At 42.3% G+C, this 288,358-nt stretch overlaps 3 protein-coding genes across 3 annotated transcripts; 2 read left to right on the forward strand and 1 right to left on the reverse strand.

Moving 5' to 3' along the window:
* Positions 1-20,493: 20,493 nt before the first annotated feature.
* Positions 20,494-149,405, reverse strand: lmtk2 (lemur tyrosine kinase 2). The gene is made up of 14 exons (XM_063059371.1): positions 148,935-149,405; positions 117,905-118,026; positions 115,152-115,305; positions 107,465-107,538; positions 103,633-103,751; positions 100,613-100,700; positions 78,993-79,129; positions 59,471-59,555; positions 54,542-54,663; positions 50,439-50,588; positions 41,497-44,734; positions 37,902-38,040; positions 34,151-34,408; positions 20,494-25,457 (listed from the first exon to the last, which is right to left on the reverse strand). The coding sequence occupies exons 1-14, from the start codon at positions 149,083-149,085 to the stop codon at positions 25,429-25,431; spliced, it is 4,866 nt and encodes a 1,621-aa protein (XP_062915441.1). The 5' UTR covers positions 149,086-149,405; the 3' UTR covers positions 20,494-25,428.
* A 59,942-nt stretch (positions 149,406-209,347) lies between these two features.
* On the forward strand, positions 209,348-215,902 carry LOC134351416 (parvalbumin, thymic-like). Its single transcript, XM_063057518.1, has 4 exons — positions 209,348-209,414; positions 210,622-210,748; positions 212,850-212,959; positions 215,877-215,902. Exons 1-4 carry the CDS (start codon positions 209,348-209,350, stop codon positions 215,900-215,902), a joined length of 330 nt encoding a protein of 109 aa, XP_062913588.1.
* Positions 215,903-251,481: 35,579 nt separating this feature from the next.
* LOC134351417 (parvalbumin, thymic-like) lies at positions 251,482-263,022 on the forward strand. Its single transcript, XM_063057520.1, has 5 exons — positions 251,482-251,513; positions 256,336-256,404; positions 259,099-259,225; positions 261,778-261,887; positions 262,780-263,022. The coding sequence occupies exons 2-5, from the start codon at positions 256,344-256,346 to the stop codon at positions 262,821-262,823; spliced, it is 342 nt and encodes a 113-aa protein (XP_062913590.1). The 5' UTR covers positions 251,482-251,513; positions 256,336-256,343; the 3' UTR covers positions 262,824-263,022.
* Positions 263,023-288,358: the final 25,336 nt, after the last annotated feature.

Here is a 288,358-nt window from a genome sequence, read left to right on the forward strand (position 1 = left end):
AGAAAGGGAAGAAGGAGGGGCACCAGGGGATGGGCAGGTGAGGTAAGAGGGAAGGCAGAGGGGCAAAAAGGTTCACTCTCCCTAGATTCTACGGGCCCTAATTTTTACTAGTAATGTTATACGTTGAGCTAGCGGATCAGTTAATGCTCTGCCTTGAAAGGAACAATATTGATTGATCGGGACAGCAGTGTGTAGGGCTGTTCTCTGTCTATTTCAGCAGAGCTGGATCTGTGCTGAAACCTGCACAATAAAACATAACCGTTCTAAGACGAATAAGTGGCATGTGTTGAGACCGACATAACTCCATCATGGACGGTCCCAAGCCTGGGTGCTGGGCATAGGGTAGCAATGCCATCCCATAAACACCCAGAGCTACAGAAATGCCAACAGAAGCTCCAAAGCTCTCATTCCTGGGAGAGGAAGGATCTTTGCCTAGAAGAAGATGGAAGACACCTACGGACATCTTGAATGACTGGCCCAGGTCAGAGGACTCTGGCGAGCTGCTGCCGATGGCTTATGCCACAGTTAGGGGTGATATGGTGACCAACGATGAAACATCTAACCAGTGTTTGCAGGATTGGTCCAAACTTACCAACAGGAAGATAAAAATTGTGGGGCAAATCTCCCAAGCCATGAGCCTTACCTGAAGATTAAACGCACGGTTCCCAAAGCCCATCCACCTGTGCTCGTCTTCCCATCAGCATCCCACACCCTGATTTTTTACTCCCCCTAGCCTAGAGGCATGAGGTGTCAGCTGTAGATAAGTGGGTTTGTCTCTTGCCTCTATTTCTTCAAACCTGACTCCGGGTTAGGTTTACATTTCAATCCAGGGACTTTGATAGTGAAATCCAGATCAATGCTCCTCAGTCTCTCAGAGACTGTCAGTGTCACATAAGGCATTAAAGAGAGGCTGTACACTGTGGTTTTACCACACTTTTTCTAGAGAAGGTCATCTACCCAATACTTATCACTGAATCGCCACCATCACAAAAACAGATCAGCTGACTGTCATCACATGATTATGTGTGGCAACTTACCACAATGGTTGCCACATTCCTGATACCACTACACTTCAAAAATATATAGTTGGATCTGAAGCACTCCAGGATATTCTTGTATTGGGAGTATAGTGCCAGAGAAATGCACATACTGCCTCGTCATTTTTTTTCCCACCTGAATTTTGGTAAGGTCAGACCAGGTGTGTTTCTGCAACCTAAAACCAATGGTTGCCAGACTAACCCCAACCTATAGCAATTATTTGTTTAAAAAAACGCTGATTAAATAAATAACCTCTAGCAACAGTGCACTTGGCACCCAGGATACTGTATGAACTTGCGTTATTTTCTTTGCTTAATGTTGTGTTCACTGTTTTAAGCTCAAGGACATACAGTCAGAGCTGATTAGTGTAGACACTATAAAATGTTTTTTTTTCTTTTAGTTTTCCTTATTCTAAGAGTTCTAAACTTTCCCTCCAACATAACCCTCCATTTTGCTATCATCAATGTGCCTATTTAAGAGTCTCTTAAACGCCCCGGATGTATCTGCTTCTGCCACCACACTTGGCAGCACATTCCACGCACTCACCATTCTCCCTTTAATAAAAACTTACATCTGACATGTTAATGTTAGATTCTGTACTAACATTAGGTAGGAAATGTTCCCCTACATCATCATCATTATTATGTGCCTTCTCATATGATGGGGATGATTATGGTCTTTCTGATCGTTCTTGGTGAATTTTCTACTTAAGTGGTTTGCCATTGTCTTCTTCTGGGCAATGTCTTCACAAGATGGGTGACTCCTGCCATTATCAATGCTCTTCAAAGATTGTCTGCTTGGGTCAGTAGTTGCATAATCAGGACTCCTACATCAGCAACTTCTTAAATTTATTTGAACAGCAGAAGAAACTACCAATTAGTATGATCCTATTACAGCTCGGGACATGGGAGTTCAATTCTAGCACCATCTGTAAAGCGTCTGTACATTCTGCCCATGACCAAATGGGTTTCTTCTGGGTGCACCAATTTCCTCTCACAGTCCAAAGATGTACCAGTTAGTTGGTTAACTGGTCATTGTAAATTGTCCTGTGATTAAGCTAGGATTAAATTGGTGGGTTGTTAAGTGACCTGGCTTGTTGAGCTGCAAGGGCCTGTTCTGTACTGTATCTCTAAACAAAATAAAACTCTTCTCCTTTCAAGGTTCTGGCTCAGGACTATTAAATCTAGGGAATGTTTCTCCGTATCTACCCTGGCAAGATTCTTTTATCATTTAAAGATTGTATTAAATGGTTGCCTAATCGGTGGCAGGGTGGAGATATGTCTCCACCAAAGGAGGAAGGCGCTTCTTCCCTCCACTAGCCTGCAAGTCACCCTTGGGCAAGGTATAGCACCTGTTTAGCCACCCCCCACCCCCCCCAAACAGGGTTACATGAAGCCATGGGGACAAGTGGTAGATAGTCGTATGAGCAGCTGGTGCAGATCACAAGAACTGGTTATGTGACCACTGTCGCCAGGCAGACAATCTCTGAAGAATATTGATAATGGCTGGGGTCACCCATCTTGTAAAGACACTGCCCAGGAGAAGGCAATGGAGAAAAAATTGTCAAGAACAATCATGGTCATGGAAGGACCATGATTGCCCACGTCATACAATCTGGCACATGATGACGATGATGAGTGGAATACAAACCAAGTTTATGGAGCCAGAGTCCTGACGAAGGGTCTCAGCCTGAAACGTCGACTGCACCTCCTCCTAGAGATGCTGCCTGGCCTGCTGCGTTCACCAGCAACTTTTATGTGTGTTGCTTGAATTTCCAGCATCTGCAGAATTCCTGTTGTTTATGGAGCCAGATCTCACATTGACCCTATAACCATTGGAATTACTCTGAGGAACAAATGTCACTGAAGCATTTGATGGTGAGGATAAGGGTTTTGAGTTCCATGCTCGGAAGGTGGAATCAGCACAGGCTGAATATGGGCAGGGGGTTTTGGACTGCAAACTAAACAGAGAAATTTGGTCAGGGCCCAAGGAAAAACCTTGGCTATGTCACATCACATTCAGGTATAGTCTGAAGGCAGGGTGGGGATGCAGAAATAAGTTTGTGGCAAGAAGATAAGGTATACTGGAAGCCTTCCCCAAACCTACACCAACCACAATCTCTGCTGGTGTTGTGATAAGGCATCACTTTGAGGAAAATGGCAGAAGAAATTGTCCCAGTGCCATGAAATCCTGACACCAGTACTGACAGCAAATGAAACAAAACCTGCTCATCTGGAGGCGCAGATTCACAGAGTTTCCATTTTCACATCAGGATCAGACTCAAAAAGTTACTTTCCACAATCAGTAAGGCTGATCAACACCTCCACCCACCAACCCACCCAGCACTACTTTATCATTTCCTGTCAGAGTCACCTTATGTACAGACTCCCCTCTGCCTAGCATCACTTTATGGACATACAATAAATCTATATTATAAGCTATCTTATGATTTATATTTATTGTGTGTTTATTATTGTGTCCTTTTGTACTGCATCAGATCCGGAGTAACAATTATTTTGTTCTCCTTTACACTTGTGTACTGGAAATGGCACTAAACAATCTTGAATTTTGAATCTTATAGATGCAGTGTGACACCTGTGACATTCAGCCTCAAAACAGTATTAAGAAGTAACTCTTGCTTTTTAAATATTATTCAGTTGCTCCTCTCCCATCACATCGCGAGAGGGAGAGAGGCTTTCAGTCTCAAATGGGTCAATGTTCTAGGTCAGGGGCCTAATCCAAAGGCTAAATCCTGCCATTTGTGAAGACCAGCTTCCTTTTACTGCAGCTGACTTTCCAGCACTTTACCACCAAAGGACAACTGATTTCAAGCATTCAGAATAAGGTGGACAAGCTGGTGGTGCAATTAGTGATTGTTGGTATAACGTTGTGGGCATTACTGACTTGTGGCCAAAAGAAGGCCATAGCTGGGAGTTTAACATGAAAGGATATACTTTATACAGGAAGGACAGGCAGGAAGGCATAGGCGGTGGTGTGGCTCTGTTGGTAAAAGATGGAATTACATCTTTAGAAAGAGGTGACATAAGGTCAGAGAATGTAGAATTTTTGTGGGTAGAGTAAAGAACCTGCAAGGGTAAAAAACCATGATGGGATCATACATAGGCCTCCAAATAGTAGCCAAGATGTGGGGCTGAGATTGCAGAGGGGGCTGGAAAGGGCATATAATAAGAGATGTCAAAATTGTACTGGGAGGGATTGGGAAAATCAGGTTGTTGTTAGATTGCAACAGACGGAATTTGTTGAATGCCTACGAGATGGCTTTTTAGAGCAGTTTGTGCTTCAGCCTACTTGGGGAAAGGCCATCTTAGATTGGATGTTGTGTAATAACCCAGATTTTATTAGCTTAATGTAAAAGAACTCTTAGGAGGCAGTGATCATAATATGATTGAATTCATACTGCAGTCTGAGCGGGAGAAGCATAAATCACATGTATCAGTATTGCAATGGAATAAAGGGAATTACAGAGGCATGAGAGAGGAGCTTCCCAGGTGAATTGGAGGGTCATACTGGCAGAGGTGACAGCAATACAAAACTGGCTGAAGTTTCTGGGAATAGTTCACAAGGCGCAGGATAGATATGTCCCACAGAAGCTGTTGTTCTCAAATGGCAGGGCTAGGCAACCGTGGCCGACAAGGGAAGTTAAGGACTGCATAAAAACCAAGAAAAGGACATATAAGGTAGCAAAAGTGAGTGGGAAGTTGGATGATTGGGAAGTTGATCAAATCCAACAAAAGGCAACTAAAAAAGCTAAAAGAAGGGAAAAGATGAAATATGAGGGCAAACTAGCTGATAATATTAAGCAGGATACTGAAAGTTTTTTTTCAGTTATATAAATAATAAAAGGGAGGTGAGAGTTAATACTAGACCACTGGAAAATGATGCTGGTGAGGTAGTAATGGGGGACAAAGAAATGGCAGATGAACTTAATGGGTACTTTGTTTCAGTCTTTACTACGGAGGACACTAGCTGTATGCCAGAGGTCCGTGAGTGTCAGGGAGCAGAAATGAGTGCCATTGCAATTACAAAGGAAAAAGTGCTAGGCAATCTGAAAGGTCTTAAGGTGGATGAGTCACCTGAACCAGTTGGACTACATTCTAGAATCCAGAAAGAGCTTGCTGAAGAGATTGCAGATGCATTGGTTATGACCTTTCAAGAATCACTTGATTCTGGCATGGTCCCAGAGGACTGAAAAATTGCAAATGTCACTCCACTCTTTAAGAAGGCTAGGCCAGTTAACCTAACCTCAGTGACTGGGTAAGTGTTGGAGTCCATTATTAAGGATGAGGTTATGGGGTAATTGGAGACTAATGATAAAATAAGTCATAGTCAGCATGGTTTCTGTAAAGGAAAATCTTGCCTGACAAATCTGTAAAAATTCTTCAAGGAAGTAACAAGCAGGGTGGACAAAGGAGGCAGTGGATGTCATTTACCTAGATTTTCAGAAGGCATTTGATAAGGTGCCTCACATAAGGCTGCTTAATAAGATAAAATCCAATGATGTTGCAGAAAATGTACTGGCAGGGATAGAGGATTGGCTGACAGGCAGACAGACAGGCCATTGGGAATAAAGGGGGGCTTTTCTGGTCGGCTGCCAGTGGCTAGTGGTGTTCCTCAGAGGTCAGTATTGGGACCACTACTTTTCACATTGTTTGTCAATGATTTAGATAGTGGAATTGATGGCTTTGTGGCAAAGTTTGAGTATGATACGAAGATAAGTGAAGGGGTGGGTAGTGCTGAGGAATTAATATGATTGCAGAGAACTTAGACAAATTGGAAGAATGGGCAAAAAAGTGGCAGATGGAATACAGTGTTAGGAAATGTACAATAATGCATTTTGGTAAAAGGAACAATAGTGCAGAACACTATCTCAATGGGGAAAAGATTCAAACATCACAGGTTCAAAGGGGCTTAGGAGTCCTTGTGCAAGACTCCCAGAAGGTTAATTCATAGGTTGAGTCTGTGATAAAGAAGGCAAATGCAAGATGGCACTTGTTTCAAGAGGAATAGAATATAAATACAAGGAGATAATGCTGAAGCAGTATAAGACACTAATCAGGCCGCATTTGGAGTATTGTTGACAGTTTTGGGCCCCTTATCTCAGAATGGATGTATTGGCATTGGACAGAGTCCAGAGGAGGCTCATGAGGATGATTCCGGGAATGAAGGGGTTAACATATGAGGAGTGTCTGGCAGCTTTGGGCCTGTACTCACTGGAATTTAGAAGAATGAGTGGGGATCTCATTGAAACCTACCGAATGTTGAAAGGACTAGATAGAGTATGGGGAAAGGATGTTTCCTCTGGTGGGGGTATCCAGAACTAGAGGGCACAGTCTCAAAACTGAGGGGCAACCTTTTAGAACAGAAGTAAAGAAGAATTTCTTTTTAGTCAAAGAGTGGTGAATCGGTGACGTGCTCTGCCACAGACTGCGGTGGAGGGCAAGTCCATGGTATTATTTAAAGTAGAAGTTGATAGATTTCCTGATTGATCAGGGCATCAGGGGATATGGTGAGAGGGCAGGTGTATGGGGTTGAGTGGGATCTGGAATCAGCCATGATGAAATGGTGCAGCAGACTCAATGGGCTGAATGGCCTAATTCTGCTCCTATGTCTTATGGTCTTATGGTCTAAAAGACGATGGTTTTTCACTACATTACTACTGAAAGATGATGGCCTTCAAGCACATTACTACCAAAGGACAATGGCTTTCCAGCATGTTACTACCAAAAGATGATGGCTTTCCAGTACGTTACTACCGAAGGATGATAAGAGGTGACTTGATAGAGGTGTACAAAATGATTAGAGGCATGGATCGAGTGGACAGCCATTCTTCCAGGTGGAAATGGCTAATATGAGATGAGGACTGAATAGAGGAGACATAAGACATAAGTTTTTTTACACAGGGAGTGGTAACAGAGGCAGATACTTTACGGGCATTCATGAGACTCCTAGATAGGCACATAGATGATAGAAAAATGGAGGGCTATATGTGAGGGAGGGATTAAATTGATCCTGGCATGACATTGTGGGCCAAACAGCTTATACTGTGCTGTAATGTTCTAAGTGCTATGTACACAGACTTTGAAATCTATCAGCATTTGACACAAATATTACATTGCATTTCCAAACAAAAATATTACTTCAATACCAAAAAATATGCATTCAGTTTCAAGATATAAAAATGGGTTAAGTAAGTTTATTTTAAGGCAAAAAATCCAATTTTTTTAAAGCGTTGATTAGAAACATATTGTATCCGTACCTTAAAACAGGTAACGTTTTGAAACATTCACTTTACACAATGCCCACTCTAATGACTAATGTGGTGCACCACAACAGCCACAGGGTATTTGATTTTGCAGAAACGTACAGGTTCATTTACTGCAACAACCTTTGATGTATTAGAGACAAGGACTGTGGTTGTTCTCCAATACTGCATCAGACATGGTGACATTTTGCTTTTGACTTCGATAGTCTAACAAATGTAGTTTAACTAACTTCATAATGACTTAGAATAGGGCCATAAACAAGAAAAATATCTGCAGATTCTGGAAGTCCAAGCAACACACACACACACAAAATGCTGGCGCATCTATGGAAAAAAATACAGTTGATGTTCTGCTGAAGTGTCTTGGCCTGAAACATTGACTGTACTTTTTTTCCATTGATGCTGCCTGGCCTGCTGAGTTCCTTCAGTATTTTGTGTGTGTTGCTTAGAATAGGGTCATAAAGCACTACAGCAGAGAAACAGGCCATTCAGCCCATCTAGTCCATGCCAAACTATTATTCTGCCTAGTTCCATCGACCTGCACCCGGACCATAGCCCTCCATAACCCTCCCATCCACGTACCTATCCAAACCTCTCTTGTATGTTACAATTGAAATGTTACCCACATCCATCTCCTACCGGCAGCTCATTCCACACTCTCCCCATCCTCTCACCACTCTCACCATGAAGAAGTTTCCCCTCATGTTTCCCTTAAACATTTCATCTTTCACCCTTCCATAGTTTGTGGGAATGTTCCCACAACCTATAGACTCCTTTCTCATGTTCTCAATCTTTATTTATTTATTATTTCTTTTTTTTTTGTATTTGCAGTTTATTGTTTTTGCACACTTGCTGAACAAAAGACAAATGGCTTTCATTGATTCTATTATGGTTATTATTATATCATGGACTTATTGAGTATGCCCACAGGAAAATGAATCTCAGGGTTGTAACTGGTGACATACATGTACTTCGATAATAAATTTACCTTGAACTTAACTCATGGCCCCTAGTTCTAGTCTCACCCACTCTCAGCCCGTTTTGCCCTATCTATACCTCTCATAATTTTGCATACCTCTAACAAATTTCCCCTCATTCTCCTACACTTCAGGGACTTACTCACTAATTCTTAGCTAAAGGATAGATCATTGACTGCATTGCACACATCTGGGATGATCTGATGGTCTCTTTTAGGCCAAACAATTGTTAATAGAAGCAAATTATAACCGGCATGGCAAATTATGGCCAATCAATAGGGAGGAGACCCTGACCTCATTTTGAAAAACTGAACTTGTAATAAACCAAACTAATATAAAGCACCATTTTCCTTCCTCTGAAATAGAATTAACACCCAGCAGTTAAAGGATTAACGACTGTCATTAACGCAGATCAGTAATCATTTTGCTGATTAGCGGAGAATAACTGATGCACAGAGAGGATTTATAAATGTGACAAGACCCAAACACTCAGGACTATCCATTCTTTCAAACCCAGGGTCTGACCAGCTCTGTACAGCCCCAGAACTATTCTGATATATTGGTGAACCTTTGTCATCCAGACAAAATTTCCATTGCAAATTTTCTTCAATAATTCTTGTATTACCTCTTGCAACTGAGACATTTCCAACAATTAAGTGAAGTTCTTATATTGCAACCCAAGACACTGGCATAGTGCTGCAGATAGGTCTCCGCTTTACTGGCAAACACCAAGTGATCCCTCTCCACGGCCAGGCAGGAATGTGCAAGGCCACATTAAGGCAGTGTGCACAGCTAGTTCTGTGTTGGCCGAGGCAAATCTTATCTGTCCACTGTGCCAAAGAGAACTAAACTGAATGCAAGAACAGCCCCTTCACCTGGAAACTTCTCACACTCCCTGGAGGTAAGAAATATTGTGCTTTAGGTCACTGAATTAAAAGCAAGTGCCCTTAAAACATTCAATTGTTAACCAATACACACAGACCGCTGAAGGAACTCTGCATCTGTGGAGGGAGATGAATAGTTGATGTTTCTTGCCAAGATCCTTAATCAGGACTCAAAAAGGGGCAGAGGTCAGAATAAAAGATTGGGGAAGTGGAACAGGAAATGGCAGCTGATGGGTTAATCCAGTCAAGATGGAGGAGGAAAGCTGGAGAGTGGAGGAAGAGGAGAAACAGGGGATTGTGTGTGTGTGTGGTTGTTGGGAAGAAAGGGGCTTGTTTCACTGCTGTTGTTCATACTTATGTTGTTCTGTGTACACTGTGGGCAAGCTAACTGGCAATGAAATGTGTGGCCATACTTGCAAGCTGCACCCCACCGGACCCCCCCCCGCACATCCTTGGGTTGTGTTGGTTGCTAACACAAACGCCGCATTTCACTGCGTGTTTCGATGTACATGTGATAAGTAAATGCTTCTGAATTTGAAAGCTGGGAGGTGATAATGGGGAATGTAAAGGGCTGAAGAAGCAGGGAACCGTAGACCATTGAATAAAGGGAATAAGGCAGAGAGCCAGAGAGAGAAAGGAGAAGACCACGGGCAGGTCGCTTTTCATTTTACACAGTCATCTCAAAGGTCCTGGTTATGTTCAAAGTTAATAGTTTTAGGGTTTTATTTGTAATACAACCTCCTGTACTTCTTATGCAATAAGGACTAGAACAAAATTACCTTTAGGCACAAGTGAACACCTTCTCAAGAATGCCTTCACAAGAAAGGACAGCTTTTCTTGACCTCATGTGTGGACGATTCATTGACTAGTGAAACTTCCCGGGTATTGCAAGATATACAAGGGTAAAAGGGGGCACAATCTTAAAGATGCATTGATTTAGTACTTAATCATCTTCATTCAAATGCAGGGAAGCTATTTACCATCATCAGGGATACCAAGACAATTAAATCCTTCACTATCTTCACAAGCAGGTTACCAAGATTTAATCCTTAACTGTCTTCACAAGCAGGGAAGCCATTTACCAAACTGCTGGAATGCTAAAATGGGATTGCATCGCAATTGAGTTGGCAAACTCAAACCATATCCCCCAAATATTCACATGAAACACATTAATAAAAATACACACATGGTGATACTTGTACTCGGACAGCCCATTTTTCTAAGTCTGTCCGCACAGGTACCTGGCACCTTGATGGCCTCAATTCCGGACATGGCCCCCGTTGTTCCTCTCCGGCAGCCGAGGCAGAGACGCTTGGTTCCAGTGCCGAGTCTCTGTGGGGCATGATCTCATCGGCAGCCACCAGCCAACACGAAATGTTCAAGGCATTTGCTGCCAAACAGGAAGGCACTGTCAGAGAGGAGAGGGTGCTGGCAGGAAGTTCTCCTCTGCAAAACACGGTGTCGGCTTCACGTTAAAGAGCAGTCTGACCATCGCAGAACTGAGCCGTTTGGCCCATTGAGTCTGTGGGGTCACGTCGGCCAGGTAGACTCCATGGAAGATGGAGACCACTGAGTTCACCATGTCCACACAGAGAGCCTCTGAGGCCATGGTGAGACCTCAGGGTGAAGATGGTCCCCCAAACCCAACCGTGCCCTCTGCTGAGGTAGCAGGGATATCAACTTCATCATCATTGTCCTCCTCCTGTTCTTGGCCTTGACTACCATTCCACCTTTCCCCCTTAGCTCCAGAAGGGGATTCAATAGAGGAAGGTGGAGCGTTGGGCTGGGTCATCGGCATCAATCTCTTCGGCCTTGACGCCGTGGTGCAGCTGTGCTTAGCAAACAGAAGGCAACGGCAGGGTGCATTGGGGCTCACCCTGGATGGCTGGAAGGCGGGTCGGGGCGCCCCGGTGGCCGGGCAGGGTGGGTCGTGGCTCCCCCTGGTGGGAGGGAGGGGCAGGTCAGAGCTCCCCCTGGTGGTTGGGAGGGGCAGGTCAGATCTCCCCCTGGCGGGAGGGAGGGGTGGGTCAGAGCTCCCCCTGGTGGTCAGGCAGGGCGGGTCGCGGCTCCCCCTGGTGGGTGGGAGGGGCAGGTCAGAGCTCCCCCTGGCGGGAGAGAGGGGCGGGTCGCGGCTCCCCCTAATGGGCCGGATGAGTGGCTCATGGCTCCCCCTGGCGAGCCGGATTAGTGGGTCGCAGCTCCCCCTGGCGAGCTGGATGGGCAGGTGGTGGCTCCCCCTGGCGGGATGGATGGGCGGTTCGTGGCTCCCCCCGGCGGGCCGGATGGGCGAGTCGTGGCTCCCCCTGGCGGGCCGGATGGGCGGGTCGTGGCTCCCCCTGGCGGGCCGGATGGGCAGGTCGTGGCTCCCCCTGGCGGGCCGGAGGCTGCTCCTTGCTCATGCCCAGGATGGTGGAGGTGAGGGACTCGATGTAATTCTTGGCCAGGGTGAGGGTCTCGATTTTGGAGAGTTTGCGGTCCGCCTCCACGTGCGGCACGGCCTCGCGCAGCGCCTGGAAGGCGCGGTTCAGGTGGTGCATGCGCTGACGCTCGCGCTCGTTGCTCTCGATGCGGCGCAAGTTGCGCTCGCGGGCGCTCGGCGCGTGCCGCCGGGCGCGGCGCCCGCCCACGCCGTTCGCGCCCAGTCCGCGGGAGCGCGCGCCTCGGCTCCGCCTCTGCCAGCCGCAGGTGGAATCGGCCGGCAGGTGCAGCTCCGCCGCCGGGCACTCGCCGTCGCCGCTCCCGTCCCCGTCCCCGTGCTCATCCCCGCCGCTCGTCCCCGAGGGAGTGGGCGAGCAGCGCGAGTGCATGGGCAGCTGCGACTTCATCCTCTCGGCTCCGGCTTCTCCGCGCTGCTCCTCCGCCAGAAATGCATCGCCCGAGCGCCGCTGGTCAACGTTCAACCAAAATGAAGGGACCGGCTGCAAAAGTCAAAAATAAAGCAGTTTGCACCAATGCAAAATCTTACAGACCGTACATTCATCTCTGCTCGCACAGCATCTACAAGATGCGGATAAATTCAAGAAATAATCTCTGGAAAATTCGGGTTGGAGTATCACGATCTCCAACAATCTGATCAATAAAGTAATATTTTCACTCATTCACACGTTCACAATTTTAAGGTTATTTACTCAAAGTGTATTAAGTGTGTCTAAAGTAGTTGAAGAACAATGTTTTAACAAGTAATTGTTTTTACCACCAACAGTTCTTTTTAATCGGGAATCAAAGCAGAGTTTAGGAGATCTACAATATTTTATAGGAAAGTATAGAAGCGGCTAAATAATCGTCAGTACCAGAGTTTAAAAACAAGACACTTTTTAGCAGAGTTGAGCTTTGAAGACTTGTTTCGTTTCTTACCTGCGGTAGGGATGGAGAAGGTATCCGGTGTGTGAATGGACTGGCATCAGGAGTGCTTTCTGCAGGCTCCCTTTTGTACACGTATCCCTTTCACCTCTTCCAATGAGAGAGCCGGGGGCGGATTCACGGCTCCGCGAACAGGATCCGAGTTCCTCCTCGAACCCCACTCTTCCCCTCTCGTCCGCTGCCTGGCCGCTGGGGCAGTTTCATTGCCGGCTCTGGTCGGCGCCCCGGGCTCCCGACGCGAATTCGCCCATCACTCCCGACAAGCTGTCTGAGGAGAAATGCTCACGACTCCAACTCCAGATCCGAACATCTTTAAACGTCATTTCCAGTACACACGTGTAAAGGAGAACACAATAATTATTACTTCAGACCCGATGCAGCAAAAACACCGTAAGATAAAGAACACGACAATAACAACAACATAAACATAAAGTCATAAACTCGCTTGATTGTACGTCTATAAAGTGACGCTAGTAAAGTCGTGGTGGTGGGGTTTGTGGAGGCGTGGATTAACGGGTGGAGGTGTTGATCAGCCGTACTACATGGGGAAAGTAACTGTTTCGGAGGTTGGTGGCCCATCAACTGTTTTGAACTTCAAAAGGTCCTTCCTATTTCCCATCTCCTTCACACGTTCCACCAGTCTGTTGTCGCCAGTACTATCTCCTATGCGGTGGTGTGCTGAGGCAATGGCATCAACACGGGCTCAATACACTGATTTCAAAGGCTGGCTCTGTTACAGGAGTCAAACTGGACACACTGGAGGCGGAGGTAGAACAAAGGACCCCACGGAAACTCCCGGCGATTCCGGACAATGCCTCTCACCCTCTGCATGCCACCTTGGCTGAACAGAGGAGCACTTTAGTAATAGACTAAGACAACTGTGCTGCTCCAAGCAGCGCTAGATGAGGTCATTCTTACCCTCGGCCATTAGACTATAATGAGTCAATCTATAGCCGGGGAAGTGATGACCCCCTCCTGTTAGACCGTTTGAGGTAACCTAATTTTTATTCTTTATTACTTCCCTTCTAATATTTGTATACCTGGGTACTTGTGATGTCACTGTGACACTGTCATTTCCTTTGGGATCAATAAAGTACCTATCTACCCGCCTGCAAACTTTTCCCACTTTCTGAAGAAAGCACAGACTGCGCGTGCTGGGAATAATGAGGGGAAAAAATGTAATAAACGTTCAAGTCCTGTCGTTTCTTGATTCGTTATATTTCTCTTGAACGGGATCTTGCGCAAGTCACCTGTCAGCCTCCGGTAGTGGGACTCACAAAGCGTCTGAATTCATCACTGGTTCTGTCAGAGGTGGTCTTAAGTTTAGAGAAGTCGACGTGGAAATTGGTCCTCAGTCTGTCCGACCTACCCCAATGTACGTCAATACTCATTAATTGGTTTGCACTTTCTCCAACGCCCAGAACGCCGGCACGGAGACTGAACTGGTGCGCGGAACAGGCTCCGTGTTGCTTCTTCGGCCATTACCTGGAAGCCAAACCTGGCTCATTAGCAAGTGTAAGAAGAGTCAACAACAGGGACACTTCAGAAGGAAACACCAAGGTCACGTCAGCCTGATGCTCCCGTACAGAACCGCACGGTTATAAAGTTCAATTGCTGTCAAGGGTGTCAGTGTGCAAACTGAACATCCATCTCTAAGAACCCCCATCACCTAGGACATACCCAACTTCCCTCGGGATCAATAAAGTATATCTATCTATCTTCTCATTGCTACCGTCAAGGGTAAGGTACAGGAGTCTGAAGAGACACATTCAACATTCAGGGAACAGCTTCTTCCATTCTACCATCAGATTTCCGAATGGATATTGAACCCATGAACGCTACTTTTTTTTTCCTTTTTGCGCTATTTATTTAATTTATATATATATACACTGCATATCTTAGCGTGATTTATAGTTTTTTTAAATTATGTATTACAAATTACTGCTGCCCCCAAACAACATACTTCACGACATAAACCTGATTCTGATTTTGAGCTCTCAGGATTGTGATACGCTACAACAGACTGGATCACCCAATTTAATTCTACTTCCCAATCCAACATCTTGGTCCATGGCCTCCTCTACTGCAACAATGAGGCCAGTCTCAGGTTGGAGAAGCAACACATATTCCTTCTGGGTAGCCCCCAAACGGATGGCATGAACATTGATTTAAGACCAGAAGATATAGGAGCAGAAGTAGGCTATTTGGCCCAGCGAGCCTGCTCCACAATTTTATCACAGCTGATCCTTTCTTCTTCTCAGCCCCAATCTCCTGCCTTTCCCCCATATCCTTTCATTCCCCGTCCAATCAACCTCTGCCTTAAATACACATAAAGACTTGGCCTCCACAAGTGCCCCAGGCAAAGAATTCCACAGATTCAACACTCTAGTTAGAGAAATTCCTCCTTATCTCCATTCTAAAAGGTCACCCCTCTATTCTGAGGTGTGCCCTCTGGTCCTAGACTCTCCCACCACAGGAAACATCCTCTCCACATCAAGACTTTTCACCATTTGAAAGGGTTCAAGTAGGTGATGCCTCATTTTTCTCAATTCCAGTGAATACAGACCCAGAGCCATCAAATGTGCTTCCTATGACAAGCCATTCAATCCTGAAATCATTTTCATGAACCTCCTTTGAACCCTCTCCAGTTTTTAGCACATCCTTTCTAAGATAAGGGACCCAAAACTGCTCACAATACTCCAAGTGAGGCCTCACCAGTGTTTTATAAAGTCTCAACATTACATCCTTGCTTTTATATTTTAGTCCTCTTGAAATGACTGTTACATGGCATTTGCCTTCCTCACCACAGACTCAGCCTGCAAATGAATCTTTAGGGAATCCTGCACAAGGACTCACAAGTCCCTTTTGTGCCTCAGATTTTTGTATTTTTTCTCCATTTAGAAAAAGTCAACCCTTTCATTTTTCCTACCAAAGTGCATGACCATACACTTCCCGACACTGTATTCCATCTGCCTCTTCTAATCTAAGTCCATCTGTAGCCTCTCCACTTCCTCAAAACTACCTGTCCCTCCAACTATGTGTGTATCGTCTGCAAACTTTACAGCAAAGCCATCAATTCCATCATCCAAACATATAACTTAAAAATAATTGGTCCCCACACAGACCCCTGTGGAACACCACCAGTCACTGGCAGCCAACAGAAAAAGCTCCCTTTATTCCTTTTTCCCTCCCCCTTTTTTCCCCTCTCTCGCTTTTTTCTCCCTCTGTCCCTCTCACTATAACTCCTTGCCTGCTCTCCACCCTCTGGGCTCCTCTCCCCGCTTCTCTCTCTCCCCAGGCCTCCCATCCCATGATCATCTCCCTTCTCCAGTCTGGTATCCCTTTTGCCAATCAACTTTCCAGCTCTTGGATCCAACCCTCCCCTCCTGTCTTCCCCTCTCAAATCTCTTGTTATCTTTTCTTTCAGTTAGTCCTGACGAAGGGTCCTGGCCCGAAACATCGACTGTACCTCTTCCTAGAGATGCTGCCTGGCCTGCTGCGTTCCACCAGCATTTTTTGTGTGTGTCCCTTTGTTCTTGCTCTTTGCCTCCTACCAAAGATTCTAGCTTTATCCTTGCTAGAATCTTTCCTGTAATACCAGGATTTCTATAACTTCTGGTAATTCCCCCCCCCCCCATTCCGTTCCGACACTGGCACCCTTCTCTTATCCTCACTTACCCATCGCCTCCCTCTGGTGCCCCTGTCCCTTCCTTTTCTCTTCTGGTTCTCTCTCCTGTCAGATTCCTTCTTCTTCAACCCTTTATCTCTTTTACCTATCACCTCCTCACTCTTAATTCATCCTCCCCACCCACCCAGTTTCCCCTATAACCTGCCAGTTTGTACTCTTCCCCCTCCCTCACTTTATTCTGGTTTGTGCTCCTTTCCTGTACAGATGAAGGGTATCAGCCCAAAACTTCAACTGTTTATTCCCCTCCATAGATGCTTCCAGACCTGTTGAATTCCTCCAGTATTGTTGCTCAGGATTATGGGACAAGCAGAGGAAAGAAGGGCAGGTAGGTTGTTCGTTTGGGAGATGGTGTGTGTTCCTTCTGCCATTCGTCCTGAGCTAGGATTTCTATGTGCATCCACTGCAGGGACTCAGGAATCTAAGGCCCCTACTGTATGTCTTCATGGGCCACGGATTCCCAGATGTTTGTAGATGGGCTGTTGTACTTTTCCATGGATTGGAAAATTCATTGAATATTTTCTTATTTCTGTCAGCCAATCTCTTGTCAGGTTGGAGGTAAGTGTGGAAAATGATATGGTCAGTCCGATTCAAATAAAATTAAGGTCTAACTCTAATGAGGACCTAAAGCTACAAATGTTGGAAATAACATGAGAATCAGACCTAAACATTGCAGGCTTATGACTCTGTCATCTTCTGATTTCAATTGTCTTTTTCCCGCTCACAAGATTAGGGTGAGAGTGACCCTAATGGTTAGAGCACCAACGATCAAGGTTCAATTCCTACTGCTCTCTGTAAGGAGTTTGTATGTTCTCCCTGTGTCCATGTGGGTTTCCTCCCACATTTCAGAGGTGTATGGGTTAGTGTTAGTAAGTTGTGGGCTTACTATGTTGGCGCCGGAAGCACGGCAACACTTGCAGGCTGCCCTCAGCACATCCTCGGACTGTGTTGGTCGTTGATGCGAACGACGCATTTCACTGAATGTTCAATATACATATGACAAATAAAGCTATTCTTCTAATTTCACTTATACACAGTTCATCGAAATGACACTTGTTAGAGAAATCCTCAACAACCACAGGCTGAAGTAGATTCACCTCAATTTACCATTGTGCTCATGGGCTTATAGTATTTCAATTGGAAAATTAGTCCCACCATGTTTTCTGCAAGTTGATAGGGTGGTTAAGAAAGTGTACGGTTTGTTGGCCTTTACTAGTCAGAAGATTGAGTTCAAGAGCCATAATGTTGCAGCTCTATAAAACTCTGGTTAGACCACACTTGTGGAATATTATGTTCAGTTTTAGTGGCCTCATTACAGGAAGGATGTGGAAGCTTTAGAGGGTGCAGAGGAGATTTACCAGGATACTGCATGGATTAGAAAGCATGCCTTATGAGGATAGGGTGAGCAAGCTAAGGCTTTTCTCTTTGGAGTGAAGGAGGGTAAAATGACTTTATAGAGGTACACAAGATAAGAGTACAAGAGTGGACAGCCAGTGTCTTTTCCCCAGGGCAGAAATGGCTAATATGAGAGGACATAATTTTGAGGCAATTGGAGGAAAATCTAAGGGCTATGTTAGAGGTAGGTTTCTTACTTCAGAGTGGTGGGTGTGTGGAATGCACTGCCAGGAATGGAGGAAGAGGTAGATACAATAGGGTCATTTAAGAAACTCTGTTCATCAAGCACATGGATGAAAGAAAAATGAAGGGCTATGTGGGAGGGAAGGGTTAGATTCATCTTGGAGTGGATTAAAAGGTCAACACAACATTGTAGGCTGAAGGCTGCAAAGCCTGTGGAACAGTAGGGTTTTGAAAGGTGTTGAGTGTGATTGGAACACCTGCATAAACCGTTGAAATAGTGAAATTGGTAGGTAATCAAGGACAGCTGCTACTAAGCCTCCTTTAAGATTCCTAAACTTCCCAAAACTGTCATGTTATAGATTGTTGTTTGACAGATTTCTCACACTGAGCTAGCTTTTTTTTAAAAAAAGTCTTGTGTTAAATACTCTGGAACATTAAAATTGAGGTCACATATTCTCGAAATTCCAGTAACTGTCCCTTCTCCATTCCCAATTCCCTCTCACCTCCCTCTATAGTGCTCCTGCCCCTTCCCGTTCTTCTACCCTCTATCAGATTTCCCCTTCTCCAGCCCTTTATCTTTTACCTATTAGCTTCCCAGCTCTTTACTCCACCCCTCCCCCTCCCAGTTTCACCTATCTCCTAAAATCTTGTACTTCTTCCTCCCCTCCCTCTAACTTCTCATTTTTTTAGTCCTGATGAAGGGTTTTGGCCCGAAACATCAACCCTTTATTCTTTTCCATAGATGTTGCCTGGCCTGCTGAGTTTCTCCAGCATATCGTGTGTGTTGCTTGGATTTGCAGCATCTGCAGATTTTCTCATCTTTGCCTATTAATCATGTTCACTTCAAAAAGTGGTTAAACAAGCCAATATAAAGTAACCACCACCCTTAACGTTTGGTCCCTTCCTTGCCAGGAAATTATAGACAAGACTGTTTTGCAAGTCAATTTTGGCAAGGGTCACTATTTACAGTCACTTTGTATATATTACCAATGCAAGTTTCAATGCACATTTTCTGAAACTGGTTTAGAGTATGTTTTGAATAACCATTGCTGTTATCAACAGCAGATAAAGTTGTGTATAGATCAATTTACCTCAGCTTGACTAAAAACCATGCTGCTGTATCCTTTGCATTACAAATTAAACCACTGGGGTTTGTCATGTTGTACTGCTCATTTATAACCTTAACAGTGATCTGATATCCAAAGTGGAAGGGCTTGCCCAAAATTCAACTGCAACCTGGGAAGAGGGAGTCACAAAGAGTTAATGATACCCTCAGTGCCCACTTATTAGATATCTTCTGTAACTCCATAAAGTGGCCACTGAGTGTATGTTTGTGATCTTCTGCTGTTGTAGCCCATCCACGTCAGGGTTCAATATATTGTGCATTCAAGATGCTCTTCTGCACACCATTGTTGTAACCCGTGGTTATTTGAGTTACCGTCACCTTCCTGTCAGCATGAACCAGTCTGGCCATTCTTCTCTGATCTTTCTCACTAACAAGATGCTTTCACTTACAGAACTGCTGATCACTGGATGTTTCTAGTTTTTTTTTGCACTATTCTCTATGAACTCTAGAAACTGTTGTGTATAAAAATCCCGAGATCAGCAGTTTCTGAGATATTCAAACCACCCCATCTGGCAACAACAATCATTCCACAGTCAAAAGATGACATTCCTTCCCCATTCTGATGTTTGGTCTGAACAATAACTGAACCTCTTGACCATGTCGGCATGCTTTTATGCACTGAGTTGCTACCACCTGATTGGGGTGATTGGATATTTCCATTAACGAGATGTAAAGGTGTACCTAATAAAGCGGCCACTGAGTGTATAAATTAATTCATTTCACTTTATTCTGAATATTAAATATCCATAGTGCATTTAAATTACAAACAATTTATTGAATTACACTATGCATGGAAATCAAAGTAAAAATATTACATATCAAAATGTACATTTCATGAAGTGACCTGATTTTCTTCTTTATTAACTGTGATATGTAATCAGTAATTTCATATATTTTTTATTAAATTACAAAAGAAAACCTTGTGCCTATGACTTTGTTACATCATCTCCCATTTACAGACAAATTAAACACTTATATACATCCAGTACCATCAAACATTAAGTTACACTTCAAATGTGCAAGATAAAGCAATACATTGCACAAGATTATCTGGTATCTCCATGAAAGATTTAATTCGCTTCAAAATAATGTAGTACAGCCTACTGTGAACAAAATACTATACACAGCTTTAGGTTTCAGGTGGGTTTGAAGGTGAAGAGAAGAAGTTTTCAATATTTACAAGTCATCTTCAAGAATGAATCCTAGGGAAAAATATCTTTAAAGGAACATGCACTTTTTGATCATTTAGGCACATTCCTATGGTTCACATTTACAGGAACAGTCAGACCAGTTAATCAAGAAGTCTCAGACATGTGCAGTAACTTGGCAATACCTTCTGTATAATCAGCCCTGTATTTGCACTTTGCTTTAATATGGTAGCAACAGCTTACATAGGTTATCTTCAGTAGTGCTCTCTGAAAACATTCGGTACTGCTGGAGTTGGGATCCAAATGTAGATTTATGTAAAGAACAAAATTGCCCAACAGCCCAACCAGGGAACAGGAAAGTTAAATTTCATGGTGTGCAGGGCAGAATATAGCTAGTGTATTCCTGAAAAACACAAGAGCTTGCTGTCAGCATCTCTGCCTGCCAGTGTCTGGCTATCTGGTTTGCTCGATATCACAGTACCACTGAGTGGGAAGGCAACATTAAAAGTATTGCATTATTCTTTCTTGCAAATTGCCTTTTCCATTTACATAAACATTTGCCAAGTAACCGACCATTTAGACGATTAAGCAGTGCTGGAAACATATGGCAATAGCTACAGGCAGCCATCCAGGAGAGAAGAGACTGCATTATTTCACACAGCATACAGAAATAAAATATATCATCCAGCCATTTCTCTAAGGCAACAGTCAAGATTGCTATGAAATTCTTGCATCTCCCTCACCTGACCGATCAATTGAATTTATCTGAACACATTTGATTTAGCATTACTTGTTCAAAGTGGCATCACCTTTTCCTAAATCACCACTGCTGTAGACAGCTTGTATTTAAAAATATTACCAAATTATTGCAAAATATATCTTGTGTCAACTACACTATAAACAAAAATCTTTGCCTATTAATAATAACAGTTCAGGGTAATTTTGAACTATCGTAAATTGCAGATCACAACTGTCCTGAACCATTAACAAAAAAAAAGGAACTATGTTCAAGATTAAAATATTGCACAACTACCAATAAAAGTAAAGTTAAGAGGTTCGAAGGTAGAGTTTGGCTAGTCTCAAGTGTAGTGGAATATTCCTTCATAACAGAAGAGGTACAAGTATTGGGAGAGGCTGCTCACACTCTCAGTATTGAGATGCCATTTTCTATCTTTCCATCATTTCAGATTGACTAGTCAGGGTGCACTTCCAGTCTGAGCACAAAGCATCTGAGCCGTTTGACCAACTGCTGACATTTTAACGAGGTCACCTTAAGGCTAGATCCTGTTGTTCTGGAACCACATGCAAGTACAGAAGCAACAGCCAAAATTTTGCTGTTTGTCTCCCGTGCAAGCAGCAACATTTGAGTGATCAGTAATAATTCATTGATTGCAAATATAAACGCATGAGAACAGGGCGATTTGCAGTGGGCAAGTGCATTTTGGACCGTGAACTGCTGCTCTTCAGAACGTGTTAATATGACAGTTTAATTATTACACATGGTTTGTGCATTTTGGACACTAATTCATTCCAGTCACTATCAGCATCTCACTACTGGGCATTTTTTAAATCCTAGTGTGAATATTTAGACAGAGGAGCCGTCCAAATGTGTGCAAGGGAGCTGGAGTGCTGGACGAACAGTGAGTGCATTCCACTGACTCGAAACCACACTTCAGCAACTGTTCCAACACTGGCAGCTGTAGGACAGTCTTCCTTTCCACAGTTTTCAAGGTTTCTTTCAAAGGCTTGTTTAACCATTAATATATGCAAAACATTACCTTATTGTCAACATACTTTAAAGCACAGGACTAAAGACAGCTGAGGGCTCATTTCTGGTTGTTATTCTATAAATTCATCCATCGCATTAAACACAAGTACTGTAGTGAGTTTGGCAGAATTGCTACAAACTTTATCAGTAACTGAAAGACTAACCTTCAATTCCTACTTGCCCCTATGTTACCTTTATTTTTGCTGCTTCTGTCAGGCTTTCTTCACTGCTAGTTTTTGTTTATAGGCACTAATTAATTAATTCTTGAATCCTGGACGGCTGAATGTGATGAGATAACTTGTGGGTGACAAACTTGCATTTAATTTGATTTCAGATTCATTGTGGTGCGGAGAATTGAGGGTTGAGGCACAATGATTCCCTGGTTGTATCATTTCACTCCGTTTAAAGGAAGCAGTCAGGGCTAAATACCTACAAAAACATAACAAAACAAGTTGTACTGATGTTCCACTATCACTAAATAAAAGGATCTAACCATTTCGAAGTGGGATCTTGCAGAAATCTGTGTGCAAATTCAATTTATGCCAAGCTGTCTCCCAGAAAACCACTTCTACATGATGATCATTGGCACAGTATCAATTATGATGCCTTTGTGAGTGAGCAGAATCACTGACTTCTTTTCCTCAAAACCCCCAAAATCCTTGAAAGGATGTCCTCAATTAGCAGAGTCCCTGGGAAAGATTTTTGCTGCCTTCTAATGAATTTCTGTATAGCTCTGTAGCTGTTACAATTATTCACAAAAAGTCTTTTACTAATTCTCCTACAATAAATAACAACAAAAGAGACCAGAGTCTCTCATTATCATTTTCCCCTCTCACTCTCCAGTGGACAGTCATATCTTTGTCAGAATTCGTGTTGGCACTGGAAGGGAACCACATACTCAAATATGAATCTCCCAAGCAAATACTTCAACTTCTCAGTTCTACTGTTAAAAATTAGTTGAGCTTATCACTTGTTGAGATAGCTCTTTAGTCCAAGGCAACTGGCGATGCAAATAAACCTGAGAACAGACTGCAGACACTGGGATCTAAAGCAAGAACAATAAGCCGCTGGAGGAACTCGGCATGTCAGGCAGCATCTGAAGAAGTGAATGGACAGCGAACATTTTGCACCCAGTGATGTAGGGTTTAAAAATATCAACTTTCCCTCAGCCTTCACAGCCGCTGCCTGACCTGCCGAGTTCCTCCAGCAGCTTGCTCTAGCTTGCATACAAATAAATCGACGCACCCATCAGCTAGTCCAGAACAGACCAAGTCACACCAGCCGGATAACCAGAATTCCTCAGTACAGGGGTTAAAACACCTTCCGAAAGGTCAATGGCTGAGTACTAGTGATATCAATACCCAGTATTACCCAAAAGAACTGTTTTAACAGTGGAATTAAAGTCTAGGACAGCATGTTAATATATCTCAATTATCACTAGCTCCTTTCCCAACTGAGAAGTCCAGATTTGGTGCAGTGTCCATGTTCAGGGCATGCACTGCTTTCAGTAGTAAAGGAATTAATTAAGGAAATCCTGTTACTAACAAGCCACAAGGCCAGGAAGGGAGATTGAGGATCAGTTGAGGAAATATAGCAAGTCCCAAAGACTTAAGTCAGGAAGGGAGAATTTAGGACCAGCAACTCAGTCCAGCCTCTCAGGAGTAGGCTTAATTGAAAATCCAACACCCCTGCAATAATATCAAGTGCAGAAGACTTCAGCCATTTTGCACAACTTCAGAGGAGAAGGTGGGGGGAAGCTTTCAGTACTTGGATAAAGGGCAAGCATCCAGGAACTGAAGGCTTCTCTCCAGTTCCAGTTCAAAAAAAGATCACTTTCCTTTGAGGTGCTATTCCCTCATGTTTACATTCCAAGACCAGGAGTGGTGATGGACAGCTGGAGAAATAAAATTAAAACAGTTGTGCTGAGACTGACAGAGTTGTGGATCTTGTTGTGGCATTCCCAGGCTTTGTTGGTCCAGCCAGCAGCACCACGCACAACTTTGGGCCAGGACTATCAAGGGCTCAGAATTGCCAATTACATCTCCCAGCACCACATGGACACTGGGTCAACTGAGGCAGATCTGACCACTGGAGTCACTTCCAATGCTCATTATTTAGGTCAATGTGAATAAGGTACCAGCAGATTTTGCTAATTCCAGTGCATTAATAAGCACATCTTCATTTTCAGTATACAAATAAAACAAGCAGCAGAAATAAAATGAGAATGAAATGTGTTTTATAACTTAAGATTGTAGTTTGTTGAATTGTAACTGGGGTTCACTTTTTTGAACAGGTACCTGATGCTACAATTAAATCAAATCTTTGCTGCAAAGTTCGTTGTTATAAAGTTATTCAACCAACTTTATGACGGATGGGCGAATCAAACTTGATTTCTGAACATGTTTAGAACATTAAGTCACTAGAAGTTACTTATACATTACCATTCAGTCTCAGAAGCTTTTAATTTTTAAACACCAAAGCCAAAAATCTGAGGATAAGGTCTTGGATACACAGAGCAGTACCATCTGCTTAGGGCCAGATGCAAGTGAGGTCACCACTTGTGTATTCTGGGCTACAATATGGGTATAAGCAACTTTTTAAAAATGCTTGCAAACATAACTCAGACTGGCTTTGACATTTGGAAGCAAACTTGTGGAATTATGTGCCACACAACCATCACAGAAGTTATACCCTCAGAAATGCAGTAGCTTTAAAAGGTTCACAGAACAGGTGGTAGATATTTGTCACAGCTGTGGGGTGCTTGTTATGTTGTATGTAGGAAAACAAACCAGCTGTGACACTGGTTTTATGGAATGATTGGCTTAAACACTTTGCAAATCATTGCTTTGCATACATCCTGTGGCCTGATCTTTAAAAAGTATTGTTATTGAGAGGCTTTTCGAAATAGATTCACATTGCTGAATTGTTAAAACAAAAACTTTGGACATCCCAATTATATTCCTATTGGAAACTGCCATAATGAACAGGAAATTTACTTTGGCAGGTGACAAGATAGCTCAATTATAAAACCAGAGGGCCATAATATCACCAGATACCTTTCAGATTCTGAAATAAAACATCATCTTTGCACCTTGGAGGTATAACATGAAACTTATCACCAACTGTACCCTTTCTCTGGAAAAGAAAAAACATTTACAGGTTAAATATAACACTTAATACAGAGAATGGCAGATAAAAATTATTTCCTTCCTTCAGTACAGTACTTAAGGGAACAGAAAAATAGTGAACAATGAACAATCCTATGTCTGCAAAGTGAACTTAGCCATAGAGCGGCAAGGAATTCAAAAGAAGATTGCCAAGAGTTGTGTCCTTGGACTTATTGAAGCTATTTATCCAGCCTTCCATTGTTCTGAAACTGTACTGTCCAGCCAGAACACATTTTTAGTATAACATGAACAACATTTAAATATTTTATACTTCGTTGTGCACAGACTCATTTCAATTTTGTGGAAAAAGAATTGGTTCATCCATCTTATTTTAAATCTGAACTGGCTTGTTCTGTCAGATAGTCTGATTATGAAATAAAGAAAACACAAATCACTTTCTTCCACAGTTGTCTTTCAGTCTTTCTCTCCATCTTCACTGCTTCCTAGACACAAAGAGAAAATAAACATCAGAAATTACACAAACATTAAGCTTCTCCATCATTTAGGACCCCCACCACACAGGACATGCCCTCTTATCACTACTTCCATTAGAGAGGAAGCACAGGAGTGAAGAAAGTGAAGACACCACTCAACATTTTAGGAACAGCTTCTTCTCCACCACCACCAGATTTCTGACGAGACAATAAACCACCCATGAACACTACCTCACCACTTCTGCTTTCTTTTTGCATTTATTGTGTACCTCCTGCATCTAATAAAGTAGCTACTGAGTGTATATTTGTGGTCTTCTGCTGCATAACCCATCACCTGAAGGTTCGATAGTGTGTATTCAGAGATGCTTTTCTGTACACCACTGCTTAAGTGCGTGATTATTTGAGTTACCATCATCTTCCTGTCAGCTTGAACCAGCCTGGCCATTCTCCTCTGACCTCTCTCATCGCCCACAGAACTGCCACTCACTGGATGTGTTTTGTTTTCCACACCATTCTCTGTAAATTCTAGAGATGGTTGTGCATGAAAAATAAGCAGTTTCTGAGATACTCAAAACCACTCCATCTTGTACCAACAATCATTCCATGGTCAAAGTCACTTAGCTCACATTTATCTGAACAACTGAATCTCCTGACCATATCTGCATGCTTTTATGCTGCCACGATTGGCTGATTAGATATTTACATTAATGAAGGTGTACAAGTACACCTAATAAAGTGCCCACTGAATGTGCATGTCTTATTGCAATTTAGTTTTTTTTAAATGTATTGCATCTACTGCTGCTGCAAAACAACAAATTTCATGATCTATGTCAGATATTAAACCTGATTCTGAAGTGTGAATTGCTCTCATTACTCGGTTGGCTTGATATCAAACGTTGCACTGCAGAGTCAGATAGCTTTAGGAAGGTGAAGCAATCCTTTGAAACACTGAACACTTCTCTATATCACAAAGGTGATCATCGTTTCGAAGTACTTCATTAACTACAAAGTGCTTTGGTACATGCAGGCAATAAAACATTTTTAATTTTTCTTTTTATGTTAATCATCATCCCAGATGAATAAATGGTGTCTTTTCAATAATCGCTTGATGGTCTAAATATCTAATTAAGATTATTGGTACCATAAAAATTAAAGAAAGATTAGCTTCATTTGTCACATGGATGTCAGAATATAAAGTCACTTGATTCAAGTCAAACCAGCAAGGATAGTGCTGGGCAGCCCGTGGGTGTCACCGCGCTTCCAGTGCCAACACAAGCCCACAACTCACTACCTCTCACCAGTTAGACACCATCGATGGTACCCTCAAGGAGGCAACTTTAATCATAAACAAGAAAGAAAAATGAAGACCACAGAGGGAGAGCAGTGAAGGTCCTGATGTAGAGTCTCAGCCCAAAACACTGACTGCTTACTCCCCTCCATAGATGCTACCCGAGTTCCTTCAACATCTAAAGAACCCCATCATGCAGCCATGTCATCTTTTTGTAGCTACCATTATGCAGGAGGTACAAAAGCCTGATGTCCCACACAACCAATTTCAAGAGCAGTTATTTCCATTCAACCAATCAGAAAATTCCTAATCACAGAATTACTTAGAACTAAAATAGACTCTTCTTTTGTTCCAATTGTTCTTTCTTGCAAAAAAAAAAGTTTTTTTCTTCTTGTGAATGCTACTTAACTGATGCGATGTACCTGTGATACTGCTGCAAGTAGGCTTTTCCGTATCACCTGTGCACACATGAATTTGTGCATATGACAATCAACTTTGACTTTAATTTCTTTCTACACATCTTGCATTGAAGCACTAGATATTCCAAAGAGGCTCCTTAAAAAAAGTTTCCAGAGCTTGTTTATCTCCGACGTTCATCAAAATCCACAACCGTGTGTGGAAATATGCAAAAGTTGCTTCATTCTGGAACTTGCTCCCGGAGATGGTGGTGATGATGGAGAAGAAAAGCACTCAAAGTTCAAAGTAAATTTATTATTAAAGTATGTGAACCATATACAATCTTGAGATTCATCTTCTTGCAGACAGCCACAAAAAAACAATAGAATTCACAAAAAAAAACACTCACCAAAGACCGACAGACATCTAATTTGCAAAAGAGGACAAATCGCACAAATAATTTTAAAAAAAACAAATAATACATAGAATGAGAACTGCAGAGCCCTCAAAGGTGAGCCTACAGGCTGTGGAGTCCATTCAACAGCGAGGCAAGTGAAGCTGGTCCAGGAGCCCGATGGCTCAGGGCAACAACTGCTCCTGAACCTGGCATTGTGGGACTCAGAACTCCTGCACCTCCAGCCAGATGAGGGAGAATGGTCAAGGCACAGTCTGGCCAAATAGATGGATGCAAAGGTTGGCTTGTACATGCTGAGCCAAAGGGCCTGCTTCTGTGCTGTAAGAAAGTGAAAATTTATAGTAAGGATCTTAGTCTTTCAGCATTGGTGAGAAACAAAGGGTGCAATGAACAAATACGCAGGTTATTTAGTGTGGTGCAGCAGTAAGCTGGCTGTTGCCAAGGGAATCAAATGTGGTTTTTAAGAATAAAGTTTGCAGTATGGAGTCTAATAAATTTGAGAATCTGCACACCATAAGATCTGACCCGAGCAGTAGCAGGAAAAACCAACAACAATCAGATCTACTGACAAGGATGGAAAAAAGAGCTCTGCACTCGGTAATATCCAACTTCAAACTAAATTATCTGTGTACATTTATGTCACTAAATACCACCCAGATTCATTTTCTTGCAGACTTTTACAGAAAAATACAATAAATTTAAGAAAAACTAAACAGCTGAAAGTCTGACAAACAACCAATGTGTAAAATACAAACTGTGCAAATAAAAGATAATACAAAGAACATGAACTGTAAAGAATTCTTGAAAGTGAGTCTGTAGATCATAGAATCAGCTCAGAGTAGCAATGAGTGAAGTTATCCACACTGGTTCAGGAGATTGATGGTTGTTCCTGAACCCTGGTGGTGTGGGACCCAAGGCTCCTGTCTGATGATAGCCTGGATGGAGGTTTTTGATGATGTTGCTATTTTCTTGTGCAAGTGCTCCATGTGAATATGCTCAATGGTGGAGAGGGCTTTTCTTATGATGGACTGAGTTGTATCCTCCACTTTCTGTAGACCTTTCTGTTCCTAGGCATTGGCGTTTTTATACCAGTCCATTATACAACCAGTCAGGACACTCTCCACTGTGTCAGAGTTTCTGCATGCCAAATCCACACAAACTTGTAAGAAAGTAGGGGCATTAACTTTGTACTGTGTAAATTCTGAATAATCCAGAATTTGAAGATGAAGAAATATCCCTGGACTTCAGAATCAAGTTTACTGTCGCTGGCATACACTGTGAAATTTGTGGCAGTGGTACAGTGAAGTACACAAGATATATATCAATTACGATTAAGAAATATATATAAAAAATTAAACAGAGCAAAGAGCAGGCAAGGTAGTGACTTGATGTTACTGGCAGAATAGGGCATCAAGAAGATGCACAAGACAAACTTATTTTTGCTGTTTTTTTTAAAGGAATAGGCAAATAGGCATAGCTTACTTTCGATACTGAAAATGACTGAGGTACAGGGAAAGCAGAGGCCGTGTTTGGTGGCCTTTTTCTTACAGCACAGCTGGCACACTCACACCGTGCATGTGTTCTGTTCACACCGGCTCCAATGTCACATTCTGATAAGCAGGACTAGGTATCAACAGCTATAAATTCAGCCCAGTAAATGTCCAAAGTACACATCTGTGTTAGCCTCAACAGAAAGTCACCTCTAAGTGGGAACCAGAGAGCATATGAAGCCCTTTAGACCTTCGTGTTTTTGAAAGTGCTCTCTGGCTCTTTCCCCAATGTTTCTTCAAATATTTAATCAATACACTTAAAGCTGCTGAATCAAAGAAGCTTGCAACAGAAAGGGTCACGTACCGTCAAGTCTTTCTGCCAGTTAACCTTGGTTGCTGGCCTACGTCAATTGCAATTCATTTCTCCCAATTATCCTCTCCCTCAAGATCAATTAAGAGTAAATTAGGGCTGCATGGTAGTGTAGTGGTTAGCATGATGCTATTACAGCTAGGGAAGTTGGAGTTTGGAGTTCAATTCCTACACTGCCTGTGAGGAGTTTGTACGTTCGCCCCGTGACTGCCTGGGTTTCCTCCGGGTGCTCTGGTTTCCTCCCAGAGTCCGAAGATGTACTGGTCAGGAGGTCAACTGGTCGTTGTAAAATGTCCTGTGATTAGGCTGGGACTAAATTGGTGGGTTGCTGTGCTGTGCAGCTCATTAGGCCAGAAGGGTCTGTTCTGTGCAGTATCTCTAAATAAACAAATAAAAATATTTAAGTGCAGCTTCTCTATCTTTTCTACCTGGCTAATAAGTTTTATTGTGAATTTTCAAAATCGTTGTAATTTATTAATACAGCAAATAAAATATTTGCACTTAACAGCATATTGCACATTCATATCCCTAGATTTTTAGTCAATGAAGTACCTGGTTTGATACACAGACATTTCTGTGCTGTAAGAAACATTTTATCCAAATGCTTCCTACAACATTTAGGTGTGGTAGTGCAGTGGTTAGTGTAACGCTATTACAGTGCCAGCAAACTGTGTTCAAAACCGTCATTGCCTGCAAGAAGCTTATACATTTTTCCCGATGGCCATGTGCATTTCCTCCGGGTGGCCCTGATTTTCTCTCACATTCCAAAGACGTCCGGGTTCATAGGTTAATTGGGCAGTGTGGGCTCATTGGACCTGTTATGGTGCTGTATCTCAAAATAAAAGTACCGGAGTAGCTGATGCATGAATTTATTTATTTACTTTTATTTCGAGATGCAGCATGGAACAGGCCCTTCAGGTCCGTTGAGCCGCTTTGCGCAGCAACCCCTGATTTACGCCGAGCCCAATCACAGGACAATTTATGGCCAATTAACCTACTGACCAGTATGTCTTTGGTCTGTGGGAGGAAACCGGAGCACAATGAGGAAACCCATGCAGTCACGGGGAGAACGTGTAAAGTCCTTACAGACAGCACCAGAATTGAACTCCGAACTCCGATGCCCCAAGCTGAAGTAGCACCATGGTAACCGCTACACCAGCATGGCGACCTACGGTAGGTTTGTCACTAATTAGGGTTGTAATTTGTTAGGATTTTCAACAAAATAATGGCAACACCTCTAGACTAAATATAACAACCCATTAAGTGCCACTATTCACCACAGCCAGAGCATTTATGAAGACACATTGCCTCCAAAATAGTCATGGCCAATATAAATCAAGGCGAAGAGAATGCATTTATCTTGGATTATGCACCTGCTTCGTTTCCTACTGATAATTAATTACCCACAATTTTCCTGCTCTGAAAACTAGAAACTTCTGAGGATGCAAGATTGAATTTACAAATGAATATCTTTTAATGGCAGACTCTTTTAAAAAAAAAGCGCAAGTAGCTCTTTGATAGAAAATAGGCATCAACTGCTCTTGCTTCTGTGAAGCAAGTGGTTCAATGTTGGAGCAGTTTTAAACCACTTCAGTCAAGATTAAATAGCCAACGTTGAAAATTAATTTAATATTAGTTGTACCCTGTAAGTCAACATTAGGAGAGATAGTTTCTCCAACTGTGCCTATAGCGTTGCACAGTTAAGGTAGAGCCACCTGCTCAGGATGTACATTTAGTAACTCAGTGTAGAGGAGTTTAAGGAAGGGAGGAGTTTCGTTCAGCACAGACTAGATGGACTACTTTAGCACTGCAGTGATCTGTGACTATGAAAAATTCCAACAGTGGGCTGCTGAGAGAAGTTTCTGAGATTGGCTTGTAAGTCCAGATCCCAGGCTTGTAGTGATGTCAGGGTAACTATAGCAAAATTATTTTTTTCTTTCTTGTTTCAAGTGTATTTTTAATAGTTTGTTGGCTTGAGTATATTCCTTAAATCTATGATTTTAAACATGGTACACATTCATAGAATAGCAGTTTGAAACAGAGGTTTTATAGAGTCAGAGAGAAGTATAGCACTGAAACAGGTCTTTCGGCCCATCTAGTCCTTGCCAAGACCATTTAAACTGCCTAATGAATGCAAAAATAAATGCATTATAAAAATAGCCACTGACAATTGATCCAGGTCTTTAGGACCTGAGTTATAGGGAGAGGTTGAATAAGATTGGGACTTTATTCCCTGGAGTGTAGGAGATTGAGGGGAGATTTGATAGAGGTATTCAAAATTATGAAGAGTATAGATAGGGTTAAGTGCAAGCAGGCTCTTTCCCCTCATATTGGGTGAGACTAGACATCATAGCTGAAAGGTGAAATGTTTAAGGGGAATACGAGCAGGCACTTCTTCACTCAGTGGGTGGTGAAACTGTGGAATGAGCTGCCAGAGAAAGTGGTGGATGCAGGTTCAATTTCAACATTTAAGAGAAGTTTAGACATGGACAGCTCTGGTCTGTGTGTAGGACCATGGGACTGGGAAGAATAAAAGTTCAGAACAGACTAGATGGGCCAAAGGGCCTGCTTCTGTGCAGCAATGCTCTATGACTCCAAAAGTGCCCATTCCACAAAATGAGAAGGTTTTGTGTTCCCTTGAATTGAGTTATATTATGCAGCTTTAAATTGACCATTTAGCTGGGAAAATTTTGTATTCTGTAAGTGCTTTCTTGTAAAATACATACACGTTTAAGATAAATGAGAATTAAGATCATCTGATATGTAATTAATGACAGCATAATACAGTGTACATGGAATACATCATGAAGAGCAAGGTGCTTAAAGGTTAAAGCAGTAAAGAGGGGGAAGTTGTCTACCATTTTCTCTTACGTTAGCGAAGACAAACGCAGGTGCAATGCACAGGCACCTGCTAATTGAACATCAATTTAACAACTTAACTACAAATTCACAATGACGCATTAAGCTGGTGAGCTGTAACCAGCTGTTATGCTAAGTCTAGCGACAGATGTGCTTCCTGAGCACCTCCTGACCCATAATAACTGTATGCTAATACCATTTAAAACTGACTCATTCACTTCATACAAGCTCTCTGGAAATAATTTTCTTTTGCTCACATCAGCCCTTGATTGATGGATATTTTAAATGGAGTTTTTAAACAATAAACAGGTCAAGTTATGTACCTATAAAAGGCTGCAGAGAAGAAGAAATGTTAAGAGACTTTACAAATTCAATGCGCCGAACTTGTCAGGTTTAAAAATAGTACAATATGAATAAATAGATTCATGTGAAAAGCTCTGAGCAGATGCAATGTGAGTTAAATGGGGTTAATTGAGCAGACCAGGTGAAATTGCTTCTGGCTTCTGGGCGGCATCATTTTTGCAGGAATGTTATTTTGCACAACGTTGTTAAGGATCAGAAGGCTGTGGTTAAAACAGGTGGCTTCTCTTTTACTACATAGAATAGTACAGCACAATATGGGCCTTTGGCCCACAATATTGTGCCTTCCTTTAACTACTCCTTGATCAATTTGACTCTTCCCTCCTACACAGCCCATAACCCTCCACTTTTCTTTCATTCAGATGCCTTTTTAAGAGTCTCTTAAATATTCCCAATGCATCATTCTCTACCACCACCCCTGGCAGTGCATTCCAGAAACTTACCACTCTCTGTAGAGGAAAACCTACCCCTTCACTTCTCCCATAAACTTTCCTCAACTCATCGTCCTGTCTCTGGTATTAGCTAATGACATCTTGGGAAAAGGGCACTGGCTATCCAGTCTCTCTATACCTCTTATAATCTTGTACACTTCTATCAAGTCATCTCTCATCCTCCTTCACTCCAAGGAGGAAAGCCCCAGCTCACTCAACCTATCCTCATAAGACAGAGAGAACAAGACATGCTCTCTAATCCAGGCAGCATCCTGGTAAATCTCCTCTGCACCCTCTCTAGAGCTTTCACACTTTTCCTATAATGAGGTGAGCAGAAATGAACACAATACTCCAAGATGGTGAAAGTGTGAATAACATAAAAATAGGATAGTCCCATTCTAAAAGTATCCTAATTTCATTATTCAGAATTGGACAGTTGCTCCCTAACTTCCAGAATGCTTGCACTGTAGTACCATTATGTGGTACCTAGTTCCTTCCCAATTATACCAAGTATATGACTTCAAGCCCTTTCTTAACTAATCATTTCCTGAGGACTACAAAGAGCAGCACAGTTGGTGCAGTGGTTAGTGTAATGCAACGGTTCCCAACCTGGGGTCCACAGACCCCTTGCGTAATGGTATTGTCCGTGGCATAAAAAACATTGGGAATCTCTGCTGTAATGCTTTACAGTGCCAGCTGTAAGTTCCGCCACCGTCTGTAAGGAGCTTGTACGTTCTCCCTGTGACTGTGCGGCTTTTTTTCTGAATGCTTCAGTTTCCTCCCACATACCAAAAATGTACAGGTTAGGGTTAGTGAACGGTGGGCATGCTACGTTGGTACAAAAAGCATGGTGCTTCTTGCGGGCTGCCCCCAGCACATCCTTGGACAGCATTGGGCATCGTCACTACCAACATATTTCACTGTATGTTTCGATGTATATGTGACAAATAAAACTAATCTTTAATACTTAATCAGGAGAGAGCAAAGTTAAGTACTCAATAACCTTTTCTTATCAACAGTAAGTCAAACAAACAAACCTGTTTTCACCTAAAGTCAAAGAGAAGTAGCCTCAGAAAACGTGAGAACGACATACCTCCTTGTTCGATATCGGAGTCTGTGAGGTGAGTCAGAGAGAAGCTGGCAATGCTAGATGGAGAGATAGAAAATCGAGAGTACGATGATGTATCTGTCCAATTCTGCTCCAAAGTCCGGGAGGACGGTGGAGGTGAGAAGTATCTGGAAGCTGGGGAAGGAGACTGTTTTAAGGAGGCAAGTCGATTTGCTGTTTGAGAGATAAATGAGGACTCTGAAGAGGATACGGAGAAATCATCTTCCCATTCAAAACCACCTCCTGAGAAAAAAGAAAAGCATTATGTCACATTTATATTACAATCCTGATATTTTCACAATTATGCCAATATTTTGTCAGCTTTAAAATAAAATTATGGGAAGCTATTAAGCAGGTATAATCTTTGCAAGCGAAATTTTAAGTATCAGATTATTATGCTTTCCTTTAACCTCTGCAACACGAACTCATTAACCCAAGTGATAATATTGAAGTCTTCTTGGAACTGTGTTTTCCACATTAAGAAATCTCAAATTTTTTAATTAAAAGCTTAACACAAAGCAGGTGTGAAAGGTATTACAAACACTCAAGTCCTTAAGTACCATTTGTTTAAAAAAAAACTTTAGAAAAATCCAGATGTCATAATTTCTAGCAAGTACTTTCCCTGTGGAGCATTACATTCTAAACAGTCAAAGTATCAAAGGGTGCTTTGTAATTCACTCAGAAAATGTACTGTGCAGATAATGGACAGCAAACTACGGCTGCCAATAACCGTAGAGAACAATACTGTCAGAAATATGATGATGGGACTATTCTCATATCGTTATGGCTTCAAGCCAAAGGAGCCATGTCACTTCTATGTTCTGAAACCGAGAGAATGAACACAAGCTCAGGTCATAGAGAATGTAAACTGTATAAGAGGTGATGATGGAGCACAAGCCAGTGTTTATACAAAGTTACAAAGAATACATTCAAAATACACTATTTCACTGTATAGAACAGTACAACACAACAACAGGCTATTCGGCCCATAATGTTGTGCTGATCCAGCTAAAAGGCAAATCAAAAACACCCAAACACTAATCCCTCCTAGTTGCACTATTCCATATCCCTGTGTCACCCTGTGTATATTCCATATATGCATATCCCTGTGTCTATCTAAATCTCTCTTAAAAGTCTCTGATGTCTCTTTTTAATCTCCTCCCATCCAGTAGGCGTTACAGGAGCCTCCGCTCCCGCACCAGCAGGCACAGGAAGAGCTTCTTCCCTGAGGCTGTGACACTGCTGAACCTCACATCACAGCGCTAAGCAATATTGCACCCATATTGTACTGTCTCAGTACTTTTATATTTGTGTGCTGTAGCACTTACGTTTTATTCGCAGTTATTTTGTAAAAAACACTATTTCTGGTCAGATGCTAACAGCATTTCATTGGTTTTGTATCTGTACTTGGCACAATGAAAATAAAGTTGAATCTAATCTAATCTAATGTATTTGCCTCTGCCACCAGTGCATTGCAGGCATCCACAACTCTGAGTTCCGATGTTTCAATGATGAAGCTAATCCTTATATTTAGACTCATCATGTTCATACTTGGTAACAGAGTAAAGTGTATTGAACCTAAGTGGTGGAAACTCTCAGCAGGCCAGGCAGCATCTATAGGAAGAGGCACAGTCGACGCCTCGGGCTGAGACCACCCCCCGCCAGGACCAACCTAAGGAAGAGCCAGCAAGAGACCCGTAAGTGTGGAGGGTGGGGGGGGGGGGGTGGAGATCCAAAATGACAGGAGAAGACAGGATTTTTTGTTTAATTGTGAACGGGTAAAGTTTAAGGATTAAAACTATTCCAAATAGTTTCATATCAAAATCAGCTGGTCTATGAATCTAATCAGTTGCAGTAAAGTCAACATGTGTTTTGGCTGCAGTGAACATTCAAAAGGGACAATGAAATTATCGTAATCCAAAAAATATAAATTGATGGATTAATTGATGTAAGCACTGGATTGTTAGAAGCACTACATATACTTTGTCAGAAATGAATGTCCATATGCAAGATATTATGTCAGTATTGTGTACTGGAATCAAATGCATTCGACAACTTGACTTCATTGTTTCCAATGGGACAGCAAAATATGATTACTGACGATGAAAGGGAAATTCTGTCAGCTGGAAGAGATCAGTTAACGTCCAGCAAGGGCAAGGGAAGAGAACAAAGCACAAATTTTGAAACCTGAAAACGTGAGTTGTGCTCCAAAGATTAGTATTCATAATCTATAAATTACACTTCTCAAATATACTATCCGTGGAGATGGTTAAATACTGAATAAAATACTTAAAGCCAGAATGTTTGATCTGAGACATTATCATATTCCACATAGTTGTGCAGATCCACTGTAATTGACCCATCATGCGCCTACTGATCCAAAAAATTAAAATTGTCCCACAATCTAGCTCAAGACCCTATAACCTTCTAGTAATGGCACATGATGGGGCATGCACCAAGCCTCTGCCTCCAGCACTTTTTAGACAATGAATTCCAAGTTGCATCTACTTTTGGTAACAATGTTTTAAGCCCATAAGATACAGGAGCTGATTTAGGCCATTCAACCCATTGAGTCTGTTCTACAATGTTGTGCTGAACCAGCCAAAACTCAAAAACATCCAGCCACTAATCCTTCCTATCTAACAAAACGTCCACATACCTCCTCCTTCCTCACATTCATGTGCCCATCTAAACGTCTATTAAAAGCTCCTAATGTATTTGCCTCTACCACCATACCAGGCATCATGACTCCGAGTAAAAAAACTTACCCCTCATATCCCCTCTGAACCTACCCCTCTCTCACCTTCAATGGATGCCCTCTGGTGTTAGTCATTTCAACCCTGGGAAACAGATACTACCCATCTACTCAATCTATGCCTCTCAGTCTTATAAACCTCTATCAGATCTCCCCATCAGCCTCCACCACTCCAGAGAAAACAACCCAAGTTTATCCAGCCTCTCATGATAGCACATGCCCTTTAAACTAGGCAGCATCCTGGTAAACCTCTTCTGCACCCTCTCCACTTAAGCAGTGATGAGGAGGCCCACAGCAGCAAGACAGATCTCCTGGATGAATGGCGTCACAAGAACATCACACGCAACGTCAGCTAGATGCTCTTCAACTCAGCTCTTTTTAAAATCTTTACTCTATGGTCAATAGTTATTGAATTCTTAGCTAACAGAAATAAGCCCTTTACGATCCTTTATCCAGACCTTTCATAATCGTATATTCAGTGAGCTGTGAGCAGAATTAGGCCATTTGGCCCAATGAGTCTGCTGTGCCATTCCATCATGGCTGAGTATTACCACTCTCAACCCCGTTCTCCTGCCTTCTCCAGTGCAACCTTTGATGTCCTGACCAATCAAGAACCTATCAACCTCCACTTTAAATATACCCAGACTTGGCTTCCACAGCCGTCTGTGGCAATGAATTCCACTGAGTCACGGCCCCCGGCTAAAGAAATTCCTCCATATCTGTGTTCTAAAGTGACATCCTTCCATTCTGAGGCTATGCCCTCTGGTCCCCACTATAGGAAACATCCTTTCCATATCCACTCTATCCAGGCCTTGCAATATTCGATAGGCTTCAATTAAATACCAACCCCCCCCAACCCATTCTTCTAAACTCCAGTGAATACAGGCCCAGAATCATCAAACGCTACTCATACATTAAACCTTTCAGTGCCAGATCATTTTCAAAAGCATTTAGCTTTTATTTTGGGAGTGGAATCCCTACCTTCTTCATCAGTGGAGCTTTCGGAGTTTGAGATCCTGTTTGAGTAATGGGATCCAGTTATTGTGACAGGGCTACCTCTGTTAGACACCAAACTGTTTTCTGCTGCTGAATGCTCTCCCAGCTCTTTGGTAGGGGTCTCCTAAAAGCCATGGGATAAACAACTGTTAGTGAAAGACAAAAGAAACTACCTGGATAATACTCCAAATAATTCTTGTCTATTACATAAGGACACACATTACTGTTTGCTTAAAATGAAATACACCGTTAACTTCAAATACAATTTATGCTTCTGGGGTTCATCCAAAGTCCCACATATTACAATCATTATTTTAAAGAGTCAGCAATCTACAGTACAGCACATCGCGTCTTGCCCTCGTGAAGGAAATCCAGAACTATTTTTCTTTAAAGTCAGAAACTATTCTTTTTACCTTTTCCAAGGAGTACCTGAAACATTCTAAAAGTAAGTTTCTTTAAAATTATTGTTGTTTTGATGTGAATGTTTAAGTCACTTTTTTCCTGGGAGGCAATACAACACTATGTACATTCTCTGTGTACAAACTCATTTACAGCATAAGAGAATATATTATAATTAATAGTACATGCTAGGGATCTGTAGCACTGTGCACAAGTTGGGGATTTAACTGGTAAGAACTGTAGTCACCAGTGTATATAAAGAAGCTAGCTTTCATTAAGTATCTGTAAACAAAGGGTTGAAAGGCAGAAAGAATTATACAGAAATAAAAATGATATACAGAGGGATCAGTCAGCCAACGGAACCTATGTGATCTAATATCCAAGTTGATATTTCCACTAACTTCGTAGGCAATGGTTCCTGGACCATAATTACTATATTTATAATCTCAAATTTCTCTTGTATCTTATATGTGTGCCCTCATGAGTAAGCCCTCCCCACCATTGAGCACATCTAGAAGTGCCGTTGCAGGAAAGCAGCATCCAGTATCAAGGACCCCCACCAATCATGCTCTCTTTTCACTGCTGCCATCAGGGAGGTGGTACAGGAGTCTTGGGTCCCACACCACCAGGTGCAGGAACAATTACTACCCTTCAACCATCAGGCTCTTGAACCAGAGGGGGTAACTTCACTCAAATTTCCTCACCCCAACACTGAACAGATTCCACAACCTACTGACTCACTTTCAAGGACCCAACAACTCATTTTCTTGATACTTATTACTTATTTATTTATTAATATTATTTTCCCTTTGTTTGCATTTACACATTGGTTTCAACGATCATGTCTTTTGCACATTGTTTGTCCATCTTTGCTGTACGGTTTTTCATTGATTCTGTTCTCTTTCTTCATGTTTACAGTGAATGCACACAAGCAAATGAATCTGAGTAGTATATGGTGACAAATGTAGTTTAATAATAAATCCACTTCGAACATTTAAACTTTGAACACACTTCTTGAATTATTCACCAATGAGAACAAGATTCTTTCTATTTACATTGCTTTTTTTTTGTGATTGCTACTAAACCTCTTCTGAATCTTCTTTATTCCAAGGAGAATCTCCTGAAAGAATCAATTTGATAAATTTTTTCTACACTGTCCCATCATTCCTAATGCTGGGTGATCAGAATTGAACATTTTGTTCTTACTGTGGTTTAACCAGTCTCTTATCCAGCTTCAACCTAACTACCCATGTCTGTACTCTGTGAACCGCGGGATATCATACCATTTATTAACCATTCTCTGAACACACAATGCCATATTAAAGATGTCTCTGTTCCTGCATACCATGGCAGTGAAAGAGGCCAAGGGCAGATATGAGTATGGAAATGGGGAGGAAAATTGAAATTGCTGGCAATTGAGAGCTCCAGAGCGCTACAGCAGACAGAACACAGGCCCTCACCAAAGCAGGCACCTGGACGGTGGTTTGACATGTATTAGATCTCCTACTGTTACGGGGGAAAGCTCCAAGATATCCTCGACTTTCTCCACTGTTAAAGGCAAACTCGAGGATCAGCACCTTGTATTCTGTCTGGATAGTCTACGACCCCATGACTACTCAGACTGGGATGAAATACAGCAGCCAGAAGACCGACGCAATATTTTAGAAACAGCTGCTTCCTGTCCGCCATTGGATTTCTGAATGATCCATAAACACTATCTCATTATTTCTCTTTTGACTATATTTTTATATATTGTAACTTGGTCATTTGTATTACACAGTAATGCTGCCACAAGACAACAAATATCATGACATATCTCAGTGATAATAAACTCGATTCTGAACACTGAGTCCTCCAATTTCAGGTAAACTGGATACTCCTTTTTGTCCTTTTTCTCTACTGATCGACACAGTTCACCCTACTCACACACAACGGAGAATGTACAAACTCCTGATCTGTGTTTGGCACTGTAAAGTGTTACACTAACTGCTATACTACTGTGCTCCCTTGGCCATCAGACTTTTCCCTGCTGCCTTTTTTGCAAAGAGAAACTAGGTCTGCCGTCCTCCAGTAATCTGGTACCTCACTTTTGACCAAAGATTTAAAGAAGGTAGAACTCCACCTATCTCTATCCTTGCCTCCTGCAGCAACCTGCCATAAATCTAATCTGGTCCTGGAGACTTATCCACCTTTAAGCATGCTAAAATATCAAGTACTTCTCTTTATTCAGGGTAGTTCTTGATTGCAAATTCTGCTGCTTTCACAGTTTTAGTTCAGAAACCTTTAAGCCAGTTATTCCTCTGAATCAATGTTTAAGGAAATTAAATCCTGAATACAGAGTGCAAGAATAACTGTTTGGCCACCAAGGAAATTGCAGAATGAATTTAATATTTTGCAATACTGATAATTAAGGAAGAAAAGAATCAAAGATTAACTTAATAAATTAAAAATGTTTTAAAAATGTTGAAGAGAACAGTTTCACAGGGTTAGGGAGTCCAAAGCTAGGGGGCATAGATTCAAGGTGAGAAGTGAAAGATATAAATGACTCAGGAGATTCTGCAGGTGCTGGAAATCTGAGCATCACACACAACATGGTGAAGGAACTCAGCAAGTCAGGAAGCATCTATGAAGGGGAATAAATAGTCAACATGTCGGACAGTCCCTTCATTGGGACTGGAAAGGGGTCAAAAGTGGGGGGGGGATAGGAAGGGAGAAAAGCATAAACTGGCAGGTGAGGGGGAAGGTGTGTGTTAGAGTAGGGGTGAAGCTATGAACAGATAGATAGAAGAGGTAAAGAGCTGAAGAAGGAATCAACTAAGATGGGACAATGGACAACAGAATAAAGAAAACCAGAGATTCCCTTTGACATACAGTCCTGACGAAGGGTCTCAGCTCAAAGCATTGGCTGTTTATTCTTCTCCATAGATGCAGCCTGACTTGCTGAGTTCCGAAAAAAAAATGCTGCAGCTAGAAGTAAGAAATTAAAATAAATTGCTGGAAGCACTCAGGAAGTCAAATATGATTTTCTGGAAGGAAAAGTGACCGTTTCAGATCAAAACTACTTGTAGGTCAAAGTTCCTTCATCAGTCTTAAAATATTAACTTCAGTCTTTGTTCCACAGATGCTCTCTGACTTGAATGATTTCAGTATTTTCTTTTATTTTAATTTGCTGTTTGCTTACCTGATCAAACAAGAAGACTGTGACGTCATCAAAAAATGACACTATCTTCTTCACTCGTTTCTTCCCCGGGTCTGTTGTGGGGTAATCAGAGGACCTGCGGCCGTAGTCCTTCAATAAACTTTTCAGAGCTTTTCCATCATCATTTTCAGATACAACTACTGGCACGGGATGCACTGTGTCGTCCTCACTCTCTGAACTGGGAGTATTAACGCAATAGCCTTTGAACTCATCCTCTGAATCATCACTGTTTTCATCTTCTTCATCAGCCTCCATTCCGTCTTGTTCCTCAGAGAGGTTAAAGAGCTCAGAGGCATCTAGTCTGCCAAGGTACCGTCCTTCAATATCAGGCTCCTTCAGTCTAATTCCTTCATTACCTTTTGACAATGGTTTTTTAATGTCCTTCTCAATAATTATTTCAAAGTCTTCCTTCATAGCTTCAGAAAACTGAGTAGTGCTAACTGGACTGCTGTAGAAAACCCCTGATACTGATCCATAGGGATCAATTATACTTGAAGCATCCAAACTCTCACCAGATCCTTCATCACTGTTTATCTTACTAAAGTTACCTTGGCTTCCAGTTTGAATGTTCTTTGGAAATTCCTCCTGGTCGGAACTATACAACTTACTCTTATCATCTGCAATCTCCTCTGATAAATCTGCAAAATCGGATGTTGCTATAACTTCATCATTGAGTACAGTAACAATTTCAAATTCAGCCACATTCTTAAGATCATTTTCTTCATTTGTACCAGCAGCAACATCACAATCCGCTCTTTTATCCGGTTCGGAATCATTGTCGGAGAAATAAGCAGAGTCTCTGTGGGAGTTCTGGTTTCCATTGGCTAACATATTTGAGGCTTCCTTGGTAGCATCTACATCAATGACCTCCACAGAAGGAAGAGCTTCCTCCTTGGACACAATAATGAGTGGATTCGAGGGGAAAGTATTAGGTAATTCATTACTGGAAGCAGTTGAGATGGGAGCTGCATTTGCGCTGGGCAATTGTGAAGACCATTCAGGTGATTCTAGATTTTCAGTCTCATAGCCACTATCAGGTTGCTTCTGCGGTGGCTTCAATTTCTCAGAAACTGCATTTTGTGTTTCTAAAGTCCCTAATACCCCATGCATCTCCAGCGAGTCCAAAGAATCCGGTGTACCCGTAGATTGCTCTGAACTGGGATGCAAGAACGATACGCCCTCTTCCACAGGGCTAACTTGACTTGGTAAGTCTGGGCAAGGCACAGAGACTATTGAATTTGCATTTTTGAAGCTACGGGAGGGGGGTTCATCTATATCAATAGTCTCTAGTGCTTTCAAAGCATCTACTGAAGTGTGTCCAGAATGGAGGGGAGCTAACAATTCAATACTTTTGGACGGGCTGGGAGCTTCAGACAAGGAAACAGTGTCCTGTGTTTTAGATATCTCTGAACAGACATAATATTTGTCAGCAGCCAACGATTCAGAATCATTTGGGGTTCCAGAGAGGGGAGAAGTTGATAATGTTTTTGAGAAGAGCTCGGACAAGTGTCCAGCTGATATTCTGGTGTCCTGCCCATAATGACCCAAGATGTCTTTATCTATATTGACTGCATTGTGTGCTCGGCCTATAGCTTCAGTTTGCTTCGCCAGTTCTGTTATTGAAACAACAGCTGTGTTTTCTTCCACAGTTCCACCTTCAGTAAGGTGGTACGTTTTGGCATTATTGCACATGCTAGCAGCGGCACTTTCACTGCATTGAGCAGTCTCTTGGCAGTGTGCATCAGGCAAATTGAAATTGCGTTTGGAAATGCAGCCATCAGTAGTGTCACATCCTAACCCTGAACTATCATGCATGACACAACCCTCATCTGACTCTGGCTTAACTTGCTGATCTTTACACACGACTTTATTCTCATCTAAAAAAATGTCCGATGACCATTTATTATCGTTTGGGATCTGAAATGAACCACTCTGTGAATAAACTGGGTCAGTAAAACTGCACGCAATTTCATGCAGTTGAGAACTAGTTAATTGCTTACTTTGATCAGCTAACCCCGTGTCTATTGTTTTGTCTGCAGGGAATTGCGAATTAACAGAGGCCACACTAAAATCTGATAAAGTCACCAAGTTTCCTGTATCACTGACGGCATCACCTTTGGGTGAAGAGTCGTGTAAAAGTTTATTTTCTTTAAGAAAAAAATTCGAGGGCAATCCCTCAGATCGGGTCAATCCCGAACAGCCATCACTACTGGTGCTTTCTGTGAAAACAAAGTCTACTTTTTCTTCCAAAATGGGACTAGAAGTGTTTAAATCAAGTGAAACAGGTTGATGGATTAACGACTCCATGGGAGTTTCTTTATTTGAAACAAGACCAAGTGCATTTTTCCTTGTAACTTCACTGAGTTCAGGTAGATCTAGCATTATGATTTCATCAGTGTTCAAGTTTCCTTTGTTATAAGGCATCTCCTCCAACTTGTGATCATAGAAGATATCATTGTGGCTAGGGCTTTCAGCATAACTAGGAGTGCAGGAAGTAATCAATGCCTCTGTTACTTCAGACTTTTGCAAGTCTTCGTTGCAGTGTGGAAAGAAATCCACATCCGTACTCAAATCATCTCCAGAGTCTCCGAGGATAACAAAGGACTGGGAATCCTTGGTCTGGAAAGTCCCCTCATTAGGAAAGCCTGAATTTTCATCAACATCTAAGTTAGTTTCACCTTGTTCCTCCAGCTGTATATAATATTCACTTCCAATGGAGGGATAGTGAGTATCAAATACAGGAACGATCCCTGATATAAGTGGAGTTCCTTTATCCTCCTTCCTAGTGAATTTATTATCTGATTGAGTGTGGACAATAGAGAAACCACTTTTCTCAGAAGTATCTGTGGGGTAGAAAATGCTCTGATAGTTGACCTTTGCGCCATCATTTCCTTGAACATGGTCTTCAAAATGGTCAAGTTTAGCTGTCTCCCACACATACTCAAAATTCAGTCCTTTACTAGTTTCAGTGACCGTGAGGATGTCATCCATCTCCTGGTTCAGTTGCTCAGCAACAAAGTGCTCCAGGATTGGAAACGACGAATTGTTCGCCATCGCTTGCCGATTGTTGTTGCTGGACTTCAACGCATTCCACCTCATTTCAAAGTCGTCCTCGCACTCCTTCTGACTCTGCATGCGGAGGTAAGTTAGCAGTCGATGAATCTCCTCAGCAGTTGGTCTCTTTTCTGGAGCTAACCAACAGAACTGCAAAACTTCATACCTGTAAGATAGAAGTTCATTATTGAAGAGAATTTTCATTTCCATTCATGCTGCACAGCCTGCATTTAAAGCTTTAGTTAGGGAACCTAATCTTATTTCCCATTATAATTTCTCTCATCTGTTTACAAGGGATTCTCAATCATCTTTTTATGTACTTATAGAAGATCTTACAGTTGCTGGCTCCTTTCTTGAGCTCTTAAATTTCTTATAATTTGCTCTGATTTTATGTCTCCTGTTAATCAATTTCTAGGTCATTCATTACTGAATTCTAAAATGCTTCCAGTCCTCAGGTTTGCCTTCTTTTACTCTTAAAGTTCAAATTAAATTTATTATCAAAGTACATATATGTCACTAAATACTACCTTGAGATTCATATTCTTGTAGGCATTCAGAGTAAAACAAAGAAAAAATATAGAATCAATGAAAAAATCAATAATTAATCCATAATAATTGATTATTGACTTCAAGAGAAAGAAACCAGAAGTCCACAAGTCAGTCCTCATCAGGGGATCAAGGGATCATCAGTCGAGAGGGTCAGCAACTTTAAATTCCTGTGTCATTATTTCAGAGGCTCTGTCCTGGGTCCAGCATGCAAGCAGCATTATGAAGAAAAGCACAGCAGTGCCTCTATTTTCTTAGCAGTTTGAGAAGATTTGGCATGTCATCTAAAACTTAATTCTCACTGAAGCAGTTGCTGTGGAAATGTCTGGATGTGGAAATAGGGTCTTTTAAGACCCTCTTAGATAGGTACATAGAGCCTAGAAAATTAGAAGGCTATGTGCTAGGAAAATTCTAGGTAGTTTCTAGAGTAGGTTACATGGTTGGCATAACATTGTGGGCCGAAGGGCCTGTAATGCGCTGTAAATTTCTATGTTCTATAACTTTGATAAACTACTTAAGCCTTTTCTTTCAATTTGATATTATCTTTGTAACGCGCTGTAATGGCTTCTCTGTAATGTTTCACTGCTAAGGGTAATAAAACAGCTTCTCTGTAATGTTCACTGCTGAAGTAACGGTTTCTCTGTAGCAGCAATGTTTGGGTTATGGCTGGAGATAACAGGACTTTGGTAAGCATGTTAGCCAATCAGGATTTTATGCTCCGTCTTACGAATCTGGAAGGAGTTTACTTTTGTGGGCTTTTACCAGAGAGAGAGAGAGAGAGATGAGGAGAGAAGACACGAATGGAGAGATTTGGTAGACCGCTGGATGGGGTGGACTCGAAGCGAGGGTCCAAAGGACAGCGACGATCGGAGGCCGATGGTGAACGATCGGCTTCTCAGTGAGCTCCAACTTTGCGCACAGTCTGTTTAATAAGATTGGGCCCCTTTTTTTCCTTTTATTTCATTTCTCTACTATAGTCAAAGTAAGAGTTATAAAGCTTAATCGTTTAATCGCATATTGTGTACTGTTTGTTATTTCAGGGTACTGATTTGTAACAGGGGACACACCGTGCAGCATCCACCCAAACAAGATTTCTTAAGTTTGGCCAGGCCAAGGGTTATCACCCCCTATATTAAGCCGCTAGGTGAAGCGAGAGTTACATCTTTAATTTCTTTTATAAACAGTCAAGCTGACCATTTACATTTTCTATTATATTTCAGATTTCCAGTAATTGTTTCATTTTGTTTTTCTGGTGTTTCTCACCTTAATATTCAATGGCCACTTCTTTCTTTTTAAGTACACTTGTACACCTGCTTGTTAATGCAAATATCTAATCAGCCAATCATGTTGCAGCAACTCAATGCATAGAGGTTCAGTTGTTCACACCAAACATCAGAATGGAGAAGGAATGTGATCTAAGTGACTTTGACTGTGGAATAATCGTTGGTGCCAGATGGGGTGGTTTGATTATCTCAAAAACTGCTGATCACCTGGGATTTTCACCTACAACAGTCTCTAGAATTTACAGAGAATGATGTAAAAATCAAAAAACATCCAGTGAGCAGCAGTTCTGTGGTAAAAATGCAGTATTAATGAGAGAGGTCAGAGGAGAATGGTTAGGTCAGGAAGGCAACAGTAACTCAAATAATTATGTGTCACAACCATGGTGTGCAGAAGAGCATCTCTGAACGCACAACACGGCGAACCTTGAAATGGATGCGCTACACCAACAGAAGACCACGGACGTAGACCCAGTGGCCATTTTATTTGGTACAGGAAGTATTTCTCCTCCCATGTGCCTCTATTTTTAACCATTTTAACTTTCACATAGATGTTTTAATAGCCTTCGCTTTCTTTTGTCTGCTATTCTGTCTCTCACTTCCTTTCTCAGTAATCTCTATTCATCCTGTGTCTCAGTTTGTCTCTCCCTTGGATTGTGCTTGCTTCCATTTTGTCTGTTGACATCTCATGTATGCATGTGTGCTTTGTTTTATTCCATCTTGCACCATATTTCTAATCAGACCCTGGACAAAGTGTTCCGCTGCGGGAAAACAATGGCAATTCTCCAAATCATACTTATTCCATTTTGTCTCTCGTTTGCAAAGGTGTCTTCACCTCTCTCATAGCTGACTCATTAATGAACATAGACCATGAAATGGAAATGAAAGGGAGGAGGGTGGAAAAAACACAAAAGCAACTAGAGCCAAGGAAAATCTTGCAGAAAGCGGTAGATACAGCCCAGTACCTCACAGGAAAAGGCCTTCCCACCACTGAGCACATCTACAAGAAAGCAGCAGCATCCATCAGAGGACACCACCATGCAGGCTATGCTCTCTTCTCACCGCTGCCATCAAGGAGATGGCACGGGAGCCTCAGGTTCAACCACCAGGTTCAGGGACAGCTATTACTTCTGAACCATCAGGCTCTTGAACCAGCACAGATAATTTCACTCACCTCAACACTGAACTGATTTCACAACCTGGGCACCATGGTAGGAAGGGGTTAGCGTGACACTATTACAGCTTGGGGCGTTCTGGAGTTCAAGGTTCAATTCTAGTGCTGTTTTGTAAGGAGTCTCTCTACATCCTCCCTGTGGAATGCATGGGTTTTCTCCGGTTTCCTTCCACTGTCCAAAGGCATACTGGGTAGGTTAATTGGTCATTGTAAATTGTCCCATGCTTAGGTTAGGGTTAATCGGGTTTATTGGAGGTTGCTGGGATAGCCCGGTTTGAAGGGCCAGAAGGGCCTACTCCCTGCTGTATCGCTAAATAAATACCTACATACCTATGGACTCACTTTCAGGAACTCTACAACTCATGAGCTCAGTATTTTTTTTTTGCATTTGCACTCAGTTTGTCTTCTTTCGCAAATCAGTTGTTTGTCAGTCTTTGTGTGTAGTTTTTCACTGATTCTGTTGTGTTACTCAATTTCCTGTAAATTCCTGCCAAAACATGAATCTCATAGTAGTATACATGCATTTTGATAATAAATTTACTATTTGAAGTTCAAGTCTAACATAAGCCTTGTCCAAACCATGCAGAATGAACTACGGTTACCATTTTCCCTCAAGACCTTGAACAGCAAAGCATGATTGAAACTTGTTTGATTATGATTGCGTGAGGCTGGAACTCACGAACACTAGATTGGCATCTCATTTAAAGTATTTTCATTAGCAATGACAGGCCAAGAAAGGTGAGGATTTTTACATTAGAAAAGCAAAAATCTTCAAAAAGCTTAAGGGTTTTAAAATAATTAAAGGATTAGATTTTATTCCCATAAATAGGCTATTTTGGGTTACATGGGTTAAAGCGTATCTGGGGACATTGGATGTAACTTACTTGAGCTAAGAACTAAATTAGATACTTAGAGTTACTTTTACCGATTAGGCTTAACAAACTGTGGAGACAGTTTGTAGAAAATTTGAAATCTGGCTTCAAAGGCTGATAAAGGGATAGAGCAAATTCCTGTGATATTGTTATGAATAGGAAGTTGGAATGATGGAAAGAGGTAATAGGGAAAGGAGGATGCGTCTTCTAACCCTAACCCTAACCCAAAGTAGTTTCTCAGAAATTAGTTGATTGCTTTTGGAAACCAGAAATTTCTTTTTTTTTTGCTTCTGAGGATGTAACATGGGAGGATGGTAGATCATAAAACACATGGAACACGTAATGGCTGAATGATGACGAAATAGCTAACTGATAAGTGCCATTGATTTTCACAAAATCTCCATAGGAGGTTCACAAGAATGATCCCGGAAATGAAAATGTTAATGTCTGAGGAGCATCTGATGGCTCTGGGCCTGTACTTACTGGAGTTTAGAAGAATGAGGATGGAGCTCATTGAAACCTATAGAATATTGAAGAGCCTAGACAGAGTGGAGTTGAGAGGATGTTTCTAATATCCGGGAAGCCTAGGATCGGGGGCACAGACTCAGAATACAAGGATGTCTATTTAGAACAGGTGGAATTTCTTTATCCAGAGAGTCGTGAACATGTGGAATTCATTGCTGCAGATGGCCATGGAGGCCAAGTTATTGGGCATATTTAAAACAGAGGTTGATAAGATTCTTGATTAATCAAGGTGTCAAAGGTTACAGGGAGAAGACAGGGGAATGAGGTTGAGAGAGGTAATAAATTAAATAGCGGAGCTGGCACCATGGGCCAAATGGTCTAATTTTCCAACTATGTCTGATGGTCTTATGGTCAAAACAAACACAGTACACACATACCACAGACTGCCCACAAAGCTTTTTACCAAAGTTATCCAATTAAAGGGAACTCTGCCCTCATTGAAAACTATCAAATTTTGTAAGGCCGAGGTCGAGTAGACATGGCGAGGATGTTTCCTATACTGGGGGGGGGGGGTGTACAGCCTCAACAGACTATGCCTTATGGTCACAATCATGAATCAAATACCTTTAAATGTCTCCTAAAGGGGGTTTAGGGAAAGACATCAATCATTTCTGATTTTGGCACATACTACCTTGAACTCAATTACAGCTTGAGCACAGGCTGTTTCTTAAAGCTTCCAACTCATGGTACTTGGGATACAATTGATACTGACATGTAAAAATGTCAATGCAAGCACCCTCTCACATTTTAGGAATCGAGGCAATGCAACCACGCTGCATGGTTATTAATTTGTGAAGGTTTACTACAACTCAATAACATTATCTCCAAATTAGTGAATTTACATTGAAAAACAATACCCTTTTAATTCTTGGAATCCAGGTATTAAATTAAACATTCCCTTCCAACTTCAAACAAAAGTTCATGAATGGTTTTAGGATCACTCCAATACAACCACATTTCAATCTGTACAGACAGATTTCTAACTATGCTTTGGAAATAGCTTTTTTGGCAATTACCAAATAGCTTTGGTAATTTATAGGCTTTTTATGTATTGCACTGCATCACAAAACAACATATTTCACGACATGTGCTAGTGATATTAAACGTGATTCTGACTCTGACTAGTTTAAATATTGTACTATTTCGCTACTTAAGGGGATACTTTTAAACACAGACAATTTCCTCCACCTCCCACATCCCGCCAATTGCCTTACTGCAGACACAATAATGCAATTGCGGTTTCAATCTGATAACATTGACGCAGATTCATTCTAAAGAACAGATTTACTTAATATTTTTGACTCTGCAGGTTTATAAATAAACGGACGCAGACATTTTAATGTCAGATAAGCATATCATGCATCTTTGTTTCTTAGCAACAGTGCCTTGTCTACATAAGCCCTATGACTAACACAGGTATAACAGTGGGAATTACATTTCAAAACATATAAAGCTATAAAACCAAGCAATTACCATCTGTCAGAGTGAGTCAACTCCAGCTGAGGTTTAGGGAGTTTAATTTGCTGTTCCTTTATAACAAAGATTAGCACCTCTTTGTCAGAAAGGTGCATGTAGGGCTGGCTGGCGTTCTCAAATAACTCCCATAATGCAACGCCTAAAGACCTATAAAAAAAAATTTAAAAGGATGGTTGAATAAGAGAGAAGTGCCTTTCCTTCACCACACAAAATATTCTACAATATACAAAATCACATTAATGTCCACAAGATATAGGTGACAGATTCACAGACAAAAATCCGCAGATGTTGGAAATCCAGAGTAACACACACACACGCACACACACACGCACACGCACACGCACACGCATGCACGCACGTGCTGAAGGAACTCAGCAGGCCAGGCAGTATCTATGGAGGGAAATAAACAGTTCCATGTTTCGGGCTGATAACCTTCATCAGGATTCACAAAATCACAGGTTACTGCATGAAAGAAGGCTACTTGATCTTTGGAGTTTTTATTGGCTTTAGAGAAGAACAACTTAGTTGGTCTCATTCTCTTGCCTTTTGCCCATAATTGTGCAAATTCTTTCCTTTTGGTTATTCAGGTTGAATAGGTTAAGACCTTTTTTCCCCCATTTCACTAGCTTACCATTGCATCCACTTACTATCACCCTCACAGTTCACTACACTCAAGCAGACTGGGGGGAATTTGGTTTGTCGAGCACCTTCGCTCTCTCTGTTGTAACTGGGATCTCCCGGTGACCAGTCATTTTGATTTCACTTCCTGTTCCAACATGTCTGTCCACAACCTCATTTGCCATCAAGTTGAGGCTAGATGCAGATTGATGGAACAGCACCTTGTACTCTGCCTTGGGAGACTGACAACACGAACATTGATTTCTCTAACTTCTAGAAATCACTTCTGTTCCCCACCCCAACCTACCAGCACTATCACCCTGTCTCCTTCTCCACCCCCACCCTCTCAATCTGTCCACCACCCACATATTCCTCTCTCTGGTTCACCTTCCCACTTTTATTCCACGCCAATCATTAAACACACATTTACGCCATCATATTCTATTCTTCCTACATTCCTGTCAGCTCTCCCCAAATTCTACCACTCATCTACACACTAGGGACAATTTGAGGGTTAATTGGTTACTATAAGCCTGAATGTCTTTTGGATTTGCCACCATATTTCTCACAAACAGAAAGCTGCAATTTGGTTATTCAAGTCAATACCAGCTCGTAGTGCAATCCCACCCTGATGTTTATTTTTTTGTATGTGGAAGTTGCAGCAAAACAAGGTTTAAGACAATGTCCAAGCAAGGACAGCTTACAGGTAGTGTGCTTAGGCAAAGAAGGTTTTCCCTTAGCATAGCTGGGGACTGGCTTACAAAGACAAGGATGCAAACAAAAGATTCTAGGATGGCATTTGCTATTGGTCAGTTATTTTACTAATTCTGAAGTATTAATGGCATTTAATATGGAGATTCTATTGGCTATTAACAACTATATTACAGTAATGTGATTGATCTCACAAATAAGCAATTTGCAAGATCAAGCACAAAAAGCTGAACAAATTCGTACAAAAAATAGTGGATTGGCCCAGTCTATCACGGGAAAAGCACCCAACCACTGAGCACATCAACATGAAGTGCTGTCGCAAGAAAGCAACATCCATCATCAGGGACCACCATCACCCAGGCCACGCTCTCTTCTCACCAGGTTCAGGAACAGCTATTACTCCTCAACCAAAAGGCTCTTGAACTAAAAGGGATAACTTCACTTGCCCCACCATTGAAATATTCGCACAACCACTGGACTCAACTTTCAAGGACTCATCACCTCCTGTTCTCGATATTTATTGTTTATTTACTTATTATTACTGCTTTAATCTTTCTGTATTTGCACAGTTTGTTGTTTTCTGCACTCCTGTTGAATGCCCTAGTTGGGTGGTCTTTCATTGATGCTATAATTCTTATTATTCTATAAATTTGTTGATTATGCCCATAAGAAAATGAATCTCAGGGTTGTATTTGGTGACATATCTGTACTTTGATAATAAAACTTACTTCAAACTTCGAACATATACAAGATTACTAACTAGTCAGTATCCATATCCAACCAATTTTCATGAAAATGATGAAGGGTCTCGATCCAAAATGTCAACTGTTTATTCCTTTCAATAGATCCTACCTGACCTGTTAAGTTCTTCCAGTGTGTGTGCTGCCCTGTATAAAAATGACATTTCTTTGTTCATATTTTATAATAGTGTGGTGACAGGGGCCACGCTGTTCACTTGTGCATAAGTAAATAAAAGTGTGATTGAGGAATGAGTGTCAGTTTTTAAGAGCCCAGTTAATTGGCGACGACACCTGCTCCTGTTCTTAAACTCTGTCCATCAACTCCACTCTCACCTACCCAAGAGCAATTTACAGTAACCAATTAACCCCAGACAAGCACACTGGGAGAAAATTAGAGCACTCAGGGAAACTCATGCAGTCACACGGAAAATGTGCAACTCCACACAGATAGCACTGGAGGTCAGGAGCAAACGCAGGTTGCTATTGCTGTGAGCCAGCTGTTACTGAGCCAATTTTATTTTTAAATCCATGATGTTTGATTCTATCATAGTATGGCCTTAATCTTGAGAAAATGCAACAGCTTATCAAATGCCGACTGGAAGGCCATTTCAATTATATTTCCCTCATCAACCCTCTGTGACTTCAAATAAAACTGTAAGTGTGTTAGTTAAATATTTTCTTCAAAATGAAAATCCATCCAGCCTTCCCCTAATGAATGCACACACCTAAGCGAATGATAATTCTATATCAGATGATTGTTTCCAGAACTTCCTCTATCATCAAGGTTAAACAACTCACTTTGCACTTACTAGGTTTACCTTAACATGCTTTTTGGAACAACTTGTTTATCTTCCCTCATAAAAATCAATGGGATCTCTTTCCAAATTAACATCTGATAACTACTGAGAGGTTATAAACACAAGAAACTGGAATGGGATCATAACATAAATGTACAAGAGTTTAACATTGCATTTTGATGAAGTGTTCAACCCTTGTACCTTCATGTAATATTGCCCTTTATTATTAGAACTCCTCTTTTTTTCCCCCATTTTGGTGTAACTAGAGGTTATGGGTTAAGGGTGAAAGGTGAACTGCTTAAGGGGAACATGTGGGGCAACTTCTATCCGTCACAGGGTGGGGAGAATGTGGAATGAGCTGCCAGTGAAAGTGTGGATTCTGGCTCGATTTCAAAGTTTAAGAGAAAGTTGGAGAAGCACATGGATGAGAGGGGAATGGAGGGTTATGTTTTGAAGGCTATGGGTGCAGGTTAATGGGAGTAGGCAGATTAATAGTTCAGCCAAATGATGGACCAAAGGGCCCATTTCTGTGCTGTGGTGTTTTATGACTATGACTCTAATCAAGGTGCTTCCTGGAATTGTTAGTCAAATAAGAATTCACACTATATGACAATCTGGGAGAGGAAAAAAATCATGGGTTGGGAATGATTATAATGAGAGAGAAAGATTAAGACAGCAACTCCAGAGACTGCTGCAACAGCTGAAAACATTGTGAGAATTAATTCAAAGTTAAAAGGGTGGATTGGGACCCAAATGGAAATCTTCGAAGATTCCAGGGTTCATAGAGAGCACAAATATGGGGAGAGGCAAACCCCTGGAACCATTTTAAAATGAGGAGAAAAAAAGTTTTAAACCAGAGGTTGGTACAGGTAAGCACAGGGGGTGCTGGGTGAAATGGGATTGGAGGCAAATTAGCACAACTGCAAATGATATTAAATAACCTCAGAGGCTAGAAAGAAGAACGACTCTCCATGGCTGCTACCTGAACTGCTGTGCATCTCTAGCAATGTTATTCATTCAGATTTCCAGCCTCCTCAGTCAGGTCTTTGCTGTTCCTCTACAACTGAAGTAACATACTAAACCACTAGAATAGGTGAAATGTAAAATCATTGTTACACTTCAATGCAGGATCAGCACAATGAAACTCTACCTGGGTAGCAACCCTTAAGTATCAAGGACAGGGAACAATAAAATGAAGCAATTTCAAAAGCAGAAGCTATCATTACAATCTTACCAAATATTGCTGTGTTTTGTCTGTTCTGCCACCACCATGCTTCCATATACGTCACCTACAAGCTCGGGTGAAATCCAGCGCAAAGGAATATACTGACCATCATTGCTTACAATGTAATCCTCCTAGTTTCAGAGGGAAAAAATGCCTGAATTTAAAAATGACGATACATGGTTTGCTGGCCTTTTGAAAAATAAGCATTAGTTTAACATAATCACAAGAGATTCTGCAGATGCTGGAAAACCAGAGTAACACACACAAAATGCTGTTGGAACTCAGCAGGTCAGGCAGCATCTATGGAGGGGCATAAAGAGACAATCTTTTCAGACTGAGATTCTTCACCAGGACTTACAGAACTACAGGTAATAGCAGGAAAGGAAGCTATTTGATTGATGAAGGGTCTCAACACGAAACGTCGACTCTTTATTTCCCTCCATAGATGCTGCATGACATGCTGAGTTCCTCCAGCATTTGTGTGTGTTACACCACCTAAATGTTCATAAGTCACATACATCACATTTACTGCAAAGTTCCAAACAATGTACTAAAATCAATTTTCATTATTAAACCACTTCTAATATTTAAATCCCACTGAAATGCAAGTTTGTCTTTGTAGTCCCTTACAGGATTGCAAAGATTGCTTATTCTGTAGGATTTCTTTTTTTTTTAATTTCATTTTTATTTGGATAAGGAATTCACAAGTATCATGTACTTTTTTCACATGTATAACCTTTTCCTTTTTTTTATATATGTATAAAACTATAATTATTTATATATTCTTAAGTACAAATTGAGATGATATAAAAAGAAATTAGACACTTAAATAGATATGTACAGTAGAAATTCCAATCTATTAGGCTAAGTAATGGTATTAATTAAGTAGTAATAATAGTGGATTAGTAATAGTTTCCATGCATCTCTTCTGGATCACTTCTTCTGGTCCAAAATGTTGTGTGTAAGCCTATGTAACAACCATTGTAGATGTTTATATCCTAACTTGTTCATGCTTGCTCCTGCCCCCAAACATAATTATCCCATCCCTATGTATTTATTTACTTAATTTTATCATTTTTTATCCCTTACCCAAATCTTTTCCTTTACTTGTATTAATTCTCTATTTTCCAAACAAAAAAAAGACAAAAACAGTAAACATTTAGACTAGGGGTGCTTACATTAGCAATATTACTGAGTTGATGAGAAGAGCAGTATAAATCATTAGGAGATTCATCTAAAGTCTGCTCGCATTGGGGTTATATATTCAATCCATTTATTCCAGATTTGGTAAAATTTTTCTTTTTGAATTCTCAGGGAGTAAGTCAACTTTTCCATTTAAAATATTTCCAAGATAATTTTGTGCCAATCTTCTAATGTAGGTGGTATTGGATTTAGCCACTTTCTAGTGATTAATTTCTTACTTGCCGCTAAAAGGGCCTGCAGCAACTTTGTGTCTTCCTTCTGTTCAAGAAACAATACATGCCCCAAATAGAGCATCTCAAAGTTCAGAGGTATCTGGGTCCTAAGTACCTTAACTAATGTTCTATGAATACCTTCTCAATATAGACTTAATTTAGGACAATCCCAGAAAATATGGAAATGATTTGCCTCCTTGGAGCCACACCTTCTCCAACACATCACGTTTGTATCTTTATATTTTTCCTAATATGGGGTCTTAAAATATCTTATAATATTTTTCCAACAATGTTCTCTCCAAGTCAAAGAATTAGTCGAAGACCACTGAAAGCTGCATATTTTCCCCCAAGCCTCCTCTGAAAGTACCAACCCCGCTTCTTTCTCCCACTTCTCTTTAATATACAATGTGTTTACATTTTTAGCATGGGAGAGTGCATTATATAATCGAGAAACTGATTTACTAGGTATTGAACCACAAGCCGAATTAAGAATCTTGAAAAATTCTAATTCTACTGTTGATAGGTCTGTATATCTACAACTCTGGTTAACATAATTTCGTACTTGAAGGTACCTAAAAAAGCCATTGTGTTCTAGGCCATGTTTGTCCTGCAGGATTTGGAAACTTTGTAATACTCTTTTATGTATAAATAAGAGGTAGGTTGTAAGACCTTTCTTTATCCATAATTCAAATCTTTTATCTCCTCTGTTGGGAAGGAATTCGGTATCATATGCACACCATCTGAAGAGTTTTAGCATGTTATTAATTCCACATGAATTTCTGTAGGACTTCTTACGCCAATTCACTCTTTGTTGATGCTCTAGATAGCAGTCATGGACACAAATGCCCAAACTTATTCAAAATTAATGTTACATCTTATTACTTCCCATTGCCTTCCAATGATCATGTGACGACATGCTTACAAAGATCAGATTTGACAAGAGTAGAATTCGAAGAGTGAGGTAATAAGAATCAGATCTTGAAGAGAAACTAAAGATTAAACATTTCAATCATGCCTTTCATAATCTCAGAATGACCCAAAGTATCTGAAGATAGCTTATGTAATAATTAAAATAATTTTGAATACAGGGAGACCTTTTTTTTTTAAAGAAAAAACAGGAAAAAGTGAGACCTAAAAGCAATTATCCATTATACAAATCATCCTGTACTCAGCAGATTGAAGGACCTTCGAAAATTATGAATTACAAAATGAGCCCAAAAACAGTAAGACAGCTTTTTGTTCTAAATAAGTACATAATTATCTTCACTATGTGAATGTTGAGGTAGCAGGATCTACAGAGCCGGCTTTATTAATAATAATAATACTTTATTGATCCCGAGTGGGAAATTCTTTTGCTACAGTAGCAACATTTAAAAACACATTTAGCAGTGTGCAGACTTAACTAATATAGTACAGAATAATAATATACACAATAATTTATCTTTGTGCAATAATTTGCAATAATAATGTACAAAATAATAAAACAGGGACTATTGTACTATGATCTCTGTTGTGTCACACAGAGATGAACTGTTGTACATGCTTATTGCATTTGGAAGGAAAGATTTTCTGTCACGATTCTTGTGACAGCGGAGCTGAATGAGCCTGTCTGAAAGGGTGCTCCACTACTTATTCAGTAGGTCATGGAGAGGATGTACCAGATTGTCCATAATGGATAACAGTTTGTTTAATGACCTTTTCTCCACCACTAACTCAAGAGTTCGGGTTGTAACCAAGGATGGATCCAGCCTTCTTGATGAGTTTATTTTGTCCTTTTGCATCACCAACACTGGTTCTGCTCCCCCAACATAAAGCCGCAAAGACGACTATACTTGCTACAACAGACTGGTAAAAGATCTCCAACATCTTGCTGCACACTTCGAAATATCTCAGCTTCCTTAGAAAATGGACTCTGCTCATCCATTTCTTGTAAACAGCCTTGGTGCTGATTTTCCAGTGAAGTCTGTTGTTGAGGTGAACTCCCAATATTTGCACTCTTCCACCACTGCAACAACTTCTCCCACAATGTATACAGGACTCGTCACAGTTCTCTTCCTCCTAAAATCGATCATCATCTCTTTGGTTTTGGCCACATTCAGGAGCAGATGATTCCTCCTGTACCACTCGACAAACTTGTCCACTAGTCCTCTGTACTCCAACTCCTGCCCATTTCTGACGCACCCAACCACTGCAGAGTCATCAGAGAACTTCTGCGAGTGATAAGACTCAGATTCGTACTGGAAGTCTAAGGTGTATTGCATGAACAGAAACGGAAACAGGACAGTCCCTTGTGGTGCTCCAGTGTCACTGACCACCGTCTCAGACAGAGAACCACCCAGCCGTACACACTGGGGTCTATCTGTCAGGTAATCAGTAATCCAGGAGAGACTGAATTTTTACGTTCATGTATTACTTTTCATCCACAATCAATTAAACATTAAAGGGTAACTGTAGATTAAATTTAAAGACCCCTTTGCACTGTATCTCTATAAAAAGTAAGGAATAGATATTTTCCAACTTTTCAATGTGGTAAGTTTTTCACATTGTTATGCTCAGTGCTAGTTAGTATTCCAAACCATAACAATATATTAGAAACACAAGAGATTCTGCTAATGGGGAAATCTTGAAGAACACATACAAATTATAGTCTGACTCAATATCTCCTGGTGCCCCAAATTTAGTTAAACTACTTGCAACGCAAGAATTTTAACTTTAAGCACAGTCAGTCTAAACCAGGGGTTTCCAAAATGGGGTCCATGGACTCCTTGGTTAATGGACGATAGCATAAAATATGACCTGACTTGGTCCAACCAAGCAAAGTCCACTGCCAAGAAGGCCCACCAGCGCCTTTACTTCCTGAGAAAACTAAAGAAATTTGGCCTGTCCCCTAAAACCCTCACTAATTTTTATAGATGCACCATAGAAAGCATTCTTCTAGGGTGCATCACAATCTGGTATGGCAGTTGTCCTGTCCAAGACCGGAAGAAGCTGCAGAAGATCGTGAACACGGCGCAGCACATCACACAAACCAATCTTCCGTCCTTGGACTCAGTTTACACCGCACGCTGTCGGAGCAGTGCTGCCAGGATAATCAGGGACACGACCCACCCAGCCAACACACAATTTTCGTCCCTCTTCCCTCCGGGAGAAGGCTCAGGAGCTTGAAGACTTGTACGGCCAGATTTGGGAACAACTTCTTTCCAACTGTGATAAGACTGCTGAACGGATCCTGACCCGGATCTGGGCCGTACCCTCCAAATATCTGGACCTGCATCTCAGTTTTTTTGCACTACCTTACTTTTCATTTTTCTATTTTCTATTTATGATTTATAATTTAAATCTTTAATATTTACTATCGATCTGTAATCCAGGGAGCGGGAAGCGCAGAATCAAATATCGCTGTGAGGATTGTACGTTCTAGTATCAATTGTTTGGCGACAATGAAGTATAAATAGGTTGAGAATCCCTGGTCTAAATGCTATATTGATGTGATCAGAAAGGTGCCAAAAAGCAAACTGCTTACCCTGTACCGGCTGAATCCAATGCCATAATCGCCAATTTTTACCGTCAAATCCGTTGTGAGAAAACAGTTCCGTAGTGCTAAATCACTGCGAAATGGAGACAGCATCGAAGCAGGAGCCGTCCACAAATGGGGTGAAGGAAACAGAAAAGAAAATAACATTAGTTAATACTTGAGTACACCCGATCAATGACTAGTCCGCTTAACAATTATCCCCAATAGAACTGGGTGCAGTCTGGCTCAAAGACCATCTTTCCTCAACACTAATCTGGCTTCACTAGTGACTTGGTTTAAAACGGGACAGTAACAAATACTAAATAACAAACACAAGAAAGTTTGCGATGCTGGAAATCCAAAGCAACACACACAAAATGCTGAAAGAATTTAGCAGATCAGGCAGCATCAATGGAAAAGAATAAGCCATCAATGTTTCAGGCCAAGACCCCGCTTCGGGACTGAAAAGGAAGGGGGAATATTCTGGATATGGTAAGGCAGGTGGGGTGGTGAAGAGAAAGCAGGGTGCCGTACTGGTGAGAAAAGATATGTAAGTACATATAAAGGCAAACTCTGTTTCAAAAAAAAACACAAGCGAGGTGTAATTGCATCAGTGGGGCTTTATTTTAGATTGCCAAATTTTGTGAAGAATTTTTAAGCAGAAATGTGCCAGAAAGTGTGCAAATCCCATAAAGTAGTGATATTGGGGAACCTCACAGTATTTCAATACAAACTGGGATACCACTAAATTAGAAGCAAGGATATAGAGAAGTTTCTATTCACAAGAACTTTCTTTATCAGTATACATCAGGCCCAAAGTGAAAGATTACATTGCTGGACTCTGGAAGGAATCAGGCCAAGGTTTAACCCTGGCCTCTAGTGCTGTCTATAAAACTTTTGCTTGATCGCTGTGGTCATGTAGATCTCCCCAGGTGCTCCACGTCCCAAATATATGCTTGTTGGCAGGTTAACTGGTTTATGTAAATTACCAATGGTGTAGGCCACAGGTAAAAGAATCAGTGGAAGTTTGTGCGCTTGTGAAAATAGATTATAGGGACAGGGAAATGAATGGGGGGTGGGGAGAAAGAGGGAGGGGAATGAGACTGATGGGAATGATCAGAGAACTGGCTTGGACTTGAATTCAATATCTATGTTGTGAAGAATATACATGGAGAAAATATCAAAAGGTAGAACTGTACAGGTCATTTGCTCCACAATGCTGCACCAACCTTGATGTCAACTTACACCTAACGTCTCCTCCCATTATTCATCCATATTTTCCCATTGCCTTCATGTTCTATCTAAAAGCCTCTTGTACTGCACCACTCTGCTTGCTTGCACTACTACTCCTGGTAACCTACCACTCTCAATGAATAAAAACACAACCTCACGTCACCTTAAAACTCCCCTCCCCCCTTTAATCTTATAGGCATGTCCTCTGATATTTCTTCCCTGGGAAAAGAGTCTAACTATCTGCCATATGCCTCTCAATTTTAAAAACCTGTCAGATCTCCCCACAGACTTCGACACTCCAAGTTTGTCCAACCTTTCCTAATTAGTGCACACCCTCTAACCCGGGCAGCATCATAGTAAGTACCTTTCACATCCTCTCTAAAAATTTTGCTCTAAACGAGCAACCACAATTGCATAGTCAAGTGTGGAGAGACTGAAGTTTTATACAGCTGCAGCATGACTTCCTTACTCCTACAATCGATACTGCTACCAACGAAGGCAAGCATGCCATATGTTTTCTTTACCAATAACTAAGGAACATCTAAAAATATCAGTCACAACACAAGGTCTGGAATAATTATACAAGGTAAATAATGAAGTCTAAGGTAAAAGTGATCTTCTGGAGAAGGGCCAGTTTCAATGGAAGAACAGCTGATCAGGCTCAGGTAAACTGCAATGAAGAGTTTGACCGGCTAAACATTTCACTAAAACCTACCTACATTCTCATTAGGGAGAAAGGTTCAAAAATTAGAGCTATGAGGTGACCAAAGAGAACAAGGCAGATATCATGTTATTAACACAAGCAAAACCAAAATTGATTACAGAAAGGAGGCGAGAAAGGTAAACACAAGACATGAGAAAAACTTTGAGCAAATCTAAAAAGGAATCCCAAAATACTTGAAGGCACACAGACAGTGCAAGAGGAGAACTCAGACCAATCAAAGGCCAAAAGGGAAGTTAGTCGTGAATGCAGAAGGCTTGGTTGAGTACTTTATGAGTCTTCACCAAGGAAGATGATACTGGTAGAATTTCAGCAAAGGTCAGATAGTAACAGAGAAAAGTTTGAGATTCTAGATGGCTAAAAACAGATTCAGACATTAGTAGATAAACTGCTGAACTTAAAGTGATATTGAAATGAATAAATGACTCAGCCCAGATCAGATGCATGATAATCTTGAAGGAAATGAGAAACAAAATTACTTAGAAAACTATGGCCAGGACCTCTGCTCTTACAGATTCAGGGATAATACCAGAGGACTAGTAATCTGCACATACTACAACTACTTTCGAAAGAGGATGCTGGACAAATTACAAACCAGTTTAACCGTGGCATTGAAAGAAAATTCCACATAAAAATCAGGTAGTATACCAACAATCACTTGGATCATTAAGAGGTAGCACAGATGTATTAAAAACCAATCTGACTAACTTGCTAGAACTTGTTAAAGTAACAGAAGTTTGATGAGGGAAATGTTGTGTCAATGGCTTTCCAAAAAGTTCAAGTTTAATTGTCATTCAACCATACATTGAATACAACCAAACGAAACAATGCTCCTCCTGGGCCAAGGTGCAAAACACAGTACCAACAGTCACACATAGTATATATAGTTAAGACAGCAGAAAAACATAGTCAAAAAAAAAATATATATATCAAGCCCAAGTCCCTGAGTGTCCTGTAGATTAATGGTGCAGCAGTCCTTGGCACGCACTAATACAGCCACAGATGAATGCAATTTAACTCATCTAACACTGAGCAAATACTGGAGAGCAGCACCGATAGGAGAGATCAGCATGGACTCCAGCTCTCTCCCACAATCAACTTGGCCATTGAAAAGCTAGAAAATTGGCCAAGAGGAACTGACAATAGTCGTGAAAGGCTACTCCAGACTGGAAGGAAATGTACAGTGTGGCTCTCTATAGGAGGATATCTAGACCATTGCTCCACTTACTATAAGGATGTGGAGTTGCCTGTGAAGAGCACAATTTCCTGCAGAGGCCACACAGCTTAGAGGTGTGATAAATCATAAACACAAGAGATTCTGTAGATGCTGGAAATCAAGAGCAACACACCCCAAACACTGAAGAAAGTCAGCAGGTCAGGCAGCATCTATGGAAATGAACAAACAATTGACATTTTGGGTTGAGACCCTTCTTCAGGACTGAAAAGAAGGGAGAAAATGTCAAAATGAAAGGGGGAGGGGAGGGGAGGAGGACTAGCTAAAAGATGACAGGTGAAACCATGTGGGTGGGAAGGTAAAAAGCTGGAGAAGAATCGATCTGATAGGAGAGGAGAGTGGACCTTGGGAGAAAGGGAAGAAGGAGGGGGGCTAGAGAAGGCTATAGGCAGGTGAGAAGATGCAAGAGCCTAGACTGGGGAATAGAAAAAGAGAGAAATGGGGGTTGGTGGGTGGGAAATGTTTACTGGAAGGAGAAACTGATGTTCATGCAATCAGGTTGGAAGCTACCGAAAATGAATTTGTATTAGAAATGTGGTGCACTGTTAAAAGGATGACAATTGACTTCAGTGGGAGGGAGGGTGGGGGGTTGGTTGAAGGTACAGAAAGGTGGCTGATGAGAGTAATGCAGAGAAATGGGAAGTGCAATATTTTTGTAGGAAGATTGAGAAGACAAGTCCAAAGGGTTAGGGTTACAGACCAAATTAACTTAAACTTGCATGTAGTTCATGAAAAGTGACAGGGCAGACTTAGAAAGTGATTTTTTAAAATTCCTGTGTTTTATACCCATAGTATAAAAAGTTCAAAGTTTAAAGCAAATTTATTATCAAAGTACACATACAGATATGTCACCATATGCTATCCTGAGATTCATTTTCTTGCAGGCATTCATAATAAATACAATGAAATATAATAGAATCAATGAAAAACCACACACAAAGGCTAACAACCAATGTGCAAAGACAAACTGCAAATACAAAAATAAATAAACAAACAATAAATACGATTTTAGAACATGCGTTGCAATCCCTAAAAGTGAATCTGTAGGTTGGGGAATCAGTTCAGTGCTGCAGTGAGTGAAGTTAACCACGCTGGTTCAGGAGCGTAATTGTTAAAGGGTAATAACTGTTCCTGAACCTGGTGGTGTGGAACCTAAGACTTCTGTTCCCAGTGGAAGCAACCAGAAAAGAGCATAGCCTGGATGGTGGGGGGGTTTTGATAATTCCATGCAAATGTGCTCAAAGGTGGAGAGGGTTTTGCCTGTGATGGACTGGGCTGTATCATTTCTGTAGCCTTTTCCACTCCTGAGCATTGATATATCCACACCAGGCCATGATGCAACCAGTTAGAATCTCTCCACTGTGCATCTTCAGAAGTTCATCTCAATCTATCATGGCATGCTGAATCTACTCAAACTTTAAAGAAAGTAAAGGTGCTCTCGTGTATTACTGTAATAGTCCCACACAAAAATTCAAGGGCTTATTTTAACATCTTACATTCATGACAGCATTTGTTCATTCAAACCTCAAGCAATTCACAGGTACTTAACTTTAACGTTCCAATTTTATATGCAAACGTAACTAATTTGCATCCAGGGTTCCACAAACTGCGCAGTGCGAATGAATAATTGCATACTTTGGTTAACTAAAGAACTGGAGCTGGATTATAGAAGACAAACATTCAACCAGTTGAGTCTACATATACACATTCAAAATGTTGAGGCTTACAAAAGATTAGCTTGATTTATCATGTATACATTGAAACATACAGTGATATTGCCTTGCTCGTGTCAAATGAAATCAGCAATGATTGTACCGGAAGAAGCCTGAAAGTGTCGCTACACTTCTGGCGCCAACATAGTATACAGGCTCCCCCCGCCATCCGAAGGTAGAGCGTTCCTATGAAACGGTTCGTAAGCCGGAAGGTCGTAAAGCAAAGAAGCAATTACCATTTAATTATATGGGAAAAATTTGTGAGCGTTCACAGACCCGAAAATAACCTACCAAATCATGCCAAATAACACATAAAACCTAAAATAACAGTAACATACAGTAAAAGCAGGAATGATATGATAAATACACAGCCTATATGAAGTAGAAACACTTCTCTACAATCATTGCCTGCACTGTTCTTATGCAAGCGCTCTTGGCAGAATCACGGCACAAGCGCTCTCAGCAAAAACACTCTTTCTAGTAACCTTTAAGCTATGAAGCTGCCAAATCATACCAAAATAACACAAAAATACACAGCCTATATAAAGTAGAAATAATGTATGTACAGTGTAGTATCACTTACAGGAATCAGGAAGACAGCACTGAGCACACTGATGATGGTGTGTTAGGCTGAGTCGTCGGAGGCTGGGGTGGTGCAGTGGTCCCCACCCTCCAGGCAGCGAACTGACACCGATCCGTGAAGAATGCAGTGGTACTGCAGTAGCCAGGACGCACCCAGCACATCTTTAAGAAAAAAGCAAAAATAAACAAGCTAATTGATTAGGTGCCGCCCAGCACGTAAATGTCGGTGCAGATCAGAGGCGACGCAATCAGCAATCGCCTCTGATCTGGGCCAACATTTACATGCTGGGCGGCACCTAATTAATTAGCTTGTTTATTTTTGCTTTTTTCTTAAAGAAGTGTTGGGTGCCTCCCTCCTACCGCTGCGTTCTCTGCAGCAATGTATCAGTCCGCGGCCCGGATGTCCCACAGTGGGGTGATGGGACACTGGGGTGCCAGCTCATCGATCAGGGCAGGCAGGTCACCTTCTTCTATGTCTACCTGCCTCCATGTCGAAGGTCGAGGTTTGTCGTCTGCTGTGGCTGATGTGGAAGGCTTGAAAAACGACAGTATGCTTGACTGCTTAGCCTCGCGCATTTTTCTATCATACAGTTCTTTGTAAGGACTCAAACCATCTTGCAAATATGTCCTAAACCGACGTACCCTTTCAAAATCAAAGTCTTACTTCATCATTGCAGTGAAAATCTCACGCAGTTGCTTCACGTTCAGCTCCTGGATGACTTCACTTTCGGTCCGTTTGTTATTGCATTCGGTTTCGATTGTTATCCTTTCCTCTTCCAATTGCATCAGCTCTTCATCTATCAGTTCTTGGTCATGGAATGCCAAAACCTCTTCAACATCATCTTCGTCAGCTTCCACAAGCCAAACTCATTTAGTCCTTACTTCGTTCACCACGATCGAAACACTTAATTATGTCTAGTTTTACACTAAGTCTCACACCCTTACGAGCTCTTTTAGGCTTTTCCGATACCTTAGAACTCATTTTGCTAACGGCTGCTCACAGGCACATGTTTAAGCAATGCCGGCTAGAATGCAGTTCCGGGGGGAGGAGCAGCTGCTTTTTTATCGTGCGCTGCCTTTTTTCGTAACAATGAAAACACCTTCTGTTAGCAAAAACAGGTAACTAATGTAGGTCTTTTGTAACAGTGAGGTGTGGTAAGGCAAACGTTCAAAAAGCGGGGGACACCTGTACCCACAACTCACTAACCCTAACCCATACGTCTTTGGACTGTAGGAGGAAACCGGAACACTCTGATGGAACCCACAAAGTCACAGGGAGAATATACAAACTCCTTACAAAGAAGTGGGAATTGAACCCTGACCTTACAGTTAGCAATGTAAAGCATTGTGTTAAGCGCTATTCTACCATATGTCAGTTTGTTATTATTTTGTTCAAAGTTCAAAGTGAAATTTATTATCAAAATACATACATGTCACCACATACAACCCTGAGATTCTTTTTCTGCATGCCTACTTAGCAAATCTATAGAACAGTAATTGTAAACTGTAAACATCAGGAACTGTTAACTGCAAACAAACTGTGCAAATACAGATATAAATAAATAGCAATAAATAACAAGCATGAAATAACAATATAACAGAGTCCTTAAATGAGTGTAGCTATCCTCCTTTTTTTTCCAAGAGCCTGATGGTTGAGAGATAGTAACTGTTCTTGAACCTGGTGGAGCGAGTCCTGAGGCAGCAGCAAGATAGCATAGTCTAGGTGGTGAGGATCTTTAATGATCGATGGTGCTTTTCTACAGCAACATTTCATGTAGATGTATTCAATGGTTGGGAGGGATTTACCTGTGATGTACTGGGCCGAATCCACTAACTTTTGTAGGATTTTCTGCTCAAAAGCATTGGTGTTCCCACACCAGACCATAATGGAGCCAGTCAGCATACTTTCCACAACATAACTATAGAAGTTTGCCAAGGTTTTCAATGACGTGCCGAACCTCTACAGACCCCTGAGGAAGTAGTTGATTTTGCTATTCCCAGCTGTGAGCTTTTATTAAAACACCAGCAATAATTATCTTTATCCTTTAGGACAGACCATAGAGCACACAAATAACTGCACATAAAGATTACTTGGTTAAAACTAGAGCGCTGATCCAATTAGATGTTTATCAACCAGTCCTCCTCTACCCAACATCCTATCTTTAGCATTCCTGTATTCAGATGCCTCTGACCACAACGCTGAACATGATCACTGAATACATCCTATGATTTCACTTTCAAGGATTCTACAACTCAAGTTCACAGTACTTATTATTATTATTATTTATTTCTTCTGGTATTCACACAATTTGTCAGTCTTTGTGTGCAGTTTTTCATTGATTCTATTGTACTTCTTTGTTCTACTGTGATTGCCTGCAAGAAAATGAATCTCAGGGTAGCATTTGGTGACATATACACACTTTGATAATAAATTTCTTTTGAACTTTTGAACTCTGACATGCTACTCAGCTTCTTCCTGCCAAGTAATGATAGCCTCCCTTCCTGCTATTCTGAAATATGTGCTCTGAGGAAGAGCTTCAATAAAAATAGAAGATGCCAGGAACAATAATGAACATATAGAATTAATATATACAGAGACATAATAAACATTTTCTTGGCTCTGGCATCAGTTGTGTTTGAACTTCTTCCCAAATGAGCTTGCCAAGGCTAGGATTCAGGACACTTGAAGGTATTGATACTACTGAAGTGCAATAAATCCTTTAAGCTTTTGACAAAGAATTTGACTTACAGCTCTCTGTTGCCAAACTTTTAGCTGCCGAGGGCTGTAAGCTCAGCCAGCTTCATTATGAGCTCTAGCCACCCTCCACCATCAAGGACATTTTCAAATGGCAATGCCTCAAAAAGGTGGATTCCATCGTTAAGGACCCCCACAACTCAAGACCTGCTTCTTTTTATTGCTACCATCAAGGAGGTGGTACAGGAGCCTGAAGAGACACACTCGATGTTTTAGGAACATCATCTTCCCCTCTGCCATCAGATTTTTGAATGGATAATGAACCAAACCATGAACAATACCTTACTATTTTTTTTACACTATTTTATTTATTTAATTTATATTTCTTATTGTAGATTAAAGTTTTTTTAAGTGCTTTGCATTGTACTGCTGATGCGCGCTCATGACATACTGTATGCCAGTGGTATTAAACCAGATTCTGAATGGAAGGTCACACACAAACAGCCTACTCCAGCTTCTGTTTCTTTGGTTCTTATGAGAAATACTTTCCGATTCACTAAGCTGCCAAGCCCAACTTCATGAAGTATCAGCTTTAACTTTACAGATGTTTGATGTAGACTGAGGTACGAATCAGCCTACATTGCCATCTTGTGGCACAGATGTGTGATGTATAATTCAGGAGAAATTCAACTCCAGGTGAATAGGTGAATTTAGTTTTAAATTGCGTGCACTCTCCAAACAACTGGCAGTCAGAATTCTATTGAGAGATTTGGAAAAGATTTCTGTTGAGGTCTGCCCGGTTCATTCTCAACAAACTGATAATACAAAACAAGGGAATAGGACGTAGCTTTGATGATGACAGATTGCAAAGGGATATAGATAGATCATGAGTGGGCAAAGATTTGGCAAATGAAGAATAATGTGGGAAAATCTTAAAACCTTAATTTTGGCAGAAAAATTAAAAAGATATTATCTAAATGCTAAGAAATTGCAGAGCTTGAGATGAAGAAAAATTGGATAACTGGATGCCCTAATGCAGGGATCCCAACCTTTTTGGCACCGTGGAGCGGTTTAATATTGACAATTCTTGCGGACCAGCCGACTGGGCGGGGGAGAGTGCTAATCACGACCGGAATATACATGATAAGTCACTTATAAGTGGCTAGTAGACTCAATTTCATTTCTAAAAGGGTTTATTTAATGAATTTAATATTAAACACACAGTGCATATTTTCCTCGCATGAATATAGTGATAAGTTAATTATAAGTCATAAGGGGGTTCTTTATGCAAACAACAGGAATTCTGCAGATGCTGGAAATTCAAGCAACATACATCAAAGTTGCTGGTGAACGCAGCAGGCCAGGCAGCATCTATAGGAAGAGGCGCAGTCGACGTTTCAGGCCGAGACCCTTCGTCAGGACTAACTGAAGGAAGAGTGAGTAAGGGATTTGAAAGCTGGAGGGGGAGGGGGAGATGCAAAATGATAGGAGAAGACAGGAGGGGGAGGGATGGAGCCGAGAGCTGGACAGGTGATAGGCAGAAGGGGATACGAGAGGATCATGGGACAGGAGGTCCGGGAAGAAAGACGGGGGGGGTGACCCAGAGGATGGGCAAGAGGTATATTCAGAGGGACAGAGGGAGAAAAAGGAGAGTGAGAGAAAGAATGTGTGCATAAAAAAGAGTAACAGATGGGGTACGAGGGGGAGGTGGGGCCTAGCGGAAGTTAGAGAAGTCAATGTTCATGCCATCAGGTTGGAGGCTACCCATACGGAATATAAGGTGTTGTTCCTCCAGGTTCTTTATGTCCAGTCTATTCCGCAACTTAGATTTCGTTGCATTCATTGCAGAAAACTCCGCTTCGCAGAGATATGATGTTAGAAATGGAAGCAACGTTTTCAGTGCTTTTGTGGCTATCTCAGGATATTCAGCCTTGACTTTGATCCAGAATGCTGGCAGAGATGCTATGTCAAACATACTTTTCAGCCCACCGTCATTTGCAAGCTCGAGGAGTTGATCCTCTTCCCGCGTTGACATGGATGATTCACCGGGGACATTCACAAATGGGTCATGGACCCATTACTTTGCACATCTTGGGTCATTTGCTGTTGGGAAGTAACACTCGAATTCTGTCGACAGCGAAGATAGGTGTTCGCGCACCAGCTGTGAGGCTCAGCCTCTCCCAAATTCCCAGCTAATGTTGGGAACATGTCAAATATGCCCCTGTCCACTTGCCGTCGCCACAGTTCCAGTTTGGCTGTGAAAGCAGACATTTTATCTGCCAACTTGAAGACAGTTGTCATTCTCCCCTGAAGTGACAAATTGAGTTCAATGAGCAGGTTGAAGATGTCACACAGATAAGCGAGTTTTGCTATCCACTCCTCGTCACTGAAGTGTGCTTTCAATGGTGACTTTTTTCTTGAAAGAAATCTCTGTAGCTGCTCTCTTAACTCAAAAACCCTGGCCAGGGCTCTCCCCCTTGATAGCCACCTGACTTCAGTGTGTAAGAGAAGGCGTTTGTGCTCTGCATCCATTTCCTCGCAAAGCTGCTCAAACAGACATGAGTTAAGGGCTTTTGCTTTGATGTGATTGATAACTTCAATGTCACTCAATACGCTGTTAAGATCAGGTGACATTTTTCGGCTAGCCAGCATTTCCCTGTGTGTGACACAGTGTGTAGACTGGCATTCAGGAGCAACCTCTGACTCGGGTAGTGAAACCAGACTCGTTAAGCCGTTCCAACAGCTGTGCTTCGATGTCCTCCGCTATGTCATCGATTCTCCTTGAAACTGTGGCATCTTGTTAGCTGCAGCTTCTCCCAACAGTTCACGGCACATGTCCTTGGCAGCAGGCAAAATCAATTCTTCACCAACAGTGAAAGGCTTCTTAGCCTTAGCAATACGACTAGCCACTAAGTACGACACTCTCAGGGCAGCAGCATTTGTGGAGATGGTGGCTCTCAGCACTTGCTTCTGTCCCACTTGCTCACGTTTTTCTGCTCAAAAAACTCAATGGGTTTGTCTTTAAGTGCAGGGTGCTTGGACTCAAGGTTCCAAAGCAGTTTTGAGGGCTTCATTGCTTCATGAGACAGCTTATCTCCACATATCACACACAGGGGGCTTGGAGTGTGCAAGTCACTGGTTGCAATAAAGCCATATTTTATGTACGACTCGTTGTATTTTCTGTTGAAGGAAGCTTTCTTTTTTTTTGCAGTCTCGGCCTCAGCTGTCTCTGCGTTATCAGCATCATTAGGCCTTTTATGTCCCCTACCATCTCTTCCAAAGAAACTCTCAAGCGACGTTTGTTTTTCACTCATCAAGTAGCTGCAGGTTAATGACCGACTGATGACCTCGCGTGGGTAATGACCTCTTGTGCATTCAAGTTCAACAGTGGGCGTGAAAATGAATGAGGAAAGGTGCAGTTGACTCATATCGTTTCCTCGCGGCCCGGTAGCACACGCTTTGCGGCACGGTGGTTGGGGACCACTGCCCTAATGCACAATTCACAAAAGGATAGAATGCAGAGAGGGACAATTAGGGAACCCAGCAGATGATTTATTGTGAAGGAAATTTGACACTAAAACTAGAAGAAGAAGCTTCAGTGATATACAACTGATAGCATCCAGACTTATGCCCAAGGTACTGATCTCCTTTCCTCCAAGAAAGAATGCAACTACATGAGAAGCTGTTGAGAGAAGCTCATAAGCTCTTGAGATGGGCATGATGTTTATGAAGAAAGGACAGTTACAGTGTGTGTGTATCTGCTGGAATTTAGAAGAGTCAGAGGTGAACATAAGATCCAGTGGGATCTTGAGAGGATTGATGTTGAAAAGTTATTTCCTCACAGGAGAAAACTAGAATTTCTTTAAAAACAAGCACATGCCCTTTAAGACAGGAGGTGACTGATTCAATGATGCACTCCCTCACTCCTTCTCGGAGTGTTTGGAACGCTCTCCCTCAAAGCAGATACATTGATTGCTCAACTGATTGGCTATTCCGTAATAAATATTTTTGCCTATATATATTACAGGTTTCCCCCGCAATAAGAGGAATAGATAGAGTGGATAGCCAGTGCCTCTTCCCCAGGGCACCACTGCTCAATACAAGAGGACACGGCTTTAAGGTAAGGGGTGGGAAGTTCAAGGGGGATATTAGAGGAAGGTTTTTTACTCAGAGAGTGGTTGGTATGTGGAATGCACTGCCTGAGTCAGTGGTGGAGGCAGATACAGTAGTGAAGTTTAAGAGACTACTAGGCAGGTATATGGAGGAATTTAAGGTGGGGGCTTATATGGGATGCAGGGTTTGAGGGTCGGCACAACATTGTGGGCCAAAGGGCCAGTACTGTGCTGTACTATTCTATGTTCTATGTTCTATCCGAAGGTAGAGCGTTCCTGTGAAACGGTTCGTAAGCTGGAATGTCGTAAAGCGAAGAAGCAATTACCATTTATTTATATGGGAAAATTTTGTGAGCGTTCGCAGACCCAAAAATAACCTACCAAATCATGCCAAATAACACATAAAACCTAAATTAACAGTAACACATAGTAAAAGCAACAATGATATGATAAATATACAGCCTATATAAAGTAGAAATACTTTTCCACAATCATTGCTGCACTGTTCTCCGTAGCGAAAATCTCACACAAGCGCTCTTGGCAAAAACACTCTTTCCAGTAACCTTTAAGCTATGAAGCTGCCAAATCATACCAAATAACATGTAAAAATACATAGCCTATATAAAGTAGAAATAACGTATGTACAGTGTAGTATCACTTACCGGAATCGGGACAGCGCCGAGCACACTGATGATGGTGTGTTAGGCTGAGATGTCGCAGGTTGGGGTGGTGCAGTGGCCCCCACCCTCCAGGCCGCCGACCGATACATTGCCGCAAAGTATGCAGGGGTCCAGCGGTAGCCGGGAGGCACACATCACATCTTTAAGAAAAAAAAAGCCGAAATAAACATGCTAATTAATTAGGTGCTGCCCGACACGTAATTGTCGGCCCAGATCAGTGCAGATTGCATCGCCTCTGATCTGGGCTGACAATTATGTGTCGGGCAGCACCTAATTAATTAGCATGTTTATTTCGGCTTTTTTCGTAACGATGTGCTCTGTGTCTCCCAGCTACCGCTGCATTCTCCGCGAATCAGTATCTGTCTGCGGCCTGGGTGTTGGGGTGGTGGGACACTGGGGTGTCATCTCGTCGTCTGTTTCCATTAGAGCAGGCAGCTCATCTTCTCCTATGACTGCCTGCCTTGATGTCGAAGGTCGAGGTTCATCGTCTGCTGTGGCTGATGTGGAAGGCTTGCTTGACTGCTGAGCTTCGCGCATTTTTCTATCATACAGTTCTTTGTAAGGACTCAAACCATCTTGCAAATATGCCCTAAACCGACGTACCCTTTCAAGATTAAAGTCGTACTTTATCATTGCAGCGAAAATCTCACGCAGTTGCTTCACGTTCAGTTCGTTACTGCATTTGGTTTTGATTGTTATCCTTTCCTCTTCCAATTGCATCAGCTCTTCGTCTATCAGTTCTTGGTCATGTGATGCCAAAACCTCTTCAACATCATCTTCGTCAGCTTCCATGAGCCAAACTCACTTAGTCCTTACTTCGTTCACCACGATCGAAACGCTTAATTATGTCTAGTTTTACACTAAGTGTAACACCCTCACGAGCTCTTTCAGGCTTTTCCGACACCTTAGAACTCATCTTGCAAACAGCTGCTCACAGGAATGTGTTTAAGCAATGCCGGCGAGAATACCGTTCCGAATCCGGGGGAGACCGGCTGCTTGGGGCGCGCGTGGCTTTTTATCGCGCGCTGCTTTTTTTTTCATAACAGTGAAAACACCTTCTGAAAACGAAAACAGGGTACTAATGCAGGTCTTTCGTAACAGTGAGGTTTCATAAAGCGAATGTTCGAAAAGCAGGGGACACCTGTACTGCATTTCAAAGTAGTACACATACAGAAGAATGTGAACATTCAGCTAATTTCCCAATAACTATAATGCTTGCCCCCTTTCCTCCATCCTTGCTGATGTAATGACTAGTTAACACATTTTCTTTAAAAAAAAACGAATGTTATTAATTGATGTTTTAAGAGCAGTGCTGGATATTAAGGGCTTTAATATTACACATTGGCAAAAAGTGGTCAATGCTCTGCTCTCCACTAATCCTAACCTTACTATAAAACCCGCCGATAAGGGGGGTGCTGTTGTTGTCTAGCGTATTTTTTATTTTTTTATTGAGAGATACAGCGTGGAACAGGTCCTTCTGACCCAATGAGCTGTGCTGTCCAGCAACCCACCTATTTAATCCTAGCTTTAATTACAGGCCAATTTACAATGACCAGTTAACCAGTATGTCTTGGACTATGGGAGGAAACTCCAGCACCCAAAGGAAACAGCTCACAGAAAGAATGTACAAACTTTCTCACAGAGGATTCCAGAATTGAACTCCAAACACTGATGTCCCAAGCTACACTACCATGGTTTTTAGCCACCAAACGAGTACCTGATCTCATAAGATATGATTGCCCTCAATTTTAATATTCCAGCAAAAAATCTATAAAATTCAAAAATATAATTTGATCATGACCTAATATGCAGCTAACTAGTTAAAAAATACTGTGTTGTTTTATTGTATCCATTAGGAATGGAATTCAAACTAAAACTATTTAAGATAACAGGCAGTAAAGCTGAGACTTCAATCCTAACTGCCTGGCTGTCAACTTGCTCCCTAATGATGACAGGGGAATTAGTTCAACTTATTGTCAGCTCCACACACTGTAATCACTTGCATGACAGACTTGTATTTAGTTCTAACTGCAACCTTTAAATGTATTGCCCTAATTTTCTACAACATGTGAAGTACATTATCATGCATATGTACAGTCCTGTAAAGATGTTTAAAAGCAGCTTCTATCATATAAAATTCCTTTTACCTAAACATAAAGATTAGTTTTATTGGGTCACGTGTACATCGAAGCATCAAAACATAATGAAACATGCTGTTTAAGTCAATGACGAATAGTCTGAGATGTGCTGGGCAGCCCACAAGTGTTGTCATGCTTCCAGTGCCAACATAGCGTTCCCACAACTTACTCACCCTAGCCCATGTCTCTTTGGAATTTGAGCAGAAACCGGAATCTCTGGGAGAACATACAAACTCCTTACAGACAGCAGTGGGAATTGAAACCTGATCATACAGCTGTCATTGTACAGCATTACGCTAACTGCTATGTTACGGTGCCACCCGCAAAATGTAACAGTTATTTCCTATAAGTGTATAAATGACCTGTAAATGTACTAACTGGCAATATACACAAAATTTGAAATAGACTTTTAGATCCAGAATTACAGATAAAATAGCATAATCCCATGTGCCATATATTAATGAAAAAGCAACATTATTTTCATGAAGAATTTTAAAGAAAATCTAAATATGAACCATGGAAAGGAATAAAGAGTCAACGTTTCAGGCCGAGACCAAGTGCCACTGGTTTGTGTAAGGAGTTTGTATACTTTCCCTGTGGCCACGTGTGTTTCCTCCAGGTGCTCTGTATTTTTGCCACATCCCAAAGATGTAAGGGTTACTAGGTTAATTGGCCACATGGGTACAAGGTATACTTTTCTATTCTCTCTCTTCTCATGATCTATGGAGGCACTGTTCAATTCCACCACTGTCTTTAAGGAATTTATATGTTGTCCCTGTTTCCTCCCACATTCCAACGGTACATGAGTTAGGGTTAGTAAGTTGTGGGCACCTGTGGGCTGCTCCCAGCACATCCTCGGACTGTGTTGGTTGTAGATATAAACAATGAGTATGTTTCAATGTACATGTGACAAACAAAGCTAATATTTTATCAACCTTTAGGTAAAGAGGAACTGTGTACAGCCCTGATGAAAGGCCTCGGCCTGCAACATCGACTCTTTATTCCTTTCCATGGATGCTGCCTGAGTTCCTCCAGCATTATCTGCGCGTGTGTGCAAGTCTGCGCATCTGTACTACTCTGCAGAATCTCGTGCTTGAAAATTAACCAGTGAATGGGGGGGGGGGGGGAAAGAGTGTAGAAGGGAACTTTACAATCAGTCAGCAATCTAAGCAATCTCAACAGCAATTGTTCAGTGCACAGGGGAGCCGCTGTTTTTAATTCACCACCAGCAACAAAATCACTGATGCTGGAGCTTTTCCACACACTCAGACAGCAGCAGGATATTGTTACCAGAAATGAACAGTCTCTGTGGCAGCCCAGTAATGCCTAACATCCAGGAATACTAGTGACTTTCCACTGCAGATTTCAGGAGCAGATGACCAAGTAATCAAAACTATTCAAGTGGTGGATATGGAGTGAGCTGCGTGGGAGAAACTGCCTGTCATTCAGTGGGAAGGGAATTGAAAATGATGCAGTACAATTTAGCACACATGCATATTTGAGCCGTTTATAGAAGCAGAGGTGTCTAATGCAAGTATTGTTTTCACTTTTGAATGTACCTTATACTTTCCACAGGTAAATTTAATTTCTGACATAAATTACTCTCTGAAAGTCAAACTCTTTAAGCACTTGTAAAGACTAACAAATGCCTTCGAAAATGTGAAATAAATTTTGCAAAAGTATTTGCAACTGGTTAGAAAAACGCTGCAACAGTGCCATCACTGACTTTACATTAATACATAGAACAGTATCAGCCGGTGGGAGGAGTTCTGTGTAGCTTTGAGAGATCTATGCAAACTATAGAACTTTTGCTCTAGGGCACCAATACACTGAGTGTAAACTGACCCACTGCATTGAACTGTGTGCTCATCATATCCCGGCAGCAGCAGCAACGGAAGCAAAATATTTCTAGGACTTCAGTAATTTAATAGGCTGTGTCTTATTCCAATCATATTGAATATATGAGGTTAGCTGAAGAGCCAATATTTTATAAGACATGAAATAGAAGCAGAATTAGGCCATTTGACCCATCAAGTCTGCTCCACCCTTCCAATATGGCTGATCTATTAGGACCAAGTTGTAGTTTTGGCAGAGGAGGTTTTACTGAAGGTTTAAAACGCAAAAGCAATTTTGTATTTCTTGCTCTTGCTTGCTACCAATGACACCAAGTAACCCTTAGGGTGACATGATTACTCAAGGAAAGTTGAATATTTAACCATCACGATTCAATACACAAATTTGTGTGTTGACTGGAAACTAGATACTTCTTCAATGAAGACAGAGGTTTCCAAATTAGAAAATATTTTTCACAGACCAAACTGCAGGAAATGCAATCTAACAGTTAAGATCCAATCACAAAGAAGAGAAGATCTGCAGATGCTAGAAATCCAAGCAACACAGAATGCTGGAGGAACTCAGCAGGCCAGGCTGCATCTATGGAAAAGAGTACAGTCAACATTTTGGGCTGAGACCCTTCGTCCTGAAGGGCCTCAGCCCGAGATGCCAACTGTACTCTTTTCCATAGATGCTGCCTGTCCTGCTGAGCTCCTCCAGCATGTTGTGTGTGTTGCTAAGAGTTAGCATGTACACACGCTCAACAACAAGAGCCACGAGGTAATGTTGCAGCTCTATAAAACCCTGGTTAAAGCACACTTGGAGAACTGTAAACGCAAACAACAGGAAATCTGCAGATGCTGGAAATTCAAGCAACACACATAAAAGTTGCTGGTGAACGCAGTAGGCCAGGCAGCATCTCTAGGAGGAGGTGCAGTCGACGTTTCAGGCCGAGACCCTTCGTCAGGACTGACTGAAGGAAGAGTTAGTCCTGACGAAGGGTCTCGGCCTGAAGCATCGACTGCACCTCTTCCTAGAGATGCTGCCTGGCCTGCTGCGTTCACCAGCAACTTTTATGTGTGTTGCTTGGAGAATTGTATTCAGTTAACATAGAGCATAGAACAGTACAGCAGAGGAACAGGCCCTTTGACTCACAAAGCGGTGCCAAGCCTATTAAATTAGTAATCAAATGCCTAACTAATCTCTTCTGCCTACACAATGCCTATATCCTTCCATTTTCCTCATTCACGTGCCTATCTTTTAAAAGTCTCTAATGTTTCTGCCTCTCACCACCCCAGGCAGTGCATTCCAGGCACGCACCACTCTGTGTAAAATACCTCCTCTTACCCTAAAATCTAATACCCTCTAGTATTAGATACTTCAACCCTCGGAAAAAGATATCATCTGTCTACTCTATATATACCTCTCAATAATCTTATAAACCTCTTCAAAGCATCAACATTCTTCCTTTAATGGGCCAACCAAAACTGTATGCGACATTCCGGATACGGCCTAACTAGAACTTTATAAAGCTGCAACATAACTTTCTAACTATTGAACTCAATGACTCGAATAATAAAGAAAGCATGACATATGCCTTCTTAACCATATTATCAACCTAGGTAGCCACTTTCAGGGAGCTATGAACTTGGACATCAAGATCCTTCTGCTCATCAACATTGTAAAGGATCTTGCTATAACAGTGTACTGTCTCTCTGCATTTGGCCTACCAAGGTACAACACTTCACATTTGGCCGGGCTAAACTCCATCTGCCATTTCTCTGCCTGTATCTGCAACTGATCAATATTCCGTTGCATTCTTTGCCTGTTTACAGCACTATCCACAAAATCACCCATCTTCATACCATCTGCAGACTTGGGAATTGCAAGTTCCGGTCGCCTCATTATAGGAAGGATGTGGAAGCTTTAGGGAAGGTGCAGTGGAGATTTACCAGGATGCTGCTTGGATTAGAGAGCATGTCTTATGAAGAGAGGTTGAGCAAACTCGGGCTCAAAAAAGGAGGATGATAGGTGACTTGATAGAGATGTGCAAAATGATAAGAGGCATTGATAGAGTGGACAGCCAAAGACTCTTCAACCAGACTGGGAAATGGCTACTATGAGGGGGGATAACGAGGGGGTTTAGGAAGTATAGAGGTGATGTCAGAGGCAAGTTTTTTTACAAAGAAAATAGTGGGTGCATGGAATGCCCTTCCAGGGGTGGTGGTAGAGGCAGATATATTAGGGGCACTTAAGAAACTACTCTTGGATAAGCACATGGATAATAGAAAAATGGAGGCAAACTGTATATAGGAGAGATGGGTTAAATTGATCTTAAGAGTAGATTAAAAAGTTGGCACATCATCATCACAGGCCAAAGAGCCGGTACTGTGCATAATGTTCTATATTAACAACACAGTGAGTTTTAAACAACCATTTTGATTGAAATCCAATGGCACTGGATTCTTTCCATTGGGCCAACATGCCTCTGCCAGCCCAAAAAAGCCCTTTCTTACATTGTCATCAATATACAGACAACTTGGAAGGAATGCTACATGCTATGGAGCTTTACATAGATGAAAAATAATTACCTGTGCACAAAACCATGCTTGTGCAGATGAGCAAGACCAGCAGCAATCTCACAGGCCATCCTTTGCAGCTGCAGCAACTCTGAACCACGGGGACTTTGCTCATTTTGCTGACTATGCAGGTAGCCCTTTATGTCACCCTGTAAAGGCAAAGAAGGTGAATCATCAGTCATATCTGTGCTGCCTACTGTTAACAAAGTTATTTAACCTGCACTTTGAGCGGATGGGGCTCATTTGCTGTCATTGGCATCTCATCTAAGAGAAAGAAAACTTTGATCTCAAATCTCCACTGCCTTGCAACTATACCCACTCGTGGGGAAGGTTTCAGGAGGAAACACTGAACAAAAATCCAGAGCTAGGGTCACTAAGGCAGTCCTAGGTTGAATGGGAACTCCTGCCATCCTGCTGGCGCTAAACTGTATCGGTCTTTGCCATTCCTTTGAATTCATCAGACAGGGCAAGTCTGCAACACGGCAACAGTTTGTTCTCCATAATGTACTGCCCTGGCTTGCATATCATGTAGACAGCTGGGATGCAATATTCATATGGGGCCTCTCTCTAACCGGCGCCCAATATATACAGCAAACCTCAAGAAAAAGCAGCACCTAAATGTAGTATCTGCAAATTGCTTTCCTTACACAAGTTTTCCATTATATATTGGGCAAGATAAAGGGAAAGGTATAAATGTAAGTTCTGCAGCTGTTGGGCTGGGGGTTGGGGGGGGTTTGGGCAGGAAGGGGTGTGGGGAGGGATACAGAGACAGGAATTTATAGGGTCTCGTCAACCAGGGCCATAGCGTCAACCGATGATTGTGCAATTTAAAATGGGAGATGTAGAACAGGCCAGAATTGGAAGAGGATTATTTCAAAGGCTTGTAGGTTCAAAAAAAGTCATTCACTGCATGATTTAAAACAAGATCAGAAAATAATAGTAAAAGAAGAATGAGTGTTCCTTAACCAGGCCTTTCCCAGGCTACAACAGGGTTCTGTCTCTGATAAATGTTCATAAGTCAAAAACAGCACAAATCAAAAATGTGATTGCCAAGTAAAATATTACATGAAAACATAGCTTGCCAAGAGCAACCAATAGCTAAACCAGTGTGTTTAACTCAACCATTAAAATTTCTCTACAGATGCAATGATATTGCTGCAAATAGAGATCCCTCATGGTAGAGGATAAGTGCAGCCCTACATCAGTCTGGAAATCTACCCCACATGTCCCACAAATGCCCATTCGCACATTAAGGCTGTGCACAAGTTAGGCCTTTGTCACCTGGGCAGGTTCAGTAGTTAGCAAGCAGAGGGATGATGAACAAACAGCTTTTCGTGGAAAATCAGATCAATGCAACAGGGTTTAGGTGGACTTGGGTTCTTAGAAGGTGGAAGTTCACCTATTTCAACATATTTTCTTTGTCGGCTCAGTGTCATTAAGTTTAACCTTTAAATGAGATAATGAAGATTCCTTTTTCTAATAAAAATTCAAATTTCTTCTTTTACAACTGCAACAATTGCTTATTACACTAGCAGATAACGAAACTAAAATCAGCAACAGATTTTCAGCACTCACAATTCTTATGAAAAAGTTGGACTTTTTTAATATTCTAAAATTTGTGGGTTACATTACTGAACTTCACAATTTTTCATGTACAAAGTTCATATTAGATGGCTTCTACTTAACAGCTGAGTTAAGTTTGATGATTCCATTAGCATGGACTGTACTTAACCTGTGCTGACAAATGGTAATTAAATCACCGTTGCACAGCGACCATGTCAGCACTGAAAAGCACACACTCTTATAACCATATAACAATTACAGCACGGAAACAGGCCATGTTGGCCCTTCTAGTTCGTGCCGAACTCCTACTCTCACCTAGTCCCACCGACCTGCACTCGGTCCATAACCCTCCATTCCCTTCCTGTCCATATATCTATCCAATTTAACTTTAAATGACAACATCGAACCTGCCTCAACCACTTCTGCTGGAAGCTCATTCTACACAGCCACCACTCTCTGAGTAAAGAAGTTCCCCCTCATGTTACCCCTAAACTTTTGCCCTTTAACTCTCAACTGATGTCCTCTTGTTTGAATCTTCCCCACTCTCAATGGAAAAAGCCTACCCATGTCAACTCTATCAATCCCCCCTCAATTTTAAACACCTCTGTCAAGTCCCCTCTCATCCTTCTCTACGCTCCAAAGAATAAAGACCTAACTTGTTTAACCTTTCTCTGTAACTTAGGAGATGAAACCCAGGCAACATTTTAGTAAACCTCCTCTGTACTCTCTCATTTTTATTGACATCTTTCCTATAATTCAGTGACCAGAACTGTACACAATACTCCAAATTTGGCCTTACCAATGCCTTATACAATTTCAACATTACATCCCAACTCCTATACTCAATGCTCTGATTAATAAAGGCCAGTATACCAAAAGCTTTCTTCGCCACCCTATCCACATGAGATTCCACCTTCAGGGAACTATGCACCATTAATCCTAGATCCCTCTGTTCTACAGCATTCTTCAATGCCCTACCATTTACCATGTATGTCCTATTTTGATTAGTCCTACCAAAATGTAGCACCTCACATTTATCAGCGTTAAACTCCATCTGCCATCTTTCAGCCCACTCTTCTAACTGGCCTAAATCTCTCTGCAAACTTTGAAAACCTACTTCATTATCCACAACGCCACCTATCTTAGTATCATCTGCATACTTACTAATCCAATTTACCACCCCCATCATCCAGATCATTAATACATATGACAAACAACATTGGACCCAGTACAGATCCCTGGGGCACACCGCTACACACCGTTCTCCAATCTGACACACAGTTATCCACCACTACTCTCTGGCGTCTCCTATCCGGCCACTGCTGAATCCATTTTACTACTTCGATATTAATGCCTAACGATTGAACCTTCCTAACTAACCTTCCGTGTGGAACCTTGTCAAAGGCCTTACTGAAGTCCATATAGACAACATCCACCGCTTTACCCTCATCAACTTTCCTAGTAACCTCATCAAAAAATTCAATAAGATTTGTCAATCATGACCTTCCATGCACAATTCCATATTGACTGTTCCTAATCAGACCCTGTCTATCCAGATAATTATATATACCATCTCTAAGAATACTTTCCATCAATTTACCCACCACTGACGTCAAACTCACAGGCCGATAATTGCTCGGTTTACGAATTGTTAAGATTTTTCATTTATCGATGTAGATTTTTTTTTCTTCCCTGTCAACTACAGGCAGAAATCATCATCAAAAACACATATACAAAAACTTGCTCTTATTTGAAATACCTTCACATGTCTAAATGCATTATTTGCAAAATGTTTTGAGACTTCAAGCTCTAAAAATGTGCTATATAAATGCATGCTTGCTTTGTTTCAAATATGGTACAGAACTTCATAAAAGCAATTTTCAAATCACTACCAATTATAGGCTGAACATAACACTTAAAGCAAAATAAATTTTGGGGACAACCAATAAATCATCTTAAATCCCTGAAGGGTGTTGATTCCATCTTTTACGGAGACTGAAATACTCATGACATCCAGAAGCAAAAACATGGCAGAAACTGTTTAGGCACCAACTTAATTATAGTGTAGTCAACAGTGTTTTAAATTAAGTTCAAATTTGTTAAATATTTACATTATCAGCACTATAGATCACAGACTAGAGAGATTAACTGAATTTGTCACCTGCACATTGAAACATCTAGTGATATGTGTTGTTTGCGTCAACAACCAACAGTCTAAGGTTTATGCCAGGGGCAGCCTGCAAGTGTCACCATGCTTCCCACGCCAATACAACATGCCCAAAACTCACATTTTTAAAAGCTTTAGAGCTTATAATCTAGGGGAAGTTGGCACCCTAAAGGCTGGGTCTACATGGCCAGCACCAATGTACAAGAGGCACAGATCAAGTGAACAGCCAGAGACATTTTCCCAGGCCAGAACTGGTTAATACAAGAGAGCATAATATGAAGGTGACTGAAGGAAAGTACAAGGAGGGATGTCAGAAGGAATTTTTAAAAAATATTTACATATTTACAGAGAATGGTGCGTAGGTAGAATGTGCAGCCTGAGATGGTAGTAGAGGCAGATACATTAGGGACATTTGAGAGACTCTGATGTAGGTACATAGATGATAGAAAAGTGGAGGGCTCCATGGGAAAGAAAGGTTAGATTGATCTTGGAGTAGGTTAAAATTTCCGCACAATATCGTGGACAAAAGAGGTTCTACTGTGTGGAAAACAGTCTTGATTGACTGGTGGAGCACCTGGTGGGCCAAATGGCCACATTTCGTTCCTACATATTATGGTAATATTTATGTTTACCATAAGATGCAAAAGCATTTTTTTTTTAAATGTGCTCAACTCAAAATCCACCATTCAGCAAATGCTCCGTTCAGGAATTTTTTTTTCTTGAAGCAATGCTTCCAATAGCATCTCAAGACTCCATCAAAAATCAACAATCAACAATGACCTGTGATTAAATGTGATTAAACAACCAAACTTAATAAACATTAAAAATAAACCAAGAATCAATGAGGGGCTGAACTTTTTTTTTTGCTCTTCATGGTGATGGAAGTGCCTCATGCATTGAGAGTCGAGCTGTGCCTGGTATACAGATATTATCCATTAAAATCATTAATTTACCTTTTTAACAAATGGCACAACTTACAAAATGCTGCTACCAAAACTCATTCAGTTTTTGGATAAGTGTTTTAAGATGTTAGCAAAGACTTTCACTGAAAATAAACTGCAATGTATGTGCTTTGTCCACAGCAGATCAGAATTACAATAGTTTCAACTCCATAAGGATTTGTGCATGACTGTAGAGCTAAAGAAAGGCTTTAAAGATCTAAAGGCTGGAATTAATTTGAAATAGTTTGCATGATTATTTTATGAAAGGAGAAAGAATGGCAGACAAAAGAAGAGTTTGCTTAGAAGTACCCATGACTAAGGATAACTAAAGAGATAATGGCAATATACTGGATTGCTGAAGAATGGAGTGTTTTAACTGATGACATGACTGTGTGGTTGAGCTCCTGTCCAGAAAAGCACAATAGAATCTGAGCAGCTCCATACAAAAGTGAAACTTTGCCACAATCAGTCACACCAATGGTCACATAACTTTGTATACCAAGGTCTGGAACAGAAAGGAGCAGAGAAATAGAATGGTTAAAATCTGAAGAGGCTGTATTGTAACAGCAAACAAGTCATTGCATTAGAAAATGAAATGTAGTTTCTTGCTGACACAACTTCAGCAGCACCTGTATGTAAACCATGCACTAATTCACAGTGTACGATGTATTCCAAATTGACTCATGGCCCAGAAAAACTCAAACCACTCCCAATTCCTGTAAATTTTATTTTTATTTGTCAGTTTTATAGTTAAATCTGGTTGTTTATTACAAAGCTATTTAATCACATATCAATTTCAGTATTTGACAGACACTTACACAGCCACAAGGAGTGCTGACATTCCCCTACATTGCTTCTGATATATGTACTTCGGGTGACTGCTTTTGTTCAATGCTACAGATGGATGATGTGCTCAGAATTAGGTGAATGAAGAAATAAAACTACATGCACATAGCTTCACATAAGGTATTACAGACATGCAACTGATATCACAAAAACCTATGATCGAAATTCATGCTGAGGTGTGAGCAAGTGTCATACAAAACTGACGAAAGAACCAAGTGTCTGTAAGATGCATGGTACAACATTCCAAATGCTCATTAGCTGATATGTAATACTCTTGCTGAAGTAGTAATCCAATTGCTTGCCATGATAGGTCAGCATTAGAAGGCCAGCAGATGCAAATAGAATTCACAAAGCTCAAGGTTGTTTTTGAAAGATCATTGGTTTGGTACATCAAGACCAAAATTGTGGCATAACAGCAACAGAATACAGCTTCTTCCACTCCACCATCAGATTTCTGAATGGTGCATGAACAATACCTCACTATTTCACTCTTGCACTATTTTTTTTTAAATTGTAATTTATAGTAGTTTTTAATGTATTTCACTGTACTGTTGCCACAAAACAAGTTTCAAGGCATCTGTGAGTGATAACAAATTTGATTCTGATATGCTTAATTTTACAGTACAGTGCTATGATACGTTAACATGAGGGTAATGACCAATCAATTAGGAGATGTTAACATTTCTAGTAGTAGCAATAGTATAATCAATAATATATTTGGCCTTTCAAAAGTAAGTGTGCATTCCATCTTCTGGTTAAGAGTTATTCTTTCCAAGAATGTGCAGTTTCCCCTGACATGTTCCAAACGCTGATTAATGAATGATGTCAAAAGATAAGGTCAGACTTTCCTCAAATTCGTAGTTTAAGTACTAGCTTAGGTTAGTGGTCTTTGAGCGTTTTATGGATTGGTGGAGGAACAATACAATCAGACATAATGCAAGATAGCACCAGCTCTTCATCTTGACTAATTCAAAAAAACATGAACCAGCACCATAACAACTATTCCTGTTCAAATGGTGGCACAAGATGCTGTAGAATCTGGAGAAAAAGAAACAAGCTGGAGGAACTCAGCAGGTAAGGCATATGACGGCATTTGTCCATACGAAGGTCTGAACCAAAAAGATGACCTTCATTTCCTGCCACAGATGCTGCTTGAGCAGCTGAGCTCTACCGGCACCTCAGTATTTTAAAAAAAAATCCTTTTCAAAAGGTCAATAGGTATAACGATGATGACTACTACCCCACTGATAATGAGGGTGGGACTGTAGCACAGTGGTTAGCATAACACTTTACAGTGCCAGTTGTAATATCAGGGTTTAATATCCATCATTGCCTGCAAGGAGTTTGTAGGTTCTTCGAATGAGCTTGTGGGTTTCCTTCCACATTCTAAAGGCTTTAGGGTTAGTATTAATAAGTTGTAAACATGCTATGTTGACAACGGAAGCAAGGCGACACTTGTGGGCTCCCCTGTCCCCCGCACATCCTTGATGTAAATGAAGTATTTCACTGTACGTTTTGACATTTCAACGTACATGTGACGTATAAAGCTAATCTTTAACGATTTAAGTATTGGCAATTGTACATTTATTTCAAAAAGACAAATTGCCAAAGATAAAACTCAATTCACTACTCAAATTTGACCTGTCATGAAGTGTAACTAAAATATTACACCTGCTCAGTTGGTTTTACTCAATTATGATCAAAGCCAGAATAATGTCAACTATGGCCATTTTCACTGTTCAGCGAGTCTCTCTATGCAAGACATTCATTCTTTCCAGGCTGCATGCAAGGTCAGCAGGTACTGTCATCTTTAACTGCACTTAAGATGCTGATGGACCATCAACAAAAGTCTCTGCAGAGTTTCTGGTAAAGCAAGAGTTCTCAACCTGGGGTCCACAGACCCCTTCAGTTAATGGTAAGGCTCGATGACATAAAAAAGCTTGGGAAACACTGTGGTAAAGATACTAACAGTATATCTTTACCAGAAGCTCAGCACAGATTTATGGTGATGGCCCATCAGTTAGAAATTCCAAGATTTAGACTCCATGTTAATGAAGGAACAAGTCATTTCCAAATGAGGATGGTTTGTTACTTGGGGAATCTGCAGAACCTGCTGCTCTCGATCTGCTTGGTGGTTGACACTGTGTTTGGGAAGTGCTGTTGATATCGTGTCAACAATGAACTAGATTGCATCTTGCATCTGTGGAGGCAAAGGGATAGTTTGTTCTCTGTTCCAGATTAGATAACCTGAAGCATCAGTATCTCCAAATGTCTGGGGTGATATCTATCAGCATAGTGCTTTATTTTTTATTTAGAGATACAGCATGGTAACAGGCCTTTCCAGGCAATGAGCCTGTGCTAATTACACCCATGTGATCAATTAACCCATGTGTCTTTGGAATGTGGGAGGAAACTGAAGCACTCAGAAAACCCACACAATAACAAGAAGAATATATAAACTGCTTACAGACAGCAGCAGGAATTGAACCTGGGTCACTGGTGCTATACTATGATCACGCTAACCACTGTGCCAACCCTCATGTTATAGGAGCTATACTCCTGCAAGCAAATTAAAAATATTCCAGCAAAGACCCTACTTGTGCCTTGTAGATGATAAATAGGATCAGGGGTTTCTAAGAAGTGATTTATACGCACAGTGCTAATCCAGCTGGTCCAATTAAGTTTCTGGTCAATTATAATCCCCAGGTCATTGATGGCAATGTCAATGAACGTTATGCGTAAATGGATAGATTATCTCTTGAGCTGGTCTTTTATGGAATAGACATTACTTGCCAAATGCTGTCCAGATTTTGCCACACAAAGGGCAGGGCTGCTTCATTTAAGATGCAAATGGAATTTCATTCTCAGGAAGCACCTCTACTTCTGAAGGTATTGAGGAACCAAGGAGGTTGGGTCTATGACAAAGACCCAGGAACTTCTGCAGAGATGTTCTGACGCTGCGATGATTTAAGAATACAAGTGGATACCACATTTCCACTAACGGTATTGATAATTTGAGTCCATTTGGAAACTAAATTATCTGATCAGGGTATGGTCAAGTGCCAAAAGACAGCTTACTATGGAATGTACAACTATAGATGATCAAATGGTCAACGTTAACTTCCAGTAACTGCTAAAGGAATTCCAATATGGAGAGTGAAGTAAATGATTGAAAATGCAATGAATTTTCCATGCTACCTATAAATTACTAAATTTATAGTAGAAGACTCACACTTCAATTGAAATTACTATCATGTGGGTACCAACTGGCAGCAATTTCACAGGCAGAAGGGTCTGACAAATACATCGGAGCTGACAACCTGCTTTGATTTGGTTGGTTGAAGAATAGACATTAGCCAGGAAATCATGAATACAAGAGATTCTGCAGATGCTGAAAATTCAGAGTGATAAAATGCTGGACGAATTCAGCAGGTTAAGCAGCATCTATGGAGAAAAACAAAAGAAACAACACTTTGGGCTGAGGCCCTTCATCAGGACGGCAAGGGAACTCTTTATTGTCAATAAATAAGGATCCATAGCATTTTTATCCCTCATCTGACCAGGTAAATGGGCTTCAGCTTAATACCTCAAGAAAAATGCCTGGTCTAACAGCATAAATGCTCTTCTCTTTGCTTCGTGCTAGTTGTTCTCCCACACTTGCACATTAAAGAGAAACATGTTCAGCAGAATGGCCTTTTACAAAACACATCAGTGTAACATTGATCCATACCATCCAGAATCATAGAGCCTTTGTTAATTGTTAAAACGAATTAAAACTGTATAAAAGAGAAATATTTTGAACATACATAAGCAACTAGTAACACACTATAGTTGCCCTAGATGGCAGTCTTCATCTGTTTATTTTACCACTAAAATAAGAGGCGCTGTCATCCAGCAGAACAGCAAATGGTGCACTGCAGTACACACCAAATAGGAAGGCTTACACAGTTGAACAAAATGCACTGACTCAGGAGGTTCCTTTTACAGAAGTGCTCGTTTACAGCTCAGAATCAATTGCTTAACCATCTTCAGACCAAAAATATCAAAGTGTACAGTATTCCATGCTCATATTTTGCTTTTTCTCAATACACTTGCTCTAAAAATCTGCATTTGAAACTTCTGATTTGTATTAAAATGATAGCTGTGTTTCATTTCCCTGCTTCTGAAGAGCTGTGGCTCTTGCCCTTGCAAACCTAGACACCGCCAAAAGGCAGCTATAAATCTTGTCAACACCCCAGAGAACTTATTTCACTTTGGATTATGCAATCAAAAGCAATTCAGCATCAATGGAGAGAGCCCCTTTGAAGCATTTCACTCCCATAAGCTATGCTAATGCATACATCTGTGTCACCTTAAATAATTGTAAAGTTTCATAACTTCTAGAATAATAAAATCATACTGTACATCTTGGTGTCAGTCGTTTGATAGTTAATTAATTCTCTTTCCTCAAACTTTCAGTAGCAGTACACTAAGGCATGCAGAAGAAGAGATATGGGAATACAGATCCACAATTCCTTGAAAGTAGCATCACAGGTACATAGGGTTGCAAAGAAAGCTTTTGGTGCACTGGCCTTCATAAATAAAGGTATCGAGTACAGGAGATGGGATGTTATGTTGAAGTTGTGCAAGATGATAGTGAGGTCTAATTTGGATTATCAGGAGCATAGACAGGTCGATGGAACTCAGCAGATTAATAGTTTGGCACTGAGTAGATGGGCCAATGGGCCCGTTTCTATACAGTAGTGTTCTAGGATTCGATGACTCTAAATGCTACATTACTATAGAATTTGCCTCTGCAACCTTCTTAGCCCATTACAGATAGCAACCAGCTGCATTAAATATTTTAATTTCTTTAGACTTTTTGTAGGATACTTTTTGTAGTATGCCAACAGGAATATTGTGTGCATTGGGATTACTGAGTTCAGATTTTTAGTTACGCTGAATCCCCCTGCCCACATTGCTCAGTTTTCCATGACTTGGTGAGATCCTCCTGCGTTCTATTAGAGTGTTGCTCAGTATTTCCAGCATCTGCACAATCTCTTGTGAACATGAGCATCTAAGCAGAACTCAGCAGTAGGATTATACTAAAGATCTCTGTGGTGGCAGAATCTAAAATATGAACATTATGACAAACAATTTCAGATCTCTTGACAAGTGCTTTCCAACCTTAATGACATTTAGTTAAGACCACTTCAGTTTTAAAATAATTTGTTTTCAAATATCATTCCATCCAACCCCGTTCCAACATGGTAACCTCCAGCCCTAGATTTCCACATTACTCCATTTATAGGGTTTATACATCCCACATGTTAACTGGTCCCTCAGGTTCAACAACCACATCCCACAAATTATCGAAACCTACTTCATGCAACTGCAGATGTGAGTACTTGTGTCAAGGACACTGAGTTCCATCACAAGGGGGTTAAACTGCAGATGATCACTAGCAGAACTAATCAAGGACATATACAGCGGTTGGACTGCTTGTACTATTATACTGGGAAGAATCAGCAGATTTGAATGTGTTAAATATTAGATACCTTTATTCAACTGACCCACGTTACAACAACCCAATTTGGGAAGACTAAATTTATAATACTGACAAGATCAGAATGTGCTAATTTGTGCAAATAAAAATCTCAAACAAGTAGCAAAATATAAAGGTTTTAGTGTCTATAGTCAACTAGTTTTGATAAAGTACAGTCATTCTAAGTTTCAGGGCTAGGTTGAGATGGTAAGTATTTATCATATTATAAATGGCTGAAATCAAGAGAAACAAACTGAACTATTAACCAAGCAAAGAATGGAAGGACTGCTCCAGAATATTCCAAGATATCTCCAAATAAACCTCAAATATGGTAGCCAACAAAACAAAATGATTTTCATTAAAGTATTAACAATCAGCTTGAAAAATTAGTACATACCTAACAAACCAAATACATTTTGTTGTGTGACAAACTTTTTACTTCATGCACTTTCAAAATTAACCAATAAGCTCATTCGTTGTTCCAAATATTTCAAATGAATGCTTAATAGAGAATATACAGATATCATATTGAAGCAAACTTCACACCATCTACAAAATTTCTTCTCCCCGGGCAGTTAATCTGATCAATCATTCTGTTTAGACCCCATACCCCACCTCTATCTATTAAGCTCAATCACTTCACTGTAAACATTTTAAACCACTTTTTCCAATGCTTGCTGTAATACATGCTATGTGTATTTATGTATATTTTATTCCCAATTTGTATTTATTGTATTATTTTTATATTTTTTTTAATTCCTTATAATTGTTGAATGTTGCCTTTTGCTGCATGTCGCACCATCACACCACAGCAAATTCCTAATTCACCTAAATGTATACGGTGAATAACATTGATCCCTGATCCTATTAAAGAGCATTTGATTGCAATATTATCATGTAGTCCAAGGAATGAATGAGTACAAGGAATGAATTCCTTTAATCCAATAATCTGGTGTCTGAGTGAACATTTCAAGAATCTTCTATCCTACTTGTCCACATGAGTAAAAGTTCTTGGGAGAGACTTGAAAACAGGGAAATCTTCCACTTAATGAAAGATCAAGATTTTTCAATACAGGTGCACATTCCTTTATCTGAAATTCTGAAATCCAAAAAGCTCCAAAAACCGAAGTTTTTTTTCGCCAACAGCTGACGTCACTCAGGTGTGACATGGCAGCACTAACATAGGCCGCCAGACGTCAGTTGGGGCTCAGCGCTCGTACTGGTTACACTTGCATTTGCTGTTCGCTGATATTTTGTGTTCACTGTTGACTTTGTGTTTAATTTCACTGAGAAAATGCGTAGGTCTGGTGCGCCAAAGGGTCCTAAAGTCCACCGCACTGAGACAGGTTAAATAAGGGACTTGAGCATACGTGATTTTTTGGTATCGGTGGCGGGGGGGGGGGGGAGGTGAAATCCAAAAAAATTCTGAATTCTGAAATGCAACTGGCCCCAAGGATTTCAGATAAGGGATTGTGGACCTGTATTAATAAAAGCATTCACTCAATTAAAAAAGACTCTTTCCTCTGTTTCAGTTCTCTGATATGGAGAAGTAATCGATTTATAAATTAAATACAGGAAGAAAGGAGAAACTTATTTACAATGAGCTACTGGGCATGGATTGTTTTCCCACTAGAAGTGGCCAAAGCAGAGACCATGGCATGTGTTCACAAAATTGGATAAATATTTGGCATGAAGTAACACATGAGAAAATGGTTTGAGACCTAATCTGTTTAGTTTCCTCAAACTATCACTTAGTTATTTAAAAAAGGGCAAATGGCCTACCTGTATGCTTTGGTTCTACATACCATGATAGTGTAGCACTATTACAATGTCAGTGACCCAGGTTATTTCTTACCGCTACCTATAAGAAGCTTGTAAGTTTTCCCTGTGACCTCATCGGTTTTCTCCAGGTGCTCCAATTTTTTCCCACATTCCAAAGATATACGGGGTTAGTAAGTTAATTGGTCACATGGGTGTAATAGTGTGGAGTGGGCTCATTGGACCCAAACGGCCTGTTACCCTGCAGTATCTATAATTAATTAAATATATGATAACCATTAGAGTGCATTAATTTGATCTACTTCATGCCAGGATTTAAATCTAGAGACATCTTAAGACCTCAAGACATAGGAACAGAATTAGGCCACTCAGCCCATCAAGTCTGCACCGCCATTTCGAGCTGATTTCAGTCTCAACCCCACTCTGCCTTCTCCCTGCAATTTTAGACACCTTTACTAATTAACCTCCACTTTAAATATCCCCAATGATTTGCCTTCCACAGCTGTCTGTGGCAATGAATTCCACAGATTCACCACCCTCTGGCTAAATCACAAGACCGATTTAAATGACAACTCTTCAGTCCAATTCGTGGCACCTTTCCTGAGCAACAACCATTCTAAATACAACATTCAGCTATTTATCACAGGACTTTATTGCTCTGCCTGTAATTCATCATTCCTACCAACCTGTGCCAGCTGAATACCAGCCACATAATTATTAGATTTTCAATAGCCATGCCAGGTTATCACTTCAAAGCCCTAAACCACAGATCTTGTTTCTACAGGCACCATTCAACACTGATTTTCTCTGGTTCACTATATGCCTCACAGGCCTACCAACAATTCCACAATGAGTCAATTTTGGGAGAATTGCCTATGTTCTGCTATATTGGCACCCTGTTAGTCATGATTTCAAAGACAAAGTGGGAGATATGGAAGTCATGGCCTGATTGCTGAAGACCAGGGCCTGTGTGTCTTCCAGGGATGTGCCGATGTCTGCAAATTCACTGGAGGTCCAGAAATGCCATGTCCTGGGGTTGGAGGCCTGACTATGTGTGAGCAGGTGGGGAGGTGGGAAAGGGGCTTGTTTTGCTGTTGTTGTTTTTGGTATTGCTTATTTTATTAGAAACATAGAAAATCTATAGCACAATACAGGCCCTTCGGCCCACAATGCTGTGCCGAACATGTACTTACTTTAGAAATGACCTAGGTTTACCCATAGCCCTCCATTTTACTAAGCTCCATGTGCCTGTCCAGGAGTCTCTTAAAAGACCGAGGTATCCACCTCCACCACCGTCACCAGCAGCCCATTCCACGCACTCACCACTCTTTGTGTAAAAAGACTTACCCCTGACATCTCTTCTGTCCAAGCACCTTAAAGCTGTGCCCTCTCGTGTTAGCTGAACATTGTGGGCATGCTATGTTGGCATCGCAATCTGTGGTGACACTTATGGGCTGCTCCCTACACATCCTCAGCTTGTGTTGGTTGTGAGTGCCAATGGCACATTTTACTGTATGTTTCCATGTACATGTGATAAGTAAAGGAACCTGAATCTGAGATTATGAGTGGTATTTAATGAGGCCTTTCAGAATACACAGAACAAAAACATTCCAATAGGAAAGAAAATTTTCGGGGTAAGAACTTGCCTACACTAATAGTAGTATGAAATGTAAAGGAAATAATTGCACATACCTAGATGAGTAGCAGATGAGAACAATGGACAAAATGAAAAAACATTAAAGAATGTCTGAAGATTAATAGTAACCTCTAATACCACACCCTCAGGACTTTGGTTGTACCAGACTTGCAGACTTCCCAGAGGATCTTAGGGTCAAAGTTGCCACACGAGTTAATAGGGCTGTTAAGAAGGTGTACGGTGTGTTGGCGTCCATTAGTCAGCAGTTTGTGCTCAAGGGCCGCAAGGTAATGTTGCAGCTCTATAAAATACTGGTTAATCAGCTCTGGTCTCCTCATTATAGGATGTGGAAGCTTTGGAGCGGTACAGAGGAGGTTTACCAGGATGCTTCCTGCACTAGGGAGCATGTCCGATGAAGATAAGTTGAGCAAGCTAGGGCTTTTAGCTGTAGAGCAAAGGATGACGAGAGGCAACTTGATAGAGGTGTGTAAGACGACAACAGGCAGAGATTGGACAGCAAGAGACTTTTCAACAAAAGCAGAAATGGCTAATACAAAGGGGAATAACATGAGGTACTATGAGGATCTCAGAGGCAAGTCCTTTACACAGAGAACATCCTGTCAGGAGTGGTGGGAGAAGCAGATTTATTAGGGACATTTAAGAAACATTTAGATAGGCACATGGATTATAGAAAAATGGTAGGCTATATAAGAGGGAAGGATTTGATCTTAGAGCAGGTTAAAAACATTGTGGGCCTTAGGGCCTGAACTGTGTTATAATGTTCTACGAACACTACCTCATCATTAATCTTTTACACTATTTAACATGTAGTAATTTTTATGTCTTGCATTGTGTTACCTATGCAAAACATATTTTATGACAGCTTTCAGTGATAATAAACTGATTCTGCTGAGCAGAAACAATATAATTAACAAAGTTGCCCATAGCAATTTAGCATTCAACACAGAATGCAATATCTATATTATTTATACATTTTTCAGTTCTAATGCTTGGCTGGTATATACACAAAATTTAACATGAACAACAAATATAAGAATTGAGTGACTGAATCACCTTTGGTATTGAAAATTATTCACCATTAGGAAATTTCCATCTGGCATAATTAAATTTTGGTGATCAGGGAAAGTGAAATGAAAGACAGTTATCAATGATGCTTTTGAGAAAGATATTGTGACATGTACTGTTAATCAGCTTCAAGTATTTGATATCAACTGGTTCAAGTTAGCCTTCACAAGCATCTGCTTTCATACTAAAAAAAACTAATTTAAGTGTCAATTTTCATTTTCAGAATCAGTTTTATTATCACTGACATATGTTGTGAAATTTGCTATTTCATGGCAGCTGTACAGTGCAATACTAAATATTATAAATTACCATAAGATCTAGATGGTGGAAAGTTTTATCCACTTTTATCTTCCCTTTATCTTTTCAATTCATTAACACTCCAAAATGTCAATGATAAACTAGATACATCTTTTTATCTCCAATGCATGCAACAAAGCAATAATTAATGCAACACTAGGACTATAATTCTTTTATATCAAAAACACACACTTTTATTCCCAGTTTTAAACATAGCCATGGCAATCCCAGCAAAACAAGGCACGCAGTCATTATCCCAACATGAGGTTATCTCTGTATACCCAATACATTTAGCATCCATTTCATTACATTTCATGAGAAAATTGGATTTGGTGCAACTAGGGGAACCAACCTAAATTCAATTGAAAACTACAGAGAAAACTATCATTATCAGAAAGAAACATTACATGCTGTGAAACGAGTATTTTATTTTCTAATTTGTAATCTACAGACTTTCTAAAAGTAAAATCCTCACATCTGAGGAAGCGATTTAAAGTCTAATCCAAGCCCACAACAATATTGATTAAAGATTAAGGAATTCTACGTTTTAAAAGTTGCACTGCCCATTACTTTACTGAAGCACACATTTTGATTTAATGTTGTTCCAATGCTCCGGATTAGGTTAGATTAGTTTATTGGCAGATAGACCAATGTGCAATGAAATTCCTTTTTCTACTTGAGCTCAGATGGTAAGCAGGCCACATATCCCTTGTACATCTCAATCATAGTCAACTAATTTTTCAAATACAGTACATGTTATCAGAAAACTCATAAAATGGAACCGCCTAATCCACTGCTGGTCTAATGCCAATTTCTGTCCTAACTGAACCCCAACTTTAATGATCAAAGAGCAAGATACATTTTTAATTTTCATAGTTTTCTTACAATAATAGGAGTCCACTCAGCTCAGAGGCACTCAAAACATTCACAAAAGTTGCGTCTTTATTGGTAACTTGCTCTCTCAGATTCCCATCAATTCAGCTGCAATGCACCCTATCAGTGTGTCTTTAGGACACAGGAGGAAATTAGAGCATCGAGGGAAGCCCACAGTTACATGGAAACATGCAAACTCTATACAGCCAACACCCAAGGTCAAGCCTAAGTTACTATAGCAGGAATATTACAAAATAGGTCACTCAAATACCATTAACAAAACAAAACCAGCGTTCTATCTACAGATAAGGTTAATGCAACTCATTTAAAAGTTAATCAGAAAACAATTCTAACTTTTCTCCGTGATACAGATTTCTGCACATGGACAAGAAAAGCCACTATATCCAATGTTAGATATATGGGTATGACCAAAGGATAAATGGCTGGAGTTGCTTAGCATTTCAGTGCAAGGGTGCTTATTCGGTGTGTCAAAAATCAAACTTACAAAACTTAGCAAAAATAATGAAAAGAAAATTGCCAACATTGACAAAAAGATATCTACCAGAAACTACGATTTTTTAAATCTCTCTTTCTCTCTCTCTCTCGCTCTCTCTCTCACAAATGAGCCCCATTTATCAGGCACCAGGACAAATTGTCTTTAATTACTCACAAAGTTAACTTAGGACTCTAAATGAATTACAATACGATGCACTCCACAATACAGTTACAATCATATTACAAAAAATAAACCGAAGTATCTACCTTAAATCCAGTATACAAACGACATATACACATTTACACATCCCCGTTACTAAAGAAATGGAATATTCCATGTATGGTGAGGAAGGCAATAAAGCCAACCCAAGCGCATCAGCTCAGTTTAGGACTGTTACATACTTCAAGGAGCTCTTGTGACTTTCTTGTGAGAATGATGTAATCGTCTTTTGGAGGTCACCTGATGTAATTTTCCCGCCAATGTGAGGTCACGTGCTGACATGTTCACCACAGGTATAAAAGGGATAGACCCCTGGTGACGCAGTTAGTTTTCCAGTTAGAACGTCAATGAGATACTCCGCTCTGCTGTGTATTTGCAGTATGACGCAGTTTTGATTTTAAACGGAGTTTTATGTTCTAATGTAAGGTACAGAAGTCTGAGCCAGCAGTTTGCCCAATCGCTGCCATGTTTGTAAATGTATCTTTTCAGTAACATTGGAGAGTGAAGACGGGATCCTGAAGGAGACGTTTGACGGGTTTGGAAAGGATCGACCATTATTGAATTCGTTCAAGAAAGAGTGATCTACATGAGATAGCCTCTGCTAAAAGTGGCAGAAAGGCTGTGCAAGATCTATTCTACGGAGAAGGAAGGTCAGTGCCTTTAAAACTGTTTTATTTCCGTCGTCGTGAATCCTGTAGACGAGGCAGGATCCGACTGGACATGGCAGTGACGTCGTGTCTTCGAGGAATTCGTTACTTCATGAAAGTCTCTCCTAACTGACTATATAAATCTCTCGGACTTTAAAATTTACCATTCGAAGAACTATGTTTGATTTTATTGCTTTAAGAACTGGTTTCGCATTATCGCTTTAAGAAATAGTACTGAGGAACGGTTTACCGAATGGCCGCATAGCCGTTTACTTCCAGTTAGGGTTTTCATTTTTTTTTCATTGTTTATCAGGGTTTAATAAATGTTTGTTTGTTTTTAAATCCTGACTCGATATATTCATTGTTGCCGATCACGTGACAAGGACTCATTTTGAGAATGTACTGAGGAAGATGGAGTGCATACACCCAGTGCGGTGACAAAAGAATGACAAGGCAATGTAAATGTGTGCGTGAAAGGAGTGTATTTACCAAGTGCTCTCCGTCACAACCAAGTTCAATTAAAATGAAATCATTCAGTATCACAAATATAGATAAAGCTTTATGCACAAGGCAGCTGATTGCAAATAGAAAATGCAAAAGATAATTAAATGATATAGCAGTATTTCAGTGGAGCAAAGGAATACAGTGGTATGAGAGGAGTTGGCCAAAGTAAATTGGAAAGAGATGCTGGCAGAGATGACAGCAGAGCGGTAATGGCTCACATTTCTGGGGAAAATGAGGAAGGTGCAGGATAGATGTATTCCAAAAACAAAGGCAAAATAGCACAACTGTGGCTGACAAGGAAAGTCAAAGCTAATGTAAAAGCAATAGAGAGGGCATATAACAAAGCAAAAATTACTGGGAAGACAGAGGAATGGGAAGTTTTTAAAATCCTACAGAAATTAACCAAAAGAATCATTAGGAGGGAAAGAAATATAAAGTCGATAGAAATAGCTTTTTCAAGTGTGTTTAAAAAAAAGAGAGTGAATATAGGACTGGTAGAAAATGAGGCTAGAGAAATAATAATGGGGGTATGGAGATGACAGATGAATTACACGAGTATATTGCATCAATCTTCACTGTAGAAGACACTAGCAGTGTGCCAGATGTTGAAGGGTGTGAGGGAAGAGAAGTGGGTGCAGTTACAATTACAAAAGAAAAGGTGCTCAAAAAGCTGAAAGACATAAGGGTACACAAGTCACCTGGACAAGATGAACTGCACCCTAGGGTTCTGAAAGAAATAGCAGTAGATTGTAGAGGCATTAGTAAGGATCTTTCAAAAATCACTGAACTCTGGCAAGAACTGGAAAATTGCAAATGTTACTCCACTATTTAAGAAAGGGGGAAGGCAGCAGAAACTAAATTATAGATCAGTTAGGTTGACCTCAGTGGTTGAGAAGATGCTGGATCCAATTGTTAAGGATGAGGTAATGGAGTACTTGGTGACACAGGACAAGATAGTACAAAGTCAGCATGGTTTCCTGAAGGGAAGATTCTGCCTGATGAACTTGTTGGAATTCTTTGAGGAGATTACAAGTAGGGTAGATAAAGGAGACGCAGTGGACGTTGAATCTTAGGACTTCCAGAAGGCCTTTGGCAAGCTGCCACACGAGGTACAGTTAAAAGTCCACAGTATTACAAAAAAGTTACTGGCATGGTTAGAGCATTGGCTGATTGGTAGGAGGTAGCGAGTGGGAATAAAAGGATCCTTTTCTGGTTGGTGTCCAGTGACTAGAAATGTTCCATAGGGGTTGGTGTTGGGACCACTTCTTTTTATGCTGTATATCAATGATTTAACTGATGAAATAGATGACTTTGCTGCCAAGGTTTCAGATGACATGAAGATTGGTGGAGGGGCAGGTAGTGTTGAGGAAACAGGTAGGCTGCAGAAGGACTTAGATTAGGAGAATGAGCAAGAAAGTAGTAAGTGAAATACAATGCTAGAAAGTGCATGTCCATGCACTTTGGTAGTAGAAATAAAGGTGCAGACAATTTTCTAAACGGGCAGAAAATCCAAAAATCTGAGATGCAAAGGGACTTGGGAGTCCTTCTGCAGAACACCCTAAAGGTTAGCTTGCAGGTTGTGTCAGTGGTGAGGAAAGCAAATGCAATGCTAGCATTCATTTCAAGAGGTCTAGAATATAAAAGCAGGGATGTGATGCTGGAGCTTTATAAGGCACTGGTGAGGCCTCACCCTGAATATTGTGAACACCTTTGGGCTCCTCATCTAAGAAAAGATGTGTCAGCATTGGAGAGGATTCAGAAGAAGTTCACGAGGATGTTTCCAGGAATGAAAGGGATATCATATAAAGAATGCTTGATGGCTCTGGGTCTGTATGTGCTGGAATTTAGAAGGATGGGGCGGGGGGGGGGATCTCACTGAAACCTTTCAAATGTTGAAATGTCTAGACAGAGTAGATGTGGAAAGATGTTTCCTATGAGTCAAGGACAAGAGGGCACAGCCTCAGGATGGTGGGACATCCATTTAAAACAGAGATGTGAAGAAATTTCTTTAGCCAGAGGGTAATGAATTTGTGAAATTTGTTACCACAGGTAGCTGTGGAGGTCAGGTCGTTGAGTGTATTTAAGGCAGAGATTGATCGGTTCTTGATTGGACACAGCATCGAAGGTTACAGGGAGAAGGCTAGGGAGTGGGGCTGAGGAGGTGAAAAAAGAATCAGCCATGACTAAATGGCAGAGCAGACTCGATGGGCCACATGGCTTAATTCTTCCCCTACGTCTTTTGTACTTAACCAATTGAAATATGGCATCGGAAATTAAAAAAAAATAAAATGAATCACGATGAATCACACTAACACCCACAAGTTACTCATTTTTTCAGTGTATAGTGCAATTGGTAACTTGAATTTTTAAAATAGTGGGTGTAGGCGTGTCTTCATTTTGAAATCAAGGTAATATCCTGAAACTTCTCAACCCCTTTTCGTTGGGAATTCATCCAACCTCTAACGGAATAGCAATTTTCTTGTACATTTTCATAACATGAAAGTTTCCATAACATGAACATGGAAGGCACCAATTAAAAGTAGTTTGTTAAAATTACTTATGAATAGTCTGACAGCTTTAAAATATCCTTTAAGTTAAAGCGGAAGCAAGCGTGAAAAGAAAAATCCTCTGTTGGGAAGAACATTGCCAACAATGCAAATAAATTCTCTTCAGATCATTTAGAAATAAATGCTTAATGCATTTTTTCCCCTATGGGAATATTTACATAGCCTCAGATCAAAAAGCAGCTGGTTTAGACACAAGATCTTAGATCTCTTAATTACTACGTTCAGCAGCCCCTCCTATGTCCAGCTGCATTAATAACAGATAAAACTCAACATACAGGAATTAAAAGAATGCAGGTGCAGCGCTAATGCACACGCAGCAGGCTCAAAAGTCATGCAGCAGCCTGTTTTAATTGGCATTATCTCCTTTGCTGCACAGTAGTCTATTTCTGCTACAGTAACTAAGGAAAATCAGTATTTCACTGGGTTATGAAGCAGAGGTTAATAGAAACCTTATTGTGGCTTACAGCATTGATTGTCTATTACTTACCAGTTGACAGAATTCAAATACCAACAGGTAAGGAACAGCTTCCACACATTGTCCCAAGCAGTGAAGCACATTTGGATGGTGCAGAACTCTGAAATTAGAAACAAAGAGCAAAACTATTAGGCAAAAGAATTTTATGGAAACTGACAGTAACTCAAAATTATTTCACCATTTTTGCTGCCAGTGGTACTTTTCATACAAGAAAATTTGTAAACAGGGTCTTGCAAAAAATCTCACATACAAATCCAACCTCAAGGGGAGCATTTAATCATTTTCAATGCCCCTTGATGACAAAACAATTTCTGCAAATCATTCAGACAACTAAGAGCAACACAAGAAAAAGGATTGCTGCTATAAAATGCCACTTGTGTGCATTAGACTCAGGGGTGGTTAATAAGAAAGTAGGCATTCTCACCCACCCATCTATCCTGCTCATGAACTGTTAGTCCCACTCCCATCGGGGTGGAGGCTAAGTTGCATCCATGCCTAGACCACCCCAATACAGTTACTTTCCCTAAGGAGTAAGGCTAATGAACACCTCCACCCGCTAACTCACCCCACTACTCTATCATTTCCTGTCAGAGTCACATTATGTACAGACACTCCTGTACCTAGCATCACTTTATATACATACAATCAACGTATCTATCGTAAGTACTTATATTTGTTGCATTTTTTTATTATTGTGATATTTATCGTATTGTGTTTTTTTGTGCTGCATTAGATCCAAGTTACAATTATTTCATTCTCCTTTACGTTTGTGTCCTGCAAACATTAAACGATGTTGAATCTTGAATTAAATGCCTTGACCGTTAACTTGGAGAGAAGTGTTGTAAAAGGTTTATTGCAGTGGCGCAGTAGCTATCATTGAGTGAGAGAGTGAAAGACAGAAATACAATTCGTATATATACAGAACTGTGCAAAAGTCTTAGTTACATGTAACAAAAATTCTGTAAAACAAATGTTTTCAAAATTAATGAAATGTTTCTAAATATCAAAAATTACTATAAAGAGCAGTAAACAGTTAAAAAGAACTAAGTCAAGTTAATATTTAGTGCAATCAGTCTGCCTTTAAAACCTCAATTATCTTAGGTACACCATGGTTCAGATTTATAGGAAAATCGGCTGCTAGGTTGTTCCAAGCATCTTGGAGAACTTGCCACAGTTCTTCTGCAGACTTCAGCTGTCTCTCCAGGTAATTCCAGACAACATCTCTGATGTTGAGATCAGGGCTCTGTGAAGACTAAACCGGCTGTTAAAGAACTTCTTGTTCTTCTTTGTGCTGCGGATAGTTCTTTATGACCTTGGTTGTGTGTTTGAGGTCATCGTCCTGCTGCAGACTGAAGTTGACACCAAGCGACACCTCCCTGATGGCAGTGTATGATGGATGGGGATCTGCTTGTACTTCTCAGCATCGAGGATTCCATTAATTCTGAACAGATCACCAACTCCATTTGCAAATATGTAGCCCCAAACCTGCAGGGAACCTCGGCTGTGCTTCACGGTTGGCAGCAGATGCTCATCCATGAAATGCTCTCCAACTCTTATACAGACAAACTGCCTCCTGTTTGAACTAAAAGTTTCAAATTTTGTCTCATCAGTCCAGAGCCTTGCTGCCATTGTTCAGCACTCCTGTCCTTGTGTTTTTGTGCATAGGTCAGTCTCTTGGCTTTGTTTCCACTTTGGAGGAATGGCCTTTAGGCAGCAACTCTTCCATGAAAACCACTTTATCACGACTTCTCTAGACTATATAGGGGTGTACTTGGATTTCAGTGATTTATGTTAGTTCAAAGCTAATGGCAGTGCTGGACGACTTCCGATTTAGAAAGGACAATGGTTTGATACATCCCTTCCGCTGCACTCAGTTTCTGTGGCCAGCTGCTGTGTTTCTAGTCCCCAACCTTGCCCATTATTTGTGCTTCTTCAAGAGAGCTTGGACAGCACATATTGAAACTCCTGTCTACTGGGAAATTTCAGCCTGGGAGAGGTCTTGTGTCAGTTGCCGTGCTCACTCTTGCCATGGTGTAAGAATTGATGATTTGAAGGTTAAGCCATCACATCTGCCACACCGTTACCTTTTAGTTTGCTTATCTTTTGCCCAGTTTGATTCTTTCTTCACCCTCTTCTGTTTAAGTTAATCAGTTTAGTTCATTAAACTCGTTATGAAATTGATCATTAGCACTTGTTTAATCATGCACTGGGCTACATACCTACAAAGTAATCAAGTTTTTATTTGAAAAGTGTCTATTACCTAATATGTTACTTTTGTTCACAAAATACTAACAATTCTCTAACATTTAATGTTTTGGAACACCAATGTTTGGAAATCTAAAATTTGCTCTTTTCTACTGACATACTAATGCAGAAGACAAAAGATAAACACCTTAAAAACAAAATTTGTATAAAAATCTGGGTGCCTACGCCTTTTGCACAGTACTGTACAAATATAAGTTCTAAACAAATCTACCAAAAGCATCTGCTAAAACAATTCATTTAATGATACTTAAGTGACATAGTCATAGTTCTTAGCATGGCCATTTATTGAAAATAACCAAGTGCCTAATTTCAATTTCCATTGGCAAAAAGCTAATGAATTACTCAATGGTTAAGTAGTTTTAATCAACAGAATAACAAAGGAGGTTTCTATGTCAGCCATTTTTAAACAGGAGTTCAATTTTTAAAAAACACAAACAAAAGTTTAATAGGAATGGACCATTCAGCCCCTCACATCTGCTCAACCCCTCAACAATGCTGCAGCTGATCTTTTACCTCAGCACCACTTCCCTACAATCACCTCATACCCCTTAGATCTCTTAATACCCAAGTTAATGCAAAGAGAGATTTTATTTTTCAGCAATTTCAGATTTGTATCTGCAACTGCTCAACTTACAATCCACAAAATCTAACAAGGCAATTGCTCATAAAATCCATTACTGGGGTTTGTACAGATCAAAAAGCACGTTGATGCAATGGTTTACAATTTTCTGTACACGGTAGTTTTAAAGTGAAAAATTATAACTAACCTGTAAGCTTCTCCATTTTGAAGGAATCGATGATGCTCTGTTGAGCTTGCACTGGGCTTCAGTTCTTTAATAATCACTCTGACTAAACTGGAATCCTGGTAGAATTCCCCAAGAAGAACCTTCCCAAAATATGGAGAGAGCACTTTTAAATACTTCAGTTCGCTGAAACAGGAAGCCTCTAATTTCCCACAAACATTCTTGATTACATGCGATGTGGAAAAGGACAAGGACACTGCAGCAGGTGACAAAGGATGTTTGTACATTTCTCTGGCAAAACTACATTACTCAACTTGGGTTGCCAAGCATTCATCCTCAGGAAAGGACAACAACAGGAAAGAGACAAAAATCTGGAATGCTTGATAGAGACTTGGTCAGTCATGCAAATTCTGAGGGAAATGTTAGTAATTATCCAAATTAAAAGTTAAAAATATATATACATCTTCTGCAACTCTATGACATTTTAAAAATTAATAGACTGAACATATCTGTATTAAATTCAAAAGAGAATATTAACAGCAATAGGTACTGGATATCATCAAAATATCAGAGTTAGCCAAAGGCTGTAGATCTTTTTTAAGACAATGATTTAAATCATAGATTCAAACACTTTTCACCATTTCTGAGGTTGGTTTTATCAATCCCCTTCTAATATCCACTCTAAACATCTCCTTCTTATGTTACCAAACACCCTACTTCACAGCAGAACACAACACCCAGTTTAAAAACCTAGGTTTACATTTAAACCAAAATAGTAAATTTTTAAAGATATTCCTAGATTGCTGATGGGTAGAGAATTGCAGGATTTCATCCTAGCTACAATGAGTAATGGTATTTCCAAGTCAGGATAGTGTGATAAGTGCCATCTAGAAGGAAGTACAAGAGCAGTAGGCCCCACACCACCAGGTTCAAGCAGAGTTCAAAGTAAATTTATGATCAAAGTATATATATGTCACCATATACAATCCTGAGATTCATTTTCTTGTGGGCATTCACAATAAGTACAAAGAAACACAATAGAATCAATGTAAAGACTGCACCCAACAAGATGGACAAACACCAATATGCAAAAAAACACAAGCTGTGCAGATACAAAAAGAGAAAAAAAAATAACATAAATAAATAAGCAATAAAACTGAGACCTTGAGATGAAAAGTCCTTGAAAGTGAGTCCATAGGTTAGGGAACAGTTCAGTAATGGGGTGAGGGAAATTATCCCCTCTTGTTCAAAAGCCTGATGGTTGAGGGTTATCCTCGATTGTTCCTAAACCTGGTGCTTTTGTACCTTCTTCCTGACGGTAACAGAGAGAAGAAAGCATGACCTGGGAGGTGGGGGTCTCTGATGACTAATGCTGCTTTCCTGCAACAGCGCTCCATGTAAATGTGCTCAATGGTGGGAAGGGCTTTACCCATGATGGACTGGACTATATCCACTACTTTTTGTCAGTTTTTCCATTCAGAGGCACTGGTGTTCCAGTGATGCAACTGGTCAATATACTCTCCACTTCACATCTATAGAAGTTTGTCAAAGTTTTTGATGACAAGCTGAATCTTTGCAAACTTCGAAGAAAGTAAAGATGCTTAAATGTGGGACCCAAGACAGGTTCTCTGAAATTATAGCACAAAGGAATTTAGAGTTTCTAATCCTCTCCACCTCTGATTGCCCCAATGAGGACTGGTTCATGGATTTCCAGTTTCCTCCTCCTGTAGTCAATAATCATCTCTTTGTTCTTACTGACATTGAGTGGGAGGTTGTTGTTTTGGCACCACTTAGCCAGATTTTCAGTCTCCCTCTTGTGTGCTGATTCATCACCAGCTTTGATTTGGCCAATGATAAGGGTGTCATCAGCAAATTAAATATGGTATTTGAGCTTACTTAGCCTCACAGTTATAAATATAAAGCAAGTAGAGCAGGGTGTAAGCGCACCGACATGTCGTGCATCTGTGCTGAGGGAGACCATGGAAGAGATGTTGTTGCCAATCCAAACTGATTGGGGTCTACAAGTGAGGATCCAGTTGCACAAGTTTTGAGGCATAAGCCTTGAAGCGTATTGATTAATTTTGAGGGGATGATAGTTTTGAATGCTGAGCTGCAGTCAATGAAGAGTATCCTGATGCATCCATCTTCAAGGTCCAGATGTTCCAGGGTTGAGTGAAGAGCCAATGAAATGGCATCTGTGGTGAACCTGTTGTGATGAATTGGAGCAAATTGGAGCAAATCCAAGTCACTTCTCAGGCAGGAGTTGATATGTTTCATCACCAACCTCTCAAATCACTTCATCATTGTGGATGTAAGTGCTACTGGATGATAGTCATTGAGGCAGGATTCCATATTCTTCTTAGCAATTGGTATAATAGAAGCCCGCTTGAAGGAGGAAGCAACCTTACACTTCCAAAGCAAGAGGTTAAAGATATCAGTGAACACTCCGGCCAGTTGATCAAACAGGTCTTTAGAACTTGGCCAGGTACCCTGTCTAGGCTGGATGCTCTCTATGGGGTCACCATCAACCTTGAAACCATCAAGATCTTAAACCAGCATGAGTAACCTTAACTCTGAACTGATTCCACAACCTATGGATTTATGTTTATTTGTTTGCATAGTTTGTCTTCTTTTGCACATCAGTTGTTTATCAGCCTTTGTTTCATCGATTTCATTGTATTTCTCTGTTCTACTGTGAATGCCCACAAGAAAATAAATCTCAAGCTATTATATGGTGACATAATATATGTACTTTGACAATAAATTTACTTTAAACTTGAAGCCTGCAGTGTTCACCTTGCTGGGAAGCAAGGGCTAGCAACATGCTGTTGAAGAAGCGTGGTTGAGTAAATGTAGATGGCACATAATGTCAGTGTTGTAGTAAGTGAACACATAGGTGGTGGATGGATAACCATTCAGTGCAGTTACTCCATCCTGGATAGTTTGAGCTAGGTCTTGTTCAGTTCCATTTTCTAGCCCAGTTTGAGAGTATTCTGGCTTTGGGCACATGGACAGTGGGGAGTCAGGAAGTAAATCACACTTCACAGATACAAAACACGTGACCTGCTGTTGTAGCCACTACTTAAGTGGCTGGTTAGGTAACTACCAGGATGCTAAGTAGCAAAGGTTCACACATTCGATGATATTCAGATCATTATGGTGGGCAGTCGCACTATAAATATTAAAATTATGCTTATTCATACCCAAGTTACTTCCTGAGAATAGATTTTTTAAAAATGATACAAAATGTATCTTAATGAGCTCATTCATATGCATGCTACTTCCCAGGAATGCTGTTTTTTTTTATTTAAAGAAATGTTATTTTGCTTACAGTTACACATGCACTGCTAACTTAACAATGGTGCAACTTGAAAATGATTGCAGTTAAAAGAAGTGAACAGCAACTATTGTACTTTTCAATAACCAGTGCAACATGTCAACTTAGTCAGCAATCAGAACTGGTCGGTGAGGCATGAACACTACATTATGTTCAACCACGCAACTCAAGGTAGAAAACAATTTAGTCCTTTATTCTTTGTCAAATACCAACAGAGAATAAATTGTTATCTCAATTCTACAAAGCAGTGCATTTTAGCTTGAGGAGCTTCAACTGCCAATTTGGCTCAATTTCTTTTCTGCTGGAAAATTGTAAATGATAGATTTATTAACTTTGCCTAATGCCTATAGGGGAGAGAATAAAGGTCATATTTACAAGATCTCCCAAAATTTTGGAGATCTTGTAAATAAAGCCCACTTTAAGCCAAGTTTAAATATCTAGCATCTTTGCTGCTGCTATTAGCTTTTACACACAAACGTTTGGATACTGTCACGCTGCTTAGAAAAAAAAAGTTCTTACCTTACCAAACCACCCATTTCCAATTTCCTGAACGTAGCTAAGATGATGACGTCCAAAAGGTGCTGAGGAGACTCCTTTAAAACACAACGAATCAAATATACTTTATTTTATTACAAGCATATTTTATATAAAAATTCCCATGAAATTACTTCCTGCTTTAATTTTCATCAAATTGCCAAACCAAGTTTTAAATGCTGAGATTGGCCACTTCAGCCCTGAAGCTAGGAGGTGCATCATTATCACTGGACTTGACATTGCAATCCCGACCAGCCTCAAACGACTTGCCCTCCTTAAAAAAACAAGTATGTCCAATCCTATGCTGCTCAAATTGTCATTCACATTGTTCATCAACAACTTATGCCATTGAACTATCTTGCTATTAATTAAGCAAAATTCTGATTTTAAGGTTCTCATCCTTGTCTTGAAAAACTTCCAGGCTTTGTACCCCTCTCTCCCTAATCCCCTCTAGTCCAAATAAAAATCATGGGAACAGGGGCCCCAGTGAGTCAAGGGAGGGTAACCATCACCTGGGTGAGAAGATGCTGATCCATCTGGATTTCCAAATGCGCAGTTTCATTGGGAACTACCTTAGCGGTTAGTGAGCCTATTACAGCTCGGGGCATTTCAGAGTTCAATTCCAGCGCTATCTGTAAGGAGTCTGTACGCCTTCCCCATGGAATGCTTGGGTTTTCCCCCAGCTGCTCCAATTCCCTCCCACAGTCCAAAGACATATCAGGTAGGTTAACTGGTCTTTATAAAATTGTCCCATGATTAGGTTAAGGTTAATCGAGTTTGTTGGGAGTTGCTGGCTCATAGGGTCGGAAAGGCCTACACTGCACTGTATTGCTAAATAAAATAAATAAATGCAAATAAATAAATCCAATTAAAGCTGTTTAAATATCACGGACTTTAATCACTCCAAGTCCAGCGACAATTTCTTCTGCTGCCTAGATATCAACATCGACATTTCCCTTCATGAAGTAGTAATGGCACTGTAAAGTCTAAACAGTCTGTTTGACTAATATCCTATTTCCTATAAATGTATCTATGTTGAGATTTGATTTATAATGATGTAAAGCAGCATGTGGTGTTTTGTTATGTTCAGAAACAATATTTATTTATTTAATGCCTTTTAGTCATCAGTCAATTTAATGCTGTTTCATTCGGCTGTACTCATGAATATTCATGTATGGTTGAATGACAATTAAACTTGAATTAGTTGTCTATTTGTCCAGAGATACAGCATGCAACAGGCCCTTCCGGCCCTATGAGCCGCACAGCCCAGCAACCCACTGATTTAATGCTAGCCTAATCACAGGACAATTTACAATGACCAATATACCTACTAACTGGTACACCTTTGGACTTTGGGAGGAGACCTGAACACTGAGAGGAAACCAATGCAGTTCATGGGGATAAAGTACCCTTTATGAATCTCATATGCTTTATATACCCAAATCATCTAAACAAAATTCAATCGGATTGAGGTGTGGGCAACAGGAATTGCTATGAAGAGAGTTGAGAACAACTGATTTCTGCAGCTTTGGCAATCAAATCAATTTATATTAATTATCAGCATAGACAAACATTACTTATCAATGCAATAAAATGCATTGTCATCATTAATATATCTATAAACTCAAGCAAATATTTGGACTATGTGAAGCTATAAGATATGTCATTACACAATTCCATGTTATTTGCTGAGATGATTTCAATATTGAGGTTTATAAGGCGCAAGGTTTACAGAGGGTGAACATTTATATTGTTTCAGACCATAGCAAAACACTATAGGGCTTCTTTGCATCTTTATAAATCAACTCTAAACACAGATACATTTATAGGAAATTGGATATTATTCTAACAGACGCTTTGGGCTTTACAATTCCCTTATTTCTTTATGAAGGGAATTATAGGCATTGATACGTAGGCAGCAGAAAAAACTGTCGCTGGGTATAGAATGATTAAAGTTGCACCTTGGTGGAAGACCAAATCAATTGTATACACCTAAAACCCCAAAAGAACAACTTACTTACAGTCAAAAAAAGTTACATACGGTTTCGATCTTTCAACACCAGAACATATGTCCTATTTATTCCAAAGGAAGCCAGAGTCACAATAGCAAACTGTGGGATGTTTATATTGAAATAATGCCAAATGTCAGTGTCAACCCTTGCTACAGAATTTTAGACCCAAGAAAGGAAGTCTTCTGTCAGCAACACAGCTCCCAAAAAAAAAATTCTCCTTGATTCAAAAATAACTCAATATTTACAACAAAAGCATCTTGCATTTTATTTAGCATATACGTAATAGCAAAAAAACCTTCATAGAAACTATAAATTAAAAATTGACATAAAAGGGGAAATTACAAATATGAAAGCAAAAATACTGGAAATCTTAACTACAAACAAAAGGAGTCTCTGATTGAGCCAAACATCCAGGGTTGTATTCAGTTACTGACCTCCGCCAGTAGGCTGCCCAGCTAAACTGAAAAGCCTTGGTGGAGCTACATGGCTGAAAGGGATGTATGCAGGGTGAGGGAAGTGCCCTAGAGTCAGTGCCTAAGTATCACACACCATAGAAACAGGCCCTTCAGCCCTCAACATCACCCACTTTGTAGAAAAACAGTGCATTTTTTTTATATAAATGGTGATTGACTAGGGTTTTGGTGTTCAGAGGAACCTGAGTGGCATTGTGCATAAATTATTGAATATTTAAGACAGCAATTAAGACAAATAGTATATTGGCCTTTACTGTAAGAAGTTTCAAAGCTCCACCCATCTGGTCTCATTTTCAGAAGCTATAAACACAAGAGATCCTGGAGATGCTGGAAATCTAAAGTACAAAATTCTGGAGGAACTCAGCAGGTCAGGCAGCATCTATGGAGGGGAATGAATAGTCAAATGTTTCAGGCCGAGACTCTTCATGGGGACTGGAAAGGAAGGGGGAAGATGCTGGAATAAGGTGGTGGGGGAAGGGAAGGCGTATATGCTGGCTGGCAATAGGTGAAACCAGGTAGGGAGAACGTTTATGGATGGAGAGAGGGAGATGAATTGTGAAGCTGGGAGTTGATAGGTAGAAGAATGTGGAACAAGTTCCCAAGTAGGATACATGGCTATAATAGCGAGTATGGGTGAGTACACAGTGGCATGCAAAAGTTTGGGCACCCTAAGCTAAATTTCTGTTACAGTGAATAGCTAAGTGAGCAAAAGATGAACTGATTTCCAAAAGGCATGAAGTTAAAGATGACACATTTCTTTAATATTTTAAGCAAGAAAACTTTTTTATTTCCATCTTTTACAGTTTCAAAATAACAGAAAAGGAAAAGGGCCCAAGCAAAAGTTTGGGCACCCTGCATGGTCAGTACTTAGTAACATCCCCTTTGGCAAGTATCACATCTTGTAAACACTTTTTGTAGCCGTCTTTCAATTCTTGTTTGAGGGATTTTCACCCATTCTTCCTTGCAAAAGGCTTCTAGTTCTGTGAGGTTCTTGGGCCATCTTGCATGCACTGCTCTTTTGAGGTCTATCCTCAGATTCTCGATGATGTTTGGGTCAGGGGGCTGTGAGGGCCATGGCAAAACCTTCAGCTTGCGCCTCTTGAGGTAGTCCATTGTGGATTTTGAGGTGTGTTTAGGATCATTATCCTGTTTGTAGAGGCCATCCTCTTTTCACCTTCAGCTTTTTTTTTACAGACGGTGTGATGTTTACTTCCAGAATTTGCTGGTATTTAATTGAATTCATTCTTCCCTCGACCAGTAAATGTTCCCCATGCCACTGGCTGCATGATCGATCCACCCCCATGCTTAACAGTTGGAGAGGGGTTCTTTTCATGAAATTCTGCACCCTTTTTTCTCCAAACATACCTTTGCTCATTGCAGCCAAAAAGTTCTATTCAAAAGGTTCAAAGGAACATCTAAATAAGCCTGATGCATTTTGGAAACAAGTCCTGTGGACTGAAGAAGTTAAAATAGAACTTTTTTTTTCAATTAAATACTAGTAAATTCTGGAAGCAAACATCACACTGTCTGTAAAAAAGCCTAAGATGAAAAGAGGATGGCTTCTACAAGATAATGATCCTAAACACACCTCAAAATCCACAATGGACCATCTCGAGGCGTAAGCTGAAGGTTTTGCCACGGCCCTCACAGTCCCCTGACCTAAACATCATCGAGAATCTGTGGATAGACCTTAAAAGAGCAGTGCATGCAAGACGGCCCAAGAATCTCACAGAACGAGAAGCCTTTTGCAAGGAAGAATGGGTGAAAATCCCCCAAACAAGAATTGAAAGACTCTTAGCTGGCTACAAAAAGCGTTTACAAGGTGTGATACTTGCCAAAGGGAGTGTTACTAAGTACTGCCATGCAGGGTGCCCAAACTTTTGCTTCTGGCCCTTTTCCTTTTTTGTTATTTTGGAACTGTAAAAGATGGAAATAAAAAAAGTTTCTTGCTTAAAATATTAAAGAAATGTGTCATCTTTAACTTTATGCCTTTTGGAAATCAGTTCATCTTTTACTTGCTCAGCTATTCACAGTAACAGAAATTTTGACCGGGGTGCCCAAACTTTTGCATGCCACTGTATAGTCAGAGGGTAGCAGAGACCACAGAGGGAGTTTTAAGTTATGGATTCCTTGATTAATATTGCTCTGCCACCTCTTCTTTTAACACTCCCCTTCCCTCATCTTTCAACCATATCTTCCTAGCTACTCTCAATCTGAAAGAACAGAATACACGAGGTGACCAAATGCAATGTTTCCAGTTGCTAATAACATGCAGCGAAGTGGAAATGTGTGCAGAGATAAGGCTGCAAGGTGATACAGACAAGCTGAATGAATGGGCAACAACACGGCAGATAAGAGTAAAAAGTGAAAAATAATGATATTATTCACTTTGACGCACAAACAGAAATGTTCTTTTTTTTTAAAAAAAATAAGAAGCTTGGGAACTTTAACTTTCAAAGAGACCCAGCTGTCCTGTATACATGCCACCGAAAGCTAGCATTCGACACACACAAAATGCTGGAGGAACTCAGCAGGCCAGGCAGCATCTATGGAAAAGAGTAGTCAACATTTCGGGCTGAGACCCTTTAGCAGGACTGGAGGAAAAAAAAGATGAGAAGTCCGAGTTAGAAGGTAGAAGGGGAGAGAGAAACAGACACAAGGTGATAGTGAAAATGGGCGGGGAAGGGGTGAAGTAAAGAGCTGGGAAGTTGATTGGTGAGAGAGATAGAAGGCTGGGGAAGATGAATCTAATAAGAGAGGACGGAAGACCATGGGGAAAAAGAACGTGAGAGGAGCACCAGAGGGAGGTGATGGGCAAGCAATGAGATATGGTGAGAGAAGGAAAAGGAGATGGCAAGTGGTGAAGGGGCGGGGAAGAGGCATTACTGGAAGTTCGAGAAATCAGTCATCAGGTTGGAGGCTACCCAGACAGATTACAAGGTGTTGCTCCTTCAACCTGAGTGTGGCTTCATCACGACAGTAGAGGAAGCCATGGATTGACATGTCAGAATAGGAATGAAAAGTGGAATTAAAATGGGTGGCCACTGGGAGATCCCGCTTTTTCTGGCGGACAGAACGTAGGTGCTCGGTGAAACGGTCTCCCAATCTACATTGGAAAGCTAGTTTTCAGGTGCACCAGGAAACTAGGAAAACAAATAGTATGTTGGTCTTTATTACTAAAGGATTTGAATACAAGAGCAAAGATTTCTTACTGCAATTGTATATGGCCTTATATGAATCACACCTTGCGAATTTTGTATGCCCTCAATCCTTTTATTTTTTAATTTTATATTGAAATACAGCATGGAATAGGCCGGTTAGGCCGGTCAAGCCGCACCACCTAGCAATCACCCAATTTTACTGCAGCCTAAGCACAGGACGATTTACAATTACTAATTAACCTTCCAACCAGCATGTCTTTGGAGAAGACTATGGGAGGAAACTGGAGGAGCAGAAGAAACCCATGCAGTCAAGGGGAGAAAGGACAAACTACTAGCAGGTAGTGGCAGGAACTGAACCCAAGTTGCTGGTACTGTAAAGCATATTAACCACTATGCTACCGTGCTGCCTCACCCTTAAAGAATACTTGCTACAGAAGGAATTCAGTGAAGATTCATCTGACTAGTTCCTGGAAAGGCAGGTCTGTTATACGAAGATAGATAAAGCAGGCTTCACCTCAATTCTTTAGGGCGGAGAGGCGTCCTCATCAATACATATTAAATTCTTAGAGGGCCGCATAGGGTGGAATCAAAAAGGATGATTTCCCTAACACAAGAGATTCTGCAGATGCTGGAAATCTAGAGCAACACATGCAAAATGCTGGAGGAACTCTGCAGATCAGGTAACATCAATGGAAAAGAATAAACAGTTTCAGGCCGAGACCCTTCATCAGGATATCAGGATGATTTCCTTGACTTATAAATTTGACAAATTTAGGATTATTAAGGCAAGAATATGGAGTCCAGTTATTGAACAGTGAAGCATTCTTAAGAGCTGTTTCCATCATCCCTTAAAGTAATGCCTTCCAGATTTCATCCACCTTCTAGATTTAAAAAAAATCCTGATATCTCTTGCCTTTTATATTAAACCCATGCCTTCAGGTTTAAGATAACATTACTATGGGGAAAGATTTTTCACCATCAACCTCAATTTTGCATACTCAGTTCGACCCCTCTTTCCACTTAGCCTTCACTACACAAAGTAAAATAAACCCAGTCTATCAAAACTTTCCTCATAGCTCCAGCCAGACATCTTGGCAAATTGCATTAGTAATCAAATATCAAACTAATCTTTTATGCCTACTCAATGTTCATATCCTTCCATTTTCCTCACATTCATGTGCCTGTCTAAATGCCTCTCAAGTCTCTAATGTTTCTGCCTCTACCAGCACTCTAGGCAGTACATTCCAGGCACCCACCATTCTGTGCAAAAAAACTTGCGCCACACATCTCCTTTGAAATTACCCCCTCACCATTAATGCATGCCTCTGGTATTAGACATTTCAACCCAAGGAAAAAAGATACCACCTGTCTACTTTATCCATGCCTCTCAATCTTATTAACCTCTATCATATCTCCCCTCAGCTCACTTTTACTGGAACAATTATTATGGATTGGACCACAAATGTTAACCAACCTTTTGAACACCATCGTGAAGTTCTCCAAGAAAAGCATTCAGCAGCTTGATTGACCAATTCTTTAATAGAATAAACTGGAAGCCTTGTTATTAACCATTCAGATTTGAAATGGCATTGACAGATTAGGAAGTTATACAGAGCCTTCGAACCAAACCTGCTCTTGCTACCACCAGATTTTCAGGTGCATGTACTTCCAGGGCATATTTCTTTTAATCAAATTCACCAATAGAATCCCTTGTTAAAGTTTGCCCTTTCAGATCTAAGGGGCTAATTGAAACACTTGTATGAAATAACCTTATTTAATGCACACTGTGAAATAAGATCAGGATTTTCCTGGTGGATGGCTTCAGTAGATAATTTTACTGAGAAATGGAGAACCTACAGATTATAATGTCATTTAGGATTGGATTGTTTCAAATGAACATCGGGAATAAAAAGCCAAGCAATCGTATTCTATGAAATCACATTTGCCAAGTACTCTATATTTAGATCGATTTAAGTGATATAAAGTAGTAGTAAAAGGCTGTTTTGAAATGCAGAGCAGTGCACACCTTGTGTTTTTGATAAGTGAAGCTGCGTTGGAGTAGAAAACATAACATTTGGAACAGAAAGTGTATATACTTCAGCAGGCGTTGGAGGTGACGGAGTGTCTTCTGCTGGAGGTACAAAATCATTTTCTTCATCAAGATTATCATCTTCAAATTCCTGAAAGAGAAACAATAGTGGAACTCTTAACTTCATGTAAATGGGGCATTATTTGCTCTATACAAAAACCTGCTTACACTAATTCTAAAGCAACCCAGCACTTTATAAACAATCCTGGAAAGCAGCAGATCTATGCCCCACAATGTCAGCAGAACAAAAATCAGACTTCAGGAAGGGGTAGAATCAGAATCAAGTTTAGTATCACTGACATATATCGCAAAAATTGTGGATTTGCAGCAGTATGGTGTGATACATATAAATACTATAAACTACAATAATATATAACAATATTAAGTAAGTAGTGCAAAAAGAGCAATATAGAGAGGTAAACATGAGGAAATCTGCAGATGCTGGAAATTCAAGCAACACACACAAAATGCTGGTGGAACGCAGCAGGCCAGACAGCATCCATAGGAAGAAGCACAGTTGACGTTTCGGGCCGAGACCCCTCATCAGGACTAACTGAAAGAAGAAATATAGAGAGGTGGTGTTCATGAAATAGCTCATTGTTCATTCCGAAATATTGATTGTGTGTTTTCAGGCTTCTGTATCCCCTGATGGTAGTAATAAGAGAACATGGCTTGTGCGATGGCACCTTTTGGAGGCATCACCTTTTGAAGATATCCTCGATGCGGTGGAGACTAGTGCCCATGATGGAGCTGACTGAGTTTCCATCCCTCTGCAGCTTTTTCCAATCCTGTGCAGTGGCCCCTCCATTCCAGGCGGTGCTGCAACCAGTTAGAATGATCTCCCCGGTACAGCTCTAGAAATTTGCTCGTCTTTGGAGACATACAAAATCTTCTCAAAATCCTAAAATATAGCACCTTCTGGCCTTTCTTCATAATTCCATCAATATGTTAAGGCCCAGGATAGATCTTCAGAGATGTTGATGCCCAAGAACTTGAAATTTTTCACCCTTGCCACTGCTGACCCCTCGATGAGGATTGGTGTGTGTTCCCTTGACTTCCCCTTCCCGAAGTCCACAATCAGTTCCTTGGTCGTACTGATGTTGACTGCAAGGTTGTTGTTGCGACACCACCCAACCAGCTGATCGATCTCATCCTGTACAGAGCACAGACCGGTTTATATCAGCGGTGCTGAGATCATGAGCCAAAAGCTTCAAGCTCTCAGGAATGACTATCACCGAGAGCCTGTCCAAGTACAAACACGCAGACGCCATGGCCAAGAAAGTGTACTAGCTCTTTATTTCCTCAAGAGACCAGAGAAATTTAGTACGTCCCCCTTTATTTTTTTAAATCAATATACCTATCCAGACGTGACATGGCTTGGTGTGACAACTGCTATGCCCAGGGCCACGAGAAACTGCATAGAATTGGACACAGTTCAGTACATCACAGAAACCAGCCTCCCCTCCATGGTCTCTGTCTACACTTCTGACTGCCTCAGTAAAGTGTACAACATAATAGAAGACTTCACCTATCCCCAGACATTGTCTTCTCCTCCCTCATATTGGGCAGCAGGTACAAAAGCCTGAAAGAATGTACCACCAGGCTCAAGGACAGCTTCTATCCCACTGTTTTAAGACTATTGAATGATTCCCTAAAAAAATAAGATGAAAAATAAGATTTAACCTCATAATTTACCTCATTTTGATCTTGCACCTTTAATGTCTATATAATACATGCTACTACCGCAATGTGCTGATGTGGTGAAATGATCTGTATGGATGGTATCAGACCAGAAGACATGGGAGCAGTATTAGGCCATTCAGCCCATTGAGTCTGCTCTGCCATTCCATCACGGCTGATTTATCCCTCTCTACCCCATTCTCTTGCCTTCTCCCCATGATCTTTGACACCCTTATTAATCAAGAACCTATCAATCTCCACTTTAAATATACCCAAGACTTGGCCTCCACAGCTATCTGTAGCAATGAGTTTTCTCTGGCTAAAGAAATTTTTTCTCAAATGTTCTAAATGGACATTCCTCAATTCTGAGGCACTGCCCTCTGGTCGGCTTCCCCACTATAAGGAGCATCCTCTCCACATCCACTCTATCTAGGTCTTTCTGAAAGTTTTTCCACTCTACCTCAGTACATGTGACAATAATAAAAACAATTTAAACTGTATTTAATTACAACAAAAATGTATCACATGATTAATGCACATTTTTTTTTGTTTTTCATCACATTCAATTCTGCATAGTGATCATTTTAAAATACTACAACAAGAGTTGCAACGACTGAAGCCCAAACATAAACTGAGAAGAAATGTCACCCCAGGCAACCTGAAATTTGAAAAAAAAAGAGAATATTAACTGCACATAATAACATTCAATTAACAGATACAGATTCCACACCCTTCTTCTACTCCCAAAAGACTTTTAAATCAGTCAGTGTGGAATGCATGAATAAGCACTTGACAGCCTCAGGAATTTTTTTTCTTCTTGTGGCTGGTGTTCACATTTGAGAAAGAAAATCTAAACCAAGCCATGCTGTTGAATGACGCTCTTGAATCAGCCATCCGCAGTATAGGACTCTGCTCTTACTGATATATCAACAATGCAATGCAATGCAAACACAATTTAAATGTCACCATTCAATGAAAACAGAGAAATCAAGGTGCATCCTTATGCTCACCTTGAAATTTATTTCCCGGTCTTTGCAGCATGATGCACAATTCACAAGCAGGACGACGAGGACAACTAAGCAGCACCCAGAAAGTACGAGCAGTGACACGGAGACTTCAACAGTTGTTTCCCCTGGAAAATGGAATAAATCATTTGTAAACACCAGGTTTTAAAAACCCATTCCAAGAAACTACACATTGTATGGTACAAGTTCAATGGCTTAATCAAAGTTCAAAGCAAATGTATTAGCAAAGTATGCATATACTACGCCGAGATACATTTCCTTGCAGGCATTCAGTATTACAAAGAAATACAATAGAACCAAAGAAAAACTACACATAATCAGTCAGCGTGGAATGTAAAATGCTATATTGCCAGATGTAGAATGCCAGTTGAATAAATGTTAAAAAAATGTTTAAATTTACTATTGAAAATAAAGAGACTCAAGCAGTTAAGTATAATCTGCAACTCTGTAGAAAAATTGCCCATTAAGCGAACCATAAAAGAATAAGGAAATACATGCCCCAGAAGACACTATCAGCAATATTCATCCCATTAAGTAACTAGCTTCAATGTATAAAACTCCATATTCTCAGACCATCCCAAGTACTTCACAACCATTATTTTCGAAGGTCAATTATCAAGGGTAGACCCTTCTAAAACACCTTGTATCTACAATTATATTTGTTTTGAGGGTAGATTTTCTACAGCTTTCTTAATTCAATTTTTCCCAGCAATTTATTGGCCAAAATATCTCATTTTGTATACATTTCCCTTTCCCTCCAAAAATGTTCCAAGATTAAATCCAGCTTTTCACCATAAGACACAGGAGTATAATTAGGCTATTCGGCCCATCGAATGTGCTCTCCCATTCTACCATGGCTGATTTGTCATTCCTCAACCCCACTCTACTGCTTTCTCCCCGTAACCTTTGTCACCTTTACTAACAAAGATCCTAATGACCTCTGCTTTAAATATACCCAATGACTTGGCCTCCACAGCCGCATGTGGCAACATAATCCCACCCACTGGTTCAAGAGACATCGTTCTATTCTGAAGCCATACTCGCTGGTCCTAGAATCCCTACAACAGGAAAAACCCTCTGCATGTCCACTCTATCTAGGCCTTCAGGATCTCCCAGTGGCCACACATTTTAATTCCACATCCCATTCCCATTCTGACATGTCTATCCACAGCCTCCTCTACTGTAAAGATGAAGCCACACTCAGGTTGGAGGAACAACACCTTATATTTCGTCTGGGTAGCCTCCAACCTGATGGCATGAACATTGACTTCTCTAACTTCCGCTAGGCCCCACCTCCCCCTCGTACCCCATCTGTTACTCATTTTTATGCACACATTCTTTCTCTCACTCTCCTTTTTCTCCCTCTGTCCCTCTGAATATACCTCTTGCCCATCCTCTGGGTCACCCCCCCCCCGTCTTTCTTCCCAGACCTCCTGTCCCATGATCCTCTCGTATCCCCTTTTGCCTATCACCTGTCCAGCTCTCGGCTCTATCCCTCCCCCTCCTGTCTTCTCCTATCATTTTGCATCTCCCCCTCCCCCTCCAGCTTTCAAATCCCTTACTCACTCTTCCTTCAGTTAGTCCTGATGAAGGGTATCGGCCTGAAACGTCGACTGCGCCTCTTCCTATAGATGCTGCTTGGCCTGCTGCGTTCACCAGCAACTTTGATGTGTGTTGCTTTCAATATACGACAGCTTTCAATGAGAACACCCCTCATTCTTCTAAACCCCAGCAAGTACAGACCCAGAATCATTACAGCTGCAGGCTGTATGTGGGACCTCCAAAGTGGTGAGGAAAGAATTCACGACCACATCAGTCAGCTCTTCCCTGTGCTTGAGATGCCATCAGTGGCAACAGGAAAAGGAAGGACCAGCCCTGCTTCACGCCCTTCCACTTTATCTGGAACTTCAGCAGTGGTGATGGAAGATCTCATGATTGCATCAGCAAGCTCCTATGTGAGGCAGAGTGTGTCCTTCCTTTTCCAGTGGACACCGATGTTTTTCCACAGTTCAGGGTCTGGGTCAGGGTCATGGTCAACGTAAAGGTCAGGGTAAGGAGTTGAACTTTGGATCAGCGACAAAGGCTTAGGGTTAGCAATGAGGAATTAGGGTACGAGTCAGGATTTAAAGTTAGGAACAAGTTACTTTTACAGGTTTTGCTATATGTCAGGAACATCAAGGTTAGGAATGACGATTAGTTTTATAAGTTAGGCTTTGTTTAGGGTCAGGTTTCATGTTTAGGGATTGGGGTAATGGTTATGGGGTAGGAATTTAGTCATAGTCATACTTTATTAATCCCCGGGGGAAATTGGTTTTCATGAGACAACCTGACATTTGGATCAGTAATAGGAATTAGGGTTCGTGTTTTAGTTTGTTGTTTGGGTCAGGGTTTAGGGTTCAGGTTTGGGTCAGGGACAGGGTTTGGGATTAGACTCGTCTTCCCCATCCTGCTGAATTTATCCTTTTGTGTGTAAAGTCTGGTATCAGGTTGTCTGTTGAACAGTCTGGTCCTTTGCAACTTGACTGTGTTGCAGATGTGTTCCCACATGGCACTGATGACCCTTCAAGAAATGCTTAGTTTTTTTGTAAAAGTAATTTGAAAAATCCTGTAGATGAGAAATATACTTCAGAATTGTCCGTCACTCATTTACTTTCTCACATGCCCCCCCTCCTTCTCTGTGTCCTCTCATCTGTCCCCTGCCTCCCACTGCCTGTGATCCGGGCCCCCCTCTCTCTCCCCTTTTGAGGTGGTCCTTCCCATTGGTTGTTGCTCTCAAACTCGTGTTTTCTATCTTGTGAGGAGCTGCTCTCCACCCTTGGGTCTTGAGGTCACACCACCGGGTACGAGGCCATTATGACACTGCCTGGTCTCGCCCAGGTATCAACTGTTGCCATTTTGTGGCAGCAGCCCTCCGTGGTTACCTGATATCCCTTGTTGCCCCGTTAATCTTTACTGGGAGTCTGTCAGCACGTCTGTGTGAGCACTTTGCTCACCCCTCATTTTGCCCTGAGCCTGTCCCCTTGCCCCTTCACAGTCAAGAGATGGATGTATCATCGTGAATTATATATTTACTTTGGTGTAAGAGAGTTATTCCACCATTCCCTTTAAATTGGTGGATTACCAGCCTGAAAAGGCTGGATCTTCTTAAGTCAAGATAAGTGACAGGACCACCATGAGGTCAAGTTGGAGGCTGTGACCTCAAGCTCGTGTGTTCTATGTGGCACACAGAGTCATAAGGATGGAGCTTCCCACCATCCAAGAACTACTAGACAAACCAAGAGTATGGATCTTCCCAAGAGAACCTCTATCCCTCTACGCTATGCCACTCAATCAGATCGCAGCCATTCCTCAGGCAGTGGATTACGGCACTGTGAGTAGGTGACACCTTCTCCCATAGAGGCTGCCTTCTGGAAGGATTCCAAACTCCTTTAAGCCTTGAAGAGACTGGAGATGATGAAGAAAAAAAAAACACTTGGACATTGTGGCAGCACCCAGCGATGGGGATCATGTGTCCCCCACCCCCCCTCCCCTCCCAACAATGCCAGCTGCAGCCCATGTGTTTGCTGAAAGAGAACTGGTAACCATGGAGGTATGCTGTATGCTGCCCTGCTGGCGAATTTCAGGGAGAGCAACTCAGGCTGCCAAAGGAACCTGCAGACCCCCTGCTCCAGTAAAATAGGAAAGGTGAGGTGGAACCAGATCTTCCTCTCTCAGCGGCCACCAATGGCCTCACAAGCAGCGTTGAAGAGCTGACTGATGCTGTCACCATTTGATGAAGCCAAAGATTCCAATCTGGACACTCGGCCCAGAAGCTTCAGATAACTTGGAGACAAGGAAGACTTGTTGCGTGCACCGCTGTTGGTGGACAACAGGGAAGATGGCAGTCTGCCCTTAGCTGAGTTGAGGGCACTTCTGTTGAGTGCCAAGTCCCCTGACGGAGACCCAGAGCCCACCCTGGAAGGACAGCGGCACCAAATAGATCTTGTGTCCCTCTCAGATGCAGAGGGTGAATCCGTTTCTACCACCTCCCCATGCCAGGCTGAGGGAATGCATCAAAAACTTCTGGTAAGATAGCAGCACATTCAGATGCAATGGCCTCTTGGGGATCAATCAAAGGTGCATTTTTCTTTGTTAAATGTGTTATTTACAATCACAAAGCGGTGCTGGCCATCAAGAGCTACAAGTGCTCTGGGTCTACCTTACCAGTGAGCTGCTCGTTGATCAGTGGAGCCGGCCTGTTAGTCAAAGGCTTCAGAGTTGGTGTGCAGGTAACCATGGGTGATTGTCTTGGACGTTTCTCCTGTAATCACAAGACCCTGCTGGACATTGATAATCTAAGATGCCGCAGGCCTGTTTCCTTTGCTTGCTGACTTGACAGGCAGTGTGGGAGCTACGTAACATAGCAAAGACTAGGCCTCAAGCCACAGGCTTGCCTACAGCTGCAGTCCAGGAGAGAGAGACACCGGAGGCGGTGTAGAGTGACATCCAAGCTCAGTTGGGGCTGGCTTCTCCCACCGGTCCTGCCCTCCAATGTTCAATCAGTGGAATGACAGGATGGAATGCAGTGGCTGCGCACTGCTGGGAATCCATATAGTCAATATATGGGACATGTCAACTCAGGGTCTTGGACTACATATGTGCTTTTTCTTCGTGAATTTTTTTTGCTCGTTATTTTGAATGTGCTGCGTATGTTTTGCACCTTGGCCACAGAGGGACGCTGTTTCGTTTGGGTGTATTCATGTATGGATGAATGATAATTAGGTTGAATTTGATTTGCAAGGGTAGTTGGCACCTTACGCAGGAGACTGTCCTAACTTAAGTCCCTCTCCCAACTTCCTCTGCAAACAGAAATCATGCTTTCTCACTAATTGAAGGAGGGGCAAGGCCAAGAGCAATACTTCAGCCACCTTGGCATTCTTTCCATGTAGTTCAGTGTGTGTTAAAACCTGGAAGACAGGTGTCCCGAAGACATCATGCCATCGGCTGTTGAAGGACTAACAGGTTTCTGAGACTTGAAACTTTACAGAAATGCCCAACTGTAAATCATTCTGCTGTAAATAATCTGTATACTAAATAATTTCAATTGGTAAAGTAATTTCTCTTTTGATGAATGGACGAACAGTTTATTAGTGTTGTTTAATTGTACTAAGATACAATAAAAATCTTAGCCTTGTATGCTTACCAGACAGATCATTCCCCACACAAGTACATCAAGGCATAACAGGAAAACAAAATGCAGAATATAGTTACAGGGAAAGAGCACTGCAGATTGACAAAGTGCAAAGGCTATGTGATGGTAGGTTGTGAGATCAAAATTCATCTTTCAGTGAATGACAGGTCCATTCAAGAGTCTGATGTCAGTGGGATAGAAGCTATCCTTGAGTCTGGTGACTACATAATTTCAAATGATATAACTATACTAAATAACTTTAATATACACATTGAATGTATTCAGCTATTAGAGTTAGAGAATATGATAGTCTTCATCTATTATTGTAGGCAACTCCAATAACATCCTGAATCTTGGCAAGTTCTAGGGACTGGTTTCCAAGGTTTTACCGAGTTTGATGTTAGGCCTACTAGGTCTTAAAGCTCCTTTGTATGATTAAAAGCTTGTACCATATTATTCAAAAATGCAATAGGCTAAAAAAATGTTATAAGACACTTCAGCTTTAAGACAAGCAATAAAGGAAAAACCATTCCTCTCTCAGCTTTATAATAACAATTAATAAATAATAAAGAGAGAGGGTTTTAACATTTTGCAGAAGTATGTACATTAATGCTTATACATGGTGGTCAACAAATCTCTCCACACTTTTACAAGTGGGATTGAGGGGGAAATGTTGAAATCCAATTCAAACATCACTTTGGGAAATGGTAATTCCCCAACTGCCCACCCCAAAGTTCCACATCTTTTATAATTTCTCCCAATTTTATATGAAACAACTGAAGTAAACAGTAAAAGTAGCCATTTGGCCCTTCAAAGCTACACTACCATTTATCAAGTCCATGGCTAATTTTGCCACTCAATGCCTTTCTCTAGCCCACATCTCTTTATTCCCTTAACATTCCATCAATCCCCATTTTGAATGAAATCAGTGCCTCAAGTTCCACAGCCCTCCATGTATAGAATTTCAAAGATTATGAGTGAATATCTAACAGAAGAACCTTCTGAGATCTCCATTTCTCTAAATGCAAGAGAATACAGATCTATTGGATTCGTTTTGTCCTGGGACAGCATATCCGCTTTCCCTAGAGCCAGGCCATCTTCAATGCATTCCTAATGGCAAGTATATATTTAGGGAAGAGGGTGATAAAACAGTAAACAATAAGGCAGATGTATTTTCATCAATAGTTATGTTCATATTAATGAGGTACATTGTGCCCCAAACACTGATCCATGGAGTACCTTGTTATTCATAGACAGCCTGAGAAAAGAAATCCTGTGGATTCGCTGGCCAGAAGTCATCAGCACCACCAATCTATGGCAGAAAACACACCAGCTACCACAAGAATAATTAAGGAAAAGAAGATGGGGATAGTAGGCCTAGTACCATTACCACCAGGCAAGCGTTAACATGAATCCCCAGGGAAAGTGAAGAGAGGCCAGCCAAAGAACACCTGTCAATGTGGTCTTGAAGCAAACACCAGGAAGATGGGGACAACTTGAAAGACTGACCAAAGACAGAGGACTCTGACGAGCTGCTGTCAAGCAGCTTATGCTCCAGCAAGGATGATGGGCTTAACTAACTATCTGAGGGGAAGGTTGCTTTATTCACAGTTTACCTTCTAGCTGATGATGAGTTCTCAAGCCATATCAGTATATTATACCCAATTCTTGTTGACTAACACCTGCATAAGACCTTATTGGAAACCTCTCAGTCCAAATACACCATATTCATTGGTACCCCCTTTACCTAAAGTCCAGTAGATTAATCAAGCAGAAGTTTCATTTCATGAATCCTAATCTTCTGTAAATAAACTTTTTCTAGTGATCAAAGTGTTAAGTACCTCATACTGTACCTGAACTGACAGAACCTTTCAATTCTTAATTGTGAATGAGTCATTTTGAATCACCCAAATCATTTCAATAAAATAAAACTATTCACCCACATTATTCATGTCTAGCAAAAAAAATGTTTAACTAAATGCAGATCCTCCAATTGCAATTCTGATCCAAAACTAAACGGTTCTTAACTTTTATTGCCTACCTGTACAATATTCACTGTGCAAAGTTACAAAGCAGAAACACAAAAAAAATGCAAAAAGCTGCACAAGAGTTCACAGTACATTCAAATCTGGCTTATTCCACCACAAAACTACTCATAGCATGCATGTTCCTCCCACTTCACATTAGTCTCTACACCCTGACACAAATGTTGAAAGGCTGAGCCTGATACCAAACACTGAATGTTTTACATTTATGAACATTAACAAAGTTTGAGATGTGAGGAAAAGAAAGGATAAAAAAAATACAGATGCTAGATATCAAAGGAAAACAAAACATTGGAAGTACTTGAGCAAAGCACTTCGAACTTTGAACAAAATACTGGAAAAACTCAGCAAATCAGGAAGCATCAATGGAGGAAATAAACAGTCAACATTTCAGACCAGGACCCTTCTTCAGGACTGTTTAGGAAGGAGGCAAAAGCCGGAATAAGAGAGTGGGGATAAGGAGGAGTACAAGCTAGAAGATGACAGGTGAAACTAGGTGAGCGGGAAGGTATGTGGCTGGGGGAGGGGGGATGAAGTGAGAAGCTGAGAGGGGAAAGTTGGAAGAGATAAATAACCAAAGAAACCTGATAGGATATTGGGCCATGGAATAAAAAGGGAATGAGAAAGGCATCAGAGGGAGGTGATGGGCAGGTGAGAAGAGATGAGAGGGGAAACAGAATGAGGAATGAAAGAGGAAAGAAGGGGAAGGGGGGAGAAACTACCAGAAGTTAGAGAAATTGATGTTCATGCCATTAGATTGGTGGTTACCCAGACAGAATATGAAGTGTTGCTCATCCAATCTGAGACAGGCATTATTATGACAGTAGAGGCAGTCATGGACCAACATGTCGGAATGGAAATGGGAAGTCAAATTAAAATGGGCGGCCATTGGGAAATCTCACCTATTGTGGAGGACAAAGCAACCATTGTGCAACAAATGCTCAGCATGTCAGGCAGTATCTGTGGAGAGATTTATGACCCCAACAACTAGTTTTCTGTAGCAGTTAAGATGGGGGAGGAGTAGCTAAATCAAAGGGAATATATTTGATACTGCAAGACCATATGGTTTAATGGGGACAGTACAAGTAACAGTCAGAAACCCATTATGCTTCTTTGTCTGTGCAACATATAGTTAACATTGAGTCCCAGGGACACGTACTATACCAATGAAGTAAGAAAAAAGGGTGGCAAAATAACGACAGGCAGAAATGTGTCATCACGATATAGACAAGGGTTACCTAAAGTTCAAGAACCTGATAGACAAAAATTAGCTTTATTTGTCACATATACATCAAAACATGTCATTTGTGTGAAATGTGTCACTTGTGTTAACAACCAACACACTTGAGCATATGCTGAGGACAGCCCAGAAGTGTCGCCGCGCTTCAGGTGCCAATGCAACATGCCCACTACTTTAATAACCAGTGCTCCCAGGGGAAACACATGCGATCATGAGAACATACAAACCCTTACAATGAGTGGCAGGAATTGAACCCTAACTGCTAGCGCTGACTGTGTGCTTCAGTGTTGCTCACTACCAAAAAAAATCAGAAACTTCAGCTGGAAGGATTCTACCATTTTCTACCTCATTCTTCACAAAATCCACCTACCCTCTCGAGTGCCTTAAAAAAAAAGTCGATTCAGGTTAATTGGTCCGTCGGTAATCGGGACACTATACCACTTAATTGGGACAGCAGACTGTTGCCAAACAATTTCTAACTCGTGTTGATGATGTGTACCTACATTGCTGTTAGACACTACACTGTGTTTCAAGTGAACAGTTTTTAAAATAGCATGTTTCATGTATTTGTATTCAAAAAGCAGTGACACATGTCACTGAGAGTTGGTGAAAAATAAGCAGAAGGACAATCCAAAACTGTTTTGCTCACTGCGGCTTCAAGAATTCAAGTTGGAGATGCTAGAAACAGCAGGGAGTGAAAATGAAACGATTTCACAACTTCCAACAAGTTAGGAACTATTTCATGAAACTTCTGCTAACTGGGGCAGCCGCTTAACTGGGCCAAAATGTACACCAATCAACCAGAATCCACTGTATCTAATGAGAAGTATCACCTTATCAATGAACAAGTTCATAAGATGAGTGTTTCAAAGGCAGCTGTAAGAGTCTACAGAGAGCAATGTTCTACACTGAAGATAATGGAGAACATCTAAGCTATATTTTCACCTGTGACGCCATTTTGACAACTTTGAAGTAACAGTTATGGTACAATCACCTGCTGGAAATGTCTGAACCGCGCTGTAATTTATAATACCCAGATGGTGTAATGAGTGTATTACATGTAAAAGTTGCCTTAACTTTACTTTGTAATGGAACAGAAATCATCCTGAACAACATATTAGTGATCAACTATAATGTGCATAAAAAACAAATGGACCAAATCAGATTCTTATCTGTGTTTCAATATCATACTATCCATACCTCTCTTCAGACTGACCAAAGCTTCCAAGATGGTTTGGAACCATACCATATAATACCGTTAAAAACTTCACACTAACTATCTGAATTTTAAAAAGACATTATTTAATGCATGCCTCCGCTGCAATATCTCAGTGGTTTATTGGAAGGAAGTCAAAAAGCATCCTCCCATCTCCAAATCTTTGGGCAAGGCACTCAAAACAGCTAAAAAATAAAGTGGAACTCCAAAGGTTCTTAGTTGCCTTTTGGACACTAAGGAATTATTTTCATTTAATCAATCAAATGAAAAAAAAACAACTGCGTGAATGTATGGCATGCACTGAAAAAAATTAGTTTCATTGCAATTTGAGGTACTTGAGTGTTTTCAAATTTTAATTGTTTCATACAACAGACTAATTTTCCCTCTGAGACTATGCTGGCACTCAAGAGTAATCCCATTCCCCAAGTTGTTTTCACTGTAATCTATTCTTCCTTGTATACCTATGCATTTACCCCAATTCTCCTACCACCCATCTACGCCAGTCACACTGTGCACTACAATGCCAAGAACCTGTCGACAACTCCTACCCTTCCTGCTGCTTCATGCAGAACCTGGCATGCACACTTGCTCTCCACAAAGAAACACCCATGTAGCATTAGAGACAGCACAGTTTTGTGACAATTTCTCAATGCAATAACATTGTCGGTAGGGCATCTTTCTGATCCCCTTTACCTGTCCCTGTTCCTAAGAATACTACTTTATAAGAACCAGCCTCCAACAAGTCTCTCCACCTCTGCAAGAAATCAATCTAAAACCTTTCAAAGTTCAAAGTAAACTTATTATCAAAGTACGTATTTGTCGCCTTGAAATTCTTTTTTTTCAGGCATTCTCAGTTTAACAGACAAAATACAAAAGAATCAATAAAAACTACACATACAAACTGACAAACAACTAATGTGAAAAAAGAAAACAAACCGCGCAAATAAATAGATAATACTCAGAACATGACATGTAGAGATGCTGAAAGTGAGTCCATAGGTTATGGAATCTGTTCAAGGTTGAGATGAGTGAAGTTATTCACATCGATTCAGGAGCCTGATGGTTGAAGGGTAATAACTGTTCCTGAACCTGGTAGTGTGAAACCTAAGGCTCTTATATCTCCTCCTAGATAGCAGCAGTGATGAGAGCACTTTGGCCATGCTGGTTGAGGGAGTGGTGGGGTTCTTTGATGAGATATTATGCTTTCCACTGCCACTGAATCTTTCTAGCACTGTAGACTCCAAACTGTTTCCTGACAAGTGCCCTAGTGCAGCCAGGAACTAAAGCTAACTTAATCCAAATAGTTGCTTGCGTCCAGCATGGATAAAGTGGCCAAGATGCCACATGTGCTGCAATTTCTGGGTGGGTCTCGTCCGTCCTTCTAGTTGGCTGGATTCAGTTACAGTCATGACAGAGGGAATTATAAATGGGAGTTAGATGAGCAACCAGCCTGAAGTGCTAGTGATCTAATAACTCAGCTTTTTCAAAACCATGTAAGGAGAGCTAAAGTCAAACTGCCGTGCCACTCTCCATGATCAATCTGACACCTCACCTTCCTACACCTCCTCCCTCACTACTATTCAGGGCCTCAAACAGTCCTTCCAGGTGAGGTGACACTTCACATGTGAGTCTTTTGGGGTCATATACTGTGCACGGTGCTCCCTGTGTGGCCTCTTGTATACTGGTGAGACCCAACGTAGATTGGGAGACCGCTTCGCCGAGCATCTATGCTCCATCCGGCAGAACAAGCAGGACCTCCCAGTGACCACCCATTTTAATTCCACCTCCCATTCCCATTCTGATATGTTCATCCATGGCCTCCTCCACTGTCGGCATAAAGCCACACTTAGGTAGGAGAAACAACACCTTATATTCCATTTAGGTAGCCTCCAAACCTAATGGCATGAACAGTAATGCCTTCCACCCCCCCCCCACCATTTCCCATCCCTTTGTTCCTCTCTCATGTTATCTCCTTGCCCGCCCGTCGCTTCCCTCTGGTGCTCCTCCCCCTTTCTTCCATGGTCTTCTGTCTCTTTTACCAATTTTTTATTATTAAGTGCAATCGTGAACAATAGCCAGATCAGAAATGCTGATCAAGTCAGCTAGTTCCCAAAGAGAACTCTGATAGGCCTATCAGATGGTTCACTGCTGCTCAGCGATAATAGGCACAAGGGTCGCTAGCCCCTGTACCCCAGAAACACACCTGAACAGTGCGGCAGGAGGTATGTGCTACGCATGACCTGATCTGAAAACATCATGTTGACTCATAACAGATTGTGTTCACAGTGGAACAGCTTAGTCAAGGATGGGGTGATCAGCACAGATGGACAAATTATACATCCACTACCCCGGCTCTTTGCTTCCCTGGCACAGATGGACAAATTATACCTCCACTACCCCAGCTCTTTGCTTAATCCCTCCCCCTCCAAGTTTCACCTATTATCTGGTGTTTTTCTCTCCTTTCCCCCCCCCCCCGCCACCTTTCAAATCTACCCCTCAGCTTTTTCTCTCCTGTCTTGCCGAAGGATTCCGGCCTGAAACATTGACTGTACTTTTTTCCATAAATGCTGCCTGACCTGTTGAGTTCCTCCAGCATTTTATGTATGCTCCTCACGTTCCTTTACTGTGGCAACCAGAACGGAAACAATATTCCAAATCTGCCTTAAAGTTTTATACAATACCTCTCAATTTTATTTTATAGCTACTCAATACCTGATCAATGAGGTATGCTATATGGCTGCTTTACCACTGCTATTGCCACTTTAGAGGGTGATGAACTTCACTCCTTTCCACTCTCTCTCTCTCCATTGAGATAATAATCCAACTTTTTAAATTTCTCTTATCAAACTGCAGGAGTTCACACCTCCCCACATATAACACCATTTGCCAAGCTTTCACCTAATCCCTCAAATCCATATCCCATTGCAGAATCAATTGGAATTAAACATCCACCTGGTGTGATTACAGTTGCCAGCTATTCACTTACTTGCAGAAAGAGATAACTTAATTTTCATGACAGTATTAGCTCTTCATTCACACAAAACTTAAACTATAATAACCAACGTCTGCAGAATATACCCATGGATGTCCTCATTTTATGTATTAAAAATAATTTTCAATACGAACAACAAGCTCAAACAAATCACTAACCATGTGGTATCAATTCAGGAATAGCTTACTCATAGCTTTGGGCCTAACTACACCGTTTTATTAAAGGCCTTTTCTTAAAGGACTTAGCTCATCTCAATAGGCCAACATCCAATCCAATGCCTCAAACCCTTTGATAGCTGCTCTCTGCATGTCAGAACTGCTATTCTCGGGAAGTATACACAGGTAATCAAAAGTTCAAAGTAAATTTATTATCAAAGTACACATACCACCCCGAGATTCATTTTCCTGCAGGCTTCACAGTAAATACAAAGAAACACAAATAGAATCAAAGAAGAGACTCCACCGAAGACTGACAAGCACTGTGCAAAAGACAAAAAATTGTGCAAATACAAAAAAAAAGAAACATAAATAAATAATCTTAAGGACTTGAGTTGCAGAATCGTTGAAAGCAAATCCATAGATTGCAGAATCAGTTTAGTGCTGAGGTGAGTGAAGTTATTGATACTAGTTCAGGAACCTGGTGGTTAAAGGATAATAACTATTCCTGAACCTGTGGGTGTGGGCCATAAGCTTCTATATCTCTTTCCTGATGGCAGCAGCAAGAGCATGCCCTAGATGGTTGGGATCCTTGATGATGGATGCATCTGTAAATGTGCTCAAAGGTGGGGAGAGCTTTATCTATGATGGAACTAAGACAACAAAGAATGATAGTCTTGTGCCTCCCCCCCCACCCCCACTTTGCCTCTAATCAACCAACAGTACTTAACAAATCAGTAATTTAAAATCAGTTTAGATGATGCTAGCATTGATGATCAATTTGAGTAATGGATGATATAGAATGGCATTTTAATTACAACTTCAATTCCTTTGTTGAAAGCTGTACATCTCTTGTTACATACAAAAGGGCAAGAAAATACTAAAGCTCAACAAGTTTGTCCACACACATTCCACGTACACTAATAATCTACCTGAAAAATCATGATATCATCTGGCATATGGGAAGCAATTCCACGCCCAATGCAGCTGTAATCCAGTTCAAAGTAAATTTATTATCACCCTGAGACTCATTTTCTTGCAGGCATTTAGAAGTTTTGTATGTAGCCCGCAGAGCATCACCATGATTCACCAGCACCATCTTGCCTTATTATCATCTTTCTCATCAAGTATTAAATAGCTTCATTAAAGAAATTAAACCCTAAATACAATTCTGCTTCAAGTGTTATAAGCATGCCACACATCTCTTCTCTACATATTTCAATTGTGCCAACTAAAATTTTAACTCCAGACTAGAACTGGGGAAATCTACTTCTCCAACAAATATTTTCACAAAATGTATCAAAATCCCCTTGGCAATTCACTTATTCCTTTCAACTTGACAGCAAGTAAAGCTTTTTATTAAAATGTTATTTCAATAAATTATAATGTTAATACCTTATTAAATTTAGATTACTCTTCACTAAAACAATTTCACCTTTAGCTTAATAAAATGTCAAATATTATATCAATACACATTGCTTTTGCCCTTCAGAAACAAAGGTGTGATTTGACAAACAACTTGTATGTACGGTAATTTTAATCTCATCACTGATGATCCTTAGAGGCTTAAAAGCAGGAGAAGCCATACAGCTCAGTCAACCAAAAACAAAGCCAAGGACCAGAAATAGCGTTTGTATTCAAAACATAGAAAAATACAAACAGAGCACATATTGCTGTGAAGGAAAAAGCCACGCAGCTCATTAGAACCCATATTTAACTCAAGTCAACCCAAACTTACAATTCTTGAAGACAACTATATAGCTTTATTCAAAGGACAGAGGACAGACCCAAAAGAAAGGAAGGAAAATAGGGATTTAAAAATTTGTAGCTGCAATAGGTCAGTCTGCATTATAATGACAGGCAAGAGACCAAGCATGTTAGAACACAATCAGAAAGTGAATGGAAGTTAGATCACAGGATTGTTATTTCCTAATTATTTTTTTCTAACACGTGGCAAAAGCTATTTCAGTAGTTAGGATCAGGGAAGGTTGGTGTTAGTCAATGTAATGACAGTGGAAATAGGTAATTTTAGCAACGCCCTATCAAAATGTGAATTACATCCTTCTTAAAATTGTTCAAATATGGTAAGAAAAATTATTCTCCTTCGCTCTGTAAGTTTCAATCCCTTGCTGCACGGTTAAACAGTATAATTAAAATCAGAGAGTTTGCTGATTGGATTTCCAAAGTTCTATTTCTCAGAAGAAAATAACTGAACAGTGGTGTGAACGGACTAATTCAGGTCTGAACAGAATGGAACCAAATAAATAATGACACCTTTAAAAAAATATATTACAGTGTTAGATTTTGTTCAAGTTTTAGTTGTAATAACTTAATTCCAAAGATCAATGAAAACCACAGTAGAATACAGTTTATGAAAATCAAACTTATCAAAGCTGTAATTTAGACATTTCCTTAATTCAAATATTGCTTATGAATCACTTAAGATTTACACAATTAAAATCCACACTGTGGGCATTGACAAACCATCTTTCTTTTAGACTGTTAAGACTGGAAAGCTAGTTGTACGAAGGTTTTGTAGGACGAAATCTGTTATACTAGTAATTTTATGCAGACCATTCATAATGCTAGAATACAGCATGGGTAACATTAACTATCTTCCCAGGTTTCAAGATCATCTCTGGTTGAATATTTTCACATAGAAGCATGTAAGACCATAAGAAAAAACAAAAGAAAATCTGCAGATGCTGGAAATCCAAGCAACATACACAAAATGCTAGAGAACTTCAGCAGGCGGCATCTATGGAAAAGAATAAAGTCAATGTTTCGGGCCAAGACCCTTCATCAGGACTAGAAAAAAAAAGATGAGTCAGAATAAGGCAGAGGGAGGTGAGGAAGAAACTCAAGGTCATGGGTGAAACGGGGGGGGTGAAGTAGAGAGCTGGGGAGTTGATTGCTGAAAGAGATACAGTGCTGGAGAAGAGGGGATCCGAAGGGAGAGGTCAGAAGGCCATGGAAGAAAGAAAAGGGAGAGAATCAATGGAGGGAAGTGATGGGCAGGTAAGGAGATAAGGTGAGAGAGGGAAATGAGAATGGGAATGGAGAAGGGGGTGGGACATTATCGAAAGTTCAAGAAATTGATGTTCACGCCATCAGGTTGGAGGCTACTCACAAGGAATACAAGATGCTGCTCCTTCAACCTGAGTATGGCCTCATCGTGATAGTAGAGGAGGTCATGGATTGACTTGTTGGGATGGGAATGGAAAGTGGAATTAGAATGGGTGGCCACTGGGTGATCCCACTTTTTCTGGAGGATGGAACGTAGGTTCTTAGCAAAGTGGTCTCCCTATCAACAGCAGGTCTCACTGATATACAGGAGGCCACACCGGGAACACAGGATACAGTAGATGATCCCAACGGACTCACAGGTGAAGTGTTGACTCACCCGGAAGGACTGTTTGAGGTTCTGAATGGTAGTGACCAAGGTGGTGTTGGGGGCAGGTGTAGCAGTTGGATAAGTGCCAAAAGGGAGATCAGTGGGGAGGGATGAATGGACAAAGGAGTTGTCAAAGGAGCAATCCTTACTGAAAGCAGAAGGGGGGGCAAGGGAAAGATGTGCTTGATGGTGGGATCCCTTTGGAGATGGTGAAAGTTATGGAGAATTATGTGCTGGATGCAGAGGCTGGTAGGTGAGAACCCTATCCCTGGTGCAGTGGTGGAAGAATGGGACAAGGGCATTCCATCATGGCTAATTTATTATCCCTCTCTACCCCCATTCTCCTGCCTTTTCCCCATAACCTTTGACACCCTGACTAATCAAGAACCTCATCAACCTCCACCTTAAATATATCCAATGGCTTCGCCTGCATGGCTGTCTTTGTTAATGAATTCCACAGATTCACAATAATCTGGCTAAAGAAATTTCTCATCTCTGTTCTGAACAGATGTCCCTCTATTTTGAGGAAGTACTCTCTTGTCCCAGACTCACCCACAATAGGGATCATCCACTCCGCATCTACTCTATCTAGGCCTTTCAGTATTCGATAGATTTCAATGATATTCCTCCCTCATTTCTCTAAACTCCATCGAGTACAGGCTCAGAGCCATCAAACTCTCGTGTTAACCCTTTCATTCCCAGAATAATATTACCTTGGTATGTTCACCCAAAAGGCTTAAGTTTTTGAACATGCAATTTTCTTCAAATTTGACATGACTTTTTTCAAATTAATTTGAGAGTAGGGTCAATGGAAGTCTCACTTGCAAGACAACTAAAAGGCAGATATGAAGACATTTCTGCCAAACAGCTGATCTTTCTGATGTTAATCACTGATGCACCAATGAACTATTTAAAATCTAATAGCATTCTCACCAAACACATTTTTAATGTATTAAAAATGTACTGCCTTGTAGTAATAATTGTTCATAATGTTTATTGGTATAGTCAAGAATATATAAGAACCATGAAGAGTGGAGTGTTCCCTGTAGATATTATATAATCAGACAGACCAGATCCTATTATTTTTAAGTTTACTTGCTTTGTAATGTTTAAAAATCAGTACTGGTGGTTTAATGTTCAGCTTTCCCACTGACACAATATCAGTCATTCAAATGTCAGATTTAGCATTATGTTCATCATTATGCGTCATGTCATATGACTTGGGCGATCACGGTCTTATAACCATATAACAATTACAGCACGGAAACAGGCCATCTCGGCCCTTCTAGTCCGTGCTGAACTCTTACCCTCATCTAGTCCCACCGACCTGCACTCAGCCCATAACCCTCCATTCCTTTCCTGTCCATATATCTATCCAATTTAACTTTAAATGGCAACATCGAACCTGCCTTAACCACTTCTGCTGGAAGCTCGTTCCACACAGCTACCACTCTCTGAGTAAAGAAGTTCCCCCTCATGTTACCCCTAAACTTTTGCCCTTTAACTCTCAACTGATGTCCTCTTGTTTGAATCTCCCCCACTCTCAATGGAAAAAGCCTATCCACGTCAACTCTATCTATCCCCCTCATAATTTTAAATACCGCTATCAAGTACCCCCTCAACCTTCTACGCTCCAAAGAATAAAGACCTAACTTGTTCAACCTTTCACTGTAACTTAGGAGATGAACCCTTATTAAACAATGGAACCACATGAGCAATACACCAATCCTCCGGCACCATCCCCGTTTCTAATGACATTTGAAATATTTCTGTCAGAGCCCCTGCTATTTCCACACCAACTTCCCTCAAGGTCCTAGGGAATATCCTGTCAGGACCCAGAGACTTATCCACTTCTATATTCCATAAAAGCACCAGTACTTCCTCTTCTTTAATCATCATACTTTCCATAACTTTGTTACCTGTTTCCCTTATCTTACACAATTCAATATCCCTCTCCTTAGTGAATACCGAAGAAATCGTTCAGAATCTCCCCCATCTCTTTTGGTTCCACACATAGAGAATCAGAGTGGACAGCTAAGGGACCAATTTTATCCCTCACTATCCTTTTGCTATTAATATAACTGTAGAATCCCTGGGGATTTAATTTCACCTTACTTGCCAAAGCAACCTCATATCTTCTTTTAGCTTTTCTAATTTCTTTCTTAAGATTCTTTTTACATTCTTTATATTCCTCGAGCACCTCATTTACTCCATGCTGCCTATATTTATTGTAGAGGTCTCTCTTTTTCTGAACCAAGTTTCCAATATCCTTGAAAACCATGGCTCTCTCAAACTTTTAACCTTTCCTTTCAACCTAACAGGAACATAAAGATTCTATACCCTCAAAATTTCACCTTGAAATGACGTCCATTCCTCTATTACATCCTTCCCATAAAACAAATTGTTCCAATCCACTCCTTCTAAATCCTTTCGCATCTCCTCAAAGTTAGCCTTTCTCCAATCAAAAATCCCAACTCTGGGTCCAGACCTATCCTTCTCCATAATTATATTGAAACTAAATGGCATTGTGATCACTGGACCTGAAGTGCTCCCCAACACAAACCTCCGTCACCTGACCTATCTCATTCCCTAACAGGAGATCCAACACTGCCCCTTCTCTAGTTGGTACCTCTATGTATTGCTGCAAAAAACTACCCTGCACACATTTTACAAACTCCAAATCATCCAGCCCTTTTACAGTATGGGCTTCCCAGTCTACATGTGGAAAATTAAAATCTCCCACAATCTCAACCTTGTGCTTACTACAAGTATCTGCTATCTCCTTACAAATTTGCTCCTCCAATTCTCACTCCCCATTTGGTGGTCTATAATACACCCCCATAAGTGTTACTACACCTTTCCCATTCCTCAATTCCACCCAAATAGCCTCCCTAGACGAGCCCTCTAATCTATCCTGCCAGAGCACCGCTGTAATATTTTCTCTAACAAGCAATGCAACACCTCCCCATCTTGTCCCTCTGATTCTATCACACCTAAAGCAATTAAATCCAGGAATATCTAGCTGCCAATCACACCCCTCCTGTAACCATGTTTCACTAATAGCTACCACATCATACTTCCAAGTATCAATCCATGCTTTAAGCTCATCCACCTTTCTTATAATGCTAGCATTAAAATAAATGCATTTAAGAAATTTTCCACCTCTTACTCTCTGTTTATCACTAACGGTGCAAACAACTTTACTATTTTCTTTTTCATCCTTCTCCCCTACATCTGTTCCTACACTCTGGTTCCCCTCCCCCCTTGTATCTAGTTTAAATCCACTGAAGCCTCTCTAGCAAACCTACCTGCAAGAATATTTGTCCCCCTCCAGTTCAGATGTAAACCATCCCACCGGAACAGGTCCCACCGTCCCTGGAAAACCGCCCAATTGTCTATAAATCTGAAGCCCTCCCTCCCGCACCACGTCTTCAGCCACGTGTTGATCTGCGCTATCTTACTATTTCTAAACCCGCCTGCACGTGGCACTGGTAGCAATCCTGAGATTGCTATCCTGGAGGTCCTGTCTTTTAACTTGGCACCTAACTCCCTAAGCTCACCTTTCAGGACCTCCTCACTCTTCCTACCCACGTCATTGGTCCCTACATGGACCATGACATCCGACTGCTCACCCTCCCTCTTGAGAACACCGAGAACTCGATCTGAGATATCATGGACCTTGGCACCAGGGAGGCAACAGATCATCTGGGATTTTCGATCCCTTCCACAGAACCTCTTATCTGTCCCCCTAACTATCGAATCCCCTATCACTATTGCTCTCCTCTTTTCCCTCCTTCCCTTCTGAGCTGAGGGTCCTGTCTCGGTGCCAGAGACGCAACCACTGCAACTTGTCCCTAGTAGGTCATCCCCATCAACAGTATCCAAAACAATGTACTTATCATTGGTGGGAACAGCCACAGGGGCGCTCTGCTCATTCGGTCTATTCCCCTTCCCTCTCCTGACAGTCATGTAGCTACCTGTCTCCTGACTCTTAGGGGTGACTATCTCCCTGCAACTCCTGTTTATTTCTACCTCTGCCTCCCGAATGATCCAAAGTTCATCCAGCTCCAGCTCCACTTCCCTAACTCGGTTTGTCACGTGCAGCAGCTGGATGCACCTTTTACAGGTGTAGTCATCAGGGACGATTGTGCTCGCCCTGACTTCCCACGTACTGCAAACGGAACACTCAATTGCCCTAACTGCTGCCTCCATTACTTACTCTTAAGATAATTAGATTTATTAAAGGAACTTACCCAGCCTTACCTCACTTGGAATGAAGCTCTTCCTCAGCCTCTGCTCGCCAAAGCCTCAGGAGCCAAAGCCTTCCTACTCTGTCTCCCTCTACTCCGTCGCTCGCTACAATGTCTTACAAGGTCTCATCTCATGACAATGATTTTTCTTGGCAAATGTTTCTACAGAAGTGGTTTGCCATTACTTTTTTCTGGGCAGTGTCTTTACAAGACTGGTGACCATAGCCATTAGTAATACTCTTCAGAGACTGCCTGCCTAGCATTGGTGGTCACATAACAAGGATTTATGATATCCACCACCTGCTCCCATGGCTTCATGTCACTCTGATCTGGTGGGGGGGGGGGGTGAGGCTAAGTTACATCTTGTCCAAGGTGACGTACAAGGTAGCAGATGAAAGAAGCCCCTTACACCTCCTTTAGTAGAGATGCATCTCCACCCTGCCATCCAAATAACTTGATTACTTTACTTCAATGGTTCACTCTTATTGAACTTTGATTGTATTACCTCCGTGAGAATTTGCCCATTTTATATTCTTGGCATTGAATTAGCCTTCAGCATTTTACCTGACACAAGATATTGTAAGCACAGAATCTGAACATTTAAGAAACTACGAAACAATTTTAAATGAAGCAACACTCCATCTTTGACAGTTCTGGCCCATTCCTCTCTTTCTATGACAGTACGAGGGCTTCAATTCAAATTTGACCTTTTGAAATATACAAAACTAGCTTCAAACTATGTACCAATTCTCAGCTAAGATGCGCAGGTCAAACATCTTGAGAAAGTGTAGAGACAAATTACTTACAAACAAAAAGACAATTCTCTTTCTGTACCAATTTGCAAGAAATATGCACAGAGCATAATTATCCCTTCATTGTCCATGCAAGTTGCTGTACAATTTATCTCACCACTTGGAAGTGGCCTCAATTTCTGAATGAAATTTCATGACCAAGATCTTCACCTAAAATTAGTCACTCAGACATTAGCATTCCTAAGAGGGGCGTTTGTGCCCAAAACATACCTCACATTCCATTTCACTTGCTTCAAGTCACTTGCACTGAATTAGGTAGTAGGAGTTAATCTGTCAATCATTTTGAGATTAATCCTGTGGTTACTGGCTCTAAATTGGAACAATGGCATCTTTGTGAACAATCGCAATAGATCACAATTTGTGGTTTTCAGCTAGGTAAATCCTTAGTTCTCCAATTATTCCAATTGTACCAGATTTGGAGTTGGGTTGGTATTATAAATGCAGATGTTGATAATCCAGAGTAACATATGTATAAAAGGATGAAGCAGCTTGGTCCAATGCATTGATTGTTTATTCCTTTCCATACCTGCTGCCTGACTTGCTGAGTTCCTCCAGCATTTTGTGTCTTTCTTTGAGGAAGTGTAGAATAAGCAGATGGCAGGAAAGTATTTTCATTTCATTATCAGTTTCTCTTATGGCATGAGTTTATTTACATTGCTTATCATTCACAGTTTCATCCTATCCTGTTATTCATTCACCAGGCTCTAATCGTTTGATCCTATTCATTATCCATTCACTTAGACATCAATGAGTGGTTATCAATGGTTTTTGATAACAACTAGGATACTATTTGGACCCACAACTTCTGCCATATCCAGTGATCTCAAGCACTTCTTGATTATCATGTAAAGTGAATGAAAATGGCTCAAGACTCGCTTCTATAAAGCTGGAAGTCCCAGAAGGAAGCAGAGATGAACTACCCACCAAACCTTATCATTGCTAACAATGGGGAGATCTGTTAAGGCTCTTCCTCCCATTAGCTTATTAGCAGGACCATTGAAGACTAGAAGTGGTAGGACTAATGCTTTGATTGGAGACATTGATTGCAAGATCACTTAACTCAGTTTTCTGCATGTTGTTTAGCCTGCACAGAGCCCTGGACTGCAGCATCACCAGGTCGGAACCTAATCAATTGAACAGGTATTTCTTCCAGCATATATACTCAGTAGCCATTTTATTAGGTACACCTGCTTGTTAATGCAAATATCTAATCAGCTAGTCATCTAGCAGCAACTCAATGCATAAATGTCCCTATGTACCTTCCTCTACCAGCATTTCTAGCAGCGTTTTTCACGCATCTACCACTCTCTGTGTTTATAAAAACTATCTCTAACATCTCCCCTATACTTTCCTCCCAACACCTTAAAGTTATGCCCCCTTGTATTAGCAATTTCTGCCCTGGGAAAAAGTCTCTGGCTATCCACTACTGTTCTTATTATCTTTTACAACACTCATCCTCTGCTCCAAAAAGAGAACCCCTGGCTCGTTCAACCTGTCCTCACAAGACATGCCCTCTGATCCAGTCATCATCCTGGTAAGTCTCCTCTACATCCTCTCTAAAGCTTCCATCCACATCCTTCCTAAAATGAGGTATCCAGAACTGAACACACAACACCAAAAGTGGTCTAAGCCAAGTGCTATGGAGCATTATCTCATGGCTTTTGAGCTCAATCCCGTGGTTTATAAACCTAATCCAAAGAAAAGTGGAAGACTATGTGGGAAGGAAGGGTTAGATTGATCTTGGGTTAGGTTAAAGGGTCAGCACAAATTCATGGGCTGAAGGGTCTATACTGTTCTACGTTCTAGTGGATTGGTGGTAGATAAAATTTAATGCTGAGAAACATGTCTTCTCCATGCTATCAATGTGTAACAAACTGAAGCATACAATTCTAAAAGAGATAAAAGAAACAGATCTAGGATACATAATTTATTGAAAGTATTGGATCAAATTAAGAAAGTGGTTCAAAAGAATGTATCCAGGATTACAAAATGCGTATCTAGGGGTTTACAAACAGATTCATACAGATCAAAACTTGCAAAAGGTGAGTAGTACTCAAGACCATGCTTTAGGAAAGATGTGAAGACTTGAGAGGGTATGACAAAATATGGGATTGCATTCCTTGGAACATGATGAGATCTGATGGAGATATTTAAAATTATAAAGGCACAGAGTAGAGGGAAATGAACATCAACAAATTAATTAATTAGATGCCTTATCATTCTTTGAACGTGATAGTTAATTACAAGAGATAGCCAATGTAAATAAGGAGGAAAACTGCTTTGCTTGTTTTCCCTTCTCCTTTCAACAACTCCTCCTTTTTGACCTATTACCCACCTACAGAAGGAATTCATGCTATTGCTTTGTCAGCTGAGCTGTGCTCGATTTACACCTCCTCGTTCAAAGAACACAATCCAATGCTGATTTGGAAGCACTCGTATCTTGCAGCATAATCAAGAACTAACACACCAAATCTCAGTATAATATGTCACAAGGGCATTATTCTTCTTGATACCGCAATTCATGACTTCATTTAATTTGTAATGATACAATTCTCATCATAATCTCAAAAGCAGTACAACAATATGAAGTATAAGGAAGGTACTTGTGGGTATATAAGAACAAGGTAAAGTATACTAGCTCAGCCAAGTGAGTACTCTGATCTTCAACTCAGGAGCTTTCAATATCAAATCTCATTCCAGAAATCTGAGCATAAAAATCTGTGCGCAGAATTAAGGGAGTCACTGGTGTTAACTTCCTGCGAAGCAATAAACTGATGCGTCAAACTGATGTCTTCCCAGACGTATGAAAAAGATACCAAATGACTTATATGCAGCCTCTATACACGAATGGCAGGTGGTGGGGTAGAAATATGCCTCTACCTAAGAAAGAGTAAGGCGTTCCTTCCCTCCACTCACCTGCAGGTCACCCTTGGGCAAGATGTAGCACCTGCTGAACTTCCCCGATCAGGGTCACGTGAAACCATGGGAGCAGGTGGTGGATGGTCATATAAGCATATCACAAGTCCTGGTTATGCGACCACTGACACCAGGCAGACAATCTCCGAAGAGCATTGATAATGGCTGGGGTCACCAGTCTTGTAAAGACTGCCCAGGATGAGGCAATGGCCAACCACTAATGTCGAAAAATTTGCCAAGACAATAGAGGAAAGAATAAGAACAGCAGTGTGAAGGGGGTCTTCCTCACAGGAAGATCAGATGGAAGATCACAATCACCCACATCATACAACAAGGCATATGATGATGATAATAATATACGAACAAACACTTGTGAGTAATAGTATGAATTTGCTGGTTGCTGAAAGGAACTATTGCAAACTATTCGGGGTATGAATGGCTCATTGGAACAGAACCCTACCATAACTGGTGATGATCTGTATCTTGAACAGGTCAAACATTGACCCTTAATCAAATCAATTAAAACACATCAGCTGGTCATTCTCACATTGGTGTTTGACAAATTAAACAATGACTGCCTTATCAGTGTTGTAACTGTGTGGCCCTCTATTAAAGCTTTTAAACAGTGTGGTCAAGGCAAAAATGATATTGCAGGACAATATTTGAAAGTTGAAAATAATTCATAGGCAATAAATATCATGCAACACAAAAATGGGACAGCCAGGCCATCCCCAGGTAACAAACCTGTCCTGCTTTCACAGACATCCATTAAGTCAATTTTATCCCCACATTGGAAAGTACACAAAAATCACTCAATATATAACCATACCTTCATAATACTATAATGTAAAGCACACAATAAACAATTATCCAAAGTGAAGAGAGAAAACTGTTTGCAGGAATGAAAAAAATGCATGACACTGGTCTTCTGAGCGTAAAAGTGGAGCTCATTTCTATGTCAGGGTGTCCATAAGTATTGTGTTTGTAACCCAGGGACAGCCTGCAAAAACACTTACGCTAGATGAATGGTATGAAAACTGTTAGTATTTCAAAGCAGCATTTCAAAGTTGAAAGTAGATTTATTATCAAAGTATGTATAGCCATCTGTTAGTCTTGCGAGACCATGGATCTGCGCCTGGAAGGTCTTCACTCTCCAGGGCGCAGGCCTGGGCAGGGTTGTATGGAAGACCAGCAGTTGCCCATGCTGCAAGTCTCCCCTCTTCACGACACCAATGTTGTCCAAGGGAAGGGCATTAGGACCCATACAGCTTGGCACCAGTGTCGTCGCAGAGCAATGTGTGATTAAGTGCCTTGCTCAAGGACACAACACATGTTGCCTCGGCTGAGGCTCGAACTCACGACCTTCAGGTCGCTAGTCCAATGCCTTAACCACTTGGCCACGTGCCAAAGTATGTATATGTCACTATATACTACCCCGAGATTCTTTTTTTGTAGACATTCAGAGTAGAACAAGAAAACAATTTTTTTTAAAAAATCACAGAAAAGTCACACACAGAGACCAACAACAACCATGTGCGAGAAAAAGACACGTTTAAATCTTGAAAACAGTATCCATCACCACATATAAAAGACTTGCAACTGCACCACAAATTAATAGATTAAAAAAGAACTATGGGAATTTTTTTCCCAATAACTCCATCACAAAGCCAATCATTTTGGCACAGCAAATAACCTACTCTACCACAAAATAAACCGGTACATCTAGGTGCCACTCCCCAGCAGGTCACATTTTAATCACAAGGTATTTCTCTTCTAATATTTGTATATCTGTACACTTGTAATGCTACAGTGACACTGTAATTTCCTTTGGGATCAATAAAGTGTCTACTTATTTTTAGTACCTTGTGATCCAAAAATTCCAAAACTGTTGGCTTAGACATATTAAAATATATAAATAAACAAAATGACAAACTGTAATGACATTTCAATTAATTATATCTCATGCAATAACAGATATTCATCTACATTCCTGATGCTCATGGACTAAAATCTTCCTGGTTAGAAAAAGAGAATTTAAGGGAATTTTGAACTTCACTCCTTTGCTATAATTATGAAAGGCTGCACAGTAAATCTAATGCAAGATCATATCATTTGCAGCCATATTGTCACATCAGCAGTAAAGCAAGCCGGGCAAGAGAAGAGCATTACTCCACTATCCCACAATATACTGAAAGGACATTATTTCACAGAATGTGAATCTGGCCCTGCATTGCAATGAAACAATGCATTCAGGACTAAAAACATAAGTTAATGATAATTAATTAGGCAGTAAAATATTGTAATAAGTTTTTCGCCCCCATAGCATAAAAACTTTGCAAGAGGGCACATAAGAGTGGATTTATTTGTGACGTCTAGTTAGGCAGAAATTATTCTTCATTCATCATATGGACAAATAAAGTTAAGAGAATTTAACCTCTCTTAGGATATCCCAAAGGGCTTTAGAGCCAATGAAATAATGGCTGTTCAGATTATATTTAAAGCCAAACAAAGGTTTTCATTGTTAAAAAAAACTATTCGTGGGTCAATTATGTAGGCCACTGACAAGATGAGGTTCAATCAGAACCAGCATATTTTTTTAAAAATGAAAATGAACTTCAGAAGCACAGGATATCTACACCTGAGCAACAACTGAAGCAGAGATTAGATTTATTTGCAGACTGATCTCCAGAAAAGATAAAGATAAGCTTTATGTATCACATGCACATTGAAACATTCAGTAAAATGGGGACAGCTCACAAGTGTCACCATGTTTCCAGCTCCATTGTAGCATGCCCACAACTTACTGACCCATAGATGTTTGGAATTAGCGAGGAAAGGGAAGCACCCGGAGGAGACCAAGCAGTCACTGGAAGAATATACAAACTTCTTACAGACAGCAGCGGGAATTGAACCCAGGTTACACTACCATGCCTCTAGGAGGAACAAAAGATAGTGGCAAAGAATTCAAGAGAAATGTGAGCAACTTACATACAACAGGAGATGAAGTCAATAGCAACTCGAAACTCAATGACTGACTCACACCATCTATATACTGTTTGAGAAATACAAGGAGAGTCATCATTCAGCAAAGCAGCCCTGAGCGAAATCATGTCACTGGCAACTCAGGGTACCCAAGGGAAATAGATGCTAGGCAGATAATTCATAAAAATAGAAGAATTGTAGTATTTTTTTTAAGATTGAGGTACAGATTGAAGGACACAGATGAACCATTGAATGTGGACAGCAATAACAGTAACACAGAATGAATAGAAGCAATGCCATTTTGGCAGAGAACAAATAGTGCTAAGGTGATGCAATATGGCAGAAAAGCTTTGGAGAAATGTTGCAGAATGATGCTTATCAGTGTTGTGAACACAAGTTTGATAAACATTTTAAACTAAAACAGGGAGGAGGTAGTGGGATACTTTTAAGCTGTTGGGAAAAAAAACTGTTGGGCATGTAGCTCCTTGTACTAACTTCATAATATTAAAGTTTAAAACTTCGATAATAGAGAATCAAAAAAGTGTGTATCATCACTTATCTACTCTATTCAAAACAAATCTCAATTTTTTTTTCTTGCATCTTCACCTACCACTGCTAAAAAGTGTGACTGACAAGTTCAACAATATCAAAATATCGTTAATAGAGGTTAGATAACCGGTCAGAAACTGGGAAAACAAGATGACTTCAGTTATTCATAATAGCAACTGCAACCTTTCATTAAAACAAAAATAAGGACACAAACCTGCACATACTGGAAATCTGAAATAAAAACAGTCAGCGTTCTGGGTCAAGATCCTTCATCTGAACCAGACAATCCATCCAGTACAGGTGAAGGGTCTCACCCCTGAAATGCTGACCATCTATTTCCATCTGTAAAAGCAGCCTGACCCACTGAGTACATCCAGCATCTTGTGTGTTGCTTCAGAGCTGCAAAAAATATCTGCTAAATCAAGGAACGTCAGCACAGAGGAAATAAAGAGATGATTAACTTATAGGAGAACTGGCCAGCTGGTACAAACTAACAAAGTTACCTGAAATTTTCATTATCAAGTCTAGAAAGCTGCAACAAGAGGATGAAAACACTGGGCCTCGTTATAACAACACAGGAGTCTATAGACAAATAAATGAGTGTGAGTAAAGTTAGATGCAACTGCAGAATGCCTCTGTGGATTTAATGCAAGCGCTCCACAAAGCAGCCACTCAACATATTTCACAAAGCAGAGATGATTGAGCTGCGAGTACCAGATGCAAAGCACGAATTGGAAGTGGGGCAAGCTAACTGCAGCTTCACCTGAAAGAACTACCTTGATCCTTGGCTGGTGGGAAGGGATGAGATAAAAGGACAAATCCACAGGAAATTGTTGAGAAAAGGAGTAACTGGTAGAGCTCAAAGGATGGACCGAAGGGTTGTGGTGGGTAGAATCCCTTCAGAATGGTGAAGTGTATTTAGCTTGGGAATCTTATTCAAGGCAATAAAGTTGCTAGGGAGGACTCAATAAATGCAAAGGTCGGTGGGGTGGAAGCCTTGGGAAACACTGACCGCCCATTTCCCTCCACAGTTACTGCCTGACCACCGAGTACCTACAGCATCTTGTCTGAGTGCTATCCCAGTTCTATCTGGAATGGGAGGGGACAAGTACAGTAGTGCAGGAAATAAATGAGATCAGAGGTTCTGTTTACTTTGGCAAAAGGGCAATCGCAAGTTAGGGAAGAAGACAAGTGGAGAATACCACCATTGGAACACGCGAGGAACAAGAGAAAAATAGAAGCAAAATTAGGGTACCGAGCCCCATCATTCAACACAATCATGGCTAATACAACACATGCCTCTTCTGAGACACTGGAATCATTTCCCCATAGTTTCCCATTCTCTTTTTAAGTTTCCCTACCTCTTTTTAAAAATTCTTCCAATGGTCTGATTCACAATCTGTCATGCTAGAGAACTGCAGAGATTCTTTGCAAGAAACCACAAAGGCACAGATACTTGGGGAATGGTATGGAATCTTTAGGCAGCATAAAGGAAAGGGTGCCTCTGGCAATCTGATTCAGATGCTGATTTATTTATCACATGCACATCGAAACATACAGTGAAATGTGCTGCTTGTGTTAACCACCGTCAAGGCTGTGCTGGTGGGTGAGGAGAGCAGCCCTCAAATGTCACCACACATTCCAGCATCAAAATACAGCAGCATGCCCACAATATTCAGCAGATCAACACAAGCAACAAGAAAACATCGGCAAAACAAGCTCCTTTGTCACCCTCCCTCACACCCACCCACCCTCTCTCTCACACACAGACATCTAACCCCAGGACAGGTTTTCTCTGGGCCTCATGCTTGGCCCTGGATACTCAGACTCACAGACGTCAGGCCTCCAATTTCAGACTTCACCCCAGGACTTGCTGATCACAGGTTTGACCTTCGGGCCTCAACTTCCAGAGAATATTCCATCCCTACCTCCCCCTTTGCAACTTAAAATTAATTTGCTTTCTCTCTTTTCCAGTTCTGCTAAAGAGACAACCTAGAACATTTTAACTTCCTCCTTCCACAAATGCTAAACGTTTTCAGCATTTTCCATCTTTATGACAACAGCAATTATGCTCAAAACACAGAAATCTCAACCTCCTACACAAAGGATATGACAAATCACGTTCAAGCTGCTACCTCATCCACAAGTTAAAACATATTCCAGAATCATGCAGCGTGAACTGGATTTAGCTAATGGCTTAATCACAAGATCAATTTTGCAATGCAACACAGCCATTGTACAATATTGAACAGGTAACTGTTTCAAATAGCTTATTTTTCTCTGCACCTTACAAAACTTTCAGATAACTACAGCATGTTCAGCTTGAAATCAAAAAAGGTTACAGAATTTAATGCTACTGCTTATTGTTAACTTAAATACAATTCTGAGATTTCATTGTTTCATCCCAAAGAAAATTTCACAAGATGGCAGGTAGTCATTTTTAGTGGCAGACACTTGCATATTAGAAGTATCAGTCTTACAGCAATGTGAATCAGTGATTGCTTTTAATCGTGCAACAGTGTACTATATTCCTTTGCAATAGCAGTGTCTATTTCTCTAAAGTACTTCACTGCCTCTAAATCCCAAGGGGGCCATGAAAGGCGCTATACATTATTTTTTAACACTATGATTCATAGATGCTCATGCTATGACCTAAAATGAGAACATGCACAACAGCCTGATGTCCTGAGATGTTCATTATTTCATTCTCCACAGACCTTACCTGATGTGTTGAGTATTTCCAGCCCTTCCCCCGCCCCCCCCCCCAGATTACAAGCATGGACAGTATTCCATATCTGCGAGATGCCTTCCCTTCACAGCTCACCCCCACCTAAATGTATTCAGAGAATAGGGAAAGCAAAGCAAGGCAGTGGTGCCCATTTCTAAACGCTCACTGGACCATTTCCGTGTCAGCCACATCCTGTGTCTAAGGTCACACCCAGGCCAGACCAGGTTAGGGAATTCTGATTTCCTGAAACAATTAACTCATTGCAACTTTGCAACAATCCTGTGGTTTCGTTGCAATTACTGATCCATATCTTATGTCATAAATACAAGAGATGCTGGAAATCCAGAATAACACACTCACGCACACATACTAAATACTGGAGGAACTCAGCAAATCAGACAACATCTACGAAGAGGAATAATGCGAGTTAATGTTCAAACCGCACTCAATTTCGATTTGTATTGGGCACGATTAAAATCTTTGGTGGTCACAGCGACAGATTTTTTTGGCACGATCCCGTTTCAGCGGACAAGCGGCGACGTTTTCAGATGATAACATACACTGACCTGCACCTGTTTGCGGAAGTGGAACACCTTGGACGCTGCGCAGCACTAGCAGCAGCAAGATGCCGGCGTACACCGCCATGCTCGGCCGTGGCTCCACCGTCGTCAAGGACTGCCGACTCGCAGCATTTAAACGGACTGGCCGGCCCCCCATCGACCCGAGGGGCTGCTAACAACAAACTGCCGCCCGCCTCTTACACACGGCGCTGTCCGCCGTCGCCGCTTTTCTTCCTGATTTTCCGGCAACAAATGGTGATTGGCGCCGGCCCACCGAAGCTCATCCTTCCTCACAAACCCCGATCCCAGCTCCGCGTCGATATCCCTCTCAAACAGCGGCTGACAAACACTACTCTGCCATCGGCTGACTGTGTGGGCATTTTTCCTAGAGGCGACGGGCAAATTTTCCGGGCGCTTTTCGCTAGCGACGCGGCCGCCCTCTCGCTGCTTTTCCCACAGCCGCCATGATGCGTCAGAAGCAAGCGCGGAACGCCCCATCACCGTGATGGACGGCATCACTAAACCAATCGCAGGTCGCTCTGCCCGACGATTCGAGCCATTCAACGCACGGGGTGGAGCCACGGTGGGACGGTTTTCCGGGCTGACGGCGGTGATGGACGGGCTCCAGGAATGCTACGTCACTCGCTTAGCAACCAGGAGAGGTCAAAGAAAGAGCTCAGACCATCGGAATGCGTTGCTACGGGCCACCTCTGATTTTTACGCAGATCTACCTTTTTTTTACGGTTAGTCAATTGACTGAAAACTTTAATATGAATCATCCGTTTGCACTAGAATACAGATTATATCATGGTTACCTGAGTCCAGATGAAGGGTCCGGATTCGAAATGTCAACTATTTCCCACCATAAATACAGCCTGACCCGCTGTTTCTCCAGCGTTTTATATGAAGAGCCTTCAGCTACGTAATTTTAAATCTCAGTCTTATTCTGTTGTTCCACTCAAGCCCAAAGTAAGCTCCTAGAATAGCATCTGATCTAACACATTGGCAGGTTCCAGCACTCAGGATTCAGAACTGAATTTAACAATTTCAGAAAACTCAGCCCTTTGAGTTTGTATCTGATCTGTATGATAAAACGTCTTTGAAACGTAATGTTAATTTGTTTTTCCTCTCTTAGCTGCCTAACCTGATGGGGATTTCCAATGTTTCAGTTATCTTCACAGCTTGGGGGAAGAAATTGCTATCCAGCCTAACTGTTAATACCTTCTGCCTGCCCGTAGGGGGTCAAAGAGATTGCAGGACGGATGGGAGGTATCTTTGATAATACTGAGGGCTCTGCAAACATAGCATTTTTGGAATATGTAATTTTTGGGAGCAGAGTATGGCCTTTCTCTAGCATTGTTTATTTTTCTCTTTTCTGCCCTCTTTTAGCTCCTACTTGCATCTAACTAGGCAGATCATCTGCAAGAACTTTCACCACCCTCCGTCAATTAGCAACAGCATTACTTACATTCTCACTTGGTCTCCACCCATTCACTGATGTGGTTGTGGTGTTCACCCTTCAACCTTCTCCGCAACTTTAAACACGCTTAAACATGCTGGATCTGACGCCAGGTCATTAATTCTGTCTCCCTCTCCACAGATGCTGCATGTGCTAATGAATAATTCTCACATTTTCCAATTTTGTCAGAAAAATTTAATGTTCATAGAAAATCCACTGGGACAAAAGGCAGCTATTGTACCTCTCATAATATAAACACAAAATGCTAGGAATACTCAGCAGGTCATGGGTGGAGATACTTCTCTACCAAAGGAGGCGCAAGGTGCTTCTCCCCTCCGCTAGCCACCCTTGGGCAAGGTGTAGCAGCTGTTTAGCCCCCCCAATCAGGGCTATGTGAAGCAGGTGGTGGATGTTCATATGAGCAGCTGGCATCACAAGTCCTGGTTATGTGATCACTGACGCCAGGCAGACAGTCTCGGAATAGTATTGTTAATGGCCCAGAAGAAGACAACGGCAGATTAGTTTTGTAGAAAAATTTGCAAAGGAAAATCATGGTCATGGAAGGAGCATGCTTGCCTATATCATACGACAACATGGCACCCCTGTGTCAGCAAAGGGTCTTTCTTACTGAAACATTAACTTTTTTAACACACACAATGGATTGAAGATTGAAGCCCGGGGTCAATCAGAAGTCTGAAGGTTGAAGCCTAATGGGCAAACCTAGTGAATAGAGGCCCGGACACCTGTCCTAGATTTGAAGGATTGTCTGTGTGTGTGTATATACATGGGTGGAAGGGAGGAAAAGGGCTTATTGTGCTTTTGTTGTTTTGTTCCTTGTTGTGTTCTGTGTTGTTCTGCCCAGCATTGGTGGGCATGTTATGCTGGTACCAGAATGGGTGGCTACACTTGCTGGCTGCCCACCACCCCCGCAACATCCCCAGCTGTGTTAGTTGTTAATGCAAATGACACATTTCACTCAATGTTTCGAAGTACTGGTGATAAATAGATCTGAATCTGAATCAAAATTCTAGAGGAACTCAGTGGGTAAGGCAGCATTTGAGGAGGTAAATAGGCAGTTGCCACTTTGGGGCAAGACACTTTATCAGGACTGGAAAGCAAGAGAGCATAACCAGAGTAAAGGGGTCGGAGGAGCATGAGCATGGGCTGGTGGGTGATGAGGGGATCTAGGTCAGAGTGTACCATATTGATACCACCGTAGGAGAAACTGCATTTTCTGGGGATAAAAAGAGGGTATCTCAGACGTACTAAACACAAAAGATTCTACAGATGCTGGGATTATTGAGCAAACACATACACACACAGAAAATACTGGAGGAACTCAGCAAGTCAGGCAGCATCTATAGAGGGGAATAAACAGTCAACGTTTCTGGCCGAGACCCTTCATCAGGACTAGAAAGGAATTCTTAATTGATATTGAAAGCTAACTAGTGAATGTAAGGTGATAATCTTTCCAAGAAGTGTAATATTGAAATGTTTTTCATTCAAACTATTGGTAAACTTGAGATTCCAGTTGAGAAAAATTAAACTCTGGGCACATACTGTAGGTATTCTAAAGGTGTACCAAAATTGACCAAGCATTATGAGCATTATTTATGATATGGTTCAAAGAAGAAAGTGCTTTATCTCCATTTGATCAGAATCAGGTTTATTATCAGTCTTATAGACAATAGACAATAGGTGCAGGAGTAGGCCCTTCAGCCCTTCGAGCCAGCACCGCCATCCACTGTGATCATGGCTGATCATCCACAATCAGTACCCCATTCCTGCCTTCTCCCCATAATCCCTTGACTCCGCTATCATTAAGAGCTCTATCTAAATCTTTCTTGAAAGCATCCAGAGAATTGGCCTCCACTGCCTTCTGAGGCAGAGCATTCCATAGATCCACAACTCTCTGGGTGAAAAAGTTCTTCCTCAACTCTGCTCTAAATGGTCTACCCCTTATTCTCAAATTGTGGCCTCTGGTTCTGGACTCCTCCAACATCGGAAACATGTTTCCTGCCTCGAGCGTGTCCAATCCCTTAATAATCTTATATGCTTCAATCAGATCCCTTCTCATCCTTCTAAATTCCAGTGTATACAAGCTCAGTTGCTCCAATCTTTCAACATATGACAGTTCCGCCATCCCAAGAATTAACCTCGTGAACCTACGCTGCACTCCCTCAATAGCAAGAATGTCCTTTCTCAAACTTGGAGACCAAAACCGTACACAATATTCTAGGTGTGGTCTCACAAGGGCCCTGTACAACTGCAGAAGGACCTCTTTGCTCCTATACTCAACTCCCCTTGTTATGAAGGCCAACATGCCATTAGCTTTCTTCACTGCCTGCTGTACCTGCATGCTTACTTTCAGTGACTGATGAACAAGGACACCTAGATCTCGTTGTACTTCCCCTTTTCCTAACTTGACACCATTCAAATAGTAATCTGCCTTCCTGTTCTTGCCACTAAAGTGGATAACCTCACATTTATCCACATTGAACTGCATCTGCCATGCATCTGCCCACTCACCCAACCTGTCCAAGTCATCCTGCATTATCTCGACATCCTCCGCACATTTCACACTGCCACCCAGCTTTGTGTCATCTGTAAATTTGCTAATGTTACTTTTAATCCCTTCATCTAAATCATTAATGTATATTGTAAATAGCTGCGGTCCCAGCACCGAGCCTTGCGGTACCCCACTAGTCACCACCTGCCATTCTGAAAGGGACCCATTAATCCCTACTCTTTGTTTCCTGTCTGCCAACCAATTTTCTATCCATGTCAGTACCCTACCCCCAATACCATGTGCTCTAATTTTGCCCACTAATCTCTTATGTGGGACCCTTTCTGAAAGTCCAGGTACACTACATCCACTGACTCTCCCTTGTCCATTTTCATAGTTACATCCTCATAAAATTGCAGAAGATTAGTCAAGCATGATTTCCCCTTCGTAAATCCATGCTGACTTGGACCTATCCTGTTACTGCTATCCAAATGTGCCGCTATTTCATCCTTTATAATTGACTCCAGCATCTTCCCCACCACTGATGTCAGGCTATCAGATGATGTCCTGGTCATCCACTGTGCCTAGTCCCATCTCCAGCCGTCTAGACTCTTTCTTGCCACTGGACCCAGATGGGAATTGGGAAGAGAGAGTAAGGCTGACGCTGCGCAACTCTCCCTCACTTAAATCCAAATCACGCGCTAGTCTCGACACCATCATTATGGTGTCGAGGTCCTCATCGACGCCAACGATGGACGAACAACAACAACTGGTCTATAGTTCCCTGTTTTCTCTCTCCGTCCTTTCTTAAAAAGTGGGATAACATTAGCTACTCTCCAGTCCTCAGGAAGTAATCCTGAATCTATAGAACATTGGAAAATATTTACCAATGTGTCCACGATTTCTAGAGCCACCTCCTTAAGTACCCTGGGGTGTAGACCATGGGGCCCTGGGGATTTATCAGCCTTTAGTCCCTAACATAAAATTTATTGTTTTGCAGCAGTGTAAAGACATAAGAGTTCTGGCTTATATACGCAACTCTGATCGATTATTAATGGAGTCCCCAGTTCCCATAAAGTTTCTTTGCCATGTTACACATGCCTTATACATAGAAATTGTGATTTCTAAGTTTATTGATCACATATAGAATAGGTGTAAGTCACCAGATGCTCTACAACAGGAGAGAATCAATATATGTTACCAATCTCTGATTGCTGTCCATTGATCCTACTCAAAACTATACTTCTGTGGTGATGGTAAGATAAGTTCATTAGTTAAACCAATTCTTTCTAGGATTAAGTGTAAATAACAAGCATTTGAAAGTTCAGAGAAAGAATTCTGGAGAGATGTCAGCTTCTCTATGGAGGAGGTGGGGTGCAGAGCAAGAGAGAGAAAAAAAATCAATCTGATAAATTGGCAAATATTTCCCAGCTTTTTTTTTTGACATTTTTTAAGTAGCCTGCCCAAAACTTGTTGGTCATCGAGATGTCTGGCAGGGGTTCCCAACCTTCTTTATGATGGACCAATACCATTAAGCAAGGGGTCTGTGGACCCCAGGTTGGGAACAACCTGGTGAAGCAGAATGCTGAGGGACACACTGAAGCTCTGATGAGAAAGGACCACAGTACAGGGTTCTTCTGCTACTGGACAGACAGTATCTGGGTTGGGTAAGGAAGTCCCTCAATTATTGTAGTAGTGAACACCCCATGGGACCATATGAATGGCAACAGTCCTACTACTTTTCAGAAATATAATAGAACACTATTTAACACATTGACTTAATTTAAGACTAGAATAAAAAGGCATTGCATGGTTAATTCTTGTGATTTTTTTTATTATTAATGAAGTTTATTTTGATATAAAACTAAGTATACTGTACAAGTCATGGAGGTTTGAAGATGTTATTCAAAAATTAATCGAGTTTCCTTTTATTTCCAACTCACTCAAGTTGCTGAGTTGCAGATCTTGATACAGGTTGAGTACCCCTTATCCAAAATTCTAAAATCCAGAATCGCAGCATTAAATTTTTTAAAAGCTGTGGTGATAAAGCATTTGCTAATCATGGGGAAGTGGAGAAATTCAACCTGATGGCATGAACATTGACTTGTCTAAATTCCGCTAATGCCCCACCTCCCCCTCGTACCCCATCCGTTATTTATTTATATACACACATTCTTTCTCTCTCTCTCTCTCCTTTTTCTCCCTCTGTCCCTCTGACTATACCCCTTGCCCATCCTCTGGGTTTCCCCCCCCTCCCCCCTTTCCTTCTCCCTGGGCCTCCTGTCCCATGATCCTCTCATATCCCTTTTGCCAATCACCTGTCCAGCTCTTGGCTCCATCTCTCCCCCTCCTGTTTTCTCCTATCATTTTGGATCTCCCCCTCCCCCTCCCACTTTCAAATCTCTTACTAGCTCTTCCTTCAGTTAGTCCTGATGAAGGGTCTCGGCCCGAAACGTCGACTGTACCTCTTCCTAGAGATGCTGCCTGGCCTGCTGCATTCACCAGCAACTTTGATGTGTGTTGCTTGGATTTCCAGCATCTGCAGAATTCTTCGTGTTTATGAAGAGAAATTCATTGATGGGTTTGCTAAGATCGTTGCTGATGAAAATCTAACATGCTGAATCAGTAAATATTTGGCTGCATCAGTAAATATTTGTGATAAACAAGTGTAAAACAAAGACAGTGTACCAGTAGCACATAAATTCAGTGGCCAAACAGCCACTGACTGTCCACCTGGGTGGCATACCTTTCTGATGGGGATATGCATAAGCTGTATATGTAATGCAAATTAATTTTGTGCTTAGACTTGAATCCCATCCCTATGGTACAGCATCTCATTACATAGATGCAAAATTCCAAAATCTGAAAAAATGAGAACTCCAGAACACTTCTGGCCCCAAGCATTTCGGATAACGGGTGCTCAATCTAGTATTTACCCCCAAATGGGATCAGACAAAGATTGGCCTTTTTCCAAATCACCAGACTCATAAAACATAATAGAATACAAGCATGGATAGTATAAATTCAATAGCATAATATTGAATATTGATGGCTCTGACCTGTACTCGCTGGAGTTTAAAAGAATGAGGGGGATCTCGTTGAAACCTATGGAATATTGAAAGGCCTAGGCAGTGTGAAAATGGAGAGGATATTTCCTATTGTGGCAGAATCTAGGATCAGAGGGCACAGCCTCAGAATACAAGGACTCCCTTTTAGGACAGAGATTAGGAGGAATTTCTTTAGCCAGAGGGTGGTGAATCTGTGTTATTCATTACTGTAGATAACTATGGAGGTCAAATCATTGGGTATACTTAAAGTGGAGGTTGATATGTTCTTGATTAGTCAGGGCATCAAGGATTACAGGGAGAAGGCAGGAGAGTGGGGTTGAGAAGGTTAATAAATCAGGCAAGATGGAATGGCAGGACAGACTCAATGGGCCAAATGGCCCAATTCTGCTCCTGTGTCTTTTGGTCTTATGGAATGCAACAGCCTACAGCTTGCCATTCAGATTCCTCATATAGTTTGAACAAACTAGGATGTCGATTGCCAGCTAAGCTCAGCTTTGATGCGGGAAAACAAACGAGTTAAACTGAACTGGTTCTGAGCTGACTTGGTACATTTCACCTGCTGCCTGATCTCCAGCAGTTCCTGTTTTTTACTATTTCACGTTTCCAACATATATCAGTTTTTTTTTTGCATCTCTACACCACCCACTCACTGCTTTCATCAAATAAAAGCAGTACCCCTACATCAGTACTTTTCACTGAGACAAGAAAAGTACAGTTTAAATGATACAAGGTTACAAGCATCCCGTTGAGGAGAATTGTGATAACTGCTCTGAAATCTTAAAGTCAGAATTTAGTCGTATTTTATGTGTTGTGTGTGTTATATGCACTGTGTTTTGCATCTTGGTTCCAGAGGAAGACATGTGCATTGTTGAATGACAATAAACTTGAACTTGGTAGAAAATTAAAAGGTCTCATATAAATATATTTCACATATGTAAGTAAAGCTCTTTAACGAAATAAAATTATACAGTCACAGTCAGGAGTATTGAAGAGGATAAAGAAATGAATTCCTGAAGTACTTTCTGGACCCCCAAAACTTTTAACAGCCAATACGGATGAAGTGCAGCCACTGTTGCGATATAGAAAATAACTTGTCTCCAGTAGACTTCCGGAGCAGAGTGGTAAGGAGCACAGCCCAGAATAGTGCTGATAGCTTCCCTTTGTTCTTTAGAAATAATACCATGGGAGCCTTTAACATGCAATATACTAGATGTTGTATCGGTTTAATGTTTTATCTGAAATAGTGCATCCCCCACTACCGTGCTGGATTGTTGATCTAGACAGGAAGGCTCTACAATGGGTAGTCAAAATTATCCAGTGAATCACTGGCAGCAGCCTAGCGAACATCAAAGACATACATATACAGAAAAGTGCTGGAAAAGGGTCAGTAACATCATAAGGATCCCACCCACCCTGCTCCTGGACTGTTCATCCCACTCCCATCAGGGAGGAAGCTATGTAGCATCCACACCAGGACCACCAGACTCAAAAACCGCTACTTCCCTCAAGCAGTAGGACTGATCAACACCTCCACCCTCCACCCTCCACATTCCCCACTACCACTACTTTATCATTTCCTTTCAGACTCACCTTATGTACAGACACTCCTGTACCTAGCATCATTGTATGTATATATTGCACAATCAATGATGTAAACTATCTTATATATTTAGATTTATTGTTTATGATCATTGTTGTGTTCTTTATCTTGTTGAGTTGTTTTGTGCTGCAACAGATCCAGAAGAACAATTATTTCATTTTCCTTTACACTTGTGTACTGGAGATGATATTAAACAATGTTGAATCTTGTTTATCTTATTTTATAGATGAGCTTTCCTTCATAAAATGTACTAATCTACATAAGACTTCATTCATATGTCACTACTCTCATTACAAACTATATCATTTCATTTACGTTACATCAACATGCTGCCTATTTACCTTTACACACTTTCTTCGTGAACAACCAGTAATTAATAAGAGAACATGAAACGTCGACTGTACCGCTTCCTAGAGATGCTGCCTGGCCTGCTGCGTTCACCAGCAACTTTGATGTGTGTTGCGTTAATTAATAAGAGAACGTCTTTAAACCTCATGGAACTTCTATAGAGGCTGCATCAAGTTTCAGTACACCTCTCAGCACATAGAACACAGAATATGCTTTTCCAGAACATTCTTTGATGGACAAGTTTCAGGTACCCCTAGGGCGTCTTTCACAAAGTTGACAGTGTTCAATCCACAGCTGGTCTCTGGGAATTACAATTGCTCATAATGTATCTTCACTGGAAAGAATACACAAATCCTGATTCCTTTGGAGCTCATCATTATGTGTGACTGGCGCTCTGTGAGGGTCAGGGACACATTGTCCTCCTGTTGTCAATGCTCTCCATTCCTGGGCGCGGCTTGTGAACACTAGTTGTTCCCAAGTGGCAAGTGTTAACACTGGTCTAATCCAGAGAACTCCAGACTGCACCAGCCTCTAGGCATGCACGTACATCTGCTTTACTGGTGGATGGTGGGAATAAATTGGGAACAAGGGTTGGTGGGTGGGTGGGAGAGAGGAAAGGGACTTGTTTTGCTGTTGTTGCTGCTGCTTGTGTTATTCAGTTAAACACTAGAAATGTCGAAATGTGTGGCAAAACTTGCGGGCTGTCCCGTAGCACATCCTTAGCTTGTGTTGGGGACAATGCACCCAAAATGCTAGAGGAAGTCAGCAAGTCAGGCAACATCTATGGAGAGGAATAAACCTAGCTTGTGTTGACTGTTAATGCAATGTATTTCGTTGTATGTTTCAATATACATGTGATAAATGAATCTGAAATTTGTAATGTTATATAATTCAAGACACAAAATTCTATGTTACATAACTGTTCAAGAAATCCGGATTATATTCAGTCTCTGCAGCAGGGCTTCGATCCATAATTTCTTAAAATGCATGAGCCTTATTTACTAGTCCAAAGTTGGAAGTTCCAAGTATATTTATTATCAATGCACAGTATACATCACCATATACTACCTTGCAATTCACTTTCCTGCAGGCGTTCACAGTAGAACAAAGACATACAATAGAGTCAATGAAAACTATAAATAGACAACAGATAAAAGATGGATGGACAATAGGCAAGCAGACAAATACTATTGAGAACATGAATTATTGAGTCTTGAACGCGAGTCTATAGATTGTAGAATCATTTCCAAATTGAGGTGTGTGAATTTATCCTCCCCAATTCTGTAGCCTGATGGTTGAGGGGTAAGAATTGGTTCTGAACCTCCTGGTGTACTCCAAAGTACACTTTAAATTCTTGAGGATATTAAAAAACACATACTGTTTAAAGCACAGATTTGATGGATAAACCATTTGTGTTTTTAAGAAATAAAGTTTAAAACAAAATGCATAATACATGTATTAAATAACAAGGGGAAAATGAACGTAAAGTTCACTGCCACCTCGTGGCATGAGAGATAAGTTTACAGGAAAATGTTAATTTAACACCAGAGTTACAATTGGGAATTTTTTTAACAGCAAGTTCCAATGGAACACTGCAATAGGCAAGACTCTTACTGTGTGGATTGATATAAAATTAACATTACTTAAAGAAAATTAAGTTCAATATGACTTGTTGAGTTTCTATTCGTGAAAGCCTGCAGGATATTTTGTCAATAGACAACATAATGTGTCTAGTTCATTTATATTAATTTTATATCTGTCGCTGTGCAATGCTCCTGGCATCTTTATCCAAGCACAGCATGAAGTTTTCTTTGCACATAATATACAAGCCTTTTTTCCCCAAATTATGTTCTATGCTTGTTGTCAATAATTTAATGACCAAATATGGCAATGCTGAAAGCTAGATTTATCTAGAATGAAGAACAAATTATATAACTGTTAAAGTATAACGTACTATTTCATTGTGAATCAGATAGCATCATAAACCATGAGACTGAATCATTCAGTTATTTGTAACTATCGTTTAGATGCTAAACTGAAACTACAGCCAGAAAGGGCTCCAGCTATTGTAAATCTGCAAATTAATGCAAGAGATCAGTGGTACTCTATATTTTCTCATCCAAAGATCTTCATCGAAAAAGTTTGGGATGGGGCATGGGCTAGAGCAGGGGTTCCCCTTGTTTAATGGTATTGGTTCATGACTCAAAAAAGGCTGGAAACCCCTGGGCTAGAGCTTGCTGTGTGACAAAACCTCACATTCTACCTCATATTTTAAAAACAGACTCAGTGGCCATTTTATTAGGTACCTCCCGTACTTAAAAAGTGGCCACCGAATGTATGTTTGTGATTTTCTGCTGTTGTAGCCTATCTACTTCAAGATTTGATCTGTTGTGCATTTAAAGATGCTTGTCTACACACTATTGTTGTTACCTGTGGTTATTTGAGTTACTGTGGCCTTCCTGTCAGCTTGAACCAGACTGGCCATTCCCCTCTGACCTTTCTTATTAACAAGGAGTTTTCTCCCACAGAACTCTCACTCACTGGATGTTTATTTCTGTTTTTCCACACCATTCTCTGTAAACTCTCAAGACTGTTGTGCATGAAAATCCTCAAGAGATCAGTACTTTCTGAGACATTCAAACCACACCAACTGGCACCAACACAGTCAACACACACAAAATGCTGGTGGAACTCATCAGTGGAAAAAAGTACAGTTGACATTTCAGGCCGAAACCCTTCCATAGGCAGGAATGTACTTTTTCCTACAGATGCTGCCTGGCTTACTCAGTTCCTCCAGCATTTTATGTGCTCTGCTTGGATTTTCAGCATCTGCAGATTTTCTCTTGTTTGTGACTTACACAGTCAAAGTCACCTAGGTCACACTTCTTCCCCATTCTGATGTTTGGTCTGAAGAACTGTACCTCTTGACTATGTCTGCATGTTTTTATACATTGAGTTGCTGCCACAGGATTGGCTGATTAGATATTTGCATTAATGAGCAGGTGTACAGGTGTACCTAATAAAGTGGCCACTGAGTGTATCTGGATCATCTACCTATGTGTCACAGTCTGGAGGAAAATGGCAGAAGGTAAGTGAAGGACTATGAATGATACTATGTCCCAAATTTGAGGAAGTCAGGCAGATCAGATAAGCTTTATATAATTTGGCTCTTCTGACATCACTGAAGTAAAAGAGTAATAACCAATTATGGGTACCACAGTAGCGTAGTGGTTAGCGTAAAGCTATTACAGTGCCAGTAACCTGGGTTCAATTCTGCCGCTATCTATAAAGAGTTTATACTTTCTTCTCGTACCACTTGGGATACCTCCAGGTCCTCCCACATTCCGAAGATGTACGGGTGAGGGCTAGTCAGTTGTGGTTATGCTATGCTGGCACTGGAAGCAGGGAAACACTTGTGGCCCCAGCACATCCTCAGATTGTGTTGGTCATTGACTCAAACAAAGCGTTTCACTGTATGTTTTAAGGGTCATTTATCATGTGCTGTGTCTTTATGACGTGGGTGATCATGTAAAGACACTGCCCAGAAGAAGACAACGCCAAATCACTTCTGTACAAAATTTGCCAAGAACAATCATAGTCATGGAAAGCAATTTCCTTCTTCTGAGCAGTGTCTTCACAAGATGGGTGACCCCAGCCACTCTTCAAAGATTGTCTGCCTGGTGTTAGCGGTCACATAACCAGGACTTGTGATCTACACCAACTGCTCATATGACCATCCACCACCTGCTTCCCATGACCCTGATTGGAAGGTTAAGCAGGTGAAACACCTTACACAAGGGTGTCCTGCAGACTAGTGAAGGGAAGGAGCGCTTTACTGCCTCCTTTGGTAGAGGCATATCTCCTTCCCACCACCCAATGGTACATATGACGAACAAAGCTAATTATTAAAAATCTTTATCACTGTTACATCCCCTTCCCAGTGGTGCTGCCACACTTCCATACCCTTAAGACCATAAGCATAGCAGCAGACACTTGGCCAATGAAGTCTGCATCACCATTTGATCTGTCGTGTACCTTTCACTAGGTCTTATAACAAAGTACCAAAAAAAAACACATAGTGGATCTGTTCAAAAGCATGTTTATTACTTGTATAGAAAAGTCCATCTCTACTCCTCAGAATGGATGGCAGGTGGCTTCCCTTTTACACAAAGTTTGGTTTTGTACAAGTTTCAGGCTGTTCTTCGGCTGTTATCTGTTCTGGGAGTCAGCTCCTCCACCTAGCAGCTGCAGTCTTGCTTCATTTCTATTCAAGGCCACACAATATATTAATCTCCCCTTAGTTACACAATGAACAACGATCAGAGCATTACATGTCTCCTGCCATGTACACACTTAGCATATAGCAAAGCATTCTTGGATTATACATGTTCCATTTTGTCCTATTACAAGATTAAATACATTAAAAAGTTCAAATCTTAACTCAAAGAATTTAATATATACTTTCTTGGGTGAGAAAAGGATTAGTAATTAAGTCAAATCTGAATCTGGCAAATAATACATGATAGTTCCCCTTCTCTAACCTTTTATGAATATGAATTAATTCTACCCTGAAAGGAGATAACATTCAAGTCATTTAAGCTCTTAAAATTCATATGTTCCACATTCAAATCTTAAGCAAAATATACTTACAAAGTGCACCTTGAGGTCTGAAGTGCAGAGCCATTTAAATCTACATTAAAAAAGTGCAACTACCTGACAATACAAACTTAAAATCCTTTGCTATTAAATGGAAAAGGAAACTATCTATTTGGTAGAAGCTTCGGGACCCACGCTACCAGGTTCAGGAACATTTATTACCCTCAACCATCAGGCTCTGGAACCAGAGGAGATAACTTCACTCACCCCAACACCGATCCCACATCCAAAGACTCTTCAATTCATGTTCTCAATATTTATTGTTTTTTTTTCTTTTTGTATTTGCACAGTTTGTTGTCTTTTGCACATTGGTTGTTTGTCCGTCTTCGTTTGTGTGTAGGCTTTCATTAGTTTGTATTGTGTTTCTTTGTACTCACTGTGAATGCTTGCAAGAGAACGAATCTCAGGGTAGTATGTGGAAACATATATGTACTTTGATAATAAACTTACTTTGAACTTTGAAGACTCATTAAAACCCACACATTCTTGCAAGATTAGCCTTTTTTCCTGCCCAATCTTCTCTTTGCTTATCAATGTCAGTCCAACATCATTCTTTTTTATACTGGTGAATATAGCTTTTTTTTGGAGTTAATGGGCTGAAAACAGGGAAGTTGTCTTTTTCTTTTAATTTGACATACTGCTTGTTACACCGCTATCACTTAAGGCAGCAATGAAGGTCCTCCATCTCTGATAGTGTTCAGAGCTTCCCTCATCTTGTTAGTAGCATCCTCTCAGCTTTTTCTACTGACAGCTATGCAAGTCCCAATTAGAGACTCAGGAATATCGCTGAACTCAGATGTAGATGGATTCTTCATTGCTGTTTCTGTAACAATTTTGTTTGATCTGTCAGGGTTTTTATCCCCTGAACCTGGAGAGCTGGTGGACCTTTCTTAGACTGGCCTCTACCCTTTGACCTGTTTGACATGGGTGACCCTACCAAGAGCCAAACCATAAAGCCCTGACGCCAACCAACATAGTGCTGTGAGTCATTGAGGCACACAAACCTTCATACCACAAGATTGTTGTCCTCTTGGGGGTTTTCTTTTACAGTTATTGTTATATCAAGTCATAGTGTGATCACTCGAGATGAGTGTGATAATCTCCTAAGGGGTTATTCCTTTAATGGAGAACACTTCTGTGTGACTTTGTGCAATGTGGGGAGCCTGATACACGGGCAGCCACCACACAGTCCTTGACAGATCGGGGTCACGGTCCAGTGGCATGGAGTGCAAGACAACTGGGGACCCTTGATTGCTGCAGCCTTCCCCCATCTTCAGTTGCTGTGATGTGTCTTCATCTTCCACTAGCTCCACCACTGAGGTCTTGGTTATATCACTTTTTGTCTGGAACCTCCCCCTTGACCTTGCAGCCATGGGTGACCCGACCAGGAGCTAAACACCAGATAACATCGCAGGAACTCACAAGCTTCTCCACCACAAGCTGACAATCCTCAGAGAAGCTATATTATGTTTTATCTACTATGATTTTGTTAAATGTAGAGTTACTAAAGCAGATTTAATTAGAAACAATCATGGAAGTACTGGAAGCTTGATTATTTACCCAGAATTTGCAATACTCATGCATCCATTCCTTGTAGTAACCTGTGGCTGAGCCAGAGACTATCTAAAGCCATCAGGAGTCCTTCAAGATGTTCAGCTTCTTCAAGATGGGGGTACACCTGCAGAAAGGCTGCAAAGGCCTCCTCTGCTTCCAAAATGCTGGGACGTTACGTTGACATTGTTCAAGACATTGGTGAGGCCTAATTTGGAGTATTGTGTGCAGTTCTGGCCACCTGCTTAGAGAAAAGATATCAATAAGATTGAAAGAGTACAGAGAAAATTTGCTAGGATGTTGCCGAGACTTGAACATAGAATAGTACAGCACAGTACAGGCCCTTCGACCCACAATGTTGTGTCAACCCTCAAACCCTGCCTCCTGAGTTAGAGAGAAAGGTTGAATGCGTTAGGACTTTATTCTTTGGAGCATAGAAGAATGAGGAGAGATTTGATAGATGAGTTGAAAGGCCTCCTTCTGTGCTTTAGTGCTCTATAACTGTCTCAATGATGACAAAGCTTTTTGTGGTTTGTTGTTGGTAGATAATTGGAACTTGATACATTCATGTTAATCTACCCAAAGGATGTATCTGGAAGTCTCCTGAAAAGGTGGTGGAGGTAGAAATGTTTGTCATATTATAAGAATGCTATTTGATATTCTGTGATCAGACTGGTTCAAGCTGACAGGAAGGCAACAGTAACACAAACAACCACACGATACAACATGTTGAACCTTGAAGTGGATGGGCTACGGCAACAGAAGACCACAAACATACAATTAATAAAAACTTTATTAGGTACCTCTTGTACCCTCATAAGGTGGCCAATGAATACGTACTTTGATAATAAATTTACTTTGACCATCAAGCATATTTTTTTAATAATTACAGTATACACCAATCCCATTTAATTCTCCCAACATTGACATAAACTCCCCAAGATTCTAGCACTGACCTACCTACTAGGGACAATTTATAGACCAATTAACCTACCAAACTATATATATCTAGGACATGGGAGGAAACCACAGAGGAAATCCACAGAGTCACAGGATGTCAAACTCCACAGTGAGAACACCAGAGGTCAAAACCATTTTTCATTTAGAGAAATGTAACACAGTGACAGGTCCTTCCAGGCCAACAAGCTCACACTGCCCAATTACACCCATGTGGCCAATTAACCTATTAACCTGCAAGTCTTTGGAATGCGGGAGGAACCCAGAATACCTGGAGGAAACCCATGCAATCACTGGGGTACAACGCCATAGAGACAGCTGCAGAGTTGAACCCTGGTTGCTGCCATTGTATTACCATTCCACTAACCACTACACTGCCATGCCACCCCTTCTTGCTTTTGCCCTGTTCTTTTCCAGCCATAATGGAGGATCTCAGCCCAAAATGTTGACTGTTTATTCCCCTCCATAGGTGTTGTCAAAAGCGGAACTTCCCGGTGGCCAAACATTTTAATTCCCATTCTGACATGTCAGTCCACAGTCTCCTCTTGTGCCAAGATGAGGCCACCCTCCAGGTGGAGAAGTAACACCTTATTTTCTATCTGGGTAGCCTCAAACCTGATAGAGTGAATTTCTCATTCCGGTAAAAAAAATTCCTCCTTCTTCCATCCTCCGCTCTGACCTCTTGCTTCATCTCACCTGCCTATCACCCCCCACCCCCCCAGGACCTCTTTCCCTTTTCCCTATGGTCCATTCACCTGTCCTATCAGATATCTTCATCTCCAACCCTTTACCTTTCCCACCCACCTGCATCACCTATCACCGTCTAGCTATCCTCCCTCCCCTTCCCCCACCTTTTTTATTCTGGTGTCTTTCCAGTCCTGAAGAAGGGTCTCAGGCCAAATCGTCAATGTTAATTCATTTCCATAGATGCTGCCTAACTTTGAGTTCCTCCAGCATTTTGAGTGTGCTGCTTAAGATTTAAAGCATCTGAAGAATCTCTTGAGCTTATCATCCATTAATGGCTTTTGGGCCATTCAAGATTTATTAATACAGTTTACTGTTAGCTTTCACTGCACTTCCATCCCCACTCAACCATTCAGTTCAGGAATATTAGGGATGGACAATAAAGATGAGCCTTGCTAACAATGCCCATATTCTGTGAGAAATAACTATAGATCAATCTGAGTAATACACACAAAATGCTGGCTGAACTCAGTAGGTTAGGCAGCATCTATGGATAAAACAGTCAAATTTGGATCTTTATCCAATATTCCTCTCCATTGATGCTGCCTGAGCTGCTGAGGTCCTCCAGCATTTCATATGTTATTCTGGATTTCCAGCATCTATAGAATCGAATCTGACTTTGGATGGGCTTCAGTTTGTTCAACAGTAGCTACTGTGGTTTAGTCAAATGAAAAAAAAATGAAGGTTAAAATTATTTTGTTTTAGCACATGACATAATCACTTCTAGATGATATAATTAGTGAAGGGAGGCTACAATATATTGAAACCACAATATGTATTTCAATATCACATTTTGATCACTGAGCTGTTGTATTGTGATACAAAAATACTGTTGTACACAATGTTTTATTTTCTTGTTGCATTAAGTTCATGCTTCATGTTCTGTACAAGCTTTTTTGGTGACTTTCTGAAATGTTTTTGTCAAGTTGATTTTAGAATGTTAATACCATTCTATTTGCATAAAATGAGTCATGTAGCAGTAATATGATTACCTACAATTGCAACAAATTTGGTATATGTTACACAGCATTTCATCAAGCATCACTCAAGAGACTTGAGCACGGTGATCTGGGTAAGCGCTCCATTCCACTGCAATACTAATACTTGCTGAATTATCAAAGGAACTAACTAACTTTCAGGTGTGATGTTAGCTTCAGAGTCCTGTTAACCTCTCAGGCAAATACAAAAGATTTCATCCCAGCCTTTATAAGAAGAGCAAGGAAGTTAATCCCTGAACATCAACTTCTGTACCGGCATGGATAACTTCACTCACTACAACTCTGAACTGATTCCACAAACTACAGAAACATTTCCAAGGACTCCACAACTCAGTGTTCTCAGTGTTTTGTGTATATATATATTTCTATATAAAAATACAGATAAAATATTGAATAAAATTATATAAAATGTTTTATATACAGTACATAGTGCAAACTTTAAAACTATATTATATTTTTAATATATTTTTAAATATTTGCACAATTTATCTTCTTTTGCATATTGGCTGTTTATCAGTCTTTACTTATGTTTAGCTTTTCACAAATTATATATTTTTTTATTTTCCTGCAAATGCCTGCAAGGAAATGAATCTCAAGCTAGTACATGGTGTCATATACATACTTTGATAATACAGTTACTTTGACTTTACAGTAAAACTCCTTCAATCCAGCATATTTGGTCTTTGGTGGAGCTGAAGGGGTGATATTCCAAACTATTGACATTATTAACACACCAACGTATTTTCAGTTGTATATACATATACATACACACACTACATGGTATTACAATGACTTCTCCAGTGAACCTTGTTAGTTACAAGGGTGGTGGGAACTACTAAAGTCCCAGAGAGACTTGAGGGATGCAGAAACTGCAGGTGTGGGTAAGTCTTGTGAGGACTAACAAGTCTCAGGGGAATATGAAGTCTAGTGAGTGTGGAGGATCACTGGGATTAGGGACCCAGTGAGTCTTAGGAGAGTACAAAAACCAAGTCCCAAGTGTGTTTAAGAGGAGCGAGGTAAACCAGATGTTGAATCATTGGAATTTCTGAATGATTGGGTAACAGATTGAATTTAATCAGAAGATGTTTCTGTACAGCTGCTGTGTTTCCTAAACTACAACGATGAATTAAAAAACCCTTCATTGTAAAATGTGTTGGGACCTTCTGTAAATTGTCACCGGTATTGGCCACTTTCCATTCTTGCCGTACACAAGAAAATTTCATGAAATTTGCAATCACTTTCCACCATTCACTCGCCTTCACATGGCCCTCTCTGACTCTTTGAAACTTTACATTAATTTCTGTTTTTATTTATCATTTCAGTTTATATGTAGCATAGTGGTTAGCACAATTGCTTTACAGTGCCAGCGATCAACCATCAGGGTTTGATTCCCACCCATTATGGAGATTTCTAAGTCTTCCCTGTGACAGCCCAGGTTTCCTTTGGAAGCTTTGGTTTCGGTTTGCTCCCGCATTCCACCGATGCACAAGTTAGTGTTAGTGAGTTCAGGGCATGCTATGTTGGTGCCAGAAGCATGGTGCACACAATTTGACACAAATGATGCATCTTGCTACATGTGTCGATGTACAAGTGACAAAGCCAATCTGTAATCTTTTAATCTTTAATATTAGTGACCAGTATCCATTACTCCTACACCTACTGTCATCCTGCTTCCTGCAAAACAGGGGTTCCCAGCCTTTTTTATGCCATGGACCAATACCATTAAGCAAGGGGTCTGTGGACCCCAGGATGGGAAACCCTGTTGTAAAACAATGAAATGCAGATTCAAAATTAAGATTTGGAAGATAAATAGACACTAATTCTGGCATCTTCCCCCTTCCATTTTAGTCCTGAAGGATGGTTCTGGCCTGAAAGATTGACTGTTTATTCATTTCCAAAGATGCTACCTGACCTGCTGAGTTCCTCTAGCATTTTGTGTGTGCTGCTTTGAATTTCCAGCATTTGCAGAGTTTCTCATGCTTATAATACAATCTAACAATTGTGATAGTAGAGAGAAAAAACAATATTAAAAATACTATTAGATTCTACACTGTGTAAATATAAAGATTAGCTTTATTTGTCACATGTACATCAAAACATTCAGTAAAATGTGTTACTTGTGTGAACGACCAACACAGTCTGAGGATGTGCTGGGGGCAGCCTGCAAGTGCCACCGTGGTTCTGAAGCCAACATAGCATTTTCATTTCATTTTAAAATCTTTTTTATTAATTATTATTGAAGATTAAAAAAATACATTAAAGTAATCAAGTCAACATGTCAATATGTACAATGAGGAATTAAATTACCAAATAACTGATTAACAAAGCTAAACAATATATTGATAATAATAAGAAAAAATAAAGTGTTAAGACTATTTTTTTGGGAAAAAAGGAAAAATATAACCCCTACCAACTAAAACAAAAAAAACCTTAACAAAACAAACTGTTGGGAGCACAACCCCGGAGCTATACGCCATACAAGCTTCCATAAAAGAAAAACATCAATCCGCCAACTCAAATCCATTTAAACAAGAATCAGAAGGAAACCATCTTAATTAACTCAAATCAGATGATAGTAGCAGACAAAAGAACCCCACCTTCTCTCAAAGTCAAATCGAGGATCAAAAGTTTGACTTCTGATTTTCTCCAAACTAAGACATAACATCATCTGAGAGAACCATTGTATCAAAGTGGGAGCAGAGGCATCTTTCCATTTCAATAAAATAGCCTTTCTGGCCAATAATGTAACAAATGCAAATTACATGTTGGTCTGACATAGAAATACCATGAATATATTGAGGGATTATACCGAAAAAAACTGTAAATTTATTAGGTTGTAAATTAATTTTTAAAGCTTTAGAAATTGTAGAGAAAATAGATTTCCAAAACTGTTTCAATACAGAATATGACCAAAACGTACGTGTCAATGTAGCTGTCTTAATTTTACATCTATCACACTGACTATCAACATTAGGAAACATTTTAGACAGTCTCTCCTTTGTCAAATAGTAACAATGTACAATTTTAAATTGAATTAAAGAGTGACTGGCACAAATCGAAGAAGTTAACCAACTTCAAAATTCGCAACCAATCCTCTGTTATCAAGGTCATGTTAAGCTCTGTTTCCCAATCTTGCTTAATCTTAAGCGAAGGGTAATTGTACTGTTGCAATAGTAAATTATAAATTTTCCCAATAAAACCTTTCACTAAAGTATTCATTTTTAAAATAATGTCTAACAGGTCAAAATCCTGTATATATGGAAAATTACTTAAATATTCTTGTAAGAAATGTCTGACCTGAAGATATTGCAAAAAATGTGAGTACGAGAGAGAGTATTTAGTTACTAATTTCTCAAAAGACATCAATCAGCCTTCTTGGAACAGATCCATGAAGGAATAGACTCCTTTATTCCTCCAAAGAAAAAAGGTAGGATCACTTAGGTTTAAATAAATAATTTCGATAAATTAAACTAAGAAGGTTAAATTTTTTGAGATTAAAAAAATTACAAAACTGGTACCAAATTCGTAATGACTGCTTAATCATAGGATATAAATTTAGATTCGAAATTTTGGCCAGTTGTACAGGTAAAGAAGCTTCTAATAACGAGGTTAAGTAAAATTGTTTCACAGCTTTCAATTCCAAATCAGCCCAAGGTAGTCATTCATTTTTATCAGTCCAATATAACCAAGAACACATATAACGTATATTAACAGCCCAATTGTACATTCTTAAATTAGGCAGAGCAAGACCTCCATCCCTTTTTAATTCTTGTAAATGATATTTTCCAATTCTTGGTCTTTTATTATTCCAAACAAAAGATGAAATAATAGAATCAACCTGATCAAAAAACTTCTTATTAAAAAAAATAGGAATATTTTGAAATACATATAAAAATTTTGGTAAAATCATCATTTTAACTGCATGAATTCGGCCAGCTAACGAAAGTGTAAGTGGATTCCATCTACAAAATATTTTTTTCATAAAATCCACTAAAGGAACCAAATTAGCTCTATAAGGTCTCTGTGATTTTTAGTGATAATAATACCTAACTATTTAAAGGAGTCCGTAACTTTAAAAGGAATGTCATCATATATAGAAGCAGAATCATTTAGAGGGAATAATTCACTTTTATGAAGGTTTAGTTAATATCCCGAAAACTTTCCAAATTTATTTAATAATTTCAATAAACTAGGAATGGATTCTTCAGGATTCGAAACATAAACTAAGAGATCATCAGCATAAAGGGAGATCTTATGATTAGTCCCATTTATGGAAATTCCATGGATATTTTTAGCTTCACGAAGTGCAATGGCCAAGGGTTCCAGCACCAAATTAAATAACAGGGTACTTAACGGACATCCTTGTCTCATACCCCGCGAAAATCGAAAAAAAGGAGATCTGCAATTATTAGTAATAACAGTAGCAACAGGGCTTTTATATATCATTCTAATCCATTTATTAAAATTAGTACCAAAGTTGAATTTCTCTAAAACATTAAATAAGTATTTCCATTCAACTCTATCAAATGCCTTTTCAGCATCAAGAGAAACAACACATTGGGGAGTCTTAGAAAAGGATGAGTATATAACATTTAACAGTCTCCAAGTATTGGAGAAGGAATAACGGCCCTTTACAAAACCTGTTTGGTCCTGAGAGATCATTTTAGCTAGAATATTCTCGAGTCGATTAGCCATTATTTTTGAAAGAATTTTAGCATCCACATTTAATAATGAAATAGGTCTACATGAAGCGCAGTCAGTACAACATAGCATGCCAACAAATCACTAACCCTTACAAATTAGTACGTTTTTGGAATGTGAGAGGAAAGCGGAGCACCCTGAGGAAACCCATGCAGTCACGGGGAGAACATACAAACTCCTTACAGAAGCAGCAGGAATTGAACCTCGATTGCTGGTGCTACGTACAAAGCATTTACGCTTGCCACTATATTACCATGCTGCATAATGTTGTTTAATGATTTTCACAGCCCATGGTAAGTGCAATTTTGGTGTTCTTAAATACCAATTTTATAGGCTGTAACTCACATGTTTGGAGTGGAAGACAGCAGAAGTAAAGATTATCATGGCCCCATGGAAAGGTTAAATGACAGGAAGTCCCCAACAGGAATATTGCTTTGCCCGTTTCAGGCACTTGACCCCAGGGTTAAGGCTGTGACCAAAACGTCATCTGCAGAGCTGAGTGTGGATTAGCAATAGCGGGGAAGAGATATGACATGAAAAATATTGACTGTGTTTGCAGTACATGACAGGTTTGGAGTTACAAACAACATTGCCAACAGATTTCATTGCCTGTGTTAAGTTTCACCAGTTGCATTGGAGCATTAAATTCCTGAAATACAAACCGACTAGCAGAAAGGATTGGTATGAGTATTGTGTAACCCAGTGACGAAGTCACAGCCAACTGTAACAGTGCCTCCTTCCCTTGAAGGGCATAGTCCCTGGTCTTTTTCGCAACTCACATCTCTTCATCTTTATGGCTCTCACTCTGTATCTATGTTGTCTCTGCCCCCATCCATGTGTGCAAGAGACCTAGATTTTAAAACTATGTTCAAAGGTTCACTTTATTATCTAAGTACGTATGTATGCAGAATACAACTGAGATTCATCTTCTCCAAATAGCTATGAAATACAGATAAACCATGGGGTCTTCGAAAGAAAAGGCATCAAACCCACCCCCCCCCACCGCAACAAAAAAAGAAACAGAACTCGCAAATCCCAAACCCCCAACCTTTCCTCGCACAAGAACTAACAGATCACCCACCTAGACACGGCAGCAAAAACATCAAACCCCTAACACCAAACTCATCTCACGCAAAAACAAAACAGCGACTATAACATCCCAGTGCAGTAGAGATCCAATCGCTCAGAGGAAATAAAAATCGCATTGTTCTATTTTGAAGCAATTCCTGTGATCAATATTTAGTCCTCACACAATACTATTCATTTATTTCATTTTATTCCATGGGAGTTTGTAATGCATAGAGTGGTTGCCACACATTCCGCATAGCAACGTGACTTTGATTGAAAGTTATGGATTTCAAGGTGAAGTATTTGAGGGGAGGCTGAGGCGGGCATGAGTTGCAAGTGGAAGTGATGGATGCAGGTTTGATTTCGATATTTAAGAGAAGTTTGGATAAATACATGGCTGGGAAGGATATGGTCCTGAGGTTAAAGTTTATGTGTGTGAGAGGGAGGGAGGAATGGGGCTTGTCTTGCTATTGTTGTTCTGTTGCCTGGTGTGTTATGTGTTGTTTTGACAAGCATTGTGGCCATGCTACGTTGGCACCAGAATGTGTAATGACACCTGCGAGCTTCCCCCAGCACATCCTCAGGTGTGTTGGTTGTTAATTCAAGCAACACATTTTACTGTGTGGGTTGTACAACAGACAAATACATTTGGAATCTTGAATCTGGAAGGGCTACGGTCCAGCTGCAGGTTGATGGGACTAGCCAAAATAACAGTTCAGCATGGGACAGATGGGCCGAAGGGCCTGTTTCTGAGCTGTGGTGCTCTATGATTCTATGAGTAGCTCACTGATTATAAACTGTTTCTGGGACACCCTGGGGTGGAGAGATGCAGAGGAGAGGAATGGTTAGAAACATAGGTGGTTGTTCAGAAAGGATGTCTGTGTTCTTTAGAGTCAGAGTACTACAGCACAGAAACAGGTCCTTTAGTCCATCTAGTCCATACTAAACTATTAATCAGCCTTTTCCATCAACCTGCACCCAGACCATAGCCCTCCATTACCCCTCCCATCCAGGTATCTATCCAAATTTCCCTTAAATGTTGAAATCAAACCCACATCCACCATTCCAGACCTAATCAGTTCCCCTCTACCACCACTCTGCTCCGTCTAGCGGAATTAGTCCTTACTCTTAATAATTTCTCCTTTGGCTCCTCCCACTTCCTCCAAACTCAAGGTGTAGCTATGGGCACCCGTATGGGTCCTAGCTATGCCTGCCTTTTTGTTGGGTTTGTGGAACAATCTATGTTCCGTGTCTATTCTGGTATCTGTCCCCCACTTTTCCTTCGCTACATCGATGACTGCATTGGCGCTGCTTCCTGCATGCATGCAGAACTCGTTGACTTTATTAACTTTGCCTCCAATTTTCACCCTGCCCTCAAGTTTACCTGGTCCATTTCCGACACCTCCCTCCCCTTTCTAGATCTTTCTGTCTCTGTCTCTGGAGACAGCTTATCCACTGATGTCTACTATAAGCCTACTGACTCTCACAGCTATCTGGACTATTCCTCTTCTCACCCTGTCTCTTGCAAAAACGCCATTCCCTTCTCGCAATTCCTCCATCTCCGCCGCATCTGCTCTCAGGATGAGGCTTTTCATTCTAGGACGAGGGAGATCTCTTCCTTTTTTAAAGAAAGGGGCTTCCCTTCCTCCACTATCAACTCTGCTCTTAAACGCATCTCCCCCATTTCACGTACATCTGTTCTCACTCCATCCTCCCGCCACCCCACTAGGAATAGGGTTCCCCTGGTCCTCACCTACCACCCCACCAGCCTCCGGGTCCAACATATTATTCTCCGTAACTTCTGCCACCTCCAACGGGATCCCACCACTAAGCACATCTTTCCCTCCCCCCCTCTCTGCATTCCGCAGGGATCACTCCCTACGCAACTCCCTTGTCCATTCGTCCCCCCCATCCCTCCCCACTGATCTCCCACCTGGCACTTATCCGTGTAAGCGGAACAAGTGCTACACATGCCCTTACACTTCCTCCCTTACCACCATTCAGGGCCCCAAACAGTCCTTCCAGGTGAGGCAACACTTCACCTGTGAGTCGGCTGGGGTGATATACTGCATCCGGTGCTCCCGATGTGGCCTTTTATATATTGGCGAGACCCGACGCAGACTGGGAGACCGCTTTGCTGAACATCTACGCTCTGTCTGCCAGAGAAAGCAGGATCTCCCAGTGGCCACACATATTAATTCCACATCCCATTCCCATTCTGACATGTCTATCCACGGCCTCCTCTACTGTAAAGATGAAGCCACACTCAGGTTGGAGGAACAACACCTTATATTCCGTCTGGGTAGCCTCCAACCTGATGGCATGAACATCGACTTCTCTAACTTCCGCTAAGGCCCCACCTCCCCCTCGTACCCCATCTGTTACTTATTTTTATGCACACATTCTTTCTCTCACTCTCCTTTTTCTCCCTCTGTCCCTCTGAATATACCTCTTGCCCATCCTCTGGGTCCCCCCTCCCCTTGTCTTTCTTCCCGGACCTCCTGTCCCATGATCCTCTCGTATCCCCTTTTGCCAATCACCTGTCCAGCTCTTGGCTCTATCCCTCCCCCTCCCGTCTTCTCCTATCATTTTGGATCTCCCCCTCCCCCTCCAACTTTCAAATCCCTTACTCACTTTTCCTTCAGTTAGTCCTGACGAAGGGTCTCGGCCTGAAACGTCGACTGTACCTCTTCCTAGAGATGCTGCCTGGCCTGCTGCGTTCACCAGCAACTTTGATGTGTGTTGCTTGAATTTCCAGCACCTGCAGAATTCCTGTTGTTTGCATTTAAATCCACCACTCTCACCACCCTCTGAATGAAGAAGTTCCCCTAATATTCCCCTTAAACATTTTATCTTTCACCCTTAATCCTTGACCTTTAATTCTAGTCTCATACAACCTCAGTGGAAAAAAAAGCCTGCTTGCATTTACTCTAATAAATTTTGTATACCTCTAACAAATCTCCCCTCATTCTCCTATGCTTCAGGGAATAAAGTCCTGGAGCTCAGGTTTCAACCGGCATCCTCTGTAAGAAAGTTTGCATGTTCCTTCCCGTGTGTGTTTCCTCCAAGTGCTCCAATTTCCCCCCTCCCCCCCCACCCCACAGTCCAAAGACTGCACCGGTTAGTAGATTAATTGGTCATTGTAAATTATCCTGCGATTATACTAATTAAATTAGTGGCTGCTGGGCAGTGTGGTTCTGTGGGCCAGAAGGGCTTAATCCATGCTTTACCTCTAAATAAATAAGGATGTCACCGTCCTTGTAAATTTTCTCTGCACTCTTTCAATCTTATTGATATTTGCAAGTAGGTTACCAGAACTGCAAACAATACTCCAGATTAGGCCCCACCAACGTCGAAAACAACTTCAACATAACATCTCATTCTTGGTAATGAAATTATAGTCAGCACACAGTAGCAATATTAGTTGAACGGTAAAGAGAGGTCTGTCCAGTCCGTGGCAGTAAATCATCACGTAAGGAGCAGCAGAGAGGTTGCTTGCTGGCAGGTCTCAGTATTCTCTGTATTCTGCATAACCATGGAAATCCCATTTTATTTATTTGAGTGAGCGTGAAAGAGGCCCTTCCGGCCCACTGGCCAGCAAGCCATCTATTTAACCCTAGCCTAACCACAGGACAATTTACAATGTCCAATTAACCTATTAACCGGTGTGCGCTCACAGGAAGGAACATGCAAACTTTTTACAGAAGTCACCGGAACTGAACTCTGAACTCCAGCGTCCTGAGCTGTAATAGCGCCATGCTAGCTACTATGTTACTGTGCTTTTGTAAACAAAACTTTCACTTGAACAGCTGTAGGGAAATTAGACTGCAATATGAACCTCTCGATTTCCAGATCTCCATTCTCTTCATTGTCATCAGCGCTGTCAGATTAATAATGAGAGCTGGCTCTTCTGTAAGCTATATATATTCTGATGACATATCCTCCAAACAACATAGCAACCAAGGTGGAAATGTACCCTCAGCAGCCATCTTATTGGGTACACCTGCTCAAGTCTGCTCCACTATTTGATCCAGGCTGATTAATTTTTCCCTCAGGACCCCATTCTCCTGCCTTCTTCCCAAAACTTCTGACACCCTTACTAATCAAGAACATATCAACCTCTGCTTTAAACTTACCCATTGACTTGGCTTCCACAGACTTCAATGGTAATGAATTCCACAGAATCACGATGCTCTAGCTGAAGAAGTTTCTCCTCATCTCTGTTCTAAATGCTTGTCCTACTCGGAGGCTAACTCTCCCACTTATGGAAACACCCTCTCCACGGCCACTCTATTCAGGCCATTTGGCCCCTCATACCTGCTCTGTCATTCAATACAGTCATGACTGAACTTTACTCCAGCATTACTTTCCTGTACTATCTATACTCAGTGGCTACTTTATTAAGTACACCTATACACCTGCACATATAATCAGCCAATCATGTAGCAGTAACTCAATGCACAAAAGCATGCAGATAAGGTCAAGAGGTTCAGATGTTGTTCAAACCAAACACCAGAGTGGGGAAGAAATGTGATCCAAGTGACTTTGACCATGGAATGATTGTTGGTGCCAGACAGGGTAGCTTGAGTATCTCAGAAACAGTTGATTACCTGGGATTTTCGCACACAGCAGTCTCTAGAGTTTACAGAGAATGATGTGAAAAACAAAAGAAAACATCCAGTGAGCAGCAGTTCTGTGGGTGAAAATGCCTTGTTAATGAAAGAGGTCAGAGGAGAATGGCCAGATAGGTTCAAACGTACGGGAAGGTGACAGTAACTCAAATAACCACAAGTTACAACAGAGGTGTACAGAAGAACATCTCTGAGCAATATGTCAAACCTTGAAGTGGATGAGCCACAGCAGCAGAAGACCACAAACATACACTCAGTGGCCACTTTGTGCAGGAAACACCTAATAAAGTGCCGCTGAGTATAATGTGTGTTTGCTGAAATTATCATCTTTGGTTACTTGAATGGCTTTTTCAGCAAATACAGTTCATCTTTATCCTACATTGTTGGTGCACATGAGAGCTATTAAAATGTATTTATGACTGATAAAGTCAAGCAAGTGCTGGCACAGGGTTGCGAAATGTGTCATGTGTCATGCAATCTCCTGGTCAACTCAGGTCAAAAGTTTTTAAGAAGGCTTACAGTCAGTATTTGAAGAACTGCTTCTAAGCACAAAGTCATGCACACTATCAGCAAAAAAAACCTACTTGCATTTCTGCAACAATATAATAGGGATCAAATTTTGCTTATGGGAGAGAAATAATGAGATGAGGCTGAAGCAAAGTGCACAATGTCAAAGGAAACATGCTATCAGTCAGTGACTATTGACTGCCTTACCATTCATCACCATTGAGCACGTCCACACAAAGCATTGTCGCAGGAAAACAGCATCCATCATCAGGGACGGCTTCTCACCACCACACTCAGGACGTGCTCTCTTTTCACTGCTGACATCAGGAAGGTGGTACAGGAGCCTCGGGATTCACGCCATCAGGTTCAGGAATAGTTGTTACCCCAACCATCAAGCTCCTGTACCAAAGGGGATAACTTCATTCAACTTCACTTGCCCCATCATTGAGATGTTCCACAACCTATGGACTCACCTTCAAGGACTCTTATGTTCTTGATGTTTATTAGTTATTTATTTACTTATTATTTGATTCTTCTTGTATTTGCACAGTTTATGCAGGTAGGTGGGAAGAGGCAGATCAATAGCTTGGCATGGACTAGATGGACTGAAGGGCCTGTTTCATTGCTGTAGTGTACTATGACTCTAAACCAAAGCTGAAGTAAACTTATTATCGAAGTACATACAGTACTGTGCAAAAGCCTTAGGCTAATATAGGTAGCTAGGGTGCCGAAGACTTTTGCACAGTACTGAGCAAGTACAGAGAGCAAGTTTGCAAATCTGCCGGAAGCAAAGATGGTTGGGAATGGTGAGGGTGGAGAGCTGTGGAAGGGGTGTGGGACAGGTGGCAGAGAGGGAGTGCCAGCGATGAGGGGTGGCAGAGAGGGAGTGCCAGGGGTGAGGGGTGGCAGAGGTGCAGATACTCCCAGCCCCGAGACATGAGGCAAGGTCATTTTGTTCCAGACAACTGGATTGTTGATCATTACAGAATGTCTCTCTGGTGCTTCCTGCTCCCTCCCCTTTTTCCCAACCATGCTTCCCCTCTCCCTGCCTCCTTCCCACTTTCAGTTCACAATAAAAAGCCATATCAGAATGGGTTTATCATCACTCACAGATGTCATGAAATTTGTTTTTGTGGCAGCAGTACAGTGCAATACATAAAATTACTACATAAAATTATGCAATGCATTAAATTAAAATGTCTAAGACTTTTGCACAGTACTTATGAAACCATATACTACCATGAGATTTATTTTCTTGTGGGTTTTCACAAAGAAACACAATAGAATCAATGAAGACTAACCACAAAGATGGACAAACAAACAATGTGCATAAGACAACAAATTGTGCAAATACAAACTAAAAAAACAAAATAATAATAATAATAATAAATAAACAAATGGAGGACTTAAATATGCAGGTAAATTGGGAAAATCTGTTTTGTGCTGGACTCCAAGAGAGGGGATTTCTAGAGTGCCTGTGAGATGGCTTTTTAGAGCAGCTCGTGATCCACTAGAGGATCAGTTGTTCTGGATTGGGTGTTGTGCAATTAATTGATTAGAAAGCTTAAGGTAATAGAACCCTTAGGAGAATATGATTGTAATATGATCAAATTCACCTTGAAATTTGAGAAGGAGAAGCTAAAGTTAGATGTATCAGTATTATAGTGGAGTAAAGGATATCACAGAGGCATGAGAAAGGAGATGGTCAAAATTGATTGGAAAAGAACACTGGCAGGGATGACGGCAGAGAAGCAATGACTAGAATTTCTGGAAGTAATTCAGAAGCCACAGGATATATACATCCTAAAGAGGAAGTAGTATGCTAAAGGAAAGATGACACAACCATAGCTAATATAAGAGCCAAAGAGAGGGTATGTTATAGAGCAAAAATTAGTGGGAAGTCAGAGGATTGGGAAGCTTTTAAAGGCAATTAAAAATCATTAAGAAGGTATTAAAGGAATATGAAAATAAGCTAGCCAAAAAGGACACTAAAAGTTTCTTCAGATACATAAAATGGAAAAGAGAGACAAGAGGGGATATCGGAGTGCTGGAAAATGATGCATGGAAAAGTAGTATTGGGGGACAAGGAAATGGCGGACAAACTGAATAAGTATTTTGCAACAGCCTTCACTGTGGAAGACGCTAGCAGTATGTTGGAAGTTCCAGGTGTCAGGGGGCATGAAGTATAACGAGAGAGAAGGTTCTTGGAAAACTGACGGGTCTGAAAGTAGGTAAGTCACCTGGATCAGATGGTGTATACCCCAGAGTTCTAAAAGAGGCAGCTGAAGAGATTGTGAAGGTATTAGTAATGATCTTTTAAGAATCACTAGATTCTGAAATGGTTCCGGAAGACTAGAAAATTGCAAATATCACTCCACTCTTCAAGTAGGGAGAGAGGCAGAAGAAAGGAAACTATAGGTCAGTTAGTCTGATCTCAATGGTTAGGAAGATGTTAAGGACAATTGAGAAGGTCGCGGTCTCAGGGTACTTGGAGGCACATGATAAAACAGGCCATAATCAGCATAGTTTCCTCAAGGGAAAATTTCTTGCCTGACAAATCTGTTGGAATTCTTTGAAGAAGTAACAAGTAGGGTAGACAAAGGAGGATCCAAGTTGTATACTTGGATTTTCAGAAGGCCTTTGACAAAATGCCACATGAGGCTGCTTAAGAAGCTATGAGCCCATGGTATTACAGGAAAGATTCTAGCATGGATAAAGCAGTGGCTGATTGGCAGGAGGCTAAGAGTGGGAATGAAAGGAGCTTTTTTTGGCTGGCAGCCGGTGACTAGTGGTGTTCCACAGGGTTCTAGGTTGGGACTGATTCTTTTTGTTATATGTCAGTGATCTGGATTATGGAATTGAAGGCTTTGTTGCAAAGTTTGCAGATGATATGAAGACAGGTGGAGGGGCAGGTAGTTTTGAGGAATTAGAGATGCTACAGAGGGAGAATGGGCAAAGAAATGGCAGGTGGAACACTGTACCAGGAAATGTATGGTAATGGACTTTGGTAGAAGAAATGTAAAAATTGACTATTTTCTAAATGGAGAGTAAATACAAAAAAACTGAGGCACAAGTGGACTTGGCAGTCCTTGTGCAGGATTCCCTAAAGGTTAATTTGTGGGTTGAGTCTGTGGTGATGAAGGCAAATGCAATTTTACATTCATTTCAAGAGGATAGAATATAAAAGCAAGGATGTAATGTTGGAACTTTATAAAGCATTGGTGAGGCCTCACTTGGAGTACTGTGAGCAGGTTTGGGCCCCTTATCCTAGAAAGGATGTGCTGAAACTGGAGAGGGTTTAAAGGAGCTTCACGAAAATGATTCCTGGATTGAATGGCTTGTCAATATGAAGAGCATTTGATGGCGCTGGGCCTGTATTCTCTAGAATTCAGAAGAATGAGGAGTGAACCCATTGAAACCTATTGAATGGTGAAAGGCCTTGATAGAGTGGATGTGGAGAGGGTATTTCCAATGGTGGGAGAGTCTAAGACCAGAATAGAGGGGTGTTCTTTTAGAACGGAGTTGAGGAGGAATTTCTTTGGCCTGAGAGTGGTCAATCTGTGGAATTTTTTGCCACAGGCAGCTGTGGAGGCCAAGTCTTTATGTATATTTAAGGTAGGGGTTGATAGATTCTTGATTGGTCAGGGCATGAAGGCAGAAGATCGTGGCTGAGAGGAAATTTTCATCAGCCTTGATGAAATGGCAGAGCAGATGCGATTGGCCAAATGGCCTAATTCTGCTCCTATATCTTATGGTCCTATGATCTTATGATCTAAATAATATATATTGAGAACATGAGTTGTAGAGTCCTTGAAAGTAAGTCAGGTTGTGGAATCAATTCTGGTCTCCCCACAATATACCAGAAGGTATGATCTCTCTATAAGGGACTAGAAGATATGATTCACTGAATGTAATACTGAGATGAGTTCTCACTAAAGAATATCCACAAAGAGCACAAGACCACTGCTCAATATTTTTCAGTGTCTTCTTGGTAAGGATGTTCCTGGCTAATACAAGGCTCTACCCAGGACACAACATTCAAAAACTTGGAATGTAACCAATGGATATTTGCAAACACAGGCCAACTTTCAGCGCAAGATCTGAGGTTACTATAGTGGTCACAAGGACAAAAATACAAAAACAAGACACTGCAGTTGCTGGAAATTGGAAATGAAAGCAGAAAATATTAAAGATGCAAAGTGCTGGAGGAACTCAGCAGGCCACACAGCATCTACGGAGGGGAATAATCAGTCGATGTTTCATGCAGAACACTTCAGGACTAGAAAGGAAGTGGGAAGAAGACAGAATAAGAAGGTGAGGAAGGGGAAGGAATACAAGATGGCAGATGAAGCTAGCTGGGTGGGTGGGGGAGGGTGGATGAAGAAAGAAGCTGGGAGGTGATGGGTAGAAATGGTAAAGGGTTGAAGGAGGAGGAAGCTGAGAGAAGAGTGGAAAATGGGAGAAAAGGAAAGAGGAGGGGCACCATGGGGAGGTGATGGGCGAGTGAGGAGCCAGAATTGGGAATGAAAAAGATGGGAGAGGAGGAAGAAATTATCAGAAGTTAGAGAAATCGAAGTTCATGCAATCAGGTCAGACCAAATATGGCACGTTGCTCCTTCTCCCTGCGTGTGGCCTCATTATAGAGTTGAGGAGGCCATGGGTCAACAAGTTGGAATTGGAAAGGGGATTTGAATCAGGAAATCCAACCCGCTGCAAATGGAGCTCAGGTGCTTGACTTCTTCTGCTCAACGGAGCGAAGGTGCTTGGAAATACAAAGCTAGTCGGGCAGTGGTTGTGGAGGGGGAAAAAGAGTTAATATTTCAGGTTATTGACTTCTGACTTTCTGCAGATTCTAAATTCAATTCCACCTTTCACGTTGAAGATCAGAATTAGGTTTATTATCAGTCTTATGTGACATGAGATTTTTTTTGTGACAACAGTACCGAGTGATGACAAAAATCACTATAAACTACAAAATAATTTGAACAGATGGAGATGGATGTGATCACACTGAGCTTCATTAGGGGAAACTGTAGATAGCTGTCCCCATAGGCAGGCGGTTCAAGGATTAGAGAGCACAGATAGCAAAGAAGTTAGCATAGTGCTTTATAGCACTTGTGACTCTGGGACAATTCTATTGCTGTCTGTAAAGACTTTGCATGTTCTCCGCGTGACAGGGTGGGTTTTCTCCCATGTTCCAAAGACATACAGATTATTAAATTAAGACCATGCTATGTTGGTGCCAGAAGCGTGGCGACACTTGTGGGCTGCCCCCAGCACAACTTCTGGTCTGACGTAATCAACACATTTCACTGCGTGTAACAGAAAAATTGAAACAAGTGAACTGCATGTTTCAATTTTTCTATTATATGTGACAAATAACACTAAACTTTATTTAAATTAATTGGCAAAAAACACAAAGGAGATGGAAAGGGGCTTTTTATAATGCATTGGATGGTAATGACCTATCTCTCGCTGGCTGTAGGAGTAGTGGCAACATAATCCTGGAGGCATTATGGCATAGAGAAACATTATTATGGCACATTGGGGATTTGAAAATGGAATTTGATAGGCCCAAGGGTAATTCATTTGTAAGGGCCATGTGGAAAGAGTGGGACTGATGGGATTAGTATTGACATGATGAACTGAACAACCTCCTTCTGCACCACAGGAATTCCATGATTCTATAGGATTGGGAAGGAAAGGGAAAGAAACCAGAATAGGAATGGGGGTGGGGAAAGAGCACAAGCTGAAGCTAGATGAGGGGGAAGGTGGAATAAAGTAAAAAGCTGAGAGCTGATTGGTGGAAGAGGTAAAGGGCTGAAGAAGGAGGAATCTGATAGGAGAGGACAGTGGACCATGGGAGAAAGGGAAGGAGGAAGGGCACCAAAGGGGGATGATGGTAGGAGAGGAGAAGAGAATGGGTGGGAGGGCAGTCAGGGTAGGGAATTGGAAAAGAAAAAGGGGAGGGGTTAGGGAAAACTGACTGGAACTCAGCATCTAGGATATCTAGCACTTCAACACCACTATATAGGTGTTGACTCAAATACAGTTTTAAATTCTGATATGGTTCTAGCTGCATTAAGCTGAGCTGCGTACTAACTCGTGGACTGGAGAGCCTAAGGGAATTCTGCTCAGCACTGTGACATTGGATAGGTTCTCCCTCGCTGGAATTTCCTTTCGTAGCAGAAAAATGGCAGCAATTTAAGATGCTTAATCCATCAATAACCCTGAAGTAAGGCCTAAATAAAGAAGGAACGTTGGCACAGCTTGAGATAAACATGTGTGTGCTGCATTAAAAACATTTTACTAAGACATAGGTGTCAAACTGTGCAGGCAGAAGACCCAGGACCCACCTCACAATCTGCCGGGGAAAGAACGTGGGAGTAACTCAGAGTGGAGTGGTGATGCCACTGTGCAACAGAGCACAGAAGGGGCTATTCATAATTCCCGTTTTTGAGACCATTAGACTTAGGAGCAGAATTAAGCCATTTGGTCTATTGAGTCTGCTCTGTCATTCAGTCATGATTCATTTACAGTATTTTCCCTGAACTCTGATCTCCTGCCTTCTCCCATAAACTTTGATGCCCTGACAAATCAAAAGCCTATCAACCTCCACTTTAAATATACCCAATGACCTGGCCTCTGCAGCCGTCTGTGTCAATGAATTACACAGATTCACCACTCTCTGGCTAAAGAAAGTTCTCCCCCTCTTTGTTCTAAATAGATGATAGACATTCTTGTATTCTGAGGCCATATCCTGTGGTCCTAGACCGTTCTATACACTATCAGAAACATCCTCTCCACATGCACTCTGTCTAGTCTTTCAATATTCGATAGGTTTCAATGCAATCCCTGTTATAAATTAGTTAAATAATTCCCCAGGACCTTGCAATTTTTCCTTCTTTAATATTTATAACATCTTGGTTCCTCATTTGAACATAGAACAGTACAGCACAGGAACAGGCCCTTCGGCCCACAATGTTGTGCTGTATTCATTCACTTAGTAATCAAATGCCCTACTAATCTATTCCCTTCTGCCTACACAAGGTCCATAGCCTTCCATTTCCTGCCCATTCATATACCTGCCCAAGAGCCTCTTGAATGCTCCCTTCATGTTTGCATTCACCACCATCCCAGCCACCACGTTCCAGGCACCCACTATGATTCTTCAAGTACAAGTTTATTGTTGTCTGACTGTACATATATACAACCAAATGAAATAAAGCTCCTCTGGACCACAGTGCACCACAATAAAACAAAATATTAGCACAAGTAAGTTAATAAAATATAATTCAAAGTGCATGTAATGCGCAGCACAGGAAACAAGTAAGCAGCTCACCGTCCTGGTGACGAGAGCTTGGTGGTGGCAGGGTGTTCTTTAGTCTCACACTCAGTCTTACAGTCTTAGTCCTGTTGCCCCGTAACACCTTCCTGACGGTAGTAGATCAAAGACATTGTGGGATAGGTGGTAGGCATCCTCAACATTGCTTCAGGCCCCTTGTATGTAACACTCCTGGTAAATGTCACATAAAGGGGGGGATTCGCTTGGCAGTTTTTATTATCCTCTGCAGGGTCTATTTATTAAATATACCACTCAGATGCTGGCAGGGATAACAGCAGAGCAGCAATGGCGTGAGTTTCTGGGAAAAGCAAGATAGATGTATTCCAAAAATAAAAGAAATACCCAAGTGGCAAAATAGTATGACCGTGGCTGACAAGGCAAGTCAAAGCAAATGCAAAAGCAAAAGAGATGACATACAACAAAGCAAAAATTAATGGGAAGACAGAGGATTGGGAAGCTTTTAAAAACCTACAGAAAGCAACTGAAAGAATCAGTAGGAGAGAAAAGATGAAATATGAAAGCAAGCTAGTAAACAATAGCAAGATGGATAAAAATAAGTTTTTTCGAGTATATAAAATAAAAGAGAGATGAGGGTGAATATAGGACCACTAGAAAATGAGGCTGGAGAAATAATAACAAGGAGATGGTAGATGAATTAAATGAGTATTTTGCATAAGTCTTCATTGTGGAAGACACTAGCAGTGTGCCAGATGTTGAAGGGTGTGAGGGAAGAGAAGAGGATGCAGTTACTATTACAAGGAAGAAGGTGCTCAAGAATCTGAAATACCTAAAGGTACATAGGTCACCCGGACCAGAAGAACTGCACCCTAAAGTTCTGAAAGACGTCATGCTAAAGATTGTGAAGGCATTAGAAATGATCTTTCAAAAATCATTGGACTCTGGCATAGTGTCAGAGGACTGGAAAATTGCAAATGTTACTCCACACTTTAAGAAAGGAGAAAGGCAGCAGAAAAGAAATTATAGACCAGTTAGCCTGACCTCAGTGGTTGGGATCTCCCTATCTGTATCAGAAAGATTATACGAATGTGCAATATTCTGTGACATTGTTGAAAGAACAGGTACATGGATAGGAATGGTTTAGAAGGATGTGGACCCAATGCAAGCAAAAGAGTCTCAATTAAATGGGAATCTTGGTCAGCATAGATTGAAAGACCTGCCTCTGAAACTCTGTAAGAAGAGCAGGGAGGTTCTTTCTCCAGAATGTTCAAAGTTTACCTCTCAAGCAGATTAAACAATCATAACTGCAATCTGTGTGAGCCTGCTGAGCTCAAATTGGCAGGCACCTTCCTGCATCATAAAGGTGCCTATGACAAAAGTGGAATTCACACCATGCTTGTAAGGTGTATGGTTGTTCAATGATTTCACCACTCCCAGGCTGAACTATTGCAAAGAAGTGGTATGCAGAGCTTCACAATGGCATCACTCACCTGGCTATATTTCCACTCTGTCAATCACTCCTGGTCTTAATTTTATTGGAGTCAACATATCTGAAGATCAATCCTGGACACAACATTTTGATGCAATTATGAAGAAGGCTATATTTCATTAGGAGTTTGAGGAGATTTGGCTTCTCAGTAAAGACTAGCAAATTACTATAGATGTACCGTGGAGAGCATTCTAACCGGTTACATCACCATCTGATACGGAGAGGCCAATGCGCAGGATCGGGAAAAGCTGCAGGGAGTTGTAAACACAACCAGCTCCATCATGGCCACTAGCCTCCCCGCCATCAAGGGCATCCTCAAAATGACGACATCCACCATAACAAACCTATTCACCCAGGACTGGCCCTCTTCTTATTACTACAATTAGGTGGTACAGGAACATCAAGGCTCACACTCACCATTTTAGGAACATCTTCTTCACCTCTGCCATCAGATTTCTGAATGGACAAGGGACCCATGTACACTAGCTCACTGTCCTTGTTCTCTTTTTGCACGACTATTTTTATATTAAAAATTCAAATCTCTGAGGTGCAAAGGGACCTGGGATTCACTAAAGGTTAAATTGCAGGCTGAGTTGATGGTGAGGATGGAAAATGCAATATTAGCATTCATTTCAAGAGTATAAAAGCAAGGATGCAGTGCTGAGATTTTATAAGGCACTCAGAAGCCTCATTTGGAGTATTGTGAGCAGTTTTGGGCCCCTTATATTGAAGAAAGGAGAACATTGACATTGGAGAACATCCAGAGGTGGTTCATGAGAATGATTCTGGGAATGAAAGGGTTAACGTATGAGGACCATTTGATGGCCCTGGGTCTGTATTCACTGGAATTCAGAAGAATGAGAGGAGATCTCAGTAGAACCCATCAAGAGTTGAAAGACCTAGATAGAGTGGATGTGGAACAGATGTTTTCCATGGTGAGGGAGTCTAGAACCAGTGGCCCCCGTCTCAAATGGAGGGACATCTGTTTAGAACAGAGATGAAGAGTAATCTCTTTAGCCAGGTGGTGAATCTGTGGAATTTGTTACCACAGTTGGCTGTGGAGGTCCTGTCGCTGGGTATATTTAAGGCAGTGATTGATAGGTTCTTGATTAGTCAGGCTGTGAAAGGTTACATGGAGAAGGCAGTAGAACGGGGTTGAGAAGGAAAATGGATTAGCCATGATGAAATGGTGGAGGAGACTTGATGGGCCGTGGCCTAATTCTCCTCCTATGTCATAGTCTTATATAAATTACAAATGTACAGTATATAGTTTTTAATGTATTGTACTGTACTGCTGCTGCAAAACAACTAATTTCACAACCTATGCCAATCATAATAAACCCGACACGGCTGTAAAAAGATTATTTTTAGTTTAGTAAAATTGGACTGTTTGTCCCACTCCCCGCTGGGACAACCAGACTCAAAAAAACAAACACGAGGAAATCTGCAGATGCTGCCTGGCCTGCCGAGACTCAAAACAGTTACTTTCCCCAAGCAGTAAGGCTGATAAATAACTCCACCCACTAACCCAGCCCTCCAACCACCCCTACTTCAGCATTTCTGTCAGTCACAGAACTCCTTTGCCTAGCAGTACTTCATGGACATGATATCTCATGTATTTATATTTATTGCTTCTTTTTAATCTTGTGTGTTTTTTGTGCCTCGTCGCATCCGAATTAACAATGATTTCCATCTCCTTCACGCTTGTGTACTGGAAATTGCACATTAGCGTCCCCTTACACCTGAATGGTTACCGTTCCAGTCGAGATACGTAGCTCGTCTTTAACGACTAAAGCAACAATTACATTTCTCTAGGACCATCCGAACTCGGAAACGCAATAGTTTACGGCCCGGTATCTGGCTGCTATATTTGGGTCCACGTTCGCAAGATAAATGCGGATAGCGTGCATCGGATAGGGAAGATTTTTGGAACGTGATCTGGCGGAATGCGTATCACGTTGATTAAAACGAGTTTTGAAGGTGTTTTTTTTTGCTGAGACCTATTTCTCCAAATATTTTGTTACTGTTTCTAGCATCGTAAAAGGAACTGCCGACCGTCCTATGAATTATAGTCATGTCCCAAATTCGTCAGTGAATCCCGGCGATCAAGTCTCACTATGTTGGACCCCGAGCGAGATCCGACGTACTTCAGGAATTGAACACTGGGGATGGTCGGGGAAGGAGCGCGCAAAAAAAAACAAAAACGCATGGGATAGTCAAATAAAATCAGACACAAAAAGAGGTGATTGCTTTCTACCTTCGATTCAAATTCAGACTGAGTCATCAGCAATATCAGTTCGATGCCCTGTTCTCATTTTACCTCCGATGAAATAACGAAAGCACTAACTCACACACACACACACACACACGATCCCTTGCTTAATGGTATTGGTCCACCCCTGTGCTGGAGGAACTCAGGAGGTCAAGCAGCGTCCAAGGAAAGGACGGCCCGAAACATTCCTTTCCACAGCTGTTTTGCGGATGTGTGCTTTGTGCCTATAAGTGGATTTTATCCAGACATTAATCCAAGGCTAAACACAAGAGATTCTGCAGGCACTGGAAATCCAGAGTAGCACACACAAAATGCTGGAGGCACTCGGCAGGTCAAGCAACGTCTATGGAAAGTAATAAAGAGTCGACGTTTCAGACCGAGACACTTCAGGACTCGTGGTGTTTATTTAAGGATTCAAGTCCCCCTCCACAGGGCGTGATGAGCTCCCCCAGCATCCTGTGCTTGTTTGTTACTTTGGATTTCCAGCATCTGCAGAATCTCCTGTGTTTAGCGTTGAATTATTGATCAGATTAAATCCCTTTGTATAAAGAGCATTACCGCGCAAAGCGGCCGTTTGGAAGTCAGTCAATCCTGTCTGCAGATATAATTGGATGTTGTCTAATTTTGGTATCAATTTATTTGGATAGAACGTATTCCAGTGTACAGGGTAGCGAGTAGAGCAGTGTTAAATGAGACGGGTTGTTGACCTGGAATTAATAGTCTCAGTTAAACCTGCATCTGTTCTCACAGAACATTACCACAGACGGCTTTGGAGGCCAAGTCGTAGGTATATTTAAAGCGGAGGTTGATAGGTTCTTGATTAGTAAGGGTGTCAAAGGTTATGGGGAAAGGGCGGGAGAATGGATTTGAGAGGGATAATAAATCAGCCATGATGGAATGGCAGAACAGACTGGATGGGCCGAATGGCCTAATTCTCCTCCTCGGTCTAACTGATGAAGCCCTTTGTAGGTATATTTTGCTTTGTTTGTAAAATCTAGTTAGCAGAGGGAATTCGCTCGCTGATCAGTTGACTTTTAGATAACCCGTACAATCACAGAACTTTGATAAAATGCACATTGCCAATTAGCCCCATTGCAATCCGCTATTTAGCTTGTATATGAAAGAGGAAATAAAATACGAGGGTGTAGCCCGCACTTTCAGTGCTATTGTTAAACCTCCTCAGAGCCAGACCGGCGGAGTCAAGGGCTCTCCAGTCCGGAACAGAATACTGGGCGCTAGGTGGGAGAGGCAGCTGTCCAAACCAGCTGCAGTTTCTCAATGTTCAATTGTAGAAAAAGTGGCCCTCTCCGCACACTTCAACCACGTAAGTGAACGCGGCAACAAACGTCCAAACCCCCTCCTTCCCTGGAACTAATGCTCAAATGCTTCAGGCAACGCGGCCAATTATTGCGAAAATATCGACAGAAATACTGTCCGATTCTTTAAAACCCTCCCGCATACGTTTACTCATCAACATAACATGGACATCCGTCTATTAACGTGTGTGGTTTTACTCACTGGTCACTGATATCATAACATGGCTTCCACTCTGTATAGCAATGTGTGTTTTCCCCCCTTCCTTCAAAATACTGACCTCCTAATGAAAGGATCGGCGGACAAAACTCTCCTTGTACGGGCGAACTCCCCAAGCAGAAAGTGACTTCTGTGAAAACTTGGTCGGGAGCTCGGCAGTTTCAGATTCCCAGCTGTTATTACATAAATTCAACTGGCTCCGCACATTTTTGCACTATTTCAGACTGTTCCTGAATTAAAAGCTTTCAGCCGTCTGATCAAATTGCGCGCTCCCTTTCCGCATGAATCGAGGATGCGCACCTACTGTACTCCGATTGGCTCAGCGCCGAAGGTTAAGTCTGGTAAATAACTGGGTAAGGAACTGTCGCCGGCACAAGAGGTACCGCAGATGCTGGAAATGTGGTAGTTGTGATTGACTGCCAGTCATTTGCACCTCCCCCCCCCCCGAGAATATAAAATTAAACTATAGAGTCTCATCCCTTCATATAAAAGACAAATTTCACCATATATGAGTGATGATAAACCTGATTCTGATATGGGTCTCTATTGTGGACTGAGAGTGGGAAGGGGCAGGGAGAGGGGAATCATAGTTGGGAAAGGGGGAAGGGAGATGGGAGGGAGCGGGAAGCACCAGAGAGACATTCTGTAATGATCAATATTGTTCGGGATGCAATTACCTTGCCTGGTGTCTCAGGTCTGGGTGTGTCTGCCCCTTCTCTGCCACCTGTCCCACACCCCTCCCATGGTGCTCTACCTCACTATTCCCAACACTCTTTGTTCCCACCAGTTTTAAAAGCTGGGACTCCGCTCCACGTTGATAAGTACAGTCTAATACAGGTACCCTAATGTACCTAAGAATTTTGCGCAGTACTGCACATGGTGACATATATGTACTTAGATAATAAAGTTACTTTGACTTTGACTTCCCGACACTAGACTGCATCTGCCACTTCTTTGCCCATCCTCCTAGTCTGTCTATGTCCTCCTTCAGGCTTCCTGTTTCCTCAACACCACCTGGCCTTCACTCCCCTTTGTGTCATCCACAAACCTGGCCACAAAGCCATCAATTGCATCATCGAGATGATTAACATACAACATGAAAAGTACCGGACCCAGCACGGACCCCTATGGAACATCACTAGTCACCAACAGCCAACCAGACAAGGCCTTCTTTATTCCTACTCTTTGCTGCTTGCTAGCCAGCCAATTTTCTATCTTTCCTGTAATACGATGGGCTCTTATCTTGCTTAGCGGCCTCATGTACGGCACCTTGTCAAAGGCCTTCTGAAAAATCCAAGTAAGCAACATCCGCTGACTATCCTTTGTCTATCCTGCCTGTTATTATAACAGATTCAGAGCAGCACAGTAGCATAATGGTTAGCGTAACGTTTTACAGTCTCAACGACCTGAGGTCAATTCCACCACTATCTGAAAGGAGTTCGTATGTTCTCCTCGTGACCGTGTAGGATTTCCTCCAAGTCCTCTATTTTTCTCCCACAGTTAGAGTTAGTAAGTTGAGGGCAGCTACTTGGGCATTTGGATGCATGGTGATACTTGCAGGCTGGTCTCAGCACAAAGCTGGACTGGGTTGGTTGTTGATGCAAATGACACGTTCACTATATGTACCAATGTACGTCAGATTCAGGTATAATATCACTGGCATATGTCATGAAATTTGTTTTTTTTTGCAACAGTAGTACAGTGCAATACATAATAATTAAAATTGTAAATTGCAATAAGAATCTATATTAAAAATCAGACTAAGTAAGTAGTGCAAAAAGACTGCAAAAAATAGTGGGATTGTGTTTATTGGTTCATTGCCCATTCAGAAATCTGATGTTCAATGGCAATAAGCTGCCTGAAATGTTGAGTGTGTGCCTTTGGGTTCCTGTACCTCCTCCTTGCTGGTAACAAAGAGCATGCCTTGTGTAATGTGTAATCTCGGGCAGTATCCATTATTGTCTTTTGAAGGTGTCCTTGATGCTGGCGAACCTATTGCCTCTGATGGAGCTGGCTGAGTTTACAACTTTCTACTTCCAATCCTGAGCAGTAGCCCCTGCATACCAGATGGCGATGCAGCCAGTTAGAAGCCTCCCCACAGTACACCTGTAGAAATTTGCAAGGATCTTCGGAGACATACCAAGCCTACATGTGATAAATAAAGCTAATCTTTAATCTTTAGGTTCGTCAGGCAGGATTTCCCTTTAAGGAATCAGTGTTGATTTCTGCCTATTTTACATGTGCCTCCAGAGTTTGGGCCCTGGTGCAGTTTTGACTGAAAATGGGGACAATTCCTTTGCTCTACCATTAGTTCTGAGCTGCAGAATTCCCTTCCTAAATCTCCCCACCTCTTGATTACTTCAAAGTGTTGCTTAAACCCCAAACTCGTTGAGCAAGCTTTGGTCACGTATCCATTTGTGGAATACTTATTTGATAATAGAACATAGAACATCACAACAATGTTGTGGCAACCTTTCAACCAACTCTAAGATCAATTTCACCCTTTCTTCCCATGTAGGCGTCCATTTTCCCATCATCCATATGCCTATCCCTGATGTATCTGCCTCTACTACCAGCCCCCCCCCGCAGAGTATTCCACACACCCACCACTCTCTGTGTAAAGAAAATACTTCTAACATCTTCCCTATACTTTCTTCCAATCACCTTAAAATTATGTTCCCTCATATTAGCATTGCTCAGGGAAAACACAATGGGATGTTTTAGCATGTTAAAGGCAGCAAATACAAGTTGTTGGTGTCATTGGCACCTTCTTCCAAATGTTAATAAAATTAACCATAACTTAAAAGGATTTCTGTTATTTCCCCTAAAGTTAGAGAAAAGGAAAAAGACAAAGGTTCAACAGAATCTGGCTTTACCACCTTCCTTTCCAGTCCTGATGAAGAGTCTTGGCTGGAGACTTCAAATGTTTATTCCCCTCCATAGATGCTGCCTGACTTGCTGAGTGTGGTGAACCATATATATAGGTTGTAACTGGGTTACCTGTCTGGACACGCCCCTCTGCTGACTGCTCCTGTGGCTCCTCCCACAGACCCCTGAATAAAGGCGATTGTGCCACCGCTCCTCCCTCAGTCCAGGGCAGATACTCAGCATGGTCGAGGCCACATTTTACTGCTAATAAAAGCCTTTCAGTATTTACTCTACTTCCAGTCTTTTGGAGTAATTGATAGTACATCACTGATTTCCTCCAGAATTTTGCGTGTGTTGCTCACAATGCCTCAGTCAAAGCTTTCTGTCAGCTTCTAACAGATTCTTTCTTCTTCAACTCTTTATCTCTACCACCTGTCCCCTCCCAGCTTCATACTTCATACTTCACACCTTTCCCCTATCCACCCTCTTTCCCCTTCACCTGGTCTTTCCTATCAGAGTCCAGCTTGTACCCCTTCTCCTTCCCCAACTTCTTATTCTGACTTCTGACTCTTTCCTTTCCCGTCCTGATGAACAGTCTCAGCCCAAACTGTCAACTGTTTATTCATTTCAATAGATGCTGCCTGGCCTGCTGAGTTCCTCCAGCATTTTGTGTGTGTTGCTCAAGATTTTCAGCATCTGCAGAATCTCTTGTGTTTAAGGTCAGAGAGAAGTTATAGGACTTCACCATTGGAAACTAATATAGATCATTTTGCAGTCAAATGCTATTTCCATTATATTTTGGATCAGGTACAACAAGATTATATTTCACTTCTGAAAGTTTATGTACATTTCAGTAAAAGGACTGAAATCAATACCTGATAAAATATTTGCAATGGTAGGAAACAAAGTTCAAAAACGTGAATTTCACCAACTGGGGAAAGGTGGATCAACTGGGAACTGCCCACGAACTAATTCTGCCGTCAGAATGGAGTGTCAAAGTTCAAAGTTCAAAGTACACTTATTCTCAAAGTAAAAGCAACACACACAAAACACTGAAGGAACTCCAAAGGTCAGGCAGTGTCTATGGAAAAGGGTAAACAGTCCACGTTTCAGGCTGAGACCCTTTATCAGGACTGAGAAGGAAGGGGAAGACACCAGAGTAAAAAGCTGGGGGGGGGGGAAGAGGCTAGCTGGAAGGTGATAGGTAAGTCAGGCGGGTGGGAAAGGTCAAGGGCAAGAGAAGAAAGAATCTGATAGGAGAGGAGAGTGGACAATAGGAGAAATGGAAGGAGGACAGGACCCACAGGGAAGAGATAGGCAGGTGAGAAGAAGTGAAAGGTTAGAGTGGGGAATAGAGGAATTGGGAGGGGTGGGAAATTTGTTCACCGGAAGGAGAAATCGATATTCACGCCATCAGGTAGGCGGGTACCCAGATGGAATATAAGGTGTTGCTGCTGCACCCTGAGGGTGGCCACATCTTGGCGCAAGAAGAGGCCATGTGTCAACACATTGGAATGGGAATCAAAATTAAAATGTTTGTCCACTGGGAAGTCCCACTTGTGGCGGAAGGTGCAGAGGTGCTTGATGAAGTGGTCCCCCAATTTATGATGGGTCTCACCAATGCATCGGGAACACTGAACACAATAGATGACCCCAGCAAATTCACAGGTGAAGTGTATCACCATATACTGCCTTGAGATGCATTTTCTTGCAGGCATTCACAGTAGAACAGAGAAATACATAGAATCAAAGAAAAACTACACACAAAGGCTGACAAACAACCAATGTGCAAAGACAAACTCGGCAAATAGAAGACACACAAATAAATAAATAAATTATGCTGAGAACATGAGTTGTAGAATCCATGAAAGTGAGTCTGTAGGTCATAAACTCACTTTAGGTGGCGGATGGAGATACATCTATGCCAAAGGAGGTGTAAGGCACTCCTTCCCTCCACTAGCCTGCAGGTCACCCTTGGGCAAGGTGTAGTACCTGCTTAGCCCCCCCCCCTCCCCTGATCAGAGTCACACGAAGCCATGGGAGCAGCTGGTGGATGGTCGCATGAGCAGCTGGTGTATATCACAAGTCCTGGTTAAGTGACTACTGCTGATAGGCCGACAACCTCTGAAGAGTATTGATAATGGCTGGGGTCGCCTGTCTTGTAAAGACACTGCCCAGAAGAAGGCAATGGCAAACCACTTCTGTAGAAAAATTTGCCAAGAACAATTATGGTCTTAAGACCGTTATTGCCCACGTCATACAACATGGCACGTAATGATGATAATGAGGTTGTAGAATCAGTTCAGAATTGAGGGGAGTGAAGTTATCCATGGTGGTTCAGGAGTCTGATGATTGAGGGGTAATAACTGTTCCTGAACCTGGTGGTCTGGACCTAAGGCTCCTGTACCTCCTTCCTGATGGCAGCATCTGCAAAGATTTCATTTTTCTTGCATATTATCCATGGGCAACAGCCAGGGTTTCATTTGATGGTCTTAGGTAAATCTCTGACGTACATGCAGTTGAGGGTGGGTGAATGTGAGGAGAAGAAATGTCTTGTCGTACCATCCATTACTCATTAAGCTTTCATAATGTCAATCCATGCACCCTCATGCAACCACTATTAAGTATACTGTATCATGATTACATAAGCAATGCATGAATATGCAAATATACAAAGCAACATACTGGACCTGGCTTGTAAGTTCAATTGTGAAGAAAGCACAGCAGTGCCTCTACTTCCTTAGGAGTATGCGGAGATTCGGCATGTCGTCTAAAACTCTGACGAACTTCTATTGATGTGTAGCAGAGTGTGTATCGTCTGGCTGCATCACAGCCTGGTATGGAAATACCATTGCTCTTGAACAGAAAATCCTGCAAAATTTGGCCCAGTACATTATGGAGAAAGCCCTCCCAACCATTGAGAACATCTACATGAAACACTGTCATAGGAAAGCAGCATCCATCATCAAAGATCCTCACCAACCAGACCATGCTCTTTTCTCATTGCTGCCATCAGGTAGAAGGTACAGGAGCCTCAGGACTTGCACCAGCAGGTTCAAGAACAGTTGCTACCCCTCGACCATCGGTCTCTAGAACAAAAGGGGATTACGACGCTCACTTTCCCATTCATTGAGAGTTTCCCACAACTGATGATCTCACTTGAAGGACTCTTTATTTTGTTATTTCATGTTCTCATTATTTATTGTTATTTTTTATATTTGCATTTGCACTGCTTGTTGTCTTCTGTGCTCCGGTTGATCTTTCATTGATCCTGCTATAGTTAATATTCTATAGATTTGCTGAGTATGGCTGCAGAAAAATGAATATGTGGTAACATGTATGTACTTTGACAATAAAATTTACTTCACTTTAAACTTTGATGTTTTAGAACAGGTGCCAAAGAAAGTTTTACATAGAGGTTCAGAATCTTTAAAGTCGCCACTCTTTCTTTTAAATTTCCACAACAGAATAATCTGTTGGAGTGATCGAAACTCCCTGTCAGTGATTGACGATGAGAACGTCCCAGGCTGAGAGGCAAGTGAAGCCTGAATGTAAGTCTACCATTAAAAGTTCAAAGTTCAAAGTAAATTTATTATTGAAGTACATACATGTCACCATATACAACCCTGAGATTTATTTTTTGCGTGTATAAATCCATAATAGAATAATAATCATAATGGAATCAATGAAAAGACCGAACCAACTTGGTATTTATTCAGTGTGCAAAAGACAATAAACTGTGCACATACAAAAAGAAAGAAATAATAAATAAGCAAGCAATAAATATCAAGAACATGTGATAAGGAGTGCTGAAAGTGAGTCCATATGTTGTGGGAACATTCCAACGATGGGCAGGTAAAGTTGCATGAAGTTATCCCCTTTGGTTCAAGAGCCTGATGGTTGCAGGGCAATAACTGTTCCTGAACCCGCTGGTGAGGGTCCTAAGGGTCCTGTACCTCTTCCTGATGGCATCAGTGAAAAGAAAACGTGTCCTGGGTTTGGGGGTCCCTAATGATGAATGCTGTTTTCCTGCAAAGACACTTTGTGTAGATAGGCTTAATGGTGGGGAGGAGTTTGTCCAGTATGTCTCATGATATTTCCCTCTGTTTACTGACTAACACATTGTCAGGCATTCACTCACCCACCTGGGCATGGTATATTGTAATTCAGCTCAGTATTTGGGATGTGACCCGGCTGGTGGTGTAGTGGTATCAGTGCCGGACTTCGGGACGAAAGGTCCCGAGTTCGAATCCATCCTGTTCTCCTGCCTTCTCCCTGTAACCTTTGACTCCTGACTAATCACGAACCTATCAACCTCTGCTTTAAATATACACAATAACATGACCCCCACAGCTGTCGGTGGCAATGAATTACACAGATTCACCACTCTCTGGATAAAGAAGTTCCTCCTCATCGCTGCTCTAAAGGGATGTGCTTGTATTCTGAAACTGAGTGACCTCTGGTCCTAGACTGCCCCCACTGATCCTCTATGGTTCTAATTAAAGACATAGAATGTTGCCAACTTGTTTGGGAGATCTGAATCTGGACCAAGATCTGATATATAAATACAAATGGTCTTCCTTCAGATATACATCTCTGGTTCAGTAAGTCCTGAGGACAGAAATGGTGCCTAATTGCTTAATCATTGTCTGATGATTGTAACGTTCCTTGGCAACACACCGCAGTGTGAACATCCTCCTGCAAAACAGCCAACTTTATCATTTCCAACGCACTCTGTTGCCTCTTGGCTAACAAGGGTAGCAGCTAATCGGAAACACAAGTGATTCTGCCAATGCTGGATATTTTGAGTCACACACACACAAAATGCTGGAGGAATTCAGCAGGTCAGGCAGCATCTATGGAGGGGAATAAACAGTCGATGTTTCAGTTTCAGCCTGAGATGTTATCTGTGTAGTCCTCTCCATAGATGCTGCCCAGACTGCTGCGTTCCTCCAGCATTTTGTGTGTATTCCAAGTTCAAAGTACAAAGTAAACTTATTAGCAAAGAATATATATGTAACCATATACTACCCAGAGATTCATTATCTTACAGGCATTCGCAGTAAATACAAAGAAACAGAATGGATTAAAAACTGCACAACAAATGTGGACATGCAACTAATATGCAAAAGACAACAAATTGTGCAAATGCAATAAAAGAAGAAAAATAAAAAAATACTATAATGATAATAAATAGGTAAGTAATAAATTTTGAGAACATGAGCTGTATAGTACTTAAAGGGAGTCCATAGGTTGTGGCATCAGTTTAGTGTTGAGGTGAGTGAAGTTATCCACCCAGTTCCAGGAGCCAGATGGTTGAGGATTAATAACAGTTCCTGAACCTGGTGATGTGGGACCTAAGGCTACTATACTTCCTTCCCAAAGGCAGTAGTGAGAACAGAGTCTACGATAGTGGGGTCTTTTATGATGGATCCTTAATAATGCTGTGATGGTAGCTGCTTCTTCTTTGTCATTCACTTGTGAGGCATAATTGTTCTTCATTCTTTCTTAACTGAGCTCTTTGGACCTGTGCCAGACAGCATTGGGCTCCAAAGTTTTTAGCCCACCTGAATTGGTTAATTCTTGTTTAATAAGAGTCGTTAATTGTTTGAAGTTCCTTGTGTATTTCTCGAGCGACTGGCTCTTTATAACGTGGTTTCCTGGTACTTTCTGTTTAAGTTTGTTAAGTTTATTTTGATAGGCTCGTGGATTTCATGTTACATGTATTATTTAAGCGGATGTCCAATAAGCGCTAATTGCAGGGTCCTACCTAGTTTTGAGAATGTTACTTCTCACGGTGTCCTTGGCTGAGCCGTCAGTGTTCTGTTGGAATTTTTATGAATAAACTCTGGTCACTGTCTCTTCATTGAAGTCTGTCTTTCCTCCGCACTTGGGTTCCAATGTTGCCAGTGCATATCGTGACACTTTCATTCCATTTGGGAAGATTATATTTTCCCTGCAACAATATCCCGTGTGTTTATTACAGCATGTCAGTACCTGTCTGCTGATGGTACTCTGTGCATTTAGTATAGTAGTTTATCGGAGATCATTTATGAAACTTCAAATCAAAATAAAGATTAATATATTTTTAAGGGAATAAACTGACTTATGCACAGTATACATTCAGTGGCCACTTTATTATGCACACTTGCTCATTAATGTAAATATCTAATCAGCCAATCACATGGCAGCAACTCAATGCCTAAAAGCATGCAGACATGGTCAAGAGATTCAGTTGTTGTTCAGACCAAATGTCAGAATGAGGAAGAAATGTGGTCCAAGTGACTTTGACCATGGAATAATTGCTAGTGCCAGGCAGTCATAGTCATAGTCATAGTCATACTTTATTGATCCTGGGGGAAATTGGTTTTCGTTACAGTTGCACCATAAATAATTAAATGGTAATAAAACCATAAATAATTAAATAGTAATATGTAAATTATGCCAGGAAATAAGTCCAGGACCAGCCTATTGGCTCAGGGTGTCTGACCCTCCAAGAGAGGAGTTGTAAAGTTTGATGGCCACAGGCAGGAATGACTTCCTATGATGCTCTGTATTGCATCTCGGTGGAATGAGTCTCTGGCTGAATGTACACCTGTGCCCACCCAGTACATTATGTAGTGGATGGGAGACATTGTCCAAGATGGCATGCAACTTGGACAGCAACCAGCAGGGTGGTTTGAGTATCTCAAAATTGCTGATCTCCTGGGATTTTCAAGTACAACAGTTTCTAGAGTTTACAGAGAATAGTGCAAAAATTAAAAATAAAACATCTAATGAGTAGCCGGTCTGTGGGTGAAAATGCCTTGTTAATCAGATAGATCAGAGGAGAATGGCCAGATTTGTCAAGGAAGGTGACAGTAACTCGAATGATCACATGTTACAACAGTGGTGTGTAGAAGAGCATCTCTGAACGCATAACATGTCAAAGCTTGAAGTGGACGGGCTACAGCAGCAGAAGACTGCAAACAGACACTCAGTGGCCACTTTATTAGGTAGAGGGGGTAATTAATAATGTGGCTACTGACTGTAAACTTACAGGGCTTGGCAGCATTCCGATACCAGACCAAAATAATTAGGGCATGTACAGTGGGTGATTAACTCATACAGGCGTTCACAAATAATGTGGACGTTGTCTCGAGGAGATAATGATGAATACTATATATTGCAGGGCTTTGATGGTCAGACTGAATGAACTAGGAGGCCTAAGCTCAGCTATCGAAGGGAAGTCTTGCTTTATGCAGCACCTCTCATGCCTTCAGGATTTGCCAAGTCACTTAACAGCCAACAAAATACTTCTGATGTGTTGCCAGTGTTGTATCGTGGAAATGCAGTAGCTATTGTTTGCAGTGTAACACTTTGCAGTGCCAGCTGTAAGAATGGGGTCCAGTTCCTGCTGCTGTCGGTGAGGAGTTTGTACATTCTTCCCGTGACCAGAGATCTGGTGTCCTCCCACATTCCAAATACATGCGAGTTAGTAAGTTGTGAGCATGCATTGGTGGCACCGGAACCATGGCCACACTTGTGTACAGCTCCCAGCATATCCTCAGCACAATCGACGCATCTCACTTCATGGCTTAACGTTCCGATACGAGAAATAAAGCTAATCTTTCATCTTTCTTCCAAGTTATACACACCAAGCCGCAAAATAACAATGCAATACTGTCCAAGTAACCATGTAACATCGGAACAACGAGCTGTCGCTCTCCTCTTTTGTTGTTGCAGGAGCAATCTCTCTCACCCCCATTGGAGAGAGAGAGAGAGAGAGAGAGAGAGCCTGTATGAGACACCAGAGTGCTGGGTTATGGACTGTAGTTTTGATGGAGTCGGGATCAAGGTCTCTTTGGGGGCTTTTGCAGTTACTTGCATGGTGGGGGTGATGGTGAGAGGGTCAGTGCTTTTGTTGGGGGTGGGGGGTAGATGTTTTTGCTGCTGTTCTGCGGTTGGGGGAAGGGTGTGTCAAGGCTTCGATGTTCTATCATTCTATCCATAGGGTCTCTTGTTTCATGGATGCCTGTGAAGAGTATGAATTTTAGGTTGTATACTGTGTACATACTCTGATATTAAAGGAACTTATTATAAAAATCTGCTTTTTAGTAATGTTTGTTGGGTATAAACATTGGCCAGGCACTGACAAGAACAACTCTGCCTTTCTCCAAAGGGCACCACAAGATATTTTATGTAGCTGAGAAGGTGAATGGGACCTTTTTTAACGTCTCACATGAATGTCAGCAATTCTAATAATGTAGGTACTGCAGTGCCTCTCTGTAATCTGTGTTAAGCCTACAGAGTGGATCCTGAACCCTTACATGAGATGAGAGGGATGTGTACTGAACTATAGCTGACCGTGATCAGGCTAGTGAACCCCCTTTTTAAAAAAGCACGCACAAGAAACTGCTGGCTTCTAACCCAGATGTGATGGGTGTCATGGTAGCATAGTGGTTAGTGTGACGCTATTACAGTTCAGAGTTCAGTTCTGGTGTTAGAAGTCTCTGTACGTTCTCCCTGTGGAATGCATGGGTTTCCTCCCGGTGGTCCAGTTTCTAAGGTTAATCGGGTGTGTCAGGGGTTGCCGGAGTGGCATGGCTTGAAGGGCTGTATCCCTAAATTTTAACTTAGACAACATCAAACATAAATTCTCAGTAAAGTCATTGTTATCAGTCATTACAAATCTATTATTTACTATTATCAATAGCAGCAACAGATCGACTCTCCAATTTGTCTTTAACTTCTATGTATCAAATATTGCAAGGTACATTGACGGAGGCAACTGAATACAAGGATAATTATCTACCTTATTAAATGCAGGAACCTGACACTTAACGTGTATTACCCCAGTGAAATAGTTCAAATTAGTATCGCTTGGTACGACAACTGTCATGCCTGTGACTGGAAGAAACTACAGAGAGTTGTGGGCTGCTGGAGGGTTTCGGCCCAAAATGTCGACTGTACTCTTTTTCTAGATGCTGCCTGGCCTGCTGAGTTTTGTGTGTGTTGCTCAGATTTCCAGCATCTGCAAATTTTCTCTTGTGAGAGAGCTGTGGACACAGCTCAGCTCATCACAGAAATCAGCCTCAACTCCAAGGACTTTATTTTATTTTATTTTTGATTTTATTTTATTTAGCAATACAACACGGAACAGGGCCTCCCTGAAGAAATGAGCCACACCACCCAGCAACCCACCAATTAAACCCTATCCTAATCACGGGACAATTTACAATGACCAATTAACCTACTAATCGGCATGACTTTGGATTGCAGGAGGAAACTGAGGCACCCAGGAAAAATCCAACAGGTACACAGGGGGAGTGTATAAACTCCTTGCAGATGGTGCTGGAACTAAACTCTGAACTCCAAACTCCTTGAGCTGTAATAGCATTGTGCTGACCACTACATTACCAATGTGATGTGACGTTAAACCATTCCCTCTGGGTATGAAAGTGTTAATAGATGAAGAGCGTTTGAAGGCTCTGGGCCTGTACTTGCTGGAGTTTAGAAGAATGGGGGGGGGGGTTTATCTCTTTGAAACCAACAAGTATTGAAACACCAATATAGAGTGGATGTGGTGAGGATGTTTCCTATAGTGAGAGAGACTGGGACCAGAGGGCTCAGCCTCAGAAAAGAGGGACATTCCTTTAGGACAGAGATGAGGAGGAATCTATTTAGCCGGAAGGTGGTGAATCTGTGGAATTCATTGCTACAGACGGCTATGGAGACCAAGTCATTGAGTATACTTAAAGCAGAGATTGATAGGTTCTTGATTAGTCAGGGTGTCAAAGGTTAAGAGGAGAAGAAAGGTGGATGGCGTTGAGAGGGTTAATATATCAGCCATGATGGAATAATGGAGCAGTCTTGATAGACCAAATGACTTGATTCTGCTCCTATGTCTTATTGCTTCATGGCCTTAGGGACTTTCTCTACACTTCTTACTGCCTCGGTAAAGCAGCCAACATAATCACAATCCGGTCCCGATGAAGTGTCTCAGTTCGAAATATTGACTGTTTATTCCTCTCCGTAGACGCTGCCTGACCTGCTGAGTTCCTCCAACCTTTTCTGTGCGTTGCCCTGGATTTCCAGCACCTGCAAAATCCCTTGTTCTCACCATGATCAAAGACCCCACCCAACTCAGTCATACTCTTTTCTCCTCTCTCAGACCAAACAGAAGATGCAAACGCCTGGAAGTATGCAGAACCAGGCCCGAGGACAGCTTCAATCCCGCTGCTGTAAAATGACTGAGCAGCCCCCTAGCGTGATGTTGGACTCTTGATCTCACAATCTGCCTCATCGTGACTTTGTACCTTATTGTCCAACTGCTCTGCACTTTCCCTGTAACTGTAATGCTTTATTCTGCATTCTGTTATTGTTTTCCTTGTACAATCTCAAAACATTGCTGTTATAAAATTATAAGGTTATTGGGATCTCCCTACCTTCTGTCCAAGACCTCTTTCAGAGTTGATGCCTCCAGAAGACACGGTACATCATTAAAGACCCCTCACGCCCTCTCCATGAACTGTTTGTTCTTCTGCCATCAGGCAAACGTTATAGGAGCATCAAAACTAAAACCACAAGGCTACTAAACAGCTTCCTCCCACAGGCAGTCAGACTGCTAAATAGCTGCTCTACCTGACTCTGCTTTGGACACTTTTAACTTGCACTGGACACTTACAACTGATTTTAACTGACATGTGGCTGTTGTGTTTTACTATTTATTGTTATGTTTATTATTTTGTGTTGTGTTTGTTATGTTATGATTGCACTGCTCCTAGGAAACGCTGTCTCATTCTGCCCTGCAGAGCTGATGTACGGTTAGAATGACAATGAAGCTTTTTGAATCTTGAATCTTGAATCTGTATGGATTGCATGCAAAGCAAGTTTTTCACTGTACCTCAGCACGTATGACAACAATAAAGCAATTTACTAATTTACCATAAGTAGCAGAGTTAAGTTGTACAGAGCTGAAGATTGGCAGTGGGCCATTCAAAATCGGAATCGGTTTAATATCACTGTCATATGTCATGAATTTTGTTGTTATGCAGCAGCATTACATAATTTTTTTAACTGTAAGTATATATAAAAAATTAAATTATATTAGTAGTGAGGCAGTGTTCATGGGTTCATCGTCTGTTCAGAAATCTGTTAGTGGAAGGAAAGAAACTGTTTCTGAAATGTTGAGTGTGTGTCTTCAGGCTGACATACCTCCTCCTTGATGAGAAGAGGGAATGTCCTGGGTGATGGGGGTCCTTAATGACGGATGCCAACTTTTTGATGCATCACCCCTTGAAGGTGTCCTGGACACTGGGCAGGCTGGCACCCATGGTGGAGATGGCTGAGTTTACAGCTTTCTGCAGCTTTATCCGATCCTGTGTCGTGACCCCTCTACACCAGACGGTGACGCGACCGGTTAGAATGATCTCCATAGTACGTCTGTAGAAATTTGTGAGTGTCTCTGGTGACATACCAAGTCTCCTCAAACTTTGCAGACTCTGGTAACCTATTCCCCATTAGATTGTGGTTAATTTGAACATGAACTAGAGGGGATAGGTTCAGTGTGTTTATAATAGAGTGCAGAATAAAGTGTTACAGTTGCAGAGAAAGTGCAGAGCAAATAGACAGTAAAGTGCAAGGCCAAGAGTCCATCTTATCATACTAAATCGTCTTTCAATATCCCGCTAGAAGCTGTCCTTGAGCATGGTTGGTGTAGCAAGTGTGGCTCAGGAGGAGCAGACGCACGCAAGTGTGTCCATTTGGGAGCTGGTGTCTGATCCCATTCAGGAGCCCTAGTAGAACGTACTTTCAGGCTTTTGTGTCTTCAACCTGACTGAAGAGCACAGAGTCTGGGGTGGGTGGAGTCTGTGATTACAAATACGAGAAATTACTGAGATGTCCTCCTTCTTCAAAGAAAGCGGCTCCCCCTCCTCCACCATCAATGCATCTCTTCCTTTTCTTGCTTGTCTGCCCTCACCCCATCCTCCCGCTGCCACACCAGGGTTAGGGTGTCCTCACCTACCACCCCGCTAGCCTCTGCATCCAGCACTTAATTCTCCCTAACATCCACTGTCTCCAACAGGATCCCACCACCAAGCATATCTTTCCCTCCCCCTCACTTTCCACTTTCCGCAAGGATCGCCCCCAATGTGATTCTCTTGTCCACTCGTCCCTCCCCACTGATTTCCCTCCTGGTACTTATCCTTGCAAGCTGAACAAGTGCTATAGCTCACCCCTACGCCTCCTCCCTCACTAAGATTCAGGGCCCCAAACAGTCCTCCCAGGTGAGGCAACACTTCACCTGTGAGTCTGTTGGGGTCATCTACTGTATCCGGTGCTCCCAGTGTGGCCTCCTGTATATCGGTGAGACCCGACGTAGATTGGGAGACTGCTTCACCAAGCACCAAGCGGGATCACCCAGTATTCACCCATTTTAATTCTTCTTCCCATTCCCATTCGGACATGTCAGTCCATGGCCTCCTCTACTGTCACAATGAGGCCACACTCAGGTTGGAGGAGCAACACATTATATTCCAATCCGATGGCATGAACATCGACCTCCTGAACTTTCAGTAGTTGCTACCACTCCGCCCCCAACTATTCCCATTCCCGTTTCCCTCTCTCACCTTATCTCCTTACCTGCCCATCACCTCCCTCTAGTGCTCCTCCCCCTTCCATTTCATCCATAGTCTTTTATCCTCTCCTATCAGATTCCCCCTTCTCCAGCCCTTTATCTCTTTCACCATCATCTTCCCAGCTCTTTACTTCACCTCTCCCCCCCATCCTGGTTTCACCTGTCACCTACCACCTTGTACTTCTTCCTCCCCTCCCCCCACTTCCCTATTCTGACTTCTCCTCTTTCTTTCCAGTCCTGATGACGGGTCTCAGCCCAAAATGTCGACTGCTTACTCTTTTCCATAGATGCCGCCTGGCCAGCTGAGAGGCTCCAGCATTTTGTGTGTGTCACTTTGTGGTCTGGCTGCTTTACTGAGGTACTAAGAGGTGTAGATGGAGTCTGTGGAGGGAAGTCTGGTTTCCGTAATGTGCTGAGCTGTGTGCTCACCTGCAGTGCAATTGCCATACCAAACCGTGATGCATCCAGAAAGAGTGATTTCTATTATACATTGGTGAGGCTTGAAGGGGACTTGCTGAATTTCTTGGCTTTCCCCTACATCCTAGAGACACAGGAGTCGCTAGGTAAAGTGACCTTTGCAAATTAGAACATAGAACGTACAGGAGAACGTAGCACAAACTCTTCAGTCCATGTGACACAATATGAGCTGGCAATGTGGGAACGCAAGTGCAGAGGAAAGACCGTCTCCAATGTAGAGACGGAAACCAGAGTTTATGCATGAGAATTCCAATACAACATGGGTGCTTCGGCTGAGTGACACCACAACATGTAATATTCTGAAAAGCTAGGACCCAGCGCCTGCCCAAATAATACAAGGGACACGGAATCCCTGAGCCTATAAAAATAAACTTCACGAGCTTATACAGACAGCGTCAGGAGACCGCAGTGCAAAGGGCGAATTGCTCAAGAAATGATTAATGAATCTCATTAAACAACAATTGACCAGTTCAGGTGATCCCCAAACTTTTGCAGCCCAACGCTCTCTGGCTCCCCGCACGAACCTGACGATTACACCACAATGCTGTGCCAACCTTTTAACTGACTCCAAGATCAATCTCACCCTTCCCTCCGACATACCTGCCATATTCCTATCATGCATTTGCCTTCCTAGGGGTTTCTTAAAAGCTCCCAATTTACCTGGCTCTGCCTCCACCCTTGGGAGGGAATTCCATGCATTCACCACTCTCCATTTAAAACATGTGCTTCTCATCTTCCCCCTGTGCTTTCCTACGCTTTCTTAAAATGATGCCTCTTTTTATTATTAGCCTTTTCTGCTCTGGAAAAAGTCTCTGGCTGACTACTCTACCTATACCTTTTATTTTCTTGTACGCCATCATCATCATTATCTGCTGTGCTATATGACATGGGCGATCATCGTCCGTTGACCATGGTTGTTCTTGGCAAGTTTTTCTACAGAAGTGTTTTGCCGTTGCTTTCTTCTGGCCGGTGTCTTTATAAGACGGGTGGCCCCAGCCGTTATCAACACTGTTCAGAGATTGTCTGCTGAGTGTCAGTGGTCGCATGGCCAGGACGTGTCATATACACCAGCTGCTCATACGACCATCCACCACCTGCCCCCATGGCTTCACGTGACCCTAATCTGGGGGGGGGGGGTGCTACACCTTGCCCAAGAGTGACCTGCAGGCTAGCAGAGGGACCCCCTTTGGTAGAGACATATTTCCACCTCACCACCTCTATCAAATCATCTCTCATCTTCCTTCACTCAGTAAAGAAAAGCCCTAGCTCACTCGACCCCTAACCTCATAAGACATGTTCTCTGATCCAGACAGCATCCTGGTAAATCTTTTCTCCCGCCTTCTCTAAAGCTTCCACAACCTTCCTATAATGTGACCAGAAATGAACACAATATTCCACAGGTGTGGTCTAACCAGAGTTTTATAGAGCTGTACTCTTGAACTCAATTCCCCTGACTAGTGAAGGCCTACACATCTTCAGATAAAAATTGCCATAGTGTTTAGGTATATGGTGAAATTGAGGCTTAGCGGAGAATGGGTCACAGGCAAAATTATTGTTGGGGGGGGATGGAATAGGATTTCTTTGTGAGCCACCACGGCCTCGATGGACCAAGTTACATCCTTTTCTGTCAGAAATATGCAGCAGTCAATAACAAAAAGCTGCAAAATGCAGAAACCCACCCATCCCTAAACTGAACGTGTTAAAACGTTTTTTTTATATAATTCTATGATGTGTGGGGTAACATTTAAACTAAAATTAAAGTATAGAAAATGTAAAGGATATTACCAGTTATAGGGGAAAAGTTAAATAGGGGATTTTATTCCCTGGAATGTACTAGGGGAGATTCGATAGAAGTATACAAAATGATGAGGGTTATAGATAGGATATATACAAGCAGACTTTTTCCACTGAGGTTGGGTGAGACTACAACTAGAGGTCATGGGTTAAGGGTGAAATGAAATGTGAAATATTTAAGGGGAACTTGAGGGGGGAACTTCTTCACTCAAATATAGGTGGGAGTGTGAAACGAGCTGTCAGTGACACTGGGTTTCATTTCAACATTTAAGAGACGTTTGGATAGGTGGTTGGATGGGAGGGGTATGGGGATCCATGGCCCAGGTGCGGCTCGACGAGATTAGGCAAATTAACAGTTTGGCACGGACTAAATGGGCCGAAGGGCCTGTTCCTGTGCCGTAATGTTCTATGACTCTATAAAAGAAACGCACCTTTTTTTTTATCAAACTTGCATAGGGTTTCCATCCTTTCACATAACATCTGGCGATTATCACCAGTCTTCCCGGCAGCAAGTGAAGTATTGATTGTTATTAAATATAAATTCTGTCCCGATAAAAATAGATTTTGAAAAATGATTAGCTGGTCGGTTTACTTGACACTGATCCCCTCTCCATGTTGGAGGAGCCGTGATGACGCTGAAATTTGAATTCTGCAAACGCTTTGCAGAATGAGGAGTATATAAGGGGTCGGTCATCCCGGGGCCCTGCGTCGTTATTGCCTGCCTCACCTGCGAGCCGTCTTAAAGAAAACGCAGAGCTACCGAAGCAGGTGAGTTACCCCCTCTCTTCTTGCTGGTCTTTTCAAAGCGGGACCAATTCTTCCAACAACGCCGAGAACCGAGTAGGAGAAGACCTGCTTTGCCTCCTTTGACCGAATTCTCCTGTAGCATTGGATTGTCGGGACCAGTTTAACCCCTGGACTCTTTTGGGGTTGGGGGAAACCAATGGAAGATGACGAACTCCTATCGGAACTTCGAAAAGTCTTGCGAGAAAGGGTCGGTTCTTTGAGCTCCTCGCACCAAAGGGAAAAGTGCCGAGCGCTCCTCGGAGAGGAGAGATACCAGCCTCTCCCTTCGGCAAGAACCCCCTCAGTAAATGGAGATATGATGGCTGTTTGCCTCTCATGTCGGGACATTTGGACCGAAGACCTAGGGAGAGGAAAATGGTTTAATTTTTTTTTAGTTAAGAAAGAATATGCTTTTTAGGGGATTACTGAAGAAATAACAGTCAGTGATTCATCATTTCTGTGCTTATTATTTTCTAGCATCACTATGTCCTTCGATATCTCCGCCGTACTTAGTCCCGGTGACATCGAAAATGCCCTGGCTGAGTGTTCTGGTGAAGTATTACAGCCTTCTCTTTCACTCATGCGGTAGCTCAGAGAGTCGCCGGAGCCTTGCGGTTCCTCACCGCCGTCCCTGCTCCTTGGGCTATTAATAGGCACCACTCTGTGAAGGAGGGAGGTGTTGGGGTATTGGCCTTCTGTACATTATATGGTCCTTCATATCCCATTCTTCCTCTCATCCCACCCCCCCCCCATTCAACCCCCTTCTCTCACCCACTCCCTCGTCGTTCCATTCACACTCATCTCATCCCATTCGCTGCGTCTAACTCTCCATCATCTTCCTCCCCCCGCGCTCTCTCACTCCCATACCCCCATCTCACTCCCTCTCTCTCCTCTCACACCCCTCTTCCCATCTCACTCCCCGTTATCGCTCTCACTCCACTCTTCCCATTCCCCCTCCTCCTCTCATTCCAATCCCCCTCATCTGATCCCACGCCCCCTCCTATCCTCACTCCCCCTCCCACTAACCCTTCTCATCTCTCTCCTCACCCGCATTCTCCCTCCACCCCCCCACACCCACACCGAACCGAACTAGCCCCAAACGACAGTCACACTTAAAGGTACAACAATGTTAAAGACATGATATTTCGTTGGGCGGAGATGAGTAGACGTGGAATCGGAGAGTTTCAGGAGCTTCTTGAGCGCTTCTGTCAGGAGGGAAAGAGCTGGAGGCAGAGGGGCGTTGGGGGGGAGGGGTGGAAGGGGCAGGTATAAGGAGGGGAGGGTCGGAGCGTGGAGTGAGGGGATGTGGGAGGAAGGAAGGAGGTGTGTGTGTGGAGGGGAGGGAGGGTAGGGGTGTGGGGAGGGAGGCATGAGAGGTGGGAAGGGGAAGAAGGTGGGGGAGTGGAGAGGGAGGGAAGCTGATGTTACATCCTTGGAAGCGATTGGCTTTCCGCAACTAGCGTGAGGGATAAACACAAAATACTCTGCAGATGCTGGGGCCAAACCAACATTCTTTAGTCCTGATGAAGGGTTCCGGCCCGAAACGTTGACTGATCGTTTCCACGGACGCTGCCCGACCTGCCGAGTTCCTCCAGCGTGTTGTAGGGTGAGGGGTATCTGTGGTGTTTTGGCTATGCATGCCTCGCGTCAGTGATATAAAAAAACGTGATTCTGATTCCTTCCCCACCCCTACCCCCTTTTTATGGTCTTATGGTCTCTCTTTCTCCCCCCAACCCCCACCCACCCCTTTCTTAACAGCTTCTTTCAACCACAAGGCCTTCTTCGCAACCAGCGGCTTGACTAAAAAAAACGACGACGAACTCACTAAAGTCTTCAAAGTTCTGGACGAGGATAGTAGCGGATTTATTGAGGTGGAAGAACTTAAGTAAGGGACCAGTTTCTTCTTTCCAATATTGATAGGTGGCTGACTGTAGACGTTGTTTACAACGTTTACCTCCATTACTGTCTGTCTGCCTGTCTCTGGATTTGCAGCATCTGCAGAAACGTTTCTGTTTAATTTGTACGCGCATTTCCCGTGCCTCCGGGTCCAGCAAAGGTCCGATGAGATTGATAAAAGACGCGGCACAATGGACCGGGATAGATTTAATCAATTATTGATCTCAAAGAAATAATGTTCAGATCAGATTAAGGTCAGGTAGAGGGCAAATAGTCACAGCTATTAATTTTAAATGCGCGTTCCGGTGTGATTTCCCCCTCCCCCCCCCCTTTTCGTCGTGTGTTACCCACCAAACCTTCGAGTTTAGTTTATTTGAGCCCCGGAAACGAATGCATTTCTCTCTGGAATGGTTACCTGGAGGCATTGCTCCTGCTGTGCTGTAAGGAATGCGCCAGCTCTATTTATTTCACTTTAGAGATACAACGCGGAATAGGCCGTTCCGCCCAGCAAACCAACGATTGAACTTTAGCCTAACCACAGGACAATTTACAACGGCCAGTCACCGACTAACCGGTACGTCGGAGAGAACGTACAGAAGCAGCTGGAATTGAAAACCGAACTATGAAAGCGTCGCGCTAACCGCTCTGCCCATCTTCTGCCTGATGGGAGAAGGCGGAGAGACTGTCTGGGGCGGAAAGGGTCTTTGACTATGTTGGCTCCTTTACTGAGACGGCGACAAGTGCAGACAGAGTCCAGTATATGAACAAAGTGTCGATATTTGAGATACTAAATGTATTGACCTTCCTGATTATAAAACCGTAAGGCGCAGGAGCCGGTTCAGGCAAAATCGGCTCACCAATTTAATCCATACATTTATGATCTATTTAGAATCAGATATAGAAAATAGGAGATGGAGCAGGATGTTTGGTCATTGGATCCTGATCAGGGCCCACCCTCTGCCCCGCCACCACATTCACACTTCCCTTTGAAGAGACTTTATTGTTAATATCTATTAACATAGTACTTACTTACTGTCCATTATGCCATCTCTGACTGTCTTTGGCCACACTGATGAAGAAGGACTCTTCATTGCTGTAACAGTTTTGTTTTACCAGTCAGGGTTGTTAGCCCTGAGCTGAACCCCTGAACCTGGTGGACTGTTGACCCACTCTTAGTCTGTCCTCTACCCTTTGACCTGTTAGGCATGGGTGACCCTACCAAGAGCCAAAGCATAAAGCCTTGACTCCAGCCAACATGGCTCTCCCGGTCATTGAGGCACACAATCCTCCAAACCCAACGACAAGGTTGTGATCCTCCTGGAGGATTAACATAATAAGCTGCTTTGAAGTCTGCTGTGCCTTTCAATAAGATCCTACACCCCATTCTTCCAACCACATCCCATTTACCTTTACTAGTCTATTGGTTTCAATGGCTGAGTATCCCCAGCACTCTATGGCTGACCATCTATGTCCCAATACTAATTGTTAGGAAACGTAGAGGAGGCTTCACCCAAAAGCGGAGCAGTGGAGAAAATTCAGCGGTAAATAATAGACCGCAAAATAGCAAGTTATGAGGGATCACAAAGCGAGAGAGAACAGAAACTAAGCATAACAACAGGCAACAAGTAAACTTTAGGCAGAGAGAGGGAAGGCGAGGAGTGACTGGTTGAGGCTGGCTGGTTCGGTGAGTGAACAAGGACTGTGGATGAGAGCTGGGGTTAAATAGGTTGCAGGTGATGAATCTGGAGCGAATGGCGGGGAATCTTATGGATGGAGACTAGGAGATGCCTGCATGTGCAGGGTGGGAGGAGGCCAGATACTAATGGATACATTGAGCATTCGGGCGCAGGCAATTGCAACTCTAATGAGTACAGAAGTGTCATCATCTCAGCCCAAAGTGTGCCACAACTTCTCATGTCTGACAGCCCCCCCCCCAGTGCCCCCACCCTGAAAAACTGACTCCCAGTGTCAGGATTTTGTTTGCCTGCTTGTGATTGCTTCTCATTTCTACTAAACCGCAGGGAGTGTGGGACCAGGTATTGATGCTAGTGATTTGATCCAGTTCCTTTTCTTGTTTTTTTTATATATAGAAAGTTCCTGAAGAGGTTCTCTGCCAGCGCTCGGGATCTGAATGAGTCAGAGACAGAGGCTTTCCTGGCTGCTGGCGACAGTGATCATGATGGAAGGATTGGAGTTGAAGGTGTTTTAAATACTCTCTTATCATCGATATTCGTAGAACACAGAAAAATACAGGACAGAAACAGGCCCATTGGCCCATGATGTCTGTGCCAAGCATAATGCCAAATTAAGCTAAATCTCTTCTGCATGCATATGATCCACTTCCCTCCATCTGCTGCATCTTAAATACCTCTGAACTTAGACCATTACAGCACAGGATTAGACCCTTCAACCTCACATGATAGCACGTGCCCTCTAATCCAGGCAACATCCTGGTAAACCTTTTCTGCACCCTCTCCAGAGTCTTGACATCCTTGCTATAATGAAGCAACCAGAACTGTATACAATTCTCTAGATGCAGCCTAACTAGAGTTTTATAAGGCTACAATGTAACTTCCTGACTCTTAAACTCAGCGCTTCAACTAATAAAGGCACACATGCCATACGTCTTCTTTACCATCCTATCAACCAATGCATCCATTTTCAGGGTGCTATGAGCCCCAAAATCCCTCTGTACTTCAATGCTGTTAAGGGTATTGCCATTAACTAGGCACTGTCCCTTTACATTTGATCTCCCAAATCTGCTTCCATCGTTACCCCTGGCAGTGTATCCTGGGAACCCACCACTCTCTGCGTAAAGAAAGGAAAAACTTCCCCCTCTTGCCTTAAATGCACTTCCTTTAGTATTTCACATTTCACTCCTGGCAAAAAGGTTCTGACTATCTACCCAATCTATGCCTCTCATAAGCTTCTATCAGGTTTGTCCTCAGCTTCTGACATTCTAAAGAAAACAAACCAAGTTTGTCTAACCTCTCCTAATAGCTCATACTCTCTAATCCAGGCAGCATCCTGGTAAACCTCTTCTGCATCCTCTCCAAAGCAACCACGTGCTCCTTATAATGTGGTGACCGGAACATTCACACGTATAATTTTAAAACTGTGATCATGGTGTCATCAATGGAGGTCTAATTTCTGTCCAGTTCATAAATCTTTACTCCTTTCAGTTATGTCATCTCCTAACCCTGAAAGAGTTGACAAAGTTTTATACCTTCTCGTATCTCAGATAAGTGTCTCAAGTTCTTGGTTGGAAACATCAACTCTTTATTCCTTTCCATAGATGGCGGCTGAGTTCTTCTAGCATTTTGTGTGTGTGTTACTCTAGATCTCCAACATCTGCAGAACTTCTTGTGTTGATGATCATCTAGTACTTGTCTTTCTGACTGTTGGCAAGTACAGTTGATCAGCAGGAGAATTGGTGACTGTGTACTTACTCCAGTAAAGGCCCAATGTCTAATTCTTTCCATTCACCCCACTGCCCACATGTCAGCCCAAGTTCCTCAGTGTCCCCATCCCAAGCCAAACATGTGAATGACCCAGTTTTACAGAAAATAACACCACATCACAGAATGGGTGTACCCTACCAGACCTAAACCAAGCAACCATGGCTGAGAGCTAGGATTTGACTATCAGATGGCAAGGATATGATGTGCCAAATGGTCTCCTTCTGTGCCATAAAGTTCTATAATCTTATCCAAAGGCAATTATAGAATTGTTCTAGCACAGCCCACTGATTTTGTGCTGGCTTCTTGTGAAATAATCCCCTCTTTCCTACACCTATATATTTTTTTCATAACCTTATAAATGATTCCTTCTGTGTCTATCCAATTGCATTTGGAACACACTTGTCATTCACCACCTTGAATTCTGGACACAGAGCCAGATCACTGAGCCTTGGCTAAATTCAAGTCAAACAGCTGGAAGGACAGGCAGGCATCGAGTCATTGAGTAATAGAGCACAGAATTAGGTCCTTCAACCCAATGTTCATGCTGGTCGAGATTCCCATCTAAACTAGTCCCATTTGGCCCATATGCTTCTAAACTGGGGTTCCCAACCCAAGGTCAGCTGACCCTTTGCTTAATGGTATTGGTCCATGGCATAAAGGTTGTGAACATCCGCTCTAAACCTTTCCTGTCCATGTACCTGAGTGTATCTTTTAAATATTGTTAACATAAACTGCTTCAAACACTTCCATAAGACATAGGAGCAGAATCAGGCCATTCGGCCCATTGGGTCTGCTGCACCTTTCCACCATGGCTGATTTATTGTCCTTCTGGACTCCCTTCTCCTGCCTTATCCCTGTTACCTTTGACACCATTACTAATCAAAAACCTATCAATCACTGCTTTAAGTATACCCAATGACTTGGCCTCCACAGCTCTCTGTGGCAATGAATTCCACAGATTCACCATCCTTTGTCTAAAGAAATTCTTCCTCATCTCTGTTCTAAATGGACATCCTTATATCCTGAGGTTGTGCCCTCTGGTCCTGAACTCACCCACTATAGGAAACTTGTTCCAAGTACGGACCACCGTCTGGGGGAAAATGTTGCCCCTCAGTTTCCTATTAACCCTTTCCACTCTCACCTTAAACCTAAGCCTTCTAGTTTGAGATTTCCCAAGAAGGTCTGCGTTCACCATATCTATGCCGCATGATCTGATGCACTTAGAACTTTACAGCACAGTACAGGTCCTTCAGCCCACAATGTGGTGCTGACCTTTTAACCTTCTTTAAGATCAATCAAACCCAGGGGCCCCTTGGTTAATGGTGGGGTTCCATGGCATATAAAAGGTTGGGAACCCCTGATCTAACTCTTCCTTCCTAAATAGCTCACCATTTTTCTATCTATAAGAATATTCCCGGCTGAGTAATCCCCAGAGTAACAAGCTTTTCCTCATATTCTAATTTTATCTTATGATGGAATTTTAAACCTTTGCCCACCAGCAGATATCCCTTCATTTGCCTCCTACAAACCTATGATGATCTCGTTCCGGGTGGAGTTGATGTGGGTGACAACAGGCATGTTCAATGTGGTTTATTGATTGAGAGGGTTGCTCTATTTTAAACATGTTCATTCTGAACCTCTCTTTTTACCTTGCAGAGTTCAAGACTATGGTGAGGGCATAAAGAAACTGAACGAGCTGCCACTCTCTCAATACTGAGCAGTCACAACACTTCGACTAACATCACGCATAGCAAGCACATTTTTATTTATACATTTTGATACAGTTAATGGCATTAATAAATGCCGAACTATCGTTTCCTTTGTTGAAACTTTTTAACAGGACATTTTCTGTGCATGTTACTTTAATATTTATTATTTGATGTCTTAATTGTGGAAATTGCCTCAAATCTCCAAATCCACAAAATAATAAAGATCACCACCATTGAAAATAATTTCCAGGGGTAACTTGTTGGACTTCATTTTCTCTTCTTGAAAAATTGGTATATTTACTATGCATTGAGGTACAGTAAAAGATTGGTTTTGAATGCCAACTCTGCATATCATCATCATCTCTGCATTGAGAAGAGAAGGCAATAACAGGCATGCAGAACGTTAGTTTCAGAGGAAGTCCAGTGCAGGCATATAATTAGGTGCCAGACCATAATGAGGTAGATTGTAAGGCCAAGAGACCACTCCGCTCCATCCACCACAAGTGGGAATTCCCAGTGGCCAAGTGTTTTAATTCGTATTCCTATTTCTGTTCTGACATGTCGGTCCATGGCCTCCTCTTGTGCCAAGATGAGGCCACCCTCAGGGTGGAGGAACAACACCTTATATTCCATCTGAATAGCCTCCAACCTGATGGCATGAATATCGATTTCTCCTTCCGGTGTACAAAATTTCCACCCCCCCTCCCTTTTGTACGTTCCACGCTCTGACCTTTCACTTCTTCTCACCTGCTTATCTCCCTTTGTGTTCCCTCCTCCTCCCTTTCGCTGATGGTCCACTCCCCTCTCCTATCAGATTCCTTCTTTTCCAGCCCTTGACCTTTCCCACCCACCTTTTACCTTCCAGTTAGCCTCTTTCCCCTCTTCTCGCCCCCTTTTTCATTCTGGCCTCTTCCCCCTTCCTTCTCAGTCCTGAAAAAGGGTCTCGGCCTGAAATGTCAAACATCTATTCATTTCCCTAGATGCTGCCTGACCTGCTGGATTCCTCCAGCATTTTGTAAGTGGTGCTTTGGATTTCCAGCAGCTGCAGATTTTTTTGTGTCCATCTTATCACACTAGGGAACCATTCAATAGTCTTCTAACAGTAGGTAGAAACTGTCCTTGAACCTGGTGGTACATGCTTTCAGCTTTTGTAACTTCTGCCTGATGGAAGAAACATAGAAACATAGAAAATAGGTGCAGGAGTAGGCCATTCGGCCCTTCGAGCCTGCACCGCCATTTATTATGATCATGGCTGATCATCCAACTCAGAACCCTGCACCAGCCTTCCCTCCATACCCACTGATCCCCGTAGCCACAAGGGCCATATCTAACTCCCTCTTAAATATAGCCAATGAACTGGCCTGTGGCAGAGAATTCCACAGATTCACCACTCTCTGTGTGAAGAAGTTTTTCCTAATCTCGGTCCTAAAAGGCTTCCCCTTTATCCTCAAACTGTGACCCTTCGTTCTGGACTTCCCCAACATCGGGAACAATCTTCCTGCATCTAGCCTGTCCAATCCCTTTAGGATTTTATACATTTCAATCAGATCCCCCCTCAATCTTCTAAATTCCAACGAGTATAAGCCCAGTTCATCCAGTCTTTCTTCATATGAAAGTCCTGCCATCCCAGGAATCAATCTGGTGAACCTTTGTACTCCCTCTATTGCAAGGATGTCTTTCCTCAGATTAGGGGACCAAAACTGCACACAATACTCCAGGTGTGGTCTCACCAAGGCCTTGTACAACTGCAGTAGTACCTCCCCGCTCCTGTACTCGAATCCTCTCGCTATAAATGCCAGCATACCATTCGCCTTTTTCACCGCCTGCTGTACCCGCATGCCCACTTTCAATGACTGGTGTATAATGACACCCAGGTCTTGTTGCACCTCCCCTTTTCCTAATCGACCACCATTCAGATAATAATCTGTTTTCCTATTTTTGCCACCAAAGTGGATAACTTCACATTTATCCACATTAAATTGCATCTGCCATGAATTTGCCCACTCACCCAACCTATCCAAGTCACTCTGCATCCTCTTAGCATCCTCCTCACAGCTAACACTGCCGCCCAGCTTCGTGTCATCCGCAAACTTGGAGATGCTGCATTAAATCCTTCATCCAAGTCATTAATATATATTGTAAACAACTGGGGTCCCAGCACTGAGCCTTGCGGTACCCCACTAGTCACTGCCTGCCATTCTGAAAAGGTCCTGTTTATTCCCACTCTTTGCTTCCTGTCTGCTAACCAATTCTCTATCCACATCAATACCTTACCCCCAATACCGTGTGCTTTAAGTTTGCACACTAATCTCCTGTGTGGGACCTTGTCAAAAGCCTTTTGAAAATCCAAATATACCACATCCACTGGTTCTCCCCTATCCACTCTACTAGTTACATCCTCAAAAAATTCTATGAGATTCGTCAGACATGATTTTCCTTTCACAAATCCATGCTGACTTTGTCCGATGATTTCACCGTTTTCCAAATGTGCTGTTATCACATCTTTGATAACTGACTCCAGCAGTTTCCCCACCACCGACGTTAGGCTAACCGGTCTATAATTCCCCGGTTTCTCTCTCCCTCCTTTTTTAAAAAGTGGGGTTACGTTAGCCACCCTCCAATCCTCAGGAACTAGTCCAGAATCCAATGAGTTTTGAAAAATTATCACTAATGCATCCACTATTTCCTGGGCTACTTCCTTAAGCACTCCTTTAATCCCTTCAATTTACCCAACACCACTTCCCTACTAACATGTATTTCGCTCAGTTCCTCCATCTCACTGGACCCTCTGTCCCCTACTATTTCTGGAAGATTATTTATGTCCTCCTTAGTGAAGACAGAACCAAAGTAATTATTCAATTGGTCTGCCATGTCCTTGCTCCCCATAATCAATTCACCTGTTTCTGTCTGTAGGGGACCTACATTTGTCTTTACCAGTCTTCTCCTTTTTACATATCTATAAAAGCTTTTACAGTCAGTTTTTATGTTCCCTGCCAGTTTTCTCTCATAATCTTTTTTCCCCTTCCTAATTAAGCCCTTTGCCCTCCTCTGCTGAACTCTGAATTTCTCCCAGTCCTCAGGTGAGCCACTTTTTCTGACTAATTTGTATGCTTCTTCTTTGGAATTGATACTATCCCTAATTTCTCTTGTCAGCCACGGGTGCACTACCTTCCTTGATTTATTCTTTTGCCAAACTGGGATGGACAATTGTTGTAGTTCATCCATGCAATCCTTAAATGCTTGCCATTGCATATCCACCGTCAATCCTTTAAGTGTCATTTGCCAGTCTATCTTAGCTAATTCACGTCTCATACCTTCAAAGTTACCCCTCTTTAAGTTCAGAACCTTTGTTTCTGAATTAACTATGTCACTCTCCATCTTAATGAAGAATTCCACCACATTATGGTCACTTTTACCCAAGGGGCCTCTCACGACAAGATCGCTAATTAACCCTTCCTCATTGCACAAAACCCAGTCCAGAATAGCCTGCTCTCTAGTTGGTTCCTCGACATGTTGGTTCAAAAAACCATCCTGCATACATTCCAAGAAATCCTCTTCCTCAGCACCTTTATGCTGGTGCGCGGAATGAAGGGAAGAAGGAATGTCTGGGGTCTTTATGTTGGTTGCTTTACTGATGCAGTGAGATGTGGACACTTGGTTGTTTTAAAAGACATGCAAATATACCAAAGAGAGATGGTCAAGGACCTTAAAAACTGTGGGCAAATATTAATGGGTGGTGTAAATGGAGGATGGTTAAGAGCAAAGAAACTAATCCTCAATCATTACTTATATGGACCTTGGAAGTGATTAGAAATAGTCATTCTGCAAAACAATATCACAATTTAGGATTGCTTCCTTTCTATTTTTTGGAAGAAAATCCTTGCCAGTGAAAATGGAGGCTTTTCAAACGGATTTCTGTTTCATCAGCTTACCCTTCATATCTTCAGGCACACCTCAAGAACTCATATCCTCAAGCACACCTTCAGCAGGAAGTCTGCCCCTCACTTTCCACTCCTCCCTCCCCATTGTCCTCCCTCCTGGCACTTACCTCTGCAAGTGTGACAAGTGCTCCACCTCCCCCATCTCCACCATTCCGCGCACCAAACAGTCATTTCAGATGAGGTATCACTTCACCTGCAAGTCTGTTGGGGTCATCTACTGTAGCCGTTGTTCCCAATGTGGCCTCCTCTACAACGATGAGACCTGCTGTAGATTGGGGGAGGGGAGGCATCTCATCGAGCACCTTCACTCCATCCGCCACAATTTCCCGGTGGCCCCCCATTTCAATTCAACATCCCAGTCCAGTCTGATGTGTCAGTTGAAGGTCTCCTCTCCTGCCTCAATGAGGCCACACTGGTTAGAGGAGAAACACCTCATCTTCCTTTTGGGTAGCTTCCAACCCAATGGCATACACATCAATTTTCTCTACCTTCTGGTAATTTCTCCCCTCTCCCCCTTCTCTCTTTTTCACTCCCCATTTGTGCATTCCTCTTAGCCTTCTCACCTGCCCATCACCTCCCTCTGGTGCCCCTCCACCTTCTCTTTCTCCCATGGTCCACTGTCCTCTCCTGTCAGATTCCTTCTTCTTCAGCCCTTTACCTTACCCACCTATTACTTTCCCAGCTTCTCACGTTATTCTCCCCTCCTCCATTCACCCACCTTCTCCCTCACCTGCCTCACCTATAATCTGCCAGCTTGTACTCTTTCCTCTCCCCCCGCCCTCCAACCTTCTTAATTTGGCTTCTTCCCCCTTCCTTTCCAGTCCCGATGAAGAGTCTCAGCTCAAAACATTGACTGCTTATTTCCCTTCATAGATGCTGCCTGACTTGCTGAGTTCTGCCAGCATTTTGTGTGTGTAGCTCTGGAGTTCCAGCCTCTGCAGAACCTCTTGTGTTTTTCAAGCCAGCTAGATCTCTCCCAGTGCCACTTAACTTCCACAAATGGAATCAACCCTACGTAAGGCACAGCAGTCTAAGGACCAGGTTCTAGGAAATGGGATTAGATCAAATAGGCATCTTCTAGTGCCAAACAACTTTATGATATGATGACTGAGAAAAGTTGGAATTTAAGCAGCAGAATTTTATTCTTTGTACTTTATACTTTATTGTCACCAAACAATTGATACTAGAACGTACAATCATCACAGCGATATTTGATTCTGTGCTTCCCGCTCCCTGGATTACAAATCAATAGTAAATATTAAAAATTTAAATAAATCATAAATAGAAAATAGAAAAATGGAAAGTAAGGTAGTGCAAAAAAACCGAGAGGCAGGTCCAGATATTTGGATGGTACGGCCCAGATCCGGGTCATGATCCGTTGAGCAGTCTTATCACAGTTGGAAAGAAGCTGTTCCCAAATCTGGCCGTATGAGTCTTCAAGCTCCTGAGCCTTCTCCTGGAGGGAAGAGGGACGAAAAGTGTGTTGGCTGGGTGGGTCGTGTCCTTGATTATCCTGGCAGCACTGCTCTGACAGCGTGCGGTGTAAAGTGAGTCCAAGGACGGAAGATTGGTTTGTGTGATGTGCTGCACCATGTTCACGATCTTCGGCAGCTTCTTCTGGTCTTGGACAGGACAACTTCCATGCCAGGTTGTGATGCACCCTAGAAGAATGCTTTTTACGGTGCATCTATAAAAATTAGTGAAGGTTTTAGGGGACAGGCCAAATTTCTTTAGTTTCCTCAGGAAGTAAAGGTGTTGGTGGGCCTTCTTGGCAGTAGACTCTGTTTGGTTGGACCAAGTCAAGTCATTTGTGATACTGACCCCGAGGAACTTAAAGCTTTTGACCTGTTCCACTTGCGCACCACCAATGTAAATTGGGTCGTGAGGTCCGCTACTCCTTCTGAAGTCAACACCCAATTCCTTCGTCTTGCTGACGTTGAGGGATAGGTTATTGTCTTCGCACCATGCCACCAGGTTCTTAATTTCCTCTCTGTACTCAAACTCATCATTACCTGAGATACAGCCTACAATTGATGAGTCATCAGCAAACTTATATATTGAGTTAGATGGAAACTTGGCTACACAATCATGGGTGTACAGTGAGTACAGCAGGGGGCTGAGTACACAGCCTTGTGGGGCACTGGTGCTCAGAGTGATTGTAGAGGAGAGCTTGTCCCCTACTAACAGCTAATTCTTCAGCAAGTCTGCTTACAGGCAGTGACAGGAATTGAACCCCAGTTGCTGGCACTGTAAAGGGTTGTGCTAATCACTGTGCTACCGTGCCACCCATCTTGGGTGAGCTGAATTCTTTTCCACAACCTCAATTTCGTTCCGCCTGGTGGTTCTGCTCCTGCCTATTATGTCAACAAATTCACAAAATATCTGGTGATATTAAATCTGATTCTGGTTCCTGTCTGGTTTGAGTAGAGGGAATCTTTTGCACTTAATCTTTCAACTTCCAATTTGTCGCTTCTTTAGAAATTTAAGATATAGGGTAATGAAACTCAATAGCAACTAAATTCTTTAAATGCATTCACCATCTGCTAAATCTCGCACCAGTGATTCCAAACAAGGCAGTGAAGTGGAATCGACAACCCACCCGTCTAGAGTATCAATGTTGACCTGTCAAATGCTTATTTATAATTAAGCATGTAGAACCATGTATCCTCCTGTGTAGTAAAAGCCCAACGACTCTCATCTGTGACTCTTTCTCCGGCTTTCCATAAACGGAGACTTTTCTCATCCATACCTTTAACTCTATCTTGGTTCAATGCTTTCTCGATAAAGTTATTCAGTCCACAACTTGACAGTTAACATAAAGATTTCAGAATTAGAATCAGGTTTAATATCATCAGCATATGTCATGAAATTTGTTATACGGGAGCAGCACATTGGAATACATAATAACAAAAGCTGTGAATTATAGTGAGAAGTGTATATGTGCATATGCAGATAGATAAATAGTGCAAAAAAAGTGCAGAGGTAGTGTTACAAACAGAAAATCAGCAGATGCTGGAATTCAAAGCAACACACACAAAATTCTGGAGGAACTCAGCAGGCAACATCTACGGGAAAAGAGTACAGTTGACGTTTTGGGCCGAGACCCTATATCAGGACTGGAAAAAAGATAAGGTCAGAGTTATAAGGTGTTGGGAGGAGAGGAAGAATTACAAGGTTGTAGGGATAGGTGAAACCGGCAGAGGTGGAGGGGTGAAGTGAGGAGCTGGGATATTGACTGATGAAAGAGATACAGGGCTGGAGAAGGGGGAACCTGATAGGAGAGGGTAGAAGGCCATGGAAGAAAGGGAAGGGGGAGGAGCACCAGAGGGAGGTGATGGGCAGGTAAGGAGACAAGGTGAGAGAGGGAAACGGGAATGGGAGAGGTCCCACGCCCTCCCGCGGCACTCCACCTTCACCATTCCCGACATCCTGTGCTCCCACCAGATTTGCAAACTCACTCTCTGCTCCACGTTGACAAATACAATACTGTGCAAAAGTCTTAGGCACCGTAGCTATATATATGTACCTAAGACTTTTCCACAGTACTGTACATTTACATGTATTATGAATTTAGATATACTCCTTCAATCTTACTGACATCTTCCCACTTCTGTCTCGGCTCCGTTTCCAGTGTGTCCCTGTGTAGATCCTCTCTGCAGTCGCATCTTGCATGCGGTGCAGTGCTGCGGAGTAGACAGTAATCACAGACAATTTTCCGAAGTGTAGTCGTGGAGTTTATTGTCCTGTTCACAAGTACGGTCAGGTACAGGGTCGATGAAAAGCAAGCTCGCAGCGAAATTATGGAGGTGAAGGATCCACTTTATTCACCAAATACACTGCTGTGGCGTGTTGATCAGGGTGCAACATACAGAAAGTAATAATATTATAACAATGGGTTCCTTAAGAAAGGGCATAGAGTGGACAGGGAGTATATGTTTCCCAGGGTAGAACTGTCTAATACCAGAGGGCTGAGAGGGTGATGTGAGGGTGAGTTTTTTACTCAGAGATTTGTGGATGCCTGGTCTGGTGGTAGAGGCAAATACATTAGCGGTTCTTAAGAGGTATTTGGATAGGCACATGGATTTAAGGAGGATGGAGGGATATGGACATGGTGCAGGTAGGAGGGATTAGTGGGATTATTGTTTGGTGTTTTTGATCTGCTTTTTAACTGGCTCAGCACACCATTGTGGGCCGAATGGCCTGTTACTGTGCTGTACTGTTCTAAGAATGAAGAATGAAATCACACGCCATATAAGAGACACAACATACTGGAAAAACTCAGCAGGTCAGGTAGCACAGACCATAGAACACAACAGCACAGAAACAGGTCCTTTGGCCCATCTAGTCCATACCAAACTATCAACTATAGTCTCATCGACCATAACCCTCCATACCCCTCCCATCTGTGTACCTATCCGAACTTCCCTTAAATATTGAAATCATCCCTGCATCCACCACTTGCACTGGTAAGTTGTTCCACATTCTCATCACCCTCTAAGTTCAACCCAGGTAAGCGTGAGGTGGTTCATTTTGGTAGGTTAAATATGATGGCAGAATATAGTATTAATGGTAAGACACTTGGCAGTGTGGAGGATCAGAGGGATCTTGGGGTCCGAGTCCATAGAACACCCAAAGCTGCTACACAGGTTGACTCTGTGGTTAAGAGGGCGTACGGTGCATTGGCCTTCATCAATCATGGGATTGAGTTCAAGAGTTGAGAGGTAATGTTGTAGCTATATAGGACCCTGGTCAGAACCCCCTTGGAGTACTGTGCTCAGTTCTGGTCACCTCACTACAGGAAGGATGTGGAAACTATAGGAAGGGTGCAGAGGAGATTTACAGGGATGTTGCCTGGATTGGGGAGCATGCCCTATGAGAATAGGTTGAGTGAACTTGGCCTTTTCTCCTTGGAGCGATGGAAGATGAGAGGTGATCTAGTAGAGGTATATAAGATGCTGAGAGGCATTGATCGTGTGGATAGTCAGAGGCTTTTCCCCAGGGCTGAAATGGCTAGCACGAGAGGGCACAGTTTTAAGGTGCTTGCAAGTAGGTACAGAGGAGATGTCAGGGGCAAGTTTTTTACGCAGAGAGCGGTGAGTGCGTGGAATGGGCTGCCGGCAACGGTGGTGATGGTGGTTACGATAGGGTCTTTTAAGAGACTTTTTGATAGGTACATGGAGCTTAGAAAAATAGAGGGCTATGGGTAACCCTAGGTAATTTCGTAAGTAAGGACATGTTCGGAACAACAGTGTGGGCTGAAGGGCCTGTATTGTGCTGTAGGTTTTCTATGTCTCTATGTTCTATGTTCTTTATTCTTTTCCTTGTACTCACAGCCCCCACTCCTGTTCACTGATCACCAATGGAACTTTCCACCTTGGGCTCACATTCCATAGATGCCGCCCGACCCTCTGAGTTTATTTTTTATTTGTTTAGAGATACGGCACAGAACAGGTCCTCCCGCACCTATTTAACCCCAGCCTAATCACAGGCCAGTTTACAATGGCCAATTATGAAAACTTATCGGCACCTCGTTGGAACATGGGAGGGAACTGAAGCACCTACAGGAGACTCAAGTGCCGACAGAAAGGCTGGACAAACTGCTCACAGACAGTGTCGTAATTGAACTCCGAACTCCGCCACCCCGCACTGTAGGAGCATAGTGCTAACACTGCTGGGGTGCCCGGCATTTCTATTGACCGAGCTTCTCCAGCATTTTGTGTGCGTTACTCTGGACTTCCAGCGCCTGCAGAGTGTCTGGTGCTTGTGTCCATGTGTAATCGCTTGTGGTTCTCTGTAACGTTGTCTTGACCATGCTCTTTTGTCCAGTCTAGGTTTCCTTGGCAGAGACACTTCACGTGGCACTGAGAGCCACCTACTTTGTGCAGAGTGGAGGCATATGCGTCTGGCAGGTTGACCTTGGTTAAGGATGACACTTGTACTTTTTTGTCAAGTAACAAAAACAGCTGTGTTTACAGTCATTGTTCCCCCCACTGCACCCCGTAAAGCCGCCTCACATATCATTATTTGCAAGTTCCCTGAAACTCCCAGTTTCCTGAAATAAGACAACGCTGGGAATTCTCAGCACATCTTTGTGGAGAGTGAGGCAGAGCTGACGTTTCTCCTTCGATCGCTTGGCAGAACCGTAGCAAGTCAGAGATAATATAAGCTGTAGAGAAAGAAATAGAGAGAAGAGATGTTGGTAAATTGGTTTATGATCACCACATTTATTTATTTAGGGAGATACAGCAGGAAGCGGGTCTTCCTGTCCTTTGAGGCACACCACCCAGCAAACCCCCAATTTAACACTAGCCTAGTCACAGGACAATTCACAATGACCAAATAACCTACCAACCGGTACGTCTTTGGGATGGGGGGAGAAAACCGGAGCACCCGGAGGAAACCCACGTGGTCATGGGACAAACGTACTAACGTATTACGGGCAGTGGCGAGAATTGAACCCCGTTTGCCCGTACTGGAAAGCGTTGCGCTAACCACTACGCTACCACTTGGTACGCTATATGTACCAAGATACAGTGGAACATTTCGCTGGCCGTCCACACAGATCATTTCACCACATCAGTGCATTGAGGCAGTACGAAGGAAAACAATATCAGAATGTAAGGTAAAGTGTAACCGTTACAGAGAAACTGCAACACAGGCAGACAATAAACTGCAAAGCCACAGCAAGCTGGGTTCTGAGTTCGTCAGTCCATCTTAGTGAATTACGTCTGTTCAATTGTCAAAAGGCCTTCCAATAGCTGTGGAAGATAGAAAAACAGATAGTTCATAGTTCAAATTGAATTGAATTGAACTTATTTAAATCTTACATCCATCCCACAATGTGAGGGAGTAAAAATCTTTACGTTATGACTCCGTTGCAACGTACAGATGTGTGAATTTATAGATCTAACGGCTTGTAGAAAGAAGCTGTCCCATAGCCTGTTGGTCCTGGCTTTAATGCTGTGGTACCATTTGCCAGATGGAAGCAGCTGAAACAGTTTATGCTTGGGGTGACTGGTGTCCCCAATGATCTTCCAGGCCTTCTTTATGCACCTAAGTGTCCTTAATGGAGGGAAGTTCACCTCCACAGATGCGCCGGGCTGTCCGTACCACTCTCTGCAGTGTCCGGCGATCAAGGTTGGTGATGCAGCCAGTCGGGATGCTCTCGATGGTGCCTCTGTAGAAGGTCGTGAGGATTTAGGGGCTCATGCCGAACAACTTCAGTCGCCTGAGGCGAAAGAGACGCTGTTGTGCTTTTTTTTGCCACAAAGCCGGTGAGTACAGTCCAGGTGAGATCATCAGTGATGTGTGTATCAAGGAACTTGAAACTACTCAAACCCTCTCAGCTGCAGGCCCATTGATGTTGATCAGGGTGAGCCTGTCTCTGCTCCTCCTGTAATCCACGATTAGCTCTTTGGTTTTTTTGGGTATTGTGGGAGAGGTTGTTATCCTGGCACCAATGTGTCAGAGTGTCAACCTCTCCTCTGTAGGCTGCCTCGTTACCACTAGAAATTGTCATTTAACTGGCTCTGCGGCCTGCACTCAATGAATGACACGGCGCTGAACTGAACTACACTGAGCATTCCTAGACACTTCCAATGGTTTTGTGGTTTGATGTTTTATAGTCTGAGCTTTTCACTCATTTTTCACGGTTTGTGCAATTTGTTCTTTCTTTTGTGCACGGTTTTTTCTTTGAATGAGTTCCATGGTTTTCTTTGTTTCTTGGCTGTCTGTGGGAAGACGAATATCAGGGTTGTATAAATGTACTTTGAATCTTGAACCTTTGAAAGAATACTCATGAATACAAGATACTCTGCAGATGTCAAAGCAACACTCACGCTGGAGTTGTAGAGGGAAGGGGTAGGTAGTCTCCAGTCCCTTGGTATGAACATAGAATTCTCCAATTTCCGGTAATTCCCTCATCCCTATTTCACTCTGCCCCCTCCCCCAGCTGCCTATCACCTCCCTCATGGTTCCGCCTCCTTCTACTACCCATTGTGTTTTCCCCTATTCCTTCTCCACCTTTCCTGCCTATCACCTCCCCCAACCCTTTATCTTTCCCCTTAATGGTTTTTCACCTGGAACCTACCAGCCTTCTCCTTCCCACCCCCCCCCACCTTCTTTATAGGGCCTCTGCCCCTCCCTCTTCAGTCCTGATGAAGGGTTCCGGCCCGAAACGTTGACTGATCGTTTCCACGGATGCTGCCCGATCTGCTGAGTTCTTCCAGCGTGTTGTGAGAATACTCGTGAATACAGCCAAATGAAACAGTGTTACTCTGGAACCAAGGTGTGAAATACAGTACCAACACAGCACAAAGCCAATTATAAAATATCAGTAAAATACAGACACGTAAAAAATAGAATCCAAGACCCTGGGTCCGTGAATGTTGCAGAAATCTGCAGTCGAGCACAATACAGCTTGTCTTCTGCTGAGTGTACACTAGGGGGCAGCACCAACTCCAGCTTGGAGGCCACGCACTGCCTGCAGTGGAGAGCACTGACTCTGATGCCTCTCTCCCGGGTGGCTGTAAACAGGCAAAACCCTGGATCGGGGCCTAGTCCTTGCTGCTCCCCTGCTGCCCTCAATTAAATCAGTGAATTTGCAGGGAGATCATGGAAAGATATAAAAATGATAGGGTTACTGTAGAGTGTTGGCATGTTGTAATCATAGTCATAGTCATACTTTATTGATCCCGGGGGAAATTTGGTTTTCGTTACAGTTCAACATAAATAATAAACAGTAATAAAACCATAAATAATTAAATAGTAATATGTAAATTATGCCAGGAAATAAGTCCAGGACCAGCCTATTGGCCCAGGGTGTCTGACCCTCCAAGGGAGGAGTTGTAAAGTTTGATGGCCACAGGCAGGAATGACTTCCTATGACGCTCTGTGCTGCATTTCGGTGGAATGAGTCTCTGGCTGAATGTACTCCTGTGCCCAACAAGTACATTATGTAGTGGATGGGAGACATTGTCCAAGATGGCATGCAACTTGGACAGCATCCTCTTTTCAGACACCACCGTCAGAGAGTCCAGTTCCATCCCCACAACATCACTGGCCTTACGAATGAGTTTGTTGATTCTGTTGGTGTCTGCTACCCTCAGCCTGCTGCCCCAGCACACAACAGCAAACATGATTGCACTGGCCACCACAGACTCTGAGAACATCCTCAGCATCGTCCGGCAGATGTTAAAGGACCTCAGTCTCCTCAGGAAATAGAGACGGCTCTGACCCTTCTTGTAGACAGCCTCAGTGTTCTTTGACCAGTCCAGTTTATTGTCAATTCGTATCCCCAGGTATTTGTAATCCTCCACCATGTCCACCCTGACCCCCTGGCTGGAAACAGGGGTCACCGGTACCTTAGCTCTCCTCAGGTCTACCACCTGTCCACTTATACATGACAGGAGATGTATATCTCCTGTCCAACAACAGAGCCACTTCATTCCCACCCCTTGAGTCAGAAGGTCTTAAATTTAGCCCCATACTTCAGACACTTGCCCTGTGTTGGGCAGAACCTGGACTGCTGACTACAGATGCAATAAATTTACTGAATCCAGGGCAAGTTCAAACCCTGCCACGGGCACTGGGGAATTTAAATGTATTTAATTAAATAGAATATAAAAAGCTAGTATGTGATGGTGATTGTGTAGCAACAGTGTTGTTGGAAAATATCTGAGTTTTGACAACTATTTACTGTGTATTTGATAGATAGGCACATGAATGTGAGGAAAGTGGAAGGATAAGGACATTGTGCATGCAGAGGAGATTGTTTAGTCTGCCACTTGGTTATTAATTTAGTTGATTCAGCACAATATTGTGGGCCAAAGGACCTTTTCCTGTGCTGTATTGTTCCATGTTCTACGTTCAGCTACAGATTTTGGAATCAACTCTTTGGTTTTTCAGGTATCTTTTGAAATCATGGCCATGACCGTGAGATTATATAGGCTTTCTTCTATCCAGCTGACTGAAGGAGAAAGAAGAAATGCATACCCCAAAGTTCAAAGTTCAAAGTAAATATATTATTGAAGTACATATGTGTCACCATCATGTGGAATGCCCTGCCAGGGATGGTGGTTGAGCCAGGTACATTAGGGACACGTATTAGGCCAGCTGCTGGTGTAGTGGCATCAGTGCTGGACTTTGAGGTGAATGGTCCTGAGTTCAAATCCTGCCGGGTCCCAGCCTGGGCAGCAGCAGGTTCTGCATGGGAGAAAGGTCTGGCAATCTACTTCTGTATCTTGCCATGAAAACCTCATGGACAACTACGCTATCCACAGGGTCGCCAACGGCACTCAACAGCAACGTATCACCACATACAACCCTGAGATTCTTTTTCTTGCAGGATTCAGTAACCCATCAGCCTCTGCGATTCAGTAATCCATCAACATTTTCTGAAGCTTAAAAGGGAACACACTAGAAATGTTGTATTCGGCTCTGGTCGCCTCATTATTGAAGGGATGTAGAGGAAGTTTACAAGGATGCTGCCTGGATGAGAGGGCATGTCTTATGAGGACAGGTTGAATGAGCTAAGGCTTTTCTCCTTGGAGAGGAGGATGAGAAGTGACTTGATAGAGGTATACAAGATGGTGAGATCGAGTGGACAGCCAAAGACTTTTTCTCAGGTAGAAATGTCTATTAACTTTAAGATGATGATTGGAGGAAAGTATAGGGAGGATGTCAGAGGTACGTTCTTTACACAGAGAGTGGTGGGTACATGGAACACACTGCCAGGGGTGGTGGTAGAGGCAGATACATTAGGGACTTTTAAGAGACTCTTAGATAGGCACATGGACGGAAGAAAAATAGAACATAGAACATAGAATAGTACAGCACAGTACAGGCCCTTCAGCCCACAATGTTGTGCCGACCCTCAAACCCTGCCTCCCATATAACCCCCCACCTTAAATTCCTCCATATACCTGTCTAGTAGTCTCTTAAACTTCACTAGTGTATCTGCCTCCACCACTGACTCAGGCAGTGCATTCCACGCACCAACCACTCTCTGAGTAAAAAACCTTCCTCTAATATCCCCCTTGAACTTCCCACCCCTTACCTTAAAGCCATTTCCTCTTGTATTGAGCAGTGGTGCCCTGGGGAAGAGGCGCTGGCTATCCACTCTATCTATTCCTCTTATTATCTTGTACACCTCTATCATGTTTCCTCTCATCCTCCTTCTCTCCAAAGAGTAAAGCCCTAGCTCCCTTTGGGTTATGTGAGAGGGAAGGGTTAGCTTGACCTTAGAGTTGGTTAAAAGGTTGGCACAACATTGCGGGCTGAAGGGGCCTTACTGTAACGTTCTATGTTCTAGAACATAAGAATTTGTACAGTAGATATTTCATAGTTGTACTCATAAAATGCTGGAGGAACTCAACAAGTCAGGCTGCATCTATGGAGAGGAATAAACAGTCGATTCTTTGGGTCAAGACCCTTCAACAGGACAGGTTATTCATCTGCCTGACCTACCAAGTTCCTCCAGCATTTTGTGTGTGTTTCTCTGTCTTTCCAGCATCTACAGAATCTCTTATGCCGGGATAATTCGTGCCTGTGTTAAGACGGATGCAGCACATGTAGGAGGATTGGCTACGGTAGGAAGCAGGTTCGATCAGGTTTCTTTCTGAAGACCCAAGAGAGCTCAGTTTGGGATAAAGTTTTTCATGTTACTTGGTCTCATTTCTGCACAGCACCACATGGCGAGACACTGGACTGAAACAGGTTAGCTGTTGAAGATCTCATAGTTAGCTTTAGATTTAACCCTGTGTTTTGCTTTCTAAAAATGCCGACGGTATGTTATAGGACATGGAACTCACAGATCAGGAAATGCTCCCCCCCCCCCCCAGCCAACGATGTCTGTTCCAACTGTGCTGCCAATTTATTTAAAGAAGATTCAAGATTGTTTACTGTCATTTCCAGTACACAAGTATAAAGGAGAACAAAATAATTATTACTCTGGATCCGATGCAGCACAAAAAAACACAATAAGATAAGGAACAATAATAATAATAGTAATAATAATAATGATAAGCTTTAAAACTGCTCTCTAATTTACTGAATTGGACAAAAATTGGGTATCAAATCAGAAACAATGAAATTAATTATACCTTGACACATCTTCTATACATGGATGATTTGAAATTATACGGTCCTTCACCAGTAAAGCTAAGGCAATTAATTCGAACAGTAGAACTATTTTCAAAAGATATAAACATTAAGACAAAGAAAGGTGCAATAGAGCCAGTAGAATACAAAACAGAGCAGTAGGATACAACACAAACCGATGGATGAATAGGAAACATATATAAGTATCTGGGATATCAACAAGCAAAGCATAGCGTGATAATGGAAAAACTTTGGACAAAATTTACATCAAGGCTTAAGAAAATCTGCCAAACAGAGCTGAACGGTAAAAATATAACCATGGCGGTAAACACTTTCACCATATCCGTATTAACGTATTCTTTTGGCATGTAATCTCGGTGCAAAACCGATCTGGAAAATTTACAAAGAAAAATAATCTGCTATTACAGATAGGACAATTCATAATAACTGTCCGGATGTAATAATTCAGGATAAACAAGCAAGAACTGCCCGGATATAATAATTCAGGATAAACAACTTAATAGATATAGCCATCCCAAACACATAACATACAGAAATCAATAAATGAAAAACTCCAGAAATAAGCTGAATTAAAAGAGGAAATCGAACAGCTATGGAACATGAATGGGTATATATTGTCCCGATAATAATATCTACAACTGGTATCATCCCAAAGGCACTACACAATAGTATTAAACAACCAGGCCTACACTGAAATATTGATGTAAATCTTCAGAAAGCCACAATACTAAACACCAGCAGAATAGTCCAAAAGTTCCTAGTAAATGAGAAATGAGTGTGCTTGGCTTTGCCTGTACCTCTGGTTTTACCAGCTTGAGCTGAGAAAAAAATAAATAATAATAAATCACAATAAATATAAATACATAAGATAGCTTATACTGTATACATAGATTGACAGACACCCTGAGCCAATAGGTTGGTAATGGACTTACTTCCTGGCATAATTTACATAATACTATTTAATTATTTATGGTTTTATCTCTACTTAATTATTTAAGGTGCAACTGTAACAAAAACCAATTTCCCTCGGGGTCATTAAAGTATGACCATGACTATGACTATGATTGTATGTCCCTGAAGTGACACTAGGAACAGGAGTGTCTGCACATAAGGTGACTTTTAGGAAATGATGAAGTAGTGGTGGTTGGGGTGTGGAGGGGTGGGTCAGTGGGTGGGAGTGTTGACTAGTCTTACAGCCTGGAGGAAGTAACTGTTTTTGAGTCTGGTGGTCCTGGCGGGGATGCCACGTAACCTCCTCTCTGATGGGAGTGAGACAAACCATCCAACAGCAGAGTGGGTGGGATCCTCCACCATGTTTCTGGCCTTTTTCCCCACACCTTTCTGCATAGATGTCCTTGATGGCGGGTAGGCTGGTGCCGGTGATATGTTGGGCAAGTTTAACTACCCATTGTCGAGCCTTCCTGTCTGCCCCAGTGCAGTTTCCGTACCATGTAGTGATGCAGCTAGTTAGGATACTCTCTACTGCACACCTGTGGAATGACCTGAGTATAGATGAGTAACTAATCCTGTTCCAGAATCTGAATTGCATACCCTCTCCTGGACTCCATTCAGGAGTGTTCCCAGGATAAAAGTTCTAAGGATGTTGTCAAAGCATCCTTGAAAAATATTTAGCAGCCTCAATGGCTGCCGGGAATCCCAGAGAGTGACCAGTCAATATGGAGACAAAGCATTCAGTGAGGAAAAGAAAACACACGAGATTCTGCAGATGCTGGAAATCCAGGACAACACACACACACACAATTATTTATTTAGATTAGATTATGAAGACACATAGTCCTCTTTTATTGTCATTTGGTAATGTATGCATTAAGAAATGATACATTATTTCCTCTGGTGTGATATCACAAAACACAGGACAAACCAAGACTAAAAAAGTCTGACAAAACCACATAATTATAACATATAGTTACAACAGTGCAACAATACCATAACTTGATGAAGAACAGGCCATGGCACAGTAAAAAAGTTCAAAGTCTCTCAAATGTCCCACATCTCACGCAGACGGGAGAAGGAAGAAAACTCTCCCTGCCATGCCGACCACAGTCCGACTCTGAGTCATCTGAAAACTTCGAGCTCTGATCAGCTCTCCGACACCGAATACTGAGCGCCATCTCTGTCCGAACGATTCGACCTCCTTCTTGGTCACCAAAAGCAGGCAAGGCCGGGGATTTTGAGGCCTTCCCTCCGGAAGATTCCCGACCACACAGTAACGACAGCAGCGAACGAGCGTTTCAGAAATTTCTCCAGATGTTCCTCTGTGATTTCACATCCCTCTCCATCAAATCAGAATCGTCCACGGCCCCTATTTAACAGATATGACATCATTTTTTACCGGAGAGCTGAGCACGTGCGGTGCTCTGCCATCTTCTCCTCCCACCTTTATTTAGTGTTACAACGAGGAGTGGGCCCTTCTGGCCCTCCAAGCCATGCTGTCCCGGCAAACCCTATTAACCCTAACTTAGTCACCGGGCAATTTACAACGGCCATTTAACCCACCTGGTACACCTTTGGATTGCGGGAGGAAACCAGAGCACCCGGGGAAAACCCGCGCATCCCATGGGGAGGATGTACGGAGACTCCTTCTAGAACAGTGCCAGGAATGAACTCAGAACTCTGGAACTCCCTGACCTGTCTACGTTGCACTAACCGTTACACTACAATGGTACCCAGTGCTGGAGGCGGGGAATGAACGGTGAAAGTTTCTGGCCGAGGACCTTCATTAGTACTGGAAAGAAAGGAGGAGGAAACCAGGATACGAAAGTGGGGAACGAGTACAAGCTGGCAGGTGTTAGGTGAGACCAGGTGAGGGATAAGTTGGGTGGCGGGGGGCGGAGGAGGAGAAGCTAAGTTTCAAGCTACAGAAATCAATGTTCATGCCATCAGGTTGGAGGCTACCCAGATGGAATTTGAGGTATTGCACCTGCAACCTGAGTTTGGCCTCATTGCGGTCAGTAGAGGAGGCTATCAAAACTGGAAGTAGAAGTAAAACAGGTGATCACCAGGAAATCCTGTCTGCTGTGGCGGACAAAGTGTAGGTGCTCGATGAATCGCCCCTCCGTCCCCCACAAACTACGTTGGGCCTCGCCAATGCAGAGGAGGCCACGTTGGCTGCACCGGACACAATAGGCGACCCCAACAGATTCACAGGTGAAGTGTTGCCTCACCTGGAAGGACTGTCCGGGGCCCTGGATGCTGGTGCTGAAGGGCACTTGTCCTTGCAGGGGAGAATGCCTGGAGGGAAATCGGTGGGAAGGGATGAGTGGACAAGAGAGTCTGGAGTTCAGAGTTCAATTTGGGTGACCTTTGTAAGCAAGTTAGTATGGCCTTTCCCCTGTACATGTGGGTTTCCTCCGGGTGTCCAAAGACATACTGGTTAGTAGGTCATTGTAAATTGTCCCGTGATTCAGCTGGGTGGTGCAGCTCAAAGGGGCCAGGAATGCCTGTTCCGTGCTCCAGCCAATACTGCGGAAAGGTGTGTATTTACTCTCGTCGTTCCCACCCACCCACACCTGCTCCACCGGCGGCAGAGGTGCCGAAGCCCGGACTACACCTTACAGCCTCCGCAGAAATGGAGTGGGTACAAGTCACCCTGGACCCTGGGGGAATCACCCGAGTTCAAACCTACACTTCCGGCACTCTGTGTCAGTGCTGCCATCCGGTGGAAGGGAGCTGCAGTGCATGAACCCTCCCCTCCACTCCACTGACATCCACTGTGTTTCAGCTCCCCCTGTGAGCACAGCAACGGCTTTCAAAGTCAGAACCAACACGCACAAGATGCTGGAGGAACTCAGCAGCTCAGGCAGCATCTAGCAGTAGGCAACCATCAATCCCAGGGGATAATGGGTTTGCGTCTCTAGTGGCAGCATCTATGGCGAGGAATAAACAGTCGACGTTATGGACCGAGACACTTCATCAATCAGAATCGAGTTATTATCACTGACTTCCTATTTTGAGGTATACAAAATAATGAGGGGGATAGATAGGCTAAATGCAAGCAGGCTTTTTCCACTGAGGTTGGGTGAGACAAGAACTGGAGGTCACGGGTTAAGAGTGAAAGGTGAAATATTTAAGGGGAACATGAGGGGGTCTTCTCCACTCAGAGGGTGGTGACAATGTGGAACGAGCTGTCAGCAGAAGTGGCGGATGAAGGTTTGATTGCAACGTTTAAGAGAAGTTTGGGTAAGTACATCGATGGGGGCAGTGTTTGACATGAATGATGCATTTTACTGTATGTTTCAATTTTTCAATGCACGTGTGACAAATAAAGCTAATCTCTCTGCTCTTCATAATCTTATAAACCTCTTTATGATTACCTTTCTGCACTCCAGTTGGAACCTATTCTTATAAGCCTCTTCACAAACAAGAGGAAATCTGCAGATGGTGGAAATGCGAGCAACACACACAAAATTCTGGAGGACCTCAGCAGGCCAGGCAGCATCTATGGAAAAGAGTACAGTCGACATTTCGGACCGAGACCCTTCATCAGGACTTACAGGCCTCTTTATGGTTACTCTCAGCCTTCTGCACTCCAGTTAGAACCTATCCTTGTAACTAAAACATTTCATTCCAGTTAACTCCCTGGTGAATCTGTTCTGTGTCCTTCCTGCCCCTCCCATGTCCTTTCTATGGTGAGGTGACCAGAGAGTGAGATTTGGCAGAGGTATACATAATTATCAGAGCCATAGACAGGGTAGGTGCCAACAGGCTTTTTCCACTGAGGTTGGGTGAGACTAGAATTAGAGGTCATGGGTTAAGGGTGAAAGGTGAAATGTTTAAGGGAAAACATTTTCACTCTGAGGGTGGTGAGAGTGTGGAATGAGCTGGCAGTGGATGCGGTTCAATTTCAACATTTAACAGACATTTGTATAGGTACATGGATGGGAGGGGTAGGGAGGGCTTTGGTCCAGGTGCAGCTCAATGGGATTGGTCAGATTAATAGTTTGGCACAGACTAGATGGGCTGAAGGACCCTTTTCTGTGCTATAGTGTTCTAGATTCTATGAGGACTGTACACAATATTCTCATAGGCCTTACCAATGTCTTACAAAGCTGCAACCTGCTGTCCCAGCTCTGATACTCAATACCTCTAACTATGAAGATAACACTCTTTACACCACCCCACCCACCGGTGTCACCACCTTCAGAGAGTTATCGACTTCTAGTTCAAGGCCCCTCCGGATTGGAAATGGAAATGGAATTGGAATTGGAATTGAAATTGGCAGTAACATTATACTGTCTATCATAAACACACACCTCGCACTTCACGCCAACCTGTCAATCTTCAGGCCCTGTCACTCAGGGATTTGTGCTGATATTATTTTGTGATTCTACGTGCTGGATTGTAACTATATGATGTGTGTGATTGTATGTACTGTCTTTACACCCTGGGCCCAGAGGAACGATGTTCCGTTTGGCTGTATACAGGTACACAGTTCAAACTCCTTACAGGCAGTGGTTAGAATTAAACCCTAGTCTTCCAGTTGTTGGTGTTGTAAAGTGTTAAAGTTCAAAGTAACTTTATTATCAAAGTACATATACAACGATATACAGCCCTGAGATTCATCTTCTTGCAGGCATACTCAATAAACCTGTAATAGAAATAAACCATCATAGAATCAATACAAGACTGCACCAACTTGGGCATTCAACCAGTGTTCGAAAGGCAAATGTGCAAATGCAAAACGAAAGAAATAATAATAATGATAATAATAATAAATCAGCAATAAATATTGAGCACATGAGATGGAGAGTCCTTGAAAGTGAGTTCATAGGTTATGGGAACAGTTCAGTGAAGTTATCCTCAATGGTTCAAGAGCCTGATGGTTGAGGGTTCCTGAACCTGGTGGTGTGAGTCCTGGGGCTCCTGTACCTTCTTCCTGATAGCAGCAGCGAGAAGAGAGCATGACCTGTGTTGTGGGGCTCCCTGATGACGGATGCTGTTTTCCTTCGACAACATGCAGATGTGCTCGAGGGTAGAATAGTCATAGTCATACTTTATTGATCCTGAGGGAAATTGGTTTTCGTTACAGTTGCACCATAAATAATTAAATAGTAATAAACCATAAATAATTAAATAGTAATATGTAAATTATGTCAGGAAATAAGTCCAGGACCAGCGTTGAGAGGGTGAACAGCTTTAAGTTGCTTGGCATAAACATGATCAAGGATCTCATATTGTCTGTACATACTGATTGTGTGGTGAAAAAGGCATAACAGCACCTCTTTCACCTCAGACGGTTGAAGAAGTTTGGAGTGGGCCCCCAAATCCTAAGAACTTTCTACAGGGGCATAATTGAGAACATCCTGACTGGCTGCATTTCTGCCTGGTATGGGAACTGTACCTCCCTCAATCACAGGACTCTGCAGGGAGTGGTACGGACAGCCCAGCACATCTGTAGTTGTGAACTTCCCATTATTCAGGACATTTACAAAGGCAGGTGTGTAAAAAGGGCCCGAAGGATCATTGGGGACCCAAGTTACCCCGACCACAAACTGTTCCAGCTGCTACCATCTGGGAAACGGTACCACAGCATTAAAACCAGGACCAACAGGCTCCGGGACAGCTTCTTCCACCAGGCCGTCAGACTGATTAATTCATGCTGATACAATTGTATTTCTATGTTATACTGACTGTACTGCTGTACATAATATTTATTATAAATTACTGTAATTGTACATTGCACATTTAGACAGAGACATAACGTTAACATTTTTACTCCTCATGTAAGTAATAAAATCAATTTAATTCAATTCAATTCAATATGCCCCAATCAGTTCAACTTACAACTGGCACTGTAAAGCATTATGCTAACTGTTATAGGGTTGATAGCCACAGTCGTTTACCAAAAGTGCGGAGTCTAAAACCAGGGGTTACATGTTTAAGGTGAGGGGGGACCTGAGGAGCAAGCTCTTCACACAGGGGGTGGTGGGTGTATGGGACCAGCTGCCAGAGGACAAAGTAGAAGGAGGAATGAGCACAGCATTCACAAAGCATGTGGACAGTTGCCAAGACGGCTGTGGATGCCAAGGCATTGGGTATATTTAAAGCAGAGATTGATAAGTTCCTGATTAGTCAGGACGTTATGAGAAGAAGGGAGGAGAGTGGGGTTGAGAGGGATAATAAATCAGCCATGTTGGAATGGGGGAGCAGATTCGATGGGCCAAATGGCTTAATTCTGCTTTAATGTCTTCCAGTCTTATATAAAGGGACAGAGGGATGCAGGAAATTCTTATTTAGAGATCCAACATGGTAACGGGTCATTTTGGTCTAACCAGCCCGCGCTGCCCAATTACATCCACGTGACCCATTAATCTACTAACCCTGTACATCTTCGGAAAGTGGGAGGAAGTTCCCGTCTGCCATACAATTCCCAAATGGACATTGAACCCATGAACACCACCTCACTTTTTATATATAAATAACTTCTGTTTTGCACTATTTTTAATCTAACTATTTAATATACATATATATACTTACAGTAATTTTTTTTCTATATTATCCTGTGTCGCGTTGAACTGCTGGGGCTAATTTAACAAATTTCACGACACATGCCGATGATAATAAAACTGTCACTGATTCTCAAACTGGAGCCCCCAGAGGAAACCTATGTGGTCACGGGGAGAAAGTACAAACTCCTTACAGCCAGTCACCGGTGCTGTAATAGTGATGTGCTACCGTCGGATTAGCTCAGACAGGCATCTTGATCAGCATGGGCACGTCGGGCTGAAGGGACTGTTTTTAATCTGTTTGACTCAGTGGGTCTTTGACCAAAAGAGAATGCGTATTTTTTAGCTATTGAGGGAGTGCAGTGTTGGTTCATGAGGTTAATTCCCGGGATGGCGGGACTGTCATATGTTGAAAGATTGGAGCGACTGGGCTTGTATACACTGGAATTTAGAAGGATGAGAGGGGATCTGATTGAAACATATAAGATTATTAAGGGATTGGACACACTAGAGGCAGGAAACATGTTCCCGATGTTGGGGGAGCCCAGAACCAGAGGCCACAGTTTAAGAATAAGGAGTAGACAATTTAGAACGGAGTTGAGGAAAAACTTTTTCACACAGAGGGTTGTGGTTCTGTGGAATGCTCTGCCTCAGAAGGCAGTGGAGGCCAATTCTCTGGATTCTTTCTAGAAACAGTTAGGTAGAGCTCTTAAAGATAGTGGAGTGAAGGGATATGGGGAGAAGGCAGGAGCAGGGTACTGATTGTGGATGACCATGATCACAGTGAATGGTGGTGCTGGCTTGAAGGGCTGAATGGCCTACTCCTGCACCTGTTGTCTATTGTCTATTGTCTATTGTCTATTGGGTACAGGAACACTGGGATGAACTGACTCACTCTGTGCTATACAAAGATCCACGGGTGAACCGTGGACTGAGGACAACAGAGAGAATGAGGGCAGCTTATTGTCTCCCACGCCTTATCTCCTCAGCCCATCATCCAGATAATGGAAGAGGTAAGATCAGAGTTTCCACTGAAGATACCTGCAGCCTTCACAGGCTCATCCGTCACTGTCAGAGCCAAAGGGGCTGAGGCTGAGCCCGTCCCCTTTCACTTCAGACTCTGCACTGTCTGTGAGCTCGGGAAGGCAGACGTTCCTGAAGCATTACTACAACATGCAACCCAGAGCACAGGAGTATGGGACCAGGCCATTCGGCCCTCCCTGTATGTACTGACCATGGTGCTAGTCTGAATAATACCACCTGCCTGCACATGGTCCATATTCCCACGTTCAAATATTAGCTTAGTTTGCCATATACACCCAGTGGCCACTTTATTAGGTACCTCCTGTATTGGTCATCGATGCTGTGACAAATAAAACTAAGTTTTATCTTTATCTTTATCATACTCCCAGATTAATCAAACACTTCTCTCCCACACAGCACACCATTTCCCTTCCATCCACATGCCTATCTAAGCATCTCTGAAATGTCCCTAATGTATCCGTCTCTACCACCACCACCACAGGGTGTTCCATGCCCTCACCACTCTGTGTAAAAACCTACCTCTGACCCCCTATTCTTTCCTCCAATCACCTTAAAGTTATGCACTTTCATATTAGCCCTAACCCTAATCCTGACCTTATTACCAGGTTCTTTAACGTTATCATAGCCGGGTTGGTAATGGGGAGAAGCTCCCACTACCTGTCAAATGCTCCCAGTGACGTGCGTCTCAAGTAGCCTCTGACAACCAAGTCCAGCTCCTGGCCTTCAAATGTGTGGCTTCCTACTAAGCCCAGCTGATCCGTTTCTTCTGACAGAAGGAGGGGCAAAAGTGGGTTACTGTTGCCTTAAAGCCACCTGCTTTGGGCAGATAGAACTCACTAGGCGTGGTTGGTAACTCATCTAAGAGAAGGAAAACTTTGATCTCAGACCTCTGCTGCTTTGTAGCTATACCCAGTCATGGAGATCTGGAGTCCCTATGGCAGTCCTACGTTGAGTTCAACGCCGACTGGCAACTCTTGCAACGTTGCTGGTGCCAATCTATATCGGTCTCCGCCATTCCTTGGGATTCATCAGCAGTGTGGAGAGGGGGAGCCTGCTACAGGGGCAACAGCTCGCTCTCCGTATCGTACAGTTCTGGCTTGTGTCTCTCATAGACAGCTAGGACACAACGTCCATGGTTGACTTCGACCAGCGGAGGTCCTCCATACTATCCATTTCTGAGCTTGGGAAAAATGCTTGCTTCACTCTTTTTCAGTTCTGGTGAAGTGTCAGAGACCTGAAATGTGAACTATTTTCTCTTTCCACAGACACTGCCTGCCCAGTTGAATCTTCCCAGCAGTGTTTCCCTCCCGCAGGTTTCCCAGACTGCCCAGCGTACCATTTGATGCTGCCAGCAGGGGACGCATGGCTCCCAGTCAAGGGTACAGAGCCTTATTGTGGTAATTACTCAGAGATCGAGTGTGAAGTCGTCGACACTGCCTCCGATACGAGGCCCTACTCTGGGTCATGTGGCCAGTTCAAATTCATCTGGGTGGGGAGGGACCACAGTCTAGGTTCTTTTGGATGGGGTCATTTTGCAGTTCCAGGGGTTCTTTGGATGTCAAAAATGAAACAAGTGTTGTTGCGTGCACAAAGTTACCAGAGCGAAGTCCTGGTATAAGTGAAGTAGCCTCTTTATTTGACAAAGTGAGACACAATGAACCCGTATGGCTTCCTTTGAGCTAACACAAACTTCCCACCTCCCTCTTCAGAGACATTCACAGATGTCCAAATGAATTTTAATCAGCGTTGTCTGGTCTTTCCATTAACTGTGATTCATGGCTCCTAGGAACCCACTGATCAGAGCTGCATTTTGAATCTAATCTACAGCCCGTATTCAGATCTGAAGACTGGAGGCTGAAGTTAGTTGCTGAAGTTATTTGCTCTATGTGCTAACCCCAAAACACCCAGAAAGCTTGAAATTTGTTGGTTACCACTGTTTATTAGGTGAAACTAGTACGAAGAAAGAAACAAAGGCAGGGAGCAAAGGAGCCATCGCTAGCTCAGGATAACAAGACATTCCATGTTGACAAACCACCTATAAAATAGCTGGATTCAAGCGGTGTGACATCTGCTGCAGGGAATTTAAGAAGCTGCTAGAAAAATATAGAATCAGTGAGACTACAGTTGCTCCAAGAGGACAACAACTTCATAGGGTTTGGAGGCTTGCGTGCCTCGATGACCCGGAGAGCTTTGTTGGCTGAAGTTGAGGCTTTATGCTTTGACTCTTGGTTGGGTCACCCAAGCCAAACAGATCAAAGGGTGGAGGACAGACTAAGAGTGGTCCAGCAGTCCTCCAGATACAGGGGTTCAGCTCAGGGCTAACAACCCTGAGTGGTCAAACAAAACTCGTATGGAAACAGCTCTGAAGAATCCTTCTACATCTGAGTGCGATGGTCTTCCATGAGTCTCCACCTGGGACTTGCATGACTGACAAGTAGTGAAAATCGAGAGAAAGCTACTGGCATGTTGAAGGAAGTCCTGAACATCATCAGAGAGGGAGGACCTTCATCTCTAAATGCCAATGGCGTATTGGGCAGTAAGTAAACTATACGGCAATTACTGGACATTTTACTGAACAATTAGACAGTACATGCCTCATTGCCAGAACTCATCAACAAGCAACAAGACCTCCCATGGTCAGCGGTGAGAGGGGCCCACCCAGTCGGACAGTTGCCCCATGGTAGCATAACGGCTAGCGCGACGCTATTACAGCTCGGGGCGTTGAAGTTCAGAGTTCAATCCCGGCGCCCTCTGTAAGGCGTCTGTACGTCCTCCCCGTGAATTGTGCGGGTTTCTTCCGGGTGCTCCGGTTTCCTCCCACAGTCCAAAGACGGACCAGTTGGTAGGTTAAATGTTCATTGTAAATTGTCTTGTGATTGGGTTATGGTTAAATCGGAGCTGTCAGGAATTGCTGGGCAGTGTGGCTCGAAAGCATTGTAAGGTTTATTCTGTGCTGTGTCTCTCAATAAATAAATAGACAAACAAACAATATTGGACCGGAAGGGTTTGTAACGGTGCTGTATCTCTAAATTCATTTTTTAAAAAATTCTGCACCATGTTTCAGGAATAAGGACATCAAGGTCTTGTGAAACTCATATTCCAGTTTCTTTGTTCCTCCCTAATTGCTTCCCCGGCCAGCATGTTTTCTTTTTACATTCAGTGTACCAGCATGCCCTGATCTCCACAAATAACAACATCCACAGGTTTCTCATCACTTCAATCCCTCTCAGAGCCGCCCAAATCTCCATGAGATCACTTCTGAGCCCATAAACTCCATTAGTAAATCTCCTCGTGTTCTCCTCACTTTCCCCACCCCAGGATTGAATCCTGCCCTGTGTTGTTTCTTACCAACTGGTCTCGCCATTCCCCAGCTATCCCTCTTAACCACTCCATATCCTTTTGCAGACCTAATGTCCTCCTTACTTTGTCAATGTACCATTGGTAAGCTCAGTCAGATTGAAGTCTCACCATGCACAGAGAACAAAGTTCAAAGTAAATTTATTATCAATGTACATATATGGCCGGGTGGAGATTAGTCTCTACTAAAGGAGGTGTAAGACTCTCCTTCCCTCTTCAGGTCACCCTTGGGCAAGGTGTAGCCCCTGATTAACACCACCCCTCCCCCAGTGAGGGTCACATGGAGCCTTGGGAGCAGGTGGTGGATGGTCGTACGAGCAGCCGGCTCATGTCACAAGTCCTGGTTATGCGACCGCTAACACCAGGCAGACAATCTCTGAAGATAATGACAATGGCTGGGATCACCCATCTTGTAAAGACACTGCCCAGAAGAAGACAATGGCAAACCACTTCTGTAGAAAAATTTGCCAAGAACAACTATAGTCATGGAAAGAGGATGATCGCCCGCGTTGAACAACACGACACATAACAAACGGACATATATGTCACTGTATACTACCCTGAGATTCATTTTCTTGCAGGCATTTACAGTAAATACAAAGAAACACAATGGAATCAATGAAAGACCGCACACAAGACAGACAAACAGTAGCTGCGTGCCCGTGACTAATTCCTGTGACACTGCATCAGCTACAGTCCAGACACCTGGAAGGAATCTATCCATTTTCACTCTCTGCTTTCTGCATTTTGATTACGTTTGCATCCATGTTAGATTCCAGTTTCTTTTATGTAACTTTTTTAAAGTGCGAAGTAATCAACTCCAGAGGTCACTTGTTCAACGCGCTATAGAGACCACCAGAAACTGCAGAGAGCCCTGCACGTTACACCAGCCTCCCCTCAATGCACTCTGTCAGTACTTCCCACTGCCTCTGGAAAGCAGCCGGCATAATCAAAGATCCCACCTACCCCGGGCATTCTCTCTTCTCCCACCTCCCGTCAGGCAGGAGATGCAAAAGCCTGAAAGCACATAGCACCAAGAACAAGGACAACTTCTATCCCACTGTTATAAAATGATTGAATGGTTCCCTGGTACAATAAACCGACTCTTGGTGTAACACTTTACAGGGCCGGCAATCGGAAGATTGAGGTCCAATTCCCACTGCTGCCTGTAAGGAGTTTGCACGTTCTCCCCGTGACTGTATAGGTTTCTTCCGGGTGCTCCGGTTTCCTCCCACATTCCAAAAGACATGTGGGTTAGACATGCTATATTGTTGCCAGAAGCAGGAAACACTTATGGGCTGCCCCCAGAACATCCTCGGACTGTGTTGGCTATGTTTCCCAACTTTTTTTATGCCGTGGACCAATCATTATGCAAGGGATCCGTTGTCCTCTGGTTGGGAACCTCTGTTTTATTGTGCGTTTGATGTTTTGATGTAAATGTGACAGATTAAGCTAACATTTAGAGATCTTTAATCTTTAATCTGGGGGTTAACCTCGCGATAGACTGGCGTCCTGTCTGGGGGGGAGGGGGAGTCTTGTACTCTCAGTCGCTTCACGCCACGGAAACCGGCATAAGCACTGGCCTGATGTGCCACAAGGCTCGTGACAGACTTTAATTTAATCTACCTCATCATGGCCTTGCACCTTATTGTCTGCCTGCACTGCACTTTCTCTGTAACTGTTGCACTTTATTCTGCTCTCTGTAATTGCTTCTCCCTTGTATTACCTCGATGTACTTATACTCTGAAACGATCGGTATGGATGGTATATAAAGCTATATTTTTTCCCTGTACTTTAGTACACGTGACAATGATACAACAATTACTAAATGGAACTCTTCCTTTCAGAGCTCCTGGAAGGATTGTAATGAGTTATCGCCGAACCTCCAGAGAGCAGTGGTAATATAAAGCAAATTACACAAGATGCTGAAGGAACTCAGAAGGTCAGGCAGCATCTATGGTAAAGAGTGAACAGTCTGTTTCGGGCTGAGACCCTTTGGGTCTCGGCTCCAAAGGCAGCCGGAGCACCTGGAGGAAACCCATGTGGTCACAGGGAGAAGGTACAAACATCTCGCAGGCAGAGGTGGGAATTGAACCCAGATCGCCCGTACTGTAAAGCGTTATGCTCACCACTATGCTGCCCTGCCATCCGACCCGGCAGATCTAGTGCTCGGTCATCACTTTCCAGCACTAGCCCAAAATCCCTCGATCCCTTCAATACCGGAAAACCACTCACCTATGCAATTTACAAGAGACAGTTAACGTACCAATTTAAGCATCTTTGGGATGTCACTTTTAATATTACCCTTTCAAATCTGGTTATCCTTGTGTTCTAACCAGGGAGAGAATACAGAAGTTGGAGGTGCCATCCTCATGCAGGAGTCCCTAAAGGTTAACGTGCAGTCTGAATCTGAATCAGAATCAGGTTTATTATCACTGGCATGTGTCATGGCATGTATCGTGAGTCAGAGGTGAAGAAGGCAAATGCAATGTTGGCATTCATTTTGAAAGGACTAGAATATGAAAGCAAGGATGTAATGCTGGAGCTTTATAAGACATTGATTCCTCCCAGGAGGAGGAGAAGATGGCGGCGCGACAGCAACGCACACAGCCACTTCGGTGGTGATGTCTGTAATCTGTCAAGTAGGGGACCGTGCACAATTCTGATTTGATGGAGTCGGACGTGAGAGTACGGAGGAACATCTGGAAAACTTCTGAAATGTCCGCTTCGCTGCCGCTGCTACTGTGTGGTAACCGGAATCTCCAGAGCAGAAGGCCCCGTAATCCTCGGCTTTGCATGTTTCAGCGGCCGGGACGAGGTCGAAGGTGCTCGGCAGAGGATGGCGCTCGGGAGGCTGTATCGGAGAGGCTGGTCGGAAGCTCGGAGTTTTCAGACGGATAGACTCAGTGTCGGCTGTGGTCGGCTGCTTCTAAAGTATCGGCAAGTTGTCGGTGCCTGGAGGTTTATGGCAGGGAATTTCTCCCTTCTGCCGCCTGCTATTGGGGACTCGGGAGTCGATCGACTTGGGGACTTTGAGACTATTTTTTTACTGTGCCTATGGTCTGTTCTTCATCAAATTATGGTATTGCTTTGCACTGCTGTAATTATGTGGTTCTGTCAGTGTTAGTCTTTGGGTTGTCCTGTTTTCTGTGATATCACTCCGGAGAAACATTGTATCATTTCTTAATGCATGTATGCATTTCTAAATGACAATAAAAGAGGACTGAGTGTTCTCATAATCTAATCTAATCTAATCAGACTGCACTTGGAGTATTGTGAGCAGTTTTAGGCTCATATCTAAGAAAGGAAGTGCTGACAATAGAGAGGGTCCAGAGGAGGTTTAAGACAATGATCCTAGGAATGAAAGGGTTAATGAATGAGGAGCATTTGATGGCTCTGGACCTGTACTCACTGGAGTTTAGAAGAATGGTGGGGGGGGGGACATCAAATATTGAAAGGCTTAGATGGAGTGGATGTTGAGAGGATGTTTCTGATAGTGAGAGAGTATAGAACCAGAGGGCACAGCCTCAGAATACAAGAACATCCCTTTAGGACAGAGATGAGGAGGAATTTCTTTAGCCAGAGGGTTGTGAACCTGTGGAATTCATTGCTACAGATGACAGTGGAAGTCAAGTCATTGGATATATTTGAAGCAGAGGTTGATAGGCTCTTGATTAGTAAGGGTGTCAAAGGTTATGGGGAAAAGGCAGGAGAATGGTATCGAAAGGAAAAATAAATCAGTCATGGTCAAATGGTGTAGCAGATGTGATGGGCCAAATGGCTTAATTCTGCTTCTATGTCTTATGGTATTCATTACTACTTATTTATAGCTTTTAATATCACTCCCCAATCTACCATAGCCAACTAATGCCTCACTTCTTGCAATTTATTTTGTTTAGATGGTTTAAGATCGAACTAAGTCATTTTTAGTCTTTAATAAAAATATTATCATATCATGCTCACTCTTCCCCAAATTCAGATTCAGATTCAAATTTATCAAATGTACATTGAAACATTCAATGAAATGTGTCATTTGCATTAACAGCCAATATGCTCAAGGAAGCACTGGGGAAACTCACAAGTTTTGCCACACATTCTGGTGCCAACATAATATGCCAAAATACTCATCAGAACAACACAGAACACAACAAGCAACAAAACAACAAGAGCAAAACTAGTGAAACAACAGTGTTTTCCTTTCTCATTACATAATACTGGATCTAAAACATCCAGTGATCTTATTGACTCCTCAATGAACTGGAGCAGAAACATTTTTTATACTTTGCATGAATTTATTCTCTGCACTATTACTGATAATTAGTTATGTACTATCTCAGTAAAATAAAGATCCATAAGATTGTATTGCTTTTTTTTTACCTTCACTTCTAACTTCCAAATTCATACCTTGCCCTATAATAGTGTGATCACTCGAGTTGAGTTTGTTTATCTATTGATTTACTGAGATACGGTGCAGAACTGGCTTTTCCAGCCCGATGTAACACATTGCCCAGCAACCCATGGGTTTAACACTGGCCTAATCACAGGACAATTTACAATGACCAACTAACCTACCAACTGGTACGTCTTTGGACTGTGGGAGGAAACCGGAGCACCCGGAGGAAACCCACGCAGTTACAGGTCGAACGTACAAACTCCTTACAGACAGTGCTGGAATTGAACTCTGAACTCTGGAATGCCCTGAGCTGTAATAGCATTGCGCTACCATGGCAGTCATGTTGCTCTGTAATGGGGTTGTCTATCGGAGGATGTCCAGATGGATTCCCCTAATGGGGAATGCCTGTCACTTTGTTTAACATGGGGTGGGGTGGCTGATGCATGGGCAGCCACCACTTGGTCCTTGACAGACCGGGGTCTGTTTCCAGTGGCATGAAATGCAAGACTCGCGAACCTTCACTGCCGCCTTTTCCTCTTCCACACCTCAATGATATTCCAGTTGGTGGGGTAACTGGTTATTTTAAATTGTCCTGTGATTAGGCTAGGATCAAATCTGAGGATTACTGCGTGGTGTGGCTCGAAGGGCTGGAAGAGCCTATTATACGCAATATCTCAATAAAATAAAAAAAAATTTAAATGGTGCAAACACCATAAGCATTAAGCAAACAGCTTCTAGAAGGAGCAGCTATATATAGCCCCTTCCCTACACCCCACATCTCTTTACATCCACTGCTGTCATTTTGGGAACAAGGCATCCAATTCATACACAGTAAGATCCCATAAACAGGCACTCCCACCTTACCGGTTTCACCAGTACTGATTAGGATGTCAATACGGGCTATAGGGCTTCAGGATCAACAGCCCTGGTTCATCTCTGGGATATGGCCTTCCAGACTCTAGACCTGGCCGTGGAAGTGGCCAGGGCCTTGGTCTAAGTGACTGGGTTGCTAACAGTGCAGACAATTAGACTGAGGAAGAGTCCTGAAAAAGGGTCTCTGCCCAAAACATCAATAGTTTATTCATTTCAATAACTGCTGCCTGATCTGCTGAGTTCCTCCAACATCTTGTGTGTTGCAACTAGATTGTGGTGTTCATTTAGCAAACTGAAGGGAGGCCTGAATCTTTTGATTTGTAGAACATAGAACATTACAGTCCAGTACAGGTCATTGTGTCCACCCTTTAACCTACTCCAAGATCAATCTAACCCTTACCTCCTGCATAGACCTCCATTTTCTTTCATTCATGTGCCTGTCTAAGAGACTCTTAAATGTCCCTAATGTTATCTGCCTCCACCACCACACTTAGCACCACATTCCACGCACCCACCACTCTACGTAAAAAAACCTACCTCTGGCATCCTTTTATTTCCTCCAAGTACCTTAGAATTATGTTGCTCTTATTACCCCACTTCACTCCAAAGAGAAAAGCCCTAGCTCGCTCAACCTATCCTCATAAAACATTCTCTCTAATCCAGGCAACATCCTGGAAAATCTCCTCTGCACCCTCTCTAAAGCTTCCACATCCATCCTATACCACCAAGGATATGTAGGAAATGAAGGACACAAGAGACTCTGCAGATGCTGAATTTGGGGAAGAGTGATCATAATATGATAACATAAACAACAGGAATATAGCATTTTATATAACGACACACACAAAACGTTGGAGGAACTCAGCAGGTCAGGTAGCATCTCTGCATTGAAATAAACAGTCGATGTTTTGGGCTGGGACCCTTCATCAGGACAGCAAATATAGGAGACAATTTGCACTCCACAAGGTGCTACAATCAACGGTAACCAGATGATTTGTTTTAGAAATTTCAATTAGTTCAATGTTCAAAGTAAATTTATTATCACAGTATGTATATGATCCCTCATGTACCTGCACCTGCTACCACCCCTGGTAGAGGGGTTCCACACCACCACTCTCTGTATAAAGAACTTACCTCTGATTTCTCCTCTACACTTTTCTCCAATCATCTTAAAATTGTGGCCCTTCATATGAGCCGTTTAACTCTGCCAAGCCTGGCTGTGAAAGGAGATGGGTTGGGCACAGGGCTAGCACCCCCATCCAATAAAAGCCCAGAGCTACAGAAACACCAACAGAAAGTCCAAAGACCTCATTCCTGGGAGGTTTACGAGGTTAAGATGGACAACACCTGGGCAACAACTTGAAAGACTGGCCTAGGACAGAGCACTGTGGTGAGCTTCCGTCAGTACCCGATGCCCCTGTAGGGGTAATGGGCTTAAGTAAGCAAGTACATGAGCTATTTCTGCCCTGGGGAACAAACTCAGCTGCCAACTCAAAGTGTGCCTCTTGTCAGCTCATACGCCTCTACCATATCACCTCTCATCCTCCTTCACTCCTAAGAGAAAAGCCCTCGCTCACTCAACCTATCCCTATATTGGAGGTTTGTTCAGCAGTAGAGTTATAAGGAAAGATTGAATAGGTTAAGACTGTATTTGTTAGAACATAGACAACTGAGTGGAGATTTGATAGAGGTACACAAGACTATGAGGAGTATAGATAGGGTAAATGCAAGCAGGCTTTTCCCACTGAGGTTGAGTGTGACTACAACTAGAGGTCATAGGTTAAGGGTGAAAGCTGAGTAGTTTAATTGGAAAATGAGGTGAAGCTTCTTCACTCAAAGGGTTGAGAGAGTATGGAATTAACTGCCAGCGCAAGTCGTGGATGCAAGCTCAATTTCAACGTTTAAGAGAAGTTTGGACAGGCAGGTGGATAGTAGGGGTATGGAGGGCTATGGTCCATGTGCAGGGCACTGGGAGTAGGCAGCTTAAATAGTTTTCAGCATGGACTAGATGGGCCAAAGGGCCTGTTTCTGTGCTGTACTTCTCTATGACGCAGTCTCTAGAACTGTAAAGGTCACTGTGCCTGCATAGGGCATTGAGGTAAATGGCTGGGAACGCATCATTCACCAGTAAACACCACTGTTCCATAGCTGTACGTATACAGATCACTTTCTCTCTCACACACACAGGCACAGCTCATTGGTTGTTCCCAAACACCGTGATGAGAACTATCACTTCTGTTTTGTTACGGGTCTCCACCGTTGAATGACGTGCCATGACGCACAACTCCCTCCCTGCTATGCAGGGGGAAGGTATTTAAAAGCACAGGCGCACCTCAGAAGGCACCCAGTTCTGCCTTTCACTCGGGGAGAAGAAGGAAGATCTCGGCCAGGTGAGTGGTACTGGGACTGGCGCTCTGGCTCTGCAAAGGTGCATTCTCTTGGGGATGAGACCCCGTCACCTGGGGGAACCCGGTCCCAGCCTTGGGCTTGGGGGACTGTTTCCAGGTTAGGACCCCAGAGTTCCAGCTCCAAAATCTAGACTGGTTCTCCTCATCCGCTGGGTGAATCAGACACAGCTTTCCAGGACAACCCAGAGCGGGACGGTACAGTAGCATAGTGGTCAGAATAATACCAATACAGTGTCAGCGACCCGGGTTCAAGATACCAAAAGATACAGCGAAAACCTGCCTGCAAACAGATCAAATCATTACACAGTGCGCTGAGGTATGGAACCATTTAGTAGTCCTATAAGAGAGGAGCAAAAGCTGGCCTTGGGCCTGACGGTACATGTTTTCTGCCATATGAGAGGGGGTAGAGGAGAGAGTGTCCGGGGTGAGTGGGGGTCTTTGATTCTGCTGGCTGCTTTACTGAGGCAGAGAGGAGTGTAGACAGAGTCCGTGGAGGGGAGGGTGGTTCCCAAGGTGTGCTGAGCTGTGTCCACAACCCTCTGCAGTGTCTTGTGGTCATGTACGGAATAGTTGCCGTGCCAAGCTGGGATGCATCCAGAGAGGATGATTTCAATAACAGTTGGTAAGGGTTCACGGGGCCACGCCCAGTTTCTTCAGCCTCCTGAGGAAGTGGAGATGCCAATGAGCTTTTTTTGGCCGCAGTATCTACCTGGCTGGATCAGGGCAGGCTATTGGTGATGTTCAGTCTGAGGAACTCGAAGACCTCAGTCCTCCCAGCCTCAGCAGCACCGAAGTAGGCAGGCTGTGGGAGCCCGAAAAGTTTACCCACCAAACAATATCAGGTACCCCATTTTCCAGCCCTGCTCACCCACCCAGTAGCTGTCACATGAGCAGAATTAGCTGGGGATCGTCAATAAAGTGCGGAGGTGGAGATACTGGGGAATTTGTCCCCTTACCTGGAGCTTTGGTGAGATTGTCACAGTGGCCTCTGTTAAAGGAACATAGTGTACTTCTTAGTCCATTAAGATTCAGATGCAGATGACTATCATTGGGGCAACACAGTGGCGTAGTGGTTAGCACAGCAGTTTACAGTCCCAGCGACCCCAGTTCAATTCCTGCTGCTGCCTGTAAGGAGTTTGTACGTTCTTGCCCGTGACCACGTGGGTTTCCTCCAGGTGCTCCGGTTTCCTCACACAGTCCAAAGACCCACCGGCTGGTAGGGTCATTGGTCATTGTAAATTGTCCTGTGATTAGACTAGTGTTAAATCAGCGGACTGCTGGGCGGCACAGCGCGAAGGGGCAGAAGGACCTGTTCCACGCGGTGTCTCCGTAAATAACTAATCATACCATGACATGTACCAGCATGCTTGATTTTGTGAAGCTCACTGATGTCCAGCTTAGTTGTAATATGTCGATTGGGCAGTATACTGTGGCGTGGCAGTGTAGCGGTCAGCTTTATGTTTTTACAGTGACCAGGTTCATATCTGCCCCTGTCTGTAAGGAGTTTGTACGTTCTCCCCGTAACCATGTGACTTCCCCCTGATGCTGCAATTTCCTCCCACTTTCCAGAGACACAGTTATGCTTAATGAGCTGCGGGCATTCTATGTTACCGCCGGGAGCACGGTGACACTAGTGGGCTGCGCCCCCCACCAGCATGACTCTAACTGATTTGATTTGACGCAAATGATACATTTCCCTGCATGTTTCAACGTTTCGATGCACAAGTGACGAATAAAAATAATCCTTAAAAGCTTATTTATAATATGTCATTTCAGAAAGTAGGCTTGGAACTAGTATATGTACTGGAAGGTTATTTCAGGGAATGCTTTTATTTATTTTGAAAAGTGGAAACCCACGCAGTCACTGGGAGAACGTACAGACAGTGGCTGGGATCGAACCCCCTTCCCTGGTGCTGTAATAATGTTACTCTTGCCGTACCACACCTGTTTTAAAAACTCACAGGTAATCTGCTTGGATGTACTGGGTTATTCCACATCAGGTTTTTGTATCTTCTCCCTGATGCGATGGGCAAGAGTCAAGATTAGAATCAGGTTTAATATCATCAGCATATGTTGTGAAACTTGTTAACCTCGTGGCAATAGTACAATGCAATACATGACAAATATAGTAAAAAACTGAATTACTGTAATTATATATGTGTGTATTATATAGTTAAGTTAAAATAAGTATTGAGGTAGTGTTTATGGGTTCAGCGTCCATTCAGGAATCGGATGGCAGAGGGGAAGAAGCTGTTTCTGAATCACTGAGTGTGTGCCTTCAGGCTTCTGTACCTCCTGCCTGATGGTAACAATGAGAAGAGGACATGTCCTGGGTGGTAGGGGGTCCTTAATGATGGATGCTGCCTTTCTGAGGCACCGCTCCTAGATATCTTGGATACTTTGGAGACTAGTGCCCAAGACGGAGATTTTACAACTTTCTGCAACTCTCTTCGATCCTGTGCAGTATCACCTCTCCTCCATACCAGACAGTGATGCAGCCTATCAGAATGCTCTCCACAGTACATCTGTAGAAGTTTTCGAATGGCAAACAAGAGAAAATCTGTAGATGCTGGAAATCCAAGAAGGATACACAAGATGCTGGAGGAACTCAGCTAGCCAGGCAGTATCCAGAAAAAGAGTACTTTCGACATTTCAGGCCGAAACCCTTCAGCAGGGTGGATGGGTTTTGAGGCAGCTTGTAGGAAAAGAGTACAGTCAAAATCTTGGCCCGAAACGTCAACTGTACTCTTTTCCTAGATGCTGCCTGGCCTCTTGAGTTGCTATAGCATTTGTGTGTCTTGTAGAAGTTTTCAACTGTTTTAGATGACAGCCTAAATCTCCTCAGACTCCTAATGAAATATAACTGCTGTCTTGCTTTCTTTATAGCTGCATCAATGTGTTGCAATCAGATCCTCAGAGATCTTGACACCCAGGAACTTGAAATTGCTCACTCTCTCCACTTCCAACCCTCTATGAGAATTGGTGTCTGTTTCCTTGACTTACCCTTTCTGAAGTTCACCATCAGCTCTTTGGTTTCGTTGATGTTGAGTGCAAGGCTTAAGATTATTTATTGCCATTCTTCACCACATGAGTGTAAAGAAAACAAAATGATTGTTATTCTGGATCTGATGCAGCATGAAAACACAATAATTATAAATCACCATCATCTTCATTATGTTCTGTGTCGTATGATGTGGGCAATCATGGTTTCCCACCTGTCTTTAATCTGCTCCTCGTGTGAGGAAACTCCCCTTCATGTTGTTGTTCTTACTCTTTTCTCTATCTACGATCATGATTGTTCTTGGCAAGTTTTTCCACAGAAGTGGTTTGCCACTGCCATTGGCAGTGTCCTTACAAGACTGGTGACCCCAGCCATTATTATACTCTTCAGAGACTGTCTGCCTGGCGTCAGTGGTCGCATAACCAGGACTTGTGATCTGCACCAGCTGCTCGTACGACCATCCACCACCTGCTCCCATGGTTTCACGTGACCCTGATCGGGGGGCTAAGCAGGTGCTACACCTTGTCCAAGGGTGACCTGCAGGCTAGTGGAGGGAAGGAGCGCCTTTCATCTCCTTTGATAGAGATGTAGCTCCACCCCGTCACCCAATAAATATAAGTTTATAAACAGTCTAATAAAACATGGTGTACAGGTACCTGTTGCGTATGGCTGCATATACTTAAGGTTAGCTTATACAGTCTGATTGTATGTGCATAAAGTGATGCTAGCTGCTGGACATTCTGAATATAAGATGACTCTGACAGGAAGGGCTCGTCATCTCATGTTCTCGATATTTATTGCTTATATATTTATTGTTCTTATTTATTTCTTTCTGTATTTGCATTTTGGTGTCTTCTGTACTCTGACTGAATGGCCTAGTTGGGCAGTCTTTCATTGATTACGTTATGGTTATTATTCTATAGATTCACTGAGTACATCCACAGGAAAATGAATCTCAGAGACGTATCTGTACTTTGATAATAAATTTACTTTGAACTTTGAAATGATAAAGTGATGATAACTCTTGGCGAGAGCAGCAGCAGTGCACATGAGAACACAACAGGACAGTGACTGTGTCAGTGGGGGTATGAGCTGTGCAGGGTCAGTGTAAAGTGGCCGTTGTGGGGAGGGGTGGGGATGAGGACCTGTGAAGAGGAGTGGCTGATGTGGATGCAGTGGTGGAGGGGTGGGTCAGTGGGTGGTGGTGGTGATCAGCCTGACTGATGGCTCGGGGAAAGCCATTGTTTTTGAGTCTGGTGGTCCTGGTGTGGATGCTCCGAAGCACATCGTGTACAGCGCAGGTAAGCAGTAGACAGCTCGCTGTCCCAGCAACGAGACCTCGGTGATACAGGGTACTCATTAGTCTCACAGCCTGAGGGAAGAGGCTGTTACCCAGTCTGGCAGTCCTAGTCCCTCCTTCCTGACCATAAAGGGTTAAAGAGTTTGCGGGGTGGGTGGTGCAGATCTTCCACAATACTCCGAGCCCCTTGTCTACAACACTTCCAGTAAATGTCACAAATAGGGGGGAAGGGGAACCCCAAAGAGCCTCTCATTCCAAACTAGTTACAACTAATTGCTGGTGAACGCAGCAGGCCAGGCAGCATCTCTAGGAAGAGGTACAGTCAACTTTTCAGGCCGAGACTCCTGACGAAGTGTCTCGGCTCGAAACATCAACTGTACCTCTTCCTAGAGATGCTGCCTGGCCTGCTGCGTTCACCAGCAACTTTGATGTGTGTTGCTTGAATTTCCAGCATCTGCAGAATTCCTCGTGTTTACAACTAATTGTGTTATTTTGTTGGATAGTTTCTACCATGAAAATAACTGAAATTCTGGGAGCTGGTGACATCTCCAAGGCAATCGAACAATGCAAAGGTAAAAGATTAACTTTCTTTGATTCAGTCTGCAAAAGATATTGGTAATTGGTTTATTCATTTAGAGATACAGTCTGTAACAGGCCTTTCTGGCCCTTGGAACCGCTCCACCCAACAACACACCTATTTAACCCCAGCCTAATCACAGGACGACTTACAATGACCTGTTAACTTACTAACCGGGACATCTTTGGAAACTGGAGCACCCAGAGGAAACCCACACCCCTTTCACGGGAAGAGTATACAAACTCCTCACAGAGGATGCCTGAACTGAACTCAGGATTCCAATGTCCCAATCTGCAAAGCTGTCACACTAACCTCTACATTACCATGGCTTCCTAGTTGCTGTACATATTACAGCAAAAAGCTGGTGGCCAACTATTTTAATTCCTATCCCCATTCCACATTCCGATATGTTGGTTCACGTCCTCCCTTTTGCCATGGTGAGGCCAATCTCAGGGTGGAGGGGCAACTACTCAAACTCCATCTGGGTAGCCTCCTACCTGACGGCATTGACATCGATTTCTCCTTCCGGTAAGATATTTTCCCCACTCCTTTCTGTCTTCTTCAATTCCCTACTCTGACCTCTTACCTCTTCTCCTCACCCGCCTATCACCTCCCCCTGGTGTCCTCCTTTCTTCCCTTTCTCTCCCACGCTCCACTCGCCTCTCCTATCGGATTCCTTCTTCTCCAGCCCTTTACCTTTCCCACGCACATATTATGATTCTAGTATGGACCCCCCACCTTTTTATTCCGGCATCTTCCCTCTTCCTCTCCCGTCCTGAATAAGGGTCTCAGCCCGAAACGTCGCCTGTTTATTCATTTCCATTATTGCTGCCTGACCTGCTAAATTCCTTCGACATTTTGTGTGCGTTACAGTGAAAAGATTGTGTTTGCCTGCTGTCCAGACGGATCCTGCCATAGATACGCTTCATCTCATGTTCTCGATATTTATTGTTTATTTGTTTATTACTATTTGCTCTTCTTTTTGTACTTGCGCAGTTTGTTGTCTTTTGCAATGTCCAAGTTGGTGTGGCCTCCTCCATTGATTCCGTGATGCTTATTATTCCATTATGGATTTATTGAGTATGCCTGCAAGAAAATGAATCTCAGGGTTGTATGTGGTGACACACATGTACTTTGATAATAGACTTGCATTGAACTTTGAACTTTAAATGCCTCAGGGTAGTCACAAAAGGGAAAAAAGAACGAAGTTCGGGATAGAGTGTTGGGATCGTACCGGGATTGCTGTGAAGGAGAGGCTCCACTGTGCCATGTCAGTTTGAAAGGGTAAGGTGGAGGAAATTGTAAACGTGACCGTAGATGTGAGGCAGTCACCATAGATCAAATGGGGAGTTCAGGAGAAATGCCTTTGTCAACAGCTAAGGAGCCTTCAAAATGGGGGGAAAATTCTGAAATCAGAGGTGCAAAGGAACTTGGGAGTCCTTGTGCAAGATTCCCTAAAGGTTAACTTGCAGGTAGAGTCGGTGGTGAGGAAGGCAAATGCAATGTTAGCATTCACTTGGAGAAGACTAGAATGCAAAAGCAAGGATGAACTGCTGAGCCTTTACAAGGCACTGGGAAGCCTCACCTGGGGTACTGTGAGCAGTTTTGGGCCCCTTTATTTAAGGATGTGCCGGCATTGGAGAGGGCCCAGAGGAGGTTGATCCTGTGAATGAAAGGGTTAATGTATGGTGAGTATTTGATGGCTTTGGGCCTGTACTCACTGGGGTTTGGAAAGCTGAGCGGGAATCTCAAATATTGAAAGGCCTAGATAGAGCGGAGGTGGAGAGGACGTTTCCTATAGTGTGGGAGTTCGGAAACAGAGGGCATAATCTCAGGATAGAGAGGCATCCATTTAGAACAGGGATGAGGAAGAATTTCTTTGGCTAAAGGGTGGTCAATCTGTGGAATTCATTGTCACAGATGGCAGTGGAGGCCAATTCATTGGGTATATTTAAAGCAGAGGTTAGTAGGTTCCTGATTAGTCAGGGTGTCAAAGGTCACAGGGAGAAGGCAGGAAAATGGGATTGAGAGGGATAATAAATCAGACAAGATTCAATGGCAGAGCAGACTTGTTGGGCTGAATGGTGTAATTGTGCTCCTATGTCATATGGTTTTATGAAGTAAATTGTTTAGTGTTGTGTGGATCTAAGGGCTAGGCCCCCGTCCTTACTCCCCCTTCCCTCTCAACCACTTCCTTTCTAGCCAGCCTCATTTCCTCCCAGCGCAATGGCGTAGCAGTTAGCGCAACATCTTACAACAGCCAGCTGTAGGATAAGGGTTCGATTCCCACCACCGTCTGTAAGGAGTTTGTACGTTCTCCCCCTGACTGCGTAGGCTTCTAAACTCAGACAGTTATGGTTAGTAAGTTGTGGATGTGCTAGGTTGGCGCCGAGGTGTGGTGACACCTGTGGGCTGCCTCGCACAAATCTCGCTGACTTGATCTGACGCAAGAGACGCATTTTACTGTATGTTTCAATGTCCACGTGACAAATGGAGCTATTTAATTAATCAATCAATCGATCTAATCAATCTTCCTAACTATAGATGATAGAAAAAAGGAGGGCTATGAGGGAGGGAAGGGTTAGATTGCTCTTGGAGTAGGTTAAAAGGTCAGCACAACATTTTGAGCCAAAGGACCTGTACTATGTTATACTGTTCTATGATAACGATCTTTCCATTCCATCCCCAGAATCATTCAGCTTCAAGAAGTTCTTTGAGACAAGCGGCCTCTCTAGTAAATCTCCCAACGACGTAAAGGAGGTCTTTGCAATTCTGGACAAGGATGGCAGCGGCTACATTGAGAAGACTGAGCTCAAGTAAGAGCAAACCTGGCTTCAGCCAATGACATTCAACAGCGGGGGTCGTGGTTTTAAAATAAAGCACTGGGCAAACGCGAAATGCTGGCAATACACAGCAGGTCAGGCAGCATCTGTAGAGAGAGGAACGGTTAACGTTTCCTCCGAGGTAATGTTGAATATTTGCAGCATTCACTTCTGGGTCAATGCCCTTTCGTCAGAACTACTCAGTCACACCTTTCATCACCACTCTAATACTCGCTGGAATTTAGAAGATTGAGGAGGGAACTTATTGAAACATATAAAATTCTAAAGGGATTGGACAGGCTAGATGCAGGAAGATTGTTCCTGATGTTGGGGAAGTCCAGAACGAGGGGTCACAGTTTAAAGATAAAGGGGAAGCCTTTTAGGACCAAGATGAGGAAAAAGTTCTTCACACAGAGAGTGGTGAATCTGTGGAATTCTCTGCCACAGGAAACAGTTGAGGCCAGTTCATTGGCTATATTTAAGAGAGAGTTAGATATGGCCCTTGTGGCTAAAGGGATCAGGGGGTATGGAGAGAAGGCAGGTACAGGGTTCTGAGTTGGATGATCAGCCATGATCATACTGAATGGCGGTGCAGGCTTGAAGGGCCAAATGGCCTACTCCTGCACCTATTTTTCTATGTTTTCTATGTTTCTATGTTTTAATAATTTATAATGACACACACAAAATGCTGGAGGAGCTCAGGAAGTCAGGCAGCGTCTGTGGAAAAGAATAGACAGACAACGTTTTGGGTTGAGACCGTTCATCAGGACTGGAAAGGAAAGGGGAAAGAGTCAGACTAAGAAGTTGGGTGGGGGGAAAGGAAGGAAGATGTACAAGGTGGCAGGTGATAGGTGAAATTGGGAGGGGAGAGGGGTGAAGTAAAGAGCTGGAAAGTTGATTAGTTAAAGAGATCAAGGGCTGGAGAAGGGGGAATCGGACAGGAGAGGACAGAAGACTATGCAAGAAAAGGAAGGAACAGGAGATCTTTCTCCAGCTCTCCTGGTAAATTTGCCTTGTACTCCTTCAATCTTATTGATACTTTTTCTGTAGGTAGGTGACCAGAAATGCACACAGCCAATTGTCTCTTCACTGGAAAATTATTGCCCTAGTTTCCAAGTCTCTCTGTGCTTATACTCTCTGCCTACCTCTGGTATCTCTGCTACCTCCAAAACGTCTGTGCCAATGCAATTCCAGCCTCTTCAACATCCATCAATTTAATTTTTAAAGATGTAAAGATTAGCTTTATTTTTCAAATGTACATCAAAGCATCAAGATATACAGTGAAATTGTGACATTTCTGTCAACGAGCAACACAGACAGAGAACGTGCTGGGAGCAGCCCGCTAGTGTCTTCATGCTTCAACATACTGCCTGTTACTACCGCTGGTGTTTAGGGCAGCAGGAAGGTCCTCCGTCTTTGTCCGTCCTTGGCCACTCAGATGTAAAAGGATTCTGCATTGCCGATTCTGTAACGATTTTGTTTGAGCAGTCAGGGTTGATTGCCTTGAGCTGAGCCCCTGAACCTGGAGGACCAGTGGACTCTACATTTTGACCTGTTCGGCATGGGTGACCCTACTAAGAGGCAAAGTATAAAGCCCTGACTCCAGCCAACATAGCTCTCCAGGTCACTGAGGCACAGAAGCTTCCAAACCCAACAACAAGGTTATGGTCCTCTTGGGATGCTTCAACATAGCAGGCATACAAGTTACTAACCCTGACCCCTAAGTCTTTGGAATGTGGGAGGAAACCAGAGCACCCGGAGGAAACCCACACAGTCACAGAGAGAACATTCAAACTCCTTACAGACAACAGCGGGAGTTGAACCGGGGTTACTGCCACTGTAATAGCATCATGCTAACCGCTACCGACTGCGCCTCCCATAATGATCGGCAGCCATGGGATTAGCTCCGCAATTCCTCCCGAACCTTGTCCATCACTGTCCTCAAGCAGAGTACTCTATGGAGTTACGCAGCATGAAAGCAGGCCCTTCAGCCCTTCAACTCTGTGCTGACTCATTAACGTTTATCCTATTTTATTCTCCACGTATCCCCAACAACAAATCAGTCAGCTACACACCAGGGGCAAGTTATGGCAGCCAACCTATCCACCAACCCACATACCTCTGGGAGAACCCAAGGGAAAACCCACCTGGGTCTCTGGATCTGTGAGGCGGCAGCTTTATTTATTTAATTTATTTATTTAGAGATGCTGTGCATAGGCTCTTCAAGCACTTTGAGCCACATCGCCCAGTAACCCACCAATTTAACCCTAACCTAATCATGAGACGATTTACAATGACCAATTAATCTACTGACCAGTACGTCTTTGGACTTTGGTGCCCCACTTTTCTGTGGCTCTGCTCTGCTAGAAAATGAACCCCAAGTACTGGGTCAGTGTCCTCATATCTCCTATCATGGCCCAGACATGAGGTCACTTTCCAAAGTCTCTGGTGAAGCATATTGAGATGTTTTGCAACAAGAATATAAGTTGTAGCTGTTGTTTACATTGTTGTTTATCAGAAACTGACTATCGTGTTTCCTGCTTCAGGTCCTTTCTTAAATACTTCTCACCTGATGCCAGAATGCTGACCGATAAAGAGATCCAGTCCATGGTCTCCGCTGTCGACCATGATGGTGACGGACAAATCAAATTCCAGGGTAAGTTTAACTTCCTTTAATGTAACCAGTGATCAGCTTTGGGCCCCGTATCTGAAGAAGGACATGCTGGCATTAGGAAAGGTCCGAAGGAGGTTCACAAGAGTGATCCTGGGAATGAAAAGGTTAATATATGAGGAGCATTTGATGGCTCTGGGCCTGTACTTGCTGGAATTTAGAAGAGTGAGGGGGTTCCTGGATACTATGGACTGGGAGGATATTTCCAATAGTAGGAGAGTCTAGGACTAGAGGGCACAGCTTCAGAATACAAGGATATCCCTTTAGATCAGGGAAGAGGAGAAATTTCTTTCTTCCTATTTGGAGGCTGTGCCCTCCGCTCCTAGACTCTCCCACTACTGGAAACATCTCCGGTCCACTCTAGGCCTTTTGTGGCAGCAGTACAGTGCAAAGGCATAAAACTTACTGTAAACTGCAAAATAAATAGTGTTAACAAAACAATGATGAATGAGTTAGTGTCCATGGATGGATGACTATTTGGAAATCTGGTGGTGGAGGGGAGGAAACTGTGCTTAAAACATTGAGTGTGTGTCTTCAAGCTCCTGTACCTCCTCCCTGATGATAGTAATGAAAAGAGGGCATGTCCTAATGGATGGGGGTCCTTAATGCTGGGTCCACATTCCTGAGGCATCACCATTTGAAGATGTCCTCGATGCTGGGGAGGCTGGTCCCCATGATGGATCTGGCTGAGTTTACAACCCTCTGAGGCTTTTTCCGATCCTGTGCAGTGGTATCTCCGTACCAGATGGTGATGCAACCAGTCAGGATGTTCTCCATGGTTCAGCTGTAGAGTCTGTCGTTTCCTTTTCTTACCCACTTCATTGTCTGCTGTTAATTTATTATTGAATATGCATGAAGTCCTGTGTTTCCATTGCAGAATTCCTGCAACTAGTTGAGCTGTCAAGAAAACCTAACGCCTAAGTCAAGAACTAACCCCTAAAGGTCATGATGCTATGACACATTAACCTTTGACCTCTGAAGCAAGAATTGGTCAAGATATCTTTGTTTAATCGAGCAGCAGAATGGAAAAGTATACTCAGATAAACACATCGTCCTAAGTGATTGATTGGTTTCTTGCTCAGGGGAAGGTCTCTCAAAACAAAATAAAGTACATTTTGGAGGCAAGGACATGGTGTGGCTGGTGTGTGGAAAAGAATGTGGAGACAGGATGTTCAAGTTCAAATTCAACTTTATTGTCATTGACTGTACACATGTATACAGTTAAATGAAACAATGTTCCTCAGAGGCCAACATGCAAAACACAATACATACAGTACGGTGCACATATATACATACAGGACATACAGTACAGTGCATATATATACACACATACAGTACAGTGCTTATATATATAAAGAGAGCGAGAGAGAGAGAGCAAGCGCTAGGGTACTGTGGTCATTTTAATTTTAATATAAGTGTCCACTTGGTTGCTTTCTCCAGATTTCCATGTATTGTTTCCACTTCTTTCTGATTACACCATTACACCATTACATCATTATACCATCAGCATTTTACTTACCTTGTCCCTGATCTTCCACAGAGGCACAGGTCTGATGTTGTGGGCTTGTTCAGGTTCAAGTTTATCGTCACTCAACCATACACATGTTCACAGCTAAATGAAACATTATACCTCTGGGACCAAAGTATCAAACACACAGTATACATGTACACAGCTGAACGAAACATCGTTCCTCTGAGACCAAGGTGCAAATCACAGTACACAGTATACAAGTAAACAAAACAATATTCCTCTGGGCCCAAGGTGTAAAGACAGCACATACAGCCACAAAATAACATTAACACAAATCCCGGAGTGGCCTGGCCTGAAGATTGACGGGTTAACACAAAGTGTGAGGTTCATGATTATGTGAGACATAAGATGATGTTACTCATTCTCATCATTACATGTCATGTCGAATGACGTGGGTGATCATGGTCTACCCATGACCATAAAGGTTCTTGGCAAATTTTCTACAGAAGTGGTTTGTCATCGCCTTCTTCTGGCACAGTGACTTTACAAGTCGGGTGACCCCAGCCGTTATCAATACCTTTCAGAGACTGTCTGCCTGGTGTCAGTGGTCACGTAACCAGGACTTGTGATGTGCACCAGCTGTTCATACGACCATCCACCACCTGCTCCAATGGCTTCACGTGACCCTGATCGGGGTGAGGGGGCTAAGCAGGTGCTACACCTTGCCCAAGTATGACATAATGTTACTGGCACTACTATAATTAAAAAAGCAGTTTAGATTAGATTATAAGGACACTCAGTCCTCGTTTATTGTCAATTAGAAATGCATGCATTAAGAAATGATACAATGTTCCTCCAGAGTGATATCACAAGAAAAACAGGACAAACCAAAGACTAACACTGACAAAACCACATAATTATAACATATAGTTACAGCAGTGCAAAGCAATACCATAATTTGATAAAGAGCAGACCACGGGCACGGTAAAAAAAGTCTGTTACGTACCCCGTAACTGGGTTGCCAAACCAGCAGAAATGGATCACTCAGTTGGAGTCTGGAGTACTAGAACTAAGAAAGTTTTATTAAAGAAACAAGCAACACAGTAATCGAAAGGATAATAAATGCAACAGTTCAGCGATTATAAACACACATGTGCACAGAATTAAGATAACAGCATCAATCAAGCTCTATCGTTGTCTAGGGGTAAATGACCAAATTTCAAAGTGACTCAAAGTTCAGTCCAGTTTAGTAGTTCAGTTCGCAGTAATCGTTGCCATGGCGATGGACAACGTGGGGGGAGAGAGAGAGAGAACAGGAACAACTGATCATTCAGACACGGCTTCACTCACAGACCGGCGATATGGCTCACAAGCAGCTTTTGGGCAGGTCCTTGGTGATGTCACCTGAGGTCACCGACTGTGACCCCTCCTCCAGATGCGGTCGATCCTCTGCAGTGAACCCGGCACCCAGGCAAGGGCGGACACACACCGGGTTCCCGCTGATCGTACCTTTCCACCCTGGCCATTGTATGATACTTCCCACCGACTCGTGAGAGGCGCATCGCTTCCAGGGTCTCGTTACCTCGGGTGGCATGTGTGTTGCCTTAGCGAACTGGTCCCTTTTTATCCCCCTGCTGGGGTATCGCCTGTCCATCACTTCAAACAGTTCAGGGTTCAAAGAGGGGAGCCGCTCCAGACAGCTCTCTCTCCCGTCCCTTCATTACACATCTCCAGACGCTGCTCCATTGTTCCTTATCTCTCCTTCCCCTGAGGGCATGTGGCAGACCACTTACTGATGTCACTGATGCTAACCTAGGCTAGCAAACATCTTAATTTTATGTGTATTCTCGTCACAAGTCTCAAAGTTCCGGTCGACTCCCGATAGTCCCCGATAGCAGGTGGCAAAAGGGAGAAACTCTCCCTGCCATAAACCTCCAGGCACCGACAACTATTGATGCATTGGAAGCACCCGACCACAGTCGACTCTGAGTCCGTCCGAAAACTTCGAGCCACCGACCAGCCCTCCGACACAGCCTCTCCGAGCACCATCTCTGCCGAGCGCTTCGACCCCACCCTGGCCGCCGAGCAACAAGCAAAGCCGAGGACCCGGGGCCTTCCCCTCCGGAGATTCTGGATCACACAGTAACAGCGGCAGCGAAGCAGGCATTTCAGAAGTTTCTCCAGATGTTCCTCCGTTCTCTCACGTCTCCATCAAATCAGGATTGTGCACGACACCCTACTTGACAGATTACCGATATCATTCACTGGAGTGGCCGCTGCGCGCTGCGTTGCACCGCCATCTTCTCCTCCTTTAGCAGAAATAGAAAGTATAGCAAAAATTAAAGATGAAAAGTGACCAGAGCAGGAAGAGAGTGCCAGTGAGTTGGAGATGGTTGGCGGGGGAGTGGTGGTGGGCAGGAAGTGCAGGCACAGCGTACATGTGTGCTGGGATGTCCTGCTTGTTCTACATTGTTCCAATACATTGAAAATCTCATGGAACTGGAGAGAAGATTCAAGATTTAGATTTATTTCTCACATGTACACCGAAACACACAGCGAAATACAACTTTTGTATCAATGACCAACAGTCCAAGGGCAGGATAGCAAGCCCCTTTTCCACTGCCTCACACATACAAACAGGCCTTCATCCCCAGGACAGGCTCCAGTCCTTGTCCCCTGGACACTCAAACTTACAGACTTTGGGGGTCCAGTCTCCAGTTTCTGGCCTCGCAGATTCATGGATTGCTCGGAAAACTGATGGCAGAGGGTAAGAAGCTACTCCTAAATAATTGAGTGTGGGTCTTGATCAGGCTTCTGTACCTCCTCTCCGATGGTAGTAACGAAGAGAGGGCATGCCCCAAATAGTGAGGGTCCTTCATGATGGATGCCTCCATTTTTGAGGCACTGCTTGTGAAGACATCCTTTATGGAAGGGAAGATCGTGCTCTTGGTAGACTGGCTGGGTCTACATCCCTCCAGAGCCTCTTGTAATGCTGTGCATTGGAGCCTCCACACCAGTGGTACAATGGTACAACCAGTCACCGTACACCTATAGAAATTTATGAGAGTCTATGGTGACATGCTAAATCTCATCAAACTCTTAACAATGTGTTGTTCCAACAAACATTGTGGACGTGCTATGCTGGCTCCAGGATGTGTGGCAACACTTGTGGGCTGCCCCCAGCACATCCTTGGGTGTGTTAGTTGTTAATGCAAACGACACAATTCTCTGCATGCTTTGATGTACATGTGATAAATAAACCAGAATTTGTTGTGAACCCATAAACACTACCTTGTTATTCATTTTGCACTATTTACTCCTTTTTATGATTTATATCAATTTTATATGTTTGCACTTGTACTCCTGCTACAAAATGATAAATTATACACCTTGTATGTCAGCGATCATAAGCCTGATTCTGATTCTGATTCTGGCTGTGATTTTGATTCTGATTCTGGTTCTGGTTCTGGTTCTGATTTTGATTTAGGTTCTAATTCTGATTCTGATTCTGGTTCTGATTCTGACTCTGATTCAGATTCTGGTTCTGATTTTGATTCTGATTCCAGTTCGCTTTTGATTTAGATTCTGATTCTGTTTCTGATTCTGAATCTAGTTCTGTTTCTGATTCTGATTCAGATTCTGATTCTGGTTCTAGTTCTGACTCCAGTTCTGATTATGACTCTGTCATGGTCCAGTCCGTGAAGTCCACATTCTGGTTCATGGTCCGGTCCATTGACCCTTGTTCCAGGTTTTCCGGTTTACCCCATTTCTGTTGAGCACTCTAATTGAGGCACATGATTCTAGTTTGGGCAGAGTCATAAATACTTTCAGAGACCAGGGCTTGGTTGCTGGATTGCTCCTGTTGTAACATCCTGTCTGAATCCAGTCCAGTCCAGTCCAGTCCAGTCCAGTCCAGTCCAGTCCAGTCCAGTCCCATCCCATCCCATCCCATCCCATCCCATCCCATCCCATCCCATCCCTCCCCTTGCCTCGCCTCGCCACACCTGTGACCCTCACTTGCACCTTGTCAGTCTCGCCTTGGAGCAACCCACTGGTGGAAAGCTAGTGCAGTCATCGAGATATGGATCTGGGTGTTCCATAGCCCGCTGAGGTTACCGGTCACCTCAAGTCTTGGAGCCACCCTGGACCAAGCTCCTTTCCTGTCCCTTGCCTCCATCGGGTAAGCCAGGCCATTTGCTGTTACCCTGCGGTTGGTTCTGTCCCTTGCCTCCTTCGGGTGGAGTCCCGCGTCCTGCCCAGGAGTTGCCTTGAAGTACCCTTGCCCCGTCATGTCCTCGTCTGGCCTCCAAGAACCCAAGACTGAAGACCCCAGCCTCAAGCCTCAAGAGCCAAGACTCCAGCCTGCAGCCCCAATCCTCTAGACCCCAGCCACGTCCTGTCCTGTAGTCATGTCATGTCCCTGCCTGGTTCTGGGGCCCGAGCCTGAGGTAAGACCCAGGCTCTGGGTCCTTGTCCAGTCTCTGGCTCGGAGCCCAAGCCCAGGCTCCTAGTGCGTAATTCCTTGTCCGGGTTACCTGCCTTGTCCATGTCCTAGCCTAGGTCTACGTTCTTGTCCCTGCTCCTTGTCTGTATCCTGTCATGTCCCTACTCTAGTCAAGTCCTGTTCCTTGTACTTCGGTGTCTGTGTCTTGCATTTGGGTCTGTTCCCAATGCCCCCACTATGACAGGCTCTGGTTCTGTTTCTGGAGATGGAGATGCTGGCATCTGGAGTCACAAACAGTCTGATGGAGGAACTCAGCGGGTCGAGCAGCATGTGTGAGGCTGAAAGAATGGTGGATGTTTCAAGTGCTGACACAGGATTTCAAGGTGAAATGTTGACAATACCTTCCCCCACAGTCGCTGCTCAGCCTATTCAGTACCTCCAGAAGATTGTTTTTTTGTTCCCATGGAACATTTTAAACATTTAAGGATTTAAGAATAGCTTTATTTGTCACATGTACATCGAAACATACAAAAAACGTATTTCACTGTATCAACCACCAGCACTATCCAAGGATGTGGTAGTGACAACCCAAAAGTGTTGCCATGCTCCTGCTGCCAGCAAGTAGATTGGAGGACCACTTCATTGAAGACCTTCACTCTGTTCACCTCAAAAGGTGGGTTTTTCCAGTGATCACTCATTTAATTCTCCCTCCCATTCCCATTGCCACATGTCAGTCCATGACCTTCTCTACCACCACGAGTCCACTCTCAGGCTGGAGGAGAAACACCTCATATTCCACTTGGGTAACCTCTGACCTGCAAAAGCCGCCATCACCCAGGACGTGCCCTCTTCTCACTGCCACCATCAGAGAGGAGGAACAGGAGCCTAAAGGCACACACTCAGCGATTCAGGAACAGCTTCTTCCCCTCTGCCATCCATCTCTGAATGGACATTGAACCCACAAACACTTCCTCGGTAGTTTTTCTCCTCTCTTTTTGAACTACTTATTCAATTTATTTTTTGTATATACTTGTAATTTATAGTCTTTGTTAGGCATTGCAATGTACTGCTGTCACAAAGCAATAAATTTCATGACATATGCCAGTGACATTAGACCTGATGATACTTCTAATTCTGAACTTCAATCTCTCCTCCTTCACCCTTCTTTCTTTTTCCATTCCCCATTCTTGCTCCTCTCTCACATCTTCTTTCTCCTCACCTGCCTATCACCTCCTCCTGGTTCCTGCTATCCGCTTCCTTTTCTCCCATGGTCCACTCATCTCTCCAATCAGATTCCTCCTTCTTCAGCCCTTTACCTTTTCCACCTATCACCTCCCAGCTTCTTACTTCATCCCCTCTCCCTCACCCACCTTGCCCCTCACCTGGCTTCACCTATCACCTGCCAGTTTGTACCCCTTCACCGCCCCCACCTTTTCATTCTGGCTTCTTCCCTCTGCCCTTCCAGTCCTGATGAAACATCAACTGCTTATTTCCCTCCATAGATGCTGCCTGATCTTTTGAGGTGTTGCTCTGATATTACGAATTGATTTTTGTGATATATATTCTGTTTGTTTGTTTGTTTGTTCATTTATTGAGATACAGCATGGAATACGCCCTTTCAGCCCTTCGAGCTGTGCCTCCCAGCGACCTCCAAATTAATCCTAGCCTAATCACAGGGACAACTTACGATGACCAATTAACTTACCAATGGGTACATCTTAGCGATGTGGGAGGAAACCAGAGAACCTGGAGGAAACCCATGTGGTCACAGGAAGAATATACAAATTCCTTACAGGCAACGGCAGGAATTGAACCTGGGCCACTGGTGATAGCAGCCCAGACAAGCCTCTCGCTGTCTCTCAGTACACGTGACAATAATAAACCAATAGCTGTGATGCTTTTGAAATGAGCCTTGGTATTTGTATCTAGAGGTTGTACAAGTTTATTGTTGTGGGCATTTGTACCTAGGGTATAAATGGCGTGAGAATTGGATTCTTGCAGCAGCACGTTGAGTCAGTGGTAAGGAAGGCAAATACAATGTTAGCATTCCTTTCAGGAGCACTAGAATATAAGAGCAAGGATGTGATGCTGGGGCTTTATAAGTCAGACCAGTATTATGAGCAGTTTTTTTTTAAATTATGAGAACACTCAGCCCTCTTTTATTGTCACTTAGAAATGCATACATGCATTAAGAAATGATACAATGTTTCTCTGGCGTGATATCACAGAAAACAGGACAGACCAAAGACTAACACTGACAGAACCACATAATTATAACATATAGTTACGGTAGTGCAAAGCAATACCGTAATTTGATGAAGAACAAATCATGGGCACGGTAAATAAAGTCTCAAGTCCCCGAGTCGATCGACTCCCGAGTCCCCAATAGCAGGCGGCAAAAGGGAGAAACTCCCTGTCATAAACCTCCAGGCACCGTCAACTTGCCGATGCCTTGAAAGCAGTCGACCACAGCCGACACTGAGTCCATCCGTCCGAAAACTTCGAGCTTCCGACCAGCCTCTCCGATACAGCCTCCCAAGCGCCATCCTCTGCCAAGCACCTTCAACCTCTCCCCGGCTGCTGAAACACACAAAGCCGAGGATTTCTGGGCCTTCAGCTCCGGAGATTCCGGTTACCACACAGCAGCAGCGGCAGCGAAGCGGGCATTTCAGAAATTTTCCAGATATTCCTCTGTACTCTCACGTCCGGCTCCATCAAATCAGAATTGTGCACGGTCGCCTACTTGACAGATAACAGACATCACCACCGAAGTGGCCGCTCGCACTGCCATCTTCTCCTCCTCCCCTTATCTAAGAAAGGATGTGCTGACATTGGACTGAGCCCAGAGGAGTTTCACGAGAATGATTCTGGGAACGAAAAGGTTAACACATGAGGAGTGTTTGATGGCTCTGGGCCTGTATTTGCAGGAGTTTAGAAAAATGAGGGAGAATATCACTGGAACCTATCAAATACTGAAAGGCCTAGAGAGTGGATATGGAGAGGATGTTTCCTGTAGTGGGGAGTCTACGATCAGAGAACACAGCCTCAGAGTAGAAGGAAGTCCTTTTAGAACGGAGATGAGGAGGGACTTCTTCAGCCAGAGGATGGTGAATCTGTGGAATTCATTACCACATTGATGGCTGTGGAGGCTGAGTCATTGGGTATATTAAAGACGGAGGTTGATAGATTCTTGATTGGTCAGGGTGTCAAAGGTGAGGAGAAGGGAGGAGGATGGTGTTGAGAGGGTAATAAAGAGCCATGATGGTATGGCGGAGCAGACTCGAGGGGCTGAATGGCCTAATTCTGCTCCTCTGCCTTTTCATCTCACAAACAGGATCTTTTCCATTTCCACACTGAGGTCTGACAAAGCAACACTGCACAGTCTTAGGCCCTTGCACAACAGTGCTTGCCGGTTTTATGCACTGCCTGCAGATTCATTACCAAGAGAGCCTTGCTGGCCAGATACATTACTTTCCAAGCAGTGAATAATTAATCAGAGAAACAAGAGAGTGAAATTTCACTTTGGGACATGAACGCTAACGACAGCACACACAAAATGCTGGAGGAACTCAGCAACGCAGGCAGGATCTATGGAGAGGAATAAACAGTCGATGTTTCGGGCCGAGAACATTCATCACCAACGGCAACCCAATCCAGGGAGGGGTGTTAGATACTGAAATACTAAGAACATTAATGAAAGAGTAAATAGTATTGACCAAACATTCAATTTCACAGCATCTGCAGCTTTTCCGTCTTCAGAATAAACTTAGGTCGCACATCACGTGCTTGATAAGTCATATGATAAGGATTGCGCCTACGTTTGGAATTTGGGGTGGTACAGCACCAGCAATCCCCGACTGGGGGTTCAATTCCCACCGCTGTCTGTAAGGAGTTTGTACGTTCTCCCCTTCACCGTGTGGGTCTCCTCCGGGAGCTCCAGTTTCCTCCCACAGTCCAAAGACGTACCAGTGCGGGTTCGTGAGCTGTGGGCATGCTGTGTTGGCGTCAGAAACGTAGCAACACTCGCGGGCTGGCCCAGCGCAATCTGTGAACTGTGTTGGCTGTTGATGCAAATGGCACATTTCACCAACAAGAGAAATCCAGCCGTTGCTGGAAATCCGAGCAACACACACAAAATGCCGGAGGGACTCAGCAGGCCGGGCAGCATCTATGGAAAAGAGTAAACAGTCAATGTTCCGGGCCAAAATCCTTCATCAGGACTGGAGAAAAAAAGAGATGAGGAGTCCGAGTTAGAGTCCCGATGACAAATAAAGCTAATCTGTTTGATTTTTAAATTCCCAGTGATTTCCAGTCCTTTGTTGTATGTTTAACTTGATAATAAATGAATTCAGCATGATTAAAGCCTCAAATCAGACAATTGAATTTTATGTCGAGGTGGTGTTTCACGAAACTGATACTTGCTAATGAGGTCTGCCTTCCTGAGGAAAATGGCTACTGTTACAGCTGTACAGGATGTTGGCCAGACTGCACTTGGATTACTGTGTGCAGAGGCATAGGAAGGAGGTCATTATTCCGGGATTGAAAGGCTTGTCGCTTGAGGAGTGTTTGATGGCTGTGGGCCTGTACTCACTGGAATTCGAAAGAATGAGGGGTGACCTCATTGAAACCTATCAAATGTTGAAAGGCCTTGATTGAGTGGAAGTGGAGAGGATGTTTCCTATTGTGGAGAAGTCTAAGACCAGAGGACACAGCCTCAGAATAGAGGGGCGTCCTTTTAGAATGGAGATGAGGAGGAATTTCTTTAGCTCGGGTAGTGAATCTGTGGAATTTGTCACCACAGGCAGCTGTGAAGGCCAAGTCATTGGGTATAGTCAGAGGTTCATAGATTCTTAATTGATCAGGGCATGAAGGGATACGGGGAGAAGGCAGGAGATTGGACCAGACTATGTAACAGTTTCTTCCCCCAAGCCATCAGACTCCTCAATACCCAGAGCCTGGACTGACACCAACCTACTGCCCTCTACTGTACCTATTGTCTTGTTTATTATTTATTGTAATGCCTGCACTGTTTTGTGCACTTTATGCAGTCCTGGATAGGTCTGTAGTCTAGTGTAGTTTCTGTGTTGTTTTACGTAGTTCAGTGTAGTTTTTGTATTGTCTCATGTAGCACCATGGTCCTGAAAAACGTCTTGTTTTAACTGTGTACTGTACCAGCAGTTATGGTCGAAATGACAATAAAAAGTGACTTGACTTGATTGGGTTGGGAGGGAAAATGGATTAGCCATGATGAAAAGGCAGAGCAGACTTGATGGGCCAAATGTCCTAATACTACTGCTATATCTTACGGTCTTAAACTGGCAAGGGTGCAGTCAAGACTTGTGTGAGTGTTACTAGGACTGGAAGGGTTGAGTTAGAAAGAGAGGCTAGACATGCTGGGGGTTTGTTTGTTTATCTACTTATTGAGATGCATCATGGGACAGGCCCTTCCAGCCCTTGGAGCTGTGTCACACAGCAACCCCCGAATTAACCCCAGCCTAATCACGGGACAACGTACAATGACCAATTGACCTAGCAATCGGTACATCTTTGGATTGTGAGAAGAAACTGGAGCTCCCGGGGGAAACCCATGTGGTCACGGGGAGAACGTACAAACTCCTTACAGGCAGCGACGGGAACTGAACACGGATCGCTGATACTGTAAAGCGTTACGCTAACCACTTCGCTACCGCGCCGCCTCAAAGTGAAGGAGGCTGAGGAGTGACCTTATAAAGGTTTATTAACCGGTGGATTATTCCTATTCTCAGAGTAAGGGAGTCTCAAACTAGAGGTTTAAGATGCAAAGGATGTTAGGGGCAAGGTTTTCATATGGAGGGATGTGGAACAAATTGCCAGAGAAAGCGGTAGAGACAAGTACAATGACAATGTTTAAAAGATATTTAGACAGCTACATGATAGGAAAGGTTTATTGCATAACTCTATGCCCTGTGACTCTATTAAGGGGATCTCCTTCACTCAGAGGTTGTGGAACGAGCTGCCAGGGGAAGTCCTGACGAAGGGTCTCGGCCTGAAACGTCGACTGCACCTCTTCCTACAGATGCTGCTTGGCCTGCTGCGTTCCTTTGGGCTTCTTGCTTTGTGGCTGCCTATAAGCAATCAAATCTCAAGGCTGTATAATTTATATATTCTTTGATAATAAACAGAGTTTGTAACCTTGAAACTTTGATATTTACACCACTCAGGGTTGGTGTTAAAGATGGTTGGCCACAGAGTGAATGAGATTGAGAATCAGGTTTATTATCACCGACTTATGCCATGAACTTTGTTGTTTTGTGGTAGCACTACAGAGCAATGTATAAAAAATACTATAAATTACAATAAGAGGTGTGTATTAAAACTAAATAAATAATGCAAAACAAAGTAGAGTTATGGGTTCATTGTCCGTTCAGAAATGTGATTTGAAATGGAAGAAGCTGGTTGTAAAGTGTTGAGTGTGGGTCTTCAGGCCACTGCATCTCCTTCTGATGGTAGAGATAAAAAAGGGTCCTGAGGGGACACGTTTTGAGGGATGGGTGGTTCTGAGTGTTTGGGATCCTTAATGACGGATTCTACCTTCTTGAACCATTGCCTTTTAAATCTGGCGTTGATAATGGGGAGGCTAGTGTCCATGATAGTGTGGTTAGTGTAATATACAGCTCTATTTCTTTTAGAGCAATGAATCCCCCAGCCACCTGAGCACTACGTACTGATCTGTTGTCTATGCATGCACATTGTTTATCTCACTCTCACTGGAGTGTAAAAACACCAGTCAAAGCCACCTCCTGCACGTGTGCTTTTATTTAACTGATATGTAGTCACGCACAGACACAACAAATTGGTGACGCGCATGAACCTGAATGTCAGAAAATATCAGGAACGGCACCGACAGTTACGGGACAAAACAGCGACAGTTAAACAGCACGAGAAGGCCATCAAAGATGCTATCAAACACATGAGAATGGCATTGCACACGGTGAAAGGCGTGCTGAATTTAAAGTGAAAATGACGTGGTGATGACTTCAGTCGGGAAAGTTGATGAATTTGGTAGTGCTAATGAAGGCTGGGAGTCAAATATCGAGAGAGTTGAACTGTGTTGTAACACCAACAAAGTGGAGGAGCAAAAGAAAACCCCTACACTTTTTAACCCAATGGATGCAAGAACGTACCATCTCTTACGCAACTAGTAACCTCCGAAAAGCCAGCAAGACACTCGACGAAATTGCCACAATTTTACAAAATCACTTGAGCCCTAAACCACTGGCAATAGCTGAGAGATTTAGATTTTATAAAAGGAACCAGTCAAAAAATGAAAACATTTCCAAATACATTGCAGAACCGTACAAACTTTCCCAGTACTGTGACTTTAGAGATGGACTTTCTGATGCACTAAGGGCAAGTTTGTAAGTAGCATACATAGTCAAAACACTTAAATGAGATCTAACCTTAGAATGGGCATTGACCATTGCAATTTCATTAGAGACTGCAGCAGAACTACAGAAAAGGAGGTTAGAATGTGAAATGCACAAAATGTCCCGGAATAGTGCAAAAAGCCAAAGATGTTATCAATGTGGCAAATCCTCCCATAATGCAAATTCAAGAATAAAATGTCACAGACAAGTCACATAGAGAGACTGTACAGGACAGTCAAAAAGCACAGCCGAGCGAAAAGTCTCAAACACAAAACTAAGCAAATACATAAAGTTACCAAATGTAAAACAGAATCAGACAACATAGAGTCTGACAATGGTGAATCTGTCATGCCTAGAACTGCATAGTATAACTGAAGCAGATCACAAAATCATCTGGATCACAATAGATGTGTCTGGTGTAAAACTGAAAATGCAGCTAGATACATGGTCTGCTTTGTCCATGATTCCAGAGGCTGACAACAGACTGCTTTTTAAGATACCATTAGAGAAGACCTCAGTGATAATAAAGGCCTACACAGGAGAAAAAGTGTCTCCCAAAGGTAAACTGAAAGTAAATGTGATGTATGGAAGCCAAACACAACAGTTAGAGGTCTATGTGTTGAAAAGTGGACGGCCAGCACTTTTTGGATGTAAATGGCTGAGAAAAATCCAACTAGACTGGCACTCAATCAAAGCTCTCAGAGTGACATTAACAAGCAACTGCAGCCCAAATGGTAGCCCTAACCAGACACTGTCACAGCTGTTTAACGCTAATGAGAAGGTGTTTGAGAAGGGAATAGAAGAACAGATTGAAGACTTGGCCAAAAGCTGTTCAGGATGCCAAAAAGTTCAAAATGCACCCCCGCAGGCACCATTACACCTATGGGAGTGACCATCATCACCATGGCAAAGAGTCCATATTGACTTTGCTGGGCCATTCATGGTCTCCATGTTTCTGATAGCTGTGGATGCTCATGCAACGTGGCCGGAAGTTATATCAATGAAGTCAACCACATCAGCAAAGACTGTCTCCACTCTGAGGACTATCTTCATCAGTAATGGCTTACCCAAACAAATTGTGAGTGACAACGGACCACAATACACATCAGAAGAATTCTGACTATTCATGAAGAAAAATGGCATCAGACATTTCAAGACAGCTCCTCACCACCCAGCAACGAATGGATTTGCTGAAAGGCTTATCTAAGCCTTCAAGAAGTCCATTAAAACGATGGACAAGGAGGGCATCTCTCTACAGCACAAGGTGGACAACGTCCTTTTTGTGTATTGGAACTCTGTTCATGCGTCGACAAATCATACACCTGCAATGCTGTTCATGAGCAGGAATCTGAGCTCTCGCATAGACCTCCTGAAACCAGATCTACGGAGGTAAGTGCAGAATAAACAGTTCAGTCAATTGCCAAGTGAAGCAGCGAGGAGCTTCGAGATTGGACAGGAAGTCCGAGAAGACGAGTGGACACCTGGTAGGATAGCTACAAGAACTGGTCTACTGATGTACACAGTGGATGGTGGAGATCAGACATGGAGACGTCATGTGGATCAGACATTGCATGCTCAACTGAAAAGCACACCTGAGTCGATTACCTCCAACAAGACGGACCCATTACAGTCACCGGACCTACCTCTCAGTGATGATGCGATAGTACTGATCTCACTGATAGTAATGTGACACCAGCAACCGAGAACATGGTCTTAGACAAGACACATACCAAACCTGATGCCACTCACTCCACAGGCCCTAAGGCGCGATGAAAACGTTATCATTGACAAGACATCTGACAAACCCGATGCCATTAACAGTTCCGGAGCCGCTGTTCAGAGCAGAGCACCATCCAAAAGACTGAACCTTTAGAACTGTGATGTTAGTTAGTTATGGAATATTATTGTGAAGGCATGTTTATTTGGAAAATTGGTTTATGAAATGGAAATTGAATGTTTTGTACATATACAGTTTTATGTTACATTAATCTAAAGCAGGAGGAAGTGTAATGTATGGATCCATTTCTTTTAGAGCAATGACCCCACCCAGCACTATGTATAGATCCGTTGTCTGTGCGTGCGCTGTTGTCTATGCATACGCATTCTATCTCTCTTGTTGCAATGTGAATACACCAGATAAAGCCATCTCCCATGAGTGTGCTTTTATTTAATTGCTATGTAGTTGTGCACAGACACAACAGTTGGACACCAGTCATGGGTATAACTATGGGGTGGTACGGTAGCATAGTGGTTAGCATAACGCTCTACAGTACCAGTGACCTGGATTCAATTCCATAAGACCATAAGATATAGGAGCAGAAGTAGGCCATTTGGCCCATTGAGTCTGCTCCACCATTCAACCATGGGCTGATCCAATTCTTCCAGTCTTCCCCACTCCCTTGCCTTCTCCCCATACCTTTTGATGCTCTGGCGAATCAAGAACCTATCTATCTCTGCCTTAAATACATGCAATGACTTGCCCTCCACAGCCACTCGTACAAACACATTCCACAGACTTGCCACCCTCTGACTAAAGTAATTTCTCCGCATCCCTGTTCTAAATGGACGTCCTTCAATCCTGAAGTCGTGCCCTCTTGTCCTAGACTCCCCTACCGTGGGAAAAAACTTTGCCATATCTAATCTGTTCAGGTCTTTTAACATTCAGAATGTTTCAATGAGATCCCCCCTCATTCTCCTGAACTCCAGGGAATACAGCCCAAGAGCTTCCCGGCACTGCCTGCAAGGAGTTTGTACTCCCCATGACTGCATGGGTTTCCTCTGAGTGCTCTGGTTTCCACCCACAGTCCAAAAACGTATTGGTTCATAGGTTGATTGGTCATTGGAAATTGTTGCATGATTAGGCTAGGGTTAAGTAAGTGGGTTGCTGGGCAGCACAGCTCGAAGGGCCAGAGGGCCTTTTCTGCAATGTTTCCCAATAAATAGTTAGATAGATAGATGAATGAATGATGAACAAATAACTAAATAGATGCGTAAGTAAGTACCAATTCCTGATCCAGTCCTTCCCCTTGCCCACACACATCAGGCAGGAGGAAGTCTGTGTGTGAGAAGGAAAGAGTTTATGCACTTTGCACAAGACTGGAACAGAGACCAACAAGCGCAGCCCGTTTCACCGTTGGGAATTGTTCAACACGGAGAGTTGTCTTTGTCAGACTGATCAACCTGGCCCCAGTGTATCTGCCCTGTGCCAACAGGTTATTGGAACTGATCTCTTTAAAGAGTTTGAAATTGCTGGATATCCACCACTCTCCAAGGGCAAGTATATTAACAAAGCTCGGATCCTTACATCCTAACCTGTTTAGTCACAGGGATAATACGATCAGGAAGATGAATTAAATTGTTGAAAATAAATAGGGTATTCCCTTGGGGAGTATTGAACATTACACTGCAGTTTTGTGAATGCAAGGTATCTGGTCTCTCTCTCTCTCTCTCTCTCTCACACACACACACACACACACACACACACACACACACAATTTCACAGACACTTTCTCTCTCTCACACACATTTATCTTTTCTTCTCTCTCTGACTCTCTCTCTCTCTCTCTCTCTCTCTCTCTCTCTCTGTCTCTCTATCTCTATCACTTAATCTCTGTGTTTGCCTGTCTGTCTCTCTTGCTATTTCTCCGTTTTGTGGCACCCGCCTTGCCCTTACTGTCCATCCAACATTTTCCTTGATATCTGGATTTTTTATGATGTTCTGTTTCCGCAGAGTGAGTGGACTTCTTTATCTGTGCACAAAATTCAGCAATAAAGCTGGAACTTTGCCTGTAACATGCACAAAATGCTGGGGGATCTCAGCAAGTCAGGCAGCATCTATGGAGGGGAATAAACAGACAATGTTTCGGGCCAATACTCTTCATCAGGACAGGAACAGTAGGGGGAAAGAGGCCAGAGTAAGAAGGTGGTAATGCTGGATATCTTGAGCAACACACGCAAAGTGCTGGAGGAACTGAACAAGTCAGGCAGCATTTATGGATAGGAATAAACTGCCTGGTGAAGGGTCTCAGCCCAAAACGTCAAATATTTATTCCCCTCCATAGACGCTGCCTGACTTGCTGAGTTACTCCAGCACCTTGTGTGCGTTGCTCAGGATTTCCAGCATCTGCAGAACCTCTTGAGTTTTTTGAAAGTTAGCCTGGCTGGATCTGACTGTGATGTTGGGGGAATAAAACTTGTGGCTAGTAAACAATCATTTTGCCCCAGTAAGTTACTGTCTAGTATTAATCTTACAGAAATAGTTTTGCTTCATAGACACAGGCACTCAGTGTAGGAATTGTCAGTCAGTAGTGGGTAATGAACACAATGAACACAACAGATCAATTGCAAAGGAGCCAGTGGTTTAAATTTTCTCTCCTGAACATAACATTAGTCAGAGAGTAATACACCCTAGGGGAGGCATTCCCAACCTTTTTTATGCTGTGTACACCTAACCAAGCAGTCTGGGTTGAGAACACTGCTCTAGAAACAGGCCTTTCAGTCCTGAGTCCCTGTTGATCATCAAGGATCTATCTATTATAATCCTATCTGTAGACCACGTGCTGGTATAAATGGGCATTTGAGGAACAGCACAAACAAGATAGGCTGAAGGGCCTGTTCCTGTGCTGTATTACTCCGTGATTACATGACTAACACTCTGTACAAGAGGGAAGTGTCCTTGTTAATTAAACCTGGCTCTAGAGCAGGGGTTCCCAACTTGGGCGTCCTCGGACCCCTCCGTTAATGGCAGAGGGTCCGTGGCGTAGGAAAGGCTGGGAACTCCTGCTCTAGAGGGAGTGATCGTAGAAACCAGTTCCACTTCAGCTGGTGTCCTGTTGAATCAAATAACCGGTCTATTCAGACTGAGATCAATGCCCCGTGTATCTCCCAAGTTTGGAGAGGCACAGGTACAATGAAAAACCTGTTTGCAATACGGTCACAGGCCCGTAGGTTCCAACAACACACAGAACTCAAGTTGTACAAGGCAGCGAAGAAATTAAAGACTGTGCAAAACAAGATGTTAGTTTTATCAAGACATTCCATCAGGATGTGTCATGGCTTGGTGTGCCAACCACTCTGTATGTGACCGTAAGAAACTGCTGAGGGTTGTGGACCCAGCTCAGCACATCACAGGAACCAGCCTCCCCTCCACGGACTCTGTCTGCACTCCTCTCCGCCTCAGTAAAGCAGCCAGCAGAGTCAAAGACCCATCCATCCCAGATATTCTCTCTTCTCCCCCTCCCATCAGACAGAAGATACAAAAGCCTGAAAGCACATACCACCAGTAGCAAAGACAACTTCTACCCCACTGTTATCAGACTCTTGAATGGATTCCATGTACAGTAAGGTGGACTCGTGGCCTCACAATCTATCTCATGATCACTCTACGTACATAGTCCATATATAAGTTAATCCTGTGTACCTACAGCCACCCTCAACAGTTCCTGGTACTTTGTGTTATATAGGATTGTTTTTTTATTCATATTTGTTGTGGTTCTTCATGCTTGCTGTGTTTTTTTATACTGCATCGGATATCTGGAGTAACAATCATTTTGTTCTCCTTTACACTCATGGACTGAAGAATGACAATAAACGGTCGAGAATCTTGCATCTTGAATGACGATCCTGCACCTGGGGAAGGTGCAGTACAGGTAAACAATACGGTGTAAGATCACCATTCATAAAGTGTTTACACTTGATTCTGCATTGTTATTGTTTAACCCTGTACTTGCTGACTCTCTTGAGCCCACCACCCGGACTGGGCAGAGGCCATTGACAGCGATTCACCGAAGTCCTCTGTGCTGGACCAGCCTTTCAAGTTATTTCCTGGCGTAACCCATCTTTGAAGATCCTTCGTCTCCCAAGGATGAGGACTTCGGAGCTTCCGCTGGCATTGCTGTAGCGCTGGGTTTTTACGGGATGGGGTTGCTAGTCCCAAGTCCAACCCTCCTCCCCTCTGCAGCTGGGTCTGGTGGAGTTTTAACCCTGTACTACCTCAATGCATTGTGCAATGATCTGACCTGTATGAACAATATGCAAGATAAAGCTTTTCACTATATCCTGGGACATCTGACAATAATAAACCAATTCCAATTCCAATACCAAAAAAAAGGCAAGTCTATGGAAGAGCAAGAGGCGGGTCATAGTGTTTTATTGCTGGGATAGGGTAATGGTTGTACAGGTCATTTCACGAACCTGGTGGTTGTCGGGCTACGTATTGGACTTTAAATAAGTAGTGGGGATATTGGAAAATTAGAGAAGGTACTGTAGAGAGGAAGGATAAAATCGTTCTGAAGGGTAGAAGTGATGGTGATTACCAGAGTGTATCAAAAGTTCAGTTTCCGATTTATTTATCACATGTACATCAAAACGTACAGTGACACACATCTTTATGTTAACAACTAACACACCCGAGGGTGAACTGGGGCCAGCCCGCAAGTGTCACCACACATTCCAACAACAACATGGTATGTCCACAATGCTCGGCAGAACAAATCAGGACACAACAAAACATTAGCAAGGGTTTGGGCCTGCTCCCGGGTTCAAACTTGAGGACTCCATTTTGGTTCAGAATGTTGAGGATTCAATGTTGGTTACTTCAATTGTTTACACGGTTTGTATTTTTTTTATCTTTCTCTTGCACATCTACTGTTGGTCTTTTATTTTTATTTTTATTCTTTATTTTTCTTTAATTGGGTTCTTTCGGGTTTCTTGCTTTGCGGCTACCTGTGAGCAAGCAAGTCTAAGGTTGTATAATTTATACATTCTTTGATAATAAATGTTACTGAATCTTGAATAATATTTTGTCCTAGCACAACGCTTTACAGCATCAGTTCAATTTCTGCGGCTGCCTGTAAGGAGTTTGTACGTTCTCCTCGTGACCGCGTGGGTTTATTCCCACTGCGCAGAGACGTAATGGTTGGTAGGTTAATTGCTCGTTGTAAATGAATCCCGTGATTAGGTTAAATCGGGGGTTGCTGGGCAGCCTGGCTCACAGGACCAGAAGGGCCTGTTCCGTGCTGTATCTCAATAAATAAATATGAGAAGCAACTAAATAACAGAGAAACAAGCCAACAAGCCCCGTTTCACCTTCCCTCCCCTCCCACCCACCCACACACATACATTGTCCTTTAATCCCAGGACAGGCCATCTTCTTCAGCCTCCAGCCTCCAGTGGGCTGGTGGATTCACAGACACTGGGCCCCAACTCGTGTCAAAGCGCAGAACACAGCAAGGACTAGAGGCAATTGGAAAGCCATATTAAAAGATGTAACAGTAAACACCTATTTGAATGGTTAACATACACAAACTACAACTAATAAAAAGATAGGAAAATGGTAATCAAGATATGTTAAAGATAGTATTAGATTTAAGAAAAAGGTATTTAATCTCAAAATGTTTCAAGCTGATGATTGAAAAAAAACTTTTGGAAAGACATTGATGAGGAAAGGGAGTTAAAACAAGTAACAACCAATTGAAAATCATGAAAACTTGTAAAATCTTCTATTGAGCACCACAGCACAGAAACAGGCCCTTTCGCCCATCTAGTTTATGTCACATTTATTCTGCTCCATCCTTGGACCAAAGCCCTCCATACCCCTCCCATCTATGTACTCATCTTCGACCTGCTCTGGGCTCCGTGTCTGAGGACTCACTTTTGTTCCAAGTGTTATTTGCTTACTCTTATTGTTTGCATGATTTGTTTTTTGCTCTCTGCACATCGGGTGTTTGATGGGTCTTCCTTTTAGTCATAGATACCTTATTGATCCCGGGGGAAATTGGTTTTCATTACAGTTGCACCATAAATAGTGGATGGGAGACATTGTCCAAGATGGCATGCAACTTGGACAGCATCCTTTTTTCAGACACCACCGTCAGAGAATCCAGTTCCATCCTCACAACATCACTGGCCTTACGAATGAGTTTGTTGATTCTGTTGGTGTCTGCTACCCTCAGCCTGCTGCCCCAGCACACAACAGCAAACATGATCGCACTGGCCACCACAAACTCATAGAACATCTTCAGCATCGTCCGGCAGATGTTAAATGGCAGATGTTTATGGGTTCTTTTGTTTTGTGGCTGTCTGTAAGGAGATGAATCTTAAGGTTGTATAACGTATACATACTTTGAACTTTCAACTTATCCAAACTTCTCTTTAAAGTTGCAATCGAACCCACATCCACCACTGCCACTGGAGGCTCATTCCACACTCGCACCATCCTCTGAGTGAAGAAGTTGCCACCTCAGGTTCTCCTTAAATACTTCACCTTTCACCCTTTCAATAGATATGTTAAAAGGGGAAGACTGTCAAAACATAATGTGAGGTGCCATTCAGAATGAGACGGGAGAAGTTCTATTGTGGAATACAGAAATGACAGAGAAATTCAATAGATATTTTGTGTCTGTTATCAGAGAAGATGGTACAGAAACTCTCCCAGCTGTGATGGAGAGTAAAGTGAAGAGCTGAAAAGATGTGAGGGCATTGGAGAGAATCCAGAGGAGGTTCACAAGGATGATCTGGGAAATGAAAAGGTTAACACATGAGGAGTATTTGATGGCTCTGGTCCTGTGCTCGCTGGAGTTTAGAAGAATGAGAAGAAATCTCACTGAAACCTAGAAAGGCCGAGATAGAGTGGATGTGGAGAGGATGTTTCCAACAGTGGGAGTGTCTAGGACCAGAGGGTAAACCTCAGAAAACATGGATGTCCCTTTAGAACAAAGGTGAGAAGACATTTCTTTATCCAGAGGGTAGTGAATCTGTGGAATTCATTGCCAAGACACTGTGAAGACCAGGTCACCGGGTATATTTAAAGTGGAGGTTGATAGATTCTAGATTAGTCAGGGTGTTAAAGGTTAGGGGAAGGAGGCAGAAGAACAGGGCTGAGGGGAATAGTAAATCAGACATGATGGAATAGTGGAACAGACTCAAATGGCTGAATGGTCTAAATCTGGTCCCACGGTACTGTGCAAAAGTCTTAGGGACATGTAACAATATTCAGTAAAGGAAGATTCTTTCAAAAAAAAAGTCTCTAAATATCAGAAAATTACTATAAAGTGCAATAAATAGTAAAAAAAAAACTAAATCAAATCAATATTTGGTGTGACAACCCTTTGCCTTTAAAACTATCTCTTTTTTTTCTTAGGTACCCTGTTGTGTAGTTTTATAAGAAGTATGGCTGGGAGGTTGTTTGAAGTATCTTGGAGATCTTTCCACAGTTCTTCTGCAGACTCAACGCCTTCTATGCATGTTTTGAAAGGGAGAACACAACTACAGCTGTGAAGATCCCTGCTGCACCTGATGACTCTGTGATCTCCGTCTCAGAGGCTGATGTTAGACTTTAAAGAGAGTGAACCCTCGCAAGGTGGAAGGTCCTGATGGAGTACCTGGTAAGGCTCTGAAAACCTGTGCCAACCAACTAGTGGGAGTACTCAAGGACATTTTCAACCTCTCACTGCTACGGGCAGAAGTTCCCACTTGCTTCAAAAAGGCAACAATCATACCAGTGCCTAAGAAGAATAAGGTGGGCTGCCTTAATGACTATTGCCCAGTAACACTCACATCGACAGTGATGAAACGCTTTGAGAGGTTGGTCATGACTGGACTGAACTCCTGCCTCAGCAGGGACCTGGACCCACTGCAATTTGCCTATCGCCACAGTAGGTCAACAGCAGACGCAATCTCAATGGCTCTCCACATGGCTTTAGACCACCTAGACAACACAAACACCTACGTCAGGATGCTGTTCATCGACCATAGCTCAGCATTTAATACCATCATTCCCACTATCCTGATTGAGAAGTTGCAGAACCTGGGCCTCTGTACCTCCCTCTGCAATTGGATCCTCAACTTCCTAACCAGAAGACCATAGTCTGTGCGGATTGGTGATAACATATCCTCCTCACTGACAATCAACACTGGTGCACCTCAGGGGTGTGTGCTTAGCCCACTGCTCTACCCTCTGAATACACATGACTCTGTGGCTAGGCATATACCATTGTCCAATACCATCTACAAATTTGCTGACGATACAACCATTGTTGGTAGAATCTCAGGTGGTGACGAGAGGGTGTACAGGAGTGAGATATGCCAACTAGTGGAATGGTGCCACAGTAACAACCTGGCACTCAACGTCAGTAAGATGAAAGATCTAATTGTGGACTTCAGGAAGGGTAAGGAAAAAGGAACACATACCAATCCTCATAGAGGGATCAGAAATGGAGAGAGTGAGCAGCTTCAAGGTCCTCGGTGTCAAGATCTCTGAGGATCTAACCTGGTCTGAACATTTTGATGTAGTTATAAAGAAGACAAGACAGCGGCTATACTTTATTAGGAGTTTGAAGAGATTTGGCATGTCAACAAATACACTCAAAAACTTCTATAGTTGTACTGTGGAGAGCATTCTGACAGGATGCATCACTGTCTGGTATGGAGGGGCTACTGCACAGGACCAAAGAAAGCTGCAGAAAGTTGTAAATCTAGTCAGCTCCATCTTGGACACTAGCCTACAAAGTACCCAGGACATCTTCAGGAAGCGGTGTCTCAGAAAGACAGCATCCATTATTAAGGATCTCTAGCACCCAGGGCATGTCCTTTTCTCACTGTTACCATCAGGTAGGAGGTACAGAAGCCCGAAGGCACACACTCAGCAATTCAGGAACAGCTTCTTCCCCTCTGCCATCCGATTCCTAAATGGACATTGAACCCGTGAACGCTACCTCACCTTTTTTTAATATACAATATATCTGTTTTTGCACATTCTTTTAAATCTATTTGATATACATAACTGATTTACTTGTTTATTTATTATCATGTTTTATTTTATTTATTTTTTTTATCTCTGCTAGATTATGTATTGCATTGAACTGCTGCTGCTAAGTTAACAAATTTCATGTCACATGCAGGTGATAATAAACCTGATTCTGATTCTTATTCTGACTTTGACTCTCTCACTTACTTCTGTCTCTCCAGGTAATCCTAGACAGTCTTGATGATGTTGAGATCAAGGCTCTGTGGAGGCAATGTCTTCAAAAACCATATAAAAATTTTAGGGTACCTAGACCTTTACACAGTACTGTAGTAATTTTATACATTGCACTGTATTGCTTCCATACCAAAAACAAATTTCATGACGTATGTCAGTGATGATAAACCTGATTCTGATCTGGGTCTCTATTGTGGACTGAGAGTGGGGAGGGGACAGAGAGAGGGGAATCATGGTTGGGAAAAGGGGAAGGGAGAGGGGAGGGAGTAGGAAGCACTAGAGAGACATTCTGAAATGATTAATAAACCTATTATTTGGAATCCTCTGACCTTGCTTGGTGTCTCAGGGCTGGGTGTGTCTGCACCCGTGCCATCCCCCACCCCTGGCACTCCTCCTCTGCCACCTGTCCCACACCCCTCCCACCTTGACAAATACAGTACTGTGCAAAATTCTTAGGCACCCTAGCTATATAAATGTGTGTAAGATTTTTGCACAGTACTGTACGTATTATGGTTTATGGAATTACCACTAGTAAAAATACCAATATTGGAGAAATTAATGGAACTGGTATCTTGCTGTACCATAAGGTTTGGAAGGAGGTAACAATAGTAGTTCTCATTCTTTCAAAATTCCATAGATTGTTGAACATCTCTGAAGATCGTGAGATAGCAAATCCAGCTCAATATGTAGGTAAGGAGGGTAGGAACAGGTGACTAATCCCATTAGCCAGCCTCTTCCCAATGCCCACAATTAACCTAGGGACCAGCATGAGGGAACTCCCATGATGGAAGACTTTTGGGAACCCAAGTTCCAACAGTACCACAGAGGTGTATTTTTTATTTAAGATTAGCTTTAGTTGTCACATGCACATTGAAACATACAGTGAAGTGCATCCTTTTGTGTCAACAGCCAACGCAGTTCAAGGACGTGCAGAGGGCAGCCCCATTTCCACCGCCAGTGTAACGTGCCTGCAATTCACTAACCCTAACTCGTATATCTTTGGTCTGTAGCAGGAAGCCGAAGCTTCCAGAAAAATCACCCATGTGGTCACCAGGAGAATGTACAAACCCCTGACAGTGACGGGAATTGAACCTGCATCACACTATACTAGCTGTTACGCTACTGTGTGGGACACTCAAGACAGGTCCTGTCTTAGCTTACCCATGGGAGCCCAAAATAGTATTCTCTGAATGAAATGCATACATCCACTAAACCAAATTAATACTACATTGCAGAGTTTCCCCGGGGAACCTGCTTTTAACAGTTAATCCATCGTGTTTCAACAGCAAAATACCTGGCCTCTCTGCTCTTGCCACGCAGCCCAGTCATAATCCGGTTTCTTCGCACATTCCAAAGGTGCACGGTTAGCCTTACTGAGTTGTGGGCAGGTAATGTTTCCACAGGAAGCATGGCGACACAACGCATGGACTCTCTTTCAAGGACTCTTTATCTCAGGTTCTCAATATTTATTGCTTATTAATTTATTGTTAATGTTATTTATGTTGTTTTCTGTTTGTATCTGCACAATTTGTTGTCTTTTGCACATTGTTTGTTCACCCTGTTGGTGCAGCCTTTCATTGATTCCATTCTGGTTATTGAATTTATTGAGTATACCCACTGGAAAATGAACCTCAGGGTTGTAAATGGTGACATATATGTACTTCGATAATAAATTTACTTTGAACTTTGATGTACAATACATGTGAAAAATAAAACTACTCTTGCTAATCTTTTTGCTGTGTTCTATTATCACAATTCAGCATTTCTCTCAATTAATTTCTCATGCATCTGTCTTTACTTCTGATTACACCACCTCCATCCTAAAGGGTCAAAAAAATCCTGGAAATACTTAGCAGGCCAGAGCAGGCCAGGCAGCTTCTTATGATGTTATGTTTAGGATCCTGCATTTGAAAAGTTAATTGTAGTTGAATAACTCAGGATTTGCAGAATAGATCCTGTGAAGGCCCATCATCAGTGAAAGGTCTCAGACTTGAACATTAGTTGTTCTCTGTCCATAGAGGCTGACCTCCTGAGACTTCCTGTTTTCTGATTTTATCTCATATTTCCAGCATCTGCAGGTGTTGCTTTGGAACCAGGTCCAGATCCTAAGGAACACACACAAAATGCTGGAGAAACTCAGCAAGTCAGTCAGCATCT

The sequence above is a fragment of the Mobula hypostoma genome, chromosome 9 (genome assembly GCF_963921235.1).
Source record: "Mobula hypostoma chromosome 9, sMobHyp1.1, whole genome shotgun sequence".
In the NCBI taxonomy this organism is placed as follows: Eukaryota; Metazoa; Chordata; class Chondrichthyes; order Myliobatiformes; family Myliobatidae; genus Mobula; species Mobula hypostoma.

What these genes read in the sequence shown, in the direction of transcription:
- lmtk2 (XM_063059371.1), bottom strand. Translation starts at nt 149,085, where the DNA reads ATGGGGGGCCGGCCAGTCCGTTTAAATGCTGCGAGTCGGCAGTCCTTG. An exon ending in TATTTGAATTCTGTCAACTG is followed by an intron (nt 79,130 to 100,612) that starts GTAAGTAATAGA and finishes TTGCCTTTACAG; the next exon opens with GGTGACATAAAGGGCTACCT. An exon ending in AAGCATGGTTTTGTGCACAG is followed by an intron (nt 59,556 to 78,992) that starts GTAATTATTTTT and finishes TCCATTTCGCAG; the next exon opens with TGATTTAGCACTACGGAACT.
- LOC134351416 (XM_063057518.1), top strand. Translation starts at nt 209,348, where the DNA reads ATGTCCTTCGATATCTCCGCCGTACTTAGTCCCGGTGACATCGAAAAT. An exon ending in ATTGAGGTGGAAGAACTTAA is followed by an intron (nt 210,749 to 212,849) that starts GTAAGGGACCAG and finishes TTTTATATATAG; the next exon opens with AAAGTTCCTGAAGAGGTTCT. An exon ending in TGGAAGGATTGGAGTTGAAG is followed by an intron (nt 212,960 to 215,876) that starts GTGTTTTAAATA and finishes TTTACCTTGCAG; the next exon opens with AGTTCAAGACTATGGTGAGG.
- LOC134351417 (XM_063057520.1), top strand. Translation starts at nt 256,344, where the DNA reads ATGAAAATAACTGAAATTCTGGGAGCTGGTGACATCTCCAAGGCAATC. An exon ending in ATTGAGAAGACTGAGCTCAA is followed by an intron (nt 259,226 to 261,777) that starts GTAAGAGCAAAC and finishes TTCCTGCTTCAG; the next exon opens with GTCCTTTCTTAAATACTTCT. An exon ending in CGGACAAATCAAATTCCAGG is followed by an intron (nt 261,888 to 262,779) that starts GTAAGTTTAACT and finishes TTTCCATTGCAG; the next exon opens with AATTCCTGCAACTAGTTGAG.